This window comes from Sphaerodactylus townsendi, linkage group LG15 (assembly GCF_021028975.2).
Source record: "Sphaerodactylus townsendi isolate TG3544 linkage group LG15, MPM_Stown_v2.3, whole genome shotgun sequence".
Taxonomy (NCBI): domain Eukaryota; kingdom Metazoa; phylum Chordata; class Lepidosauria; order Squamata; family Sphaerodactylidae; genus Sphaerodactylus; species Sphaerodactylus townsendi.
Window position 1 is genome coordinate 23580553 of NC_059439.1, and position 288358 is coordinate 23868910.

At 41.7% G+C, this 288358-nt stretch overlaps 20 protein-coding genes and 8 pseudogenes across 22 annotated transcripts in view; 13 read left to right on the forward strand and 15 right to left on the reverse strand.

Moving 5' to 3' along the window:
• The first annotated feature begins 3831 nt into the window (after nucleotides 1-3831).
• Nucleotides 3832-12549, forward strand: LOC125444750 (olfactory receptor 10A4-like). Of its 3 annotated transcripts, none has more exons than XM_048517392.1 (2): nucleotides 3832-3841; nucleotides 11615-12549. In XM_048517392.1, exons 1-2 carry the CDS (start codon nucleotides 3832-3834, stop codon nucleotides 12547-12549), a joined length of 945 nt encoding a protein of 314 aa, XP_048373349.1. The 3 variants fall into 3 exon arrangements, with proteins under 3 accessions (XP_048373349.1, XP_048373350.1, XP_048373348.1); XM_048517393.1 differs by lacking the exon at nucleotides 3832-3841 and adding an exon at nucleotides 8633-8642; XM_048517391.1 differs by lacking the exon at nucleotides 3832-3841 and having other exon boundaries at nucleotides 11590-12549.
• Nucleotides 12550-18313: 5764 nt separating this feature from the next.
• Nucleotides 18314-19303, reverse strand: LOC125444198 (olfactory receptor 6M1-like). Its single transcript, XM_048516637.1, has one exon. It carries the CDS (start codon nucleotides 19301-19303, stop codon nucleotides 18314-18316), a length of 990 nt encoding a protein of 329 aa, XP_048372594.1.
• A 5467-nt stretch (nucleotides 19304-24770) lies between these two features.
• On the forward strand, nucleotides 24771-25729 carry LOC125444749 (olfactory receptor 10A4-like). Its single transcript, XM_048517389.1, is given in 2 exon segments — nucleotides 24771-24858; nucleotides 24861-25729. Coding segments are annotated over 2 exon segments (957 nt in total).
• Nucleotides 25730-28718: 2989 nt separating this feature from the next.
• On the reverse strand, nucleotides 28719-29359 carry LOC125444199 (annotated as a pseudogene).
• Nucleotides 29360-29521: 162 nt separating this feature from the next.
• Nucleotides 29522-41925, reverse strand: LOC125444200 (annotated as a pseudogene).
• A 2179-nt stretch (nucleotides 41926-44104) lies between these two features.
• Nucleotides 44105-48334, reverse strand: LOC125444201 (vomeronasal type-2 receptor 26-like). The gene is made up of 3 exons (XM_048516638.1): nucleotides 48254-48334; nucleotides 46055-46184; nucleotides 44105-45006 (listed from the first exon to the last, which is right to left on the reverse strand). The coding sequence occupies exons 1-3, from the start codon at nucleotides 48332-48334 to the stop codon at nucleotides 44105-44107; spliced, it is 1113 nt and encodes a 370-aa protein (XP_048372595.1).
• Nucleotides 48335-69288: 20954 nt separating this feature from the next.
• Nucleotides 69289-78670, reverse strand: LOC125444202 (annotated as a pseudogene).
• An 8548-nt stretch (nucleotides 78671-87218) lies between these two features.
• LOC125444203 (olfactory receptor 10C1-like) lies at nucleotides 87219-88151 on the forward strand. Its single transcript, XM_048516640.1, has one exon. It carries the CDS (start codon nucleotides 87219-87221, stop codon nucleotides 88149-88151), a length of 933 nt encoding a protein of 310 aa, XP_048372597.1.
• Nucleotides 88152-91315: 3164 nt separating this feature from the next.
• LOC125444204 (olfactory receptor 10A3-like) lies at nucleotides 91316-92248 on the reverse strand. Its single transcript, XM_048516641.1, has one exon. It carries the CDS (start codon nucleotides 92246-92248, stop codon nucleotides 91316-91318), a length of 933 nt encoding a protein of 310 aa, XP_048372598.1.
• A 7031-nt stretch (nucleotides 92249-99279) lies between these two features.
• Nucleotides 99280-101944, reverse strand: LOC125444205 (annotated as a pseudogene).
• Nucleotides 101945-113298: 11354 nt separating this feature from the next.
• On the reverse strand, nucleotides 113299-114237 carry LOC125444206 (olfactory receptor 10C1-like). The gene has a single exon (XM_048516642.1). It carries the CDS (start codon nucleotides 114235-114237, stop codon nucleotides 113299-113301), a length of 939 nt encoding a protein of 312 aa, XP_048372599.1.
• A 7429-nt stretch (nucleotides 114238-121666) lies between these two features.
• On the reverse strand, nucleotides 121667-122697 carry LOC125444859 (olfactory receptor 10C1-like). Its single transcript, XM_048517587.1, has one exon. It carries the CDS (start codon nucleotides 122695-122697, stop codon nucleotides 121759-121761), a length of 939 nt encoding a protein of 312 aa, XP_048373544.1. The 3' UTR covers nucleotides 121667-121758.
• A 9994-nt stretch (nucleotides 122698-132691) lies between these two features.
• Nucleotides 132692-133631, reverse strand: LOC125444207 (annotated as a pseudogene).
• Nucleotides 133632-135810: 2179 nt separating this feature from the next.
• Nucleotides 135811-146119, forward strand: LOC125444208 (annotated as a pseudogene).
• A 2550-nt stretch (nucleotides 146120-148669) lies between these two features.
• On the forward strand, nucleotides 148670-149644 carry LOC125444783 (olfactory receptor 10A7-like). Its single transcript, XM_048517444.1, has one exon. It carries the CDS (start codon nucleotides 148691-148693, stop codon nucleotides 149642-149644), a length of 954 nt encoding a protein of 317 aa, XP_048373401.1. The 5' UTR covers nucleotides 148670-148690.
• Nucleotides 149645-153505: 3861 nt separating this feature from the next.
• On the forward strand, nucleotides 153506-154477 carry LOC125444747 (olfactory receptor 10AG1-like; the record flags this gene model as incomplete). The annotated part of the gene is made up of 1 exon (XM_048517387.1): nucleotides 153506-154477. A coding segment is annotated over one exon (972 nt), but the record flags the coding sequence as incomplete, so codon positions are not given.
• Nucleotides 154478-159220: 4743 nt separating this feature from the next.
• Nucleotides 159221-160190, forward strand: LOC125444209 (olfactory receptor 10A7-like). Its single transcript, XM_048516643.1, is given in 2 exon segments — nucleotides 159221-160149; nucleotides 160151-160190. Coding segments are annotated over 2 exon segments (969 nt in total).
• A 6384-nt stretch (nucleotides 160191-166574) lies between these two features.
• Nucleotides 166575-167600, forward strand: LOC125444210 (olfactory receptor 10AG1-like). Its single transcript, XM_048516645.1, has one exon. The coding sequence runs from the start codon at nucleotides 166575-166577 to the stop codon at nucleotides 167598-167600; it is 1026 nt and encodes a 341-aa protein (XP_048372602.1).
• Nucleotides 167601-169996: 2396 nt separating this feature from the next.
• On the forward strand, nucleotides 169997-174098 carry LOC125444211 (olfactory receptor 10A2-like). Its single transcript, XM_048516646.1, has 3 exons — nucleotides 169997-170098; nucleotides 172332-173238; nucleotides 174045-174098. The coding sequence occupies exons 2-3, from the start codon at nucleotides 172333-172335 to the stop codon at nucleotides 174096-174098; spliced, it is 960 nt and encodes a 319-aa protein (XP_048372603.1). The 5' UTR covers nucleotides 169997-170098; nucleotide 172332.
• Nucleotides 174099-179265: 5167 nt separating this feature from the next.
• On the forward strand, nucleotides 179266-180707 carry LOC125444212 (annotated as a pseudogene).
• Nucleotides 180708-192786: 12079 nt separating this feature from the next.
• Nucleotides 192787-195529, forward strand: LOC125445284 (olfactory receptor 10A7-like). Its single transcript, XM_048518279.1, has 2 exons — nucleotides 192787-192806; nucleotides 194575-195529. The coding sequence occupies exon 2, from the start codon at nucleotides 194576-194578 to the stop codon at nucleotides 195527-195529; it is 954 nt and encodes a 317-aa protein (XP_048374236.1). The 5' UTR covers nucleotides 192787-192806; nucleotide 194575.
• Nucleotides 195530-205955: 10426 nt separating this feature from the next.
• LOC125444213 lies at nucleotides 205956-208150 on the forward strand (annotated as a pseudogene).
• A 3109-nt stretch (nucleotides 208151-211259) lies between these two features.
• LOC125444999 (olfactory receptor 10A7-like) lies at nucleotides 211260-213671 on the reverse strand. Its single transcript, XM_048517810.1, has 2 exons — nucleotides 212850-213671; nucleotides 211260-211265 (listed from the first exon to the last, which is right to left on the reverse strand). The coding sequence occupies exons 1-2, from the start codon at nucleotides 213669-213671 to the stop codon at nucleotides 211260-211262; spliced, it is 828 nt and encodes a 275-aa protein (XP_048373767.1).
• Nucleotides 213672-220483: 6812 nt separating this feature from the next.
• On the reverse strand, nucleotides 220484-221404 carry LOC125444990 (olfactory receptor 10A7-like). Its single transcript, XM_048517801.1, has one exon. The coding sequence runs from the start codon at nucleotides 221402-221404 to the stop codon at nucleotides 220484-220486; it is 921 nt and encodes a 306-aa protein (XP_048373758.1).
• Nucleotides 221405-233211: 11807 nt separating this feature from the next.
• LOC125444214 (olfactory receptor 10A4-like) lies at nucleotides 233212-234230 on the reverse strand. Its single transcript, XM_048516647.1, has one exon. The coding sequence runs from the start codon at nucleotides 234145-234147 to the stop codon at nucleotides 233212-233214; it is 936 nt and encodes a 311-aa protein (XP_048372604.1). The 5' UTR covers nucleotides 234148-234230.
• Nucleotides 234231-237040: 2810 nt separating this feature from the next.
• On the reverse strand, nucleotides 237041-238018 carry LOC125444215 (olfactory receptor 10A7-like). The gene has a single exon (XM_048516648.1). The coding sequence runs from the start codon at nucleotides 237914-237916 to the stop codon at nucleotides 237041-237043; it is 876 nt and encodes a 291-aa protein (XP_048372605.1). The 5' UTR covers nucleotides 237917-238018.
• A 4894-nt stretch (nucleotides 238019-242912) lies between these two features.
• On the reverse strand, nucleotides 242913-243842 carry LOC125444216 (olfactory receptor 10A2-like). Its single transcript, XM_048516649.1, has one exon. It carries the CDS (start codon nucleotides 243762-243764, stop codon nucleotides 242913-242915), a length of 852 nt encoding a protein of 283 aa, XP_048372606.1. The 5' UTR covers nucleotides 243765-243842.
• A 2771-nt stretch (nucleotides 243843-246613) lies between these two features.
• The window catches only part of LOC125444217 (semaphorin-6A-like), a 98398-nt gene continuing 56653 nt past the window's right edge, over nucleotides 246614-288358 (forward strand). The window contains exons 1-8 of the mRNA XM_048516651.1: nucleotides 246614-246732; nucleotides 255266-255326; nucleotides 256894-256995; nucleotides 257123-257213; nucleotides 257934-258053; nucleotides 259195-259283; nucleotides 261107-261321; nucleotides 262462-262593. Coding sequence (XP_048372608.1) covers nucleotides 246614-246732; nucleotides 255266-255326; nucleotides 256894-256995; nucleotides 257123-257213; nucleotides 257934-258053; nucleotides 259195-259283; nucleotides 261107-261321; nucleotides 262462-262593 — 929 coding nt within the window. The remainder of the gene's footprint in view (nucleotides 246733-255265; nucleotides 255327-256893; nucleotides 256996-257122; nucleotides 257214-257933; nucleotides 258054-259194; nucleotides 259284-261106; nucleotides 261322-262461; nucleotides 262594-288358) is intronic.

A 288358-nucleotide genomic window follows, 5' to 3' on the forward strand; every position in this document is an offset into this window, starting at 1 on the left:
TCATGGGCGGATTCCGCATGGGCCAAAAACAGTGGCGTGAAAACAGTGTGAAAACAGTGTAAACCCTTTTACACCGTTATAAACCATTTTATACCGGTTTCACACCAGTTTCACACTGCTGTTTTTGGCCTGTGCGGAATCTGCCATGGTGTTTTCTGAGCAGACATAAGGGTTGTTCTCTAACTTGGGAAATTCCTGGAATTTGGAAGCAGTGCCTTAGAAGAGCAGAGTTTGGGGAGAGAACTCAATAGGAATGTGATGCTGTACAGTTCATTCTCCAAAGCTACCATTTCCTCCAGGGCTACATTCAAATCCAATAGCACATTACAAGTATAAGTTTGTGAGAGTCAAACTTTCCTTCGCCAGACAGAAGTAGGAATGAAGACCCCTGAGCCCTTATTTCCCAGTCAGAAGGGTGTTGCAAAGAAGGGATCCAGGATGAAAAAGTAGAATGCAAAATCTACTCAGAGAGCAGGGGAGAAATGTTTATGGGTAGAAAATTTGCATCTTTAGTGAGATAAGAATGGTATTTCCCTGTTCAGACTGGGGAGGAGGGGGTAGAGGTTCATTGTTTGAATTTGTGAATTAACTCAAGTTCCGCAAACTCATGTTGTAAACTCCCCTTGAAGCCTCTCTATTTGAGGACTGTCATTCTCAGGTCCTGGAAGATTAAATGTCCTGCTACTGGTTCTCTAATGTCATATATGTCATCAAGTGTCAGCAATATCCTTTTGCTCTCTATTTTGGAAAAAATAACCAAGTCATTTTCTATGCAAAAGAATAATGGACATAACTCTGACACTAAAAATCACAACACTCAGAAACCATTCTTCAGATATATGAACTCTGCCCTCATTTTGTGGAAGGGAGCCATTGAGGGCAATAAATATTTGGATCAGCTAGATTAAAAGGATTGGGTTATTTTATGTACTTTTCCTGATTATTTAGTAACAATTATTAGAAAAAAGGTGAAAAGCGTTGATGTATGTGAGGGAAATTGCGGGCATAAGGGAATGAGGAAATTGAGAATCACCTGATGCAGATGCTACATCGTACTTGCTGTGGCAATGTCCACAAAGAGAAATTGCCCCTTGTGGAGGCAGCTTGAATATGTTTTATGGAAGGGGGTCTATTCACCTTTAAATAAATTCTAATGCAGACTTACTGTGTGGTAAGCTGAAATTATTGATATGTTAGAGCTCGTCATGTATCGCATCTTCTATAACACAGCGAAGAACACAGCCATACAGCCCGGAAACCACACAGCACCCCAGTGATTCCAGCTGTGAAAGCCTTCAACAATACATTGAAATTATTGAGTTGCCAGAAAAAACTGTTGGCCTGCATGAACAACTCCAAATGAGGTCTCCCATTCAAGGTCTCCCACACCTACCTTATCAATTTGGAAAGTGTTCATTCCAATGGTGATTACACAGTCTGTGTAAAACCAACTTCTTTCACTGTGATTGTTAGGAAAGTAATTTCCAAGCTTTTTAACAATGGCAAAAATAAAAACAATGAAATGCTACACAAGCATTGAACTGCTGTTTCATAGAGAAAAAAAATTTTTTTTCCCATCCATCTGAAGTCCTGGGTTTGTCTGGATGGTGGCTTGGCTGCTATATTCAGTAGGAACTAAGTAAAATTCAGAGTGCGAGATCATCCTCTCACTTTCTAATTTTCTAATTAGAACTTTGTCTATGGTGTTTTAAAGAACAGAGTTTCATTGCATGAATCCCAAGTGGCTGGTGTATCATAAGGGAATATCTTCATTTCTTAGTAGAGCAAACAGGTCTGAAAGTTGCCCAGTTTCTACATCTACATTATCTCTTTCTTTTATCCATAATGACAATAGAGTTCAAACTAAAAAGCACCCAAGACCTCAGTCTTGATAAACCTAAACAGGGGGATAGTGCGCAGGAAGCTGAAAGGGAAAATCAAGAGAGTCAAAAATGTCCAAGATGCTTGGAGGTTATTTAAAAACACAGTCTTAAAAGCTCAACTGGAATGTGTTCCACAGGTTAGGAAAGGCAGCGCCCAGTCCAAAAGAAAGCCACCATGGTTAACAAGGGACGTTGAGGAAATTATTAGGGAAAAAAAGATGTCTTTTAGAAAATGGAAGTCCAACTTAACTGATAAAGAATACCAGAGAGAACACAAATGGTGGCAAAAGAGAAGCAAGTTAGCTGTAAGGGAGGCAAAAGGATTATGAGGAATGGCTATTGTGAACATCAAACCAGCAACAACAGTTCTTCGGCACATCAAAAGCAGAAGCCACAAGGGAAGCGTAGTCTGCTAGATGATTAAAAGGAACAGCAGGTGTTAAAAGATGACAGGGAGATTGCAGAAAGTCGAAATGAATTTTGCATTCATCCCAAGAGGAGGAGGAAAAATTCTGCACCTGGAAACTTTCAAGCTTTAGAGGCTTAACTATGAACTAACAAAGATAGTAGATAAGCGAAGAAGTCTGCAGCCATTGATAACCAAATGCTACAACCTCTTGCCCAGATTGTCTACCCAAGAGTTCTTAAAGAGCTCCAAGCATGAAATTGCTGATGTTCACCTAATATGCAACTTATCCTGAAATCAGGTTCATCCGAAGACTGGAAGATGGCCACTGTCACACCAATCTTAAGAAAGGATCTAGGGGGACCTGAAATTATGGCAGGCCAGTCAGTTTGACATCTGTTCCTGTAACTAGTGAGAATCTGGTCATTAAAGATAAATGAGAAAACATGTACAAAAGCAAACCCGCTGAAAGAGTCGTACATGGCTTTTGCAGAGGCAACCGTCTTACAACTTACTATATTCTTGAGGATGTAAATAGTATGTGGATAAGTGGGGAACCAGTGGATTGTCTACTTGATCAAAAGGCTTTTGACAAAGTTCCTCAATAGAGACTATTGAGAACCTAGCAATGAAGGAATAAGAGGAAGTCCCCCAGGATTAAAACTGGTTGAGAAACAGGTGCCAAAGAGTGGTAAATGGAAATTCTCCGCCAATGAGAGATGTGAGTGAAGTCCCCATGATCCGTGATAGACCAGTGTTTTAACCTATTCGTTACAATGACTCAAGTAGGGTGGGTAGCGTGGTGGCTAAGCTTGCAGATGCATACCAATTATGGGTGGTGAGGAACCACAAGGATTACAAGAGCTCCGGCGACCTTTGATAAATTAGGTGAGGCTAAGAATGGCAATGCAGTTCAATGTAGCAAAATGCAAAGTGATGCACATATTAGCAAAAATCCAAACCACATAAGACGCTTACAGGTCAGTGCTATCAGTCACAGGTCAGAAAGGATTTAAGTGTCTAGTTGATAGTTCCATGGAATGTCAACTCACGTATGCAGCCAGAAAAGGCAAACCTCATGCCAGATAATCAGGAAAGAATTGATAATAAACTGCAAAGATTGTCATGTCTTTATATAAAGCCGGTGTGACCAGCCACTTGTATACCAGGTTCAGTTCTGGTCACCACATCTCAAAGGATATTTGGAAGAGACAGAAAGCGCGAGAAGGCGCAACGATGATTGAGGACTGACAATCTTCCTTATGAGGAAAGGCTGCAGCGCTTGGGGACTCTTTTTTTTTAGTTTGGAGAGGAGACGCCTGAGTGGGGATTATGATTGAAGTTCATAAAATTGCGCATGAAATTGACAGAGAAGCTTCTTCGTACCAGAACCAGGGCATTCAATAAAAAAAAATGCTGGGGAAGAATTAGGCCAATAAAGGAAACACTTCTTCACGAACGCGGTGATTGGTGTTTGAATATGCTGCCACAGGAGGTGCAGATGCCACCAACCTGGATAGCTTTAAAAGGGCTGACAGATTTATGAGGAGAAGTCAATTATGGCTACCAATCTTGATCCTCTTGATCTGAGATTTGCAACGTTCCTTAACAGTCCAGGTGTTCGTGAGCACGAGAAGGCCATTATTATCCCACATGTGAATCTCAAAGGCACCCAGGCCACCAAGCAGAGAGCTGGACTAGATGGACTCTGGTCTGATCCAGCTGGCTTGTTCTTATGTTCTTATGTTCTTAGGTCTGGGTATGGTGAACAACCTGCACCAACCTATGTTACTAGTGGTGGAAAGGTCCCAACTAGCCCTGTTGCCCCCACCATCAGTGTCAAGGGTCTGCCACAACAAACAGCAGCTTTGGGAGGTGCCCCAGCATGTGGATGATGGACAGCTTGGTTTTTATTCCTCCATTTGTTTGAAGGTTGTGTTGGTTGTCCCCCTTCCTTCTGTCTTCCACCTTGCCACCTTGTCATGCATTGACAGGAGGTGAAGATGATAAGCAGAGGCTTCCTTCCTGCCTGTCCTTGCCATCTTGCCTCAGCGTGACGGGCAAGGGGAATGGGCAGTGGCTTTTACTGCACATTGGTGTGCGGGAGGGTACAATGAGTGGTCTTTTTCCCTCAATGCAGGGGGAGGCAGCAAAGTCTTTCAGCTAGCTCTGCAAGTACCTGGAATGATGACCTCTAGGATATGCTGTTTATATTGCCTAAAATTCAAATAGAATAAAATGCATAGACAAATAAAGGGACATGCAGGGATCTGGGGGTCTCCTATCACTGGCCTTTTATTTTTGCCTTATTTTATTTACAAGATTGATAAGAACATAAGAACATAAGAACAAGCCAGCTGGATCAGACCAGAGTCCATCTAGTCCAGCTCTCTGCTACTCGCAGTGGCCCACCAGGTGCCTTTGGGAGCTCACATGCAGGATGGGAAAGCAATGGCCTTCTGCAGCTGTTGCTTCCAATCACCTGGTCTGTTAAGGCATTTGCAATCTCAGATCAAGGAGGATCAAGATTGGGAGCCATAGATCGACTTCTCCTCCATAAATCTGTCCAAGCCCCTTTTAAAGCTATCCAGGTTAGTGGCCATCATCACCTCCTGTGGCAGCATATTCCAAACACCAATCTCACGTTGCGTGATATCCTGCCTTTCAATCTGATGAGGTCCACAAAAGCAACAAGCAGTTAAAACAAAGCATTGTGAAAACACCTCCTAAAAACAAAGTATTTATAAAAACAAGTACATCACAGCTGCTTATTTAATGCATACCTCTGTTTCTCCCAAAGAATATGGACAATCCTTAAAAAAAAAAAAAAATAAGACATTGCAGGTTTTGCAGAAGGGAAGTGCAAAATATAAGGCATCACCCGAAAGTAAGACATAGCAAAGTTTTTGTTTGGAAGCATGCCCGATGAACAGAACACAGACAAATAAGACATACCCTGAAAATAAAACAGCACATCTTTGGGAGCAAAAATTAATATAAGACACTGTCTTATATTCGGGGAAACATGGTATTTCTCACAGTGTTATAAAGTATGTCCTTTTACAGATTCCTGGAATCACTGAAAAATAATACAGAGACTGATCCACCAACACTCCATTATTACAGAAAATCAAGGAATATAGAGCAATCAGCAATTCATAATTATCATCAAGAATAAATGCTTTACACCTGATCCTGATTGCCAATAAAGGTTTCACAAAAACCTTCTGGAAGTGTTCCAAAGAACTGGAAAAGTTCTGTGAGTGGGTGAGGGTGTGGGTGTGTGCACGCACACACAGCATCATAGATAAGGCAGACAAAAGGGTCTCCCACAATCTCAATCCATGAAATATATCGCTCTCCCGTCACAAAGGTAAAAACCAACATTTTGAATTCAACCCAAAACTTATTTTGGACCCAGAGCTAGTTATCCTGCAAACACCAAGAGGTTGTTATCCTTATCTTACACAAATGTTACCCCCAGACGGAATCCCAACATCTACAGCTTGAAGGAAGTGACAGGAAGTGAGCTGTTATTCCTTTGAAAAGTGATGGCTGGCAAAGCAACCCTGTAGGGCATAGGTGTCAGTCTTAGAGTCCTTCAGGATAAAGAGTGGATCACAGTTCCTTCATCTCCCGCCAGCATCAGGCGCAGGATGATGGGAACTACAATCCATAACATTCGAGGTCATGAAGTTTGAGCACCTGTGCTGTAGGATTTCTAAGTGGAAACAGGTGTCTCACAGATACAAGATCTCCCATGGCTCAAGAACCTACAAGGGGCTGTTATTACTTCCTATGCATTTCTATATGATGATTGTAAAATATGATTCTGATTATCAGAGTTAGATGGAGAGAATGACTCTGGGAAAGGATCCTATCCCCAGTCCACTGTGGCCCTGCATCCCCATATGAGGGTGGGGGGTGCCTGCCTAACCAGCCCACAGGAGAAGATGCCTGACCATAGCAGCTGGGAGAGGCAGAAAGTATTATTCCTCACAGCAGCAAGGTGAGGCTGGGTGTAGAGGCCCTTTACCATCCCTCACTGTGGGATGCCTGGGACTGGTGATCCCTATCTGCAGCTAAGCCAGTTGAATCCGGTGACTAGAGGGATGGTCCTAGAGGGGAGTGGTCCTGGGGACCAGGTTGTGCTAATGTATGTCGACAGCCCACCAAACTATCAGGACTCTTCCTGGTGGCCTTAATGGCCCTTCTATTCCTGCTGATTATGGTGGTGATTTCTATCATGACATGCAGAGGTGGGATCCAGCAGGTTCTTACAGGTTCCCGAGAGTAGGTTACTAATTATTTGTGTGTGCCGAGAGGGGGTTACTAATTGGTGATTTTGCCACGTGATTTTTGCCTTAGTTACACCCCTCCTCTCAGCAGTAGTGCGCAGAACTTGAAGCAGTCTAGCAGGAGGTGCACCGGTGTGCGTGGCAGCCTGCGCCTGCGTGCATTCGTTTCCTGTCCAAGGACCGGTGCAGTGGCTGCATCCTTGCCACAGCCCCGCCCAGGAATGCCACGCCCCTGGAATGCCTGGCCACACCCCCATCATGCCCCACCCAGCCCCATTGGCGCAACGCCACAGTTTGAATCCCACCACCATGGGAACCTGTTACTAAAATTTTTGGATCCCACCACAGATGACATGGACATGCAGTGCCTCCTGAAAATGTCTAGAAAGTGTCCACCTCACTTCCTCATTCCATCAAAAGAAGACACTATCGCATAGGCATTATCTTGAACCAATGTAAGCAAGACAAGAAGAAGAGTTACTTTAACTTTTCCTAACTGTACTTTTCTTAACTGTAAGGTGTCTCAAAGCAGCTTACAGTCACCTCCACTTCCTTTTCCTACAACAGATACCTTGGGAGGTGGGGGAGGCTGAGATCATTCGGAGAGAACTGACACCAGCCCAAGGTCACCCAAAAGGCTTCATGCAGGATTGGAAAAAAAAAACTTGGTTCACCATCACTTAGTCCATCACCCATCTGGAGGAGTGGGCATCAAACCTGGTTCTTCAGATTAGAGTCCGCCATTCTTAACCACTGCTCAGTTTCAACAACTGACTACCAAACAGAGAGAAATGTTGTATATAATCACTTCGAGTGAAATAGCAGCCATCGAGTCACCGGTGGCAGCCATTGCGGCAGAGGTGAGCAGCACAAGGCAAAAGGGATGGGGCAGCCAGCTTTGAGGGTGCAGTTGCAGGGAGCTGCAACGATTGGCCCGAGCTGCAAAGGCGGGAACAGCAGAGCACCACGCCCCGAGCCTCGGCATTCTTGGCTAGCCAAGGCTCAAGAGCGACGTGACCCACCCACCCTCCCAAGTTACAATTGTTAATGGTTGACATGTTGCAAATGATTTTATTGTTATACTTGCACTTTTGTCGCAGCCCGGCGGGTTGGCAATGGAATCGCAACATCTGTGAGGAGAAGCCGAGCCGGGTGGCCGGTCTTCTCCATGGTTGGTGCCCTTAAGGAAAAGCCTGGGGGTGGGGCAGGCCGGTAAGCAAGCTGGTAGGCTTAGCTGGTGCCCGCCACCCCAGCAGGAAGGGTTGACACCAAGGGTATCCAGCTGCACGGTGGCTCCCTGCATTCCTGCCAACGCCCCGAATAGGGATTACCGTGGACCAGCATGGACTTGGCATACAGCAACGGTATTGGACCTGCTGATGTTGCGATCCATTTGTCTCCCAGCTTCTTGATGTTATGTTATTAATTAATAAATTGGGCTGTGGTCCAATCTATTTCCAAGCCCTTGTTGTGTTTTATTTGCCGGGGAAGGGTCTACACCATCTGCACGCAATAAGTGGCAAATTACTCTGACATTAGACAAATAGAAGCTATATAGGATTCTTTATTTTACTCTTTTTTGGTAAGGCTCAAGGCAGGCCACATTTTTTAAAGATGTAACGATAATACTATAAGGCATGACATACCAGTGCATTAAGGTACAGCCCTATTTCTTTCATAGAAGCTATAGCCTTAACAATTAGGTTTTATTACATGATAGAGAATCATCAATCTTGTTTCATGGATGAGGCACCAAAACAGGAGAAATAGCCACATTGTTTCAATGTCCTAGAGCAAGGAGCAAGCCCAAGCAAGCCTGCTCAGAAGTAAGTCCCATGTTGGTCAATGGGGCATTCTCTGGGGGAAGTGTTTTTAGTTTTACACTGAATCTTGGAATGTGCTTGCAATTATTGATCCTGTTCTTTCTGGAAGATAAATAAGGGCTTAATTAGCTAATTCACAATTATCATTAATGCCTCTCCCGAGATGATGACTGTTGAGTGAGGACAATCAAATCCCAAAAGTGTCTAAAGGTAAATCACATAATGAAACTGAGTAACCAGTGTAAAGTCTTTCCCAGTCACAGGAGTTCTTTGGTGTGTTCAGAGGTAGGTGAATCATGATATCATCTTTCTTTATCATTTAACACTGAGAATGAAGAAGAAGAGTTTGCCCCCCCCCTTCTTTCCTGTAAGAGACTCAAAGGGTCTTACAAACTCCTTTCCTTTCCTCTCCCCACTGCAGACACCTTGTGAGGTCGGTGAGGTTGAGACTAGCCCCAGGTCACCCAGCAGGAATGTAGGAGTGGGAAAACAAATCCGGTTCACTAGATAAGACTTGCCACTCATGTGGAGGTAGGAATCAATCCCGGTTCTCCAGATTAATCCACCACTCAAAACCACAAGATCACACTGGGGAGGAAAGAATGGGTGATACTACCTCAGTTGACAGAGGAAGTCTTACTTGTTTAATAAACAAGCAAATGCTCCCCTTAATGCTTCACATAGGCCCCTTCTGCACACGCAAAATAATGCATTTTCAAACCACTTTCACAACTGTTTGCAAGTGGATTTTGCCATTCCGCACAGCTTCAAAGAGCACTGAAAGCAGTTTGAAAGTGCATTATTCTGCATGTGCGGAATGAGCCATAGTAAATAAGGACCATACTGAGCCAGGTGGGTTAATAATAATGTGCTAGTTCTTTAAAAAGTGCTTGCCAGGATTACTGCTTATCTGCAATCTGAACGAACACAGCCTGGTATACTTGCTTTGACATTCTAATGCATTTTGATTTATGTGTCACTTTTGAAACAGAGAAAAGCCACAGGACTGTGGAAGTGCTAGCAAAGGGAGTCTGGGAAAGGTGTTAGCAACAGACACATATTGCCAAAAAAGATAATGATGAATGTCTATTGTGAAATGAATAAGGAAAATTTAGAAGTGGAGCATTTCTATTACATGAATCCTTTATTGGTTCACATTGAATGTACCCATCTAAGATGTAACAAGGTCTGAAGAAGGCGAGGTTGAGGAGGGACATGATTGATCTCTTTAAGTATTTGAAATGGTATCATTTAGAGAAGGGCAAAGAGCTTTTCAGAGAGCCAGCCTGGTGTAATGGTTGAGCGGTTGACTTAGATCTGGAAAACCCAGGTTCCAATCCCCACTCTGCCATGGAAACTTTCAGAGTGACCAGGACCAGTCACACATGTTCAGCCTCAACCCTGGCCAGTATTTGGATGGGAGACCTGCAAGGAATACCAGGATCATGGTGTCAAGGCAGGCAATAGCAAATCTCCTCCAAATGTCTCTTGCCTTGAAAACGCTACAGGGTCACCATAGATCAGTGAGGTCATCATCTGGATTAATATAACATCCATTCAGAAACACCACAAAGGGATTGAATCTCACCAGTTTTTCAGCAGTTATTCTTGGGACAGGATGGCAAAAAAGGGGGGAGCTATTCCTGTTGGCAGCAGAGAGTAGGACTTGCAATACTGACTTTCAGTTTCAGAGTTTTCAAACAAGAATAGTTTAGCAGTGGCATCAGCTGCCTAGGGAGGTATTGAGCTCCCCCTCATTGGTAATCTTCAAGCTTTGACTAGACAAACACTTCTCAGAGATGATTTAGGCTGATCATGCGTTGAGCAGGAGAGTTGGATTAGATGTCTGTATGGACCCTTCCAGCTCTGTGATTCTATGGACTGTCCTTCAGCAACTACAAAAAAGGTAATACACAAAGCCTTTCAGTTCTCAGCAATGGATTGTCCTTCGGTAACTGCAAAAAAGGTAATACTGTATATACTCATGTATAAGTCGAATTTTTCAGCACATTTTTAATGCTGAAAAAGCTCCCCTCGACTTATATGCTGGTCATTAAATTTTTTGTGTTTTTTTACTTTGCCAGCCAGCAGGGGGCGCAGTTTTAATGCTAGCGTCACCAAAATTTCAGGGTACCCTCAGAAGACACTCCTGAGGGTACCAGCCAAGTTTGGTAAAGTTTGGTTCAGGGGGCCCAAAGTTATGGACCCCCAAAGGAGGTGCCCCCATTCCCCATTGTTTTCAATGGGAGATATTAGTAGATGAGGCTACCCTTTTGAGGGTCCATAACTTTGGATCCAAAGTTATTGATCCCCAAAAGGGTGCCCCATCCCCCATTGTTTACAATGGAAGCTAATAGTAGATTTTCCATTTCTGATAATATCCCTCTTAAAATCTAAGTTAGGTTACATTTGGACATACAGATGATGATGAGGAATCCAGTTTTGAAGGATTTTAACTCCTGTGTTTTAGCTTGGTTGCTGATTGAACTAAGGTTTTTGTACTTTTAAAGTTACTGTTGAGACTATATTGTTCTTGTTGACCCTCTTTTCCATTTACAGAGCCAGTTTACTGTTTTTCTTTGAAATAAATATTCAAAAACATTTAACCTACTGATGCCTCAATTGATGTAATTGTATTGGTATCTATTTTTATTTTTGAAATTTACCAGCAGCTGCTGTATTTCCCACCCTCGACTTATACGCGAGTCAATAAGTTTTCCCAGTTTTTTGTGGTAAAATTAAGTGCCTCGACTTATATGCGGGTCGACTTATACACGAGTATATACGGTACCTTTCACTTAGGTTCTTAGCAAGGGAGTGAACAGATCTCTATCACATCCCTCTTTCATTTCAATTTTGTTTGTGTCAAGTATGGGTGCAAGGAATCGCTGTCCCATTCTGGTGAAGAAGGATAAAAGTAATGAGAAAAAGATAAAACTAAAATATTGGTTGATGAAGGGAAAGACAGGCAATAAAAATAACTTTTTAAGACAAATAACTCAAAATTCATGTTTAAATGCTTTCCATCTATCCACATTGTGCACACCTGCAATTATTCTTGGATGGCTACTATAACATGCGTTAGCAGAAATATGGCAGGTGAGTAGATAAAAAAAAAGGTAGAGGCTTGTTACTACACCTCCAGAAACAATAAACCATTTATCTCTCCTCCAGACACTATGAAACACACAGAAGACACTGAAGAAAATCAGACCAGCATCACAGAATTCATTCTTGTTGGGTTTGCCAACCATCCTGAACTTCAGGCCCCCCTTTTCATCATCTTCCTTCTAGTGTACACAATAACTCTGACTGGAAATGTCCTCATCATTCTCATCACAACAATGGACTCTGCCCTTCAGAGTCCCATGTACTTCTTCCTCCGGAACTTGTCCTCCTTGGAAATCTGCTTCAATTTGGTCATTGTCCCAAAGATGCTGGTGAACTTTTTGGTGGAGAATAAATCCATCTCCTATGCTGGTTGTGCTACACAAATGTATTTCTTCTTCTTCTTTGGTGCTGCAGAGTGCTGCCTTCTTGCTGCGATGGCGTATGACCGATACGTTGCCATCTGCAACCCGTTACGCTATCCTGATATCATGAACAGAAGGGCGTGCTTCCAATTGGCCAGTGCTTCCTGGTTCTCAGGCTTCCCTGTGTCTACTGTCCAGACCACATGGATATTCAGCTTGCCGTTTTGTGGACCTAACATAGTCAACCACTTCTTCTGTGACAGTCCTCCAGTACTGGAACTGGCCTGCGCTGATACCCACATGTTTGAACTGGAAGCTCTGACAGCCACCGTACTCTTCATCATGTTTCCTTTCCTCTTGATTCTTCTCACGTACGTTCGCATCATCACTACCATCCTGAGAATGCCTTCAGCGGAAGGCAGACACAAAGCCTTTTCAACCTGTTCATCTCACCTTGTTGTGGTTACTCTGTTTTATGGCACAGCCACCTCAACCTACTTCAGACCAAAATCTAGCTATGCTCCAGACACAAAGAAGATCCTCTCTCTCTCCTACACTGTCATCACTCCCATGTTAAATCCCATCATCTACAGCTTGAGAAACAAGGAAGTAAAAGGTGCATTGAAGAGAACACTGGGCAGGATAATGTTTGTGCACCAAAAATAATTTTGTTTTGCGGTAGTGCCAACTGCATAATCCTGTTTCCCACTTTGTTTCCAGTGTAGTTTGCAGAGGTAGCAGAGGTAGTTTGCCATTGTCTTTCTCTACAGAGGAAGCCAGTGTAGTTTGCAGAGAAGCAGAGGTAGTTTGCCATTGTCTATCTCTACAGAGGAAGCCATTGACCCTGCTTAGCTTCTGAGGAGATCAGGCTAAATCATGCCACCTTTCCTCCTACTCTTCCATGGTTCATTTTTAAAGTATTGTGTTATTGACACAATATGGTGGTCTTTGCAGTGCATTTCATTTTTTAAAATGTGTCATTTTACTCTACCATTTTCAAATGTTGATGATAAAAGAAATTCTGATAGCGGTGGATAAAATCCACATATAAACTTGCTCGTTACTGTAGAAATTATTTCCCACCCCTACATTCTACCCTTTAAAAGCAGTGGCTTAAAATGTTGGCAACTCTAAAGCTGAGTGTCATATTCAAAATGTTGGCTTGTTTTCAAAGTGATCACTTTGAAGTAACAACTAGCTTGTCCATGTTTAATGTACCTCTAAAATTACAAAGAAAATAAATGTACCATTAATTGCCGAATCACTATCTAAGACAAACTCCCCCTATATACTGTTTGCGTCTACCAAACAAATTAGGAAGGAAAATGTGATGAGTTATGAAATGGTCTTTATATCTACAATTAGCTGCATTTATTGTCCCAACAATCTCTAACACAGATGGAAATGTAGCAGATGGTAACCATTCAAATGAACTGATTATAAATATCAGCACAAATCAAGACAAACATATAGCTTTAAAATAAAACAAATTTCTTCAGATTCATTAGTATTGAAGACACAATGTTAGGACAAAAAGCCTGAGCACATATTTCACAATGGTGATCGTTTCAAAGGATCTTTACAAGTGAGTTAGCTTCTGTCTTACTCAGTCTTCTATAACTTCTATAACAGTTAAACCATTTCTATCATTCAAGTGAATATGGGCGTCTGGGGACGGCAAACCGCCGCCCCTAGGCCGCCATTTCAGATAGGGCTTGAGCTGCTTCTGCGAAGCTGCGCCAGCTTCTCGCATGTCTCAGCCTGTGCCGAGCTTCCGGGCGCTTGAAATGTCCAGTTTTCTGAACGCTAGCCCAGTTCCGCCGCCGCAGGTGAATGGCAGCTGGCCTTCCCGGCGCTTTCCCCACTCTCTCTTCACTTTCACTCACCTGTCGCTCTCCTCGGCCCCTCCGGGCGACGCCACCTGGGCTCCGGGACACGCTCTACTCTGGGTGACATTACGGAAGCAGGCGCGCAGGGCAGGGGAGGCGTGTCCCCAGGCCCCGGCGATGCGCAGGAGGGCCGGAGAGCAGGTGAGTCGACCGGGCAACGGTGCCAGTGGCGTAACTAGGCAAACTGGAGCCCTGGGCAAAACCTGAGTTTGATGCCCCCCGGCGTGTGCCCAATGCAACGTGCGTCCCCCCTTGTAGCTATGCTCAGTGGCGTATCTAGGCAAACTGGAGTTTGGCACCACCTATGGGCAGCCACCCTCCCCCACTGTGACCAAGCAATGATTTTTTACACCAGGTTGTTTCAAAGTCACCATCACATTAAAGAACATGCCCCAACTCACAAATCTGAACACAGCAATAAGCCATGCCACACAGCAGAAATAAATTTTTGAAAACATTTTCAAAATGCTGTCAAAATGTTTTATTACTGCTATGAAAACATTTTATGGTGTTGTATCCAGTCCCCCCGACTGAGGGAAACAGCATCACTTTCATTGTTTCAAAGGAGAATCTGGGCACCCTAGTTTAAACAAGTGATGCTGGAATTCACCCCCAAACAGCATCATTTTCAATGGTGTTTAAACTAGGGAGCCCAGATTCTCCTTTTAAATCCACCTTAAAGGGAGAATCTGGGGTTCTCAGTTTAAACAACATTGAAAGTGATGCTATTTTGGGGTTGATTTTCCCCCACCCTGAAACAGCATCACTTTCAATGTTTAAACTGGGGTCCTCAGATTCTCCCTTTAAATCCATGTCAAAGGCGGTGGGATTTTAAAGGAAAATCTGGGGAAATTTGGGAAGTGCCTGCTGTTAGGGGTGCAATTGTTAAGCTAGCAGCACCAAACTTTCAGGGTATATTTAGGAGACTCTCCTAATGATACCACCTTTGGTGAAGTTTGCTTGAGCTATAGTCCAAAGTTATGGACCCTCAAAGGTGTAGCCCCATCTTCTGTTAGCTCCCATTGGAAACAATGATGATGGGGCACCCCCTTTGGGGAGTCCATAGCTTTGGGACCCCCTGGACAAAACTTCACAAAACCTGGTAAAGAAGTCAGAGACTCTCCTGATGTGATACCTCCCACCGTGTTTGGCAGAAATTTGGTTCAGGGGGTCCAAAGTTATCGGAACCCTCAAAGGTGTAGCCTTATCTCCTATTAGCTCCCATTGGAAACAATGGGGGATGGGGCACCCTCTTTGGGAGTCCATAACTTTGGACTCCCAGAACCAAACCTCACCAAACCTGGGTGATAGCATCAGGAGAGTCTCTCAAAACATTCCTGAAATTGTGGTGCTGCTAGCCTATAAACTGCGCCCTCTGCAGGCCAAAGAAAAACACTGAAAATACAAAAAATCCCACAAACGAACCTGCAGTTTTTGCGCCCCCCACAGGGCTGCGCCCAGGGCAACTGCCCACTTTGCCCTATGGGAGGAACGCCTCTGGACGGCGCCCAGCAGCTTGTCTTCCTGGAATGCCAGGGACCGGCCCATGCGGACGGGTCCCAGCATCAAGTTGGGTCAAGGCGTCAGAAATGCTTCACTCCAAGCCTTCTTCTGCCTCCTCGGGTATGGAAAAGGGCCTTAGTTAGCGTCTGTCTTACTCAGTCTTCTATAACTTCATCTGTAATCTATTTTTTAAAAATTTTTATTGATATTTTGGATTGTTACAGATTTATATTATACATCTTTATATTTCATCCTCCATATCCTTTTCCCCCCTTTTCCCCCTCCCCCTTCTTCTTTTCTTCTTTAAATGTGCAGCAGCAGGTCCATTCTTTCTAATCTTCTTTTCCAGTTTTCTTCTGTGATTCCAATTTCATTTAACCAGTCTTTGAATTCAGTCCAGATCCACTTCATATCTTTTCGTTTTTCTTGCCATATTTGGTTTCTTGACATTGTGTCAAAAATTTCCAATTGTATTTGTTCCCATATATATTCCAACCATTTCTGTATTGTCCAGATTATTTTGTCCTTCCACCCTAATACTATTACTGCATGGGCCGCTCTAATCATAAGTTTAAAAAGCATTCTCTTTCTTTGTTCTATTATTGTATAATCCAGTATGCCTATAAATAATAGATCTATATGTATCTTTATTTTTACATTCACATATTTTTCCATATCCTTTGTAACATTTTTCCACAGGTGTTTTACCTCTGGACAACCTGTAATCTATTGAGCTAAGAGTCAGGCAGTGATACAATGGTAGGCTTAATACAATGCTGCTTTCAATGATTGCCTCAAAGTTACATCACCCTTGCCATTCCTGCAGAACTGCCCACCTTCAGGTAAAGTTTGGAGATTTCCTAGAAGTACAATTAATCTCCAGATGATTGAGATCAGTTCTCCTAGAAACAATGGCTGCTGGAGTAGGGTTGGGTAAACTCCATGGAATTACACCCTGCTGATGTCCCTGTCTTCCCTAAACCCCATCATCTCCAGTTTCTAACTCCAAATCTCCAGAAATTTCTAATTTGGAATTGGCAATCTTACTTGGTATTCATAACTGAGCTTGTCATCCATATTTTAACACAATTTTATTTTCTTTTTTTTTAATATAGGGAAGCCTTGCCATAATGACTTGGCTGCCAAGTAACTCCTGAATATCTTATATGAGATAGAAAGATTACAGAAGATTCTGAGGCATTTGTTGTGGTCACCTGCGAGCTACTGTGAGCTTATCATAAGAACATAAGAACAAGCCTGCTGGATCAGACCACAGTCCATCTAGTCCAGCACTCTGCTACTCGCAGTGGCCCACCAGATGCCTTTGGGAGCTCGCATGCAGGTTGTGAAAGCAATGGCCTTCTGCTGCTGCTGCTGCTCCTGAGCACCTGGTCTGCTAAGGCACTTGCAGTCTCAGATCAAGGAGGATCAAGATTGGTAGCCATAGATCGACTTCTCCTCCATAAATCTGTCCAAGCCCTTTTTAAAGCTATCCAGATTAGTGGCCATCACCACCTCCTGTGGCAGCATATTCCAAACACCAATCACACGATGCATGAAAAATGTTTCCTTTAATTAGTCTGAATTCCCCCCCCCCCCCCAGCATTTTCAATGAATGCCCCCTGGTTCTAGTATTGTGAGAAAGAGTGAAAAATTTCTCTCTGTCAACATTTTCTACCCCACACATAATTTTATAGACTTCAATCAAATCTCCCCTCAGACGTCTCCTCTCCAAACTAAAGAGCCCCAAACACTGCAGCCTCTCCTCATAAGGAAGGTGCTCCAATCCCTCAATCATCCTCATTGCCCTTCTCTGCACTTTTTCTATCTCTTTGATATCCTTTTTGAGATGTGGTGACCAGAACTGAACACAGTACTCCAAGTGTGGTTGCACCACTGCTTTATATAAGGGCATGACAATCTTTGCAGTTTTATTATCAACTCCTTTCCTAATTATCCCCAGCATAGAGTTTGTCTTTTTCCCATGGAACTATCAACTAAGATGCCCGAATCCCTTTCCTGGTCTGTGACTGATAGCACTGACCCCTGTAGCGTGTATGTGAAGTTTGGATTTTTTGCCCCTTTGTGCATCACTTTACATTTTACTACATTGAACTGTATTTGCCATTTCTTAGCCCACTTGCATAATTTATCAAGATCCACTTGGAGCTCTTCACAATCCTTTGTGGTTCTCACCACCCTAAATAATTTAGTATCATCTGCAAACTTGGCCACCACATTACCCACCCCTACTTCCAGGAAATTTATGAATAGGTTAAAGAGCACTGGCCCCAAAACGGATCCTTGGGGAACACCACTCCCTACATTTCTCCATTGTGAGAACTTCCCATTTACACCCACCCTTTGCTTCCTGTTCCTCAACCAGTTTTTAATGCATAGGTGGACTTCCCCTCTTATTCCTTCACTGCTGAGTTTTCTCAATAGTCTTTGGTGAGAAACTTTGTCAAAAGACTTTTGGAAATCCAAGTAGACAATGTCCACTGGTTCCCCCTTATCCACATGCCAGTTTACACCCTTTCTTTTACCATTTTTTATCTTTTTTTCTTTTACCATCAAATGACAGCTGACATGGTTGCCCCATAAGGCTTCCAATGCAAGTGATGTTTAGAGGTGGTTTGCCATTGCCTTCCTCTACACAATGACCCTTGACTTCCTTGGTGGTCTCTCATTCAAGTTATATCCGGAACCTGTTTAACTTCCAACATCTGACAAGATAAGCCATGTCAGGGCAGACCTTATAATTATGCTTCAGGTGCTTCAGGTGCTAAGCTTGTTTGGCAGCATCATTCTTTAAGTCAGAGTAACTTCCTTTAGCCTCTAACATTGAAACAACTCTTCCATTGGAAGATGGGTCTATAAGGTGGGGCAAGACTCCTTGGTTGAAGGAAGCTATCAGACCTATCATATATTACTGTTCTTCTCATTGACAAATCTGATTCCATTCTGGAGGGATACTTAGATTACCAAGAACACTGACTGAAATGATACATATATAGCAAGTCTGAGACTACATGTTATTACAGATATAGGTCCTTGGACGTCTCAAGTTTTTTTCTAATAACATTCATTTTCAGAATTATTTTTTTCAAGGCTGTTTTCATATCCTGGTTCCTTAAACTGTAGATCATCGGGTTGAGCATTGGTGTGACAATGCTGTACACCACAGCTATGATTTTGTTCATGTTAAAGGAAGAACGGGTGGTGGGGCTGACATACATGAAAATCACAGTCCCGTAGTACAAAGAGACAACTGTCAGATGAGAGGCGCAGGTTGAGAAAGCTTTGTGACGTCCATGCGAGGATGGTATTTTCAGAATGGTTATACTGATGTAGATGTAGGAGACCACAGTGGACAGGAATGTGCTCAGAATCACCATAGCTGAAAGCAGGAATACAATCTTCTGGGTAAGAGATGTGTCTATGCAAGCCAGGCGTAATAGAGGGGGAAGGTCGCAGAAGAAATGGTTTATGACATTGGGTCCACAGAAGGGTAAGTTAATCACCACAATAGCAGCTACTAAAGGGGACAAGCAGCCCCCTGCCCAACAGCCCATCACAAGAAGCACACACACTCTTTTACTCATGATGGTAGAATATCTCAGAGGGTAACATATGGCAACATATCGATCATAAGCCATAACTGCAAGCAGGAAGCATTCAGATGACCCGAGGAAGAAAAAGCAATAGGATTGCAACAAGCACCCAGCAAAGCTAATGGCATGCCTGTTTGTTAACAAGATGGACAACAGTTTGGGAACAGTGGAAGATACGTAGCCTATATCCATCAGTGATAGGTTCCCTAAAAAGAAGTACATGGGAGTTTGAAGGTGGCTGTCAGTCTTAACTGTGATGACTATGGTGATGTTGCCGAGCACTGTAAGAAGGTACATAATCAGAAAGAGAAAAAAGAGAGAGATTTCGATTTTCCTAGTATTTGGGAAGCCCAGAATGAAAAACGTTGTCACTGCCGTATAGTTCTGATGTTCTTTAAGCCACTTTTCCAGCATCTATAAGAGGTGAGAAAAAGTATGTTAGTACCTTTTGGGGGGGAGGGGGCAGGAAATAAATCCATGAAAATGCAATTAAATGAGCACATTTTTCACTTCTCCTATTAAAGAACAAATTTCACATATTTAGCTAGGGGTAAACCCAGAAATATGGATTCAGGTATTACCATGTTTTTAGTAGGGAATATTCTACTGGTAAAAGGCTTTTGTCATGTAAGGAAAGGCACTTTCCTCCAAGGGAGGGACTCTAACCAATGTCCCTGTCTTAGGGGTCGGAAGCAAAAAGTGGAATATAAATCCAAAAAGGTGGAATATAAATCCAAACTTTTCTTCTTCTAGATACCTATCACATATGGCTTTTGTGAAGACAGGTCCTATAATCCCCAGCATATATTTTTATGTGACCAAAGAGAACGTCCTCCTTAATTCTTGACAAATGGGAAAAAAACTTCAATAATTAATGTTATCTTTTGGTATTAAACAGGCTCCCAGTGAGATAAGTGAAAAGGCTTTCTCAAGAGATAAATGTCCCTTCCTCCAGAGGTGGAATTCAAATAATTTAACAACTGGTTGTTTACAAGCACCATTTTAACAACCGGTTCTGCCGAAGTGGTGCGAACCTGCTGAATCCCACCACTGCCTTCCTCCTTCGAACTCTGTGGAAGACGGTGATAAGATCAGTTCCAATAATATTAGGCCTAAACTAAATGCTACATTTTTGTTAAGTTTGGCTGCAGTTCTCCAGACTTTACCTTTTTTTCTTACGTCACTTTAGAGCTGCACAGAGAGTATGCAAGCTACTTCTGGCTGTGATTGTTTTGGTTTAAAAAATGCCTTTCATCCCCTCATGGTAGAGTTCCAAGCCAGACTGAGCTTCTGTGAACTTTACAAATGCATTTCTCTATAACTGAAGCATGACTGCAGGGAAAGTGTGTCCAGTCCAGGGAACACCGTACAAACTTGCCAAAAAATAAAACCTGCAGTTTAGTCCTTTGCAAAATTTCTCTTGGTGAAGATTCCCATGATCTGAGGATCCCTGCTTTGATAATAAAATTCACCGTGTGCAAAATACTAAGAAAAACTTGGAAGTTCCTCCTTTATTACAAACGTGCCAAAAAATAAAACCTGCAGTTTAGTCCTTTGCAAAATTTCTCTTGGTGAAGATTCCCATGATCTGAGGATCCCTGCTTTGATAATAAAATTCACCTTGTGCAAAATACTAAGAAAAACTTGGAAGTTCCTCCTCTATTAAATTATTTCCAAATGAAGGCAGGAATAAGACTTTTGATAAGACCCATGCCATTTTTAAAGGAAGATTCCTGTATCTAAATATGCAACTTGATTTTCCACTTCCCCCCCCACACTAATTTTGAGATAGTGTCTACCAAAATAAGCAGGACTTTTGTGATGTCCCTGACCCACCATTCTTAAATTTGAGAACTATTGCTATACATATATAGCTATCATACTAAGGATTAAGGGGAAGGTACACCCACAATAATAAGAGAAAATTTGTACCCACCAGGCTGAAGACAAAAAAATCACAAGGTATTTTATAACATCATAGCAATGTTGAAGAATTATTTCAAAACAATTTTGTACAATACAGGTACATAGGAACACAGTAAATATTTTTTTTCTTTTTTAACACAATAACAGCAACAGCTAGCCAGAATCTAGATAATTACTGGCCTTGTAAAACCTTCAAGGCTGTTCTGTAAAACAAAATAAAAAAACATGTTACACAAAACATTTTAGTGTTAAAAAAGGAAATATATTTACTGTGCTCCTATGTACCTGTATTATACAAAATTGTTTTGAAATAATTCTTCAACATCGCTATGATGTTATAAAATACCTTGTGATTTTTTAGTCTTCGGCCTGGTGGGTACAAATTTTCTCTTATAATTATACGTATATAGCTAGACATATAAAGTTTTATGTCATGTACCACATGGCATACCTGAATAATCCCATGCTACCAAGACAAGATAGGTCCACATAGATGCTGGATTTAGCAAGGAGGGCAATCAGGGTTTATGAACGGGATGGGGTGGAGAACCCTACAATAATCCAAGTTACTAACAGAGTGAATCCCAACCAGCTTTTCTGCTAGTGAAAAAGAGAATGCGACTGCCATTTGAACATCTGAAAAGGACATGACATGGATCCTGGGACCTACATTATACAAAGCCATGTGTGATGGGAGCTGTAATGGAGAAGCTATATAGGCAATATAGATCCAAACATTGGCTGGATCTTATTGAGTATGGTTAAGATTGACTTACATGTGTTAAAGAAAAAAGGGTCTATGACAGCAAAAAAGACTATGGCTTATTCACGACACAGTAAAATGGAATAGGCTTACCTTATGGGCTGAAAACAAAAAAGGCACTTGAAAAGTATCTGATTTTATTTTATTTTCCTTTGTATATGTTGTAAAACCAGAAGTTAAAATAATAAGGGTTAAAATAATTTTTCTTTGTAAAAATAAAAAGTTATACACAAGGACAGGGTTTTTTAAATCTTTGTTTGGTTTCACGCCCTTACATTTCCCCAAGAAAGTAAGCAATGGCTCCAATGCCATTTGAAAGCTCTGAGACTACACTCCGTCTCTTGGGGTTTGATGGAATTAGCTTCAAGCGGGTGTACATATTGAAATGGAAAAAAGTTGATGAAAATAATCCCAGAGTAGAATGTACTGCTAAGGGCTGGCACTAGGGTGTGATGAAGTTGAATATTTGCCAGGGCTTACACAGCACGCAGGAGATTATTATTTCATTATTGATTAGATTTCTATTAGATAAAAAAAAATCTCATTTGACAATTCTGGTTTCTTTCAGCTAAGGGGGTGTTTTATCTCTTCAGAAATGCCAGGGGCTGGACACAACAATTTCCATGGGGATATCACAGTGGCTAATAGAATAAACCATGGCTCATTCCGAACATGCAGAATAATGCACTTTCAAACTGCTTTCAGTGCGCTTTGAAGCTGTGCGGAATGGCAAAATCCACTTGCAAACAGTTGTGAAAGTGGTTTGAAAATGCATTATTTTGCGTGCGGAAGGGGTTCATGATCCATTGAGGTTGTAAGTTCAGATGTCATCCACAAGTACACTAAGCACTCTGAGGAAAGTCATTCCTTTTCAGCCTTGGTTCTTCACTGCCAATAGGGCAAAAATCATTCAGACAGATAATGAATATGATAACTCAAGTATGTCAGAGGAAAGGCTTGTGTTACCATCAGCCCTTTTGGATGGGAAGTACAAAAATGTGGAACGTTCTAAAAGAGTTTGTTCTTGTGATTTGGTTACTGCTGAAACACTTGACCGTTCTAATCGTGTTTTTTTTCCTCACTTGTATTTTTTCTTTATTATGCACATCTGTTTTGTAATTTTTTTTTTGCTTTTGTATGCCAATAAAGGACGTTGTTGTTGTTGTTGTTGTTGTTGTAACTCAAGTATGTGGAATAATTCAAACATTTGAAGTATGATGCCCCGTAGCAGAGAGAGAATGTAAAACTTTGCTCACAACCTGAGTTTAATCCTGATGGAAACTGGGTTCAGATAGCTGACTCAAGATTGACTCAAAGCTCCATCCAAAGGGGGAGATCAAATCTGCCCGTGGGAGTGGAACGTGGCTACACTAGTGGATTTTCCCTCCCAAGGTCACTTAACCTAGCAGAGGGATGATTTTTCCAGTGTGCAGCCACCACAACCCTCCCTGCAGTGGCGTAGGAGGTTAAGAGCTCATGTATCTGATCTGGAGGAACCGGGTTTGATTCCCAGCTCTGCCACCTGAGCTGTGGAGGCTTATCTGGGGAATTCAGATTAGCCTGTACACTCCCACACACGCCAGCTGGGTGACCTTGGGCTCATCATAGTTCTTCAGAGCTCTCTCAGCCCCACCTACCTCACAGGGTGCGAGATTTACAGCAGCATTCCTCGATGCACACAATTCCAGACTCATACCCCATCCTTCCTTTCCCCTTCCTCCACCCGTCCCTACACAGCCCCAAATACATCAACACGAAGCCACGGAGTTCAGCATCGCCACAGCTCTAGAGTAGAAGCTGTCTCTCAGCCTCTTTGTCCTAGTTTTTATAGACCTGTATCGTCTGCCAGGTGGTAACAGTTCAAAAAGAGAGTGTGCTGGATGAGACGGATCTCTCAGAATATTTTGGGCTTTCTTTAGGCTTACAGGGGTTCTGCTTCATCTGCTTCAAATGTTTCTTGCCTTGAAAACACTACAGGGTCACCATAAATCAGTGAGGTCATCATTTGGATTAATATAACATACATTTAGAAACAACACATTCTCAGTCTCGACCCTGGCAAGTATTTGGATGGGAAACCTCCAAGGAATACCAGGATCATGATGTTAAGGCGGGCAATAGCAAATCTCCTTCAAATGTCTCTTGCCTTGAAAACAGTACAGGGTCAACATAAATCATTTGGATTAATATAACACACATTTAGAAACAACACAAAGGGATTGAATCTCAGCAGTTTTTCTGCAGTTATTCTTCAGTGACTGGATGGCAAAAAGGGGGGAGCTATTCCTCTTGGCAGCAATGAATAGGGCTTGCAATACTCTCAGGCTCATTCCGCAGATGCAGAATAATGCCCTTTCAAACTGCTTTCAGTGTTCTTTGAAGCTGTGCGGAATAGCAAGATCCACTTGCAAACAGTTGTGAAAGTGGTTTCAAAACGCATTATTTTGCGTGTGCGGAAGGGGCCTCAGTTACAGGCAAAAAAGGTACTGGCTGGATATTAGGAAAAAATCCAGCAGCTAGAGTAGTTCAGCAGTGGAATCAGCTGCCTAGGGTGGTATTTAGCTCCTGCTCATTGGCAGCCTTCGAGCAGCGGCTGGACAAAACACTTCTCAGAGATGCTTTAGGCTTCTCAGAGTTGCCCTAGAATGGTCTCTCTGGACCTTTCCAGCTCTGTGATTCTATGAACTGTCCTGCTGTAACTACAGAAAAGGAAATACTTTTCACTCAGGTTCTCAGCAATGGATTGTCCTTCAGCAAAAAAAAGGTAATACCTTTCGTATAGGTTCTTAGCAAGGGAGTGAGCAGATCTCTATCACATCCCTCTTTTATTTCAATTTTGTTTGTGTCAAGTATGAGTGCAAGGAATTGCTGACCCAATCTGGTGAAGAAGGATAAAAGTAATGAGAAAAAGATAAAACTAAAATACTGAAGGGACGGGCAAGCAATAAAAATAACTCTTTATCATTGAAGGCTGAGGTCTCGAAATTCATGTTTAAATACTTTTCATCCCTCCACATTGTCCATATCTGCAATTATTCTTGGTTGGCTACTACAATATGTGTTAGCAGAAATATGGCAGGTGAATAGAAAAAAAAGGTAGCAGAAATATGGCAGGTGAATAGATAAAGAAAGGTAGAGGCCTGTTACTATACCTTCAGAAACAATAAACCATTTATCTCTCCTCCAGACACTATGAGACACATAGAACACACTGAAGAAAATCAGACCAGCATCACAGAATTCATTCTTCTTGGGTTTTCCAACCATCCTGAACTTCAGACCCCCTTTTCATCATCTTTCTTCTCATATACACAATAACTCTGACTGGAAACGTCCTCATCATTCTCATAACAACAATGGACTCTGCCCTTCAGAGCCCCATGTACTTCTTCCTCCGGAACTTGTCCTCCTTGGAAATCTGCTTCAATTTGGTCATTGTCCCAAAGATGCTGGTGAACTTGTTGGCGGAGAATAAATCCATCTCCTATGCTGGTTGTGCTACACAAATGTATTTCTTCTTCTTCTTTGGTGCTGCAGAGTGCTGCCTCCTTGCTGCAATGGCATATGACCGATACGTTGCCATCTGCAACCCGTTACGCTATCCTGATATCATGAACAAAAGGACATGCTTCCAATTGGCCAGTGCTTCCTGGTTCTCGGGCTTCCCTGTGTCTATTGTCCAGACCACATGGATATTCAGCTTGCCATTTTGTGGACCTAACATAGTCAACCACTTCTTCTGTGACAGTCCTCCAGTACTGGAACTGGCCTGCGCTGATACCCACATGTTTGAACTGGAAGCTCTGACAGCCACCGTACTCTTCATCATGTTTCCTTTCCTCTTGATTCTTCTCACTTACGTTCGCATCATCACGACCATCCTGAGAATGCCTTCAGCAGAGGGCAGACACAAAGCCTTTTCAACCTGTTCATCTCACCTTGTCGTGGTTACTCTGTTTTATGGCACAGCCACCTCAACCTACTTCAGACCAAAATCTAGCTATGCTCCAGACACAAAGAAGATCCTCTCTCTCTCCTACACTGTCATCACTCCCATGTTAAATCCCATCATCTACAGCTTGAGAAACAAGGAAGTAAAAGGTGCGTTGAAGAGAACATTGGGCAGGAGAATGTTTGTGCACCAAAAATAATTTTGTTTTGCGGTAGTGCCGATTTCATAGCTGTTTTCCACTTTGTGTCCAGTGTTAAGTTAATAGGAGCTAGAAACTTAAACTCTTCAAATAAAAAAAGTGAAAGTGATGGACAGTCACTGAATGCTGCACTCCCATATTAACTATTAGAAGTGTGGTTGCTTGCTCTATTCAGCAATCTTGCTTGTCTCACAATTATTAACAATACATTTCTTCCTAGAGGGCCCCAGGATCCAACACAACCTTGAGATTCCAATCTGGATCCAAGGATGTAGGTAAGGGGAGTGGGTTCCTGGGTTTAACATCCCCATTACATATCTGAAGCCCCGCCCCTTGTTTGTGGGTGGTTCTTTTTTGGTATTTTTAGTGTTTTTTTAATTTTTGGTCTGAAGGGGGTGCTGGTTTTAGGCTACCAGCACCAAAATTTCAGGAATTGTTGGGAGACTCTCCTGATTATATCACCCAGGCTTGGGGAGGTTTGGTTCAGGGGGTCCAAAATTATGGATTCCCAAAAGGGGTGCACCATCTCCCATTGTTTCCAATGGGAGCTAATAAGAGATGGGGCTACATTTTGGAGGGTCCATAACTTTGGACCCCCTGAACCAAACTTCACCAAACCTGGGTGGTATCATCAGAAGATTCTCTTAAAGATACTCTGAAAGTTTGGTGCTGCTAGCTTAACAATTGGTCCCCTGACAGCAGGCACCCCCAAATTTCCCCAGATTCTCCTGTTAAATCCACCCCCTTCGGCATGGATTTAAAGAAAGAATCTGAGGTCCCCAGTTTAAATATTGAAAGTGATGCTGTGTCAGGGTGGGGGATAATCCACCCCAAAGCAGCATCACTTTAACAACAACAAAATCCTCAGAGGTTGCTCTGGGAGGCAAGCAAGAGCATGTGCAAGAGCTTATGACCCACAGAGCCACACCAGCCTAAAGTTGTAGGCTGGCACAGCTGGGGGAAGTCTAGGGGCGTTTCTGGGGGTGAAGCCAACTTTAGTCAGCATTCACTGTGTATTGGGGCCAGGAATACTCCTGGCACAGTCCTTGGATCGACAGCATCTGAAAGGGTGGCATACGTCTATTTAGCCCTATGGAGGGCTTTCAGATGGTCAGGGATTTTCTGGAGCAGAAAGGGTGCAGAAATTGGAAGTAACCATCTTCAAATGTAAATAAAATAAAATAAAAATCTGAATGACAAAATGAGACTAACAGCTAAGTAGCACAAACACGGAAATATTTACAATTATGCCCCCTCCCATTCAAAGAATGAATAGATTCAGCATGATAGTTCAGTGGTAGACTGCATACTTCAAATGTTGAAAGTGTGGTACTTCCAGTTGGAAGGATCTCGGTTAGCTTGGCTGAGTTGCTCCCAGTCAAAGCACCCTAAATGAATCACAGGTCATATTCAACATAAGGCAGCTTCATACTTCTATTATTCAATATCCAATTCTATGATTGCCTATGAAAGAATCCCATTAGTGCTGACCCCACAACAATCCCTTTGGAATACCAGTCAGCTCCCACACAGTTGCAAGGTCTTGGTTCCAGTTTTATGTAACATCCCATGTCAAATCATTTGGGTTCACAACAGCTTGTGATGTGCAGAGGTTTCATCTGGTGAATAACCACAGGACACGTCTTAGAATTAAAATGGGCCGCAGCCCTTTTATTGAGGCAGAAGCTGGGCAAGCAATAGGAGCATATCCAAGCAGCTGGTCAGCACCCCTGGCTGTCCCTGGCACCAACCCCAATCCATATTGGGGGTGACAGAGAAGGTATTGGGCCACCTGGGCGCCCGCCTGTTGTAGCCCCCTTCCTGCTGGGGTGTCAGGCTCGATTGCAGAGGCCTCCACAGCATGCGCCATGAGCCCGCCCCACCCCAAGCCTCTTATGGAGGCTACCAACCGCAGGGAGGTCTGACGCGCAATCTAGGCCTCCCCATAAGGTTGCGCTCCTCTGCCCAAACCGCCAAGGCTGTGATGAAGTGAGCAGCAAAAAGCCCTGCCCAAATAGGGAGGGAGGGTGGGTCAGTTTGCGAAGAAGGTTGGAGCAGCCACATGCTGCCTAATATATAGGGAGCGTGCTCCACCCCTTGAGCTTCTGCGTAACACGTTATCAGGCTGGGAGTGGCTCAGCTGCTCAGCCAGCCCAAGGCACGCATGCTCACTGCTGCGGAGCTCACCATGTGCCCTGCTCCCTGTCGCAATTGTGGCCTAGTTGATTCTAGTGCTGTTATTTCTTCAAAAGTATGATCATGCACACACAAATACAGATGCATATTTGATATTGTTGAAAGGATTATGGCGGGAGGGAGACTGTATTGAAAAATGTCAAACATAATAGTGTCAATGACAGAGCATTCGTCTTTGAGAATTCCTTGGAAATGTGCCCCTCAGTTCGCTAACGTAGCAATGAAAGGTGCATGAAGTTGTAAGGATAAAATTAAACTGTACATTTTTGAAATATAAAGTGTTGTCAGGAATGGGGAATCAACATTCTGTAGTACTGCTAATAAATGGCTAAGAGATGGACTGAAATATACATATGTTTATTGATACTTTGACTGCACTTTCACACGGTTTTCTTCTGAGTAGCTCATATTAGCTTCAAGAGAATTTCACACTGGCACTGTGTAAAGACAGGTTGGAAAAAAGTGTCTCATGTTCCTCAAGACCATTCCTTAAGCAATGGTTATCTGACTTTTTTTTTAATCATTAGGGAACTCACAATGAAAAACTAAACAGAAAAAAATCAGCTTCAGGATTTACCATGATAAAAACTAATTTACAAACATTTCAGTTGTGTTTAATGAGATAGACTTCACAGAGGCTCCTTCTGCACACGCAAAATAACGCATTTTCAAACCACTTTCACAACTGTTTGCAAGTGGATTTTGCTCTTCCGCACAGTAAAATCCAGCTGCAAAGTGCATTGAAAGTGGATTGAAAGTGCATTATTCTGCATGTGCAGAATGAGCCAGAGATTTATTCTTTTGAAGATATCAACTTTAAAACTGTTTTCTTGAGAGCGCCCTTTACATCTTTGTTCCTCAGACTGTAGATAACAAGGTTTAGTATTTCAGTCATAATGGAATAGAAAAGAAAAAGCAGTTTGTCCACATGTGGAGAGTAAGTTGATTTGGGGCGTATGTAAATGAATATGGCTGTGCCATAGAATAATGAGACCACAATGAGATGTGAGGAGCTGGTGGAGAAAGCATTCTGTCAGCTTTTGGCTTTTTCATCCTTAAGACGGTTGCAATGATACGGAAATAGGACAATAGCATCAGCATGAAGATGATGAAGACTACAAAGGCAGCTGCCACAATGATTTGGATCTCATTCCAGTAAGTGTCCTCACACAACAGCTTTAACAGAGGCAGGATTTCACAAAATAAATGGTTGATGACATTGGAATTACAGAAACGAAGGATGAAGTCGAAGGTAGTATGGCCCACAGCCACCAGGCATCCGCAGACCCAAGAGAGGGCAGCAAGCTGAATGCATACCTCCTTTCTCATGATGACCAGGTAATGGAGTGGATTGCAAATGGCAACATAGCGATAGTGAGCCATAAAGGCTAGGAGACAGCACTTAGTAACACCAGAGCAGTGGTAGAAATGCATTTGAGTAGCACAGGCTTGCAAGGAGATAGTTTTATCCAGAGCAAGGGTGTTATCAAGCAGCTTTGGGATAGTGACAGAAATATAGCAGATCTCCAAGAAAGATAAGTTTCCGAAGAAGAGTAAAAAGTGAGTATCCTCACATAATATTGCCACCAAGTTATTCTATGTTATATTTTTTTTCCTAAAGAACTGGTCTCTGGTGTTTATGTCTGGCCTGAGCAAAATGATATACATTTTAGGGGCAAATATGCAACCCAACAATCCAGCACTGGATGCCAAGATAGAAAAGATCTCAACAGCCACCATGTATTTCCCTTTGGTGCTCAGGTAGGTTGGAACAAAGGAGATCCAGACACTGCAGAACACCAACATGCTGAAGGTGATGAACTTGGCTTCATTGAAAGTATCTGGCAGCTTCCTGGCCAGGAAGGCAACCAAGAAGCTGACGCTGGCCTGAAAGCCCATGTAACCCAAGCCCATGTAAAACATGGTGACTGAGCCTTCATTGCACTCCACTATGATTTGTCCAGATTGGGAGAACTTGTCAAGGTCTGGGAATGGTGGAGAAGTACTGAGCCAGATCGTGCAGATGCCAACTTGAATAAGAGAGCAAACCAGGATGATGTAATTGGCCAGCCTTTTCCCCAGCCATACATACTCTCTTTGTTGTGGTTTCCTGGACTTCAGGGCTGATGAATGCCAGAACCACGGTGATGGTTTTGGCCAAGACACAAGACATTACAAAAGAAAATGCATTGCCAAAAGCCGCCTGTTGAAGAAGGCAGGTCACCTTGTTGGGTTGTCCCATGAACAAAAAAATGCAAAGGAAGCAAAGCAAGATGGAAATCAGGAGGAGGTGGGTAAGATCCCGGTTGTTGGCTCTGACAATGGGTGTGTTTTTATATTTGACAAAGGTTCCAAAGACAACAAGGGTGAGCAGAGAAAAAGAGAGAGAAGCAGAAGCCAAACTGATTCCTAATGGCTCATTATAGGCAAGAAAAGTCTTAACTTTAGGGATGCATCCATTTTGGTTCTCATTTGGATGCTCATCATCTGGGCACAGGATACATTGAAATGCATCTGAAAAGAAATAGAATGGCAGATATAGGACACAGTGTGTAACAGACTTCCTTCTGTGATACACCTCTGAAGATGCCAGCCACAGATGCAGGTGAAACGTTTGGAACAAGATCCACCAGACCATAGCCACACAGCCCAGAACACCCACCAGAACCAGCTGGTTCATGAGATCAGAGTCCTCCACTCATGTGGAGGAGTGGGGAATCAAACCCAGTTCTCCAGATTAGAGTCCACTTTCGAAACACTTTTCTAGGCTGCACATAAATTCTGCATTGTATTTTTATTTAGTTTATTTAGCTTCCATACAATATCAGCATCTGTTTCTGTTTTTCTAGTTCAATATATCGTGTTGCTAACATTGTTTGTGTTTCATTAGATAAGGTGCTGTATTTGTTGAATTTCTTGTCACAGATGGGGGTTTCTGGACAGATGGACAACACAAACTTTTAGTATTATAAACATGAAACTTTTGGGTAGTTGGAAGCCACGTACCTGTCTGATTTGAAATTGTCCCTTCTGGGCACTGAGAACAATCATAGCAGCAAGATGAACTTTCTTCCCTGAGAACTTTTCTGCTATATCCAGGGTGGCATCTCTCAGTGCACAGGGAATGAGGCAAGGTCTATCCATAATGAAAATAAATCTGGTTTAATTTAAGGTAATGACTAGGACATTTTTGTACCTTCTTGGATATTCATCTCAATGTGGTAAGAGGATTTGAATATTTCAGTGAAGCTGGCTCAGGCCCTTTCCGCACGGGCGGTTTATGGCGCCCTGGGGACGGCAAAAATGCCGTCCCCAGGGAGCCATTCACACAGGGGTCATAGCTGCTGCGCAGCCGCGCCGCCCTCGCGCCGCCTGACCGGCTGGAAGCCGGCATTTCCCAACCTCGCTTGGCAAGAGAGGTTGTTGGGAAACGTCGGCTTGGAGCTGCTGCCATGCAAATGCCAGCGGCTTCCAGGCGCCTTCCCTCCCCCCCCCGACCGGGCGACTCACCTGTCCTGCAGCCCTCCAGCGCGTCGCCGAGGCCTGGGGACATGCCCCCTTTGCCCTGCGACCTTGGAGCGGTCGCGCAGGGCAGGGGGCATGTCCCCTGGCCTCGGCGATGTGCTGGAGGGCCGCAGGACAGGTGAGTCACTCTGACAACGGCGCAACTCTGCACCGTCGTCCCTGCCGTTTCTGGGACCGTCCATGCGAATGGTCCCAGAGGGGTCGGGTCGGTGTGGATTGCGCCGACCCGACCCCTTCCGCCTCCGTGTGGAAACGGCCTCAGAGAAGAGAGTTTTTAAGGCAATAGACAAACAGAGATGATTCACCGTTACCTGCCTCAGGATAATAACCCTGGAATCCTGTAGTAGTCTCCAATCCAAGTCCTAGCCATGGCTAACCTTGTTTGCTTTTTAAATCCAAATAAAAAATACTGACAAAGTACACACTACTGACAGAGGGGGGTTTTTTGCCATCAAGTGGTGACATTAGTGGGATATATGGTGACCTTTTATAGTTTTCAAGGCAGGAGATGTTCAGAGGTGGCTTGCCATTGCCTGCCTCCAAGTCATAATTCTTGTATTCCTTGATTGTATGCCATCCAGATTCTAGCCACGGTCAACCCTGCTTACCTTCTGATATCTGACAAGGGCTAACCTGAGCTTTCCAGGTCAAAGGTAGGACATTTTAATGGTCAATAATTTAGAAAGTTGCCATCAGTCAGAAGCAATGTAACAGCATATAACACACACACACATAATGCATTGATTGAACTATTGGTATAGAATAGAATAGAATAGAATAGAATAGAATAGAATAGAATAGAATAGAATAGAATAGAATAGAATTTATTATTACAGCCTTTCGGCCAGTCATTAAAACCAGAATTGGCATATGTAAGGATACATAATATTCCAGTTGTACAGCGATCCAAGGTGTGAGATCAATACATTAAATACCATTAACTTAAGCCATTATTGCAAGTTTCATCATACAATCTTAAGCCATTATTGCAAGTTTCATCATACAATCCGGTTCTCTACCTTAATAATAATCTTCGCTTATCGTATGCCAGCGTACAAAATTTGGCCACCTTCTGTGATTTAGAGGGAACGCAGTCTTCTAAGAAAATTCTTACAAAATTAGAATCTGAGTTGGCTATAAATGGGTGTACATGGAGAATTTTCAATGGTTGAATTAAAAGCAGCAGTGGCGTAGGAGGTTAAGAGCTCATGTATCTAATCTGGAGGAACCGGGTTTGATTCCCAGCTCTGCCGCCTGAGCCGTGGAGGCTTATCTGGGGAATTCAGATTAGCCTGTGCACTCCCACACACGCCAGCTGGGTGACCTTGGGCTAGTCACAGCTTCTCAGAGCTCTCTCAGCCCCACCTACTTCACAGGGTGTTTGTTGTGAGGGGGGAAGGGCAAGGAGATTGTAAACCCCTTTGAGTCTCCTGCAGGAGAGAAAGGGGGATATAAATCCAAACTCTTCTTCTCTTTTTCTTCCCTTTCGCTATTATGAAGCTCACAGTGCAATAGAATTTGTGATACTGAGTCCACTTCCCCTGAGTCACACACACGTGTTCTTCTGTGCCAAGGAATTTTTTGAAATTCTCCCATCAGATTAACTGATGTCAAGGTATCGAAGCGAGCTCTTGACAAGGCCCATCGGCTTCTTGCCAATGTTATATTAGATAGCTAGGAAGAAGCTAAAATAGGAAGAAGCTAAGAAAAACCCATGATTTTAATGGTTTATATGTCACAGGTAGTCAAGGGAAATTTGTTTGCATCTCAATATCACTGAGCCAATAATAGACCATGGCCATTGCTCAGTTATCTAATTCCAAAAGTTGCATTGGATCCATACCACACTGATTGAGTTTTAATATGATTTTTTCTAGCCATCCAGGGTGGGGTGTCACCCTAACTATTGGTATACATTTTGCATTGTGGTGAGGAACAGAGAAGTGTGGGCTGTGTTTCATGGGTCTCAGCTGAATGTTGTCAGAGAAAAAAACTCAGTGTTTAACAGCACTATCTGACACAAGAAGTAGTTTACTTTTGTGTTTATTTTGCAGCTTAGTAGTGTTAGATCTCCTTGGTCCTAATAACTTCCAATGGGAACTGGTTCCCAAGAGAAACAATGAAATCATCTGAAGATAGTGCTCTGTGCAAGGTCTGTGTCACTATTAACCCATTGGGTGATTTCACATTGCAACATTTATTAGGCAGACTTTGATTACGGGGTGGTTTGCAATTGCATCATGTATCTAATCTGGAGGAACCGGGTCATCTATGTTTTACTCCCAGAAATCTGGGTACTCAGTTCACTGACCTTGGAAGGCTGAGTCAACCTTGAGCTGAGTACCTGAAACCACTTTCTATGTGAATCAAACACAGTTCATGAGAAGAGCTTCGACTGCAGTAATGAAGGTTATCATACTGTGCCATGGGGATCTTATCTTTAATAATAATACTACTAATAACTGTAATAGTAACAACGATGAAGATAATGGTGATGGTTACACTAATGGCAATGAACATTATAATAATAACGGTTGGGGGGAAAAGAACAGTAAATACGAAGATGCTAAAATGTAGGGGGCTCACCTGGTTAAATCTTTTAGGCCATATGATAGCATCACTTTTGATGGTAAATCTTTGGTCAGATGAGGCCCAGCGATTCACCATTCCAACTCTTACAGGGATAAAGGACTTATTGGGGAAATGGACCCAGTTTACGATGTCATATCCAATTGGCCATTCCTGTTGTTCATTGAAATATACTTCCTCCCCAATACTGTTGTTGAAACACAGTTTTTGCAAAAATGGATGGAGCTAAATGGGAAAGCAAAACTTCAGAAGCTACAAAACAGGTCAAAGAGTTGCAATCAGGTAAGGATTGTCATGCAACAGCACATATTCAATTCCAATTCCAAAGCCTTTATTGACATTATAAGTTACAGAATTAGTAAAAAGGGGCATTTATCTACTAACTGAGACATTAAAGCATTAAAATACATTAAAATACAACGTTGAACATTCACAACATTCACGCACTCATAAAATAATTTAGCCGTTACTACTATGTAGGCAATGATTGCGCCTGACCAAATAGTTCCTCAAAAAACTTGCAACATTCTCACATACGAGATCACAGGAACCGCTGAGTAGAAAATTCATAACAGATGGTAGCCTGACATCGTTTGAGCTCTCTATCAATGGACAGATGTACATAGAGAGTAACGACTCGTATATTGGACATTCCAATAGTACATGTTGAACAGTCTCAGCAACGGCCATATTACATTGACATAACCTGTTCTCATATGGAGTGTTATTATACCTGCCAAGAGTCATAGCGTTAGGCAGACAGCACATATTTAAATGATTTAAAGTATGATCACAAAAATTCATTGGGTCAAATCCAAAGGTGGGTGCAATCCAAAGGTGGGTGGTCGAAGCTGCATTGGGAGTAGCAGAAGGGTTGTGCTGGTGCCTATGCCACCAGGAAACTGGCACAGATACTGACACTAAAAGACTTAGGTGGGCAGCTGCCCATTCAAGTACCTAAATCTGTTCACTGGCCTTTTCAGTTGCTGACCATGAGCACATATGCCCATGCTGACATTTGGGGGCTGTTCCCAGGGACAGAGCTGACTCTAGTTACCTCCCAACATTTTGGCTTGGGAATGGCTTCCTTCAGCTGCTCAAACTTACACTAACAAAAAAGGCAGTGTAGGTAATTTCGACTATGGGTTCTCCCAAGGAGAAAAATGTTTCTCCTTCTCTTCTGTTCCCTACTGCAACAAATTAGCAGTCATGCTGAAGAATGGAGCCCTACAAATCCAGTGTCACCCCTCAAGATAGAATCATGAATGCCAGAGAATTCCAAGAGCTTGAAATAATCTGACTCTTGTATTGATTTATAACAAGGGTGAGCCAGCATGGTGTAGTTGATACTGTGCCCACTCTGCCATGGAAGCATCCTTCATGAACTTCATTTTCCTGTTTTGACTAAATGCTCTTTGTCATGGAAGATGCTATTGCTACAGTAAAGGGAAGTCACATATGACTATGAAAAGCATCTTTGCCTTTGATCTCCTGGAGGGAGGACAGGAAACTATGCAGAGGTGCCAGGATGAAACTTCAAAGGCCTAAATTACCTCGTGACCTGAACAGAGTTTTCCTGAGAAGGGGAAAACAAAGGTTTTTGGAATTTCATCTTGAGACGTGGTCAGAGAAGCATCTCTGGGCCATGGGTTCTCGGAATGGGGACAAAGAACCAAAAGAAATGTAACCAGTTGAGCAACTTTTTTTGTTTTGAACTTTTACAATAAATCCTTGAACGATCAGCTGGTCTGGAGTCATTAGGAGGGAAAAAAACCCAAGACCGAGGTGAGATAAGAGTGGCTCTCCCAAGCTTAATCTCAACCTCAGTCGTCATATGTGACTTCCCTTTGCATGCAGATGGTGAGACCCTTCTCCGGCAAATGAAGACACTACAACGACAGGCTTGGAAAAATGGATTGGGCCGCAGCCCAATTTATTAATGTATATGCATATATATATAACATCTATTTACAGAGAAGCTAGGGTAGCAAACAGGTCGCAACATTAGGCGATCCCAATCTCCATTGGGGCCACCAGCGGGAAGGGGAGCCCCAGAGGTAACCCTCCGGCTTCGACCCTTCCTGCTCCTGCTGAGGAGGCGGGCACCGGCTAAGCCCACAGGCCGCCTACCGACCCACCATCCTCCCCAAGCTTGCTGGGGTATCGGGCACCGGCTAAGCCTACCGGCTGCCTACCGGCCCACCCTGCCCCACTCCCTGGGGTGTCGGGCAATGGCCAAGCCTAATGGCCTGCCAACTGGCCCGCCACACACCCCGGCCCTTCCACAGGGCACAAGCATGGGAGAACCTGCCGGATGGCTCATTTTCTCCCCAGATGTTGCGACTCCCATTGCCAACCCGCAGGGCTGTGACAATTGTGAACTAAGCAACAACCCCTTAAATTCTAGGGAGGGGGGGTGTGCCACGCCTTTCCAAGTCTCGCCGCCAAGAAGGACGAGCTCTGGGTGTGGTGCCCCTTTTATACTCAGGCTCCTCCCGCCTTTACTGGCTCGAAGCCAATCATTGCACCCTCCTACAGCATGCCGTCCGGCCATGCTTTGCAAACTACTTTGCCTCCTTGGCTCACCCCAGCCGCAATGGCTGCCCCCGTTGATCCGGTTGCTGCTATTTACTTTAGTGATAGCATCTTCCATGACACTCTTCTTGACATATTTAGTACTGCATAAACAGAGGAAATATTTTATTTTCTGAAAAGCCACAATGATCTACACAAATCAACATAAAAAAATGCTAGGAGGAATGATTAAAGGCAATAGTGTGGGAGTACCAAAGAAAGAAAGAGATACCAAAGATTCAGTACATTTTTAATGTTTCTTTACAGTACTGTGATTTGTCTCACTGGCACATTGATGAGAAGGAAAAGTCAAACATTAAAAGTCAAATATTACCTCCCATAGTTGATTTCTGGGATGGTCCATCACAGGGTTTTTGCTCATCGTTTGGTGTCTGAATGTGTAAGAAGCATTTAAAGCATGTGCAAAGGCATAGACTGCATTGTAGATGCTGTAGCTCTGACCAGACATCTGCATTTCAAACTGATCCCCTCCAAGACTCTCCAGCTTTTCCTCTCCTGTGCATTTCCATAAATTTGAGCTTCTACAAAAAAATACAATATCCCAGAACTGTCGCATTAAAAAAGTTGGGTGTTGGTAAAGCTTAAACCCCTGGAGGAAGCTCTGAAATCCTGGTACATCATTTCTGTGGTCTGCCATAGACAAGGAGCCATGGAAAAACTGGGCATTCCAGTCTGTCCGAACAATCTTTGAAGACAAGTCCCACTGGGCTGTTGTGATCCAAATCTTCCTCTGCATATATTGCTTACCAATTTCTTCATTTGTATTTATGAGTATTTGTAAACTATGCATGGAGTAAGTGTCTCCAAATGCAATAATCACATTGGCTTCTGTGTTATGTAATGTCCTTAAAATATTTCCCTTAACAAATATGTCATATTTATTATTGAAATCATCATGCAAGGGTATTGGGGCCTTCTCTGTGAAGGCAACACAGATTCCACGCCTACTGAGCGAGAGGGTCACAGTTTGAGCAAACAGTTCTCCATTGTCATTGTCAGCAACAACGAGGCCAATCCATGTCCATTTGAAATATTCTATCAATTCCACTATTCCTTCTAACTGAGCAGCTTCGTTTGGAACCATTTGGTAAAAAAAGGGGAACTGAATTTTATTACTCAGTGATGGGTGAGCATAAGACAGCTGTAGAAAAATAACAGATATTTTCTTAAAACCTGACAATTGTCTCCCTGAAATTATGCCTATTGAAAGTAACCCTCCAGTTCCCCGACTTCACACATGCTAAAAACATGCAGGATCTTCAGACAAGGCATTTTGGAAGCATTAATGAAAAACAAATTACAGTGAACTCCTAACATCAGAATGACTTTAGTGGTGGGGATGTTTTTGCTAATAATATTACCACTGTTCCTGCTACTATTAGTGGTACAGTCCTACTACTACTAGTACTGCAGAATGACAGTAACATAATTACTGCTGCTGATGTTAGAACTACTACGGGAACACTGTGGCTAAACCTGCGTAATCTTTATAACAGAAAAGCAGCATTCACTGTGAGTTTCACGCAGCTATGGAACTCTGACTGAGGCTCATTCCGCACATGCAGAATAATGCACTTTCAAACTGCTTTCAGTGCTCTTTGAAGCTGTGCAGAATGGCAAAATCCACTTGCAAACAGTTGTGAAAGTGGTTTGAAAATGCATTATTTTGCGTGTGCGGAAGGGGCCTGAGATAATCTTGAATGAACCTTGATTGAATGCTCCCATCTCCTGTTTTCTCCATGGAGTTCTGCATTTTCTACCCTCAAATGTTTTATTTCCAGCCTCCAAATGTTTTAAATGAATCCCCTTTTCAAATGATCCTTGGGGCTGAAACATTTTGAAAATGTCTTCAGGTTGCTGTGCTATCTCCTTAAAATGTTTTCCGAGCCACTCTGCAATCCCCAGACCTCCATCTCAGTGCCATTTTCTGTGCTCAGTCTCTGTTCCCCCTCTCCTATTCTTGGAGCCTTTCTGCTGTTTGATTGCTATTGGGGGATGCTATTCTTTGAAGGATTCAGCACAGAAGGCACGCAGAATTACAGCACGAAGGTGTGAGGCATAGAAGGCAGAAATCGACAATGTACTAAAAAAGGGGGCAAAAATTAAAAAATGCTGGCCAGTATTTGTTTCAAAGCTGTGAATGCAGACATAAATCATGTATAGAGGGACTGGCCACCCTTAAGTTCTGGGTTCGCCTGTGCTTTAATTCGGACACTGGTAGCCTTATCAATCATATCCTCCCCAGCTCCATGGATCTAAGTGGTGGCGGGCAGTTGAAATTAAAATACTTTCCCTGGGATTCTCCTGGGAGTCTTTGCAAATGCTACCTCCTTCCGAACTCTTTTTTCAACTAAAAAGGCGACTCCTTGACCAGGAGCTACAAGTTCTACAAGACCAAGTGCGAAGTAACTGTTCCCCCTTCTTTTTCAACATCAAATTCAAAACCAATCTGATGGCAAACTATCTGAGTATACTCCAAGAGCCCAAGCTTAGATGGATATACACAAGGGCTCGTTGTAATTCCTTCCCTTGTTCTGTACTCCAAGGGAGGTTTCTTAAAATTGACTCGCAAGAGCGGAAATGCCCCCACTGTACTATAGTGGTGCAATCCATGGAACATATAATGCTTAACTGCCCCAAATATGAAGAAGCTAGGACCAGGCTTTTGACTCTTCTTCCTGCTAAGTTTAAGGAATACTCTGTTGCTGGGAAGGTTGCATTCCTACTAAACAACTCTTCTTCTGTGATTTTAAATTCTGTAGCTAGGTTCCTTTTAGGAACTTTGGAATAATACCTGTGGTGGTTTTATGTATGGAACTTCTTTCTGGATAATGCTGGTTGTTATATTGGTTTTATGCCTAATAAAGGTTTTGTGTATGTATGTATAGAGGGACTGAAAACATGCTTTTAGAGTTTTCTGTGGAAAGAGCCATGGATAAACCTTGAAATAGCAGTGCAACAGTCATCAATATTTTCAAAGGCTTTCCTGGCCAGAATCACTTTCATGGCCGGAATCACTGTGTGATTTCCGGGCTGTGTGGCCATATTCTAATGGCAGTTTTTCCTGACATTTCGCCTGCACCTGTGGCTGGCATCTTCTGAGGATCCCCAGTCATCAATATTATTCCAATAATATAGATTGGAAAATATAATTGCACAGCTCTGGTGACCATTCATAGCTACATTCGAACATCTTAAGCTCTGTTACTGCAGTACCTGCACCATTGTGTGCAGCTTTTACTTCACCATTCACCACTAGGTTAGTTTCCTTACATATCTAAGACGTGAGAATTCATCAACTACATCACTGTTAGAATGGAATAACATGACAAAATGTAGACTTAGGTAGGCTGTTTGGGCTCAAGTATGATGGATCAGGAATGAACTGTCATTTTGTGTTGGGACACTGTACACTGTACATCCCTACCTGAGGGATCTTGTAGAGGTCAAAGATGGTAGCCATCTGGATGGACGCTTCAGAGCTAAGTCCTCCAACAACTGCTGACATCTCATATTGCTTTGCACAGTTGAAATTAGGGATGTTTTCTTTCGGTGAAGACAGCAAGGATAGCGCGATATCATACTCTGATCTTCCTCGTAAGAGGCTGTCATAGAGGCGGAAGCCCAGTGTGACATTGGGTAAGAGATCTGGATCCTTGTTGATTTCATCAACCGTAAAAATGAAGGTGAGGACATGCTGATAATTCTTCCTCACAAACCTAAAATGGAAGTAAAGAATTCATTCTTTGTACTGGCAGCCTTCTCCCTTCCCTATTTCCAAAATGCCGAATAGTAAAAGAAAAACTATTAAAGATCAAACACAAAGAGTCAATTAAATAACCTGATGATAGGACTGGATTCATCCAGCTTTTCTGTTGATAAGGAAGAAATGAAAGATCCCCTTTGACCACCCCAAAAGGCTATATTGAGAATCCTGTGACTTGCTATGGACAAAAATAGTTTGGAACACAGTTAAAAGGAAGGGGGACAAGATCGAATTAAATAAAACTAGCATGATCCAACCCAATATTCTAAACATGAATCAAGTTGTACATTTTGTGGGTGGTGAAGCCGTCGATCCTTTTGCATTGTGCAGAACAGTCCCCACTTCCTCTGTTCCACATATGCGGTTGTTTGAGCTTTGACTGTAGTGGGGAACGTTCAGATTGGAGTTAATAATGTCAACACGTAAACTGAGATATTTATGCTATGGCTAAAAAAATTAAAATTTGGATGCCTGTACTTTATTCAAGTTGCATACACATTTACTGCCGTGTGTGTGTGTGTGTGTGTGTGTGTGTGTGTGTGTGTGTGTGTGTGTGTGTGTGTGTGTGTGTGTGTGTGTGTGTGTAAACTCTTGGGCAAAGACTTGAACATATTATCTGGTCAGACAGCGATATGCAGAGATAAAACTGCACTTTGCCTTAAGGAATTGACTGTTGTGGAAAAAGGTTGGACTACAGTTAATGTTAGCACGTACGCTAAGATATCCATGCCGTGGCAAAGATCCTTAAGATCTGGATGCCTGTAGTTTATTTAAGCTGCATACTCACATATACACATATCTATTGAAATTCTGGGGCAAAGACTTGAACTTCTCTTCTGGACTGACAGCCATACGCAGAGATGAAATCGCACCAATAACATGATTTCCTGGCTTTAAATAATCAACTTTATATCGGTGAGCGGTTGCCCTACTAATTCCCTTCAAATTCTTGCTGACAGCTTGAGGCAGAAACAGGAGAAAGAGCAGCAGCAGCAGCATCTGTGGTCAATGAAATCTATTTTCTCATTGGAAATCTTTGTTCATGGCCAACAATTGTGATTTCTTACAATGTTTAACACGTTCTGCTGCAAAGAGCCATGGAGAGTTGCACATTGCGCTCCCAGTCTTCGATTTTAACTTCTCTCGATATCTGACTCAGCACAGGTTTCAGCATTTATAAGAGACTTCACAGTTTATCAGTGAGATTTTGTTGAGTTCTGCAAATGGCTTGTTTGGTGATTCTGAAAGTTCCTTTTGAAAATCCCCCGGGCTTGTCCCTGTAGAAGACTCAATGATATCCTTGTTCGATAATAACAGGGGAGATAATCACCACCCCCTAGCTTTGCTTTCTTTTGACTTTCTCTGCTTTAACACTTGATGTGTAAAGTTCTTTATACTCTTTGGTAGGTAAACAGGCATGCTATGAGTGACATTTTACGATATACAAAAGTGGAAATTACCTTTACCATATACATAAATGGAAGTTACCTTCCTCTTTTTCTTCGACTCCCACAGTCAGGCTCATTCCGCATGGGCCAAAAACAGTGGTGTGAAAACGGTGTGAAAATGGTATAAACCCTTTTATCCTGTTTTAAACCCATTTACACCATTTTCACAGCGGCCCTTTCCCCACTTACCGTTTGCTGCGCGCTACTGTCCCCAAATAGTGCATGGTCCAACGGTGCTCCCCACCAGTCCGGGCGGCAACAACGCAGCTGCCCCGACTCTGCGCTCTCACATCCCCTCAGTGCGCGTCATTTCTGATGCTGAAGAAACAGCACCTCCTGACTGCCCTGCGCAGAGTGCAGAGGAACATGACCCCATGGCGGAAATTGCTCACGCTGGGAGTAGCGCGCCACAAACCGTAAGTGGGGAAAGGCCCACTGTTTTCACACCACTGTTTTTGGCCCATGCAGAATGAGCCTCAGTGTTTTATTAGGTTAGGTCATTTCAAGGCAACATGAAATACATGGACCAATAAGGGAAGTCATGGCCTTCAGTTTGCAAGATTGGAGTAAAACACTTACTGATAAGAGATTTGGTGGTGAACCTTCTAGTTTTAGAGGCAGTAGCATTTCTCACTTGTACAGGGCAGATGCAGGCATCATGTGGCAAGTGAATCAGTTTTTCACCCTTTTCCAGTGAGTTCAAAAAATAGAGTGAAGAAATCTTTCTGAAATAATATCAAAGTGTGTGTGCTAGGAGAGTCAGTTTCTACTATTTGGAAAAATACTTCCTCTTCCAATTCAGGTATGACTTGAGGCCACTTCCCCCCTTATTTCTCCTTGAATCTACATTGAACATCCCTTGGTAGTTACGCATCGTAGGCATCAGAAACAAGTTAACAGTAATCTTACTCATGATCCTTTCTGGGTAGTAAAAGAAAATTCTTCTGCTTTTTTTAATGAGCAAAAATATGATGACATCTCATATATTATCCACTATGTTACAATATTATTTGTTTTCAGAATGGAAACCTACTGACAAATATCCCCCCTTTTTGGAAACCATAATTTCAGTATCCACAGTAATTATTTTACCATTGTTCTGTTAATTTTTCTTACAGCACCCTCCAAAGCCTTGGGGGGGCAGGATGCAGCACCATGGCCACTCCATCTCGTTGCCTCCAAGAGGGCTTTTCAACAGCACAGAGCACAGCATAGGAAGCTCAGCACAGGGAGGCAAAGAACAAAACAAACTTCCTTATTTCCAGAAAGTCTCCACTGAATCCCATGGACTTTACGTATGCATGGTTAATTTACATGATGTAGAAATCAAACCAAAGCTGACTTATGGCAATCATGTAGGGTTCTGAAGGCAAGCGGCATGCACAGGTGGTTGCCAATGGCTACCTCCATGTGGACTGAGATAGTCTTGAGGGAACTGTGACTGGCCCAAGTTTACTCATCAGGCTTCATCTGGAGGAGTGGTGAATTGTACATGGTTCTGCAGATTAGAGTCCACTATTCTTAACCGGTACACCATGTTTCTTCCCCTTCTTGATCCATTGGTCCATGTGTTATGCATTAATTATCTTACTGATTCTAATAATTAATTCCTTTGAGCTAAGACCAAGAACTACATCACCCAGCACTTCATTGCCAGCTGTGCTTATAAAGTGAAGGGATGTTTGTGTGTGGAAATAACATGACCAAATCATGTTGTTCTCTTATACGCTGGCCCAGGTACTGAATTCCCATTTTTGAACTGTTAGATTTTCTTAAAGAAGAGAAATGGATACCTATACTCTGAAGAATGCCATAAAGCATGTTTAACATCTACAGGACTTGGGTGCTGAATTTGGAACATACACAAATTCAGACTCATATTTGATATTGTTGAAAGGGTTATGGTGGGAGGGAGATCGTATTGGAAAATTTCAAACATATTAGTTTAAATGAGAGAGGTTTTGTCTTTGAGAATTCCTTGGAAATGTGCCCCTCAGTTTGCTAACTAATTGAGATGTTACCAGACATTCACCACAGTGCCAAGATCTTTTGGTTTTATCCAGAAAGGCTACAGCTACGACATGATGATGTATCTTATTCGACATACAGTGTACTCAGATATATACATTGCCTGCCATGGAAATGGTAGAGCTGTGCAAACATGGGATATCATAACTGGAATTTGTTATGCTGCGTTTTTAATTCACAATGTGACATGGGTATCCTCACAGAATGTTGCCACCGAGGTATTCTATGTTACTTTTTTCTTTTAAATAACTGGTCTCTGGTGTTTATGTCTGGCTTGAGCAAAATAATATACATTTTGGGGGCAAATATGCAACCCAACAACCCAGAACTGGAAGCCAAGATAGAAAAGATCTCAACAGCCACCATGTATTTCCCTTTGGTGCTCAGGTAGGTTGGAACAAAGGAGATCCAGACACTGCAGAACACCAACATGCTGAAGGTGATGAACTTGGCTTCATTGAAAGTATCTGGCAGCTTCCTGGACAGGAAGGCCACCAAGAAGCTGACGCTGGCCTGAAAGCCCATGTAACCCAAGACAATGTAAAACATGCTGACTGAGCCTTCATTGCACTCCACTATGATTTGTCCAGATTGCGAAAACTTGTCAAGGTCTGGGAATGGTGGAGAAGTACTGAGCCAGATCGTGCAGATGCCAACTTGAATAAGAGAGCAAACCAGGATAATGTAATTGGCCAGCCTTTTCCCCAACCATTTCCTTGCTGTGTTTCCTGGGCTGGTGGCCATGAATGCCAGCACCACGGTGATGGTTTTGGCCAAGACACAAGACATTACAAAAGAAAAAGCATTCCCAAAAGCCGCTTGTTGAAGAAGGCAGGACACCTTGTTGGGTTTTCCCATGAACAAAAAAATGCAAAGAAAGCAAAGCAAGATGGAAATTAGGAGGAGGTAGGTAAGATCCCGGTTGTTGGCTCTGACAATGGGTGTGTTTTCATATTTCACAAAGGTTCCAAATACAACGATGGTGAAAAAGGAAAAGGAGATAGAAGAAGCAGCCAAACTGATTCCTAATGGCTCATTGTAGGCAAGAAAGGTTATAACTTTAGAGATGCATCCATTTTGGTTCTCATTTGGATGCTCATCATCTGGGCACAGGAAACACTCATATGCATCTGAAAAGAAAACAACCAACAACAACAACAACAACTTTTATTTGGCATTTAAAAAGAAAAAGAATGGCAGCAATATATCAGCTTAAAGAAAGCAGGTAAATCCTGCCAGCAGTACATCCTTGATAGATATTCTGTGTTTGCTGCCAAACTGGGACTGGAAAAGAGAATGGTTGTGAGAAAAAATGACTGGCTATGAGGGGCTTTATAACCACATCCTGAGCAGATTGACTACCTGAGAGCACGAATAGACATGATGAAGATGATGCTTCTCTGTCCGTCTACAAAACTCAAATGTCAAGTCTGTTCAATTTGCCTAATAAACCTAAGTAGAAAGAGGGCCCTTAAACAGCAGTTGTGTTTCTTTATTCTGAAAAAGCTACCTTACTTTTCCAGTATTTTAAAGGAACAAAAAGAAGACAACACTGGATTCATACTCAGCCATTCTGTCCCGTAAGGAGTCTCAAAGCAGCTTACGACCTCTTTCACTTTGGCTCATTCCGCACACGCAGAATAATGCACTTTCAAGCTGCTTTCAGGGCTCTTTGAAGCTGTGCGGAATGGCAAAAACAGTTGTGAAAGCAGCTTGAAAGTGCATTATTTTGCGTGTGCGGAATGAGCCTATCTCTCTCGACAACAAACACCTTAGGTGAGGCTGAGAGAGTTTGAAGAGAACCGTGACTAGTCCAAGGTCACCAAGAAGGCTTCATGTCGAGAAACCAACCTGGTTCCTCAGATTAGAGTCCACCACTCATATGGAGGAGTGGAAAAGCAAACCTTGTTCTCCAAATTTGAGTCCACTTTAAAGATACGTTTCTAGACTGCCCATAAAATCTGAACTGTATTATTATTTAGTTTATTTGACTTACAGCCAATATCATCTTCTATTTCTCTTTTTCAAGTTAAATATATCATGTTGCCCACATTCTTTGTGTTTGATTAGATAAGCTGCTATATTTGTTGAATTTCTTGTCACTGATTGGGGTTTCTGGACAACACAAACTTATACTATTATAAACATGAAACTATTGGGTAGTTGGAAACCACATACCTGTCTGGTTTGAAATTGTCCCTTCTGGGCACTGAGAACAATCATAGCAGCAAGAAGAATTTTCTCCCCTGAGAACTTTTCTGCTGTATCCAGGGTGGCATCTCTCAGTGCATAGGGAATGAGGCAAGGTCTAATCATAATGCAAAGAAATATTGTTTCATTTAAGGTAATGACTAGGATAGGGAGGAGGACTCTTATAATTAGATAAGCTATAGACTACATCATTCCGCCAGCCACAATGGGCCAATTGGCCATGCTGGCAGGGGCTGATGGGAATTGTAGTCCATAACATCTGGAGTGCCAAAGGTTCGCCACCATGGGACTAGGATATTCTTGTATCTTCTTGAATAATCATCTCAGTGTGTTGAGGGAATTTGAATATTTCAGTGAAGCTGAAAGAACAGGGTTTTTTTTAGGAAATAGACAAACAGAGGTGATTCACTGTTACCTGCCTCTGGCAGGTATCCCCGGATTTCTGCCATGGTCTCCTGTCCAAGTCCTAGCCATGATCAACAATGTTTGCCTTAGAAGCCCAGATGGGGGGAAAAAACCTAGTAAACACCATCCACACTACTGATATGGCTTTTTTGCCATCAAGTCACAACTGACATATGGTGGCATAGTTGGGTTTTAAAGGCAGGAGATGCTCAGAGGTGACTTGCCATTGCCTGCCTCCAAGTCGTGACCCTTTTATTCCTTCATTGTATGTCGTTCAAATTCTAGCTACAGCCAACCCTGCTTAGCTTCTAATATCTGATGAGATTGGGCCAACCTGAGCATTCCAGGTCAAAGGTAGGACATTTTTATGGTCATTAATTTAGAAAGTTGTTGTAAGTCAGAAGCAACGTAACAGCACATAATACACAAACACAATACAGTGATCAGACCAGAGTCCATCTAGTCCAGCACTCTGCTACTCACAGTGACCCACAAGGTGCCTTTGGGAGCTCACATGCAGGATGTGAAAGCAATGGCCTTCTGCTGTTGTTGCTGTTGCTGCTCCTCAGCACCTGGTCTGCTAAGGCATTTGCAATCTGAGATCAAGGAGGATCAAGATTGGTAGCCATAAATCAACTTCTCCTCCATAAATCTGTCCAAACCCTTTTTAAAGTTATCCAGGTTAGTGGCCTGGTATACATTCTGCATTGTGGTGAGGAAAAGAGAAGTGTGGGCTGTACTTCATGGGTCTTAGCTGCATATTGTCAGAGAATAAACTCATTGCACAACAGCACAATCTGACACAAGAAGTAGTTTGCTTTTGTGTTTATTTTGCAGTTTAGTAGAGCTGGATCTCCTCGGCCCTAATAGCTTTCAATGGGCACCAGTTGCCAAGAGAAATAATGAAACTAACTTTAATAGGTAATGGTGAAAATAGTCCTCTGTGCAAGGTCTTTGCTTTAGTCCTAGCAATCCAGGTACTCGGTTCACTGACCTTGGAAGGTTCAGTCAACTTGAGCTGGCTATCTTAAACCCATTTCTATCTGGATCAAATACAGATCATGAGCAGAGCTTCGACTGCACTACTGCAGCTTACCATTCTGTGCCATGAGGCTCTTTTTAAATAACAACATCATCAACAATAACAATAACAACAACAACAACAACAACAACAACAACAACTGTATTGATAATAATGATGAAGATGATGGTGATGGAGACACTAAAGGCAATGAAAATAATAATAATGGTTGGGGGGGAAAGAACAGTAAATACAAAGATGCTAAAATGCAGGGGGCTCACCTGGTTAAATCTTTTAGGCCACATGATAGCATCACTCTTGATGGTAAATCTTTGGTCAGATGAAGTCCAGGGATTCACTGTTCCAACTCTTAAAGGGATGAAGGACTTATTGGGGAAATTGACCCAGTTTACGATGTCATATCCAATCGGCCATTCCTGTTGTTCATTGAAATATACCTCCTCCCCCCCAACACTGTTGTTGAAAAACGCAGTTTTTGCAAAAAAATGGATGGAGCCAAATGGGAAAGCAAACTTCAGAAAACTACATGAACAGGTCAAAAGAGTTGCAAACATGCAACGTAATCTGTCAAAGCGCAGTAGGACAAATCTGAAAGATTTTAATTTAAACTATGATCACAAAAATTCAAAAATTGAAACTGCATTCGAAGTAGCAGAAGGGCTATGCTGGTGCCTGTGCCACCAGCAAACTGGCACAGACACTGACAGTAATGGACTTACATGGGCAGCTGCCCATTGCTTTGCCCAAATCTGTGAACGGGCCTTTGCAGGGGCCACCACCACAAATACCCATGCCGGCATGGAGGGGGCTTTTTAGGGGCATTCCCAGGGACAGGGCTAACTTTAGTTAGCTCCCAAAGCTCTAAATCTGGAACGGGCTCTTTTTCAGCAGCAGCTCAGGACTCTTATGTTAACAAGCAATGCGCAGTGTGGGCAATGTTCCACTATGGGCTCCTGTGGAGAAAGGAGTTTCTCTTTCTCCTTTATTGCCCACAGTTATGTACTGCAACAATAGTAGTTATGCTGAAGTACGGAGTCCTATGAACCCAGTGTCATTCAAGAAGAAGAGGAGGAGGAGGAGGAGGAGGATTTTGGATTTATACCTAGCCTTTCTCTCCTGTAAGGAAACTCAAGGTAGCTTACAAGCTTCTTTCTCTTCCTCTCCCCACAACAGACACCTTGTGAGTTAGGTAGGGCTGAGAGAGTCCAGAGAGAACTGTGACTAACCCAATGTCACCCAGCAGGCAAGTAGGGAGTGCGTGAAACACACATCTACACCACCAGTTAAGCCCCTTTGCCACCTGGGTGGAAGACAGGGAATCAGACCCAGCGCCCTCCAGGAAATGCCGCTTTCTGCACGGGCCATATAATGGCCACGGCCTGGGGCTGTAAAACGCCACTTCAGGCCTGCTGTTTTCAGATATAGATGCCGCTGCTGCAACGCTAGCAGCGCTTTGCGACCTGAATGCGCTTTCCTCTCCTATGGGCTGCCTCAGGTCGCTCTCAAACAACAACCCCTTTAAAGCACAGTTGTTAGAGGGATGCCCTGGGCGGCGCTGGTGCCAACCAAGGCCAGCAGGGAAGATCGTTGTTCTCTTCCATATCGGTGAAATTCTCCGTTGCGCCGCTTCTGGCGTGCTAAGAGTTCCCACACTGGTCCCCCCCTCTACCTCCAGGGGTCGGAGGGCAAAGGCATGGCTGCGCACGCCCGCAGGGCTTAATTTCCAGCAGGACACGTAAGTGGGAGGGAGGAGGGGAACAGCGGCTGCTCCTCGCGGCGGGAGCCGCCGCCTGCCTTCTGCCGGACTTCGCCTGCTCGGTGACGCCTTCCGCGGCGAAGAGCTCGGTACTTCCCCACGCCGGCTAAACTCCTCACGGGCGCATGCACCGTGGGAGGCCATGCAGAAACGGCCTAGGTTAAAATTAATCTGCTCTTAACCACAACACAATGCTGAATGCCACAGAATTCCAAGAGCTTGAAATACTCTGACTCTTGTATTGATTTATCAGCAAGAGTGAGCCTGCATCATATAGTGCAACACTAGGATCTGTGCGACATTCTTTTGCATTCCCACCTTCCATGGAAGCCATCTCTTTCATGAAGTTTGTTTTCCCATTTTAACCAAATGCCTTTCTCCTCAATGTATTTAGTACTGCATAAATAGAGCACATATTTTATTTTCTGGAAACGCCACAATGAAATACAAAAAAAAACCTAGGGGAAATGATTAAAGGTAAATAGTGTAAAAGTAACAGAGAGAGAGAAAGAGATACAAAGATTCAGTCTTACTTTAAATTTTATTTTCAGTAATTGTGATCTTGTCCCCATTGGCAATAATTGTTGGTAGAAGGAAAAGTCAAACATTAAAAGTCAAACATTACCTCCCCATAGTTGCTTTCTCTTATGGTCCAGAATAGGGTTTTTCCCTCATCACTTGGTGTCTGGAATGTGTAAGAAGTGCATTTAAAGCATGTGCAAAGGCATAGACTGGGCATTGTAGATGTTGTAGCTCTGACCAGACATGTGCATTTCAAACACATCCTCCAAGATTCTCTTAGCTTTTCCTCTCTCCTGTGCATTTCCTTGATCTTCCACAGAAAAAATACAGTATGGCCAGGAACTGTCGAATTAAAAAAAAGATAAGTGTTGGTAAAGCTTAAACCCCCTGGAGGAAGGCTCTGAAATCCTGGTACATCATTTCTGTGGTCTGGGCTATAGACAAGGTGTCGTGGAAGAACCTATGATCTCCAGTCTCCTAACAATCCTTGAAGATAAGTCCCACTGGGCTGTTGCATCCAAATCTTCCGCTGCAATTGTTGCTTTGTAATTTGTTCAGATGTGTTAATAAGTATTTGTAAACCATGCATGGAGTAAGTGTCTCCATATGCAATACACCACATTATTGTTGTGGTGCAATATTGTCCCTAAAAATATTTCCCCTGGAACAAATATTTCGGCTTTATGTTCGCCATTAAAGGAACCATGTATGGTACTCCGACCTTCTCTGTGAAGGCAATACAGATTCCGCTGGGCCATTGAGCTTAGAGGGCTCACAGTTTGAGCAAACAGTTCTCCATTGTCATTGTCAGCAAACAAATCTAGGCCAATCCATGTCCATTTGAAATATCCTATCAGTTCCACTATTCCTTCAAACTGAGCAGCTTTATTTGGAACCATTTGGTAAAAAAAAGGAACTGAATTTTATTACTCAGTGAGGGGTGAGCATAAGGGATGCTGTAGAAAAAATAACAGGCATTTTATTACACAACCTGACAATTTGTCTCCCCTAAAATTATGCCCATTGAAAATAACCCTCCAGTTCCCCTGCTGATCTCAGACACATGCTGAAAAAAATGCAGTATCTTCAGACTTGGCATCTCTGGAAACATTAATGATTTTTTTTTTTACAAATGAACTGCTAAATATCAGAATGAGATTTTTAATGATGGGGATGACGGTTGATACTCTTACTACTGTTCCTGCATACTTCACTGCATTCACTAGTTCCTATGAGGTAACAGTAAAATAATTACTGTTGATGCTGTTACAAGCAACCACTACAGGAACAGCCTGTTACTAAACCTGAAAATCTTTATTGTACAGAAAAAAAAGTAGCATTCACCTCAAGCTCATGCTTATGGTATGGAACTCCTGGTTTGCTTTGAGATTATCCCTAAGGGACCACTTTGGAATGCGTTCTATTTTCTTGTTTCCTCCCATGGTGTTTCACCTCAAATGTTTTATTTCCAGCCCTCGACATGTTTTAAATATGTCCCTTTTAAAATAATCCCTGAGGCTGAAACATTTTAAAAATATCCTCTGTAGTTGCTAAAAGTGCTATTTCTCAGAAAAGTGTTTCTCCTGCCACTTCTGCAACTCCAAGAGACTTCCAACTCAGTGCCATTTCTTTCTGTGCTCTCTGTTCCCCGGCTCCTGTTTTGAGACTTTCTGTTGCTTGCTTGCTATTGGGGGGTGCTATTCGTTGGATGGAGTCATCAGAGAAGGCAATAGAGAATCAGTGCACAAAAGCTGCGAATCATAGAAGGGAGGAATCAGACGAATCAAAAAGTTCCAAAAATTACAAAATGGCGGTCAGTATTTGTTTTTATAAGGGTGAGTACAGACATAAACTGGATGGTATAGGAAGATTGAATTAAAACATGTTGTTGGGGTTTCTCTGGAAAGGGCCAGGGATAAACTTTTGTAATAATAGTGTAACGGTCTACCAATACATTATTCCAATAATATAGGTTGGAAAGGTTATGACGGGCACAGTAGTGGTGGCCATTCATAGCTACATTCAAACAGCATAAGGTCTGTTACTGCAGTTTCTGCACCATCATGTGGAGCCTTTATTTCAACTATTAAAACAACAGGATGTTTAAGGAAATACTAGCAAAGTTAAGCAAGGGCATTGGTTTGAACCAACTCCCTCCCAGTATAGGTAAAATTTCAAGAGAGTTATGGTGTTGATGCATCTGTTTTCTTGTACCTGCATGCCACTCTCTATGGAAGCCTGCAAATGATATCCAAAGACCAGTTCAAATGGACAGATGAGAAAGTGGGTGTCTACTGAGTATACCAAGTTTTATATTAAAGGGAGGTAAAAAAGTAATGACCTTGAGGGAAAACCCGATATAAGAAAAAAGATAGACTCCAAAACAAGAGAATCCAGAAGAACCTAGGAATGCTGTGGAAATGTATTGCAATCCACCAACCCAATTTCCATATACCCAAAGCCATTTTGAACTCAAGTGTTGCAGATCAGCGGTCTTCAGCTTTGTTAATTTGTAAAAGATGTTTCTAATTTCTTTTCCTTGCAATAACAATTGTGAACCGTCGGGCAACTATCCTTTTTTTCTATCATCAACTGGTCTTTTTTGCAGATCTGGGTTATCAGTCCCGTTATTCCATGGAATTGTCCTGTAATTTCTATTCCACTGAGCAAAAGTTTGCCATTCTCCTGCCCAAAGTTGGATAAATGCTTAAGATGTGAGAATTTGGAAATCTCTGTTGGCATGGGATAACATGACAAAATGTAGACTTTAATGAGGGCTATTTGGGCTCGGGCATGACGACCAGGAAATGAATTGTCATTTTGTGTTGGGATATTGTACAGGCTACATTCCTACCTGAGGGATCTTGTAGAGGCCAAAGATGAAGCCATCTGGATGGAAGCTTCAGGACCTAAGTCCCTCCAACAACTGTTGATTATCCCAAAATGGCTGCTTTATGAAAGTTGAAATTAGGGACATTTACTTTGGTGGAGGGACAGCAAGGATAGAGGATATCATACTCTGATCTTCTCCCTCGTAAGAGGCTGGGTCATAGAGGCGAAGCCCAGTGTGACACAATTGAGGTAACCTGATCCTTGTTGATTTCATCAACCGTAGAAAAAATGAAGGTGAAGACATGCTGGATAATTCTTCCCTCACAAACCTAAAATGGAAGTAAAGCATTTCATTCATCTCTTTGTATTGACAGCCTTTTCCAATGCCCCATCCCTCATTTCCAAAACACTGAATTAGGTAAAAGAAAACTATGCTAAAGAACAAACACAAGAGTCAATTAGATAACCTGATGATAAACCAGGACTCATTCAGCTTTTCTGTTGATAAAAAAAGAAATGAAGGATCCCCCTTTGGACTCTTGCACATACAACAGCCAAAAGCTAAATTGGAGAATCCTGTGACCCGCAATAATACAATAATAATTTGGAAGAGAGGCTGCAGTTGGTGATTGAATTAAATAAAACTAGTAATGATCCAAACCCACATTCTAAACATGAGTCAAGTTGCAAATTGTGTGGGTGGTGGAGTTTACCAATCATTTCTTCCAGTATAATAACAGTCTCCAATTCTCCATACCCCATATGGTATTGTTTGAAATTGTGGCAAAGCCTCAGACTAGAGTTAATAATGTCAAAGCACGTGACATTAATCTGAGATATTCATGTTAATGTGGCTAAGAAATTTAAAATCTGATGCCTGTACATCATTCAAGCTGCATATACATTTACTGGCATATGTGTTGTGTGTGTGTCTGTGTATCTCTGTGTGTGGGTATATAAACACTGAGGCCACGATGTGAACATATCTCTTGTCAGACAACAGCAGTACACAGAGATTTAAAATCCCCGTCTTTAAGCATGCACTTTGTTCCTTAAGGATTTGATGCTTTGGGAAAAAGGTTGGACTACAGTTAATGCTAGCACGTACACTAAGATATTCATGCTGTGGCAAAGATCCTTCAGATCTGGATGTCTGTAGTTTATTTTAAGTACTCAATGTACTGGTATATATATATATCTATCGAAAACTCTGGGCAAAGACTTGAACTTCTCTTCAGGACTGACAGCCATACGAGAGATGAAATTGCACCAATAACATGATCTCCTGGCTTGAAATAATCATCTTTATATCGGTGGAGTGGTTGCCCTACAAAGTCCCTTCAGATCCTTGCTGACAGCTTGAGGCAGCAGGAACACAGAATAAAGAGCAGCAACAGTACCATCTCTCGGGTCAATGAATCTATTTTATCATCGGAAATCTTTGTTCATGCTCAACAATTGTGATCACTCACAAATATATAACACTCTATTTCAAAAAAAAGCCATGGGAGAGCGTAACGCTCCATCTCCAGTCTCTGATTTTAACATCTTTCCATGTCTGACTCCAACACAGGTTTCACTCATTTATAAGAGACTCTACAGTTTATCAGTGAGATTTTGTTGAGTTCTGCAAATGGCTTTGTTTGGTGATCTCTGAAAGTTCTTTTGGAAAATCCCTCACCGGCTGGTCCATGTAGAAGACTCCAATGATAACCTTGTTCGACAATAACAGGGAGACAATCACCACCCCCCTAGTTTTTGCTTTCTTTTTTGACTTTCTCTGCTTTAACAGCAGGATAACACTCCTAATACATGTACAAAGTCTCTTTATACTCTATGGTAGGTTCACAGGTATATTATGAGTGACATTTTTTACAATATACATGAAAGGGAAACTTCGTGTTTTGTTTCTACTCCCACAGTCAGTCTTTTATAAAGTTAGGTCATGTCATGGAAACATGAGATACAATGGATCAATAGGGGAACCTATGGCACTTCTAGTTGAGGGAGATCCAGTTTAAACTCTCTGCCATGCAAGCTTGTTGGGTGACCTGGGCATTAGTTACAGTCTTAATCAGGGTTGGTTGTGAAATTCCAGGAGGTTTTGGGGCACATTATATAGACATCATTTCCCTCTGGAGATAATGGTGGCATGCTTTGGAAAGTGGGAATCTTTGACGTTATAGGTCACTCTTTTCCCCAAACCTCACCATCTCTGGCCTCTACCCCTAAACTCTAGGAAATGGCAAACTCCAATGGAATGAAGACAGAAAGAAAAGGGGGTCTATGGGGGGCTTTCAGGAAAAGAAAGAAAAAAAATAATGGGTAAGATAGAAATGACATGCCACATGCAAGTCTCTGTAGGTTCCCCATTTATACCAAGCATAACTCTCCAGATGCTCTAATGACAGCCCTACATACAGTAGTGCACTGCAGCAAACTAAATCTAAATGTTATTAGGCATTCACCACAGTGGTTTGATCTTTGTTTTATCTAAGAAAGGCTGCAGCTATGACATGATGATATATCTTATTCAACGTACAGTGTACTCAGATATATACACTGGCTGCCATGGAAATGGTAGAGCTGTGCAAATATGGGATATCATAACTGGATTTTTTCTACACCTTAATTCACAGTGTAAGAAATGGTATCCCCGACATGAATATTGCCACCAAGTTATTCTATAAGTTATCTTTTTTTCTAAAGAACTGGTCTCTGGTGTTTATGTCTGGTCTGAGCAAAATGATATACATTTTAGGGAAAATATGCAACCCAACAATCCAGCACTGGAAGCCAAGATAGAAAAGATCTCCACAGCCACCATGTATTTCCCCTTTATGCCTGTGGTAGGTTGGAACAAAGTTGAGATCCAGAGACACTGCAGAACACCAACATGCTGAAGGTGAGCGAACTTTGGCTTCATTGAAAGTATCTGGCAATTTCCACAGGCCAAGGATCCACCAAGAAGCTGATGCTGGCCTGAAAGCCCATGTAACCCAAGACAATGTAAAACATGCTGACTGAGCCTTCATTGCACTCCACTATGATTTGTCCAGATTGGGAGAACTTGTCAAGGTCTGGGAATGGTGGAGAAGTACTGAGCCAGATCGTGCAGATGCCAACTTGAATAAGAGAACAAACCAGGATAATGTAATTGGTGAGCCTTTTCCCCAGCCATTTCCTTGCTGTGTTTCCTGGGCTTGTGGCCATGAATGCCAGCACCACGGTGATGGTTTTGGCCAAGACACAAGACATTACAAAAGAAAATGCATTGCCAAAAGCCACCTGTTGAAGAAGGCAGGTCACCTTGTTGGGTTGTCCCATGAACAAAAAAATGCAAAAGAAAAGCAAAGCAAGATGGAAATTAGGAGGAGGTGGGTAAGATCTCTCGTTGTTGGTTATTCTTGACAATGGGTGTGTTTCTCATATTTCACAAAGGTTCCAAATACAACGATGGTGAAAAGGGAAAAGGAGAGAGAAGAAGCAGCCAAACTGATTCCTAATGGTATTCATTGTAGGCAAGAAAAGTTATAACTTTAGGGATGCATGTATTTTGGTTCTCATTTGGATGCTCATCGTCTGGACACAGAAAACACTGGTTTGCATCTGAAAAGAAAAAAAGAATGGCAGATATATCAGCTTACAAAACAGACAAATCCTGCCAACTGTACATCTTTGATAGGTAATCTGTGTTTGCTGCCAAACTGGGACTGGAGAAAGTGGTGGTTGTGAGAAAAAATGACTGGCTATGAGGGCTTCATAACCACATACTGAGCAGATTGACTACCTGAGAGCACGAATAGACATGATGAAGATGATGCTTCTCTGTCCATCTAAAAAATTCATATGTCAAGGCTGTTCAATTTGCTTTATGATCCTTTGCAGAATGACAGCCTTTCAACATCAGTTTCTTTATTCAGAAATATCTACCCTATCAGATCCTCTGAAGATGCCAGCCACAGATGCAGGCGAAACGTCAGGAGAGAATGCTGCAAGAACACGGCCATACAGCCTGGAAACCATACAGCACCCCAATATCTACCCTACTTTTCATCCAGTATTTTAAAGAAACAACAACCAGAAGAAGAAGACTATGAATTTATACCCAGTCTTTCTGTCCTGTAAGGAGTCTCAAAGCAGCACATTGTCAGGTAGGTGAGGCTAAGAGAGTTCGAAGACAACTGTGACTAGTCCAAGGTCACCCAGAAGGCTTCATGTGCAGAAACAAACCTGGTTCCTCAGATGACAGTCCCCCAGTCATGTGGAGGAGTGAGGAGCCAAACCTAGTTCTCCAGATTCGAGTCCACTTTAAAGATACTTTTCTAGACTGCCCATAAAATCTGTATTATTATTTAGTTTATTTAACTTACAGCCAATATCATCTTCTATTTCTGTTTTTCAAGTTTAATATATCATGTTGCCTACATTGTGTTTCATTAGATAAGCTGCTGTATTTGATGGATTTCTTGTCACTGATTGGGGTTTTTGAATAGATGGACAACACAAACCTATACTATTATACTGGGTAGTTGGAACCCACATACCTGTCTGGTTTGAAATTGTCCTTTCTGGGCACTGAGAACAATCATAGCAGCAAGATGAATTTTCTCCCCTGAGAACTTTTCTGCTGGATCCAGGGTGGCATCTCTCAGTGCACAGGGAAAGAGGCAAGGTCTAATCATAATGCAAAGAAATATGGTTTCATTTAAGGTAATGGCTAGGATATTCTTGAACCTTCTTGAATACTCATCTCAATGTGATGAAGGGATTTGAATATTTCAGTGAAGCTGAAATAACACAGTTTTTTTAGGCAATAGACAAACAGAGGTGATCTACCAAGTTACCTGCCTTGGAATGTTAGCTCCCCGATTTCTGCAAGTGGTCTCCCAACCCAAGTCCCAGCCCTGGCTTTCACCTTGTTGGGTCTTTGAAGCCTGTGGTAAAGAAAAAAAGGCTAGTAAGCACCATCTACAATACTGATACTGCTTTTTTGCCATCAAGTCACAAGTGACATGTGGTGACATTGTTGGGTTTTCAAGGCAGGAGATGTTCAGAGGTGGATTGCCATTGCCTGCCTCCAAGTCATGACCCTTGTATTCCTTGATTGTATGCCATTCAAATTCTAGCTACGGCCAACCCTGCTTAGCTTCTGATATGTGATGAGATTGGGCCAACCTGAGCATTCCATGCCAAGGGTGGGACATTTTAATGGTCATTAATTTAGAAAGTTGTTGTAAGTTAGAAGCAATGTAACAGCAAATAATACACACACACAATGCATTGATCGAATAATTGTTATACATTCTGCATTGAGAAATGGAGAAGTGTGGGTGTGTTTCATGGGTGTTAGCTGCATGTTATCAGAGAATAAGCTCAGTGTTTAACAGCACAATCTGACACAAGAAGCAGTTTGCTTTTGTGTTTATTTTGCAGTTTAGTACTTCTGGATCTCCTCGACCCTAATAACTTCCAATGGGCACCAGTTCCCAAGAGAAAAAATGAAACCATCTTTAATAGGTAAGGATGAAGATAGTCCTCTGTGCAAGGTCTGAGTCACTATTGATCACATTGCAACATTTATTAAGCAGACTTTGATTATGGCTTGGTTTGCCGTTGCCTTCCCCAGTCATCTTCGCTTTACTCCCAGAAATCTGAGTACTCAGTTCCCTGTCCTTGGAACTAGGGTTGGAGATTCGGCCAGTCCAAATCCGAATTTTTACCGAATCTGCACTGATTCGGACAGATCTTCGGACGAGGAGGGGCCGACCATTGAACTGTCTGAATCCTAACAGATCCGAATCCATGGAATTCGGATCACCAGCCTAATTGTTTTTTTTTTTTATTTTGGGGTTTTTCATGATAAGCCTGGTTCGCAGGGGGCGCATTTCTAAACATATCAGCACCAAACTTTCAGGGTATCATCAGGAGACTGTCCTTATGATACCTCCAAGTTTCTGGTGGAGCTTGTTTAGTTAAAGGACTTCGCAAGGTGTCCCTATCTCCATTCTTTTCCGCAATGGGAACCAAGGAGATGAGGGCTACCCTTTGAGGGTCCATAACTTTGGCCCCTGAACCAAACTGCACCAAACTTGAGGCTATCATCAGGACAGTCTCCGATGATACACTGAAATATTGGTACCGATACATCTTTGGCCAAATGCACCCCCCCGTAGAAAATTCCGGTAAATTTCAGACAAGATTCTTTGTTCTGTAGTGACTTAGTTAGATTAGAGTTGTCAATAGGGAATTTTCTGATAGAGGGCTGTGGAGCGCACATTTTCATGTGAAATTCATTGCAGTATCTCAGAGAGTCTCTGGATGACACCATCCAGGTTTGGGGAACTTTACTCAGGGCAGGGAGATGGACCCCACCTTTTGGGTCCCATAGAATTAAAACCCCCCCTGGAAGCAAAATTCCCCAAACCTGGATGGTGTCATCTAGAAACTCTCCTGAAGATACCCTGAAAGTTTCGCACGATAATTTTCAGAAATGTGCACCTCACAGCCCTCTACCAAAAAAATTCCCCCCCATTGACAGCAACAGCTAAGTCACTGCAGAACAGAATCTTGGGCAAATTTCTGGGGTGGCTGCAGGGGACGCATTTTGAGATGCATCGGCACCAAATTACTGTGGGTATCATCAGGTGACTGTCCTGATGTTGTTCACTGTTTGGTGCAGTTTGATTCAGGTATGGACTCAAAAGGTGCAACTATCCCCATTGTTTCCAGTGGTAGCTGATAGGGATGGGGGCTACACCTTTGAGAGTCCATAACTTCAATTCTGAACCAAACTGCACCACTTTGGGGTATCATCAGACAGCCCCCTGATGATACCCCCTGAAAGTTTGCGTCACTAGCTTTAAAAAATGCTGGTTTATGCGTTTCACCGGGCCACTCACTCCAGCAGGCTTCATGTGCAGGGAGCGAAACATGAAAACCGGAATGTTTAAAGTTATGGCAATTCAATTTCAGATATCATTTGACTGTCCTGATGACACTCTATGTGGCAGCTTGTCTGTGGGGCAAAGTTATGGACCCTCAAAGGGGCTCTCTATCCCCATTGTTTCCCACTGAGAGCTAAGGATGGTGGGTTACCATTTTGAGGGTCCATAACTTTGGCCCCTAAACCAAACTGCAACTAAAGCTTGGGGGGTGTCATCAGGACAGTCTCCTGATGATACCCTGATATTTTGGTGCTGATATGTCTAAAACTGCGTTCCTCAGAGGCACCCCTTAAAATTTGCCTTAAGATTCTTTTCGTAGTGACTTCTGCATTGCTGTCAATGGAACTTCTTTGAGGGTTGTGGGTGCACATTTATCAAGGTTCAGTCAGATAATAAATTAGTATCTTCAGGGAGAGTTTTGATGATTAATTATCCAGGTTTGAGGAACTTTGCTTATGGGGACAGTGGGAGATGGACCCTACCCATAACAGTGAACCCTTTGAAGCAACGTTCACCAAACCTGGATGGTGTCATGAAGAGACTCTCCTGAAGACACCCTGAAAGTTTTGTGGTTTACTCATGAGAAATGTGCAATCACTGGCCTCCTCCCACAGAATTTCCCATTGCTGCAATGGAGCCAGCCAGCCAATTAAGCAGAGCACAGAATCTGGGAAATTGTTTGCGATTTCATGAGGGTGCAGTTTTAGAGTTACTGTCACTAGAATTTCAGGGTATTTATACAAGTACTGCCCTTTATGATACCTTCCCTAAGTTTAGGAGCTTGTTCAGGGTTCCAAAGTTAAGGGACTCCTTCGCAGCCCCATTTCTGTTAGCTTCCTATTGGAAACAATGGGGCATGGGCACTCCCTTTGAGGGTCAACTTTGCCTCTGAATCAAATTGCACCAACTTTGGGAGAACGTCCCACCAACCCATCCCGGTACAAAACGTAAAAAACACCAAAAAATTCAAAAAAAATATGCACCTGATCTGAATTTTTCGGATTCAATTTTCAGCATATCCGACCGGCTATGATTCGGATTCGGGCATACAAATCATTTTATGCCCCAAAATACCCAAATCCGAATTTTACCGATTTTTTTTAGTATTGACCAACCCTACTTGGAACATTGAGTCAGCCTTGAGCTCACTACCTGAAACCAATTTTTATCTTGATGAAACACAGGTCATGAGCACCGAGCAGAGCTTCGACTGCAGTACTGCAGCTTACCATTCCATGCCATGGGATTCCTCTCTTTAATAATAATAATGACCAAAATAGTAACAGTGATGAAGGTAATGGTGATGATGATGGTGACGCTAATGGCAATGAGGATTATAATAATAATGGTTGAGGGAAAAGAAAAGTAAGTCCAAAGATGCTAAAATGCAGGGGGCTCACCTGGTTAAATCTTTTAGGCCATATGATAGCATCACTCTCAATGGTAAATCTTTGGTTAGATGAAGTCCTGGGATTCACCGTTCCAACTCTTACAGGGATGAAGGACTTATTGGGGAAATTGACCCAGTTTACGATGTCATATCCAATCGGCCATTCCTGTTGTTCGTTGAAATATACTTCCTCCCCAACACTGTTGTTGAAACACAGTTTTTGCAAAAATGGATGGAGCTAAATGGGAAGGCAAAACTTCAGAAGCTACAAAACAGGTCAAAGAGTTGCAAGCATGTAAGGATTGTCATGCAGCAGAACATATTTAAAAGATTTAATTTAAACTATGATCACAAAAATTTCAAACTTACTTTGTGATCCAAATGCAAGTGGTTGAAACTGCACTGGAATTAGCTGATGGGCTGTGTCATCAGCAAACTGGCACAGACGCTGACACTAAGGGACTTAGGCCCATTCTGCACACGCAAAATAATGCATTTTCAAACCACTTTCACAACTGTTTGCAAGTGGATTTTGCCATTCCGCACAGCTTCAAAGAGCATTGAAAACAGTTTGAAAGTGCATTATTCTGCATGTGCGGAATGAGCCTTAGGTTGTCAGCTGCCCATTGCAGTACCCAAATCTGTGAACTGGCATTTGCAGTGGCCACCACCACAAATGTCCATGCCAGCATGGAGGGAGGGCTTTCTAGGGGTGTTCCCAGGGACAGAACGGACTTTAGTTCGCTTCCAAAGTTTTGGCCCAAGAATGGCTTCCTTTAGCGGTTAAGATGTATGCTAACAAAAAAGGTGGTGTAGGCAGCTTTCCACTATGGGCTCTCCAGGGGAGAAAGAAGTTTCTCCTTCTCCAATGTTGCCCACAGTTACACACTGCAACAACAATAGTAGTTATGCTGAAGTATGGAGTCCTATGAATCCAGTGTCTTTTCAGAAGAAGAGGACAAGGAGGAGGAGGAAGGAGGAGAATGAGTTCAGATTTATACCTGGTCTTTCTCTCCTGCAAGGATACTCAAGGTAGCTTACAAGCTCCTTTCTCTTTCTCTCCCCATAACAGACACCTTGTGAGGTAGCTGAGAGAATTCTGAAGAATTGTGACTAGTCCAAGGTCACCCAGCATCCACCTGCTCTTAACCACTCCACGTTGCTGGATGCTACAACATTCCAAGAGCTTGAAATACTCTGACTCTTGTATTGATTTATTAGCAAAGGTTAGCCAGCATCATATAGTGGATGCTGTGCCAAACTACGATCCGTGAGACCCTCTTTTGCATTCCCACTCTGCCATGTATGCATTCTTCATGAACTTCATTTTCCAATTTTGACTAAATGCTCTTCTGAACATATTTAGTACTACATAAATGGAACACACATTTTATTTTCTGAAACGCCACAATGAAATACAAAACCGAAACTTAACAAATACTTGGAGAAATGATTAGGCAATATATAACTGAGTATAACTGTATAACAGAGTGTGTATAACTGTGAGAGGGTGCATAACTGAGAGAGAAAGAGATACCAAAGATTCAGTACATTTTTTATTTTTGTTCACAGTACTGTGATCTGTCTCACCAGCACATTGCTGAGAAGGAAAAGTCGGACATTAAAAGTCAAACATTACCTCCCAGGGCTGCTTTGTGTGATGGTCCAAAATTGTTTTTTTCCTCATCCTTTTGTATCTGAATGTGTAAGAAGCATTTAAAGCATGTGCAAAGGCATAGACTGCATTGTAGATGCTGTAGCTCTGACCAGACATGTGCATTTCAAACACATCCCCTCCAAGACTCTCCAGCTTTTCCTCTCCTGTGCATTTCCTTGATCTTCCACAGGAAAATACAGTATCCCAGAACTGTCGCATTAAAAATGTCGGGTGTTGGTAAAGCTTAAACCCCTGGAGGAAGCTCTGAAATCCTGGTACATCATTTCTGTGGTCTGCTATAGACAAGGTTCCATGGAAAAACCTGGCATTCCAGTCTGTCTGAACAATCCTTGAAGATAAGTCCCACTGGGCTGTTGTGATCCAAACCTTCCTCTGCAAATATCGCTTTGTTATTACTTCATCTGTGTATACAAGTATTTGTAAACTATGCATAGAGTAAGTATCTCCATATGCCACAATCACATTGGCTTTTGTAGCATACAATGTCCCTAAAATATTTCCGATAACAGATATGCCATTTTGATTGTAGGAATCATGCAAGGGTACTGGGGCCTTCTCTGTGAAAGCAACACAGATTCCACACCTACTAAATGAGAGGGCAATAGTTTGTGCAAACCGTTCTCCGTTGTCATTGTCTGAAACAACGAGGCCAATCCATGTCCATTTGAAATATCCTATCAATTCCACTATTCCTTCTAACTGAGCAGCTTCGTTTGGAACCATTTGGTAAAAAAAGGGGAACTGAATTTTATTACTCAGGCCGTTTCCCTCAATACGTGGGCAAAGATATGGCAGTCGTGGAACGCTTGGTAAAAGAACCGTCCAGAGCGAAGAGCGCTCGCACGCTAAGAAGCGAAGCGGAGTCGCTGCAGTCAGCGCCCGTCAGCGGAAGCAGCTAAACCCGGTAGCGAAGGCATGCATTATTCCAGAAAGCGGCTTTAAACCACTCTTTTTTTCCCCATGTGGCTGTCGACGCCTTTCGTCTGCGTTAACAGCCGCCGCAGACTGTCGTCAAAAAAAATGGCGTCCCGGGCCTGCGAAGGCCATGAAGTGCGCGGCAGGCTAGCGTCGCGTAGACGCCCGCTTCCGCGAATGCTTTCCGTGCGTATAACCGCTCACATTTCAGTGCGAGAACTCGCGTGGCGCCGCAGTAGCTACCGCCCGTCTAATGAGCAGCTTTTTTGGGATGCGTCGCAATTACCTCTGCGGCGTCATCGCCATGTCGTCGCTACTGGCCGCGTCACGGAAGCGGCCTTAAAGTGTGAGGGGTGAGCATAAGGGAGCTGTAGAAAAACAACAGATATTTTCTTACAACCTAACAATTGTCTTCCTAAAATTCTGCCCATTGAAAATAAGTCGCCAGTTTCGTCAAAAACATGCAGTACCTTCCGTCAGAGCATTCTGGAGGCATTAATGAAAAACAAATTACTGTGAACTGTTAACATCAGAATTATTTTAGTGGTGGGGATGATTTGCTAATACTATTATGACTGTACTAGTACTATTACTCTTAGTACTACTAATACTATTACTCTTAAGAATCACAGTAAAGTAATTACTGCTGCTGATGTTAAAACTATTACAGAACACTGTTGTGAATCCTGCGTAATCTTTATAACAGAAAAGAAGCATTCTGTGATTTTTACGCATCTACAGAACTCTACAGAGGAAGAAAGGAACTAGAGGGAAACCCAATATAAGGCTCATTCCGCACATGCAGAATAATGCACTTTCAAACTGCTTTCAGTGCTCTTTGAAGCTGTGTGGAATAGCAAAATCTACTTGCAAACAGTTGTGAAAGTGGTTTGAAAATGCATTATTTTGCGTGTGCGGAAGGAGCTTAAGAAAAGATAGACTCCTAACACGAGAATCCAGCAGGAATGCTGTGGAAATATTTAGCAAACCACCAACTCCACTTCATAAAGCTGTAGATCTTTTGAACTCAAGTGTTGCACTTCAGTGGCCTTTAGCTATGTAAATTTGTAAAGGATGTGTTTCACCTTTCTTTGTACTAATAATGTCAACTGTCCAACAATGTCCCCCCACCTATAAACTGGTTATTTTTGCAGACTGGGACATCAGCCCCAAAGGCCAAACTTCAAGGTCCAAGGCATTCCTATTATTATCCTGATTCATGAATTATCCTTCTTGTCCACTGAGAAAAAACTTGAAGCCATTCTCCAGCCTAAAGTTGGATAATGCTAAGATGTGAGAATTAATCTACTACATCACTGTTAGCATGGAATAAAATGACAAAATGTAGATTTACGTAACTATTTGGGCTCAAGTATTAAGGATAAGCAATCAACTGTGATTTTGTGTTGGGACATTGTACACTGTACCTCCTTACCTGAGGAATCTTGTAGAGGTCAAAGATGGTAGCCATCTGGATGGAAGCTTCAGAGCTAAGTCCTCCAACAACTGCTGACATCTTGTATTGCTTTGCACAATTGAAATTAGGAACATTTACTTTTGGTGAGGACAGCAAGGACAGAGTGATATCATAATCTGATCTTCCTGGTAAGAGGCTATCATAGAGGCGGAAGCCCAGTGTGACATTGGGTAAGAGATCTGGATCCTTGTTGATTTCATCAACAGTAAAAATGAAGGTGAGGGCATGCTGATAATTCTTCCTCACAAGCCTAAAGTGGAAGTAAAGATTTCATTCATCTCTTTGTACTGATAGACTTTTTCAACATGCTATCTCTATTTCCAAAATGCTGAATTAGTAAAAGAAAAACGATTAAAGATCAAATACTTGGGCTGATTCCGCATGGGCCAAAAACATTGGTGTGAAAATGGTGTGAAAACAGTGTAAACCCTTTTACGCCGTTTTAAACCATTTTACACCATTTTCACACTGTTTTCACACCACTGTTTTTGGCCCATGCAGAATCAGCCTGAGAGTCAATTAAGTAACCTAATGATAGGACTGGATTCATCCAGCTGTTATGTTGATATAGAAGAAATGAAGGATCCGCTTTGACCACCCCAAAAGGCTATACTGAGAATCCTGTGACCTGCACATACGACAATAATTTGCAACAAAGGCTGCAGGTAAGAGGAAATTGGATAAGACTGAATTAAACAAAACTAGCATGATCCAACCCAATATTCTAAACATGAGTCAAGTTGTAAATTGTGCGGGTGGTGAAGCCGTTGATCTTTTTGCAGTGGGCACAACAGTCTCCACTTCCTCCATACCCCATATGGGATTGATTGAACTTTTACTGTTGTGGGTAAAGCTCAGATGAGTTAATAATGTCAGCACATACACTGAGATATTCATGCTATAGATAAGAAACCTAAAATCTGGATGCATGTACTTTATTCAAGCTGCATACACGTTTACTGGCATGTGTGTGCGTTTGTGTGTTTATAAACTCAGAGGCAAAGACTTGAACTTGTCTTCTTGTCAGACAGAAATATGCAGAGATGAAACTACACTTTCCCTAAGGATTTGACTGTTGTGGGACAAGGTTGAACTACAGTTAATGTTAACATTTACATTGAGAAATTCATGCTGTAGCAAAGATCCTTAAGATCTGGATGCCTGTAGTTATTTAAGCTGCATACTCACGTACTGGTATATATATTTATTGAAACTCTGGGGCAAAGACTTGAACTTCTCTTGTGGACTGATAGTCATGCGCAGAGATGAAATGGCACCAATAACATGATCTCCTGGCTTTAAATAATCATCTTTGTATCGGTGAGCGGTTGCCCTACAAAGTCCTTTCAAATTCTTGCTGACAGCTTGAGGCAGAAACAGGAGAAAGAGCAGCAGCAGCAGCAGCATCTTGGGTCAGTGAAATCTATTTTCTCATTGGAAATCTTTGTTCATGGCCAACAACTGTGATCACTCACAATATGTAATACGTCCTGTTGCAAAAAGCCATGGGGAGTTGCACATTTCACTCCCAGCGTTCAATTTTAGCTTCTCTTGATATCTGACTCAGCACAGGTTTCAGCATTTATAAGAGGCTTCACAGTTTATCAGTGAGATTTTGTTGAGTTCTGCAAATGGCTTGTTTGGCAATTCTGAAAGTTCCTATTGAAAATCCCCCGGGCTTGTCCCTGTAGAAGACTCAATGATATCCTTGTTCGATAATAACAGGGGAGATAATCACCACCCCCTAGCTTTGCTTTCTTTTGACTTTCTCTGCTTTAACACTTGATGTGTAAAGTTCCTTATACTCTTTGGTAGGTAAAAAAGACATGCTATGAGTGACATTTTACAATACACAAAAATAGAAACTAAGGCCCCTTCTGCACACGCAAAATAATGTGTTTTCAAACCACTTTTACAACTGTTTGCAAGTGGATTTTGCTATTCCGCACAGCTTCAAAGAGCACTGAAAGAAGTTTGAAAGTGCATTATTCTGCATGTGCGGAATGAGCCTAACTCTTTTTTTTTCTACTCTCATAGTCAGTGTTTTATTAGATTAGGTCATTTCAAGGCAACATGAAATACCTTGACCAATAGAGGAAGACATGGCCTTCAGTTTTCAAGACTGGATCGAGGCACTTACTGAGAGGAGATTTGGTGGTGAACCTTCTAGTTTTAGAGGCAATAGCATTACTCACTTGTGCAGGGCAGATGCAGGCATCACTGATATGTGAATCAGTTTTTCACCCTTTTCCAGTGAGGTCAAAGAATAGTGTGAGGAAATCTCTCTGAAATAATATCAAAGCGTGTGTGCTGTGAGTGCCAGTTTGTACTATTTGAAAAATACTTCCCGTTCCAAAGCAGTTAGTAATATCCAGGTATGACTTGATGCCACTTTCCCCCTTATTTCTCCTTGCATCTATATTGGACATCTCTTGGCAGTTATGCATCGTAGGCATGAGAAAGAAGTTAACAGTAACCTTACCCATTCCCTTTTTGGGTAGTAAAACAAAATTCTTCTGCCCTTTTTAATGAGCAAAAAGCTCATTATATCTCATATATTATCCAAAATGCAATAATATTATTTGTTCTCAGAAGGGGAACCTACTGACAAACCCTTGGAAACCATAATTTCAATATCCACAGTAATTACCATTATTCTGTTAACATTTGCATTTCATGTATTCCTTTTTTAGTCTAAGGTCGTAACAACCTTTGCCCACTCTACTGTTATCACTACTTATCAACTTGGTTTCAAATTGCCCCTTCTGAATATGGAAAACAGTCATAGAAAAAACATTGGCCCCTTCCGCACACACAAAATAATGCGTTTTCAAACCACTGTCGCAACTGCTTGCAAGTAGATTTTGCCATTCCACACAGCTTCAAAGAGCACTGAAAGCAGTTTGAAAGTGCATTATTCTGCATGTGCGGAATGAGCCATTGTTTTCCTTCATAGATTTTCCTGTTGGATCCAGGTTGGCATCTCCCAGTGCACCTGAAATGGGGCAATGGCTAGCCATGAATTCAATGAAATGCAGTTTAATTTTACTTTCAGCCCCTCCAGAGCCCTCGGTGGCAAGATGCAGCACTGTGGCCACTCAACCTCACTACCTGCAAGAGGGCTTTTCAGCACACAGGGAGGCAAAGAAGAAAACAAACCTGCCTGCTTCCAGAAAGCCCCCATTGGGCTCCATGGACTTCATCTACACCTGGTTAATCTACATGATGTAGAAATCAAACCAAAGCTGATTTATGGCAATCACGTGAGGTTCTGAAGGCAAGCGACATTCAAAGGTGGTTGCCAATGCCTACTTCCATGTGGACTGAGAAAGTCTTGAGGGAACTGTGACTGGCCCAAGTTTACTCATCAGGTTTCATCTGGAGGAGTGGTGAATTGAACATGGTTCCGCATGGTCCACTGCTCTTAACCAGTACACCATGTTTGCTCCCATTCTTGATCCATTGGTCCATGTGTTATGCATTAATTATCTTATTAATTCTAATTCCTTTGAGCTAAGGCCAAGAATGACATCACCCAGCATTTCATTGCCAGCTGTGCTTATAAAGTCAGGGATGTCTGTGTGGAAATAGCATGATTAAATCATGTCGCTCTCTTGTATGCTGGCTGTGGAACTGAATTCCTATTTTTGGACTATTAGAATTTCTTTAAGAAGAGAAATTAATACTTAAACGCTGAAGAATGTCATCAAAAGTGTATAATGTCTGTACGTCTTGGGTGCTGAATTTGGAACATACAGAAGGGAGATCATATCAGAAAATTCAAACATGTTAGTTTCAATGAAAGAGCTTTCGCCTTTGAGAATTCCATGGAAATGTGCCCCGCAGTTTGCAAAGATAATACTGAAAGGTGCATTAGATTGTATGGATAGAAATGAGATGCCACATGCAAGTCCCTGCAGGTTCCCAATTTATACCAAGCATAACTTCCAGATGCTCTAATGATAGCCCTACATACAGTGCTCTGCAGTAAACTAATCTAAATGTTACAAGGCATTCACCACAGTGGCATGACCTTTGAGTTTTATCCAGAAAGGCTCTTGCTATGACATGATGATATATCTTATTCAGTATACAGTGTACTCAGATATATACATTGGCTTCCATAGAAATGGTAGAGTAGGCAAATATGGGATATCATAACTGGAATTTTTTTCACCCATTAATTCACAGTAAGAAATGGTATCCTCACAGAATATTGCCACGGAGTTATTCTATGTTATCTTTTTTTCTTAAAGAACTGGTCTCTGGTGTTTATGTCTGGCCTGAGCAAAATGATATACATTTTAGGGGCAAATATGCAACCCAACAATCCAGCACTGGAAGCCAAGATAGAAAAGATCTCAACAGCCACCATGTATTTCCCTTTGGTGCTCAGGTAGGTTGGAACAAAGGAGATCCAGACACTGCAGAACACCAACATGCTGAAGGTGATGAACTTGGCTTCATTGAAAGTATCTGGCAGCTTCCTGGCCAGGAAGGCCACCAAGAAGCTGACGCTGGCCTGAAAGCCCATGTAACCCAAGACAATGTAAAACATGGTGACTGAGCCTTCATTGCACTCCACTATGATTTGTCCAGATTGCGAGAACTTGTCAAGGTCTGGGAATGGTGGAGAAGTACTGAGCCAGATCGTGCAGATGCCAACTTGAATAAGAGAGCAAACCAGGATAATGTAATTGGCCAGCCTTTTCCCCAGCCATTTCCTTGCTGTGTTTCCTGGGCTTGTGGCCATGAATGCCAGAACCACGGTGATGGTTTTGGCCAAGACACAAGACATTACAAAAGAAAATGCACTACCAAAAGCCGCCTGTTGAAGAAGGCAGGTCACCTTGTTGGGTTGTCCCATGAACAAAAAAATGCAAAGCAAGCAAAGCAAGATGGAAATCAGGAGGAGGTAGGTAAGATCCCGGTTGTTGGCTCTGACAATGGGTGTGTTTTCATATTTCACAAAGGTTCCAAATACAACAATGGTGAGTAGGGTAAAGGAGAGAGAAGCAGAAGCCAAACTGATTCCTAATGGCTCATTGTAGGCAAGAAAAGTTTTAACTTTAGGGATGCATCCATTTTGGTTCTCATTTGGATGCTCATCGTCTGGACACAGGAAACACTGATATGCATCTGAAAAGAAAAAGAATGGGAGATCCATCAGCTTAAAAAGCAGGTAAATCCTGCCAGCAGTACATCCTTGACAGATATTCTGTGTTTGCTGTGAAACTGAGACTGGAAAAGAAAGTGCTTGTGAGAAAAAATAACTGACTATGATGGGCTTCATAACCACATACTGACCAGATTTACTGCCTGAAGTCTAGGCTGGAAAAATGGCCACATATCTATTGCATATCACTTATCCTAGGCAATGTTGGGTCCTTACCGAGCCAGATTCACTGTCTACTGTCCAGCCCTGGCATAAGGCTGTTATAGGAATGCTCCCTTGTCGGACAGAGTATGCCCACATTGTCCTGCTCATATTGAAACGCTGGAACATATCCTGTTCCATTGACCAAAATATGAGTCGCTTAGGGAAGCCCTTCTGCCACAGTAAATACATAACTGCTCCCCTAAAGCTGATATTGTTAAATTACTTAACAGCAATAATCTTTGGATGTTAGGGATTGCAGCCCAATATCTGCTGCAGGCTCTGCTTGTAAGGGAAATCTAAGCTGTTCTGTCATAATTATCATTTTATGATTTTGTTTTGATATTTATGCCCAATAAAGGTCTGTTGTTGTTGTTGTTGTTGTTGTTGTTGTTGTTACTACCTGAGAGCACGAATAGACATGATGAAGATGATGCTTCTCTGTCCATCTACAAAATTCAAATGTCAAGTCTGTTCAATTTGCCTAATGAACCTAAGTAGAAAGAGGGCCCTTAAACAACAGTTGAGTTTCTTTATTCTGAAAAAGCTACCTTACTTTTCCAGTATTTTAAAGGAACAAAAAGAAGACAACATTGGATTCATACTCAGCCTGTCTGTCCTGTAAGGAGTCTCAAAGCAGCTTACAAGCTTCACAACAGACCCCTTGTGAGGTAGATGAGGCTGAGAGAGCTTGAAGAGAACTGTGACTAGTCCAAAGTCACCCAGAAGGCTTCATGTTGGGAAACAAGCCTGGTTTGTCAGTTTAGAGTCCACCACTCATGTGGAAGAGTGGGGAATCAAACCCAGTTCTCCAGATTAGAGTCCACTTTTAACATATTTTTCTAGGCTGCACATAAAATCTGCATTGTATTATTTCGTTTATTTAACTTACTGCCAATACCTGCTTCTTTTTTCTGTTTTTCTAGTTCAATATGTCATGTGGCTAATATTGTTGGTGTTTCACTAGATAAGGTGCTGTATTTTTTGGATTTCTTGACACAAATGGGGGTTTCTGGACAACAAACTCTATGCAACAAACTCTATGCTGGGGATAATTAGGAAAGGAGTTGATAATAAAATTGCAAGGATTGTCATGCCCTTATATAAAGCCGTGGTGCGACCGCACTTGGAGTACTGTGTTCAGTTCTGGTCACCACATCTCAAAAAGGATATCGAAGAGATAGAAAAAGTGCAGAGAAGGGCAACAAGGATGATTGAAGGATTGGAGCACCTTCCTTATGAGGAGAGGCTGCAGCGTTTGGGACTCTTTAATTTGGAGAGGAGACGTCTGAGGGGGGATATGATTGAAGTCTATAAAATTATGCATGGGGTAGAAAATGTTGACAGAGAGACATTTTTCTCTCTTTCTCACAATACTAGAACCAGGGGGTATTCATTGAAAATGCTGGGGGAAGAATTAGGACTAATAAAAGGAAACACTTCTTCACGCAACATGTGATTGGTGTTTGGAATATGCTGCCACAGGAGGTGGTGATGGCCACTAACCTGGATGGCTTTAAAAAGGGCTTGGAAAGGCCACTAAGCAGCAGCAGCAGAAGGCCATTGCTTTCACCTCCTGCATGTGAGCTCCCAAAGGCACCTGGTGGGCCACTGGCTTTAAAAAGGGCTTGGATAGATTTACAAAGGCAATCACGTAAGGTTACAAAGGCAATCACGTAAGGATGAGAAGTCAATCTATGGCTACCAACCTTGATCCTCCTTGATGTGAGATTGCAAATGCCTTAGCAGACCAGGTGCTCAGGAGCAGCAGCAGCAGCAGAAGGCCATTGCTTTCACCTCCTGCATGTGAGCTCCCAAAGGCACCTGGTGGGCCACTGCGAGTAGCAGAATGCTGGACTAGATGGACTCTGGTCTGATCCAGCAGGCTAGTTCTTATGTTCTTATGTTCTTAACACAAACATTTAGTATTATAAACATGAAACTATTAGGTAGTTGGAAGCCACACACCTGTCTGGTTTGAAATTGTCCCTTCTGGGCACTGAGAACAATCATAGCAGCAAGATGAATTTTCTTCCCTGAGAACTTTTCTGCTGTATCCAGGGCAGCATCTCTCAGTGCACAAGGAAAGAGGCAAAGTCTAATCATAATGCAAAGAAATATGGTTTCATTTAAAGTAATGAATAGGATATTCTTATACCCTCTTAAATACTCATCTCAATGTGGTGAGGGGATTTGAATATTTCAATGAAGCAGAGAGAAGAGGGTTTTTAAGGCAATAGATAAACCGAGGTGATTCACTGTTACCTGCCTCTGGATAGTAACCCTGGATTTCTGTAGTGGTCTCCCATCCAAGTCCAACCCATGTCCAACCCTGTTTGCCTTGGAAGCTCAGATGAAAAAAGGCTAGTAATGGCCATCCATACTACTGATAGGGCTTTTTTCGACATCAAGTCAAAGCTGACATATGGTGACATTGTAGGGTTTTTAAGGCAGGAGATGTTCAGAGGTGGCTTGCCATTACCTGCCTCCAAGTCATGACCCTTGTTGCCCTTGATTGGATCCCATCGAAATTTTAGTCAGGGTCACCCCTGCTTAGCTTCTGATGTCTGACAAGATTGGGCTAACCTGAGCTTTCTAGGTCAAAAGTAGGACATTTTAATGGTCATTAGTTTAGAAAGTTGCCATAATTCAGAAGTAATTTAGCAGCACATAATACACACACATACACAATGCATTGATCGAATAATTGGTATACATTCTGTATTATGATGAGAAATGGAGAAGTGTGGGTGTGTTTCATGGGTGTTAGCTGCATGTTATCAGAGAATAAGATCAGTGTATAACAGCACAATCTGACACAAGAAGTAGTTTGCTTTTGTGTTTATTATGCAGTTTAGTACTGCTGGATCTCCTTGACCCTAATACCTTCCAATGGGCCCCAGTTCCCAAGAGAAATACTGAAGCCATCTTTAATAGGTAAGGATGAAGATAGTCCTCTGTGCAAGGTCTGAGTCACTATTGACCCATGGGGTGATGTCACATTGCAACATATATTAAGCAGACTTTGATTATAGGGTGGTTTGCCATTGCCTTCCCCAGTCATCTTTGTTTTACTCCCAGCAATCCGGGTACTCAGTTCACTGACCTTGGAAGGCTGAGTCAACCTTGAGCTGAGTACCTGAATCCACTTTCCATGTGGATCAAACACAGGTCATGAGCAGAGCTTCAACTGCAGTACTGCAGCTTACCATCCTGTGCCATGGGTCTCTTATCTTTAAATAATAATAATAACTGTAATAGTAATGATGATGATGATGATGATGATGATGATGATGATGATGATGATGATGATGATGATGATGATGATGATGATGATGATGATGATGATGGAAGCACTAATTGCAATGAGAATAATAATAATTATTATTATTATGGGGAGGGGGAACAGTAAGTCCAAAGATGCTAAAATACAGGGGGCTCACCTGGTTAAATCTTTTAGGCCATATGATAGCATCACTCTTGATGGTAAATCTTTGGTCAGATGAAGTCCTGGGATTCACCATTCCAACTCTTACAGGGATGAAGGACTTATTGGGGAAATTAACCCAGTTTACGATGTCATATCCAATTGGCCATTCCTGTTGTTCATTGAAATATACCTCCTCCCCAACACTGTTGTTGAAACACAGTTTTTGCAAAAATGGATGGAGCTAAATGGGAAGGCAAAACTTCAGAAGCTACAAAACAGGTCAAAGAGTTGCAAGCATGTAAGGATTGTCATGCAACAGCACATATTTAAAAGATTGAATTGGAAGTATAATCACAAAAATTCATTAGGTCAAATTTACTGTGCGATCCAAAGAGGGGTGGCAGAAACTTCATTGGAAGTAGCAGAAGAGTTGTGCTGATGCCTGTGCCACCAGCAGACTGGCACAGATGCTGGCACTAAGCCCTAAGTGCTAAGTGCTGGGACATCTGCCCATTGCAGTACCCGAATCTGTGAACTGACTTTTGCGGTGGCCACCACAACAAATGCCCATGCCGCCATGGAGGGGGGCTTTCTGAGGGCATAGCTTGGGACAGAGATTACTTCAATTAGCTCCCAAAATTTTGGCCTGGGAATGGCTTCCTTCAGCAGCTCAGACTTACATAAACAAAAAAGGTGGTGTAGGTAATTTCCCACTATGGGGTCTTCCTGGGAGAAAAGTTGCTTATTGCAACAATAATAGTAGTTATGGTGAAGTATGGAGTCCTATGAACCCAGTGTCATTCCAGAAGAAGAAGAAGAAGAAGAAGAAGAAGAAGAAGAAGAAGAAGAAGAAGAAGAAGAAGAAGAAGAAGAAGAAGAAGAAGAAGAAGAAGAAGAAGAAGAAGAAGAAGAAGAAGAAGAAGAAGAAGAAGAAGAAGACGACGACGACGACGACGACGACGACGACGACAAGGAGTTTGGATTTATACCCCACCTTTCTCTCCTGTAAGGAAACTCAAGGTGGCTTACAAGCTCCTTTCCCTTCCTCTCCCCATAACAGACACCTTGTGAGGTAGGTGGGGCTGAAAGAGTTATGAAGAACTGTACCTACCCCAATGGCACCCAGCAGTCATGTAGGAGTGCATCTGGTTCACCAGGTAAGCCTCTGCCACTCAGGTGGAAGAGTGGGGAATCAAACCAGATTCTCCCAATTAAAATCCACATGCTTTTAACCACTACAGTACACCATGCTGGATGACACAGAATTCCAAGAGCTTGAAATACACTGACTCTTGTATTGATAGATTAGCAAGGCTGAGCGAGCATGGTGTACTGGATACTGTGCCAAGCTAGTATTTGTGAGACCCACTTTTGAATTCCCATGCTGCCATAAAAGCATCCTTCATGAACTTCATTTCCGACTTTGACTAAATGCTCATCTCAACATATTTTGTACTACATATTTTATTTTTCTGAAAACCCACAGTGATTTACAAAAACGAACATTAAAAAATACTAGGGGAAATGATTAAAGGCAATAGTGTGTGCATAACTGAGAGAGAAAAGAGATACCAAAGATTCAGTACATTTTTTATTTTTGTTTACACTGCTGTGATCTGTCTCATTGGCCCATTAATGAGAAGGAAAAAAACATTAGAAGTCAAACATTACCTCCCAGAGCTGCTTTGAGTGATGGTCCAAAATTGGGTTTTTCCTCATCATTTGGTGTCTGAATGTGTAAGAAGCATTTAAAGCATGTGCAAAGGCATAGACTGCATTGTAGATGCTGTAGCTCTGACCAGACATGTGCATTTCAAATTCATCCCCTTGAAGACTCTCCAGCTTTTCCTCTCCTGTGCATTTCCTTGATCTTCCACAGGGAAATACAGTATCCCAGAACTGTTGTATTAAAAAGGTTGGGTGTTGGTAAAACTTAAACCCCTGGAGGAAGCTCTGAAATCCTGGTACATCATTTCTGTGGTCTGCTATAGACAAGGAGCCATGGAAGAACCTGGCATTCCAGTCTGTTCGAACAATCCTTGAAGATAAGTCCCACTGGGCTGTCGTGATCCAAACCTTCCTCTGCATATGTCGCCTTGTTATATCTTCATATGTGTTCACAAGTATTTGTAAACTATGCATGGAGTAAGTGTCTCCATATGCAATAATCACATTGGCTTTTGTAGCATACAATGTCCCTAAAATATTTCCCATAACACGTATGTTGAGTCCATCTGCATTATTGGAATCATGCAAGAGTTTTGGGGCCTTCTCTGTGAAGGCAACACAGATTCCCGGCCTACTGAGTGAGAGGGCAATAGTTTGAGCAAACAGTTCTCCGTTGTCATTGTCTGAAACAACGAGGCCAATCCATGTCCATTTGAAATATCCTATCAATTCCACTATTCCTTCTAACTGAGCAGCTTCGTTTGGAACCATTTGGTAAAAAAAGGGGAACTGAATTTTATTACTCAGTGAGGGGTGAGCATAAGGGAGCTGTAGAAAAATAAGAGATATTTTTTTACCACCTGACAATGGTCTCCCTAAAATTATGCCTTCTGAAAATAAGTCTCCAATTCTCTGACTTCACACATGTCAAAAACATGCAGTATCTTTAGGCAGGGCACTCTGGAAGCATTAATGAAAAAAAAATTACTAAGAACTCCTAACATCAGAATGGTTTTAATGTATTGTTGAAGGCTTTCATGGCTGGAATCACTGGGGTGCTATGTGGTTTCTGGGCTGTATGGCCATGTTCTAGCAGCATTCTCTCTGACGTTTCACGTGCATCTGTGGCTGGCATCCTAAAATTCAGAGGATCTTCCGAAAATTCCTAAAATTCCTGAATTCCTAAAATTCCTAAAATTCCTGAATTCCTAAAATTCAGAGGATCTTCAGATCCTCTGAAGATGCCAGCCACAGATGCGGACGAAACGTCAGGAGAGAATGCTGCTAGAACACGGCCATACAGCCCGGGAACCACACAGCACCCCAGAATGATTTGCTAATACTATTACCACTGTTCCTGCTACTACTGGTACTACTACTCTTAAGAGTGACCGTAAAATAATCACTGCTGCTTATGTTAGAACTACTACAGGAACACTGTTGCTAAACAGAAAAGTAGCATTCACTGGGAGGGGACTGGCTACGGAACTCTGAGATTATCAAGGGACCTTGATTGGAATGCTCCCATTTTCTGTGTTCTCCATGGAGTCCAGCCTTGTTTTACCCTCCAATGTTTTATTTCCAGCTTTAAATTTTTTCAAATGAATCCCCTTTTAAAATGATCCTTGAGGCTGAAACGTTTTGAAAATGATTTCAGTTGAAGTAATAGTTTTTTAAAATGTTTTCCAAGCCACTATGCGAACTCCAGACTTCCACTTCAATGCCATTTTCTGAGCTCTGTCTCTGTTCCCCTGCTCCTTTTTTGTAGCCTTTCTGCTGTTTGCTTGCTATTTTGGGGGGTGGGGGCACTACTTTTTGATGGACTCAGCACAGAAAGTGAAGAGAATCACAGCACGAAGCAGTGAAGCATAGTAGGCAGGAATCAACAACGTACTCAAAAGGGACAAAAATTACAAAATACCGGCCAGTGTTTGTTTCAAGGAGATGAGTGCAGACATAAATCATGATGAAGGGGGATTGAAAACATTCTTTTAGGGTTTTCTGTGGAAAGGGCCATGAATTAACTTTGTAATAACAGTGCAACGGTCAATATTATTCCACTAATATAGGTTGGAAAGTTTGACTGCACAGTAGTTGTGACCAGTCATAACAACATTCAAAGATTTTAAGGTCTGTTACTGCAGTTACTGCCCCATTGTATGGAGTCTTTACCACACAATTAAACAACAGATATGAAAGGAAACCACTGGCAGTTAACCAAGACATCAGCCCCAAAGGCCAGAATTCAAGATCGGAGGCATTCCTATTATTATCCCAACCCAAAAGTTATCCTATTTGTCCACTGAGCAATGTTTGAAGCCATTCTCCAGCCTTAAGTTGGATAATGCTAAGATGTGTGAATTCATCTACTACTTCACTGTTGGCATGGAATAACATGACAAAATGTAGACTTACATAGGCTATTTGGGCTCAAGTATGATGGATCAAGAATCAAAGGTCATTTTGTGTTGGGTCATTGTACACTGTACATCCCTACCTGAGGGATCTTGTAGAGGTCAAAGATGGTAGCCATCTGGATGGAAGCTTCAGAGCTAAGTCCTCCAACAACTGATGACATCTTGTATTGCTTTGCACAATTGAAGTTAGGGACATTTACTTTTGGTGAGGACAGCAAGGACAGAGTGATATCATAATCTGATCTTCCTGGTAAGAGGCTGTCATAGAGGCGGAAGCCCAGTGTGACGTTGGGTAAGAGATCTGGATCCTTGTTGATTTCATCAACAGTAAAAATGAAGGTGAAGACATGCTGATAATTCTTCCTCACAAACCTAAAATGGAAGTAAAGAATTCATTTGTCATTTTGAATTGGCAGACTTTTTCAATCTCCCTTCCCTATTTCCAAAACTCTGAATTAGTAAAAGAAACATTATTGAAGATCATCCAGTTTTTCTGTTGATAAAGAAGAAACGAAAGACCCCATTTGACCACCCCAAAAGGCTGTACTGAGACTCCTGTGATCTGCACTGACAAAAAATAAATTGGAACATGGAACAAGATTAATTAAATAAAACTATCAGGATCCAACCTAATTTTCTAAACATGAGTCAAGCTGTACATTGTGCAGGTTGTGAACCAATTGATTCTTTTGCAGTGGGAACAGTCTCCAATTCCTCCATACCCCATATGGGGTTGTTTGAACTTTGATTGTTGTGGACAAAGCTCAGACTAGAGCTAATACTGTCAGCATGTACACTGAGATATTCATGCTATCGCTAAGAAACTTAAAATCTGGACCCATGTACTTTATTCAAGCTGCATACACATTTATTGGCATGTGTGTGCGTTTGTGTGTGTATAAACTCTGAGGCAAAGAATTGAACGTATCTTTTTGTCAGACAGTAATATTCAGAGATGAAACTGCACTTTCCCTGAGGATTTGACTGTTGTGGGAAAAGGTTGGACTACAGTTAATGCTAGCACGTACACTAAGATATTCATGCTGTGGCAAAGATCCTTCAGATCTGGATGTCTGTAGTTTATTTCAGCTGCGTACTCACGTACTGGTTTATATATTTATTGAAACTCTGGGGCAAAGACTTGAACTCCTCTTGTGGACTGACAGCCATGCGCAGAGAGGAAATGGCACCAATAACATGATTTCCTGGCTTTAAATAATCATCTTTATATCGGTGAGTGGTTGCCCTACAAAGTCCCTTCAAACTCTTGCTGACGGCTTGAGGGAGAAACAGAAGAAAAAGCAGCAGCAGCAGCATCTTAGCCCCACAGGCACCTTCCTGGAGGGCAAGGGGAGGTGTCTGTTTTGCACAGACTGCTCACTTGAAGCCAGAGGCACTGACAACAGAAACAAAATTACAAACCAACCCCTGTGATGCTTGAGGAAAGGGACTGGCTTTCCCCTTCCAGTGTTAATCTCAAGCAACAAAGACTACTGGGGAAGTTCTCCTAACAGGAAGCTTCCCGTTATTTATATGTTAATATGTTTGTAAACTTGTGTACAGTTTTTTTGTTAGCAGTTCTCTTATATAGGACTCATTTACTGTAATGTTCAGGTGAGAACACATTGTTGGTCAAAATAACTGTCCTGTAGCGAAAGCTTTTTCTCTCTCCTTGGCTGGGAGAAGGCCAGGGAGCTAGCTCAGACATCAGCAGTTAATCTGAACAACTCTGCATGGAAGCTGTTTTGAAGTAAAGGGTCAGTAAAATCTATTTTCTCGTTGGGAATCTCTGTTCATGCCCCACAATTGTGATCACTCAATCACTCACAATATGTAACATGTCCTGTTGCAAAAAGCCTTGGAGAGTTGCACATGCCTCTCCCAGTCATCGATGTGAAGACAACTGACTCAGCACAGGTTTCGGCATTTATAAGACCCTTCACAGTTTATCAGTCAGGTTTTGTGGAGCTCTGCAAATGGCTTGTTTGGTGATCCTGAAAATTCCTTCTGAAAACCCCCAGGGCTTGTCCATGCAGAAGACTCAATGATAACCTAGTTCGATAATAACAGGGGAGATCATCACCACCACCCCCCCCCCAAGCTTTGCTTTCTTTTGACTTTCTCTGCTTTAACACTTGATGGGAACAAAATTTCTTTATACTCTTTGGTAGGTAAACGGACATGCTCTGAGTGACATTTTACAAGACACAAAAATGGAAACGACCTCTTTTTTTCCCTACTCCCACAGTCAGCGTTTTGTTAGATTAGGTCATGTCAAGGCAACATGAAATACCTTGACCAATAGAAGAAGCCGTGACTTTCAGTTTTCAAGACTGGAGCAAGGTACTTACTGATAGGAGATTTGGTAGTGAACCTTCTAGTTTTAGAGGCAATAGCATTGCTCACTTGTGCAGGGCAAATGCAGGCATCACTGACATGTGAATCAGTTTTTCACATTTTTTCAGGGAGCTCAAAGAATAGTGTGAGAAAATCTTTCTGAAATAATATCAAAGCAGTACAGTAAACCTTGATTAGGCATAAAAATATCAAAGCATATGTGCTGGGAGAGCCAGTTTCTACTATTTGAAAAATGGTTCCTGTTCCAATCCAGGTATGACTTGATGCCACTCCCCCCCTTATTTCTCCTTGCATCTGCATTGAGTGGAGGTGGACACCTCTTGGTAGTTATGCATCCTAGGCATCAGAAACAAGTTAACAGGCCCAGCTTCTCTGCCTTAATCCTGGTCAGGTTCTCTAAGGCCCTTTCCGCACGGGCCAGCAGGGCACCCCTGCACCAGCAGGAATTCTGCCGGTGGAGGGGTGGGGGCTGCTGTTTCAAGCGACAGGAGCCGCAAGTGAAGCGGCTCCCCCCTCAGTGCGCCTCTCAAGGCGCTGAGAGGCGGCTCCGCATGGAGCCTCCTCTTCCCCATCCCTCTCCCACTCACCTCGTCGCCTCGTCGCTCTACTGGACTGCTGAGACCCACCCATGCTGCCCTCCGACCTCCAGGGGTCGGAGGACAGTGAGGGAGGGTCTCAGCAGTCCAGTAGAGCAACGAGGCAACGAGGTGAGTGGGAGTGGGACGAGGAAAACATCGCATTCCCAGCGGTGCCGTTCGCACCGCGCCGCGGGGAATGCACTGTTGTTCCAGGAGGGAGGTTTTTGGAGGCGGCCTGATGCCACCCTGGGGGATGGGGAGCCAGGTTGGCGCTGCTGCGTTTTGGCAGTGCCGCCTGTGCGAATGGCTCCCTGGGGACGGCGTTTTTGTCGTCCCCAGGGCGCCGATTATGGCCCTTGCGGAAGGGGCCTGACTTTTCTACCAATGCAAAAATGAATATATATATTTTGCTCAACAATCCTGAAGCTGAAAAAACTGAAACTGTAGCCAAATTTCTACTGCGGGTTTTAGATTAGATTCCCTTCATTTCTGTTCACATTACTCACACTGTTCTATACTGGATCTACCCCTATACTTTGTCCCTTTGTTGAATATGCCTAACAAAGGTCACTAAATTCTAAATTCTAAACTTTCCCCCTTATTTCTCCTTGTTTCTACATTGAGTGAAGATGGAGGATGGTGGAGATCTCTTGGTAGTTATGCAGCATAGGCATCAGAAACAAGTTAACAGCAACCTTACCCATGATCCATTTTTTGGGTAGTAAAAGAAAATTCTTCTGCCCTTTTTAACAACCATAAAAGCTGATTCGATCTCATATATTATCCACTATGCAATAATATTATTTGTTCTCAAAATGGAAACCTACTGATGAATATTCCCCCCTTTAGAAACGATAATTTCAATATCCACAGTAATAATTTTACCATTGTTTTGTTAACATTTGCATTTCATGTATTCTTTTTTCACGTATTCCTTTTCTAGGCAAAGGTCATAACACCCTTTGACCATTTGCAATAAACTCTACTTTTACCCCTAATTATCAATTTGGTTTGAAATTGCCCCTTCTGGATATGGAAAACCATCATAGAAGCAACATAGTGTTCCTTCCAAGACTTTCCTGTTGGATCCAGGTTGGCATCTCAGTGCACATGAAATGAGGCAATGTCTAGCCATGAGTACAATGGAATGCAGTTTAATTTTATTTACAGCCCTCTCTAGTGCCCTCGGTAGCAAGATACAGCATTGTGGCCACTCCACCCAGCTGCCTCCATGAGGTCTTTTCAGCAGCACAGAGAGGCAGAGAACAAAACAAACCTCCCTGCTGCCAGAAAGCCCCCACTGGGCTCAATGGACTTAATCTACACCTTGTTAATCTACATGATATGGGTTTGAAGATGAAAAAGCATTACCTACAAACCATCTTCAAACCCACCAGGAAAATACATCGATGCTACGCTCAGCAAAGGACAAGAGAGACCCCCCTCACTTCTGCAAGAGTATATTACATACCCTGCAGCTGTGGAAAGGTCTACATAGGAACCACAAAACGCAGCATTCAGACCCCTATTAAGGAACACGAAAGACACTGTCGGCTTCACCATCCTGAAAAATCTGCAGTTGCAGAACATGTGTTAAACAAAACTGGACATAACATTTTATTTGAGAACACTGAAATTCTGAACAATTCAGAAGCTTACTATGTCAGACTGCACAGGGAGGCCATTGAAATTCACAAACAAGAAGACAACTTAAATAAGAAAGAAGAGACCTTAAAATTAGCAACGTGTGGCTCCTAGTACTTAAAAAATGGACTGATAACCCCACCCGCAATACAATGCACTCCACCACACCTTTGCATAGCAATTTCCACCCAAACACTTAATGATTGGTTCCCCACATGGACCATATACCACACTAAATTTTCCCTTCTCATTTAGACACAGTGGCCCTTTCCACACTGCGGAAAGGGCGCCCCTGCACCGGCAGGAATTCTGCTGGTGAAGTGGTGGGGGCCGTTCACACGGGAGGGTGCGAGTGGCCCCCGCAGAGGCTGGCACAGGAGAGGTGGCTCTGCATGGAGCTGCCTCTTCCCTGTCCCCCCCCCACTCACCTCGTCGCCTTCGTCGCCCTGCTGGACTCCTAAGACCCGCACACGCTGCCCTCCGACCTCCAGGGGTTGGAGGACAGCGAGGGAGGGTCTCAGCAGTCCAGTAGAGCGACGAAGGCAATGAGGTGAGTGGAAGAGGGACAGGGAAAACAGCATGTTCCCGGCGGTGCCGTTCGCATCACGCTGGCGGGAACGCGCTGTTTTCCAAAAAACCCCCTCCAGAAGGGAGGTTTTTGGAGGTGGCCTAATGCCACCCTAGGGGTGGTGGAGGGGAGCCAGGTTGGCACTGCTGCATTTTAGCAGCACTGCCTGTGCGAACCGCTCCCTGGGGACGTGGCCCGTGCGGAAAGGGCCAGTGTGAAACAGACTTTTCTCTGTGATACACCTCTGAATATGCCAGCCACAGATGCAGGTGAAACGTTAGGGACAAGATCCACCAGACCACGGCCACAAAGCCCAGAAAACCCACCAGAACCATCTTGGTTTTTTTTGTTTTGCTATAGATTGTAAAGTTCAAATGCCAGTGTTTGATGTCATGATAAATACAGTATTTTTTATGTTCACATGTGTGGAATGTTTGTATAGCCATAGCTACCACTTCCCTTTTGGAATCTTTACACTTCAATTGTGAAGGTTGTCTCATAACAAAGGTGAAGTCCCCTGAGGTGCTAAAGATGGGCGGTTTCAGCTCTGCTGACAAATCTAGGCAATAAAAGACAGAGACAATGTCTCTAAATCCTTCTCTTCCCACTGACATGAACACTCACGCAGTTGAATTCCTGGGTGTACTAGCCTTCTAAAATGTCAAAGCTATGTAGTGTTTTTCTCTGTAAATAATTTACTACAAGTTTTATGAGTACAAAGTGAATATTTTAAAAGACATTCCATTTAAAACTTTGGCTCTGGGGCTCTATTTGCAAAAAAAAGAGCATCACTTTAATTAAAAATATCTGTCCAGTATATTTTTTTCATGGAAATTTCCTATTTCAGTCATATGAGTGTAGTACTGTTGCCATAGGTTTTTGCTTTCCTCAAATGATAGAAGAATTCACAGCAAAGGTAAACATTTCTGAATCACTGTCTAAGTAATTTGCATACTTAATTTGAAGTGTTTGAACTGCATTTGCCTTCATTACATTCTAAAATACAATGTGTGATGTTGTTATGGGGAGTGAATTTTTGTTCTCCAAAATTATCTTGTTTTGGATACAGCCATTGATTTCCTTATTCTCTCTTCTTCTCAAAAGAATAATTTCTCTTTCATTTCTCCTTGATTTCTCTTCTCAGTTTTCTGTTACATCTTCATTCACTTTATCATTACTTCAGCCTTATAGGGCATTTTTGTGGTTGTTCTTATATACTTCAGGGTGCTCTGGCAGGAGGTTAGGAGGAAATTAACTGCCTCTGAGCATGTGCTGAATGAAATTCTGAAATCTTATAGAACCTCCCTTCTCTCTTCATCTTTTGGTCAAAATGAAATTGTTACGAAACTGATTTCAGATTTCAGTTTCCTTAGAAGAAAAGAAATGGATTGTTGAATCTCTGGGATAATCTGGATAAAGGGGAATTAAAATAATCCCTCTCTCAGACACTAATATTTGGGAATATTCATGCTTGACCATAACTATGACTTAGAATTTACAGTTTTCTAACCGGGATTGGATTCAACTAGCTTGTCTGATGGTGACACAAAGATGATGAATATCCCCTTGAAAAGCCTATGTTATGGATCATGAGACCTGCCTAGACAAAAGTCAAGACAGTTGGGGGATTCATTAAGTAGGGGAAGTGGGTGAGTTTGAGTGAAAAAAATGAACAAACCCATTATTTCAGAGGAATGAGCTGGCAGAAATGTAGAGCATGGTTTTTACATTTGGTACATATTTGGTTGGACCATATTGGCTTTCTTGCTTGATGTTGCTCAGTTCTCCACCTCACTACAGTCCTCATCCCGTGTGCTTTTTGTCTCTATAACTTGCACAATTCCTTCATAACTTTTACAGTAGTCAAAAAAGGCCTCTCCTCCATTGGTCACTCATGGAAGAACTGGTAGTATCCAATCTATTGAGAAGTTATTTGTTTGTGAAAAGAATCAGCAAAGGTCTGTGGAGCTGTCCGCAAGATTTAGGTGCTGAACTGAAGCAGGGTTTTTTCCTCTGAGCTTTCCCACCTGCGTGTTTTCTCCACTTGTTGCCCTTTCTTGTTTTCTGCCTTGTTTCTCCATGTTTTCTCAATCTGTTTCAAAGGTGGTTTGAAAAAGTACAGCGAAATTATAAGAAAAAACATTCAAAACTATCTGGGTGGAGGTTGTCATGAGGAGGAAAAAGGGATGAGATGGGGTGCATAAATTTGCTGGATACAACTCAGTCAGTGTAGTTCTTAATAATTACTGATATGATTATTTTCTTTTGGTGGAATGGAGCAAGGTCTTTGATCACTGTCCCTCAATTTTTCTCTCTATTGATACTTCAGTTTCAGCTTTTGTCCATATAGGTCCCATGAGTCACAACAGCATTTTCTGAATGGACACAGGATACTGTTTTTGCCCTTTTATCTGCAGAAAAGTTGTTTAGATCCTGCCTAGTATGATAAATGTTGCAAGAAACACATGGTAAAGCCTAAAAGCTAGCTCTAGACTAGTGGTGTCTGGTCAGCCAATGGTGGAAAGTGCCATCAAGTTACAGACAACTTATCACTACCCCCATAGGTTTTTAAATGCAAGAGAAATTCAGAGGTGGTTTAATAAATTAATAACCAGGGCTAACTCTGCTTAGCTTTTGATATCTGACATCACAGCTTGTTAACCTTTAGTGTTTTTCCATCACCACCCCCTGAAAGTTAAAAGCACATCTTTAAAATCCATGAACCTAAAGAATGGATGGCATTTGTTTTGGCAAAATCTACCATATCTAGATATCCATCTTTTGTGCTGATCATAAAGAGAATAGAGGTCCCCTTCAAAAAGGCTTTGATGAAAATCATGGGACCTAAATAGACAAACACCATTTAAGATGGGAACCGTATTAAGAAGAAAAGTGGGGCAAGATTTTGTGGATAAAGCAATCTGAATACAACCCTTTGGTTGCAGATTATTTTTTTTTCAAATGAAAGAGGAGGAGGAGCTGGCTTTTATACCCCTACTTTTCTTTACCATTTAGGAGTCTCAAAGTGGCTTACAATGAACTTTCCTTTCCTTCCCACAACAGACACCTTGTGAAGTGGGGGGAGGGCTGAGAGAGTTCAAAGAGAACTGTGACTAGTCCAAAGTCACTGCAAAAAGAATATCTCTGTCTGACTCAGCCCGTTTCCACACGAATGCGGAAGCGGCCGGGTCGGCGTACTTGACACCGACCCGACGACGCTAGGACCATCTGCACGGACGATCCTAGAAAGAGCCGGGCAGTCGGCGCCACAGAGCGCCAGCGCCCGGCTGACCCGGCATGATAAATCTGCCTCCGGCGCAAGGTCAGCCGAGGTTTTCTTCGGGATTCACGCTTCTGGTTCCCTGGCGCGACCTGCCTCCAGCGGGCGCGAGGGCAGGGCGTAGTGTCAGGCCCTCGGCGACGCGTGCCGGAGGCCCAGGGACAAGCGGGTGGCGCGGGGCGCAGGGAGTGTGGGGAGGTATCTCAAAGCCACCGCCGCTCACTCGGGCAGCGTTTGAGGCCGGCGCTTCCCCAACAAGAGGCACTTCCGAAAGCACTCTGGGGAAACGCGGGCTTCACGGCTATGCTAGCGATCGGCGTGAGGGCTTAGAGCTGTTACCATGCAGCTGCTGCCTTCTCAGTAATGGCTGCCTGGGAGACAGCGCTTGCCGGCCTCTAGGTCCGCCATTAAATGCCCGTGTGGAAACGGCCTCAGACAGAGATTTTTTTGCAGTTTCCATACTGTTTCTGGCTCATCTTGTATACTAGTCCAAGGTCACCCGGCAGGTTTCATGTGGAGAAGTGGGGAAACAAAGCTGGTTCACCAGATTAGAGTCCATTGCTCAAGTGGAGGATCAGGAAATCAAACCCAGTTCTCCAGATTAGAGTCCACTGCTCTTCATCCAGCACAAGGTATCTTCCACCAGTGAACAAGCCTTAGCTCCATCCCATGACTTTTTTCATCCTAATGTTAGATAGCTTTCATAAATGATAGCCTCTGTTACTGATTATGGGTGTCAAAAAATCAATCAAACTATGGACAGTTGACTTGATAAATGACTACATGTATGCTGAAATATTAACCGTTTCTCTTTTGATTTCCTAGGAGGGATTGGTGAAACTAGGCCATGGAAAATGAAACATCTGTGACTGAATTCATTGTATTGGGGTTTTTAATACTCCCAGAGTTGAAGCTTTTACTCTTTGTGGTATTTTCTTGCCTGTACCTCCTTACTGTACTTGGCAACATCATCATTATTGTAATCATTACCACTGATGGTGCTTTAAAGATTCCCATGTATTTCTTCTTAAGGAACTTGTCTTTCTTAGAATTATGTTTCACTTCAGTCACAATACCCAACATGTTGGTGAATCTGTGCTTGGAAGAAACCAAAATCTCTTTTGTTGGGTGTGCGACACAGCTCTATTTCTTTTTGCTGCTTGGTGTCTCAGAGTGCCTTCTTCTCACTGTCATGTCATATGATCGCTATGTGGCCATCTGCATCCCACTAAGATACGCAATCATCATGAACAAGAGGATTTGCCTCCAGTTCTCCGCTGCCTGTTGGTGTGTTGGCTTCTTGGTGGCAGCAGGACACACAACTGTTATCTTCTCTCTCCCCTTTTGTGGACCCAACACCATTAACCATTTCTTCTGTGATATTCAGCCTTTACTTATGCTTGTTTGTGGGGACACTTTTTGGAATGAAGTCCAAGTCATTGCAGTTGCTGGTGTGGTGCTGATGCTGCCCTTCATTCTTGTTCTTGTGTCGTACATTCATATCATCACTACCATTCTGAAGATGAGCTCAGCCAAAAGCAGGAGCAAGGCTTTCTCCACATGTTCATCTCACCTCACTGTAGTATCAATGTACTATGGCACAGCTGTCTTTATGTACACACGGCCCAAGTCCAGTTACTCTTTGGATAAAGACAAGTGGTTCACTCTATTCTACTGTGTTCTTACACCACTACTGAACCCTATCATATATAGTCTGAGGAACAAAGAGGTGAAGGGAGCGTTATGGAAATTGGGTAACAAAATATTTTGGAAGGGATAAAAGATAAAAAACCCTGCATTTCAAAGATGTGTGAGTGGTGAAATATGCTCAGGCAATCCTCCATGAGCTCATGTTTTCCAATTCATATTGAACATTGGAGATGTGTGTGAAAAACAAATGATCTCACAAACTTATGCTTGTTATTCAATGAAAATATATAGAAAAAACAGCACATAAAGAGCTCTTATACACTGGGGAAAATGAATATTTCCCTTTGTCAATGATGTGATTTAATTCTCAATTAACAGATTTTTAAAATTAGAATTTATAAATATTATGACACAAAACCTAACAGTTCCAGACGCTCAGGAAAAAAACCCCGCAACTTAGAAAGAAAGAAATATTACCTTTGATTGAGGCCCAAGCATATTCACCATTGTGATCAGATGGTGTTGTTCCATTTAAAATCATTAAATCTAATTTATGACAGAAGGTAACCAAACAATGACACTGGCCATTCCATACAACTTAATGTGTGTATGCAGATAAGTTCAGTACTTGTGAACTCTTTGGCCGTTTCCGCACGGAGGCGGAAGCGGCTAGGCCGACGACGCTGGGACCATCCGCATGGACGGTCCTGAAAAGAGCCGGGACGCCGGCACCACGGAACGCTGGCGCCCGGCCAACCCGGCGTATAGTCTTTTTGCCTTTCAGCACGCCGCCGAGGCCTGGGGACACGCCCCCGGCCCTGCGCGCCTGCTCCAGTGGCGCAGGGCAGGGGGCGTGTCCCCAGGCCTCGGCGACGCGCCGGAGGCCCAGGGACAAGGTAAGTGCCAGGAGGGAGTGGGGGGGGAGGCGTCTTGAAGCCGCTGCCGTTCGCTCGGCAGTGGCTTCAAGGCGGCGTTTCCCCAACAAGTACGTTTCTAAGCGCACTGGGGAAACGCCGGCTTCGCGGCGCGAGGGCGGCGCAAGGGCGGCGCAGTTGCGATGCAGCTGCGCCCCCTGTGCGAATGGTGGCCTGGGGACCGTGTTTTTGCCATCCCCATGCCACCATATTCCACCCGTGGGGAAAAAGCCTTTCTTTTTTTGTAATGTTGATAAATTTATACATAAAAAGAATTCCTTAATTTTATGCAAAATCTTTATGTATTCTTTTTGGTTTCCAAAATTTAGGCAAACTGACCTTGTGGCAATTATAACATAGTGGGAAAATGTTTTAAATGTCTTTGGGACAGAAAATATATAGTTCAATCGAAAGAGTCCAGGAGAGCTGAGAGCATCATAATCACTACTAGATTTTAATGTATCAATTATCATTTGAATTATGTTATATATTGGTTTCCTTTGTATTGTTTGTTCGGTTCAATTGTACATCACCCAGAGACCTCTGGGGGTAGGCGATATACTAAATTTAATAAATTATTATTATTATTATCACATTATAATTATCACTATTTTCCAAAATTTTCTAGCTGTAACATTAGATGTGGAGAAATCTTCCCAAGGTGCATCATAGAATCAAAAATGATTGTTAGTAACTTTATAGTTTTTAGCAATTCTAGTTGGTGAGAGTTACCACTGATACAATATTTTTATTACATTTTCTCTCAAATCTAAGGTGATAGAAAAATTGAATCCTGTAGTGAATGAAAATTTCCGTACGTTAGTATCCAGTAAGAACATAAGAACATAAGAACAAGCCAGCTGGATCAGACCAAAGTCCATCTAGTCCAGCTCTCTGCTACTCGCAGTGGCCCACCAGGTGCCTTTGGGAGCTCACATGTAGGATGTGAACGCAATGGCCTTCTGCGGCTGTTGCTCCCGATCACCTGGTCTGTTAAGGCATTTGCAATCTCAGATCAAAGAGGATCAAGATTGGTAGCCATAATTCGACTTCTCCTCCATAAATCTGTATCCCCTGTGCTGAGAAATGGTGCTGGATTTGGTGCCCCTGTCACCCCCCAACGTAGTGGGGGTGAGCCAGGGGTGTGGCCAAGGGAAGAGCCAACATTGGCTCCTTCGTGGTCATTCAGTGTGTTGTGCCAGCAGTCAGGAATACAGAATATGCAATCCTTTTGAGTGGCATAATTCTTTTAAAAACCAATTGGGCCTTCATGGTGGTGGGAAGGCTTTCATCCTTGCAAAGCCTCCACACACTGCCAGGAAGCCCCTTTGGGAGTGATGGAATGGCATGGGGTGGCACAGTTGCCTGAAGTCTTGGATGGGGCTGCCAGTGCTACCTAGGGTTACTAAGCCTGGCAACCAATGAGAGGCTGAGGGATAGGCACATGGGGGGTAGCCATTAATGATGATATCGATGTCGGCTACATAAAAACTCAGAAGTGTCATCATACTTCTCTAGGAATCAATGGAAGCTCAATGCTAAAACCATAGAGAAGACTGATATTGGTCTCTTCAAGAAAACTTGGATGTGACATCACACTGTAATTGAGAACCATTAAAAATCTTTCTCCCACTTATTCTGAAGAGCTAGTGGACAAGGCCTACTGGGGTCAGGAAATCTCCCTCTCCTAGCAGGCATGTGACTACAGACCAGAACATATAATAAATCATTTTTTTAAAAAAAAGACAAAACTCCATAAAAATGTAAGATAGATTTACTATAACTTCTCATGTTACCCTTGCATGCAAAAAAGACACAAAAATAAATTCTACAAGTACTGAAATGTAATCTTTCACAAGTCCACATCTCTAAGCATCCAATGTGAACCCTGGGAAAATATACAAAATACATCAAGCTATTTTTTTTTAATATTGAGAAATCTACTGTCTAATAAACTTCACGATGATAAGACTGCTTCACGCTGTTTATCAGTATTAAGGAAAACTAGACATTAGATGTCACATTGCTGAGCAATGGTTGCATATTTCCAGAAGAGGTTACAGGGCCATGAAGTTCAGTAAGCTGTTTACAAAACTGGCAAGTTAAACGTTTCTATATCCAAATCACAAAAGCAAAACAGAAGAAAAAATTAAAATATAGAGAGTTCCACCCTGTTGTGAAAGAGTGTAGGATTTGAATTTATAACTTTTAAACAAAAACTGCACAATATTATTTATTAGTTCTCCCAGCAGTACTCCGTGGAATTGGAAACTCATGATTTAATTTGTTGAAACCTGAACATACCAAAATATCCACAAACTATTTTAGGACTTCCCTCTTTGTGTGATGACAACTCAGTCATCCTAGTTGCTTTTTCTCTTCAATGGGAAATACATTTCTTCCAGAGTTTACACAGGGCTCCTTTGAGCTCCTTGTTTCTGAGACTGTAAATAATAGGGTTCAGCAACGGAGTCACGATAGCATAGAACAGAGACAACAATTTGTCAATCGAGGGCACGTAGCTTGATTTTGGCCTCAGATACATGAAGCCTGCTGTGCCATAGAAAAGGGTCACTACCAAGAGGTGTGAGGAACAAGTGGAGAAAGCTTTCTGTCTGTTGTGTGATAATGGCATCTTGACAATGGTGATGAGGATGCAACTGTACGAGAGGATGATCATCCAGAACGGCATCATAACTGCCAGTACAGCCACAGCAATAACCTGAATCTCATACAGAAAGGTATTTCCACAGGCCAATTCAAAGAGTGGTTGAATCTCACAAAAGAAGTGGTTTATGGCAATCCCACAAAACGGCAAGTTGAACATCAAAGTAGTATGTCCTAGTGCTACGGCACTCCCACAGAACCATGACATAATCACCAACTTTAGACAAAATTTCTTGTTCATGATGATGTGGTAAGTCAAAGGTCTACATATTGCCACATACCTGTCAAAAGACATTGATGCCAAGAGAAAGCACTCGGACACCCCAAAAAATAGGAAGAAGAACAGCTGTGCAGCACATCCCATAAATGAAATGGTGGTTGGCTTCACCAGCAAGTTCTCAAGCATCTTTGGCGTAGTGACTGAGGTATAACAAATCTCCAAGCAAGACAAATGTACCAGAAAGAAATACATAGGGGTATGAAGACTCTTGTTGGCATTAATAATTGCAACAATGAGGCCATTGGACAAAAGAATGACAATATAGACCAAAAACAGAATTGTAAAAAGTAGTGGATGGAGTCTTGGAACACTGGAAAAACCTAGGAGAATGAAGCTAAACACATCAGTTTTATTCTCAACAACCATTTACCATTTTAGAGAGGTTTCCTTCTTCCCTCTCTAAAGAAGTGTAATTGTGTAACAGTTATCTCTTTGGTGACATTTATCTTGCTTTATTGCACAGTCTGAAAAGGAAAAAGATTGTATTATATACTGATGACAATAATTTATATAATTTATATAATAATTTATATATTATAATTTATATACTTATATACTGATGACAAAGAGGTTTACATAATTCTCTTCCGATCCAGCAGAGAGTCAGCATTGTGTAGTGGTTCAGAGCAGGTGGATTCTAATCTGGATTTGATTCCCTACTCCTCCACTTGAGTGGCAGAGGCTTATCTGGTGAACCAGATGTGTTTCCGCACTCCTAAGTTCCTGCTGGGTGGCCTTAGGCTAGTCACAGTTCTCCAGAACTCTCTCAGCCCCACCTACCTTACAAGTTGTCTGCTGCGGGGAGAGGAAGGGAAAGGAGGTCACCTCGACTCTCCTTACAGAACAGAAAGGTGGGATATAAATCCTCCTCCTCCTCTTTGTTCTTGTTCTTCTTGTTCTCCTCCTATTTCCTCCTCAGAGTCCTCACATTCCCTGTGAGATAGGTTATGTTGAGAGTGACTGACCAAAGGTCCCACAACAAACGTCTAAGACTCAATTGGGGTTTTGAAGATGGGTGTCCCAGATATTAGCCCAGTACACTCAACCACTGTACCTCACTTGTTCTTTAGATACCCACTTCAAGTATCAAAAACTAATGTTCCCTAAAAAGCATTAAGGCTCCCCCCTATTTTTTTTTTAGTGAGATTTTCCTTTCTTTTATTTACTGTGAAATTCTTGATCTATAAATGTGTGTCTTCATCCCAAAAACCATCTTTAGTGAAATGAGATGAAAATATTGCAAACAATTATGAAAGTGGATTGAATGTGCATTATTCTGCCCATGCAGAAGGGACCTGGAATACTTGCAGAGAGTCACTTTTAAGTGTTCTCCTGTGTACAACAGTGTGCTATGCCTGCGTACAAATACGACACGCATATACAACAAAATATACATGTTTGAGAAATATAGATAAATGAGAAGATGGTACCATACCAAAATATTTCGATATATTAAAGCAGCAAGAACAGAATTCCAGAATCTTGCATCTTGAATATATTCAAACTGAAAAGATTGTGCCTATCCCTCAACATTTTTGTGATCTGAAGCCATGCTAAAGAGGAGTATTTAACACTTCTTTGTTTCCTTGGACACACAGTTCCTTGTAATTATCAAATTTTAAAAAAAATCTTACATTTTTTTCTGCCGCCTACTTTAACTCTGGGGACAATGCTATGCAAACACCTCAATGGATTTAACTTTCCTCTGCCTCTTTGAGGAATTGTCACCAGGGTCTGCTATCATTAGATCATCATCAAGGAGTTGTGTCAAAGGCCTTGGTTAAAATTCGCAGTTCCAGTTTTGGTGGAGTGAGATTAGAAGTGAATGCCTTGGAACTGAATGTCTGGTGAAGCTCTGAGCCCACCCAATACTGTGTTGGACACCTGGAGTGACTCTGGACCCAGTGGCAGTGGATGCTTCAAGCAGCTCCAGACTCAACCACCATGGTGGCAGGTGCTGAGAGAGGCTGTGGGTTAGCCTGCTGAGGTGGCAGATTTCAGATAGGTGATAAGGGCCTGGATCTGAAATGCAAGGAAGGAAAGATGGGATCCCCACTGCCAGTACTGTAGGCCTCTCACTTGACAATACAGTGGAACCTCGGTTTTCATTGCCTTCAGTTTTCATCGGTTTCGGTTTTCAATGATTTTTTCAGTGAAAAATTTGTCTCTGTTTTCATTGATTTGCCTCGGTTTTCATCGATTTGCAGTAAGGTGCAGGGGCTTGTGGAGAAAAATCACCCGGACAAAGCTGTCACAGGCCGTGTCTGCAACTTGTTTAATGACAATGTCTTGCCCCATTTCAGACAAATCTTATTAAAGAGGCATCAGAAACAGGCCTCTTGGGACAGCTTTCTGGTGCGACATTGGTCCACTGGCTCTGAAGCTGGTCCTAATGTTATTGTTTGTTCCTGTTTTCATCATTAAACACTATGTTTATTCACCAAAAATATGTTTTTGGTATGTTTTTTGGAGTGCCTAGAATGGATTAATTGGATTTACATTGATTCCTATGGAAAAGTTTGCCTCGGTTTTCGTCGGTTTCAGTTTTCATCGATTCTTTTCGGACGGATTACCAATGAAAACCGAGGTTCCACTGTATATCTAATTTTCAACATGGTCAGATCTGCAGATACTTGAATCCAGAGGCTGGATTACTGACCAAATAGATTGTTCTACAGACTGATGGCTTGATAGCCTATCTTTAAGTCCCTTTGTGCAAAGTGGGAATAAAAACTCAAACCTTAGTAGGAAAAAATATAGGAGGTTTATTTTCTGTACAGAAAAACAATTCGAGGCACAGAACTCCTGCTCTAAAGGCATGCTTCCCACATTAAAAGAAAGTTCAGGCACTTGTAGGAAATATGACATCATAATGACATAGTAATGTTTCTACATAACTGCAAACTGTTAATTAAAATCAACATGGCCAATGAACACAAAATAAACATACATGTAAACTGACGACCGTTAGTCAATGTGAAATAACTGCTTGGGAGCTGATATCCTGCTATTGCACAAAGCAGGATGCTATTGCTATTTCACAAAGCACAAGCTATTTCTCAAAGCACAAAGACCAGAGGCAGGATGGAGAACCTTGAATATAATAATAATAGGCAAGGCCAATGCATGCTCAGTGTTTCAGACTGACTTGTCTCTGGGTAGGAGATAAGGAGCTATGAACATTGCTCCCAGGGCACTCTGTACTCAGGAAAAGTTTCACTAAACATGTTTGCTTCAGCCAAAATGTCTAGAATGCAAAGGGTCACCAAGCACAAGTCCGACTTAGTGAAATTTAAATAATTAAATTAAATAGTTTATTTGTTGCTTATGTCAATCAAGCCTAATTTGATTTTCTCCATCAACCCCCTCAAAAGGCCCCAGGTTTGCAGAAAAATCTGAACTCTTTAAAATCATTGGAGATTAAAAATCTCCCACATACTTGAAACAACACTTGTACCTTTAAGAAACGTATGCTTTCTGTAATAATTTCTAAGCAACTGCAACATTATTGCCATGCTTCAAGCCTAGGTTTCTATCAGAAAAAGGCAGGGAAGGGAGCAGGAACCTTTCCAGGGCTGATTTGGCATTTAAGGGAGGATTTAGAATAACAAGTCCCAGCAATAATCACCAGGTGATTTACCTGACTAGCATGATTCACCCAGACCTGGATAGCTGCTAATTCTGAACAGCAGCCACCCCACAAAGGCCAATGTGATATGATAATCACAGTTGCAAAGTAAGATCTGGGAGATGTAGGTTCAAATTACACTGCCCTGGAAGGCTGCTGGGTGACACTGGGCAAGTCAGATAGTCTCACAGTCTAACTTAGGCTCATTCCGCACACGCAAAATAATGCACTTTCAAGCTGCTTTCACAACTGTTTTTGCCATTCCGCACAGCTTCAAAGAGCCCTGAAAGCAGCTTGAAAGTGCATTATTCTGCGTGTGCGGAATGAGCCTTACATAGTTGGTGTGAGGATAAAATGGAGGAGGGGAGAATGATGTAAGCTGCCTCCCACAAGTCCTTACTGGTATCCTACTTTATTTCCTAATGGGTTGATGCAGCCAGAGATTTCACTCCATCTCAACTAAGGGGTATTTACTACACTTCCATTTCATATAGTTTTTGTTAATACAGGAATTATGTTCCTCAGGGTTCAACCTTTGGGTTTTCAAAGGTAATCTACATGGTGGTTGGATCCAATCTAGTGTCAGCTTTCCTCCCTAGTTATATTTATTTGTTTGCTTATTATAACATTTATTAGCTACCTTTGTTCCTCTTTTACTCTTTTAAAAGACGAATTTCTCTTTGGATTTTCTTTGAAGAGAAATCAATGTCCCCTTTTTAACGTTCAGTCCTTGCAGTTGTTTTATGGTATATGTATCCTAGCAGGACGATAAGAGGGTCTGAGAAGCATTGCCTGCCTCTGAGCACCTAGGCAGATTCCGCATGGGTCAAAAAAAGCAGTGTGAAAATGGTGTGAAAATGGTGCAAAAGGGTTTAAAACAGTATAAAAGGATTCATACTGTTTTCACACCATTTTCACACTGCTGTTTTTCGCCCATGCGGAATCAGCCCTAGATTCAGATATATTTTGCAGAACCTCCCTTCCAGTCCCTCCTCTCTGCACATTTCTCTTTGATCAAGAGTGAAATTGATTTGAAGTGATATTTTTGAAAAAAAGAGAGTAAAATGCATGGATTGCTGGATTTCAGGAAGGTATTAAGAGAAGAATTTATCTTAAAAAATATTGCATCAAACACAACACCCCTCTGTAGTTTTGCTATTGTGCATACATTTCCCTTTGACCTTCCTGACGTACATAAATCCATCAATTAAAACTTTTATCGGAAATACAGGAGTATCTGTAGTGGATTTGTAACATTTTTGCCCATCAGATTGCATTACAAGATAGGAAAAATACATTTGCTATGCTCAGATAATAGGTTGTCAATTTCTTTAAGTGCATTCCTATGAAAATTTTCCTTGGAGTAAACTAACGGGATACAATGGGGCTTCCCTCAGAGTAGACCTGCTTAGGATCTGCTGTGATCCCTGAAGGCTTTAGTTCAAGGTTTTACAGGAAGCGTTCCAATTAAAACCGCATGAGTTGCTGAGAGAATTTGTCTTCCATTTGATTATTACCAGGTTGTCCAGAATCAGAAAAGAGCCCCACCTTGCCATTAAAAAAGGAAAATGCATTGCTGGAAAATATTCTTCTGAATATTGCTAATTGGCAGTCACTGACTCATTCACAACTGTGTCAAGCAGGTGATTTTAATAGGTCTCTCAGGGTTTTATTTTAAAATGCTTTTGCCAAGGGCTTAAGCTGAACCTCAGCTCATTGCTCAGGGGCTTGTTAAAAGTGTATCAGTTCCTTGAAATTTACATGTCAGGATTTAGCCCATTGCATGAGGTATCTGGAGACATACTAGACCCTGATATCTTTCTCAGAGGCATTTATGCTAAGCTAACAAAAGTTATAACATTAAATGAAATCTTGTGGGATTCCTAGTGTGTGTGTCAGCTCTCAGAGCCATATCCTTATTGGTGTAAACTAGCACTTTTCTGTTAATTTCTATACAGCTAACTATGCTTGCTGAAGACAGGCGAAGTTCTAACACTCAAAGTGCTTCTTTGAACAAAGGCAGACTGCCAACATGCTGATATCTTGAATTCCTGTCTTGTTATTTATGCCTACATTTTATTTCAGACAATTTTTTTTGTCAGTTTTGGACAAATAATTACAGCTGAACTTTATTTCTGGTTGTGGAATCCATGCCATTGCAAATATCCAGGGACAAACAGTTACAGTATGCACAATAAAAATAGATTAACTTCCAGACTGGCTCTGATAAGTTTAACTCAATATCAGTCTTGCTGTCATTTTGCACGGCACACAGAGTTGGCAGCTAGCCAGGAGAAAATGCTCTGTCAAATGAGACACAGCCGTGCATGGGCTTTTAAGGCAAGAGAAGTCCAAAAGTAGTTTACCATTGTCTGACTCTTTAGCAATCCCATCCTTTCTAGGTGGTCTCCCATCCAAGTATTAACCAGGGCATATCCTACTTACCTTTCAAGATCTGACAAGATCAGGCTAGCCTGGGCTATCCAGGCCAGGGCACATATGTCATAGCACCCAAAGGCCCCTTCCGCACATGCAAAATAATGCACTTTCAATCCACTTTCAATGCACTTTGCAGCTGGATTTTGCTGTTACGAGTAGCAAAACCCACTTTTAAACAATTGTGAAAGTGGATTGAAAGTGGATTATTCTGCATGTGCGGAAGGGGCCAAAGGGGCCCTCTCTACACTTATGACCCAATGTGCAAATGATGGCTTGCCAAATGCCACCTACTGGTTATTCTCCTCTAAAGATAGCTTGCCTGAAATCAAACAGAGCCAATGCTTTCTCCTAGGCAGCACCCACTTAGTAGAATGAGGTCCCTGAAAGGAGATAAAACTGATCCATTGGGTTTGTCAGGGCTTTTAAGTGACTAAAAGTTGCAGTTTATTTGGGGGTTTATTTTGTTGCTTTTGAGTTATGATGTTTTAGTTACAATTTATAAGCTGCCTTGAATCATCAAGAAAAATGGAAAATAAATGTTTAAATCAACCAATTAATTTATCTATGTGGACAGTGGGAAAGAACCACAGTAACGAGAACTGGGAGAATGTGAGCGAACAAAAATCTGCCTGAATCCAACCCAAAATATTATCAGATAAACAGAGAATCAGTATCTAATAATTCCAAGAAGACTTTTCTAGGTATAAATCCCATTTATGAGGAGGATTTTGCATATATCTACTTAGGACTGCTCCCTAATAGTTGCAGTTTTGTTATGTTTCAGTTTTGTTTTGTTTTTAAAGATAGAACTAGATGGAACCAAGTGAGTTTCAAGGAGAATGGAGAATCTTGGAACTATGATAGAATTTGAAACGGATAGATGCCTACATTAATGAAACATTTTTCTCATAGTAAAATGAAACAAGCTGGTGGTATCTTAGGGAAAATGAGCTGAATATTTCAAAGTTTTTTTAATTATTTTTGTTAACAAATGCAAGACATACGTCATACAAGAACAATAGGTAAAGTTAACTGCCTGCTGCCCTGCTGGACTCCTAACAGTCAAGACTTTCTATGTGACATGGAGGGCAAGGGCTGTCCAGCTGCAACTGAAGAACCCCAGCAAAGGACTTTCAAGGCAAGTCAGAAGCAGAACTGGTTTGAGAGATTCAACAGATACATGACTGATAGGAACATTGCGTGCAGATGATGTAGACCCTTCCCCGGCAAATAAACACAACAAGGACTTGGAAATAGATTGGGCCGCAGCCCAATTTATTAATTAACAAACATAACACTCAAGAAGCTGGGAGACCAATGGATTGCAACATCAGCTGGTCAGCACCATTGCTGACCCGACCATGCTGTCCCCAATCCCTATTGGGGCATTGGCAGGAAGCAGGGAGCCACCTGGGCGGATACCCTTGGTGTCAACCCTTCCTGCTGGGGTGCGGGCACCAGTTAAGCCTACCGGCTTGCTTACTGGCCCGCCTGACCCCCAGGCCCTTCCTTAAGGGCACCAACCATGGAGAAGACCGGCCACCTTGCTCGGCTTCTCCCCACAGATGTTCCGATTCCGTTGCCAACCCGCCGAGCTGCGACAAAATTACACGTATAACAATAAAACCATTTACAACATGTCAACCATTAACAATTGTAACAAGGGAGGGTGGATGGGTCACGTCACTCTTGAGCCTCAGCTAGCCAAGAAGGCCGAGGCTCGGGGCATGGCGCTTATAAGCGCTCTGCTGTTCCCGCCTTTGCAGCTCGGGCCAATCATTGCAGTTCCCTGCAACTGCGCCCTCAGAGCTGGCTGCCCCATTCCTTTTGCCTCGTGCTGCTCACCTCTGCTGCAATGGCTGCCACCGGTGATTCAATGGCTGCTATTTGTCTAAAAATCCAAATGTTTGATGCATACTTTCTTCTAGCCAGACTACAGTACAGGAAACAGCCAGAATGGGTGGGAATGGTCGAGGTGGAAAAAACTCCAAAGCAATACAGTACACCATGATAAGGCATGCCATAGGCCAGTGGTGGCGAACCTTTGGTACTCCAGATGTTATGGACTACAATTCCCATCAGCCCCTGCCGGCACTGCCAATTGGCCATACTGGAAGGGGCTGATGGGAATTGTAGTCCATAACATCTGGAGTGCCAAAGGTTTGCCACCACGGCCATAGGCTGTTATTCAAAACACAAATAAGGCTATTTGAGAACACAAAAAAGACCTGTTGGGGAGGAACTCTGCACAGCTTTTTCCCCCAAGACATTCTCAGGACAACTTATTTCAGCCCAAGCACTTTTATTCTGAAGATGCTAGAAGACTAGACCACACACACACACACACACACGACCCTACTTTAGGATTCTGGGAATGGAAAGGAAAGGACACAATTCATTTCATACTGTTTTTATTTTTCAAGCAAAAACTTCAGTTGTCTGTAGAACAGGGGTTAAAACACTTGACATTTGGGAGGAAGGATCCCTTACAGGGAGGGCAGTTGTTTTATTTGCCTTTCCTTTAATTTTCATGAATGGTAGGCATTTTTATCCTGGATAGTTCCTTTCGTAACCCCTCCCCTTTTTTAAACATGCAAAATCATCACAATTGGAAATATTAAAAGACAAACTATATAATTCTCTTAAGATTAAAAACAAAGATCAAAAGCCTGGGAATTAAAGTTACAGAGATCCTTTCCCATTAATCAAGTATTTTTCTGATGGGTACACAAGTGAGGGTATTTTCAGTGGCAGTTTCACAATTGTGAAACAATCTTCCCAGAAATCTGTGCTTTCAATCTTTGAAAAGCTGATGCCAGTTTTATTCAGGAAGGCAAACTTTCACCCAATCAGTTGTAAATTGTGATATTTTATGCTTGCTCGGCTAAATGTGTTACCGACTGCCCAAACAAGAGGCAGATATCATGGCATCCCACAGGAGAACAGGACTTGTTCCTGTGCAGCGGGCCTACCCGAAACAACTGAACACGTGCTCCTTCATTGCAAAGATTTGGCAGTCTATCGGTTGCTTTTTCTCGAGGCCATCTTGAAGAAATTTTCAGTGAGATCAGACAAGGAAATAGTTTCACACCTGCTTAGTGACCATCATCCCCACACTACTGAATCAGTTGCCAGGTTTTTAACAAAGGCACTTGGATCAAGAGTGAAACCTTTGTGTAAATTTTAGTCAATTGGTTTTAACATAATCTGTATTTTACCACTCTTTATATGCCATTAAAGGTTTTGTATTTGTATTTGTTGATTTCAATTCAGAGCCTTCTATGGGTTTCATGTATGTTTATGTTCAGCATTCGATTTACAATGTAAAATTGTTCCATATGGTGGAAAGGTGGAGCATAAGAGCATCAGATAATGTTGGCCCTCCTTGTATTAACTTTTTGTCGTAAGAAAGATTTGAGTACCCAGTTTCCACATTGCTCCTTTTACCTCTTTGTTCCTGAGACTATATATTATGGGGTTTAAAATAGGTGTGATGATGGAATAGAACAGAGACAACCACTTGTCAGTGTCCGAAGAGTAACTGGACTTAGGCCGGGAGTACATGAAGAGGGCTGGGCCATAAAATAGGGTTACAACCATGAGGTGAGAGGAACAAGTGGAGAAAGTCTTGTGCCTGCTCTTGGCTGATCTCATTTTTAAGATAGCAGTGATGATATGGAGGTAAGACACCAGGATAAGAATGAAAGGAAGCATGAGCCCCAAAACAGCTGCCCCAATGACTTGGACTTCATTCCAGTAGGTGTTTCCACAAACAAGCACCATCAATGGCTGAATCTCACAGAAGAAATGGTTAATGATGTTGGGCCCACAAAAAGGGAGGTTAAAAATGAAGGTGGTGTGTCCTGCTGCCATAGCAGGGGATCCAGTAAGCCAAGATGCCAGGAGACAGCTGGAGACAAGTTCTCTTGTCCATGATGACCATGTAATCGCATGAGTGGGATGCAGATGGCCGCACGTGAACGGTCGTGTGACATAAACACAAAGGTTAAAATAACACTCTGTGTAACTCCAAATAGTAAGAAGAAATAGAGGCTGCGTGTGGCACACCCAACAAAAGAGATTTTGCCTTCTGCCAAGCCGAGGAGGTTTTGCAAGCATGTTAGGTGTATGGTGACTGAGATGAAACATAATTCCAAGAAAGACAAAGTTCCTCCTTAGGAAAAAAATACATGGGGAGTCTGTAGGGTGCTATCCAAACTGATACGTGGACAACAAATGGGAGTAGGATGTTACCAACTATTGTGGAATAAGTGAGAGGCATAAAACACCACAAAACGAGTAAAAAACTTCATTTCCGGAGTTTTGAGAAACCCAGTATAATGAATTCAGTCACACAGGTTTCATTTCCCATGGCTTATCCTTTATCCTATTTTTCCTGAAATTTATCTATTATGATATAGTAAAATATGATGGCTAGAACACTAAACACACTATATATACTTATTGCCAGATACCAATGTGGAACATTTACATCCAGATGTGGGTTTTATTCCTACCCATGGTTGAAGATGCTCATCATGCCCTTTTATTTTCACAGCAATCCTTGTGAGCCAGGATGTTCTGAGAGTGTCACTTGCCTCAGATCACTGAAGGAATCATCATTTTGCTGTTCCCGATTATCACAAGAATTTGCTTGATGTCAAAATCACAGTGGATCTGAACATTCATTCCATGATGAAACACCTGAAGAATTTCAAGGAAAACTATAACAGCTGATTTTTCTAGTACAAGGTATAGACATGCATGTTCCACACAGTTTTTGATTTCGTCTTAATAGATGCAAAGTGAAACTTGAGACTTACTTTTGCAAACTGATAATTTTGGCCATGATTTATAGATATTTACCTTACTATGAAACATGCATAAACCCAGCCGTAACATTGTGATGTAAAGTGACACCCGCATGTAGCTGCAATGAAAATGCTAGGTGATCAGTAGATATTCCAAAGGACAGCTATTTTGTGTTCCAAATTCAGCACCCAAGACCTTCAGACATAATACATCATTTATGGAATTCTTCAGAATGTTAATGTAGGTATCAATTCCTCTTCTTAAAGAAAATATAACAGTCCAAAATTGGGAATGCAGTACCAGGGCCAGCATATAAGAGAACAACATGATTTGGTCATGCTTTTCCCACAAAGACAACCCTTGACTTTATAAGCACAGCTGGCAATGAAATGCTGGGTGATGTAATTCTTGGCCTTAGTTCAAAGGAATTATTGGTTAGAATTAATGAGGTAGTTAATGCATAACGCATGGCCTAATGGGACTAGTATGAGAACCAACATGGTGTACTGGTTAAGAGCAGTGGACTCTAATATGTAGAACCAGGTTCAATTTCCTACTGAGCCAGTCACAGTTCCCTCAAGACTAAAAAAGGAATCCATCAAATGAAAATGTTAACAGTACAATGGTAACAATAATTGCTGTGGATTTTGAAGGGGGGATATTTGTTAGTAAGTTTCCCTTCTGAGAACAAGTAATATTACTGAATAGTGGATAATATATGAGATCTAATCAGCTTTTTGCTTATTAAAAAGAGCAGAAGAATTTTTCTTTTACTGCCCCAAAAGGATCATGGGTAAGATTACTCTCCGTGGCTTTTTGCAACAGGATGTGTTATATATTGTGAGTGCTGGGTGTGAACAAAGATTTCCAATGAGAAAATAGATTTCATTAAAGGAAACTTGAAGAGTTTCTTTCTTCTCCCCTCCTAACTAAACCCAGGCAAGACTTAATAGCAACAACATCACCAACCCAATTTTTAGAACAGTATGAGGCACTCTTGGAAACCATTACAGATGAAGTTGCAAGTTACTCAAGTCCCAATGAACCTCCTACTGACAAATTTCTGAACAAGGAGTTCAATAAGGAATGTAAAATGGTGAAAAATCAGATCAGAAAAATCTACAATACCTTTAAAAGCAGCAAAGCAGCAATCTTACATTGAGAATATTTTTCTCTCAGGTCCCGGCTAATGCAACTACTTGTGAAAACAAACTAAAGATCATCGAATCCCTATGGAACGCTCTAATACAAGCTTCAAGGAGTAACAACACAAGAGTGTTTTGGTCATTAGTTGCTGGAGCCATGCGCACGTCAACCTTTTTAATGTCTAATATCAACCCCCAGAACTGGTTTACATATTTTCAAAGTGTATTTAAAGGAGACAATGAACCGGTCTTGCAGAACGACCTGACACCTCCTCCAGTCCAGGTGGCTCCTTCCCTGGCCCCAGCATGATCTCAGTCCCTCAGAAATCAGACTATTAATTGCTCAATTGAAACTGTATAAATCACCTGGCCCGGATCTAATGCCCCCAGATTTTTATAAAGCATTTCCAGACTGGTGGGCCCCCCTTCTGGCCGCTCTGTTTACTTTGGTTGACAGGTCAGGTACTATCCCGGGGTCTTGGTTAAATGCAATAATAACACCAATATTCAAAAAGGGTGACCATATGTCACCAGCTAATTACAGACCCATCAGCCTTTTATCTGTCTCTGGTAAACTTTATGCCAAACATCTGTTAAATAGGCTATGTACCTGGATCAATGATGGAAAAATTCTTTACCCCAAGCAAATAGGATTTAAAAAAGGTTGCTCTACATGATCATTGTCTGATCCTCAACCTCCTGCTATTAGAATACAAAACAAGGGGGCGATCTAAGATCTTTGCTGCCTTTCTGGACCTGAAAAGTGCCTTTGATTCAGTTGTAAGAGACTTGCTGTGGCTTAAGTTAACAGAGATGGGGATCGACGTTAGATTATTACTACTTATTAAATCTCTCTATTCAAACACAACCTGCCAGATAAAATGTACAAACTCTGGAGACCTAACTCCTAAGATTCCCGTCGTGACAGGTGTTAAGCAAGGCATGTGTATTGGCCCCAGTCTTGTTTTAACTTTATTCATTAATGATTTGGTACAAGTGTTTGTCAGATGTTAATGCACACAGCCCAGTTCTTTCAAACAAACCCATACCACTCCTACTTTATGCTGATGACGTGATACTGATCTCTAGATCTCAAGTGGGCCTTAAAAGGCTCCTTAGAAAAACTATGGAGTACTGTACATCTAACTTCCTGTCCTTAAACCCAGAAAAATCAAAAATTGTCATCTTTTCTAATGTATTTAAGCCTTCTAGATGGCTTATTAATGGGGTTAAGGTTGAACACTCCAAGTCCTTTAAATATCTAGGCCTAACCTTCCATCATAAAGCCACATGGGCCAGAGATATTGCTGTAAAAGGAAGTTATCACACTGCATCAGCAGTGGTAAAGTTTTTTCACACCAGGGGAAGGGGATATGTCCCAGCAGCTCTAAAGGTTTTCAACTCCAAGGTAGTTCAGCAACTTCTCTATGGAGTTCCCTTATGGATAACTCCATGGAACAAGTCCGTTGAAAGAATACAATCTGGTGTCCTCTATAAAATACTCGGATTACCACACTCTGTACCATATGCTGTACTATGCTTAGAAACTGGTCAAAACCTACTTGAAACAAGAGCATGGCTGAATACATTCAAGTATTGGATCAAATTATGTTTTAACTCTGATGTGCGCAGTTTAATATACACCTATTTGCCTCCGAATTGTATCAACTTCTCAAATCAAAAATTTACTCAATAGGTTTATTGCTTGAAGATCTCTGTATGCTGACACCCAGAGAGATTTTCCGAACCTTAAAAAGTAGACTTCTAGAACAGGAATATCATATCTTGTTGGGGCAAGCAAATAAATCATGCTCACCCCTCTCTGTCGGAATAATACCGGAACAGGGGCACATAGCCAAATATCTTGAATTATTAACTGAACCCCAAAAGAGATGGATTATCACAAGGGCCAGATCCAATACCTTCCCATCGGCCATTACAAAGGGTCGTTACTTATTCATCCCTCTCCAGGATCGGGTTTGTCCACACTGTAAAAATCAAGTAGAGACTCTTGCTCACATTATTCTTGACTGTCCGAGATATGTGGGAATTAGGAATTTCTCTCCCAGGCTGGCCCTAGACAAATCTGAAAGTGACTCTGACTGTTCTGTTGTGGAGCTTCTGTTAAACAACACAAATATTTAAATCCACCAATTAATTTAAAAAAACTCCTTATTTATCTTTATGGACAGTGGGAAAGAACCACAGTAACAAGAACTGGGAGAAAGTGAGCCAAACAAATATCTGGCTGAATCCAACCCAAAATATTATCAGATAAACAGAGAATCAGTATCTAATAATTCCAGGAAGACTTTCCTAGGTATAAATCCCATTTAATAGATATGAGAAGGATTGTGCATATATCTGCTTAGGACTGCTCCCCGATAGTTGCATTATATAGCAGTTTTGTTATGTTTCAATTTAAAAAAAAGACAGAACTAGATGGAACCAGGTGAGTTTCAAGGAGGATGGAGTGTTACTATCTTGGAACTATGATGGAATTCGAAATGGAGGCTCCTTCCGCACACGCAAAATAATGCATTTTCAAACCACTTTCACAACTGTTTGCTAGTGGATTTTGCTATTCCGCACAGCTTTAAAGAGCACTGAAAGCAGTTTGAAAGTGCATTATTCTGCATGTGCGGAATGAGCCGGATAGATGTATACATTACTGAAACACTTTTCTCATAGTAAAATGAAGCAAGCTGAGGTTATCTTAGGCTCATTCCGCACATGCAGAATAATGCCCTTTCAAACTGTTTTCAGTGCTCTTTGAAGCTGTGCGGAATTGCAAAATCCACTTGCAAACAGTTGTGAAAGTGATTTGAAAACGCATTATTTTGCGTGTGCGGAAGGGGCCTTAGAAAAAATGAGCAGGATATTTCAAAGTGAAATGCAACTGTTTTTTATTATTTTTGTTAACAAATGCAAGACATATGTCATGTAAGAACAATAGCACAGCACAGCGAAACCTTTATTAGGCATAAGTTAAAATCTCTACAATCAATAATTCTGTACATAAGTACAAAATAGTCTAATATCCAGGTAGTAATAAAATACTATATATACAAAACATCGAATATATGACATATTGCTTAACGTCAGACAGTTAAAATCCATTTACATTAGGGAACGGCTCACGTTTGTCATTTTATTAAATCACATGTAAGCCCGTGTATTTGTAACTTATGCGACTACCTAAGCTCAGGTTTTTGGTAACATTTGTTGTTTATTACTTCTGCTAAGAAAGTTGCAACCTTCAGAGTTATTTCAGGGGACCAATCATTTAGTAAATAAGGTACTATGTATGTTGCAGGTAGGGTTGGTAAATGGGGAAAAAATTCGGCCCCAGTTCGGATTTGGGCCCAATTCGGATGTATGGGGTCAGATGCCCCCATATCCAAGCCTGCCAGGCTCGGATACACCCGAATTTCCAAGATTCTCGGATGCTTTTTTATTTTTTTGCTGTTTTTCCCCATTTTGGCCTGCAGGGGGAGCATTGTTAAAGATATCGGCATGAAAATTTCAGGGAATTCATCTTCCCGAGGTACTGAAATTCTGATCATGCTAAGTTTGGTGCAGTTTGGTTCAGGGGGGCCTATGTTATGGACCCTCAAAGATAGCCCAAATCACCCATTGTTTCCAATGGGAGCCAATGGAATATAGGGGCTATATTTGAGATCCCATAACTATGGCCCCCCATGAACCAAACTGGCAACACCAAACTTCAAGTGCTATAATCAGAACAGGCTAATGTCTGAAGATAGCCTTGAAACTCTCCGAGCAGCAGCTATACCTTTAAAAATGCGTCCCCTACAGGCACCCCAGGATTTTTGCACAAGATTCTGTGGTTTGCATTGAATTTTTTCAATTGCTTTCAATGGAGGAATTCCTGGGGTGCCTGCGGGGGCGCATTTTTAAAGGTAAGTGGGGTATCTTTTTTACTGGGGATTGGTTGGGAAACTGGGTGGCAAGGGTGGCATGGGTGGGTGGGTGCTTACACTTGTGTGTGTGTGTGTGTGTGTGTGTGTGTGTGTGTGTGTGCGTGCGTGCGCGGGTCAGGGCTTAGAAGTGGGGGCAACTTTTGGGATGGGAAGGGGGTGCTAAGCTTGGCTGGGGGGGCTTGGACTTGTGTCACCCTCCCTCTGTGCCAAGCAGTTGCCACCACCTGCAGCTTCCAAGCCCTGATCTACACACACAGAGAAGTTGTGTGTGCGTGAGGATCCAGGGACTTGGGAAGCCGCATGAGGCTAATTTCTTTGGGAAAAGGGGTGTGTCGCGTCTGGATTGGGGCTTGGAGGGGTGACTTTGGGAAAGGGGGGTGTCAAGAGGGTCCAGGAAGGGTAGATGGTTGCTTGGACTTGAGTCCAAGCATCCATCTACCCTCCCTGGCCACGCTCCAGCTCCCAAGCCCCGGACTTGATCCATCTACTCTCCCTGGCCACGCTCCAGCTCCCAAGCCCCGGTCTGCACGCACACAGGAGTTGTGTGTGCGTGCAGATTGGGGCTCAGAGGGCGACTTTGGGAAAGGGGGTGTCAAGCGGGGCCAGGAAGGGTAGATGGTTGCTTGGACTTGAGTCCAAGCATCCATCTATCCTCCCTGGCCAGCTTGACTCCCCTCCAGCTCCCAAGCCCCCGCCTCGCACTTGGACAGGGCGGATTGGGGGGGCTCCGGAGGGGCGACTTTGGGGAAAGGGGGGGTGTCCAAAGCAGGGCCAGGAAGGGTAGATGGTTTGCCCGGTCTCCGGTTCAAGCATCCATCTATCCCCCCCTGGCCAGCTTGACACCCTCCAGCTCCCAAGCCCCAGTCTGCACGCTATCACAGGAGTTGTGTGTCGCGTGAGGATTAAAGGGGTCAGTTCAAGAGAGGAGCTTGACTTACTTTGGGAAAGGGGGGGTGTCAAGCAGGGCCAGGAAGGGTAGATGGTTGCTTGGACTTGAGTCCAAGCATCCATCTATCCTCCCTGGCCAGCTTGACACCCCCCCCAGCTCCCAAGCCCCAGTCTGCACGGCGGTGTGTGCTTCCTGCAGCTGCCTGCCTCTTTAAAGTTTTCCCCCCCGGCTGGCTCGGAAGGGAAGTCCACCTTCGTCTGGAGAGAAGGGGGTGCTGTCTTCGATTGGAGAATATGTTTTAGAGGGGCGAGCTTGACGGACTCTTGGCTGTCTAAATCTCTCCGAACTAGCGGATCTCGGCCGAACTTGCAGTTCGGCCGATCCGATCCGCCATCTCTAGTTGCAGGTAGGCTAGGTTTTGTTTTAAGAAGCGGAGTAATATAAATACTTCGTAGGGATGAATAGGACTGACAGTTTGAGGGAAGCAGCTAATACTCTCCTGCTATTAAAAGAACTTTTACTACAACATTTCTGTGTGGTAATAAAACATTTATTAACAACATTGGTTCAAGGTAAACCGAAGCATAAGGTGCAGCATGGGGGTCTGATCTTGTGGTATATGTACTGGGCAGCCAATAGTGCTGTCCCCCAGACACCTAAATTTTTCTCAGCACGCCTGCCGATGAAAAATTATAATGCACACTGGAGCAGCTGTGAGATTCCAGATGGGCGGTCGCCACTTCCTGAAGACTCTTTGCTGCCAGGGGCGCAAGCCATCTACGCCCACGTCTGGCCAGGTGACCCCTTGGCTTGCTCCACCCCTTGGCTTGCTCCACCCCAAACCTCATGAGGAGGTTCCACCACAGCAGGTCTTTTGCCCGCTGCCCCCCCAGCTAAAGATCAGTCCCCCATGCGCAAACCTCCGGATAACAACAATAAAGCGCATGCATTAACACAGAACAAAACAGGGAGAGGTGGGTGGGAAACGCGCCTGCTCCAACAAATGAGGAGGTGGGGAGGCCAAGCTCAGGCCTAAATAGGCCGCCTGGCCCCACCTCCCAAGCTAAAGCCTCGCGAGCCCAGAAGAGCTTGCAAGGCAGGGGGAGGGGAGAAGGAAGCCATGGAGGCTGTCCCTTCCCCATCAGCAATGGCAGCCGCGGTAAGTCATGGCTGTTCCCTGACAGTTTAGAAGAATATGCTGGATTGAATCCACTTCATTTAATGGCATGGACACCTTCTCTCTGAGGTTGGTATGCCTTGATATCGTCCTTCCATCACTTTAGAGGGGCAGGAGTTAAGCCTAGCCAGCATAAATGCTCTGCGTTGAGATGGGTTATCAAGACTGAAAAGATATTGAGCCATCTTGCCACGAAAAAAGGTTAATTGTAACGATTCAGGCGAGCAGACGGCTGGTTGTGAGGGTTGAAGCTTTTGCTGTTCCACATCAAAGATTCTTTGTCTAAGGAGCCTAACAATGTACTCATCATTTAAGGATTCAAAGAATTCCAATGAGAAGCCTAAGGTTTTATTTTAATTTCTAGGGCTGATTCTGCATGGGCCAAAAATAGCAGTATGAAAACGGTGTGAAAACAGTATAAACCCTTTTACACCATTTTCAACCCTTTTACACCATTTTCACACAGTTTTCACACTGTTGTTTTTGGTCCACGCGGAATCAGCCTAGGTTGGTTAGCCAGGTTGTACTCAGTGGGTCAGACTTAAAGTGAGATAGGAGCGAACTTTCTTTTGCCTTAAAGAATATTTTCAGCCAGAATCTTTAAAAAGTAATCCACGCTTTTGTTTCCACACAATGTAGACCCAGTTCCACACATATTACTGAGTTTGGGATGCATTTTGGAACTCCCAGAAGTTAACTTCCTGCTGGACTCTAACCATCAAGACTTCGTTGAAAGTTTTCAATGCCAAATGTGGAACCAAGCTCCTTTATGGAGCACCTATCTGGATTGAAGCGGCAAACAAAATCTTAAATAGATCTCAATCCCGCTTTTTTTATAAAATCATGGGACTACCCAACTGTGCTCCATACGCAGCCCTATGCTTAGAACTTGGGCAAATATCCCATGTCACAATGGCTTGGCTGAGGACCATCAAATATTGGCTGCACATCCATTTTTCACAAGATCATTCTAGCTTAATCCACTCGATGCTCTCCGACTCGGTAGTTCCCAGATGGACGACGTTGGTGGAAGAAAGTAAAATTAGCTCTATCTGGCCTCCCCACTAGAGTCACTTTACTCTCTTCAACTTCTACCGGAGGCCTATAATTGCCTGGAAAATCAGGCTGCTGGAACATGAGAGTACTGCAACATGATAGCTGAAGCGAGGAAAACATGCTCTCCTCTAAATTTGCTTATCCCTTTTGAACAAGGACATACAGCCAACTACCTTTTCTGGCTTACCAATCCAAGGCACAGAAGAGCAATATCCTTGGCCCGTTTCAATTTAATGCCCTCTATGCTCCTTAAAGGCAGATACCAACGCATAGATAAACAAAAGAGGCTATGTCCATAGAGACACTGGAGCACACTCTGTTTCATTGTGCAAGATTTGCCAAGATCAGAATGACCCAGCCCATCATTGCTTCACTTTTATACAATCATTTAACTGATGCTCTTAGGATTCCGTTAATCTTAGATAATCTTGATCCTTATTTCTGTGAAAGCGTAGCAAAATATCTTTTAAAGATTATTATAGACGCATAACGCTTAGATGGATACTTCAAGCACTAGATTGCTATCATCATAACAACAACAATGCTGCTTACATTAACTATTTGCTATTGGCACACAGTGCCTACCTCTGCCAGCAACCTTTGGGTTCACGGTCCACGGCTCACCCAAAGTCAAATGTGGGTGATTCATTGAGGGATGTCGTAGTTTTGTTAGTGATTGCTAGATGGAGTGAGTGACAACTGAAGGCTGTGGCAACCTATGGGAGCCAAATCAATTGTTTGCCCATTTCCTCGCCCCCTATCCCTTGCTCTGTGTTAGGGTTAGGTGCCACTCTAACAAACTCTGTGTTTTATAGTGGAGTGTTGACACTGTATGCTGTTGTGATGCCTGGGCTCTGTTGGTGGGTTTTTAGTCAGGTCTGTGGAGAGGTGTATAGGAACGGCACTTTTGATGAGTCCATTTAGACTAAACTATTGATGAGACTCTGAATGGTTGCTGTAACTATCTGTCTTTTATGGACAATTGTTTTATTGTCTTATTGTATTTATTGTTTTATTGTATTTATTGTATTTTGGAATGCCAATAAAGGCTATCATCACATCACATCAATGCTTGTATAAACATTAAACTAATTTTAACCATCAAGACTTTCTATGTGAAATGGATGGCAAGGGCTGTCCAGCTGCAACTGTCTTATGGCAACCCCAGGAAAGGACTTTCAAGGCAAGTCAGAAGCAGAACTGGTTTGAGAGATTCAACAGATACATGACTGAGAGGAACATTGTCTAACACTCCAAATGTTGGATGCATACTTTCTTCTAGCCAGACTACAGTTCAGGAAACAGCTAGAATGGGTGGGAATGGTTGAGGGGAAAACAACTCCAAAGCAAGAAAGAACATCAAGATAAGGCATGCCACGGTCTGTTTTGCACAGCACAAATAAGGCATCCTGAGAGCACAAAAAAAGGCCTGTTGGGGAGGCACTCTGCACAGCCTTTCCCCCCAAGACATTCTCAGGACACCTTATTTCAGCCCAAGCAGTCTTATTCTGAAGATGCTGGAAGTCTGGACTACACACACATGCGCGGCAAATAGGCCCTACATTAGAATTCTGGGAAACGAAAGGAAAAGACACAATTTATTTCATACTGTGTTGATTTTTCAAGCAAGAACTGAGAACAGGGGTTGAAACACTTCAGATTTGGGAGGAAGGATCCCTTCCAGGGAGGGCAGCTGTTTTATTTGCCTTTCCTTTAACTTTCATGAATGGTAGGCATGTTTACCCTGAATATTTCCTTTTGTAACCCCTCCCCTTTTTAAAATTTCAAAATCATCCCCATTGGGAATATTAAAGGAAAACTATATAATTCTCTTGAGATTAAAAACAAAGATCAAAAGCCTGGGAATTAAAATCACAGAGGTCCTTTCTGATGGGTACACAAGTGAGGGTATTTGCAGTGGCAGCTTCACGATTGTGGAACAATCTCGCCAGAAATGTGTGCTTTCAATCTTTGGAAGGCTGATGCCAGTTTTATTCAGGAAGGCATATTTTTCACCCAATCTGTTGTAAATTGTGATTTCAATTCAGGGCCTTCTATGGGTTTTATGTATGGCCCCTTCTGCACGCACAAAACAATGCATTTTCAAACCACTTTCACAACTGTTTGCAAGTGGATTTTGCCATTCCGCACAGTTTCAAAGAGCACTGAAAGCAGTTTGAAAGTGCATTATTCTGCATGTGCAGAATAAGCCTATGTTTATGTTCAGCATTCTATTTACATTGTAAAATAGTTCCATATGGTGGAAAGGTGGAGCATAAGAGCATCATATAATGTTGGCCCTCCTTGTAATATTTGATCAAAGCTATTAACCTTTTGTCGTAAGAAAGATTTTAGTACCCAGTTTCCACATTGCTGCTTTTACCTCTTTGTTCCTGAGACTATATATTATGGGGTTTAAAATAGGTGTGATGATGGAATAGAACAGAGACAACCACTTGTCAGTGTCTGAAGAGTAACTGGACTTAGGCTGGGAATACAAGAAGAGAGCTGGGCCATAAAATAGGGTTACGACCATGAGGTGAGAGGAACAAGTGGAGAAGGTCTTGTGCCTGCTCTTGGCTGATCTCATTTTTAAGATAGCAGTGATGATATGGAGGTAAGACACCAGGATAAGAACGAAAGGAAGCATGAGCCCCACAACAGATGCCCCAATGACTTGGACTTCATTCCAGTAGGTGTTTCCACAAACAAGCACCATCAATGGCTGAATCTCACAGAAGAAATGGTTAATGACGTTGGGCCCACAAAAAGGGAGGTTAAAAATGAAGGTGGTGTGTCCTGCTGCCACCAGGAATCCAGTAAGCCAAGATGCCAGAGATAGCTGGAGACAGGTTCTCTTGTCCATGATGACCATGTATCGCAGTGGGATGCAGATGGCCACATAGCGGTCATATGACATAACACAAAGGAAACAACACTCTGTAGCTCCAAATAGTAAGAAGAAATAGAGCTGTGTGGCACACCCAACAAAAGAGATTTTGCCTTCTGCCAAGCGGAGGTTTGCAAGCATGTTGGGTATGGTGACTGAGATGAAACATAATTCCAAGAAAGACAAGTTCCTTAGGAAAAAATACATGGGAGTCTGTAGGGTACTATCCAAACTGATAGTGAGAACAATGAGGATGTTACCAACTATTGTGAATAAGTACAGGCATAAAAACACCACAAACAGTGAAAACTTCATTTCCGGGAGTTTTGAGAAACCCAGTATAATGAATTCAGTCACGCAGGTTTCATTTCCCATGGCTTATCCTTTATCCTATTTTTCCTGACATTTATCTATTGTGATATAGTAAAATATGATGGATAGAACACTAAACACACTAGGGGCTTTCCGCACTTACTGAGTTGTACTGGTTTCTACTTAGGTTCAACTCAGTGTATCCGCACGGCAACCGAGCTCAACGTTGTTTTGTCTCAGTTCCCCCCCCCCCTCGGAACTGCGACATCCCTGTCGCAGTTATGAACGGCACCTTTCTACTGGAACAAGGTTGATACCGCTTCGAAGCTTTGAAGTGCAGATGCATTGAAACGACACCTCATCCGTTCAACCAATCAGGAGCCGCTTTTGTGGCATATGCAAAACGGGAGAGTCATGGCGGGCATGTAAATGTAAACTGTAAACTGTAAAAAAAAAGAACGTTCTCATTTCCCGTGGTAACACAAGCTCCAATCATGATCAAGGAGCGAAACAGGCACCAAGATGATCCCGCCCACTTAGCTCGGTTCCAGGGGGCCAAGTAAGTTGCTGTGCGGACAGCCTGGAATCGCCCCCCACTGAAGGGAACCAAGTCGACCTTAGCTCCCTTCTGTAGTGCGGAAAGCCCCTCTATATACTTACTGTCAGATACCAGTGGGGAACATTTACATCCAGATGTGGGTTTTAATCCTACCCATGGTTGAACATGCTCATCATGCCCTTTTATTTCCACAGCAATCCTTGAGAGCCAAGTGTCACTTGCCTCAGATGACTGAAGGGATCATCCTTTGCTGCCCCAGATTATCCCAAGAATTTGCTTGATGTCAAAATCACAGTGGATTTAAGCATTCATTCCATGATGAAACACATGAAGAATTGCAAGGAAAACTGTAACAGCTGATTTTTCTAGTACAGGGTGTACACATGCATGTTCCACACAGTTTTCGATTTCGTCTTACTAGATGCAAAGTGAAACTTGAGACTTACTTCTGCAATGAAATATTTTAGATGTTTTGATAGAAGTCAACTGAGTTTGTGTAGGATTACATCAATCCCTCTAGCACTGCACATCTTCTAAAACAACATGTCCTGATGCCATGTCATGAATGTAAACGACAGTATTCCAACAGCAAAGGTGCTAGAAAGAAAATCCGATCCATTTTAGTCAATGAGACAAGTTTCACACATTCCTGGAAAAGAGAAAAAAAATAACCTCTAAAGCTAGTGACAGAGTTTCATTTTGGTGCATGGAGATTTCCTTCTGTACAAGGTTCCTTTGGATACAGTCCAAGATCAGGTCTCAGAAACATGCTGACTAAGTGTGGTGAATACTGTTCAAATAACAGGTTGGTCATTAACCCAATTAAGTCTAAAATTGTGTTTTTTTCCCAATGTTTTTAGTTCTTCAAGATGGTCTATCCAAGGTGCTGACATCGAGCAAGTTAAATTCTTCAAATATCTTGGGATAATATTCCATCATAAGTCAACCTGGACTAGACACAGAGATAACACCCTTAAAGCCTGCAAAAATTTATCCGCTGCAGTACTGAAATTCTTTAATATCAATCGTGGTAGATTCATACCAGCAGCGTTGAAGGTGTTTAACGCTAAGGTGGCCCAGCACCTTTTGTATGGTATCCCCATCTGGATCCAAGCATGGCACCAGAAATTGGAACACATTCAATCCAATTTCCTATATAAGATCTTTGGCACCCTGCATTGTGTCCCCTATGGTGCTCTTTGTTTGGACTCAGGGCAACATTTATTAGAAACAAGGGCATGGGTTGTAACTTTTAAGTTTTGGCTGCGTCTTTGTTTCTGCACTGACCCTAACAGTTTGTCCCAGTTAGAAATGAGAGAGCTTCAGCTTTCGAAATGGTGGCTACATATGGTGGCACCATTTCGAAATGGTGGCTACACAGCCCCCAGGGGATAGGGCGGTTTATAAATCGAAACAATAAATAAAAATAAATAAATAAAAATATTGAAAAAAAGATCTTTTCCTTGGACTTCTCTTGGGAGGCCCTACAAATGCTCACCACTCCGGAGATTTACCATCACTAAAAGTCTAGATTATTTGATCAAGAATATCAATTTCTCCTGAGCAAAGCGCAAAGCTCTTGCTCTCCAATATTCTTTGGGATTATCCCTCAGAAATCTAGCCCTGCTATATACCTGGAACATCTTGTTAATGACAATTACAGATGGGTCATGACTAGAGCAAGGTGTAACTCTTTTCCGTCAGTACATCTTCAAGGTCGCTTCTCTAATATCCCACAAAATGAGCGTTGCTAAGCGTCGATCTCTACATCCTGATACAACTGATTCACTTACTCATATTCTGCTTCACTGTTCAAAATACAACAACATCAGAACTGATTTGAGAACTGTATTACCAACAGGATTTATGCTCCTTTCTGATAAGAAAAAGATGGCTAAGCTTCTAAATAACTCTAATGCTGAAATCTCTGAAGCGGTTGCTACATTTTTACTCTGTGTACTGCAAGTTGTGCAATAATGATCTTTTTATTGTATTTGGAATTCATGACACACATCGGTTTTATGCCTAATAAAGGTTTTGGATTTGGATTTGGATATGGTCCAGAGATTCTAGGCCATTGGCTGAACCATATTATGCAGTTCAAAACCCTTCCAATTACAATGGCTTCAACAGAATTAGAATGGAGTAACTGTTGCTCAAATGCCACTGTTAGTATCACATCTAGGGAAATAAACTGTGAACTGTATTGCCACAATTAAAATCTTCCTATGACTCTTTCAGTATTATGCAGAATGGATTTCCTTAGTAGCTTTCAAAGATGTGTTCTCAGTACACACAAATATCTGGTCATCAGATGCTGGCAGATACCATTAAATTCCTGGAAATTGGTACTGATTTTTTCTCCCTTTGTTGCTCACTTGTAATATTTCAGGTCCATGGATGCTGCCTACGATATCATCGGATGTCTCCTTAATTCAGACTGCTCTTCAGTCTAGTATCAACTTTATACTCCTTGCCCAGCAAGGGAATTGGCTGATTAGCAAGCAGAAACACAAAGGCCCCTTCCGCATATGTAGAATAATGCACTTTCAGTCCACTTTCAATGCACTTTGCAGCTGATTTTTACTGTGCGGAATAGCAAAATCTACTTGACAACAATTTTGAACGTGGATTGAAAGTGTGTTATTCTGCATGTGCAGAAGAGGCCATCGTTTTAATTTTAAGAACACTGGGAAAGAAAATCCTGTCTGATTACAGAGACACTTAACCACAAATGAAGCACGCTGACAATATTGGCCATGATTTATAGATATTTACCTTACTATGAAACATGCATAAACCCACCTCTAACATGGTGATGTGAAGTGACACCTGCATGTAGCTGCAATGAAAATGCTAGGTGATCAGTATTTTATGTTCCAAATTCAGCACCCAAGACCTTCAGACATAATACATCATTTATAGAATTCTTCAGAATGTTAATGTAGGTATCAATTCCTCTTCTTAAAGACAATATAACAGTCCAAAATTGGGAATGCAGTGCCAGGGCCAGCATATAAGAGAACAACATGATTTGGTCATACTTTTCTCACCAAGACAACCCTTGACTTTATCAGCACAGCTGGCAATGAAATGCTGGGTGATGTAATTCTTGGCCTTAGTTCAAAGGAATTAATGGTTAGAATTAATGAGGTAGTTAATGCATAACGCATGGCCCAGTGGGACAAGTATGAGAACCAACATGGTGTACTGGTTAAGAGCAGCGGACTCTAATCTGTAGAACCAGGTTCAATTTCCTACTGACCAGTCACAGTTCCCTCAAGACTAAAAAAGGAATCCATAAAATGCAAATGTTAACAGAACAATAGTAACAATAATTGCTGTGGATATTGAAGGGGGGATATTTGTTAGTAGGTTTATTATTTTTTATTTATTTATTGGGTTTATAGACTGCCCTCCCCCGGAGGGCTCAGGGCGGTGAACAGAATACAAATAGAGCACAATTTCAGAATAAAACCAAAGTGTCAATTTATGCAGGCTCTAATATTTTAAAAATAAACCCTACCCCATTAAAATGCAGCAGTAAATTAATATTAATATTAAATTTAGCATTAGCACAAGAATGGCACCTGCTATCAATTACCTCTAACCCCAAAAGGGGGGGAGCGGCAGGATCCACTTGATGTTATAAGAGCAAAAAAGTGCAAGAAAAGTGCAAGAAAAGGGGGGGGCTATCAACGGCTAGTCTTCCCGAAGGCCTGGCGGAACAGCTCGGTCTTGCAGGCCCTGCGGAACTCAGTAAGATCCCACAGGGCCCGGACAGCTGGTGAAAGAGCGTTCCACCAGGCCGGGACCAGAGCTGTAAAGGCTCTGGCCTGGGTGGAGGCCAGCCGTATCATTGAGGGGCCAGGGATCCCCAGTAGGTTGGCCTCTGCCGAGTGCAGAGACCGATTCGGGACATTATGGGGTTTCCCTTCTGAGACCAAATAATATTATGGAATAGTGGATAATATATGAGATCTAATCAGCTTTTTGCTTGTTAAAAAGGGCAAAATAATTTTCTTTTACTGCCCCAAAAGGATCATGGGTAAGGTTACTGTTAACTTGTTTCTGATGCCTATGGTGCATAACTCCATCCAACTCTAGGCTTTTCCAACAGAGGTTAAGGCTTGTTCCCTATATGACCATGCAAAAGACTTCTAAACCCAGAGATTTCACAAAGTCTGTGCATAGCCAAGACAAAGGAATGATGTTTTGACACTCCTGCTTGAGATGAGACTAGAGCTTTGCTCATCAGTCAACTAATGGGTGGAAACTTTCTTCACCTATCCTTCTCCACTGTTCTTTGGATATCATTTCAAGGCTTCAAGCAGCATGCAGGTACAATAAAACAGATTGGCAAGCAGCATAATACTGAGGTGCTGGGTGGTTTCTGGGCTGTATGGCTGTGTCCTAGTGGCTAGCTGCCAGAACATGGCCATACAGCCCGGAAACCACACAGCACCCCAGTGATTCCGGCCGTGAAAACCTTACTTCTGTGCGGAATAGCAAAATCTACTTTTAAACAATTGTGAAAGTGGATTGGAATTGGATTATTCTGCATGTGTGGAAGGGGCCAAAGATCTAAAGCATCCTCTCTACTCTTATGACCCAATGTACAAATGATGGCTTGCCAAATGCCACCTACTGGTTATTGTCCTCTAAAGATAGCTTGCCTGAAATCAAACAGAGCCAATGCCTTCTCCTAGGCAGCGTCCACTTAGTAGGATGAGGTCCCTGAATAGGTAAAAGGAGATACAACAGATCCATTTGGTTTGTCAGGACTTTTCATTGACTAAAAGTTGCAGTTTATTTGGGGGTTTATTTTGTTGCTTTTGAGTTATGATGTTTCAATTACAATTTATAAGCTGCCTTGAACCATCAAGAAAAATGGAAAATAAATATTTAAATCCACCAATTAATTTTTAAACACTCCTTATTTATCTTTGTGGACAGTGGGAAAGAACCACAGTAACGAGAACTGGGAGAAAGCGAGTCAAAAAAATATCTGGCTGGATCCAACCCAAAATATTATCAGATAAACAGAGAATCAGTATCTAATAATTCCAGGAAGATTTTCCTAGGTATAAATCCCATTTAATAGATATGAGGAGAATTTGGCATATATCTGCTTAGGACTGCTCCCCGATAGTTGCGTTATATAGCAGTTTTGTTATGTTTCAGTTTTTAAAAAAAGACAGAACTAGATGGAACCAGGTGAGTTTCAAGGAGAATGGAGCGTTACTATCTTGGAGCTATGATGGAATTCGAAATGGATAGATGTCTACATTAATGAAACCCTTTTCTCATAGTAAAATGAAACAAGCTGATGGTATCTTAGAAAAAATGAGCGGGATATTTCAAAGTGAAATGTAACTGTTTTTTATTATTTTTGTTAACAAATACAAGACATACGTCATGCAAGAACAATAGGGAAATTTAACTGCCCGCTGGACTCTAACTGTCAAGACTTTCTATGTGAAATGGAGGGCAAGGGCTGTCCAGCTGCAACTGTCTTATGGCAACCCCAGCAAAGGCAAGTCAGAAGCAGAACTGGTCTGAGAGATTCAACAGATACATGACTGATAGGAACATTGCGTGCAGATGGTGTAGACCCTTCCCCGGCAAATAAACACAACAAGGACTTGGGAATAGATTGCTTACTGGCCCACCGCACCCCCAGGCCCTTCCTTAAGGGCACCAACCATGGAGAAGTCCGGCCGCCCGGCTCGGCTTCTCCCCACAGATGTTGCGATTCCGTTGCCAACCCGCTGGGCTGCGACAAAAGTACAAGTAGAACAATAAAACCATTTACAACATGTCAACCATTAACAATTGTGACTAGGGAGGGTGGGTGGGTCATGTCGCTCTTGAGCCTCGGCTAGCAAAGAAGGCCGAGGCTCGGGGCATGGCGCTTATAAGTGCTCTGTTCTTCTCGCCTTTGCAGCTCGGGCCAATCGTTGCAGCTCCCTGCAACTGCGCCCTCAGAGCTGGCTGCCCCATCCCTTTTGCCTCGTGCTGCTCACCTCTGCCTCAATGGCTGCCACCGGTGACTCGATGGCTGCTATTTGTCTAAAACTCCAAATGTTGGATGCATACTTTCTTCTAGCCAGACTACAGTTCAGGAAACAGCTAGAATGGGTGGGAATGGTTGAGGGGAAAACAACTCCAAAGCAATAAAGAACATCAAGATAAGGCATGCCACGGTCAGTTTTGCACAGCACAAATAAGGCATCCTGAGAGCACGAAAAAAAGCCTGTTGGGGAGGCACTCTGCACAGCCTTTTCCCCCAAGACATTCTCAGGACCTTATTTCAGCCCAAGCACTCTTATTCTGAAGATGCTGGAAGACTAGATCACACACACACACACACACACGACCCTACCTTAGGATTCTGGGAAAGGAAAGGAAAGGACACAATTCATTTCATACTGTTTTAATTTTTCAAGCAAAAACTTCAGTTGTCTGTAGAACAGGGGTTAAAACACTTGAGATGTGGGAGGAAGGATCCCTAACAGGGAGGGCAGTTGTTTTATTTGCCTTTCCTTTAATTTTCATGTATGGTAGGCATTTTCATCCTGGATATTTCCTTTCGTGACCCCTCCCCTTTTTTAAATATGCAAAATCATCACAATTGGAAATATTAAAAGACAAACTATATAATTCTCTTAGGATTAAAAACAAAGATCAAAAGCCTGGGAATTAAAGTTACAGAGATCCTTTCCCATTAATCAAGTTTTTTTCTTTCTGATGGGTACACAAGTGAGGGTATTTTCAGTGGCAGCTTCACAATTGTGAAACAATCTCCCCAGAAATGTTTGCTTTCAATCTTTGGAAGGCTGATGCCAGTTTTATTCAGGAAGGCATATTTTTCACCCAATCAGATGTAAATTGTGATTTCAATTCAGCACCTTCTATGGGTTTTATGTATGTTTATGTTCAGCATTCGATTCACATTGTAAAATAGTTCCATATGGTGGAAAAGTGGAGCATAAGAGCATCAGATAATGTTGGCCCTCCTTGTATTAACTTTTTGTCGTAAGAAAGATTTTAGTACCCAGTTTCCACATTGCTCCTTTTACCTCTTTGTTCCTGAGACTATATATTATGGGGTTTAAAACAGGTGTGATGATGCAATAGGACAGAGACAACCACTTGTCAGTGTCCAAAGAGTAACTGGACTTAGGCCGGGAATACATGAAGAGGGCTGGGCCATAAAGTAGGGTTACGACCATGAGGTGAGAGGAACAAGTGGAGAAGGTCTTGTGCCTGCTCTTGGCTGATTTCATTTTTAAGATAGCAGTGATGATATGGAGGTAAGACACCAGGATGAGAATGAAAGGAAGCATGAGCCCCAAAACAGCTACGCCAATGACTTGGACTTCATTCCAGTAGGTGTTTCCACAAACAAGCACCATCAGTGGCTGAATCTCACAGAAGAAATGGTTAATGATGTTGGGCCCACAAAAAGGGAGGTTAAAAATGAAGGTGGTGTGTCCTGCTGCCACCAGGAATCCAGTAAGCCAAGATGCCAGACACAGCAGGAGACAGGTTCTCTTGTCCATGATGACCATGTATCGCAGTGGGATGCAGATGGCCACGTAGCGGTCGTATGACATAACACAAAGGAAATAACACTCTGTAGCTCCAAATAGTAAGAAGAAATAGAGCTGTGTGGCACACCCAACAAAAGAGATTTTGCCTTCTGCCAAGCGGAGGTTTGCAAGCATGTTGGGTATGGTGACTGAGATGAAACATAATTCCAAGAAAGACAAGTTCCTTAGGAAAAAATACATGGGAGTCTGTAGGGTGCTATCCAAACTGATCGTGACAACAATGAGGATGTTACCAACTATTGTGAATAAGTACAGGCATAAAAACAACACAAACAGTAAAAACTTCATTTCCGGGAGTTTTGAGAAACCCAGTATAATGAATTCAGTCACACAGGTTTCATTTCCCATGGCTTATCCTTTATCCTATTTTTCCTGAAATTTATCTATTATGATATAGTAAAATATGATGGCTAGAACACTAAACACACTATATATACTTATTGTCAGATACCAATGTGGAACATTTAAATCCAGATGTGGGTTTTATTCCTACCCATGGTTGAAGATGCTCATCATGCTTTTTTATTTTCACAGCAATCCTTGTGAGCCAGGATGTTCTGAGAATGTCACTTGCCTCAGATCACTGAAGGGATCATCCTTTGCTGTCCCCGATAATCACAAGAATTTGCTTGATGTCAAAATCACAGTGGATTTGAACATTCATTCCATGATGAAACACCTGAAGAATTTCAAGGAAAACTGTTAACAGCTGATTCTTCTAGTACAGGGTGTACACATGCATGTTCCACACAGTTTTCGATTTCGTCTTACTAGATGCACACTTGAGACTTACTTCTGCAATGAAATATTTGAGACATTTTGAGGGAAGTCAACAATTGATTGCATCAATCCCTCTAGGACTACACATCTTCTAAAACACCACATCCTGATGCCAGGTCATAAACGTAAACGACAGTGTTCCAACAGCAAAGGTGCTAGAAAGAAAATCCGATCCATTTTTGTCAATGATACAAGTTTCACACATTCCTGGAAAAGAGAACAAATAACCTCTAAAGCTAGTGATAGAGTTTCATTTTGGTGCATGGAGATTTCGTTCTGTACAAGGTTCCTTAGGATACAGTCCAGAGATTCTAGGCCATTGGCTGAGGAATATTATGCAGTTCAAAACCCTACCAATTACAGTGGCTTCAACAGAATCAGAATGGAGTAACTGTTGTTCAAATGCCACTGTTAGTATCACATCTAGGGAAATAAACTGTGAACCGTATTACCACACTTAAAATCTTATGACTGTTTCAGTATCATGCAGAATGGATTTCCTTAGTACATACATAAAACCTTTATTAGGCATAAACCCAATATAACAACCAGCATTATCCAGAGAAATGTTCCATACATAAAACCATCACAGGTATTATTCCAAAGTTCCTACAAGGAACCTAGCTACAGAATTTAAAATCACAGAAGAAAAGTTGTTTAGTAGGAATGCAACCTTCCCAGCAACAGAGTATTCCTTAAACTTAGCAGGAAGAAAAGTCAAAAGCCTAGTCCTAGCTTCTTTGTATCGGATTTCCTTAGTAACTTTCAAAAATGTGTTCTTAGTACAAACAAATATCTGGCCATCAGATGCTGGCAGATACCATTAAATTCCTGGAAATTGGTACTGGATTTTTTTCTCTTTGTTGCTCACTTGTAATATTTCAGGTCCATGGATGCTGCCTACGATATCATTGGATGTCTCCTTAATTCAGCCTGCTCTTCAGTCTAGTATCAACTTCACACTCCTTACCCAATGAGGGAATTGGCTGATTAGCAAGCAGAAACACAATGACCCCTTCCGCATATGTAGAATAATGCACTTTCAGTGCACTTTCAATGCTCTTTGCAGCTGATTTTTACTGTGCGGAATAGCAAAATCCACTTGATAACAATTTTGAACATGGATTGAAAGTGTGTTATTCTGCATGTGCAGAAGAGGCCATCGTTTTAATTTTAAGAACACTGGGAAAGAAAATCCTGTCTGATTACAGAGACATTTAACCACAAATGAAGCAAACTGACAATATTGGCCATGATTTATAGATATTTACCTTACTATGAAACATGCATAAACCCAGCCGTAACATTGTGATGTGAAGTGACAGTTGCATGTAGCTGCAATGAAAATGCTATGTGATCAGTAGATATTCCAAAGGACAGCTGTTTTATGTTCCAAATTCGGCACCTAAAACCTTCAGACATAATACATCATTTATGGAATTCTTCAGAATGTTAATGTACGTATCAATTCCTCTACTTAAAGAAAATCTAACAGTCCAAAAATGGGAATGCAGCACCAGGGCCAGCATATAAGAGAACAACATGATTTGGTCATGCTTTTCCCACAAAGACAATCCTTGACTTTATAAGCACAGCTGGCAATGAAATGCTGGGTGATGTAATTCTGGGCCTTAGCTCAAAAAAATTAATGGTTAGAATTAATGAGGTAGTTAATACATAACGCATGGCCCAATGGGACAAGTATGAGAACCAACATGGTGTACTGGTTAAGAGCAGCGGACTCTAATCTGTAGAAGCAGGTTCAATTTCCTACTGACCATTCACAGTTCCCTCAAGACTAAAAAAGGAATCCATAACATGCAAATGTTAATGGTTGCTGTGGATATTGCTGTGGATATTGAAGGGGGATATTTGTTAGTAGGTTTCCCTTCTGAGAATAAATAATATTATTGAATACTGGATAATATATGAGATCTAATCAGCTTTTTGCTTGTTAAAAAGGACAAAATAATTTTCTTTTACTGCTCCAAAAGGATCATAGGTAAGGTTACTGTTAACTTGTTTCTGATGCCTATGGTGCATAACTCCATCCAACTCTAGGCTTTTCCAAAAGAGGTTATGGCTTGTTCCCTATATGACCATGCAAAAAGACTTCTAAACCCAGAGATTTCACAAAGTCTGTGCATAGCCAATACAAAGGAATGATGTTTTGACACTCCTGCCTGAGATGAGACTAGAGCTTTGCTCATCAGTCGGCTAATGGGTGGACACTTTCTTCATCTATCCTTCTCAACTGCTCTTTGGATATCATTTCCAGGCTTCAAGCAGCATGCAGGTACAATAAAACAGATTGGCAAGCAACATAATACTTGGGTGCTGTGTGGTTTCTGGGCTGTATGGCTGTGTACTAGTGGCTAGCTGCCAGAACATGGCCATACAGCCCGGAAACCACACAGCACCCCAGTGATTCCGGCCGTGAAAGCCTTACTTCTGTGCGGAATAGCAAAATCCACTTTTAAACAATTGTGAAAGTGGATTGAATGTGGATTATTCTGCATGTGCGGAAGGGGCCAAAGATCTCAAGCACCCTCTCCACTCTTATGACCCAATGTGCAAATGATGGCTTGCCAAATGCCACCTACTGGTTATTCTCCTCTAAAGATAGCTTGCCTGAAATCAAACAGAACCAATGCGTCCACTTAGTAGAATGAGGTCCCTGAATAGGTGAAAGGAGATACAACAGATCCATTTGGTTTGTCAGGACTTTTCATTGATTAAAAGTTGCAGTTTATTTGGGGGTTTATTTTGTTGCTTTTGAGTTATGATGTTTCAATTACAATTTATAAGCTGCCTTGAACCATCAAGAAAAATGGAAAATAAATATTTAAATCGGCCAATTAATTTTTTAAAACTCCTTATTTATCTCTGTGGACAGTGGGAAAGAACCACAGTAACGAGAACTGGGAGAAAGCAAGTCAAAAAAATATCTGGCTGGATCCAACCCAAAATATTATCAGATAAACAGAGAATCAGTATCTAATAATTCCAAAAAGACTTTCCTAGGTATAAATCCCAATTAATAGGTATGAGGAGGATTGTGCATATATCTGCTTAGGACTGCTCCCCGATAGTTGCATTATATAGCAGTTTTGTTATGTTTCAATTAAAAAAAAGACAGAACTAGATGGAACCAGGTAAGTTTCAAGGACGATCAAGTGTTACTAGCTTGGAGCTATGATGGAATTCGAAATGGATAGATGTCTACATTAATTAAACATTTTTCTCATAGCAAAATGAAACAAGCTGATGGTATCTTAGAAAAATGAGCGGGATATTTCAAAGTGAAATGTAACTGTTTATTATTATTTTTGTTAACAAATGCAATACATATGTCATGCAGGAACGATAGGGAAAGTTAACTGCCCACTGGACTCTAACTGTCAAGACTTTCTATTTGAAATGAATGGCAAGGGCTGTCCAGCTGCAATTGTCTTAGGGCAACCCCAGCAAAGGACTTTCAAGGCAAGGCAGAAGCAGAACTGGTTTGAGAGATTCAACAGATACATGACTGAGAGGAACATTGCGTGCAGATGGTGTAGACCCTTCCCCGGCAAATAAACACAATAAGGACTTGGAAATAGATTGGGCCGCAGCCCAATTTATTAATTAACAAACATAACACTTAAGAAGCTGGGAGACCAATGGATTGCAACATCAGCTGGTCAGCACTGTTGGTGACCCGACCATGCTGTCCCCAATCCCTATTGGGGCATTGGCAGGAAGCAGGGAGCCACCGGGTTGGATACCCTTGGTGTCAACCCTTCCTGCTGGGGTGGCGGGCACCAACTAAGCCTACCGGCTTGCTTACCAGCCTGTCCCACCCCCAGGCCCTTCCTTAAGGGCACCAACCATGGAGAAGACCGGCCGCCTGGCTCAGCTTCTCCCCACAGATGTTGCGATTCCGTTGCCAACCCGCCGGGCTGCGACAAAAGTACGTGGGATATTTCAATGTGAAATGTAACTGTTTATTATTATTTTTGTTAACAAATGCAAGACATATATCATGCAAGAACAATAGGGAAAGTTAACTGCCTGCTAGACTCTAACCGTCAAGACTTTCTATGTGAAATGGATGGCAAGGGCTGTCCAGCTTCAACTGAAGAACCCCAGCAAAGGACTTTCAAGGCAAGTCAGAAGCAGAACTGGTTTGATAGATTCAACAGATACATGACTGATAGGAACATTGCGTGCAGATGGTGTAGACCCTTCCCCGCAAATAAACACAATAAGGACTTGGAAATAGATTGGGAGAGCTGGGACACTGGGCTCTCTGAAGCCGTCGACGGTATCGCTCCAAAGCGTCCTCTCCGTACCCGCATCAACCCGGCTCCTTGGTACCCCGAGGAGCTGAGGAAGATGAAAAGGGAACTGAGACGGCTTGAGCGAGGGTGGCGGCGGGTACTTGACGAGGGATCAAGACACTCATATCGATCGTTTATGAAGTCCTATGAGAGTGCTGTGAAGGAGACAAAGCAGGCATATTTTGCTTCCGCTATTGAATCTGCTAGTTCGCGCCCAGCACAATTGTTTCGTGTAATTCGGACGTTGATCGCACCTCTTCGAGTAGGTCCAAAAGAGACTGATTTGGCATTAGGGCTGTGAGGCTTTTGCTAACTACTTCACAATAACAAAGTCCTGACCCTCCGCCAATCCTCCCTGCCACTATTGATAACGGTATGTGAACTAGAGGCCCCCGTGGGCCATCTTTGGAAGTCCCTTTCTTGGACCACTTCCAGCTTACTTGACCCAACGAATAAGTTGACAGGGATCCCTGGATGCTGTAACGATCTACCACTTGTCCTTTGACCCGTGCTCCCTTCCTGGTTAGTGTAAGCCGGCAGGGAGTAGCTTCGAAGCGACCTGTTGGATATAGTCAACTGCTCCCCTTTGAGCAAGGAGTTTTCCCAATTGGTCGGCTTAAAGAGGCAGTGGTCCGCTCCGGCTTCCTAAAAGACGCGGCAGCATCTTAGATCCTGGAGATCCGGCCAATTACCACCAGTTTCCAATCTACCATTCTTGGGCAAGGTAATTGAGCTTGGAGCAGTGGCGGCTCAGCTCCAGCGATTCCTGAATGACACAAAACATACTGGATCCCTTCCAGTCTGAAGCTTCCACGCTGGTCATGGGACCGAGGAGCGGTGCTGTGGTCACTGTTGTGGATGACCTCCGGACTACACTTGGACAGGGCGGTTCAAGCGCTGTTGGTGTTGTTAGATCTCACCGCAGCATTCGATATGGTAGACCACGACCTTTTGGTCCACCCGCTTACCGCTGGTATCGGGGTTCGAGATTCAGCTCTTAAATTGGCTGGATCTACGTTCCTCTGAGATCAGGGGACAGCAAGTGGCATCGAGTGAGATCTCCAAGCCGTCGCTTCCCCCATTATGTGTGGGGTACGCGCAAGGAGCCGCATACTCTCCCCGATGCTTTTTAATATCTACATACCCCCCCCCTGGCGCAGTCCTAGTTCAGAGTTTTGGGTCATGCGGTGTCATCAATGCAGCTGGATGACACCCAGCTCTTTGTTCACAATGGAGGGGGCAACCCGACCTCGGCCCCTGATGCTCTCCAGCATTGTCTCTTGATGCTGTGGCTGGTTGGTTGAGTGCAAGTTGGCTGGAAGTTGAATCCCCACTAAGACGGAGGTCCTGTGGCTGGAGCCGGGGGGAGTGTCTGAGTGGTCTTTGGCCTGCCTACCCTTCTTGGCGCAGACGTTAAAATTAACTTTGTTCACCAAAGCAGCCTCTGGGTGACTCTGGATACATCTCTATCATTGGTGGTACAGGTCACCCAGACAAGTCTGAGGTAGCTTTTTTACCATCTGTGGCAGGCCACGGCAACTGGCTCCCGATATCTCTCCCGTTCTGATCCTGGCCACTGTGATCCACATTGCCACGGTCAACCTCTAGATTAGACTACTGCAACTCGCTCTACGCGGGCTTACCTTTGGCCATGATCCGGAAACTGAAACTTCGTACAGAATGCGGCAGCCAGACTCCTTTCCGGAGCAACAGCAAGGGACTGGATTACCTCTGGTCCCTATACCACCAACTGCGCACTGGCTGCCGATTGAGTACCGGGTCATGTTTAAAGTTTTGGTTTTGACCTTTAAAGCCATTCGCGGCCTTGGCCCTGCATATCTAAGGGACCGTCTCTCCCTATATCGCCCTTCTAGGCCCCTCCGTTCATCGGAGGCGGACCTACTGGTGATCCCTGGCCCCAAGGCGATCTGGCTGGCCTCTACAAGGGCCAGGGCTTTTACGGCTCTGGCCCCTACCTGGTGGAACAGGCTCTGTGGTGAGATCAGGGCCCTGCGGGATTTACAAAGTTTCTGCAGGGCCTGTAAAACGGACCTGTTCCGCCAGGCGTTTGGCCAGCCAGGATGATATCAACTGCAATAAAAAGCAAACATCTGGCATCCCGTGGGTTCATAAAAGGGGGAATAGAATAGCTGAAGCCATCTTTAGTCTAATGTTTTATGTATTTTTAATTAACTTATATATATGATGTTTTAAATTTTTATTTTGTTGGAAACCACCCTGAGCCTTCGAGGAGGGCGGTGTACAAATACAATAAATAAAATAAATAAAATAAATTTATTAATTAACAAACACAACACTCAAGAAGCTGGGAGACCAATGGATTGCAACATCAGCTGGTCAGCACCATTGCTGACCCGACCATGCTGTCCCCAATCCCTATTGGGGCATTGGCGGGAAGCAGGGAGCCACCGGGGTGGATACCCTTGGTGTCAACGCTTCCTGCTGGGGTTGGGGGGCACCAGCTAAGCCTACCAGCTTGCTTACCAGCCTGCCCCACCCCCAGGCCCTTCCTTAAGGGCACCAACCATGGAGAAAACCGGCCGCCTGGCTCGGCTTCTCCCCACAGATGTTGCGATTCCGTTGCCAACCCGCCAGGCTGCGACAAAAGTACAAGTATAACAATACAACCATTTTACAACATGTCAACAATTAACAATTGTAACAAGGGAGGGTGGGTGGGTCACGTCACTCTTGAGCCTCGGCTAGCCAAGAAGGCCGAGGCTCGGGGCGTGGTGCTTATAAGCGCTCTGCTGTTCCCGCCTTTGCAGCTCGGGCCAATCATTGCAGCTCCCTGCAACTGCGCCCTCAGAGCTGGCTACCCCATCCCTTTTTCCTCGTGCTACTCACCTCTGCCGCAATGGCTGCCACCAGTGACTCGATGGCTGCTACTTGTCTAAAACTCCAAATGTTTGATGCATACTTTCTTCTAGCCAGACTACAGTTCAGGAAACAGGTAGAAAAGGTGGGAATGGTTGCGGGGGAAACAACTCCAAAGCAATAAAGAACATCAAGATAAGGCATGCCATTGTCTGTTTTGCACAGCACAAATAAGGCATCCTGAGAGCACAAAAAAAGGCCTGTTGGGGAGGCACTCTGCACAGCCTTTTCCCCCCAAGACATTCTCAGGACACCTTATTTCAGCCCAAGCAGTCAACAACACAAGCCTTTATTGGCATATAAAACAGGACAAAAATTTTTTTAAACAAAACAAGGTTAAGAAATGCAGTTAAAATTATTAATTTCCAGTATAAAATTTGCAACAGTTTCACAAAAGAGCACATCAGAGCTGTTCAGGAGATTGGGTATCTTATAACACTCATGCCACTGAGAACATTGCAATAAAATTGAATTCATGTATTTCATGCATATCTTGTTATATTTAGGGCATAGAAACAAAGAATGGTCAAGTGTTTCAACCGTAGTCATATCACATGAACAAACTCTTTTAGAACATTCCATATTCTTAAATCTTCCCTCCAGCAGAGCTGATGGCAGCACATTACATCTTGCAGTAGATAAGGCTCTCCTCTGGGTGGGATTAATCAGCAGACGAAGATATGCTGCCATAATTCCACTCTCGCATGGGATTAATAATGTAGTCGGAGAACAGGTTGTCTTGGCAGTAAGAGTCAAATTATGAAAATCAAGATCCAAGAGCCTATTCTTAACTAGTCTGAAGGCTTCCACCTTTGTGAACATAAGGAATGATTCCAAGGGGAAACCAATAGCTTCAACCTTTCTAAAGATCAAAGTATACCATTCTAAAATAAAGTGATCTGATAACAGAGAGGGAATATAGCTATTGGATCCCACTAGAAAATGTATGTGCAGCCAATATTTTATGGCCCTTATCCATGCCAAGGTTTCTAGAGTTGTTTGGCCCATCTCAATGCACAACGCAGCATAAGGCACACATCTAGGGAGCCCCATTAGTTTCCGAAGGAATTCGGAATGTAATAAATTAAATGATTTATTTATTGCCGAAATCCAAATGGGGGAACCGTACAGTAGCAAGGAGCCAATCCTAGCCTCAAAAACCTTCAAAGCCGCAGGAATGTATTGATTGCCTTTACTGTAAAAAAAAGTGATATATTGCTGTCATGTTGGTATGTGCCAAGGTAGTTACTGCTAGTTGCTGTGAGGACCATGACAAATTATATCTATAGTAAATGCCAAGGTATCGGAAATATTTGACCTGCTCAATTTTGTGGCCCTTAATTCGCCAGGACGTGGGCTTCCAACTCTTAGCAAAAATGAGAACTTTAGTTTTAGCATAGTTAATTTCCAGTCTGTTCTCTTCGCAATAATTAGAAAAACTGTACATTAGGCGTTTAAGGCCAATTCTGGACAAGGACAATAACACTGCATCGTCTGCATACAACAGTAAAGGAAGGTGGGTAAGATGTAATTTAGGACTATACCCATTCACAGACACCAAAGCATGAGGTAAATCATTGAGGAATAAATTGAATAAAGTAGGAGCCAGTGTGCAATCTTGTTTAACCTGGCCCAAGCAGTCTTATTCTGAAGATGCTAGAAGACTGGACCACACACACATGGATGGCAAATAGACCCTACCTTAGGATTCTGGGAAACAAAAGGAAAAGACACCATTCATTTCATACTGTGTTGATTTTTCAAGCAAGAACTGAGAACAGGGGTTAAAACACTTCAGATTTGGGAGGGAGGATCCCTTACAGGGAGGGCAGTTGTTTTATTTGCCTTTCCTTTAATTTACATGAATAGTAGGCATTTTTACCCTGAATATTTCCTTTCGTAACCCCTCCCTTTTTTAAAATTTCAAAATCATCCCCATTGGAAATATTAAAGGAAAACTATATAATTCTCTTAAGATTAAAAACAAAGATCAAAAGCCTGGGAATTAAAATCACAGAGATCCTTTCCCATTAATCAAGCTTTTTTTCTGATGGGTACACAAGTGAGGGTATTTTCAGTGGCAGCTTCATGATTGTGGAACAATCTCCCCAGAAATGTGTGCTTTCAATCTTTGGAAGGCTGATGCCAGCTTTATTCAGGAAGGCATATTTTTCACCCAATCAGTTGTAAATTGTGATTTCAATTCAGCGCCTTCTATGGGTTTTATGTATGTTTATGTTCAGCATTCGATTTACATTGTAAAATAGTTCCGTATGGTGGAAAAGTGGAGCATAAGAGCAACAGATAATGTTGGCCCTCCTTGTAACATTTGATCAAAGTTATTAACCTTTTGTCGTAAGAAAGATTTTAGTACCCAGTTTCCACATTGCTCCTTTTACCTCTTTGTTCCTGAGACTATATATTATGGGGTTTAAAATAGGTGTGATGATGGAATAGGACAGAGACAACCACTTGTCAGTGTCCGAAGAGTAACTGGACTTAGGCTGGGAATACAAGAAGAGAGCTGGGCCATAAAATAGGGTTACAACCATGAGGTGAGAGGAACAAGTGGAGAAGGTCTTGTACCTGCTCTTGGCTGATCTCATTTTTAAGATAGCAGTGATGATATGGAGGTAAGACACCAGGATAAGAACGAAAGGAAGCATGAGCACCAAAACAGCTACCCCAATGACTTGGACTTCATTCCAGTAGGTGTTTCCACAAACAAGCACCATCAGTGGCTGAATCTCACAGAAGAAATGGTTAATGATGTTGGGCCCACAAAAAGGGAGGTTAAAAATGAAGGTGGTGTGTCCTGCTGCCACCAGGAATCCAGTAAGCCAAGATGCCAGAGACAGCTGGAGACAAGTTCTCTTGTCCATGATAACCATGTATCGCAGTGGGATGCAGATGGCCACGTAGCGGTCGTATGACATAACACAAAGGATACAACACTCTGTAGCTCCAAATAGTAAGAAGAAATAGAGCTGTGTGGCACACCCAACAAAAGAGATTTTGCCTTCTGCCAAGCGGAGGTTTGCAAGCATGTTGGGTATGGTGACTGAGATGAAACATAATTCCAAGAAAGACAAGTTCCTTAGGAAAAAATACATGGGAGTCTGTAGGGTGCTATCCAAACTGATCGTGACAACAAATGAGGATGTTACCAACTATTGTGAATAAGTACAGGCATAAAAACAACACAAACAGTAAAAACTTCATTTCCGGGAGTTTTGAGAAACCCAGTATAATGAATTCAGTCACACAGGTTTCATTTCCCATGGCTTATCCTTTATCCTATTTTTCCTGAAATTTATCTATTATGATATAGTAAAATATGATGGATAGAACACTAAACACACTATATATACTTATTGTCAGATACCAATGAGGAACATTTACATCCAGATGTGGCGTTTAATCCTACCCATGGTTGGAGATGCTCATCATGCCCTTTTATTTTCACAGCAATCCTTGTGAGCTGAGTGTTACTTGCCACAGATCACTGAAGGGATCATCCTTTGCAGTCCCAGATTATCACAAGAATTTGCTTGATGTCAAAATCACAGTGGATTTGAACATTCATTCCATGAATTTCAAGGAAAACTGTAATAGCTGATTTTTCTAGAACAGGATGTACACATGCATGTTCCACACAGTTTTCGATTTCGTCTTACTAGATGCAAAGTGAAACTTGAGACTTACTTCTGCAATGAAATATTTGAGATGTTTTGAGAGAAGTCAAGTGAGTTTGTGTCGGATTACATCAATCCTTCTAGGACTGCACATCTTCTAAAACACCACATCCTGATGCCATGTCATAAATGTAAACGACAGTGTTCCAACAGCAAAGGTGCTGGAAAGAAAATCCGATCCATTTTAGTCAATGATACAAGTTTCACACATTCCAGGAAAAGAGAAAAAAATAACCTCTAAAGCTAGTGACAGAGTTTCATTTTGATGCACGGAGATTTCCTTCTGTACAAGGTTCCTTTGGATACAGTCCAGAGATTATAGGCAATTGGCAGAGCCATATTATGCCGTTCAAGACCCTTCCAATTACAGTGGCTTCAACAAAATTAGAATGGAGTAACTGTTGTTCAAATGCCACTGTTAGTATCACATCTAGGGAAATAAACTGTGAACTGTATTACCACAATTAAAATCTTCCTATGACTCTTTCAGTATTATGCAGAATGGATTTCCTTAGTAGCTTTCAAAGATGTGTTCTCAGTACACACAAATATTTGGCCATAAGATGCTGGCAGATACCATTAAATTCCTGGAAATTGGTACTGGATTTTTTTTCTCTTTGCTGCTCACTAGCAAGCCTTGTAATGTTTCAGGTCCATGGATGCTGCCTACCATATCATCGGATGTCTCCTTAATTCAGCCTGCTCAACATCTAGTATCAACTTTGCACTCCTTGCCCAGCGAGGGAATTTGCTGATTAGCAAGCAGAAACACAATGACCCCTTCCGCACATGTAGAATAATGCACTTTCATTCCATTTTCAATGCACTTTGCAGCTGATTTTTACTGTGTGGAATAGCAAAATCCACTTGACAACAATTTTGAAAGTGGATTGAAAGTGTGTTATTCTGCTTGTGCAGAAGAGGCCATGGTTTTAATTTTAAGAACACTGGGAAAGAAAACCTTGTCAGATTACAGAGACACTTAACCACAAATGAAGCAAACTGACAATATTGGCCATGATTTATAGATATTTACCTTACTGTGAAACATGCATAAACCCAGCTATAACATTGTGATGTGAAGTGACACCTGCATGTAGCTGCAATGAAAATGCTAGGTGATCAGTATTTTATGTTCCAAATTCAGCACCCAAGACCTTCAGACATTATATATCATTTATGGAATTCTTCAGAATGTTAATGTAGGTATCAATTCCTCTTCCTAAAAAAAATATTTCAGTCCAAAAATGGGAATGCAGTACCAGGGCCAGCATATAAGAGAACAACATGATTTGGTCATGCTTTTCCCACAAAGACAACCCTTGACTTTATCAGCACAGCTGGCAATGAAATGCTGGGTGATGTAATTCTTGGCCTTAGCTCAGAGGAATTAATGATTAGAATTAATGAGGTAGTGAATGTATAATTCATGGCCCATGGGACAAGTATGAGAACCAACATGGTGTACTGGTTAAGAGCACAGGACTCTAATCTGTAGAACCAGGTTTAATTTCCTACTGAGCCAGTCAAAGTTCCCTCAAGACTAAAAAAGGAATCCATAACATGCAAATGTTAACAGAACAATGGTAACAATAATTACTGTGGATATTGAAATTACGGTTTTCAAAAAAAGGGGGAGATATTTGTTAGTAGGTTTCCTTCTGAGAACAAATAATATTATTGAATAGTGGGTAATATATGAGATCTAATCAGCTTTGCTTGTTAGAAAGAGCAGAAGAATTTTCTTTTACTGCCCCAAAAGGATCATGGGTAAGATTGCTGTTAACTTGTTTCTGATGCCTATGGTGCATAACTCCCAAGAGATGTCCAATGTAGATGAAAGGAGAAATATGAGGGAAAGTGGCATCAAGTCATATCTGGATATTACTGACCGCTTTGGAATAGGAAGTATTTTTCAAATAGTAGAAACTTGCTCTTCCACCACACATGCTCTGACATTATTTCAGAAAGATTTTCTCACCCTGTTCTTTGACCTCACTGGAAAAATGTGAAAGACTGATTCGCATGCTGCTAGATGCCTGCATCTGCCTTGTACAAAAGAGAAATTCGTGGTGCGTGGTGCGACCGCACTGGAGTCCTGTGTTCAGTTCTGGTCGCCACATATCAAAAAGGATATTGAAGAGATAGAAAAAGTGCAGAGAGGGGCAACGAGGATGATTGAGGAACTGGAGCACCTTCCTTATGAGGAGAGGCTGCAGCGTTTGGGGCTCTTTAGTTTGGAGAGGAGACGTCTGAGGGGGGATATGATTGAAGTCTATAAAATTATGCCTGGGGTAGAAAATGTTGACAGAGAAATTTTTCTCTCTTTCTCACAATACTAGAACCAGGGGGCATTCATTGAAAATGCTGGGGGGAAGAATTAGGACTAATAAAAGGAAACATTTCTTCACGCAATGTGTGATTGGTGTTTGGAATATGCTGCCACGGGCGGTGGTGATAGCCACTAACCGGGATAGCTTTAAAAAGGGCTTGGACAGATTTATGGAGGAGAAGTCGATCTATGGCTACCAATCTTGATCCTCCTTGATCTCAGATTGCAAATGCCTTAGCAGACCAGGTGCTCAGGAGCAGCAGCAGCACAAGGCCATTGTTTTTACATCCTGCATGGGAGCTCCCAAAGGCACCTAGTGGGCCCCTGCGAGTAGCAGAGTGCTGGACTAGATGGACTAGATGGACTCAGCAGGCTTGTTCTTAAGTTCTTATGTTCTTATTGCCTCTAAAACAAGAAGGTTCGCTACCAAATCTCCTATCGGCAAGTGCCTTGCTCCAGTCTTGCAAACTGAAGGCCATGGCGTCCTTTATTGGTCCATGCATCTCATGTTGGCTTGAAATGACCGAACCTAAAAGAAAAAAAGAAGTAGTTTCCATTTTTGTGTATTGTAAAATGTCATAGCATGCTTGTTTACCTACCAAAGAGTATAAAGAGTATAAAGAACTGTTTACCTACCAAAGAGTATAAAGAACACAACAAGTGTTATGCTGCTATTAAAGCAGAGAAAGTAAAAAAGAAAAGCAAAGCTAGAGGGGAGTGATTATCTCCCCTGTTATTATCGAACAAGGTAATCATTGAGTCTTCTACATGGACAAGCCCTGGGGATTTTCAAAAGGAACTTTCAGAATCACCAAACAAGCCATTTGCAGAACTCAACAAAATCTCATTGATAAACTTTGAAGTCTCTTATAAATGCTGAAACCTGTGCTGAGTCAGATATCGAGAGAAGTTAGAATTGAAGACTGGGAGTGGAATGTGCAACTCTCGATGGCTTTTTACAACAGGATGTGTTACATATTGTGAATGCTGGGTGTGAACAAAGATTTCCAATGTGAAAATAGATTTCATTGACCAAAGATGCTGCTGCTGCTCTTTCTTCTGTTTCTGCCTCAAGCTGTCAGCAAGAATTTGAAGGAACTTTGTAGGGCAACCACTCATCGATATAAAGATGATTATTTAAAGTCAGGAAATCATGTTATTGGTGCAATTTCATCTCTGCGTGTGGCGGTTGGTCCAGAAGAGAAGTTTAAGTCTTTGCCCCAGAGTTTCAATAAATATATATACCAGTACGTGAGTATGCAGTTTAAATAAACTACAGGCAGTCAGATCTTAAGGATCTTTGCCACAGCATGAGTATCTCAGTGTACATGCTAATATTAAGAGTAGTCCAACCTTATCCCACAATGGTCAAACCCTCAAGGCAAAGTGCAGTTTCATCTCAGCATATCATTGTCTGATCAGAAGATATGTTCACATCTTTGCCCCCGAGTTTATATACACACATCATGTTATTTAGTTGTTTCTTGTGTTTGATCTTTTCTTCTGCTAATTTGGAGTTCTGGAAATAGAGATGGGAGATTGGAAAAGGCTGTCAATACAAAGAGATGAATGAAACCTTTACTTCCATTTTAGGTTTGTGAGGAAGAATTATCAGCATGTCCTCACCTTCATTTTTACTGTTGATGAAATCAACAAGGATCCAGATCTCTTACCCAATGTCACACTGGGCTTCCGCCTCTATGACAGCCTCTTACGAGGAAGATCAGATTATGACATCACTCTGTCCTTGCTGTCCTCACCAAAAGTAAACATCCCTAATTTCAACTGTGCAAAGCAATACAATATGTCAGCAGTTGTTGGAGGACTTAGCTCTGAAGCTTCCATCCAGATGGCTACCATCTTTGACCTCTACAAGATCCCTCAGGTATGGATGTACAGTGTACAAAGTCCTAACACAAAATAACAGTCGACATTTTTTCATGTTATTCCATGCTAACAGTGATGTAGTAAATAAATTCTGACAACTTAGCACCGTCCAGGCTTTTCCAAAAGAGGCTATGGCTTGTTCCCTATATGACCATGCAAACAGACTACTAAGCCCAGAGATTTCTCAAAGTCTGTGCATAGCCATGACAAAGGTGTGATGTTTTGACACTCCTGCCTGAGATGAGACTAGGGCTTTGCTCATCAGTCAGCTAATAGGTGGAGAATTTCTTCATCTGTCCTTTTCAACTGCTCTTTGGATATCATTTGCAGGCTTCAAGCAGCATGCAGGTACAAGAAAACAGATTGGCAAGCAACGTAACACTCTTGGTACCCATACTGGGAAGGAGTTGGTCTAAGCAATGCCTTGCTTAACTTCTAATCTAGTGGTTTCCTTACATATCTGTTGTTTAATGGTGAAATAAAGGCTCCACATGATGGTGCAGGAATGGCAGTAACAGAGCTTATAATGTTTGAATGTAGATATGAACGTTCACCACTAGTAGCAAAATTTCTTTTACAAGTGACAGAACTTTCTAAGTAACGTCCAGTGCTAGATATAATCCTGTCTGTGTTTTGAATGTATTCTTGATTTGTACTTCACAAATGTCTGGCAATGCTCTGGAGCCTATTTTATATACCTAATAAAGGTTGTTGTTAATATTTCCAACCTATATTATTGGAAAAATATTTTTGACCGTTGCACTATTATTACAAGAATTATCCATGGCCCTGTCCACAGAAAATCCAAAAAAAAAAATATTTTCAATCCCTCATATCATGATTAATGTCTGCACTCACCCTCTCAAAACAAATACTGAACACATTTTAAAAACCTTTCAGCCTCAAGGATTATTTGAAAAGGGGATTCATTTAAAACATGTTGAGGCTGGAAATAAAACATTTGAGGGTAAAAACAATGCCGAAGTCCATGAAGGAAACAGAAGATGGGAGCATTCTAATCAAGGACCCTTGAGGATAATCTCAGCAAAACAGAGTTCCACAGCTGCGTGAAACTCACAGTAAATACTGGTTGTGGTTGGTTTTCCAGGCTGTGTGGCTGTGATCTGATGGATCTTGTCCCTAACATTTCACTGGCATCTGTGGCTAACATCTTCAGAGGTGTATCACAGAGGGAAGTCTGTTACACACTGTGTCCAGTGAGAAGGAAATGTTTAGTGGGGTATATATTGTCCATGTTCCAGGGTGGGGAACCAATCAGTAAGTATTTGGGTGGAACTTGCTATGCACAGATGTGGTTGATGGTACTGTACTGCAGGTGGGGTTTTTCAGTCCAGGGAGTGATTTACATTTGCAGGCTTTCGACAATACATTGCAGTAAATACTACTTTTCTGACATAAAGATTGCACAGGTTTAGCAACAATGTTCCTGTAGTTCTTCTAATAATAGCAGCAGTAATTATTTTACTATCACTCTTAAGAGTGGTAGTACCAGTAGTAGCAGGAACAGTGGTAAAGTGGTAATAGTATTAGCAAATCATTCCTACCACTCAAAACATTCTGGCCCCTTCCGCACACGCAAAATAATGAGTTTTCAAACCACTTTCACAACTGTTTGCAAGTGGATTTTGCTATTCCGCACAGCTTTAAAGAGCACGGAAAGCAGTTTGAAAGTGCATTATTCTGCATGTGCGGAATGAGCCTCTGTAATTTGTTTTTCATTAATGCTTCCAGGATGCCCTGTCTGAAGATCCTGCATGTTTTCAGCATGTCTGAAGTCAGGAAACTGGAGAGCTATTCTCAATATGCATAATTTCAGGGAGACAATTGTCAGGTTGTAATAAAATGCCTGTTGTTTTTCTACAGCTCCCTTATGCTCACCCCTCACTGAGTAATAAAATTCAGTTCCCCTTTTTTTACCAAATGGTTCCAAAGGAAGCTGCTCAGTTAGAAGGAATAGTGGAATTGATCGGATATTTCAAATGGACGTGGATTGGCCTCGTCGTTTCTGACAATGACAATGGAGAACTGTTTGCTCAAACTATTACCCTCTCACTCAGTAGACGGGGAATATGTATTGCCTTCACAGAAAAGGTCCCAGTACCCTTGCATGATTCCTATACTGAATATGGTCAAAAAATATTTTTTATGGGAAATATTTTAAGGACATTGTTTGCCACAAAAGCCAATGTGATTATTGCATATGGAGACACTTACTCCATGCATAGTTTACAAATACTTGTATACACCAATGAAGAAATAACAAAGCGACAGATGCAGAGGAGGATTTGGATCACAACAGCCCAGTGGGACTTATCTTCAAGGATTGTTCGAACAGACTGGAATACCAGGTTCTTCCACGGCACCTTGTCTATAGCAGACCACAGAAATGATGTACCAGGATTTCAGAGCTTCCTCCGGGGGTTTAAGCTTTACCAACACCCAACCTCTTTAATGCGACAGTTCTGGGATTTTGTATTTTCCTGTAGAAGCTCAAAACCTGAAAGCTCTGTACAAAATGTAAGGAAATGCACAGGAGAGGAAAAGCTGGAGAGTCTTGGAGGGGATGTGTTTGAAATGCACATGTCTGGTCAGAGCTACAGCATCTACAATGCAGTCTATGCCTTTGCACATGCTTTAAATGCTTCTTCCACATTCAGATACCAAACGATGAGCAAAAACCCAATTCTGGACCATCGCACAAAGCAGCCCTGGGAGGTAATGTTTGACTTTTAATGTCTGACTTTTCCTTCTCAGCAATGTGCCAGTGAGAAAGATCACAGTGCTGTGAACAAAAATCAAAAATGTACTGAATCTTTGGTATCTCTTTCTCTCTCTGTTATGCATATGTAACCTCAGCTTGTGGGTTCTGTGGGCAGTACTTGGAAGGAGTTGCAAAGAACCAAATTTAAACAAAACAGTTTACTTTTCTTTACAAATAACATTAAACATCAACATTTAACATTACAATTCAAGGTCCTGTTCAGGTTGCATTTCAAGTCCTTCTAGTTACAGTCTACTGATACTGCCAAGTCCAATTCTTCTTTGCAAGTGGGTTGGCTCCTGAAGACTCCAAGGGCTTGATGAACAGGATGCAACATGAATGAAGGTTTCCAGGAGAACTCTCACCCATTACAACCACAAAAAGAAACCCTTAACAAGGTGTTAAGGGCTTATAGAAATCAAGGTCCAAGTCTGGTAGCCTTGTCTTCTCCAAAGAGCTCTGCAGCCTTTCTGCTGCTCTGAGTCTCCACCCCCTTACTGGTTCAACCCATTCTGGGCATGGGGGTTACACATACGCTATTGCCTTTAATAATTCCCCCTAGTGTTTTTAATTTTCATTTTTGTAGATCGTTGCGGCTTTTCAGAAAATAATATATGAGCTCCATTTATGTAGTTGAGAAGAGCATTTAGTCAAAATAGCAAAATGAAGTTCATGAAGGATGCTCCACGGCAGAGTGGGAATTCAAAAGTGGGTCTCACAGATTCTAGTTTGGCACAGTATTCACCAGAAAATGCTGGTTCACACTTTCTAATAAACCAATTCAAGAGTCAGAATATTTCAAGCTCTTGGAATTCTGTGGCATCCAGCGTGGTTTAGTATTTAAGAGCTGATGGCTACTAATCTGGAGAACCAGGTTTTATTCTCCACTACTCCACTTGAGTGGCTGAGACTTATCTGGTGAACCAGATGCATATCACACTCCTACATACCTGCTGGGTGATACTGGACTAGTCACAATTCTTCGGAACTCTCTCAGCTTCACCTACCTCACAAGGTGTCTGCTGCGGGGAGAGGAAGTGAAAGGAGCTTGTAAGTCATCTTGACTCTCCTAACAGGAGAGAAAGGTGGGGTATAAATCCAAACTCCTCCTCCTCTGCTCTTGCTCCTCCTCCTTCTCTTCCTCTTCTTCTTCTTGAGGAACGATGCTGGATTCATACTTGAGGAATGATACTGGATTCATACTCAGATTCACAGTACATGAATGCACTGGATACTGCATTCATGTTTGTAGCTTCTGAAGTTTTGCCTTCCCATTTAGCTTCATCCATGTCTGCAAAAACTGCATTTCAACAACAGTGTTGGGGAGGAGGTATATTTCAATGAACAACAGGAATGGCCAATTGGATATGACATCGTAAACTGGGTCAATTTCCCCAATAAGTCCTTCATCCCTGTAAGAGTTGGAATGGTGAATCCCTGGACTTCAACTAAACAAAGATTTACCATCAAGAGTGATGCTATCATATGGCCTAAAAGATTTAACCAGGTGAGCTCCCTATATTTTAACATCTTTGGACTTACTGTTCTTTTTTCACCAACCATTATTATTATAATTCTCATTGCCATTAGTGTCATCATCAACAATTTCTTCATCATTGTTACTATTATAGTTGTTGTTGTTGTTGTTGTTAAGGATAAGAGCCCCATGGCATGGAATGGTAAGCTGCAGTACTGCAGTCAAAGCTCTGTTCATGACCTCTGTTTGATACTGATGGGAATTGGTTTCAGGTAGCCAGCTCAAGGTTGACTCAGCCTTCCAAGTTCAGTGAACTGAGTACCCAGATTGCTGGGAGTAAAGCAAAGATGACTGGGCAAACCACCCCATAATCAAAGTCTGCCTAATAAATATTGCAATGGGACATTACCCCATGGGTCAATAGTGGTATTCCACAAAATGAGCGTCGCTGTCGTTTTTGTCCTGATACAACTGATACACTTTCTCATATGCTGCTTCATTGTTCAAAGTACAACAACATCAGAACCGATTTGAGAACTGTGTTACCAACAGGATTTATGCTCCTTTCTGATAAAATAAAAATGGCTAAGCTTCTAAATAGCTCTAGTGTTGAAAACTCTGAAGCTGTTGCTAGGTTTTTGCTCTGTGTACTGCAAGTTGAGCAATAATGATCTTTTTATTGTATTTGAAATTATTGGCACTGGTTTTATGCCTAATAAAGGTTTTGGATTTGGATTTGGGTCAATAGTGACTCAGACCTTGCACAGAGGACAATCTTCAGATGGTTTCATTATTTCTCTTGGGAACTGGTTTCCATTTTGAAGCTATTAGGGCCAAGGAGATCCAGCACTACTAAACTGCAAAATAAACCCAAAAGCAAACCACTTCTTGCGTCAGATTGTGCTGTTATACACTGAGCTTATTATCTGGCAACACGCAGCTAAGACTCATGAAACTCAGCCCTTGCTTCTCCATTCCTCTACACCAGTGGTGGCGAACCTTTGGCACTCCAGATGTTATGGACTACAATTCCCATCAGCCCCTGCCAGCATTGGCAATTGGCCATACTGGCAGGGACTGATGGGAATTGTAGTCCATAACATCTGGAGTGCCAAAGGTTTGCCACCACGGCTCTACACAATGTAGAATGTATACCAATGATTCAATTAATGTACATTGTATGTTTTTGTATTATGTGCTGTTACGTTGCTTCTGACTTATGGCAACTTTCTAAACTAATGACCATTAAAATGTCCTACCTTTGCCTGGAAATCTCAGGTTAGTCCAATCTCATCAGATAGCAGAATCTAAAAAGACTTGGCCCTCGCTACAATTTGGATGGTATACAATTAAGGAATATAAGGGTCATGCCTTGGAGGCTTGGAATGGCAAGCCACCTCTGAACATCTCCTGCCTTTAAAACCCTACGATGACAGTATATCTGAGCTGTGACATGATGGTCAAAAAAGCCCTATCCGTAGTATGGATGGCCATTACTAGCTTTTTTTCATCTGAGCTTCCAGGGCAAACAGGTTTGGCCATGGCTAGGACTTGGATGGGAGACCACTACAGAAATCCAGGGTTGCTATCCAGAGGCAGGTAACAGTGAACCACCTGTTTGTATTGTCTTAAAAACCCTCAGCTTCATTGAAATACTCAAATCCCCTCACCACATTGAGATGAGTATCCAGGAAGGCACAAGAATATCCTAGTCATTACCTTAAATGAAACCATATTTCTTTGCATTATGATTAGACCTTGCCTCATTCCCTGTGTACTGAGAGATGCCATCCTGGATACAGCAGAAAAGTTCTCAGGGGAAAAAATTCATCTTGCTGCTATGATTGTTCTCAGTGCCCAGAAGGGACAATTTCAAACCAGACAGGTATGTGGTTTCCATGTTTATAATAATAAAAATTTTTGTTGTCCATCTGTCCAAAAAACCCCATCTGTGACAAGAAATCCAACAAATACAGCACCTTATACAACAAAACACAAACAATGTTAGCAACATCATATATTGAACTAGAAAAACAGAAATAGAAGCTGATATTGGCTGTAAGTTAAATAAACTCAACAGGAATACAATGCAGATTTTATGTGCAGCCTATAAAATCTTTTAAAAATGGACTCCAATCTGGAGAACTAGTTTTGATTCCCAACTCTTCCCCATGAATGGTGGACTCTAATCTGATGAACCAGGTATGTTTCCCAACATGAAGCCTTCTGGGTTACTCTGGACTAGTCACAGTTGTCTTTGATCATTCTCATCCTCACCTACTTCATAAGATGTCTGTTGAGGAGACAGAAAGGGAAGGAGGTTGTAATCTGCTTTGAGACTCCTTACAGGACAGAAAAACTGGATATAAATCCAAAGTAGTCTTCTTATTGTTCCTTTAAAATACTGGTGGAAAGGTAGGGCAGCTATTTCAGAGTAAAGAAACCAAACTGATGTTGAAGGGTCCTCTTTCTACAGAGGATCATAAGGCAAATTGAACAGACTTGACATTTGAATTTTTTGGATGGACAGAGAAGCATTGTCTTCATCACATCTATATCTTCTCTCAGGCAGTAAATCTGCTCTCTTTTCCAGTACCACTTTGCCAGCAAACACAGAGTATATATCAGGGATGTACTGTTGGCAGGATTTACCTGCTTTTTAAGCTGATCTCCCATTCCTTTTCTGTTCAGATGCATATCAATGTATCCTGTGCCCAGATGATGAGCATCCAAATGAGAACCAAAATGGATGCATCCCTAAAGTTATAACTCATCTTGCCTACAGTGAGCCATTGGGAATCAGTTTGGCTTTTGCTTCTCTCTCCTTTTCTCTACTCGCCATTGTTGTCCTTGGAACCTTTGTGAAATATAAAAACACACCCATTGTCAGAGCCAACAACCGGGATCTTACCTACCTCCTCCTGATTTCCATCTTGCTTTGCTTGCTTTGCATTTTTTTGTTCATGGGACAACCCAACCAGGTGACCTGCCTTCTTCAACAGGCGGCTTTTGGTAGTGCATTTTCTTTTGTAATGTCTTGTGTCTTGGCCAAAACCATCACCGTGGTTCTGGCATTCATGGCCACAAGCCCAGGAAACACAGCAAGGAAATGGCTGGGGAAATACACAATTACATTATCCTGGTTTGCTCTCTTGATTCAAGTTGGCATCTGGTACTCGATCTGGCTCAGTACTTCTCCAAGCACCATTCCCAGACCTTGACAAGTTCTCGCAATCTGGACAAATCATAGTGGAGTGCAATGAAGGCTCAGTCACCATGTTTTACATTGTCTTGGGTTACATGGGCTTTCAGGCCAGCGTCAGCTTCTTGGTGGCCTTCCTGGCCAGGAAGCTGCCAGATACTTTCAATGAAGCCAAGTTCATCACCTTCAGCATGTTGGTGTTCTGCAGTGTCTGGATCTCCTTTGTTCCAACCTACCTGAGCACCAAAGGGAAATACATGGTGGCTGTGGAGATCTTTTCTATCTTGGCTTCCAGTGCTGGATTGTTGGGTTGCATATTTGCCCCTAAAATGTATATCATTTTGCTCAGGCCAGACATAAACACAAGAGACCAGTTCTTTAGGAAAAAAAGATAACATAGAATAACTCAATGGCAATGTTCTGTGAGAATACCCATTGTTTACTATGAAAAGTAGGCTGCATAACCAATTCCAGTTATGATATCCCATATTTGCACAGCTCTATAATTTTCATGGCATCCAATGTGTATATCTGAGTACACTGTATGACAGATAAGACAAATCATCATGGCATAGCAGCTTGTAGATGGTTTTCTGAATCTTTCTTATTCAAACCAAGAGAAATTTGGTACAACTGGCCAGAAGTCTGAAATGTTATGTTGAACTCTCTTCTGGTACATGGACTCTTTTCTGGCACATGAGGATGTTTACATCTACCTTGAAGCAATACACTAATATTAAATGTGGGACCTAGCACTTCTTAATATGTTATTAAGTTTCAGTGAATCCTAGGGTAGATATTCGGACTGCTTAAAACTCTTAAACTGAATCTGATGCAACTTTCAAATGTGAGAGAACTACTGACAACTTGACAGGGGTCTTGGCCATGTCTGTCATCAGCAACACAGAGCATATTCTACTTGGATGAGGAGGCTGGGTACCAGGGCTGCCCAATCCACCCATAATCCTTTGGCCTGTGCTACAGGTAGAGCATGAGCTGAGAAAGGGCTGTTGGCCACCACTCCCCTTGCTGCATTGTGACCTGGGGTGAGGGCTAAAACAAACTTTGCAAAGATTGTCAAACCTGTAATTGGGTTGCCGACACAGAATCTAGAGGGTTAATCCATCAATTAAGCAATGGAATCACCAGAAGAAACAATACTTCCTGTGTATAAGAATAAGCAATGGTTCTCATATGATGCCCTTTGCCACCTATGGTTTTTATCATATCCAAAAGGGTGTTTTTGGAAATGTGTTGGATCCAAAGTACCCTCCCTCCCTTCCTCTGTAGGCCACAGTATCCCCCTCCAACACTTTGTGGAAAATGATGGTAAAGTATCTGTTCACTCAGCCAGTTCAACTTTGTGATAAGCTTACAGCAGAAGTTCCCAGAGGAGATTGCCCAGGAGCATAAACCATGTCAATTGTGCCCGGTGAACAGACAGGACTCAGAACCAAGATCACTCCTTTCTACATGAAGGTGACGAAGAAACCATTAGCACTGCTGATGAACCAGTACGAAAGAGGCTGTGTAAACATTAGAAATTCCAGTGAGTACAAATCTATTTTATTTGAAACCTTTGTTAGCATTCTGAAGGCGCTTGTGTGTGTAAAGTGCTTTGAAGTTGAAGATTCATCCTTGAAGGTTGTCCTTCCAAGTAACAACCTTGCTTAGCTTCCAAGATCTGAGAGGACTGGACTGAACCATCAGATTTTAAACAGTCTTAATACCTTGAAGGTTGCACTTCCAAGTAACAACTTTGCTTAGCTTTCAAGATCTGAGAGGACTGGACTGAACCATGCTCCCTTCTGAAAAAGTAGACAAGGTGAATTTTCAGAAATTATTACTAACAATAACAAATAGTACATTTTATAAGGAGCATTATTTCAGTCTAAGCTCATTCATTTCAATGGGCATAGAGCAACTCTGCATAGGATTGCCCTGTAAGACATTTTTAGAGCACGTTTATTTGGCAAGGATGTTGTCTTTTAAGGACAATACTTAAATACTAAAGTCCCACATTTGAAAGGTGAATCAGATTCAGTTTAGGAGTTTTAAGCAGTCTCAATACCTTGAAGGTTGCACTTCCAAGTAACAACTTTGCTTAGATTTGAAAAGATTGGGCTGAACCATGCTCCCTTCCCTCTTTCTGAAAAAATAGACAAAGTAAATTTTCAGAAATTATTACTATTCAGAAATTATTACTAACAATAACAAACAGTACAGCTCAAAGGAGCGTTACTTCAGTCCAAGCTCATTCATTTCAGTTGGGATAGAGTGGAGCAACTCTGCATAGGATTGCCCTGTAAGCCATTTTTAGAGCAGGTTTAGAGTTGTTGTCTTTTAAGACAATACTTGAATACCAAAGTCCCACATTTGAAAGTTGCATCAGATTCAGTTTAGGAGTTTTAAGCAGTCTCAATATCTACCCTAGGATTCACTAGAACTTATTTACATATTAAGAAGTGATAGATCCTACATTTAAATATTTTCATTTAAACTCCTTACGAGATCCCCAATATATCATTGCTGCTTGAGTGAAGCAGCTGATGACCTTCCCGGACCTTATAATTAAGCTAAACAAAATACAATGGAGTGATTTTATTGGTGGTAAAAGTTGGCCGTAGCTATTTATTAATAATTATTGATTCAAGGTAAAAGAAACATAGGGTGCAGCATGGGGGTCCGATCTGCGTGCTGGGCAGCCCATGGGCTGTCTCCCAGTCACTTAAATTATCCTCCAGCCCATCTGCTGAGGAAAATTAACACAAGTTGGAGCAGCTTTTGAGATTCCCAGCCCTGCCATGAGGCTGTCCCTTCCTCTTTGATAAATGGTGGCCGTGGTAAGTCACGGCTGCTCCTTTCTTTTTACTCTAACCCTCAGTCTTACATGTGAAAGGGTCCCTTCCACATACTAGTTGTCTTTTCAACTCTTTGCTTTATATGTATTTCTTTTATTTTCCAGGATGTTGACTAAGAAAGAAAATATTCCACAGAATAGCACAGCACCAATTGAATTCATCCTCCTGGGTCTTTCTGATGAGCCCAACTTGCAAAGTATATTGTTTTCTATCTTTCTAATGATCTATATCATCATTCTGGCAGGAAATCTTCTCATCATTCTCCTCACATTGCTGGATCCTGCCCTTCACACACCCATGTATTTCTTCCTAAGAAACCTGTCCTTCTTGGAGATCTGTTATTCATCAGTCAATATACCCAAGATGCTCGAGGATCTTCTGTTTGGAAATAAATCCATCTCTTTCCTAGGATGTGCTGTACAGACCTATTTTACATTCCTCCTTGGTGGCTCCGAGTGTTTCCTTTTGGCCTCAATGGCCTATGATCGCTATGTCGCCATTTGTAAGCCTCTTCACTACCATGTGCTCATGAACAGGAAGGTATGCTTGGGTCTAGCAGTGGGACCTTGGTTAAGTGGCCTATTAATGGCCTTTGGTCACACCAGTATGGTTTTTACCATGTCCTTTTGTGGCTCCCATGAAATCAACCATTTCTTTTGTGACATCCCCCCATTAATAAAATTGGCTTGTGGGGACACTTCCAGGATCAAAATCGCTGTATTAGTGATGACTACGATTTTTGGGATTCTTCCTTTTCTCCTGATCTTAATGTCTTATACTGGTATCATAATCACTATTCTAGGGATTTCTTCTGCTGAGGGCCGGAAAAAGACTTTCTCCACCTGCTCTTCGCACCTCATTGTGGTGACTTTGTTCTATGGTTCAGCTTGTATTACCTACTTGAAGCCCAGTTCCACTTACTCACCCAATACTGACAAATATCTGTCTCTCCTCTACACAGTTGTTGGTCCTGTACTGAATCCTATCATATACAGCTTTCGGAATAAAGATTTTAAAAATGCCCTCAAGAAAATCTGGGAGAGAAAAGCTTTTGGATGAGAAAACAGCATGGTAATATGGTGTAATATCCAGAATGAGTAAGGCAACATTTGTTCCTGCTTATCACTAATTAATAGACAAATCTATTTCACCAAAGTGGGTGGATGAAATATCTTTTTCTAGCCAGCCTAATTTATATTCTTTATCACTCTGAAACATAAAGAATGTCTAAAAAAGAACAAACCGATTTGCAGGAATATGCCAGGTCAGGTTTTGTGCGTTAGAATTTGCATCCTGGCTTGTGTTTCCCAGACAACTTTCTTTGCTTTATGCCTAATAAAGGTTTTATGTATGTATGTATGTAACTTTCTTTGCAGCACTTTTTGATAATACTATGGCAATGTACATACTCTAGCACACTCTTATCTGGGCTTTATTCCTGATCTAAACAAGAGTTTAATGTACACAAGCATTTGTTGAATTAAAGCAAGATCTAAGCAGCTTTTTGCAGGGGGAAAAAGGAGGAGTCGTCTTCCTTAACCACTCACAAAGGCTATGGTGGGGCTCATGTGTTCTGTATTGAAAAAATTTCATGTGTGATGGGGAAACACTGGATGAGATTAAGTGGGAAAATGATCAAATGATGCAGCAGGTTTCCAGATTTTGCTCTCAAGTCTGCAAGTATAGAAAACCTGTACAAATTAACAAAGATTGGATTCAGAAATTTTTGAATTTTGGTTTTTCTGGTTGTAATTTTAAAATTCTTTTAACTAAATTATGTAGATTCATGTTGAGTAAGCAAAGCCAAGCAAAGACAAGCCTTTATTGGCATAAATAGAACAACAGCAACAAAATGCAGCAAACATAAAATTTTTAAAGGCAAAAAGGATAACCTCAGATAAATACATATTGTTTCTGGCTCTGAATTATTTCAATAACAAAGCTTGCAACCTCTTCACAAAAAAAAAAAACAGAATCAGAGTTATTCAACAAGAGAAATAATCTAATCAAATCTGTTAACTCAGATTGGAAGAGAGGGTGTAGATTGACATATTTAGATCTAATTTTAGCAAATTTAATGCAATGTAATAGCTGGTGAGCCAATGTTTCAACTACATTAGAATTACAGCTACATAACCTTTTAGATTTTTCCAGGTTATTAAACCTGCCATGTAGTAAAGCAGATGGCATGACATTGAATCTAGCAATTGTGAAGGCTCTCCTTGAGCAGGGGTTAGTTAGAAAATGTAAGTAGTGGGCCATGTGACCCTGCTTAAATGGGATTAAAAATTGTGAAGGAGAGCAAGTTCTTTTAGCTGCTAGATATAGTTCTGCAAATTCCCAACTGGTCTTTGAGTAGTTGGTGCGCTTCTGAGCAGGAAAGAGAGTAGAGTGATTTGAGAGACAATCCAATAGATACAATTTTATTTTCGATCAGAGAAAACCAGGGGTTAGCCTGTGTGTCTGGGAGTATTAGGGAAACAAGGGAATGTTCAGATGGAAGATAATGAAGACACAGCCAAAATCTAAAGGCTCTAAGCCAGGCTTTAAGTTCCAAGGAATTTTGCCCAAGTTCCAAACATAGGGCTGCATAGGGGACACAGTTAGGTAATCCCATAATTTTATGGAAAATATGGATTGGAGAGAATTGAGTGAATGGTTGACAGCCTGCATCCAGATTGGAGCCCATAAAGTAATTGGGATTCAATCTTGGCATTATTTATGTTGAGTAGCTGATCTGTTTGAACATGTATTCTTATGCATGTAACTACTGTTCAAACACTGAAATAAAGCATATTTGTACAGGGGTCCTGTTTTGTATTCAGAATCCTTTTGAGCAATGAGCATCCAGATAACTGATCAAATCATGCTTCACATTTCTATATCAGCATATGCCAAATGAAACACTTGCACGACTTTCAGATGGGGCGCTTACTTACATACATACATTTGTGCTAACAACCCCATTTTTAACTAATATTTTCGACAACCCAAAGAACAATTGCCAAAGCTTGAAAACCATCACATTTTCATGGAATTGAATCAAGGACTACATTTCACACTAATAAAAACCATAGCTAATGTCTTTTCCAGCTTCCTCAACTTTTTGTTCAGCTCAGAGGAAGGGAGTTATAAAATCTAGGAAGTAGTTTGTCGTTGCCTGCCTCTGCATGTTCTGAGAGTTCTGAGACAACTGTGGTTGGCCCAAAAACAACCATCAGGCTTCAGGTGGAGGAGGAGGAGTTTGGATTTATATCCCCCTTTCTCTCCTGTAGGAGTCTCAAAGGAGCTTACAATCTCCTTGCCCTTCCCCCCTCACAACAAACACCCTGTGAGGTAGGTGGGGCTGAGAGAGCTCCGAGAAGCTGTGACTAGCCCAAGGTAACCCAGCTGGCGTGTGTGGGAATGTTCAGGCTAATCTGAATTCCCCAGACAAGCCTCCACAGCTCAGGCGGCAGAGGAGAGAATCAAACCCGGTTCCTCCAGATTAGATACACAAGCTCTTAACCTCCTACGCCACTGCTGGGGAATAGAGCCTCATTCTCCACATAAGATTCCACCACTCGTAATTACTACACCCCACTGGCCCTTGATGAAAGTTATATTTAATGTATTCCCATTTGTGTTTATGCTTGCACTCCTGGCTAGGAAACCCTAATCTAATTGGTACTTGTTTGTTTGTTTTCTTGCCCATCCTCCAAGGAGGTCAAAATGATAGCAACCTTGACAGATCACAGAAATACGGGATGATAAAACATCAGGATGTTTTAAGAAATGATATTGTGATAACTTGTATATTTCTTAATAATCAGAGATGACCCCAAAGGTTAAATTTCTTGGCTTAGGCTCCAGCCCTTTTGAAGAAAAATTCAAAGGTTGGTTCTTAAAAGTCATTTGTACCGCTGTGAACTATTGTTGTATATTATTATTCTACTAAGGAGAAGAGCATCTCTTAAAGTCACAGAAGCCTTATTTGAAGAAGCTGTCAGTTATCCAAATAAGGCATTTCACAACATGAGCATCAAAAATATCCAAAGATTAAATATGTACAACTTGAAGCACAAGAGGAAATATGATTCCCCTTAGCCTCCCTAATTGATCCTGATCCATGCGGCCCGGTTTTTTTCCCTGGTTAGGTTTACCATTATGTAGGTACTTCTCCAATGATTAATGGTATTGATAGAGGAATTAACAGTTTAGTCACATTGATTTGAGATTGTTTATCAATCAACTAAGCAATGAAATCACCAGAAGAGATAATGCTTTCTGTGTATAAGAAGAAGGAATGCTTTTCTTATGATGGCCCTTGCTAACTGCCGTTTTCATAATTACCAGAAATTTAAAAGATGGGTTGGATCCAAAGCAACACAAGAGGACCTCCCTCCCTTCCTTTGTAGACAACAGGTCCGCCCCCTGGTGTCCCCCCCCCAAATGATGGTAATGTATCTGTGGTATGCTCACTTCAGAAGTTCCCAGAGGTGATCACCCAGGAGCATAAACCATGTTAATTGCATTTGGTGAACAGACAGGACTCAGAATCGAGATCACTCCTTCCTGCATGAATGTGACTCCGAAACCATTAGTGCTGCGGATGAATCAGTAACAGAAGGGGCTGACTATGTAAACATTAGAGATGCCAGTAAGTTCAGATTTATTTTACTTGAAAACTTCTGTTGGTATTCTGAAAGAGAAAACTAAGAGAATTTCTAGAAGTTCTTACTAATGCTGAGCCATTTTAGAATTGGATTATTTGGCAAGATTGTTGCATTTTAACAACAATTCTTGAATGCCATAGTTCCAAGTATGCAAACTGCATTAGATTCAGTTTGAGAGTTTTAACTAACTAGCAAGAAAGATGGTTGGACACAGCCCTATGTTTAACTATACAATTATTGTCTCTTTAATTCTTAATTTTGTGTGTATTTGCTATTATTTTCCAGGATGTTGACTAAGAAAGAACATATTCCACAGAATAGCACAGTACTGTTTGAATTCATCCTTCTGGGTCTTTCTGATGAGCCCAACATACAAAGCATATTATTTTCCATTTTTCTAGTGATCTATATCATCATTCTGGCAGGAAATCTCCTCATCATTCTCCTCACATTGCTGGATCCAGCCCTTCACACACCCATGTATTTCTTCCTAAGAAACCTGTCCTTCTTGGAGATCTGTTACACATCAGTCAATGTCCCAAAGATGCTTGAGAATCTTATGTCTGGGAACAAGTCCATCTCTTTTCTAGGATGTGCTGCACAGACTTATTTTACATTTTTTCTTGGTGGTTCAGAATCTTTCCTCTTGGCTACAATGGCCTACGATCGCTATGTTGCCATATGTAAGCCCCTTCACTACCATGACCTCATGAACGACAAAGTGTGCACGGGTCTAGTTATGGCATCTTGGTTCAGTGGCTTTTTGTCCTTTGGTCTCACCAGTATGGTGTTTACCTTGTCCTTTTGTGGGTCCAATGAGATTAACCACTTCATTTGTGACATCCCCCCCTTACTGAAGTTGGCTTGTGGGGACACTTCCTGGACTGAAACAGCTGTGTTTGTATTAGCGATTATATTTGTAACTTTTCCATTTGTCTTGATCTTAATGTCTTATGCTGGTATCATTGCCACCATTCTGGGAATTTCTTCCTCTGAGGGCCGAAAAAAGACTTTCTCCACCTGCTCATCACACCTCATTGTGGTTACTTTGTTCTATGGGTCAGCTTGTATTACCTACTTGAAGCCCAGTTCCACTTATTCACCTAATACTGACAAATATCTCTCTCTCCTCTACACAGTTGTTGTTCCTGTACTGAATCCTATCATATACAGCTTTCGGAATAAAGATTTTAAAAGTGCCCTTAAGAAAATTTGGGGGAGAAAAGCTTTTGGATGACCAAAGAGCACAGCATTGTTAATGGATATATGGTGTAATATCCAGAATGCGTAGGGCAACATTTGTGCCTGCTTATCACAAATTTATTTCACCAAAGGAGCTGGAACAATTATTTTTCTTCCAGCCAGCCTAATTTATATTCTTTATCACTCTGAAAATCACGAATATCTAGAAGAGAGCAATCCAAGTATGCGAATCTTACTCCTTTACATTTACCCCATCTCCCCGATTTAATGAGATTACACTACTTGTTGGACAATCCTGATCCTTCTCTCTGTATGATAGTGGCAGACTTTCTCCTGGAAATTACTAAACACCAGTAGATTTCCTGCGACCTAACATTTATTTCCTGTATTGTATATGCTTTTTAATCCGTTTTTATTATTGTTGTACTGTTGTCTATGCCAATAAAGGCTTGCTTGCTGCGAAGAGAGCAATGTGATTTGCAGAAATATGCTAGGTCAGGTTTTCAGTGTTCAGAATTTGTGTCCTGGGCTGTATTCCCAGTCAACTTTCTTTGCAGCACTTTTTGATAATATTATGGCAATGTACATACTCTAGCACACTGTTACCTGGGTTTTTATTGCTAATCTAATCAAGAGATTAATTACACATGCATTTGTTGAATTTAGGTACACAAGCATTTCCTGATTTAAAGTGACACCCAAGCGGTGTTTTGCAGGAGAAAAGGGGAGGAGTCATCCCGCTTCACCACTCACAAAGTATATGGTGGGGAGCAGAAGTGGCATAGTGGGTAAGACCAGGTGCACTCTAATCTGGTGAACCGGGTTTGATTTCCCACTCTGCCGCTTGAGCTGTGGAGGCTTATCGGGGAACTATATTAAACTGTGCACTCCAAAACACTCTAGCTGGGTGATGTTGGGCTAGTGACAGCTCTTCGGAGCTCTGTCAGCCCCATCTACTTCACAGGGTGGGGGAGGAAAGGGAAAGGAGATTGTAAGCCCTTTGAGTCTTCTTACAGGAGAGATAGGGTGGGTGTATAAATCAAAACTCTTGTTCTTCTTATGTATTCTGTAAACACAAATGTCATATGTGATGGGGAACACTGGATGAGATATCGTGGGAAAACCATCAAATGATGCAACAGGTTTCCAGATTTTGCTCTCACGTCTGCAAGTATCGAAAACCCGTATGAAGTAACAACGATTGGATTCAGATATTTTTGAATTTTGGTTTTTATGGCTGGAATGTTTAAATTCTTTTAGCTAAAGTGTGTAGATTTATGTCGAGTAGCTGATCTGTATGAACATATATTCCTATGCACGTAACTACTGCTCAAACACTGTTATGAAACATATTTGGATTTGGAAAGGGGTCCTGTTTTGTATTCAGAATCTTTTTGAGCAGTGAGCATCCAAATAACTGATCCAATCATGATTCATATGTCTATATCAGCATACACCAAATGAAACATTTGCACCAGTTGCAGAGGGAGCACCTACCGACATACATACATTTGTGCTAACAGCCTCATTTTCAACCAATATGTTCCCCAGTCCTAAGAACAAGTGCCAAAACTTGAGAACCATCACATTTGCATGAGATTGAACAGAGGACTTCATTCCACCCAGATAAAAGCCCCAGTTAATGTCTTTCCCAACTTCTCCAATGTTTTATTTAACTCGAAGGAAGGGAGTTATAGAATCTAGGAAGTAGTTTGTTATTGCCTGTCTCTACATGGTCTGAGAGTTCTGAGAAAACTGTGACTGGCCCAAGGCCACCCAGCAGGCTTCAGGTGCAGTTATGAGTTTTAAAAAATGTGTTCATCACTAGAAGTGATGTCAGTTTTTAACAGAGTTTGTGGCCTAATACCATCCGCAGTGACAAGAAGGTGTCACTTCTAATGTGTGTGGCTTTGCTGTGAGCCTCGGCCTTCCCTTGCTGCCAATAAGTCCCCCCCACCAACCTGCTGAGCAATAGTGGGGGGTAAGGTCTGGTAGGGGGGATTTCCAAGCCCAGTGGACACTTGGCAGTTCCAGGCAGTAGGCCTGTGCATACCTGAGATAACACCCATGCATACAAATTAAGAACTGTTCCTTCTACCAAAGGTGGTAGAAACCCATTAAAATCTACCAAAAAAGCTAGGCAAATGCAAGTCATTCTACTTGATTATCTATTAATATGCAGGATGCTTTGCTACAGCCTAACAACTGAAGGAGAATGGTGGAAAGTGTGAAAATAAAATTACATAAAGGAGAACAATCTGAATGTGGACCAGGGCACATGATTTCACAAGCCTAATGGTGTGGTCAAGCAAAATATAGAGCATTAACCATATGCCTGATTCAGTGGCATCAATGATGGAAGAACTTTTAGAAAACGAGAGGCAGTTAATAAGCCTGAATTCACCTGGTGCCTTGTTGGAGACCTCTCCAAGGGGAGAGACCATCAAGTTAAACAGTGGAGGAGTATCAAATAGGAGAGTGATCCTCCCCTCAAAGAATTCCTTTAAATTTTTGACATTACTGTCTGAGGGGGGTCTCTGGCTGACCAAAGGTTTTTGCAGTCACTGGAGACCCTCTAGGAACCCCCCTCTCCTGGGTCAGACAGAATGTGGCCTGCCTCTTTCAAGAAAGACCCCAATAGTGGGAGCAATGCTGAAAACTTGACAGGGGTCTTGGCCAGGTCTGTCATCAGCAGGATGGAGCAGAGGTTACTTGGATGAGGAGGCTGAGTACCAGGACTGCCCAACCCACCTGCAATCCTTTGGCCTGCACTGGAAGTGAGGCATGGGCTGAAAAAGAGCTGCTGCCCACCACTCCCTTTGCTGCATTCTGACCTGGGGTGAGGGCCAAAGCAAATTTTGCAAAGATGGCCAAATCTGTATTTGAGGTGCCGACACAGAATCTAGAGGGATAATCCACCAATTAAGCAATGGAATCACCAGAAGAAACAATACTTCCTGTGTATAAGAATAAGCAATGGTACTCATATGGTGCCAATTGCCACCTACGGTTTTTATCATATTCAAAAGGGTGTTTTTGGAAATGTGTTGGATCCAAAGTACCCTCCCTCCCTTCCTCTGTAGGCCACAGTATCTCCCCCCCCCCCACCCCCAATAACACTTTGTGGAAAATGATGGTAAAGTATCTGTTCACTCAGCCAGTTCAACTTTGTGATAAGCTTACTGCAGAAGTTCCCAGAGGAGATTGCCCAGGAGCATAAACCATGTCAATTGTGCCCGGTGAACAGACAGGACTCAGAACCAAGATCACTCCATACTACATGAAGGTGACTAAGAAACCATCAGTGCTGCTTATGAACCAGTTACAAAGGGGGCTGAGTAAATATTAGAAACTCCAGTAAGTACAAATTTATTTTATTTGAAACCTCCGTTAGCATTCTGAAGGAGCTTCTGTGTGTAGTAAAGTGCTATCAAGTTGAAGCCGACTTATGGCAACTCCAGCAAAGGACTTTCAAGGCAAGTGGTTTGCCATTGCCTTCCTCTGCAGACTCATCCTTGAAAGTTGCACTTTCAAGTAACAATCTTGCTTAGCTTGCAAGGTCTGACAGGACTGGGCTGAACCATGCTCCCTTCCCTCCTTCGAAAAAAATAGACAAAGGTCCCTTCCGCACATGCAGAATAATGCACTTTCAATCCACTTTCAATGCACTTTGCAGCTGGATTTTACTGTGCGGAATAGCCAAATCCACTTGCAAACAACTGTGGAAGTGGATTGAAAGTGCATTATTCTGCATGTGCGGAAGGGGCCCTAGTGAATTTTCAGAAATTATTACTAACAGTAACAAACAGTACGGTTCTAAGGAGCGTTACTTCAGTCCAAGCTCATTCATTTCAATGGGGATAGAGTGGAGCAACTCGGCATAGGATTGCCCTGTAAGCCATTTTTAGAGCAGGTTTAGAGTTGTTGTCTTTTAAGGACCATACTTGAATACCAAAGTCCCACATTTGAAAGTTGCATCAGATTCAGTTTAGGAGTTTTAAGCAGTCTCAATATCTACCCTAGGATTCACTAGAACTTATTAACATACTGATCCAACATTTAGCATTTGTGTATTGCTTCAGGGTAGATGTAAAAATTCTCATGTACCAGAAAAGAGTCCATGTATCGGAAGAGAGTTCAACATAAAATTTCAGACCTCAGGTCAGTTGTACCAAATTTCTATTGGTTTGAACAAGAAAGATTCAGAAAACTATCTACAAAGCAGATGTAAGCACTAGAGTCTAGTCCAGTAGGTATGTGTGCACATACGGACAGACAGGTACCCCCATCCATCTCAATAGAGGCTATAGGTCTGCATATATTTGCCCATTCACCACTTTTGCATTTAGGCATAGTTCTCCTATGTTTCTCATCCAGAATTCCTGAAGTGCAAAACTTGCTTAGCTTCCAAAGTAGAACTGCATCTTAGCCCTCCAGAACATGGTTTGTGCCTGGAATCTAAACAGCGTAAATTGATTAGGGTGTTGTGGGTTTTCTGGGTTATATGGCCGTGTTCCAGAGGCCTTATCTCCTGTCATTTCATGTGCATCTGTGGCTGGCATCTTAAGAATCTATTGATTGTCTTGAAAATTTGGAGCCATCTAACATTTTCACTTGAACTCCTTAGTAGATCCCCAATAGAGCGTTCTCTCTACCAAATCCCCCAATCTTACATGTGAAAGGGTTCCTTCCGCATACTAGTTGTATTTTCAACACTTTGATTTATATGTATTTTTTTCCAGGATTATTTCCATATATTTTTATTTTATTTTCCAGGATGTCGACTAAGAAAGAAAATATTCCACAGAATAGTACAGCACCAATTGAATTCATCCTCCTGGGTCTTTCTGATGAGCCCAACTTGCAAAGTATATTGTTTTCTATTTTTCTAATGATCTATATCATCATTCTGGCAGGAAATCTTCTCATCATTCTCCTCACATTGCTGGATCCTGCCCTACACACACCCATGTATTTCTTCCTAAGAAACCTGTCCTTCTTGGAGATCTGTTATGCATCAGTCAATATACCCAAGATGCTTGAGGATCTTCTGTTTGGAAATAAGTCCATCTCTTTCCTAGGATGTGCTATACAGACCTATTTTACATTCCTTCTTGGCGGCTCAGAGTGTTTCCTTTTGGCCTCAATGGCCTACGATCGCTATGTCGCCATTTGTAAGCCTCTTCATTACCATGTGCTCATGAACAGGAAGGTATGCTTGGGTCTAGCAGTGGGTCCTTGGTTAAGTGGCCTTTTAACGGCATTTGGTCATACTAGTAATGTGTTTACCATGTCCTTTTGTGGCTCCCATGAAATCAACCATTTCTTTTGTGACATCCCCCCATTAATAAAATTGGCATGTGGGGACACATCCAGGGTCAAAATCGCTGTATTAGTGATGGCTACGATTTTTGGGATTCTTCCTTTTCTCCTGATCTTAATGTCTTATACTGGTATCATAATCACTATTCTAGGGATTTCTTCTGCTGAGGGCCGGAAAAAGACTTTCTCCACCTGCTCGTCGCACCTCACTGTGGTGACTTTATTCTATAGTTCAGCTTGTATTACTTACTTGAAGCCCAATTCCACTTACTCACCCCAAACTGACAAATATCTGTCTCTCCTCTACACAGTTGTTGGTCCTGTACTGAATCCTATTATATACAGCTTTCGGAATAAAGATTTTAAAAATGCCCTTAAGAAAATCTGGGAGAGAAAAGCTTTTGGATGAGAAAACAGCATGGTAATATGGTGTAATATCCAGAATGAGTAGGGCAACATTTGTTCCTGCTTATCACTAATGGACAAATCTATTTCACCAAAGGGGCTCGATGAAATGTCTTTTTCTAGCCAGCCTAATTTATATTCTTTATCACTCTGAAACATAAAGAATGTCTTAAAAAGAACAAACTGGTTTGCAGGAATATGCCAGGTCAGGTTTTGTGCGTTAGAATTTGCATTCTGGGTTGTGTTTCCTAGACAACTTTCTTTGTTGCACTTTTTGATAATACTATGGCAATGTACATGCTGTAGCATACTGTTATCTGGGTTTTATTCCTGGTCTGAACAAGTGTTTAATGTACGTAAGCATTTGCTGTTGGTCCTGCTTTCGGAATAAAGATTTTAAAAATGCCCTCAAGGAAATCTGGAACAGAAAAGCTTTTGGATGAGAAAACAGCATGGTAATATGGTGTAATATCCAGAATGAGCAAGGCAACGTTTGTTCCTGCTTGTCACTAATAGACAAATCTATTTCACCAAAGGAGCTGGAGCTATTAACTTTTTTTCTAGACAGCCTAATTTATATCTTTTATTACTCTGAAACATAAATAACGTCTAGAACATTACAAACTGATTAACAGGAATGTGCTAGGTCAGGTTTTGTGTGTACAGAATTTGTGTACTGGGCTGTATTTCCCAGGCAACTTTCTGTGCAGAACTTTTGATAATGCCATGGCAATGTACAGGCTGTAGCACACTGTTATCTGGGTTTTATTCCTGGTCTAAACAAGAGTTTAATGTACCCAAGCATTTGCTGAATTAAAGTGAGATCCAAGCACCTTTTTGCAGGGGAAAAAGGAAGGAGTCGTCCCCCTTAACCACTCACACAGGATATGGTGGGGCTTATGTATTCTGTATAGACAAATGTCATATGTGATGGGGAACACTGGATGAGATTAAGTTGTAAAACCATCAAATGATGCAACAGGTTTCCAGATTTTGCTCTCGGGTCTGCAAGTTTGATACGAAGTAACAAATGTTGGATTCAGAAATTTTTGAATTTTACTTTTTATGGTTAGAATTTTTAAATTCTTTTAGCTAGATTGTGTAGATTTATGTTTGAGTAGCTGATCTGAACGGACATGCATTTCAACACACGAAACTACTGGTCAAACACTATAATAAAACCTATTTGGATTTGAACAGGTGTCCTGTTTTTATTCAGAATCCTTTTGAGCTATGAGCATCCAGATAACTCATTATTCATATTTCTATATCAGCACTTCTTGCAGAGGGGGCACTTATACATACATACATTTGTGCTAACTACCCCCATTTTCCACCAGCATTTTCGCCAACCCTAAGATCAAGTGCCAAAGCTTGAAAATCATCACAGTTGCATGAGATTGAGCAGAGGACTTCATTCCACTCAGATAAAAGCCCCAGTTAATGTCTTCTCCAACTTGCCCCTTTTGTTTCACTTGGAAGAAGGGAGTTATAGAATCTAGGAAGTAGTTTGTAATTGTCTGGCCGCTGCATGGTCTGAGAGTTCCGAAACAATGGTGACTGACCCAAAACCACCCAATAGGCTTCAGGTGGAGAAGTGGGGAATCAAACTTGGTTCTCCAGATAAGGTACTACCACTCATAACCACTACACCCCACGAGCCCTTGTAGTAAATTATATTCATTGTATCCTCATTTATGTCTCTGCTCACACAAGATTTTGTGAAACCAGTTTCATGGCATTATAGCGTAAAGAGAGGAAATGGTTGATTATTGCAAGATCTTGTCCAAGTGCAATTGAACTAATGCTGTTTATGTTTTCTCTTGGAAATCACTGGAGCCAACCTCCTGTGATATCTTGGCTTTGCAAACAAGTTTGTTAGATCTAACAAAGTCATATTGGAAGCCCTTTCCTGCAGACCAGAGGTGTACCTAGGCAAACTGGAGCCCTGGGCAAAACCTGAGTTTGATACCCCCCCCCCCCCCGCCATGGGTGACCACCCTTCCCCACCATGACCAAACAATGATTTTTTTCCACCAGGTTGTTTCAAAGTCACCATACATTATAGAACATCCCCCAACTCACAAATCTGAACACAGCAATGAGCCATGCCAAACAGCAGAAATAATTTTTGGAAAATATTTTCAAAATGTTTTATTACTGCTATGAAAACATGTTATGGTGTTGTATCCAGTCCCCCCAATTGGGGGACAGCATCACTTTCAATGTTATTTAAACTGGGAACCCCAGATTCTCCTTTTAAAAGGAGAATCTGGGCTCCCTAGTTTAAACAAGTGATGCTGGAATCCACCCCCAAACAGCATTATTTTCAATGATGTTTAAACGAGGGAGCCCAGATTCTCCTTTTAAATCCACCTTAAAGGGAGAATCTGGGGTCCCCAGTTTAAACAACATTGAACGTGATGCTATTTTGGGGTGGATTCTCCCCCACCCTGAAACAGCATCCCTTTCAATGTGAAAACTGGGGACCTCAGATTCTCTCTTTAAATCCATGCCAAAGGGGGTGGATTTAATAACAACAACAACAACAACCTTTATTAGTAATTGAGAGTATAAAAGAAAGAATGAAAACAAGCATTGGCAAGAAGGGAGTGGATTTAAAAAGAGAATCTGGGGAAATTTAGGGGTGCCTGTTGTCAGGGGTGCAATTATTAAGATATCAGCACCAAAAATTTCAGAGTGTCTTCCTGAAACCCTACTGATGAAACCACACAGGTTTGGTGAAGTTTGGCTCAGGGGGTCAAAAGTTATGGACCCTCAAATGTGTACCCCCCATCTCCTATTAGCTCCCATTGGAAACAATGGGGGATGGGGGCACTCCCTTTGGGAGTCCATAACTTTGGACTCCCTAAACTAAACCTCACCAAACCCAGGTCATATCATCAGGAGAATCTCCCAAAAAATCCCAGAATTTTTGGTGCTGCTAGCCTAAAAATTGTGCCCCCTGCAGGCCAAAAACAGAAAAAACACTGAAAATACAAAATCCCCCACAAACGAACCTGCATTTTTGTCGCCCACCAGAAGGTGGCGCCCTGGGCAGCTGCCCACTTTGCCCAATGGGAAGAACGCCTCTGCTGCAGACCCTCCTTGTCCCCACTTCACCCAAGGTAAGTTATGTTGATAAAAGGAGGTAAATGGCATCAAGGATTTGTTGCAGCATGGTGAGGTTGGTTTGACTTGGCCTGGAGGAAGCTCGAAGAAAGGTGAGACATCTGAACTGGATATATTCAATGTCAACCCTTTTTCCTCACTTGCAGTCTTCACCACCATCACTAAATAGGTATATGTAAGCCCAGATGGTCATGGCTTCTTAAGGACCTTAGCGTGCATTACATTATTGAGATCTTCCTCTGAAATGGTTTCTTGGTACTAGTATTGAGAATTTTGCCCTGATTGTGGAGGTTAATTTTAGTCACCATGCTCATAATCTCCGAATGATTTATCCTCAATAACTTAGTTTGACATTTCATAATATAAGCAGGGGGAAATTCAAAGGTTGGTTTTTAAAGTCATTCGTACCTCTATAAACTACTGCTGGGCCTGATGATTCTACAAAGGAGAAGAGCATCTCTTAAAGACACAGAAGCCTTATTCGGAGAAGCGGTCAGTCATCCAAATAAGGCATTTCATGGCATCAGTATCAAAAACATTCAAAGTTTAAAAAAAATATACAACTTGAAGCACAAGAGGAAATTCGATTGTCTCCCTAAGGCCCCTTCCACACATGCAGAATAATGCACTTTCAATACACTTTCAATGCCCTTTGAAGCTTTGGGTCATTCCGCACATGCAGAATAATGCACTTTCAAACTGCTTTCAGTGCTCTTTGAAGCTGTGCGGAATGGCAAAATCCACTTGCAAACAGTTGTGAAAGTGGTTTGAAAACGCATTATTTTGTGTGTGCGGAAGGGGCCAGTTTTACTGTGCAGAATAGCAAAATCCACTTTCAAACAATAGTGAAAGTGGGTTGAATGTGCATTATTCTGCAGGTGTGGAAGGGACCTAAGTGATCCTGACCCAAGTGCCCTGTTTTTTTTCCATATCTACCATTATGTACATACTTCTCCAATGATGAATGGTATTGCCAGAGGAATTAACAGTTTAATCACATGTATTTGATATGGTTTATCCATCAGTTAAGCAATGAAATTGCCAGGATGTGCTCCTTCCTTCCATCAACATGCCATGAGGTGGGATATTCACACCTAATCAGGGAGGGAGATGCATTCTTCCCCTCTGCTACGTGAATGGACTTCCTTTCTCTCCCTTTGATGCTGGCCACTTAGATAAGTAGAAACGGCTCTGGTGCCAGCTCTGAAGGATTATCAGGGGGCTAGATTATCATTTCTCTGGCCTTGGGAAACTCGCCTCCCCAAAGGCTCTTTCTTTCAGCTGTGTCTTTCTCACATTCCATGGGGGATGGGAAGAGGGAGATAGAGGCATGACAAGGGGATAAAATCAAGTACTATTGTAAGCAAGATCAGAACTGTCTTTTGCAAAGCCAGGTGCGTGCTGCTGTTATCCATAAACGCTTCTGATCCTGAATCCAGAGTCTCACATGGACTTCAGTCATAGAACCTGATAGAAATCACCAGATGAGACAATGCTTTCTGTGTATAAGAGGAAGAAATGCTTCTCTTAGGATGGCCCTTGGAAACTGCAGTTTCGAAAATTATCGGTATTTGAAAAGATAGGTTGGATCCAAAGCACCACAGGAGGACCTCTCTCCCTTCCATTGTAGATCACAGCTCCCTCCGCCCCCCAAAAAACCTTATGGAAAATGATGGTAATATATCTGTTCACTCAGCCAGATCAACTTTGCAGTATTCTCACACCAGAAGTTCCCAGAAGAGATCACCCAGCAGCATAAACCACGTCAACTGTGTTTGGTGAACAGACAGGACTCAGAAGCAAGATCACTCCTTCCTATATGAATGTGACTAAGAAACCATTTGTACTGCTGATGAACGAGTAACAGAAGGGGCTGACTATGTAAACGTTAGAGATGCCAGTAAGTTCAGATTTATTTTATTTGAAAACTTCTGTTGGTATTCTGAAGGAGAGGGTAAGAGAATGTCTAGAAGTTCTTACTAATGCTAAGCCATTTTTAGAGCTGGATTATTCGTCAAGATTGTTGAATTTTAACAACACAACTTGAATTCATGCATCTTGCATTGGATTCAGTTTGACAGTTTTAAGAAGGAGCTAAGATCTGCCTTAGGAATCAATGGGACATGAAAAAGTGGTAGATCCTGTAGTTAGCTTCACATAGTACTTTACAGTACATCTGGACATTTTCTCATACCAGAAAAGAACCTTGATCTCTAAGCAAATATTTCAGGCCTTTGATCACTTGGTTCATTTGTACAGAAGTTTGTTTGTTGTTGGGTATTTTGTTTTGTTTTTGCACCACTTTTCATTGAGACAGAAGTAAGCACCATAGTCCAGTCCTAACTATATGTATGTACATCTGCATAAGTGGATGGATGTCCCCATTGATATCAGAAAAGATTGTTGATGTCCGTGTGCTATGTTTCTTGTGTTTAATGTTGGGTTTAGGTATTGTTACTCAAAATGGTGAGAATTTGTCCTTTTAGAGTTGGGGAATTAGCGAGAGCAGGTTCTTGGCAGGGGTTGGGCAAAAGTGGAATTTTTGTTGCCTGTATTGACTATAGGAAGGGTTGCTTTGACAAAGAATCCACAGGCAAGCAAAGTAAGTTTAACTTTTTTTTAAAAAAAGAAACAATAATAAACATACAAGCACACAATAATCAATGCAGCAGAACATACACAGCCCTAGAATAAAAACAGTTTAAATGGGATAAGTTGGGAATAGCGGAGGCATTGGAGGATATATGTAATAGTCACCGGATCTTGGAGCAGAATGGTCCAATGAGCAGATCTGAGAAATCTGCGCTAACTTTGGTAGAGGCAAGGACAATACGTTGGGGACAATATCAGCAGATAGAGAGGTGTCCAGAGATATTGAACACTGGGTGGTGGGACAGGGAGCATCTTATAGGGAAAGAGGACCTTCCAGCTTTCTTCAAAGTGACCCTTAAGCTCCCAACACAAAAGGGAAGTTCAACTTTTCAGGGAAAGAAAAGAGTGAAGTGATCCACTGGAGTGGACAATACTCAAGTTGATGAGTGAAGTACTTAAAATAATATTTGGCAGTTAGCATTGATGGGCTAGGCAAGGGAGTGACTCAATCATGGCTGCAAAACAATGAGAATGTAAATAAGGTGGTCCTTTGGAGAGAAAGTAGAAATTAGAAAAGAGGACGTTTAAGGTTAGTGCAGTGCTGGCAGGTACATTTGGGGCAATTACATTTGCAAGTCTTTCTTTGAGTGAAGAGGATAGACAAGGGCTGAAGATGGGAAATGAGGCTCCAAGGCAGAGGTATTGCTTTTGGGTATAATTCTTCATTTTATGTGTATTTTCTTTTATTTTCCAGGATGTCAACTGAGAAAGAAAATATTCTACAGAATAGCACAGCACAGTTTGAATTCATCCTTCTGGGTCTTTCTGATAAGCCCAACGTGCAAAGCATATTATTTGCCATTTTTCTAGTGACCTATATCATCATTCTGGCAGGAAATCTCCTCATCATTCTCCTCACGTTGCTGGATCCAGCCCTTCACACACCCATGTATTTCTTCTTGAGAAACCTGTCCTTCTTAGAGATCTGTTACACATCAGCCAATATCCCAAAAATGCTTCGGAATCTTATGTCTGGGAACAAGTCCATCTCTTTCCTCGGATGTGCTGCACAGAATTATTTTACACTCTTTCTTGGTGGTTCAGAATGTTTCCTCTTGGCTTCAATGGCCTACGATCGCTATGTTGCTATATGTAAGCCCCTTCACTACCATGACTTCATGAACAGCAAAGTGTGCATGGGGCTAGCTGTGGCATCTTGGTTAAGTGGCTTTATGTCCTTTGGTCTCACCAGTATGGTGTTTACCTTGTCCTTTTGTGGGTCCAATGAGATTAACCACTTCATTTGTGACATCCCCCCATTACTGAAATTGGCTTGTGGGGACACTTCCAGGACAGAAATAGCTGTGTTTGTATTAGCAATTATATTTATAACTTTTCCATTTGTCTTGATCTTCATGTCTTATGCTGGAATCATTGCTGCCATTCTGGGAATTTCTTCTGCGGAGGGCCGAAAAAAGGCTTTCTCCACCTGCTCATCACACCTCACTGTGGTGATCTTATTCTATGGTTCAGCTTGTATTACTTACTTGAATCCCAATTCCACTTACTCATTCAATAATGGTAAATATCTGTCTCTCTTCTACATAGTTGTTGGCCCTGTATTAAATCCTATCATATACACCTTTCGGAATAAAGATTTTAAAAGTGCCCTTAAGAAAATCTGGGGGAGAAAAGCTTCTGGATGACCAAAGAGCATGGTAATATGGTGCAAGATCCAGAATTTATAAGGCAACATTTATGCCTGCTTTTCACTAATACACAAATTATTTTCACCGAAGGTGCTGGCTCGAGTATCTTTTTCTAGTCATCCTAGTTTATATTCTTTATTACCCTGAAACATAAACAATGTCTAGAAAAGAGCAATCTGATTAAAAAAGAATGAGCTTGATCAGGTTTTGTGTGTTAGAACTTGAGTCCTGGGCTGTGTTCCCCAGACAACTTTCTTTGCAGCATTTTGCTGTCTGAGGGAAGTAGCTAAGAACCCTCCTAAATTTACAGTAAATTGAGTGCAACATGTTTTCTTGTGTGGTAAAAAGTTGGCCATAGCCATTTTATTTAACAAAATTGGATCAAGGCAAACAAAGCATATGGCGCAGCATGGGGGTCTGATCTGTGTGCTGGGCAGCCCGAATGCTGTCCCCCCAGACACCTAAATTTTTCTACAGCACGCCTGCTGATGAAAAATTAACGCGATGCGCTAGGAGCAGCTGTGAGAAGGATTCCAGGATGGTAGCTGCTGCCACTTCCTGAAGACTCCACTCCTGCCAGGGGCGCAAGCCATAGAAGCCCACGTCTGGGCAGGTTACCCTTTGGCTTGCTCCACCCCAAACCTCATAAGGAGGTTCCAATAAAGCGGGTATTTCACCCGCTGACCCTAAACTAAAAGATCAGTCCCCCCATGCGCAATCCGCCAACCCTTAACAAAACAAACATGCATTAACAAATAACAAATACAAGGAGGGAAGGGTGGGAGACTCGCGTGCTACAGCAAATGGGGGGAGGCAAAGCCAGTGCCCTACAGCTTCTTAAGTAGGCTGCCCGGCCCTCCCCCAGATGACGTCAGGGCGCCCAGCGTCACTGCCAGGAACCCTAGAAGACCCAAAGCCTCGCGAGCAGAGGGAACTCGCGAGGCAGCCGGGAAGGGGGCCGCCCATGGGAGGCTGTCCCTTCCCCAGCAGCAATGGTGACCGCGATAAGTCATGGACGCTTTTTTCTGATAATACTATGCCAATGTATATATTATAGCGCACTGTTATCTGGGTTTTATTCCTGGTCTAAACAAGAGTTTAATGTACAGAAGCATTTGCAGAATTTATGTACACAAGCATTTGCTGAGTTAAAGTGAGATCTAAGCACCTTTTTACAGGTGAAAAAGGGAGGAGTCGTCCCCCTTAATCACTCACAAAGGCTATGGTGGGGCTTATGATATTCTGTATATGTCATTTGTGATAGGGAACACTTGATGAGATTAAGTGGGAAAACCATCAAATGATGCAACAGGTTTCCAGATTTTGCTCTTAGGTCTACAAGTATAGAAAATCCAGGTCTACAAGTATAGAAAAAAGATACAAGTATAGAAAACCCATACAAAGTAACAAATACTGGATTCAGAAATTTGTGAATTTCGGTTTTTATGGTTGGAATTTTAAAATTATTTTGGCTAAATGTTGATTTATGTTTGAGTAGCTGATTGTATGAGCATGTATTTTTATGCATGTAACAACTGGTCAATATATGTCTGGATTTGAACAGGGGTCCTGTTTTTTTATTTAGAATCCTTTTGAGCAGTGAGTATCCAGATAACTGACCTAATCATGATTCATATTTCCTTAACCTTGTTCTGTTTTAAAATTTTGTCCTGTTTTATATGCCAATAAAGGCTTGTGTGTGATTCATATTTCTCTATCAGCATATACCAAATGGAAGATTGGCACCACTTGGAGAGGGGGCACTTACCTACATACACCCATTTGTGCTAACTACACCCATTTTCAGCCAGTAGTTTTGCCAACCCTAAGAACAAGTGCCAAAGCTTGAAAATCATCACAGTTGCATGAGATCGAGCAGAGGACTTCATTCCACCCTGATAAAAGCACTATGGCTTAAGTGATCCTGGCCCATAGTGTCCTGTTTTGTTCTTGGTCAGATCTACCATTATGTAGATACTTCTCCAATGAATAATGGTATCGCTAGAGGAATTGACAGTTTAATCACATGTATTGGAGATGGTTTATCAATCAGTAAAGCAATTAAATCACCAGAAGAGAAAATTCTTTCTGTGAATAAGAAGAAGAAATGCTTCTCTTATGATGGTCCTTGCCAACTGCAGTTGTGAAAATTATCAATATTTTAAAAGATGGGTTGGATCTGAAGCATCACAAGAGGGCATCCCTCCCTTCCTTTGTAGAGCACAGTGCCTCCCCCCCCCTCCAAAAAAAAACCTGTGTGGAAAATTACGGTAATGTATCTGTTCACTCAGCCAGTTGAACTTTGCAGTATGCTCACTTCAGAAGTTCCCAGAGGAGATCACCCAGGAGCATAAACCATGTCAAATGTGTTTGGTGAATAGACAGGAGTCAGAATCAAGAGCACTCCTTCCTGTATGAATGTGACTAAGAAACCATTAGTGCTGCTGATGAATCAGTAACAGAGGGGGCTGACTGTGCAAACAGTGGAAACTTTAGTAAGTTGAAGTTTATTTTATTTGAAAACGTCTGTTGGTATTCTGAAGGGGCAGACGAAGAGCATTTCTGAAGGTTCGTGCCACTGCTAAACCATTTTTAGAGCTCGATCATTTGGCAAGATTGTTCCATTTTGATGACAAAACTTGACTGCCATAGTTCCAAATAGTCAAGCTGCATTGGATTCAGTTTGAGAGTTTTAAGAAGGTGCTTATATTTGCCTTAGGAATCAATGGGACTTTACAGCACATGAAAAAAAAACCTAGATCCTATAGTTAGCGTCATATAATAATTTACATTACATATGGAAATTTTTCTCATACCAGAAAGTAATCTTGAGCTCTAACCAAATATTGCAGGCCTTATGTCACACGATTCACTTGTAGAGAAAGTTGTATGTCATTGAGGTTTTTTGTTTTCCTTTTGCATCACTTTCCATTGAGACAGAAGTTACTACCATAGTCCAGTCCATTCCACTCCTGAATGCATGGATGTACATCTGCATAAATGGATGGATGTCCCCATTGATATCAGCAAAGGTTGTTGAAGTTTGTGTGCCATGGATTCTTGTTTTTGATGTTGGGCTTAGGTGTTGTTACTCATTTCATTTCATTATACCTTTATTGGCATATTAAAGGATTATGACAAGAGTATAAACATGTGAAAGTCATTTTTAAAAAAGATACTTTCACTCATAATGATGGGAATCTGTCCTTTTAAAGTTGGGGGAATTAGCGGGAACTGACTCTTGGCTTAACAAGGGTTGGGCACGAGTGGAATCTTTGTTGCCTATGTATATGGAAGGTTGCTTTGACAAGAAATCCACAGGCAAACAAAGTAAGTTTAACTTTTTTATTAAAGGAAAAATAAAGAACGTACAAGCACATAATAATAAAAGCAGCAGAATGTAAACACAGTCTTAGAATATAAACAGTTTTGAGGGGATGAATTGGAAACGGCAGAGGAATTGGGGGATATGGGTTATGTCACCAGATGTTGGAGCAGACTGGTCTAGAGAACAGAGCTGTGCAATCTGTGCCAGTTTTGGTAGAAGAAGGAACCATACTTTTGTGACAATGCCAGCAGACAGAGAGGTGTCCAGAGGCATTGGACACTGGATGTTGGGAGAGGGGGCTTCTTATATGGAAAAATAAACTTTGAGGGTTCTGTAGTGACCCTTAATCTCCCAAGACAAAGTTGAAGTTCAGTTTTCCAGGGAAAGACAAGAGCGAAGTGATCAACTTGAACGGGCGATATTCAAGTTGGTGAGTGAAGTTATTAAAATTAATTTCTGGAGCTTAGCATTGGTGGGTTAGGCCAGGGAGTGACTCAATCATGGCTCTAAAACAATGAGAATGTAAATAAGGTGGTCTTTTGGAGAGAACATAGTCAGAAAAATAAGTTTAAGATTAGTGCAGCACTGGCAAAAACATTTAGAACAATTACATTAGCAAGTCTTTATCTTTGTGAGGTAGATAGTCAAGGGCTGGAGATGGGATGCGAGGCTCCATGGAAGAGGTATTCCTTTTGCTATAATCCCTGCAGTAAGGGAGTGGCAGTCTATTTACAAGGCAGATATAGGCAAGGGCAAGACCAGATGAGATTTACTGTCTGTGTGGATATCCTAGCCAATGCAGAGAATGGGCTGTTCATTTTGACAAGGTACTGTTTGGCAGCCCAAGTGTTAGTAGGAGGGGTAGATCTGAAAAACAGGGCTCCCCCAACCCACCATGGTTCAGTCTGGTAACAGTATACTTCTCAGCTGGCTTCTTATCCAGAATCCACATAGCTATCCACTCATTTAGCTTCAAAGGTAGAATTCATACCATTATGTGGTTCATGCACTGGAACAGTCCAAATTAGTCTGAATATCAATATTACAGTTCAGATCCAGCCACCATTTTTACTCACAGTCATTTGGTTCCCTTATTGTACAGGACTTTTGTCCATACATCTTCTATGATATCCACTGCAGCTTTTTTTGGGGGGGGGAGGGGGCGGGTTAAAGAGTTTCTTTCTTTCTAACTGGCAAGAAATATTTTTGCATACAGCCCTATATATAACCATATAATTAGTCAAAAGAGGACGTTTAAGATTAGTGCAGTACTGGCAGGTACATTTGGGGCAATTACACTTGCAAGTCTTTCTTTGAGTGAAGAGAAATGAGGCTCCAAGGCAGAGGTATTGTTTTCGCTATAATTCTTCATTTTATGTGTATTTCCTTTTATTTTCCAGGATGTTGACTGAGAAAGAAAATATTCCACAGAACAGCACAGTACTGTTTAAATTCATCCTTCTGGGTCTTTCTGATGAGCCCAGCATGCAAAGTATATTATTTTCCATTTTTCTCGTGATCTATATCATCATTCTGGCAGGAAATCTCCTCATCATTCTCCTCACATTGCTGGATCCGGCCCTTCACACACCCATGTATTTCTTCTTGAGAAACCTGTCCTTTTTAGAGATCTGTTACACATCAGTCAATGTCCCAAAGATGCTTTGGAATCTTCTGTCTGGGAACAAGTCCATCTCTTTCCTAGGATGTGCTGTACAGACTTATTTTGCATTTTTTCTTGGTGGTTCAGAATGTTTCCTCTTGGCTACAATGGCCTACGATCGCTATGTTGCCATTTGTAAACCTCTTCACTACCATGTCTTCATGAACAGCAAAGTCTGCATGGGTTTAGCTGTGGCCTCTTGGTTCAGTGGCTTTTTTATGTCCTTTGGTCACACCAGTATGGTGTTCACCTTGTCCTTTTGTGGGTCCAATGAGATTAACCACTTCTTTTGTGACATCCCCCCATTACTGAAATTGGCTTGTGGGGACACTTCGAGGATTGAAATAGCTGTGTTTGTAGTAGCGATGATATTTGTAACTTTTCCATTTGTCTTGATCTTAATGTCTTATGCTGGTATCATTGCCACCATTCTGGGAATTTCTTCTGCTGAGGGTCGAAAAAAGACTTTCTCCACCTGCTCATCACACCTCATTGTTGTGGTCTTATTCTTTGGTTCTGCATCCATAATGTACTTGAAACCCAATTCAACTTATTCACCTAACACTGATAAATATCTGTCTCTTTTCTATACAGTGTTTAGCCCAATATTGAATCCTATCATATACAGCTTGCGGAATAAAGAAGTGAAAAGCGCCTTTAAAAAAATTTGGGAGGGAAATTTTTTGGCTGATCTAAGAACATGAGTCTATAGTGTGAGAATGAAAACAGGCAAGGAGACATTTGTGCCAACCTATTCCTCATGGTTACATGCAGTTGTCTCACAGAAGGATACATATCTCATTATTTCCAGCCTAATTAATCTGTGTGTTTTTTTTCTGAAATATAGTGTCTAAAATTAGTGGGATCACACTGAATTACAAACAACATTAATAGAAGATTTCTTCTGAATTATGAATACTTTGGCCACATGTTGTGTGTTGATGAATGGAGATCAGGATTTGGATTGGAAACAACCAGATATTACTCTTGTGAATCGGGCATGACCACCAACAAAGGTTACGCCAGAGATTACTTGACTTGCATGAAGAAAATCCATGTTGGACTGGGGATGATGAAGAGAGGGGTATTACGTGAGAATGAGTGAAAATGCTGAAGGATCCAACCCTGTACCATACAGAGGCCTTTCCACGCTGCTGGGTTCTTGTTGTTGTTTTGGTAGCAATAGACCAGTAGCCTGCCTGTGATATATAGTTAACTGGGTTCAATTTTTTGTTATAATTAGCATGGTTCAACCACACATAATCATATGATGAATCATTGCTTTCACCTCCTGCATGTGAGCTCCCAAAGGCACCCGGTGGGCCACTGCGAGTAGCAGAGTGCTGGACTAGATGGACTCTGGTCTGATCCAGCAGGCTTGTTCTTATGTTCTTATGTTCATTGTTATACGGTGATAGGTGAACACATTTCGTGTTGTTAAAAAAGACAGGAAGAAAATGCTATGCTCAGGATTATAGGACAAACATGGGCAAATGTGGAATGAAATGTGGGCATTATAGAAGAATAATTGAGTGAGTCTGAGCCCAAAATCTGCCTGGATGCACACGTACACTTTTTAAAAATAAAATTATTATGTTAAAACTTGCTGACTTTTTATCACAACTTGTAAACTGAGAATTTTGCTGCCCTGATTGTGGAGGTTAATTTTAGTCACCGTGGCTATAACCTCCGATAGGTTTGTCCTCCATAACTCTAGCTAATTTCAGTTTAAGGCCAGGAATTTTTATGACTATCACTACATCCTCTGGTGGCAAAATACTCATCTTAATTACTTGCTGAATCTTGAAGTATTTGCTATTGTCTATCCTGAGCTAATTCCCATCAGCTTGGGGTAAGGGGAAAAATAGTAGAATTCAAAGAACCCAGTGAATTTGATCCCAGTGGTCAGAGTTGTGGCATGCTCTCTAGGTTTCATGCATAGAACTGAAGTCCAAGGAGTCACAGAGAGGTCTGAGGGAACCATTGTGATACAGTGGTTAAGAGGGGCAGACTCTGATGTGGAAAACTGGGTTTAATTCCCTGCTTTTTCACATGAACAGTAAACTCTAATCTGGTAAACCAGATTTTTTAATTGATTCATTGAATTTAAATGCCCCCCTTCCTCTTACCAAGGGCTGCTCCTATCGGATGATTATATGATAAAACCACAAACTTAAAGAGCAAATAAAACAGTTAACATGAAGACACTATGATGTTTATCGTTTGTTTCTTTTCTCCTCCCCACGCAGCCTTCTGGTTGACCTTGGGCTAGTTACAGTTGTCTCGGAACTGTCTCAGCCCCACTAACCTTACAAGGTGTTTGTTCGGAGGAGGGGAAGAGAAGCTGATTGTAAGCAGGTCTGTAACTCCTTAAAGAAAGAGAAAAGTGGATATACAAGCCAACTCCTCTTCCTTTTCCTCAACAGCAGTCAATTTTTCTCTTTGTTACCAATCTCCTTTAAGAGATTATCTCAAGAAGGGAGGGGTCTCTCATGCCTCTGAATTAGATCTAGTGGTTCCCAAAGCAATAACAGTGAAAATATGTATGCCAATATAACATTATTGATTGTTGTTTTAATGGAATTTTATTGTAACTATTGTTTTATTGTGTTGTTCACCGCCCAGAGCCCTTCGGGGGAGGGGCGGTATATAAAACCAATTATAAATAAATAAATAAATAAATAAATAAATAAATAAATAAATAATATTTACAATTCACTTTTAGGTCAGACCCTAGGCTAGGAAGCACTGATCTAACTTTCTAACTATTACTTCAATTACGTGACTCTCTAGGAATCCCCCAAATCTGCATGGTGATGTGTAGATTTCAAGAGAGTTGCTGAGGCGATTCTGAATACCTTACCCAGTTGAAACCCTTAGCCAGTTGGAACCATGTAACTTAATTGACCTGGACCTTCAGGAGATTCAATGCAAGACGCAAAGTTGTAAATGGTCCCTGGCAAAAACATGCATCAATAATTATACAGCTTCCAATTCTAATGCGTCAAATGCAACCATTCAAATAGAAGATTATGAGATTGACAGATATTCCACAAGGGTAGTGGGCCAAGCAATGGTTAAATCTTTGGAAGGCATATCTTGGGCACAAGAACTTATGGAGTATGCAGCATTGGAAGACTGTTTATTAGAACCAGATCTTGATCTGGTTCCCAATTATTCGCCCCCTCAGACAGTAGCAACGACGAACCCTATTGAGGGGATGGATTCTCTCAATGGGTGTGTATTTCATGATAGCAATGGGATGTTGGACCAACTAAATGAGGCGGATTGACTGATATTGAAAACATCTGACCCCAATACATCTCTCAGCCTCCTATCTTGGAATAACTATTACTTCAACAACACAACACAACACAAGCTATTACTTGTTTTTCTTGCCTGTTCTCCAAGGAGGTCAAAATGTTAACAACTTTGACAGATCACAGAACTATGGGATGATAAAACATCAGGATGCTTTAAGAATTGATATTGTGATTACTTTGTACATTTCATAATAGTCAGAGATGATCCCAAAGATTAAATTCCTTGACTAAGGTTCCAGCCCTTTTGAGGAAAAATTCAAAGGTTGTTTTTTAAAAGTCCTCTGTACCCCTGTAAACTGCTGCTCTTCCTGATTATTCTACAAAGGAGAAGATCTCCTAACGACACAGAAGCTGTATTTGGAGAAGCTGTCAGTCATCCAGATATGACATTTCAAGGCATCACGATCAAAAATATTCAAAGATTTAAAAACATACAACTCGAAGCACAGGAGGAAATATGACGGCCCCTTAGTCTCCCTTAGGCCCCTTCTGCACAAACAGAATAATGCCCTTTCAATCCACTTCAATGCGCTTAGAAGCTGCATTTTACTGTGTGGAACAGCAAGAGTCACTTTCAAATAATAGTGAAAGCAGATTGAATGTGCATTATTCTGCATATGCAGACAGGGCCTAAGTGATCCTGGCCCATAGTGTCCTGTTTTGTTCCTGGTCCGGTCTACTGTTACGTAGGTACTTCTCCAATGATTAATGAGATTGCTAGAGGAATTGACAGTTTAATCACATGTATTGGAAATGGTTTATCAATCAGTTAAGCAATGAAATCACCAGAAGAGACAATGCTTTCTGTGTATAAGAAATGCTTCTCTTATGATGGACCTTGCCAACTGCAGTTGTGATAATTATCAATATTTTAAAAGATGGATTGGATCCAAAGCATTACAGGAGGACAGCCCTCCCTTCCTTTGTAGACCACAGTGCCCCGCCCTATAAAAATGTTGTGGAAAATGATGGTAATGTATCTGTTAACTCAGCCAGTTCAACTTTGCAGTATGCTCACTTCGGAAGTTCCCAGAGGAGATCACCCAGGAGCATAAACCATGTCAATTGTGTTTGGTGAACAAACTGGACTCAGAATCAAGATCACTTCTTCCTATATGAATGTGATTAAGAAACCATTAGTTCTGCTGATGAATCAGTAACAGAGGGGGCTGACTGTGTAAACAGTAAAGACTTTAGTAAGTTCAAATTTATTTTATTTGAAAACTTTTGCTGTTATTCTGAAGGAGCAGCCAAAGAGAATTTCTAGAAGATCTAACTAATGCGAAGCCATTTTAGAGCTGGATTATTTGGCAAGGTTGTTAAATTTTAACGACAATACTTGAATGTCATAGTTCCAAGTATGCAAGCTGCATTGGATTCAATTTGAGAGTTTTAAAAAGGTGCTAATATCTGCCTTAGGAATCAATGGGATGTTACAGCACATGAAAAAGTACTGGATCCCATAGTGAGCTTCATATAGTACTTTACAGTCCATATGGGCATTTTCTCACACCAGAAAAGAATCTTGAGCTCTAACCAAATGTTGCAGACCTTATATCACTTGGTTCCCTTGTAAAGAAGTTTGTCGCTGGGGTTTTTGTTGTTGTCATTTTGGACCACTTTCCAATCCATTCCAGTCCTGTGTATATGTATATTCATCTGCATAAGTGGATGGATGTCTCCATTGATATCAGCAAAGATTGTTGATGTTTGTGTGTCATGTATTCTTGTTTTAAATGTTGGGTATAAGTACTCAAAATGGTGGGAATCTGCCCTTTTATAGTTGGGGGAATTAGCGAGAACAGGCTCTTGGCTTAACAAGGGTTGGGCAGGAGTGGAATCTTTGTTGTCTATGCATATGGAAGATTGCTTTCACAAGAAATCCACAGGCAAGCAAAGTAAGTTTAACTTTTTTATTAAAGGCAAATTAATAAATGCACAAGCACCCAATAATTAAAACAAAAGAATGTACACACAGTCTTAGAATATAAACAGTGTTGAGGGGACAAATTTGGAATAGCAGAGGAATTGGGGGTATGAGTTATAGTCACCAGATGCTGGAGCAGAATTGTTCAGTGAACAGAGCTGAGCAATTCGCTCTGGCTTTGGTAGAAGAAGGAACCATACTTCAGGGATAATATCAACAGACAGAGAGGTGTCCAGATATATGGAACACTGGGTGTTGGGAGAGGGAGCTTCTTATAGGGAAAAAGAAACTCTGAGGGTTCTGTAGAGACCCTTAATCTCCCAACACAGAGTTCAGTTTTTCAAGGACAGGCAAGAATAAAGTGATCAACTTGAATGGGTGATAGTCAAGTTGATAGGTGAAGTAATTAAAATTAATGTTTGATGCCTAGCATTGATGGGCTAGGCCAGGGAGTGACTCATCACAGCTGCAAAAACATGAGAATGTAAATAAGGTGGTATTTTGGAGAGAAATTAGTCAGAAAATGAAGTTTAAGATTAGTGCAGTACTGGCAGGAACACTTGGGGCAATTGCATTCGCAAGTCCTTCTCTTAGTGAAGGAGATAATCAAGGGCAGGAGATGGGAACCATGGCTTCATGGCAGAGATAATCCCTGCAGTAAGGGAGTGGCAGTCTATTTTCAAGGGAGATACAGGCAAGGGCAAGACCACCATGGTTCAGTCTGGTAATAGCATCGTTCACAGATGGCTTCTTATCCAGAATCCATACAGGTATACACCCATTCAGCTTCAGCGGTAGAATTCATACCATTATGTGGTTCTTGCACTGGAACAGTACAAAATTGTCCAAATATTTATTTATTTATTTATTTTATTATTTCGGTTTCTATACCGCCCCATCCCCGAAGGGCTCTGGGCGGTGTACAGCAGACCAGTATATATAGAGTAAAACAACTAAAACCATTAAAAGCAGCGATACAAATAAAGCTGAACGGTGCCCCCCCACTGCTCTGTGCCTGGGACAGTTACATCAGTTACATCAGGGTCCCCTCATATTGAGGGGCCCCACCGCCCCCCCCCCTCATGGGGGAAGGTTTTAAATTGGGGTTGGACGCCTCTTGTTGTTATTATGTATTATGGTTATTCGCTGTTTTAATGAGTTTTAAGCTATTTTATGGGATGGAGCTTATGTATTTATATTTGTATGACTGCTCCTGTTGATGTTCAAATAATGTTGTTCACCGCCCGGAGCCCTTCGGGAATCGGGTGGTATATAAATTTAAGAAATAAATAAAAATAAATAAATAAATAAATAAATAAATAAATAAAGCTAAACATAATAACAAGTTACCATAAGCAAGTGGCATCCTGAAGCTCCATTTTTAGATCCTCTTTCAGGAGGGAGGAACGATAAACCCCGAGATGGCAGAGGCCCAGATGTAAAGGCCGGGGGGGGCAGGCCGGGCCAGGGGGGCACCATCAATGGCTGGTTCCTCCAAAGGCCCGGCGGAAATTCAGAAAGATCCCGCAGGGCCCGGACAGCTGGTGGAAGGGTGTTCCACCAGGCTGGGGCCAGGGCCGTGAAGGTCCTGGCCCGTGTGGAGGCCAGCCGTATCATCGATGGGCCAGGGACCACCAGTAAATTGGCTTCAATATTACAGTTTAGATCCAGTCATTATTTTTACTCACAGCCACTTGGTTCCCTCATTGTACATGCCTTTTGTCCATGCAGCTTCCATGATGTCCAGTGCAGCTTTTTTGCAGGTAGGGTGGGTGGGTGAAAAGAGTTTCTTCCTTTCTAACTAGCAAGAAAGATTTTTCAGATACAGCCCTATGTATAACCATATAACTGTTGTCTCTTTAATTTTTCATTTTATGTGTATTTCCTTTTATTTTCCAGGATGTTGACTGAGAAAGAATATATTCTACAGAATAGCACAGCACAGTTTGAATTCATCCTTCTGGGTCTTTCTGATGAACCCAACGTGCAAAGCATATTATTTGCCATTTTTCTCGTGATCTATATCATCATTCTGGCAGGGAATCTTCTCATCATTCTTCTCACGTTGCTGGATCCAGCCCTTCACACACCCATGTATTTCTTCTTGAGAAACCTGTCCTTCTTAGAGATCTGTTACACATCAGTCAATGTCCCAAAGATGCTTCGCAATCTTATGTCTGGGAACAAGTCCGTCTCTTTCCTAGGATGTGCTGCACAGACTTATTTTACATTCTTTCTTGGTGGTTCAGAATGTTTCCTCTTTAGCTACTATTTCTACGATAAGCTATGTTGCCATTTGTAAATCTCTTCACTACCCTGTCCTCATATGAACAACAAAGGGTGTGTACCTGGGTCTAGCTGGCTGGCCTCTTGGATTAGTAAACTTTTATGTCCAACTGGTCACACCAGTATGGTGTTTACCTTGTCCTTTTGTGGGTCCAATGAGATTAACCACTTCTTTTGTGACATCCCCCCATTACTGAAATTGGCTTGTGGGGACACTTCCAGGACAGAAATAGCTGTGTTTGCTGTAGCGATGATATTTATAACTTTTCCGTTTGTCTTGATCTTAATGTCTTATGCTGGTATCATTACCACCATTCTGGGGATTTCTTCTGCTGAGGGCCGAAAAAAGGCTTTCTCCACCTGCTCATCACACCTCATTGTGGTGATCTTATTCTTTGGTTCTGGATGCATTATATACTTGAAACCCAATTCAACTTATTCACCTAACATTGATAAATATCTGTCTCTTTTCTACACAGTTTTTAGCCCAATATTGAATCCTATCATATACAGCTTGCGGAATAAGGAAGTTAAATGTGCCCTTAAGAAAATCTGGGAGAGAAAACTTTTTCGATGATCAAAGAACCTGGTAATATAGTGTAATATCCCAAATACAGAAGGCACAATTTGTGCCTGGTTATCACTAATGGAAAAATTTATTTCACCAAAGGAGCTGGATCAAATATCTTTTGCAGGAAGAAATGTAGCCAGCCTAATTTATATTCGTTATCCCTCTGAAACATAAAGACTGACTAGAAAAGAGCAAACTGGTTAACAGGAATGTGCTAGGTCAGGTTTTTTGTTAGAATTTTTGTCCTGGACAGTGTTCCCAGAACAACTTCCTTTGCAGCACTTTTTGATAATACGATGCCAATGTACATTCTATAGCACACTGTTATTTGGCTTTTATACCTAGTCTAAACAAGAGGTTAGTGTACTTAAGCATTTGATGAATTAATGTGAGATCCAAGCAGCTTTTTACAGGTGAAAAAAGAAGTTTTCCCCCTTAACCAAGTGTAGAGGCTATGGTCCAGCTCATGTGTTGTAGTAGTAGTAGTAGTAGTAGTAGTAGTAGTAGTAGTAGTAGTAGTAGTAGTAGTAGTAGTAGTAGTAGTAGTAGTAGTAGTAGTAGTAGTAGTAGTAGTAGTAGTAAGTTTATTGCCTTGGCCATTGGCCTTCACGGTCTCCTCATACACAACATAATAAAATTAAAACATACACGAAAACATCCCATATCCCAACAAAGAAAAAATAAACTTAATTAATCCTAATACAAATATCCCTGTCAAATGATTAAAACACATCGTCAGTACATCATAAGTAGCCTGATTCTTCTTGCGGCATGAGCAAAAAGTGCTACTCAATTGGAAATGCATGGATTGCCATCAGATAGTAGCCAAATTAGTTTCTCAGTGTTGTCAGTATCCCCCACGATTGGGAGAAGTTCTTTAATATATTTAGTCCTGATGTCATCATAAAGAGGACACTCCAAAACATAATGCTGAATTTCCTCATCTGCTTCACTGCCACAAGTGCATCTATAGTTAGGTACTGGCACATTACTACATTGAGCATTGTACACTGCCATTGGTATAGCCTGGAATCTCAGGTTAGTAAATGCCATTCTGAGAATATAAGTTGACAAATTCTCTAAATATGGCAACCTGATATGGTCCTTCTTAAAAAGTTTTAAAAGGGGGGCAACTTTGGACTGATTAATTCAATCTCTGTTTATTAATGCATCCATGTGAATGGTCCAGTCCCTCGAATCCATTCCGTGGCTACCACTATTGAAAACATCATCAGGTATGGGATATTGTGTTAGAATTAAAGTAAGATATTATGAATGAGATTTATCTTGGACCATTTTCTTGGACCATTCTTGGACCCTCCAACTTATCTACTACATCATTAATATACAAGTTGAACAAGAGAGAGGTCAACATGCACACCTGCTTTACCCCTTTATCTACTGGTATTGCGCTGGTCAATGAATCAGAACATCCTACCTTAATTCTAATAGAAGTATCCTAATGAAGTTGCTGCATTAAGTAGACCAAGCGAGGATCAGCCGTAAGATTTAGAAGGTTGGTGAGGCTGGTTTGACTGGGCCTGAACTCTGGAGGAAGCTCTAAGGAAGGTGAGGCATCTGAACTGGGTATATTCAATGTCAACCCTTCTCCTCACTTGCAACCTTCACCACTGTCACTAAATAGGTATATGTTAGCCCAGATGGTCATGGCTTCTTAAGGGCCTTTGTGTACATTACATTATTCTCACCTGCACTCCAAATCTGCCCCAGGTGCACATATGCATAAGAAGAGCCCTGCTGGAGCATACCAGTTGTCCATCTAGTCAGCATCCTTTCTCACACAGTGGCCAGTCAGTTACTGAGGACCAGTTCATGGACATAGTGGCTGAGCCCTTCCTCTGAACTTGTTTCTTGATACTAGTATTGAGAATTTTGCTGTGCTGATTGTGAAGGTTAATTTCAGTCACCATGTCTATAACCTCTGATAGATCAATCCTCCATGTCTGTAGCTAATTTCATTTTAAGGTCATGTATTTTTTATTACTTTCACCATGTCTATAACCTCTGATAGATTAATCCTCCATGTCTGTAGCTAATTTCATTTTAAGGTCATGTATTTTTTTATGTCTTTCACTCAGGCTGACCAGACGTCCCGCTTTTGGTGGGACAGTCCCGCCTTCAAACAATTTGTCCATCATCCCGCGGGTTATTTTAATTGTCCCAATTTTTGGGACAATTATGGGGCGCAAGGCAGTGCGGCAGCCTCCCAAAAAACAGGACAATTGAAATAACCCGCGGGATGCAGAACAAATTGTCTGCGGGGGGAGCGGCCCGGGATCTGAAGGCGTTTCTGTCCATGGGGGGGCTTTGCCATTCACGCATGCGCACACAGCTGCAGGAGCAAGGCCTTCTGGGGCTTGCCGTTTCCTGCCTCCTGCGGCTGCACACACATGCACGCACGCGCATGTGCGGCCACTTACTTCCCCCGTCCCGGTTCACAAAGGTGATCATCTGGTCACCTTACTTTCACTACATCCTGTGTTGGCAAATGCCTCATCTTAATTACTGGTTGAATCTAAAAGTACTTGCTATTGTCCATTCTGAACTAATTCCCATCCGCTGCATTCTAGTATTTTGGGGAAAGGGAATTCAGAGAACCCAGTGAATTTGATCCCAGTGGTCTGACGTGTGACGTGTTCTCTGGGTTTCAGGCACAGAACTGAAGTCCAAGGAGCTTGATTTGTATTGAGACTGTTGGGCAGGGATAGGGGACTATGGCTCTGCCACTGTTTTCCTGACTTGAAATAACTGGAGGAGCTGCTATTTGTACAGCTGACAAAACATATATGTAACCATCAGGACATGGATAATAAGACCCTGAGTATTCCTGGATGTATAAATGATTTTAAAAGGATGATTCCGCTAAAAAGAAATGTATATTTGAGAAGAGACCATCTACCTCCTGGTAGAAGATGAAATGGTGCTGGTTGTTATTAAGATGACTGCTGGAGATCTTACAGTTAAACCATGATGGTCCAATTTGTGTTTATGTACATAAAATTTCTATAATTACTTAAGAAAAGGCTGGGATGAGTTCTCTGTGTTATCTTAAGGATGTTGCTCCCATGATAATACATGAAAAGTTGGCCCAAGAACTCTAATTCATATTGACCAGAATCATGTAGATGCCAAAAGCAGCGCAAGGGAATCAGACGACAGTTTCCAGCCTCCGGCACGAGTGGTAGATTCTCTGCTCCCAATCTTTCCCACCACTGTTTCAATCCATAACAGGAAGAAATAAGTGGCTGTCAGACTGGTGATCTGCCATCAGTTCTGGAGAAAAACTAGAAGTGATTTCAGTTTTTAACACAATTCTGGGCCAAATAGCATCCCCAATGACATGAAGATGTCACTTATAGTGTGTGTGGCTTTGCTGTGATGGCAGCCTCGACCTCCCCTTGCTGCCAATAAGTGCCACTAAAGCCTGTTGAGGAATTGGGGGGGGGTACAGCCTGGGAGGGGGGATTTCTAAGCCCAATGGAAGCTTGGCAGTTCCAGGAAGTACGGGTCTGCATACTTGATGGAACACCCGTGCATGCAAAATAAGAACTGTTCTCTTAAAGAAACAGAAGCTTTATTTGGGGAAGCTGTCAGTCACCCAAATTAGGCATTTCATATCATCAGTATCAAAAATATCAAAGATGAAAAGTAACAAACATATTTAAAAAATATTCAAAGATTAAAAAATATACAACTTGAGGCACAGGAGGAAATATGATTGCCCAATTAGCCTTCCTAAGGCCCCTTCTGCACATACAGAATAATGAACTTTCAATGCACTTTCAATGCACTTTAAAGCATGATTTTACTGTACTGAATAGCAAAATCCACTTTCAAACAACTCTGAAAGTAGATTGAATGTGCATTATTCTGCATGTGCAGAAGGGGCCTACGTGATCCTGAACCTTAGGTTTTTTTTTCCTAGTCAGGTCTACCCTTATATAGGTACATCTCCCATAACTAATGGAATTCCTAGAAAAAGGTTAATAACATGCATTTGAGATGATCAATCAGTTAAGCAATGAAATCACCAGAAGAGTCAATGCTTCCTGTGTATAAGAAGCAATACTTCTATAATGAAGGCCCTTGCCAACTGCAGTTTTGATAATTATCCATATTTTAAAAGATGGGTTGGATTCAAAGCATTACAGGAGGGCTACCTCCCTACTTCTGTAGACCACAGTTCTCTCCCCCCCCCAAAAAAAAAATAAGTAAAAAACCTTTGTGGAAAATGATGTTAATGTATCTGTTCGCTCAGCCAGTTCAACTTTGCTGTATGCTCACATCAGAAGTTCCCAAAGGAGATCACCTAGGTGCATAAACCATGTCAATTATGTTTGGTGAACAGACAGAAACCAGAATCAAGATCACTCCTTCCTATGTGAATATAACTAAGAAACCATTAGTGTTGCTGATGAATCAGTAACGGAGAGGGATGACTGTGTAAACATTAGAGACTCCAGTAAGTTCAGATTATATTATTTGAAAACTTCTGTTGGGATTGTGAAGGAGCAGACTAAGTGGATTTCTTAAAGTTCTTACTAATGCTTAGCCATTTTTAGAGCTGGATTATTTGGCAAGATTGTTGCATTTTAATGACAATACCTGAATGCCATAGTTCCAAGGATGCAAGCTGCATTGGATTCAGTTTGAGTGTGTTAAGAAGGTGCTAATATCTGCTGTAGGAATCAGTGGGGCTTATCAGCACATGAAAAAGTGCTACATTCTACAGTTAGCTTCATATAGTACTTTAGAGTACATGTGGTACTCTCATACACCAGAAAAAAGAATCTTGCGACCTAACCAAATATTATTGGCTGACCTTAAGGTCACTTGGTTCCCTTGTACAAAAGTTTGTTCCTGAGTTTTTTTGTTTTGCTTTTGTACCACTTTAAATTGAGACAGAATTAAGCACCATAGTCCAGCCCATTCCAGTTCTGAATGCATGTCTGCACATCTGTATAAGTGGATGGATATCCCCATTGATATCATCAGAGGTTGTTGATAGGTTCTGATGTGTTTTCCAGGCTGTTGATGTTTCTGTGTCATGTATTCTTGTTTTTAATGTTGGGTTTAGGTATTGTTACTCATTTCATTTCATTATACCTTTACTGGCATATTAAAGGATTTATCACTGAATTGTGAAATGTATGACAATCATTTTTTTTTTAAAGATATTGTTACTCAAAATGGGGTGGGAATCTGTCCTATTAGATTTGGGAGAATTAGTGAGAACAGACTCTTGGCTAAAGAATGGTTGGGCACGAGTGGAATCTTTGTTGGATATGTATATAGATGGCTGCTTTGGTAAGAAATCCACAGATGAGCAAAGTAAGTTTAACTTTTTTTATTAAAGGAGAAAATAAAAACAAGCACACAATAATAAAAACAACAGAACATATACATAGGTCAAGAAAATAAACAGTTTTCAGGAGAAAATTTTTGGAATAGCAGAGGAATTGAGGGATATATGCAGAGGTGGGATCCAACCAGTTCTCACCACTTCTCTAGAAGTGGTTACTAATTTTTTCTGAGTGCCGAGAAGGGGTTACTAAAACGTACCTCCCTGCCCAATAGGGACTGGAGGTGCGTGTGTGCGGCAGCACCACTGTTTGAGTCCCACCACCATCGGAACCTGTTATTAAAATTTTTGGATCCCCCCACTGGATATATGTTATTGTCACCGGATCCTGGAGCAGAATGGTCCAATGAAGAGAGAATGAAGTAAACTTTGAGGGTTTTGTAGTGACCCTTAATCTCCCAAGTCAAAGTTGAAGTTCAGTTTTCCAGGGAAAGACAAGAGTGAAGTGATCAACTTGAATGGGTGATATTCAAGTTGATGAGTGAAATAATTAAAATTAATGTTTGGTGCTTAGCATTGATGGGCTTGGCCAGGGACTGACTCAATCACGGCTGCAAAACAATTAGAATATAAATAAGATGGTTCTTTGGTGAGAAATTAGTGAAAAAAGGAAGTTGAAGATTAGTACAGTACTGGCATGAACACATGTGGCAATGACCTTAGCAAGTCTTTGTCTTAGTGAGGTGGATTGTCAAGGTCTGGAGATGGAAAGCTAGGTTAAATGGCAGAGGTATTCCTTTTGCTATAATCCTTGCAGTAAGGGAGTGGTAATCTATGGCCTAGGAGCAGTATATAGGCAAGGGGGGCAAGAGAGACCAGAGGAGATTGCATGTGGTCTTTCACAGTATCCTAGCCAATGCAGACGTGGGCCAGTCTTTCATTTTTGACAAGGTTCTGCTAGGAGCCCCATGTGTTGGCAGGAGGGGCAGAACTGGAAAACAGGGCTCCCCCACCCCACCATGGTTCAGTCTGGTAACAGTATGGTTCTCAGCAGGCTTATTATCCAGAATCCATATAGCTATACACCCCCTTAGCTTCAGTGTGGTAGAATTCATACCATTATGTGGTTCTTGCACTGGAACGGTCCAAAATAGTCTGAATATTACAGTTTAGATCCAGCCACTATTTTTACTCACAGTCAGTTGGTTCCCTTATTGTACATGGCTTTTGTCCATACAGCTTCCATGACATTCAATAAAGCCTTTTTTGGGAAGGGTGGGGGGTTAAAGAGTTTCTTCATTTCTAACTAGCAAGAACGATAGTTGGATACAACCCTATGTATAACCATACAACGGTTTTCTCTTCAATTCTTAATTTGATTTGTATTTCCTTTTATTTTCCAGGATGTTGACTAAGAAAGAAAATATTCCACAGAATAGCACAGCACTGTTCAAATTCATCCTTCTGGGGTCTTTCTTGATGTGAGCCCAACATTTTAAAGAGCATATTATTTACCATTTTTCTTGTTATCTATATCATCATTGTGGCAGGAAATCTCCTCATCATTCTCCTCACATTGCTGGATCCGGCCCTTCACACACCCATGTATTTCTTCTTGAGAAACCTGTCCTTCTTAGAGATTCATGTGCCACACATCAGTCCAATGTCCCAAAGATGCTTGAGAATCTTATGTCTGGGAACAAGTCCCATCTCTTTCCCTCGGATGTGCTGCACAGACGTTATTTTCCCATTCTTTCTTTGGTGGTTCAGAATGTTTCCTCTTAGCTTCAATGGCCTATGATAAGCTTACATTACCATTTGTAAACCTCCTTCACTACCATGCCCTCATGAACAGCAAAGTGTGCCTGGGTCTAGCTTTGGCATCTTGGTTAAGTGGCTTTCTTATGTCCTTTGGTCTCACCAGTATGGTGTTTACCAATATCTTTTGGCTAGGTCCAAATGAGATTTTCAATGCATTTCATTTTGTAGACATTCCCAAGTGGTAGAAATTGGCTTGTGGGGACACCTCTAGGATTGAAACAACTATGTTTGCATTAACGATTATATTTGTAACTTTTCCATTTGTCTTGCTCTTAATATCTTATGCTGGAATCATTGCCACCATTCTAGGAATTTCTTCTGCTGAGGGCCGAAAAAAGGCTTTCTCCACCTGCTCATCACACCTCATTGTAGTTGTCTTATTCTATGGGTCTGCAGGCATTATGTGCCGAAACCCAATTCCAACTTATTTACCTAACACTGATAAATTTCTGTCTCTTTTGTACACGGTATTTGGCTCCAATATTTAAGATCCTATCATATACAGCTTGCTTTGGAATATAAAGAGTTAAAAGTGCCCTTAAGAAAAACTGGGAGAGAAAGGTTTTTGGATGATCAAAGAACCTGGTAATATGGTGTAATATCCCAAATACGGAAGGCATATTTATGCCTGGTTATCACTAATGGATAAATTTATTTCACCAAAGCCGCTGGATCTAATATATTTTTCTAGGCAGCCTAATTTATATTCTTTATCACTCTGAAACATAAAGAATGTCTAGTAAAGAGCAAACTGATTAACAAGACTATACTAGGTCAGGGTTTTTTTAGGTTTTTTGTGTTGGAATTTGTGTCCTGGCTGTATTTCCTGAACAATTTTCTTTGCAGCACTTTTCAATAATACTATGCCAATGTACATACTATAGCACACTGTTATTTGGCTTTTATACCTAGTCTAAACAAGAGGTTAGTGTACATAAGCATTTGCTGAATTAAAGTGCGATCCAAGCAGCTATTTACGGGTGAAAAAGGGAGTCATACTCCTTAACCACTTATAGAGGATAAAGTGGGGCTCATGTGTTCTGTATAGACAAATGTCCTGTGTGATTGGGAACACTTGATGAGATGAAGTCATTAGTCATATGGTTATGCATGCCGCCGCCGGCGTCATCATAGTAGTAGCAGTAGTAACAGTAACAGTAACTTTGTTGTCTTGGTCATTGACCTTCACAGTCTCTTCATACTCAACCTAATATAATTAAAACATACACAAAAACACCCCATATCCCGACAAAGAAAAAAATAAACTTAATTAATCCTAATACAAATATCCCTGTCAAATGATTAAAACACATTGCCATTACACCCTATGTACCCTGATTCTTCTTGTGGCATGAGCAAAAAGTGCTACTCAATTGGAAATGTTTGGGTCACCATCGGATAGTAGCAAATCAGTTTCTCAGTGTTGTCAGTATCCCCCCCAATTGGGAGAAGTTCTTTAATATATTTAGTCCTGATGTCATCATAAAGAGGACACTCAAAACATAATCTTCAAGATTTCCTCATCTGCTTCACTGCCACAAGTGCATCTATAGTTAGGTACTGGCACATTACTACATTGAGCATTGTACACTGCCATTGGTATAGCCTGGAATCTCAGGTTAGTAAATGCCATTCTAAAAATAGAAGTCTACACATTCTCTAAATATGGCAACCTGATATGGTCCTTCTTAAAAAGTTTTAAAAGGGGCAACTTTAGGACCAATTAATTCAATCTCTGTTTATTAAATGCATCCATGTAAATGGTCAAGTCCTGATCCATTCATTGTACCACTGTAGAAAGCTTATCATCAGGTATGGGATATTGTGTTAGAATTAAAGTAAGATATTATGGAATGAGATTGGCCGAAAAAAGGCTTTCTCCACCTGCTCATCACACCTCATTGTAGTTGTCTTATTCTATGGGTCTGCAGGCATTATGTACTTGAAACCCAATTCAACTTATTCACCTAACACTGATAAATTTCTGTCTCTTTTCTACACGGTGTTTAGCCCAATATTGAATCCTATCATATACAGCTTGCGGAATAAGGAAGTTAAAAGTGCCCTTAAGAAAAACTGGGAAAGAAAAGTTTTTGGATGATCAAAGAACCTGGTAATATGGTGTTTGTGCAACACTCACACTGGAACACACAGCAGGAACTGAGACGCACACAGCTATATCAGCTTCCCAGAAGCGGTCCTTCTTTATTAAGTTCACAGCAATGTTGCTCTCTCTGACAAAGTGCTTCGCCAGACAACCAGAAGACAAGAGTCTCACAATACATAGCACACTGCTGCATTATATGCATTTCATCCACCAATCAGAAAACCTTTCCAATTAGCTCCAGAAAGAGGCTGTCATACAGAGGTGGTCATATGACACCTGTCATTTAGATTGTGTAGATCAGACATATGCTCTGACAACTTTTTGATAATACTATGCCAATGTACATACTATAGCACACTGTTATTTGGCTTTTATACCTAGTCTAAACAAGAGGTTAGTGTACATAAGTATTTGCTGAATTAAAGTGCTATTCCAGCAGCTATTTACAGGTAAAAAAGGAGGAGGAGTCCCCCTTAACCACTTATAGAGGATAAAGTGGAGCTCATGTGTTCTGTATAGACAAATGTCATGTGTGATTGGGAACACTTGATGAGATGAAGTCGTAGTCATAGTCGTCGCCACCGTCGCCATCATCATAGTAGTAGTAGTAGTAACAGTAACAGTAACTTTGTATTGTCGAAGGCTTTCACGGCCGGAATCACTTGGGTGCTGTGTGGTTTCCGGGCTGTATGGCCGTGTTCTAGCAGCATTCTCTCCTGACGTTTCGCCTGCATCTGTGGCTGGCAGTTGTCCCCTTTTAAAAGATCCTCTGAAGATGCCAGCCACAGATGCAGGCGAAACGTCAGGAGAGAATGCTGCTAGAACACGGCCATACAGCCCGGAAACCACACAGCACCCAAACAGTAACTTTGTTGTCTTGGTCATTGACCTTCACAGTCTCCTCATACTCAACATAATATAATTAAAACATACACAAAAACACCCAATAAAGAAAAAAATTAAGTTAATCCTAATACAAATATCCCTGTCAGATGATAAAAACACATTGTCATTGCACCATATGTAGCCTAATTCTTCTTGTGGCATGAGCAAAAAGTGCTACTCAGTTGGAAATGTATGGATCACCATTGGATAGTAGCCAAATCAGTTTCTCAGTGTTGTCAGTATCCCCCACAATTGGGAGAAGTTATTTAATATATTTAGTCCTTCTGTCATCATAAAGAGGACACTCCAAAACATAATGTTGAATTTCCTCATCTGCCTCACTGCCACAAGTGCATCTGTAGTTAGATACTGGCATATTACTACATTGTATGCTGTACACTGCTGTTGGTAGCCTGGAATTTCAGGTTAGGAAATGCCATTCTGAAAATATAAGTTGGCAAATTCTCTAAATAATGTCCTTCTTAAAAAGTTTTTAAAAGGGGACAACTTTGCTAGCCTGGGTCAATACCCTAGAAATTCAGTAAAATTCAGATTCGGATTTATTCGAGCATAAAATTATCTGTATGCCCAAACAAGACAAATAACGTATTCAGATATACCAAAATATTTGGGTAAACCCGAAAGATTCGGGTCAGTCTGATTTTTTTTTGTATTTTTGGTGGTTTTTTGCTTTTTGTCATGGAGGGAAAGCATTTTTAAAACTAGCAGCACGAAAATTTCTGGGTATTGTCTGGAGACTGTTCTGGTGATACCACCCAAGATTGGTGAAGTTTGGCTCAGGGGGACCAAAGTTCTGGATCCTCAAAGATGGTGTCCCCATCCCCCATTGTTTCCAATAGGAGCTAACAGGAGATTATAAATGGTGACTAAAACATTTTATCCTAAGACATAATGTTTATTGTTTGTTTCTTTTCTCCACCATATGCAGCCTTCTGGTTGTCCTTGGGCTAGTTTCAGTTGTCTAAGAACTCTCTCAGCCACACCTACCTTACAGGGGGTTTGCTAGGGGGAGGGGAAGATTATTGTAAACTGCTTTCAGATTCCTTAAAGAAAGAGAAAAGTAAATATAAAAGCTACCTCTCTTTTTTCCCCTCAACAGCAGTAAATTGTTTCTCTTTGTTCCCAATGTCCTTCAATGAATTGTGTCAAGGAAGGAGGGGGGACTCCCCTGCCTCTGAATTAGATGTCTAGCAGTTCCCAAATCAAAAACAGTGAAAATACCTATGACCCACTTGCATAGTATTTGCAACTCAGTTTTAGGTCAGACCCCACGCTAGGAAACACTGATCTAACTTTCTAACTCTTACTTATTTTTCTGGCCCATTCTCCAAGGAGGTCAAAATTATAGCAACCTTGACAGATCACAGAAATATGGGATGATAAAACATCAGGATGTTTTAAGAATTGATGTTATGATTACTTTTATATCTCATAATAATCAGAGATGATTCTAAAGTTTAAATTGCTTGACTAAGTTTCCAGCCCTTTTGACAGTAATATAAGTGATATTATATAAGTGATATTATATATATACAGTAATATAAGTGATATTATATATATTATATAGAAGCTTCTATAACGATGGCCCTTGCCAAATGCAGTTTTGATAATTATCCATATTTTAAAAGATGGGTTGCTTCCAAAGCATTACAGGAGGACATCCCTCCTTTCCTTTGTAGACCACACTGCCCCCCCCCAAAAAAAAACTTTGTGGAAAATGGTGGTAACCTTTCTGTTAACTCAGCCAGTTCAACTTTGCAGTATTCTCACATCAGAAGTTCCCAGAGGAGGTCACTTAGGAGCATAAACCATGTCAGTTGTGTTTGGTGAACAGACAGGACTCGGAATCAAGATCACTCCTTCCTATATGAATATAACTAAGAAACCACTAGTGCTGCTGATGAATCAGTAACGGAGGGGGATGACTGTGTAAACATTAGAGACTCCAGTAAGTTCAGAATATTTTATTCAAAAACTTCTGTTGGGATTGTGAAGGAGGAGACTAAGTGAATTTCTAGAAGTTCTTACTAATGCTAAGCCATTTTTAGAGCTCGATCATTTGGTAAGATTGTTGCATTTTAATGACATTGCTTGAATGCCATAGTTCCAAGTATGCAACCTGTATTGGATTCAGCTTGAGAGTTTTAAAAAGGTGCTACTGCCAATATCTGCCTTAGGAATCAATGGGACGTAAAAGCGCATTAAAAATTGCTACATTCCATAGCTAGCTTCATATAGAATCCCGAGCTCTAACCAAATATTGCAGGCTTTAGATCACTTGGTTCACTTGTACAAAAGGTCGTTTGTTGTTGGATTTTTTGTTTGGTTTTTTTGCACCACTTTTCATTGAGACAGAAGTAAACACCATAGTCCAGTCCGGTCTAGTCCTGAATGCATGTATGCACATCTTCATAAGTGGATGGATGCCCACACGGAAATCAGCAAAGGTTGTTGATGTATGTGTGCCATGTATTCTTGTTTTTATGATAAGTTTAGTTATTGTTGCCCAAAATTGTAGGAATCTGTCCCCTTTAGAGTTGGGGAAATTAGGAAGAGCAGACTCTTGGCTTAACAAGGGTTGGGCAAGTTTGGAATCTTTGTTGCCTGTGTATACGGAATGTTGCTTTCACAAGAGATCTTCAGGTGAGCAAAGTGAGTTTACATTTCTTATTAAAGGAAAAATAATAAACGTACAAGCACACAATAATCAAAGCAACAGAACATACACATTGTCCTAGAATATAAACCGTGCTGAAGGGATAAGTTGGGAATAGCAGAAGAATAGTGGGATATGGGTTATAGTCACCAGATCTTGGAGCACAAATGTCCAATGAAGAGAGCTGACCAATCTGCACTAGCTTTGGTAGAAGAAGGGACAATACGTTCGTGACAATATCAGCAGAGAGATGTCCAGATATTTGGAACACTGGGTGTTGGGAGAGGGGGTTCCCTATAGTGAAAAAAAGGAACTCTCAAGATTCTGCAAAGCAACCCTTCATCTCCCAAGGCAATGGAGAAGTTCAATTTTTGAGGGAAAGACAAGAGTGAAGTGATCAACTTGAGTGGGCAGTTGATCAGTGAAGTACTTGAAATTAACATTTAACATTTAGCATCAATGGGCTAGGCCAAGGAATGACTCAATATCGGCTGCAAAACAATTAGAATGTAAATATGGTTGTCCTGTGGAGATAAATTAGTCAAAGGAGGCCGTTTTTAGATTATTGCATTACTGGCAGGAACATTTGGGGCAATTACCTTAGCAACTTTTTGTCTTAGTGAGGTTGATAGTCAAGGGCTGGAGATGGGAAGCAAGGCTCCATGGCAGAGATATTGTTTTTGCAATAATCCCTGCAGTAAGGGAGTGGCAGTCTATTTACAAGGCAGATATAGGCAAGGGCAAAACCAGACGAGATTTACTGTCTTTGTGGTTGCCCTAGTCAATGCAGAGAATGGGCTCTTCATTTTGACAAGGCACTGCTAGACATTCCAAGTGTTGGCAGGAGGGGTAGAACTGGAAAACCGGGCTCCCCCAGCCCACCATAGTTCAGTCTGGTAACAGTATAGTTCTCAGAAGGCTTCTTTTCCAGAATCCATATAGCTATGGACCCATTTATCTTCAGTGGTAGAATTCATACCATTATGTGGTTCTTGCTCTGGAACTGTACAAAGTAGTCTTCAATTCTTCTTTTTATGTGTATTTCCTTTTTATTTTACAGGATGTTGACTAAGAAAGAAAATATTCCACAGAATAGCACAGCACTATTTGAATTCATCCTTCTGGGTCTTTCTGATGAGCCCAACGTGCAAAGCATATTATTTTCCATTTTTCTCGTTATCTATATCATCATTCTGGCAGGAAATCTCCTCATCATTCTCCTCACATTGCTGGATCCGGCCCTTCACACACCCATGTATTTCTTCTTGAGAAACCTATCCTTTTTAGAGATCTGTTACACATCAGTCAATGTCCCAAAGATGCTTGAGAATCTTATGTCTGGGAACAAGTCCATCTCTTTCCTCGGATGTGCTGTACAGACTTATTTTACATTCTTTCTTGGTGGTTCAGAATGTTTCCTCTTGGCTACAATGGCTTATGATCGCTATGTTGCTATTTGTAAACCTCTTCACTACCATGTCCTCATGAACAGCAAAGTATGCCTGGGTCTAGCTGTGGCATCTTGGTTAAGTGGCTTTTTTATGTCCTTTGGTCACACCAGTATGGTGTTTACCTTGTCGTTTTGTGGGTCCAATGAGATTAACCACTTCTTTTGTGACATTCCCCCATTACTGAAATTGGCTTGTGGGGACACTTCCGGGACAGAAATAGCTGTGTTTGCTGTAGCGATGATATTTGTAACTTTTCCTTTTGTCTTAATCTTGATGTCTTATGCTGGTATCATTGCCACCATTTTGGGAATTTCTTCTGCTGAGGGCCGAAGAAAGGCCTTCTCTACCTGCTCATCACATCTCATTGTGGTGATCTTATTCTTTGGCTCTGCATCCATTATATACTTGAAACCCAATTCAACTTATTCACCTAACACTGATAAATATCTGTCTCTTTTCTACACGGTGTTTAGCCCAATATTGAATCCTATCATATACAGCTTGCGGAATAAAGAAGTGAAAAGTGCCTTTAAAAGAATTTGGGAGGGAAAAGCTTTTGGCTGATCAAAGAGCATGAGTCTGTAGTGTGGGAGTGAAGATAGATAAGGTGACATTTGTCGCAGCCTATCGCTAAGGGATACATGCAGCTGTTTGACAAAAGGAAATAGATCTTATCCTTTCCAGCCTAATTAATTTAGATTCTCCATTTTTCTGAAATATAGTGTCTCAAATTAGTAGGATTAACTGAATTACAAACAAAATTGAAAGAGGAGGAGGCGTAGGAGGCTTGGCGTAGGAGGTTAAGAGCTCGTGTATCTAATCTGGAGGAACCGGGTTTGATTCCCAGCTCTGCCACCTGAGCTGTGGAGGCTTATCTGGGGAATTCAGACTAGCCTGTGCACTCCCACTCACGCCAGCTGGGTGACCTTGGGCTAGTCACAGCTTCTCGGAGCTCTCTCAGCTCCACCTACCTCACAGGGTGTTTGTTGTGAGGGGGGAAGGGCAAGGAGATTGTAAGCCCCTTTGAGTCTTCTCCAGGAGAGAAAGGGGCATATAAATCCAAACTCCTTCTCCTCCTCCTCCTCCTCCTCCTCCTCCTCCTCCTCCTCCTCTTCTTCTTCTTCTTCTTCTTCTTCTTCTTCTTCTTCTTCTTCTTCTAAATTATTAAATGTGAAGGCCACCTTTTGTGCGTTTATGACCGGTGACCTGAGTTTGGGGTGGACCGAACCATATATTACATGGTGAATGTGGCATGACCACCATCAAAGGTTATGCCACAGATTACTGGATTTGCTTGAAGAAAATCCATGTAGGATAGGGGATAAAGAAAAGAGGGATATGAGGTGAGAATGAATGAAAACACTGACTGGATCCAACACTATACCATACAGAGGCCTCCCCCTGCTGCTATTTTTTTGTAGCTATCGACCAGCTGTAGTCTATCCTTTGATATATAGTTAACTGGGTTTAATTCCAGTTATAATTAGCATGATACAACCACACATAATCATACAATGAATCATTGTTATAGGGTGAAAGCTGAACACATTTTGTGTTGATAAAAAAGACAGGAGGAAAATGCTATGCTCGGGATTATAGGACAAACATGGGCAAATGCAGTATGAAATGTGGGCATTAGGAAGGAGAACAATTGAGCAAACAATTTGGCTACAGTTTTGTTAAATAAAAATATTACGTTAAAACTTGCTCAGTTTTTATCACAACTTGGAAAAGGGTTTTTTACATTATGGAAAGGAACGAAATAGATTAGCACACTACCATTGCTTTGAACTACTCCCGAAAGTGCACATTCCAAATAAAGTTAAATGTTTAAATTATGGAACACCCATTTTGTGATTGCCATCCTCAAAAGGATCCTCTACCTGGGAATGTAACTTTTCAAATGCTTTTTAAATGTTCCTTGTTAACATTTTCGTTCTAACAATTTTATTGCTAGATTTCCCTTTACAGTCATTTATTTTACCATATTTTACACAAACAAATGTATGAATTCATGATAGCCTTTATTGGCATTCCAAAATACAATAAATACAATAAAACAATAAAACAATTGTCCATAAAAGACAGATAGTTACGGCAGCCATTCAGAGTCTCATTAATAGTTTAGTCCAAATGGACTCATCAAAAGTGCCATTCCTATACACCTCTCCACAGACCTGACTGAAAACCCACCAACAGAGCCCAGGCATCACAACAGCATACAGTATCAACACTCCACTATAAAACACAGAGTTTGTTAGAGTGGCACAGAACAAGGGATAGGGGGCGAGGAAATGGGCAAACAATTGATTTGACTCCCATAGGTTGCCACAGCCTTCAGTTGTCACTCACTCTGTCTAGCAACCAATAACAAAACTACGACATCCCTCAATGAATCACCCACATTTGACTTTGGGTGACCGTGACCATGAACCCAAAGGTTGCTGGCAGAGGTAGGCACTGTGTGCCAGTAGCAAATAGTTAATGTAAGCAGCATTGTTGTTGTTATGATGATAGCAATCTAATGCTTAGTATCCATCCAGCGTTGAGTCTATAATCTTTAAAAGATATTTTGCTATGCTTTCGCAGAAGTAAGGATCAAGATTATCTAAGATTAAAGGAATCCTAAGAGCATCAGTTAAATGATTGTATAGAAGTGAAGCAATGATGGGTTGGGTCATTCTGATCTTGGCAAATCTTGCACAATGAAACAGAGTGCGTATGAATTGTAACTTTAACTATTCCATTTTTTTTTAAAAAAAAGATTAAAAATGACAAAACAACGCATTTTAAGTACCAAACATGGAGAACTTCTCAAAGTAACTACCAGAAGGGGTGGGAGGTGGGGAATCATACAATGTCATCCTGAGCACCAAGGAATTGTTAGAGAAATACAGCTATCAAATCCAAATTGGCTAACATTCCTATCTTTGATTGCTGACACGATGATTTCATTGGGAAATGATGTCACAGTATAGACATTCTTCCCAGCTATTCAGGAAGCAGCCTGCAACTAAGAAGGGAGCAGGTACATAGCAATAAAAATTAATAGTAATAATAAATGTGTGGGGGAAACTCTTATAAACACAATTAATTCCTGTTCTCTGTGAGATGCTTCCTGGAGATCAGTTCAGTACTGAGAATCAGAATGTGGCATTTGGGGAGAAAGATGCAAGTCAGTATGTCTGTGTGGCTAAAATGGCAAATGCTACCATAGCCACTGTGTTTTTTTCCCCTTGGTGCTCAGGTAAGCAGGAATAAAAGAGATCCAAACACAGCAAAACACCACCATGTTGAAGGTATTAAACTTAGCTTCATTGAAAGTGTCAGGAAGTTTTCTCATGGGAAAGCTGTGACAAACTAACAATAGCTAGAAAGCCAATTTAGACCAGAGTACAGTAGAATAGAGAGATGAACCCTTCATGGCATCCTATTATTATTTTATTTATTTTATTTATTTATTCAATTTGGTAAACCGCCCTACCCCCAAAGGGCTCAGGGCGGTGCACAACAAACAACAATACAATAAAACAAATCGAATAACCCCAGTTAAAATACAAAGCCTTAAAACTATAAAACTACGGCAGCAGTAGTAGCCTTCAATAAATAATTTGATTAATAATAGACTATTATGATTTGCCTACCCTATGAATGGATGTCAACATCTCGGAAAGGAGGGGATGTCAAGAGCCGTTCAATACAAATCCCCATTTGAATAAGGGAACAGGAGAGAACAAAGGATTTGGTGTAACGACCCAAAGGACCCCCAAAATATTATTTATATATATTTCTGCTTTAAAATCATATTGGCAAAAGTCAGTTGCCAAAAGCACTCCTATGGGTGTAGGTAGCAGCATGTCCAAAGGTCACAGGTCTGCTTTACAAAATCTAATCAAGAGGATGAGTCACCCCAGCATAACCTGGAGGTCTCATTTTGTTTGTGGCCAGAAGCTTGATTACCTCACCTTGCAAAGATACTGTTAAAGACAAAGAATATGGAAAGCCACCTCAGTATCAGATTCTGCATTTCCCTATCTCTTCTGGAAACCAAGTCATCAACAGATGGTTGCTTCTCTGCATCTCCTCTTCCCATTGTTATGAATTTTCCTAAAGCACCCACCTTTCCCCGGTCTAATGTCTCAGCCCAAAATCAGAGTTACTTTGCATAAAGCCATTCTGTGCTTCCTGACTTAATCTAGGACCAATTGACTCCCATTGTCCCAAGGTGCAGAACAATAGAAGAGCTGATTAATGACCTCAGCACCACCCAAGCCCAGCATGGGAAATTCCAGAGAATTTAGAAAAAAAAGGAAAACTCACTAGCTCCCGCCTCTTCCTGGGCAAAAGGGTATAAAAGATCAGTTCACCCCAACACATGTGCTCTTTGCCACATGTGCTCTTGCTGTGGTGTTGAGACATGGATTCGTCCTTCATTGGGTTCCTGTGCTGGCATGGAATCCCTGCCTTCTACTTCTACCCTCCTAAGAATCGTTAGGTAAAGTATTTCCCTGAAAACCCCCCTCCATTTCTATCATCCAATCTATCTTTTAAAACCTTTTTTATATCTCAGGAACTTGAATGTATGTGCCCTTGTGTCTTGCTGTGTGTGTGTATTTTTAAACAAATTTATATAAACATTTAAACTCAATTTGGACTCTTGCTTCTCTGTGGAATATCCATTGCTAGAATTCCTTCCCCGTAGATACAGTCTAAAAGATCTCCTCTCGGCCCCTCTCGCTGCCAACGTGAGTGTTCATTCCCCATTGATCTACTTTTAAAAACTATATGTGTGCTGTTACACTTTTTAGCAGCTGGTGGAGAATCCCTTTAATAAAATCCTTACCCCTGTTAAGGCCGTAACATTGGGTATTTTCATCCCCAACCATTTCCTCATCCTGTTGCCTGGTTTTGTAGCCATGAAGGCCAAGACCACTATGATAGTTTTTTTGCCAGCATACAAGACAACGAAACACTGAAAATGATGCCAAAAGACATTTGACAAAGAAGGCAAGTCATTTTCCCAGGCTTCCCAATGAATAACAGGGATGAAAAGTAGCAAAGCAAGACAGGGCTGAGAAGAACACAGATGAGGTTCCACTTGTTGGCTTTGACAATAGGAATATTCTAGTTCCTGAGAAAGGTATCTATAACCAGCCCTGTGATCACAACAAACAAATTGCAAGAGGGACCAGAATGAGCCCTGTAGATTCTTCATAGGTTAGGAAGGCTTGTATACATAGAATACATAAACAAAAGATATTTAAAACAATAGAATCTCAAATGTTTAATGAGGTAGGCTGGTGAACTCTCATAGCATGCAGCAGGAACTTTGTAATCAATTCTATTATTGATGAGCTCTACATTGCCAAAGAAATGATGTTCTAGTTTTGTGAGATTTCCTCTTCCTTTTGGAAAGAAAGGGTTCAAAAAATTAGCCCAGATACTAACATAAAAAATTATCCTTCAGCTTCCAGAGAACAATGTCTCTGTCAGACATAGTCGATTTTTCTATAGATAAGAGTCATATGAATTGCAGTATTTGTAGGTGGTTCAGTTTGTTTGCTACAACTGAGAAAGACCTATAATTTGTGATGTCAGAACTGTCTTTATGACATTAATCCAAAGCAGGTCCATGTTTTGCTGAGCAACTTCATTGACCATCTCATCCCACCCATGGATATAATAATTTATCTAATTGCTATGTTAACACATAACCCAGTCTACCAGAGAAACACTAATAGCATTGATTACCAACTGGTGATATGGGAAGAAGTTGTCTCGTACATGTGTTGATCCCGTGCTAGATAGGGTTGTATGGCTCAAAGCCAGCAGGTGTAGCAGTTTCAAATAACACTGGTGCCCTGAATCTCACAATAGTGGCATCTATCAGCATACCAGAGATGACATGTGTGTATGCAACACTCCACTGACTATGGTCGGCTCCATAGTTGTATCAAAACCCAATGAATTAGAATACCATTGGCCCCACATGGTTCTAAATATCAGCTTTCTAGAATAGGAATCCATAGGGTCAGCTTTTACATATATATATATATATATATATATTTAATAATTTGGCCTTTAGTAGAAACATACTATGTAGAAGTAAGCAGTTAACTTGCTAACAAGGAAGGGATCAGCTCTTAAGCATACAGAAATGCGGTAGTATAGTACAAACAGCAAGGTCACCATTAGTGATCATAAAGTGTATTTATTTCCTCATTTTTGTTTAACAAAGTGTCAATTGTATGGTGTAAGCTAAGCAGTTATACTCTTTTAATTAAAACCATGTGCAATGTGTACCCTCTTCACTTCTATAATAATTCTTCAGGCAGGGAAACCACTCACTAACCAAGGCCTGTCAGATTTTCCTATCTTTTTTCCTTCGGGGACTGAGTTGCCTTCAGAAATGGTAGCATTTGGTGAGAAGAAACACTTTACTCAGCCCTGTTATGCTTCCCAGAAGGTGAGGAAACCTGTTGACCTTTTAATCCTTTCCACGCCTCCACTCACTAGACATATTAAAATAAATATACTGAAGGAGAAGTAAGCTAAGAACAGTAACTCAGATTAATTTAACAGACAGAGAAGATGGTAAAGGAAAAATATTAACTTGGAGTTGGATAGAGGCAAGAGAAATGAATGAAGGCAAGTGGAATGTATATACATTAATGACACAAGGAAAGCTTGACACAGAGGTTTCAAGTTTTTTTTATTTTTCAGCACAGCATTTAAGATTACTCAGTTATGGATTCAGTTTAGATGTTGGTTTCATAGATGTTACTCAGGCCCTTCCACGCATGTACAAAATAATGCGTTTCAAACCACTTTCCTGACGCTGTTTGCAAGTGGCTTTTGCCATTCATACAGATTCAAAGAGCACTGAAAGCAGTTTGAAAGTGCATTATTCTACATGTCTTGAGAATCAAACCTCAGTTTCTACAGTTCCTTTATCTTAGATGGTACTTGCTTATGGGTGTCATGGCCTGGCTGCTGGTGAAGCCCAGGAAGCAAGCTGAGGTTAGCAACAGATCATGGTCTACAACGTAGTCTACAACTAAGCCACAGTTCATGCCCCACCATATTTATTTAATTATTTATTTAGTAAATTTATATACACCACCCTCCCCGAAGGAAGTGTCTTAAAATGTAAAACACTGCAGAATCAACTCTTTGTCCTTTTTAGTTTACTTCCATCTTAGTACACACCAGTTTTACTTTCACTTGCCATCTTAACTGCAAAAAGTGGAAACATACACAATAACTGCTGTTGCCAAATCACAAAAAAAGCCATATATATTGAAGGATCAGAAAAGTAACGGGAGTACATGAGCTTCTGTGAAACACAGTTAGAAGTGAACGTGATTTACAAAGAAGCTCATACCCTACCAGAAATTTATTAGTCTTTCAGGCGGTGGGCGGGCTACAAGGAAGGGGGCTGCACATTGCCAGGTATGTACCTGGGGCGCGAAATCACCCCTGCTCCAGCCTGCTCCCCACCCACCCCACCTTGCCAGGCCTGGCCTGCCTGTGGGCCCATTTTCAACCAGCAGAAGGTGTTTTCTGCGTCTGGAAAAGATGAGGGAGTGGGGGGTGAGGCAGGGCTGCAAGGAGCAGAAAACACCAGAGATAAGCCCTGGGCATACTCCTGCCCAGCTAATGGCTTCTGCTTTCCAGGTGCTACTAGACTTTTGCTCTTTTCCATTGCCACAGAACTAACATGGCCACCCATCATGTTTATCTATATTGATGGAGTTAAACATTAAACATTGTAGATGGCTGCGGGGCTTGGAAAGGAATTAGATTTTCAGAGGGGGAGCGAGGCAATAGCTAGGATTGGTAAACATCTGACTGCTATGAAAGATGTGACAGAGAATATTGGGATTGCAGGACCAGAATATAAACTAAAAAGCTAAGTCATCCAATCCAGTCCTCCCTTCTCAAATTATCTGAAGTCATATTCATTTAGTTCAGTGTATCCTTCAGTACAATAGTCCAGGTCAGCTGCTGAGAAAATAAAGAAACAAAAAGTCCTTGGTCTAAGGGCAAAAAGAGCACTTCCCTACCAAGTACACCAGTTCCTCCCTTCCCAAATCTGTTCAAGGCAGACTTCCATTTTATATGATGAGATCTTTTAGAACAGGAAAAATTATGGCAAAAGCAATATCGAGTACTGACTGACTAGTGTTCCAGCAAAAGTAGCAATTCTTCAGACTTGCCTAGTCTGATCTTCCCCGATTCCGCATGGCCAACTCACATGGTTCAGGGTGAATTTTTTTAAAGATCATGGGTTTTTTGTTTTTTTAAATCCAACATTCTACTATATGTTTTCTCTCAAACACGGTGGTAAGATCTGTGAAAGACCTTTTATTAGAACCAACCAAATTGTTATCAATAAACTGTTCTGGTTTATTCATCTAGGACCACAAAATCTGGCTAGCACTAACAATCCTGAATCTTTATTTAATGTTACAATGCAGCAAATTCAGAACGATATACTGCATAGATGTTCTGTCCTTGAAAATCTGTAGGTTATGCAGTCATTCAAGTTCATCGGACCAGCGCTGTCAAGACCCACTTCAGTTAAGTCAGAAGAAATCTGCAGTTTCACCCTTAAAGAAATCCACAAGACTGGTCTATGTTGTGTCTATGCTTTGGAAACAAAGGGTCAGGATGTTTTAGGAGTCGTGCTAAAAGAAATATTATTTCAGATTTTATTTGTATCCAGCTGATAGTGGGAGGAGGAACACAGATTAATTTCTGAACCTATATACTGTACTGATTTCTCTGGAACTTTCACAATCACATAAGTGTGCTTAGTTTTGCAACAACAAAAGTGAGGGGGGGGGCTGCACAAGGCAAAAGATAGAAAGCAAGAGAAACAAATGAACAGCAGATGAAAATGAATTCTGTAATAATTTTCAATAGCCCTATGTATTTCATGTACCGGATTTTGTCAGGGAGAACTCTTTCAGATTTTTTTTTTTGTGTCGGTCTGGACAGCATCCCCTAGACTTCCCTCTCCCCAAACCCCACTTTCTCCTGGCCAGCCCGACTCACTTTTACCATTAGGCAAGGCACAGGCAGATAATGGCAGATTGTCCCAGGTGGTTTGGGGGGGAGTGGGAGCTGCTCATACTGCGGGAATTGCTGCTGCTGGAAGGTTTTAGTCCACCCGAGGGATGGATGCCTGGATCTTGAAGAAGCCTCACTGGCCTCAGGCAGGCAGGAAATCTTTAAACCCACTGATGAGAGGGCTCCACCTTGCCTGAGAGGTGAAGCATAAGGAAAGACCCAGATGCTGAGGAGGAGGTGGCACCCATGCAGGGCCTGGGAGGGGCAACACTACCTGGGATCGGGGGCAGGGAGAGCACAGCAAGAATGAGCAGGTAGGGAAAGAGGTGGAAGGTATATTTCCCAGCCGAGAGGAATGCAGAATTGGGGATTTTTTTGATGGGACAGGAATACAAGAGGCTGAGGTGCCCAGATAGCCAGGAAGGAAGTTGGATGGCTGTCTCTAAGACAAGAGACAGCCAGGGAGGCAGGTCACTGCCAGCAGCTGGTCTGGCTCCATTCTGAGGCCAGAGGAGGAAGGCCAGCCCGACACCACGAGTAGAGATAAGGGGCACAGGAAGCAAAATGTGCAAAGAGTTCTATGTAATAAATGATAATAATAATAAGCCTTTATTGGCCAAAAATTTAACAATATTACAGTACAATGATAGCATAAACAATATGAACAGATGAATAAAGAAATTAAAAAAAAAACAGAAGCTTTTGTAATTTCAAACAGGAAATTTGCAACTGTCTCACAAAATGTCAAATCAGTACTATTCAACAAGTAAGGTATCTTGCTTGTAATAGTCTGGCAACTGAAAACAATTTGCTAAAACTTAGTCCTTATCAAAGAATTGAGTCCTGATTCTTTCATGCTGGGCATTTCAAATAAAAGAGTACTCAGCATTTCCACACTACCATTATTATTACAAAGGGCAAAATCTTGGTTCTATCAATGTTCCTGTATCTTCAATCAGAAGAGCCAAAAGAGTAATACATTAAACTAGGTGCCAGGGCTCTTCTTGTTTAGAAGGATCTGACAAAGAGCCGAAGATTATACATACTTCCTTGTACTGGACCAGGATCAACATGCAAATCAAAGAATATTTTCTTTTTAGCCACTAGCATTTGGAACTGTAAGTCCAACATTTTTTGTTCAACCATTTAAAAGGCTTAAGTAGAGAATAAAGCAGATTAATTCATCAACTGGAGTCAATGTTTTCCTGTTTCTTCTCCGTAAGGAGATACAATTTAGAGATGAAGCTATCGCTAGCATCAGTTGAGAGTTCCAGCATTGCAGTATACCATAACCAATATGGTAGATAGTATTGGTCAGCTCCTAAAACAAATATATCCCTGAGTATTATATTTTCATTTTTTATCAGTTTTACAGAATGTCTTATCCTTGTATATGTAAAGTGCAGAAGCTTAAGCCCGAAGTCCAGTGATTGACTGGAGACTACCAAGAAAGATTTTGCAGTGATCACTGTAAAACCACTTGCCTTGAGAAACCCTGTAAAATTAGCTGCAACTGGATGGCATTTCACATGCACGTATCCCTGGCATAATGAAACAGGAAGTTAATGATGCGAATCTGAAGAATTCCTCCAAGAAATTAAAATGAACAAGCAAAATATGCTTTGTCAATGCAAGTTGCTATCAAAATTCAGAAGAAAATGTTTAGGAGAAACTTTTTTTGATTTCTTTGTAGAAGGTATCAGCTGAGCTTTTATTATCGAAGGAGGAATATAAAGCTAATTTCTGTGGTCGCAGTGTAACTGTTACTGGTTGTTCTGAAAAGGTTTGAGAATAAATTAAGTGTTGGCTCCATCCTCAAAACATGTATTATGGTTTTAAATGGGTGGTGGTGGTGGTGGGGTTACATAAATTGTAAACAATTAATTCATTTGACTGCCTTGTGGAACGTGTGACCCTTCAGGACAGAGAGGTACTGTTACTTACATCTTATACCCCCCTGGTTGCCTTTAGATTCACTTTCTTCAAGTACTATTTTTGGGATGATAATTGTAAGCATGAATCTAATTCATAATGAATGCGGTTTTTTACCAATGTAAAGCATGAATGAAGGGTAATCTATAAGAGAGGAGGCTTGAGGCAAGTGAAATCTAGTACTGGAGAGGAAGAACCACTGGAAGAGACTGGAAGGGAGTCTGATGAAGACATGGAGGTGTGATGAGACAGATTCTGAGAAACGGTGGTCTAGACGAAGATGTATTTATGAAAGACGCACGGAAGCAGAAGCAAAAAATAATTCTAGTTCAATTTATCTAAAACGAAGTCAATGGCAACAACTACAACAATGGTCCAAATATATTGTCGAAGGCTTTCACGGCTGGAATCACTGGGGTGCTGTGTGGTTTCCGGGCTGAATGGCCGTGTTCTAGCAGCATTCTCTCCTGACGTTTCACCTGTATCTGTGGCTGGCATCTTCAGAGGATCTGATGGAGATCCCATCAGATCCTCTGATCCCATCAGATCCCACCAGATCCTCTAAAGATGCCAGCCACAGATGCAGGCGAAACGTCAGGAGAGAATGCTGCCAGAACCCTGCCATACAGCCCGGAAACCACACAGCACCCCAATGGTCAAAATGTATGCTGACCTGAAAAGGTTCATACAAAACAGAGAAGACTGGAGAGTTCTCAAGCAGTAAATGGAAACATGAAAGGTAGAGACAGCAACCAGGGTGCTTGTTTAATTAAGGATGCCGTTTATAATGCTCTTGCTTGTCGCTGCATTACATTGAATGTCTTTTCAATATGTGAAGAAGCCTCGGCTCCACAGTACCTGTTTTGCAAGCAAAAGGTTCTAGATCCATTCTCTAATGTCCAGCTAAATGCCCAGCTAAAATGATCAGGCAGGAGATAATGTGAACTATTTCTAACTGGCACCCCGGGCTGCCACTACCAGCTATTGGCAATGCAGACCTCAGTGGACGAAGGGTCTGATTTGGTAAGGCAGCGTCACATATTAATGTGTTCAGTATACTCTGCATGCTATATTTGCAAGACTTGGGGGAACTCAAAACGGCTGAACAGACCTACAGTAAACTGCCGAACATGTCATTGATCCCTGAATCTGGTTACTATAAGCAATGGCACAATATCTGCTTCACAAACTCTCTGTGAAGTCAGCATGTCTGCTTTTGTTTTGTTTGTTCTCCTCAGATGAGATGCTCTGACGGCATGAAGTATGAATGAGACTTCTATCACCTATTTCACTCTCCTTGGATTTCCCAACTGTTTGGAGGTGCAGATTTTCATGTTTGTTCTACTTTCTGTAGTCTACGCGGTCACTGTAACTGGTAATTGTCTCATTGTCATTATTACTTGGGCAGACGTGACCCTGCATACTCCCATGTACTTTTTTCTGAGAATCTTGTCATTTCTGGAGATCTGCTACATCTCTGTCACTCTCCCAAAGATGCTACAGATCTTGCTCTCCAAGGACAAGTCCATCTCGTTCAATGGGTGTGCTGCCCAAATGTATTTCCTCTTGTTTCTGGGGACAGTTGAGTGTTTTCTTTTCTTTTGGCCTCCATGTCTTATGACCGCTATGTTGCAATATATAGTGCTGGTGTCCAAACGTGTTTGTGTCTGTTTGGCTTTGGCTTCATGGACGGCGGGTATTCTGATTCCACTGGTGAACACGTCCTGGGCATTTAGTTTGTCCTATTGTGGCTCTAACAAGATCAACCATTTCTTCTGTGACTTCCCACCAGTTCTGAAGTTAGCCTGTGCAGACACATCCTTGAATGAGATGGTGATGCTAGTGAGCAGTTTAGTCATCACTCTGATACCTTTCATGATTATACTGGCATCCTATACCTGCATCTTGGGCACCATATTAAGGATGCCTTCAGCTAAAAATCGGCATAAGGTGTTCTCCACATGTTCTGCACATCTCTTTATGGTGACCCTTTTCTATGGCTCGGCCAGTTTTATGTACTTACATCCCAAATCCAGTTTCTCTTCGGAACGAGACAAATTCCTCTCTCTTTCTTACACAGTGATAACACCAATGCTAAACCCTATCGTCTATAGCCTGAGGAACTCTGAAGTGAAAAAGGCCCTGACAAGATTGTTTAAAAGGAAGACAATGTTCTAGATTGTTGTTTTAATACAGGGATCAAATGTGCGTGACACCAGAATACTGGTAAGACTATTATATGTAATGAAAATATGCTGCTTCCTGTAAAATCAGCTAAATGTACCTTCCTAAGTATAAGACTTCAGGTACTAGGTAGGTACTAGGTAGAATTAATAATAATTTATTAGAAATATTCCTTGAGTACCATTCTTCATTTATGAAGTGCTCCAAGTGTGGATATGTGTAAGACTGTGCTATGCAATAATATTTTGAGCATATATAAGTCAAGTCAAGTGTCTATTGTTTGAGCCATTGGCAATAACAATACAGAGATACATGCAGTTAAAACATTTAAGTTAAAACAATAACTTAGTTTTACATTAAAATATAAATTATTTGTATTCGCGATCAGATCCAAGTATGTGAATCTCACTCCTTTACATTTACCCGATCTCCCCGATTTATTTCGATTACACTACTTGTTGGACAACCCTGATCCTTCTCTCTGTATGATAGTGGCAGACCTTCTCCTGGAAATTACTAAATGCCAGTAGATTTCCTTCGTCCTAACATGTATATCCTGTATTGTATATGCTTTTTAATCTGTTTTTATTATTGTTGTACTGCTGTCTATGCCAATAAAGGCTTGCTAAGTACTTTGCTCGTAATTTCCTAGCCGCCAAGGCAAAGAGAGCCAACTTGTAAGAAACATAGGAATCAATATCAGATAGTAAGAAAATCAGTTTCTCATCATCGGACAAAAAAGCTGTCCTAGGTAGTATCGGCTCCAAAAACCTTTTCCTTATTTCTGAATATAAAGGACAGGAGAGTATATAATGAAAGAGATCCTTAGGCTCTTGTTTTCCACAGATACAAAAGCGCTGAGAAAATGGTATTCGTGTGTCTCTAAGCACTGCTAAAGGCATTGATTGAAATCTAATAGAAGTATAAGCTATTCTTAGGTTTCTTGTTAGTGTAGTGGTCAGATATGTAGCTCTAATATGATCTCGTTTAAATAGTTTATACCATGGAGCAGTTTTTGTCTGGACTACTAATTGTCTGTTTATTCTGGCATCTTCTCTGTACACCCAGTCTCGGAGTTCAGCATTGGATGTTAAAATTCCTATATTCACCAGGTATGCTCAAAAGGACATCTACAATTAAATTATTAGAAATCACTCCCATGGCTTTAGTGGCTTATTCTGTGATTACAAAAAAATCACAGATTAGGTAAATGTGTTTGTGCAAAATAATATCAAGTCATAGCTGACTTATGGCAACCCTGTAGGGTTTTCAAGGCAAGCTACAAACAGAGGTGGTTTGCTATTGCCTTCCTCTGCCTCTGGACTTTCCTGCCTGGTCCCCCACTCAAGAGCTAAGGAGGGCTGACTGTGCTCAGCTTCCAAGGTCTGATTGGATCAGGCCAGCCTGGTCCATTCACATCATGGTGACTGGATAAATGCAAGTTCTAAACTCACTTGAATTTACATTAAATTCCAATGTTAATTTATTTTGATTTCCAGCTTTGAACTTTTTTTTACAAAAATAATTCCTTAGAAAGTATAGGGAATGACCTTGAGAATGAAAGAAAATCTTACATTCATTCTTAGCAAATTAACTTGCAATTCAGTTGAATAATATGGGCATTTCAAGCGTTTGGGAGAAGAGATCAAATTATATAGGGTACAAGATCTGGCCCAGGTCTTCTTGTCTGTTTTGACATGTTATCATATCTACTGAATCCAGGGGTGTAACCAAAATGGGGGGCGCCCGGGGACATAGGGTACCCCCTGTCCCTAGGCAGGAACGCCACTGACCGAATGGGCTGGTGAGGTTCAGGGGCTGGGCCACAAGGCTTTCATTAAAGGACTCCTATCATTCTCAGTCCCTTCATGTGTATTCTGTCTTCTCTATTCATTGTTTTACAGCCCTGAAATGTTAAGAATGTTCACTGTTACTAAATATAAAGAGTGCTTTGTGATACTGAAACACAGTCTTGACAGTTGTGCAGTCTGGTTTGTAGCTAGTTGTAATAAGCATTCCTTCATATGGTGTATTATCATATGGACAGGCTAGATCAGAGTCACTGGAAAAGACAATAAGACTAGGAAAAGTTGAAGGCAGCAGTAAGAAAAGAGGAAGACCCAACTTGAGGTGGATCGAAGAAGGGAAGCTACAACCCTCAGTTTGCAAGACCTGAGCAAGGCTGTTAATGAGAAGACATTTTGGAAAGCATTAATCCATAGGATCATCATAAGTTGGAAGAGACCTGAGTTATTTTTATTTGCGACATTTGTAAATGATGCACAATAATAAAGTATTTCAAAGCATTCTCATCGTTTTTTAAATGTATTCTATAGTGTGCCCATTTGTCAGTGTCCAAAATATGATGTGAAACATGCACCTTTTCTATGTTGTGAACTCCTGACAGTCCAGTGCAGCACCCAATCTTTTTCTGCTGTGTACCATTGGAATCAGCGATAGAGAAAGAAATGCCAGTTGTTTCTACCTTTCTAAAACTTCCATGATAAGAAAATATGACAATATTACTTCCCTCCTCAATCAAGTCCTTTTAAAGTCAAAATACTTGAAACTTAAACAGTTGGGCAGCCCCATCCAAAGCCTGCAGCTGCCCCGCCCATAATCTCCAGAGGATTTTTAGATGTCATGGGGAGCCAAAGAAAAGGAAAAATTTCCCAACCACATGAAAACCCTCCATTGCCTTAAACAGAGTTATACCACCCTGGTGTAACTTTGAGGTCTCGGGCACTAAATTCTCAGCAGCAAAGCATGGTGGGAAGCCAACTAACATTGGCTCCATCCCCGAGAATGCCCCTGGAACATCCTGAGTCACACTGATATCTCCTGGATGCCAATGGAGCTCTGAAGGCCAGACTTCCTTCCAGTTTGCCCACCTTGCTGGTGCATATGTCAAATATGCCGGCGGGGTGAGGAAACATGCAAGCAAAAGTTCCCACCAGCTCCATGAACCCATTTGTTATCCTCCCCCTTTGGATTGTGCTGTAAGTACACAAATGCCAGGATCTAGTGGTGATGTCCCACCTGAAGTCTTCAGTCCAGTGTTTCAAAACCTTTTCTGGGATGTTGCTAAAATCGTTTTCTTTAGCTATTTCTATGACTATGTCACACATGTCTAGAATGTTTACACTGGCTTCGTATTAAGTTCAACACCATCACTACCACCCCCTTTTGGCCAGAACTGTTTCTCCTCCCTCATTGTTCCTTACATCACAGTGATCAAGGTGGAAGACCAGTGCAGATATGGAGGTCCTTCACTTCCTGAGTGAAAGAGGAAGCTGCCGTTTTCTTTGCTTTCCACTTGACAGCAGTTAAAATACACACACACACACACACACACACACACACACACACACACACACACAGATCTTAAAATAGAGCCACATTCTTATTCTTATGCTGTTGGTTTACAAGGGATGGATGTTTCTTGGTATCTGGTACCATTATATCCTGTAACATTGCATGGCCCCAGAAATCCAAATAAAACCATTTTAAGAAATACAGATTTTATGTAATAAACATTTTAAGTAATAAATATTTTTCAATAATCAACAAAGTCCAATCCAGTTCTCAGGAGCAGGGACCCCGCCATGTTATCCTCAGAAGGCTTCCAAGTAGAACAGAGAGGCAGCTAGAAGACCAAAAAAGCCCTGCCACTCTCCATAGGGCTGGATGGAGCTACACCTTCCATTTGGATGCCACACCTCTGAACCCTGAGCTGTGGTATTCATGACCCTAATGCCTTGGCCTGCCCACCCCCCACTGTGCTAGCATCCAATCAGACTCCTGGGTTGCTCTTACACATCCCAACTTCTGAGTTTTGCCACCATGGAGCTGGGGGTGGCCAGATACCACTGTGGTTGAGCCTTATGCCAGCAGGGGTGCTGCTTATGCCGGTGAAGGGGGAAAATGTGTCAATATGGCCATCTGCCACTCCCTAAGGACATTCCCCTTGCATCTGTATTGGGCTCTAACACTACTATCCTTAACAGAGTTATACTATTTAGGGCCCATCATATTAAATCAATTTGGAAGGGTACAATTCTGCTTAGGGTTGCATTGTATTGTGTATCAAAAAGTATGTTCGTGTTAATCTTGGACTGCATGACAACACTACTGGGGTATTTTGGACAGTATTGCTATTTCATTATCTGATAATACTTCTGTTACTTGTCAGAAGTGTCATTTCTCTTGGTTTTTAAATTGTTATTGTTGCCCTTCAATCCCACTATTCACCCCTTGGTTTATGCGGATCAATGCAGAGTTGTTTTGTATGAGCAGAATGAGAAGAAAGTGTGGCTCCAACATAATAAATAATGAGGGGGGGGACTCAAAAAGGACATGCCCCTTTACTGATAAATCTGCAAAGTCATGCTGTTGGGAAGAAATACAATACCATCTCCACACAGTTTTTTTTAAAAATCCAACATGGTGGTGCAGAAAGAAGTCCAGTATATCCATAGTTACAAAATTACTTCCTACTAACCTCATGGCTGGAATCTAGATATTATCCAGCTTCCATTTGGAATTCCAACAACATTTTCTCTACTGCTTTTCCCATCCCGTTCTGAATACAAAGACACATTGAGTCTCATGGGCCCCTCCCTGCTTTTTTTCTCTTAACAATCCTCTGAGATATGGCGAGGTGACTATTTCTAAACAATTTTCTCAAGGAAACCTTCACTTCTCTATTTCTAAGGCTATATATGATAGGATTAAACATAGGAATCAAAATGGTGTAGAACAAGGAAATCAACTTGCTCATAATCAATGTCTCTTTTGACCTGGGACTGACATAGACAATAGTTGCTGAACCATAGAAGAGGGATACCACAATAAGGTGCGAAGAGCAGGTAGCAAATGCTTTCTTCCGACCTTCAACTGAAGGCATCTTTAAAATTGCAGAGATTATTTTTACATAAGAAGCTAAGATAAGGAAAAAGGGAAGGATTAGGATAAGTGCAGAGGCCGCAACCATGTAAACTTCGCTAATAAAGGTATCTGCACAGGCCAGCTCCAGAATGGGTGGGATATCACAGAAGAAGTTGTCAATTTCACGAGAACCACAAAATGGCAAAGTAAAAAGGAGGTATATCTGTCCTGTATGGACAGGCATGTTGACAGTCATTGACCCTGTAACAAGTCCTAAACAGAGTTCCTTGCGCATAATGAGTTTATAATGCAAGGGGTTGCATATGGCCACGTATCGGTCATAAGCCATGGCAGCCAGAAGAAAACACTCCGTGCCTCCAAGGAAAAGTATGAAGTAGATCTGGGCAGCACAGCCAACAAATGAGATGCTCTTGTTTTGTGCCACAAAATTGACCAGTATTTTTGGAAGGGTGACTGAGGTGTAGAAGATCTCCAGAAAGGCCAGGCTCTTCAAAAAGAAATACATTGGGGTATCAAGAGTAAGATCAGTTGTTATAATGTAAATGATAAGTCCATTTCCTATTATGATGCTCACATAGATCAATAGGAACACCAAAAACAGCAACATCTTCAAAACTGGGAGTTCAGAATACCCAACAAAAGTGAAGTCAGACAATGCAGTGTCATTCTCTCTTGTCATTTTTGGTTGCATCTGTTGTAAAATAACAATAGGAGACAGACATTGGTAATAGATATTTAATTTCCACTATCTTGGTTTAGCAAAGCATTTATCAAGATAGTCCAAAGGTGAGCTATGCCCCTCTAAGCTCTTTGATTTCAAGGGGCATAAAAGGGTATAATTCTGTTTAGAATTGTATTGTTGGGGTTAGATCCAGTCAACATGTTTGCTCAATCTCACCCAACCTTTTTCTTTACTACAGCCTCCATCATAGATGGCTTTTGTCCATCAATGTCTCTTGGTCCCCAGCATAGATTTCTTGTAGTCCATACTTCCATTTTCACCTGCAAAAATGTTGTTTGGATAAAAAACCCTGGGTTTCTAGGCTCACTTTCAGTGTCCACGAATTCCCACATTCCCCCTTATCAAACTACTTGGGCTAACACTTATTGTATTTATTTATTTACAAAGTGTATATCCTGCCTTTCTGTCCTTACAAGGGCTGCCAAGGCAGTTAACTTTTGATAAGATACTTGATAAAATTACAATTATGATACATCATACAATAATTGTGTGATACATCATACAATAATGATACATCATTAAAACAACTCTGATATCTGTAATTATGTTACTACAACACTGTCTTTCAACATTTAAGGAAATACATGGAGATGTTTATGGAGCATGTAAAATGAGACTTGGGAAACCCTCATGTACCTCTATGGACGACAGGAATACAATCTGAACAACCTCCACCTTTCTATGGCTCATTCCGCACACGCAAAATAATGCACTTTCAAGCTGCTTTCAGGGCTCTTTGAAGCTGTGCGGAATGGCAAAAACAGTTGTGAAAGCAGCTTGAAAGTGCATTATTTTGCATGTGCGGAATGAGCCTTTGACTAAAAGGCCATATAAAAACACTAGAATTTAGCAAAAACCAGTATAGGGGTTTTTTTTGGGGGGGGGGGTCAGATTGTTTTTGCATACCAACAGGGACTGTAAGCATTTTGCCTTTAAACTATTGTACAATGAAATATTTAGTACATTATCTGAGACATGAGCAGATTTCATGAATAGTATGGAATAGCAGGAAAGGAAGAAGCTTGACTACTCCCAAGCAGGGAAAATCAAACAGGATGACTACTTATGAGAAAGAAAAGGGAATTAGAAAGCAGCTGTGGCTTGGACCATTTGATAAAAGGAAGAGGTCAGAAGAGAACCTGTGCTGGATGGCCCACACTAGCTTGATTTTATCAAATACTAAAAGCTAAGAACTACTAGAAATATTAGAAGTAGCCCTGATTCGTACTTAGGTTGGAGACTGCCAAGAAGTTCAGGGTTGCTACACAGAAACAGGAAATGACAAACCACCTCTGTTTGCAATTACCTTGAAGATTCTCCGAGGTCTCCATAAGTTGGTTGTAACTTGATAGTCCTGACCATTGAGAAGAGGTTGAGAAAGTGTCCACTTGCAGATGTTGCTTGAACTGAAATGGGCTTTAGGGATGAGACTAGGGGTGATCAACTCTGATTCATTGATCCAAGCACTTTTATTATGAGGTCAAGAGAGTGAGTTAATAGGAATCAATAACCCAGCAACTTTAGTTCCTTTACACTCATTTTTATATACGCCACTATGATTTGTACCAGTCAATAAAGACTAAGGAGGAAGGTTTATAATATGAAAGTTCTAAAAAATCAACAGCAATTCTGAAAACTTGTGAAAAAAATTTTTCAGAAAGTTCCCCTCATGCTGAATGAAGGTCAAGTTAATCTCATTTGCCTAGTAGTCAGGGGATTAGCCAAAGGAACTGAATGGAGGCAACAGGAGGGAACAGTGCCATGGTCCTAGTGGTCCTGCTTGTGGTCCTTCTTGGAGCATTTGATTGGCCACAAAAATGCTAACCTGGACAAGCCACTGATCTGGTCCAACAAAGCTATTAATGAGTAATAAGAACATAAGAACAAGCCAGCTGGATCAGACCAGAGTCCATCTAGTCCAGTTCTCTGCTACTCGCAGTGGCCCACCAGGTACCATTGGGAGCTCACATGCAGGATGTGAAAGCAATGGTCTTCTGCGGCTGTTGCTCCCGAGCACCTGGACTGTTAAGGCATTTGCAATCTCAGATCAAAGAGGATCAAGATTGGTAGCCATAAATCGACTTCTCCTCCATAAATCTGCCCAAGCCCCTTTTAAAGCTATCCAGGTTAGTGGCTATCACCACCTCCTGTGGCAGCATATTCCAAACACCAATCACACGTTGCGTGAAGAAGTGTTTTCTTTTATTAGTCCTAATTCTTCCCCCCAGCATTTTCAATGTATGCCCCCTGGTTCAAGTATTGTGAGAAAGAGAGAAAAATTTCTCTCTGTCAACATTTTCTACCCCATGCATAATTTTATAGACTTCAATCATATCCCCCCTCAGACGTCTCCTCTCCAAACTAAAGAGTCCCAAACGCTTCAGCCTCTCCTCATAAGGAAGGTACTTTAGTCCCTCAATCATCCTCGTTGCCACAACTGGGCTACTTACTATATAGTCAGTGGAAGTAAAGAAAATGTGTGTAAATGGAAAGAAAAAAACTGCAGTCCACAAGTACATAAGAAGATCCCTGTTGGATCAGATCAGTGGGAAAAAAAGTTCTTTCTATCTACTCTTTTGGACCCTGTGCTGAGATACTAATAAACAGTCAAGCAGAACAAAAACTGTATTGCTTTACCTGTGTCGGGAGTAAATGCGTGTGCAGAAAGTACGGTCAAGTCACAGCAAACTTATGTCAACCCCAGCAAGGGACTTACAGAGGTGGTCTATCACTGTCTTCCTCTGCAGAATCTTCCTTGACTGTCTCCCATCTAAGTATCAGCCCCTCTTAACTTTAAAGATCTGATGAGATCAGGCGCTATACCATGCCATCTTTCTTCTCTTGGGAGTAAACAGAAGTGGAAATTTCAACCTCTTAGTTTCCAAGCTCCTTGTTGTTTGTTCCAAACTCCTAGTTGTTCCAAGCTCCTTTGTTGTTGTTTTGCTCCAAATGAAAGGATGAAAACTTTTTTGCCCAATGACTTATTCTAATTCATTTACATATCTCCACAAGTTAAAGAGAACTGGCAAATTCTTCACTTCCAGTATAGTTCTTTTTTTTAAAAAAATGAATCCACTTATACTGGCACAAGAATATAGAAATACCCCTGGGCTGTATGTTCCTTGGGAAAATGCTGTCAAATGTAATGGTAATTCATTATAACATTTTCTGTAATGAAAAGCTAGTAATAGGACATTGTCACTTAAAAAAAACTTGTTCTGAAATGTCCTGTGTTTAATGGTCAGATCTGGATAGTGTGGAATGGGTAACTCAGAAGGAGAAGGCAATGCCATATTAATGGCATGTTACTAATGAGAAAGTGTGGTTTAGTGTTTGCCAGCTTAGCTCCTTCCTCTCTAAAGCTTCTATTTTCTGTGCCACCTTCATACATTTATTTGTTTAGTTCATTTTTTTAAGTGTAGATGACTGAGGACAATGGCAAATTAATCATTGAAATAGTCTACCTAGTAAATGACATCACCCCACAGGTTGGTGGGAGTTAATAGCAGTAGAAGTAGTGGTAGTAGTAGTTTGGATTTATACTCCGCCTTTCTCTCCTGTAAGGAGATTCAAGGTGGCTTACAAATTCCTTTTCCCTTCCTCTTCTCACAACAGATACCTTCTGAGGTAGGTGGTGGTGGGGCTAAGAGAGTATCAAAGTACAATGACTAGGCCAAGGTCACCCAGCAGGAATGTAGAAGTGGGGAAACAAATCTTGTTCACCAGATAAGAGTTCACTGCTCATGTGGAGGAGTGGGGAATCAAACCCAGCTCTCCGGATTAGAGTCCGTCTGTTCTTAACCACTACACCACATTGACTGTACTTTTACCTTTTACTCAATGCAACAACCTTTATTAGGCATATAAAAATAGGATCCAGAGCACTACAGACATTTCTGAAGTACAAATCAAAAGTACGTTCAAAACACAGACAGATAAACTGTATTGGACATTACTTAGAAAATTCTGTCACTTGTAAAAGAAATATTCTCTGGTTTCTCTTCAGATCGTATAAATCTTTCGCCTTTTACCTTTTACTCCATGGTGTTCAGGACATTGTAAATTCTAAGTCAAACATTTTGGTTTAAATAAATCCGCAAAAGATGATGTGAGAATCATCGCTGGCTTGAGCATCATAATGACAGTGGTGGTCAGTGTCAGACTAGATAAATGAATCAGTGTACATTTCGTTCAGCTGACGTAGGTTACGGACATCAGTTTGACAACTTTTCACTTGGTTGTGTTTTATTATGTTATTGATTTTTATAAAGACACCGTTAGTCACTTTTTAACTGTCAGGCCACATTCCAAACAGGATATATTAAATCATAGCAACTTCAAATGCATAAAAAAACTGAACACCATAATAAGCCCATGATGAAATATCACAGTTTGCTAAAGGAAATCAACTTTATTTAAAAGCCTGTCCCATACCCAGGTCTCAAGAAACAGAAACAAAAACAAAAAAACCAGATATATTTTCATCTGATGGCACAATGCCATAAGCTCCAGGGAAAGTATTCACTGACCAGGCCTCTTAAGGAGAAGACATTCTGACCATTGAAGAGGATTGAGGCAGAAATGGGATGATGAGGTGTTAGCATGTCCTTTCTGCTTCAAATTGCAAATGGGATTCATTTTTTTTTTAAAAAAAAAGTTCTCTTGCACGAAAACAATGGTCTACATGTAGAAAAAATGGCACAAAATAGAAAAGACTGGACTGTGGAATCTGTCTCTATTTTTTCAAAGGAGACAGAACTGGAAAATGGCGTCCTTCACTTGCAGCTGTAGGTGATTTTTATTACCTCACATATCTTCTGCCTCCTTCTGCAGCATGTGCAGATGAGGCCTAAATACTGATCCATCTAGAAGCTGTTCCTTTATCAAGGCACAATGTTAAATAATGCACAAAATAATGGTTTTGACAAAGGCAGCGTGTAAAAATGATCATTCTCATATTCGTTCAGGTCTATATTCTAATGTGGAAGTATACAATTTTCTCAGCCATTGTACCGCAGCTGACAAAACTAACATCTTTATGTGGAACATAGCAGGAACTTGTTCATTTTTTCCCATTTATTTGTTTGTCTTTGATTTCATTTTAATCATTTTAGTGTCTATTTATTAATCACACATGAAATGCAGATCATCCCTGCAATATGGCAGTGTCACTAGATTCTTATATGCCTCGGAGCTGGTTCACACATGCATGTTCACCATTTATTGACAGGAACTTTAGATAATAACTTGTCATTACAAAGCAAGTGGTCCATCATTGCTATAACCCCACAGAGAGAATGCTCCACTTGCCATATGTCACATCATATGCAGTGTTTTTTTAACTTCAATTTACTGCTAATCACCAAGAGATATACATTCAATTGCATATCAACCCCTTACCATTTTATGTACACAGCTAGACTGAGGCCGTTTCCCCACTTTGGTCGTTTCCCCTTTGCTGCACGCTACTTTCAGCGCACATCATTTCTGGCGTGTGCCCGGGCTTCCCCACGGCGCCGTTTTGAAGAGCGCCAGGAATGACGCATGCGGAGGGGGCACAAGAGCGGCAGCTTCGGGGTGGCTGCGTTGTTGCCGCCCCTGTAGTGGGGAGTGCCACGGGACCCCACGCTACTTGAGGAGAGTAGCGCGCAGCATAAGGTGAGTGGGGAAAGGCCCTGAGTTATCTCTTTACCCAGGCCGTTTCTGCACGGCCACCTCGCGCCCCCACGCCGGCGAGAGTTTCGCCGGCGAGTGGAGCCTGCTCGCGACGTGCCGCGATATGCGAGCAGGCAACAGGGAGGCCGGCAGAAGGCAGGCGGCTCCGCACGGAGCCGCCTCTGCACCCTCCCCCGCCCCACTTACCATGTCTCGCTCGTCGCCAGCGGGGCGTAGCAGTCTTCGCCCACGCTGCCCTCGGACCCCTGGAGGTCGGAGGCCATGCAAGTGGGGCTGCGATGCCCTGCCAGGCTAATGCAGGGAAGACACAGTAAGTGGGGCGGGGGATGGAGTGCCACTTTTCTCGGCGCTGTTCGCACCAAGGCTTCATTGGTAGGAAGACGCATTCTCCCCAACAACAACCTTCTTTAAAGCGTTGCTGTTTAGGGCGGCCGACGCCGCTCTGGGGGGGAGGGGAAGTGATTCTCAGGTCGCCGCTGCCGCGCTGCAGCAGCGGCGCTTCGTGCTTAACGCAGGCCTGGGGGCGCCTTTTTTGGCGCCCCCAGGCCGTCGTAAAAAGGCCGTGCAGATACGGCCCCAGTGTCTTTTACATATTCTCACTGCTACTGTGATTCTGTTCTGAAATTTTCACATAACACTACTAACATTAGCTTGGATCCAAAATTACACTTTCAGAGGCCGAAGAAAGTAATTTTTACTGATTCCACATTTCTGTTGAAAACGTCCACTTATTCCCCACACTGTTCTTGAGAATTCTACCAGAAGAACATTTCAGGAAGCTGCACTCCAAAAGTTGAAATCTCCAAAAATCACATGCATTTCCTTTTCTGCTAGCCAAACATCTTTATTTGGTTGGAAACTAAATTTTGGGTCTAACCCACTGATCTCATGCTTTTTCCATATTCTCCTTCCCTGCCCTCATGGGGTTCAGGCACAATTACGTTACAGCAGAAATATCCCTGCACATACTTCATTTCATTGTCTTAGGTCTTGAAAAGAAGTCATTTTGAAAACACTCTTCTCTTCAATGCCCCATTGATCTCCTTACTTCTCAAACTGTAGATGATAGGATTAAGGGCCGGGGTGATAATGGAGTAGAGCAGTGCAATAAATTTGTCATTTTCAAGAACATAGCTGGACCTGGGTCTCAAGTACATAGTACTGGCAGATCCGTAGAACAGAATTATGACAATGAGGTGTGAGGAGCAGGTGGAAAAGGCCTTCTGCCTACCCTTTGCCGTTGCAATTTTCAGGATGGTGGCACTTATATGGATATAGGATCCTAGTATTAACAAAGCGGGTATCAAAGTAATTAGCAGTCCAGCCAAGAAGACAGTGATTTCATTAATAGATGTATCTCCACATGCCAGACTCAAGAGTGGAGGGATATCACAAAAGAAATAGTTGATCTGGTTGTCCTCACAAAAAGGAAGGGCAAATATCAGGCTGGTTTGTCCCAGTGAAAGTACCATCCCGCTAGTCCATGACCCTGCCACCAGCCAGGCACACAGGTCCTTCCTCATGATGGATGCATAATGCAGTGGGTTGCAGATGGCCATGAAACGGTCATATGCCATGGCGGCAAGGAGGAAGCACTCTGTGGTTCCCAGAGAGAGAAGAAAATACAGTTGGGCAGCACAGCGCGAGAAGGAGATGGCTTTGTCTTTTGAGAAGATGTTCACTAGCATCTGAGGGGCTGTGACGGAGGTGTAGCAGAGGTCCACCAGTGATAAGTTAGCAATGAACCAGCACATAGGGGTATGAAGGGCAGGTTCCAGCCAGACGATTGTACTGATTAAAGCATTCCCCAGCAGTGACATAGCATACAATGTCAAGAACAACACAAAAAACACACCTTGTATCTCCGGGCTGCCAGAATATCCCAGAATGATAAACCCATTACTTTTGTTTTGGCTTTCCATGGGCCTGAGGCTGGTCACCTGAATAGATTAAAATATTGATGAATGTCATATAAACAATGGGTTGCTATAGCCCAGAATCATCAACACAATTTAACTTAACATAAAACATTTCTGGCCACTGAGTCCGCCCTTCTTTGTTGCTCCTTACAGCTTTGTCATCTGCTGATTGAATATCGGCCTGTCCCCTCCCAGGAGGTTAATGCCGGACAACATCTATTTATTTTAATTGTGGAAGATCACTGCTGCTAGTGTTTTAATGTTTAATTTATTTATTGGTTTAATTGAAACTATTTGCTCTATTCAAATGTTGATTGTTTTGTAAACCGCCCTGAGCCCTTCGGGCTCAGTAATGGGTTTAATAATAATAATAATAATAATAATAATAATAATAATAATAATAATAATAATAATAATAATAATAATAATAATAATAATAATAATAATGACCATCAATCGAGCACTGCATCCAAGAAGTGATGTAGACAGACTCTACCTAGCAAGGTCAGAAGGAGGAAGAGGACTGCTCCAGGTCAAGCAATCAGTAGAGGAAGAGAAAAGAGGCCTGAAAGAATACATCCAAGAAAGTCAAGAGCCAGCATTGAAAGAAGTCCACAAGGCTGAGATGCTGAAAGCCAAAGAATCAAAAGAAGAGTATAGAGTCCAACAGTTTAAAACACGAAAGGAGCAGTGGCTAAACAAGCCACTCCATGGGCAGTACTTTAAGAACATTGAAGGGAAGGTTGACAGCAAGAAAACATGGGAATTTGGCTCAGAAGGGGAACTCTTACAAAGAAGGAAACTGAGAGGCCTGATTTTTGCTGCCACCTAGGAGCAAGCTGATTACAGGACAAAATCTGCAATAAAGACACAATGGTAATCCAAAAAAGTCCTACAATGACCCAAAGTGCCAGTCTCTGCAAAGAGTGTGATGAAACCGCGGAGCACATCATCTGCTGCTGTAAGAAAATAGCCCAACCTGACTATCTCGAACGTCACACTGTAATAGGGCTAGCAGCAATGGTGCACTGGAACCTTTGCAAAAAATGTAATGGCCTGCCCTGTAGCAAGACCTGGTATTAGGCTGAAGCCAGAGAAGTCTACACTAGAAAATGAAAGAAGCAAAAAATACTCTGGGACTTTAGGAATGCACAGACAGACACCTGGCACACAACACCCCAGACTATAACAGTGATAGAGAGAAGAAACATGTTTGGATCATCTGATGTTACTGCATGCCAGTTGACAGCAGGGTAGAAGGACAAAAGAGCTGGAAAAGATCACAAAATACAAGGACCACCACAGGAGGAGGAGGAGTGAAGTTGAACGATTGTGGCAAGTAAAAGAACAACAGTAATCCCACTAGTAGTCGTTGATTGCTCTAGGAGGAGGAATCCCAAGAAATCTTGAAAAACTTATCTGGAAAGCCTAAACTTTGGATACAGAACATCAGTCCACATGCTGCAGAAAGCAGCACTTCTAGGAACTGCACATATTCTACGCAAATACCTCTAATATCCTAGGTCCTTGGGAAGGACTCGATATTCAGAGATGAATTCCAGACACTTGTGCTGTGTTGTTATGTGAATAATAATAATAATAATAATAATAATAATAATAATAATAATAATAATAATAATAATAATAATAATAATAATAATAATAATAATAATAATATGGTTCTAGAAATTCTTTATACAATGACCATCATATGGGAGATTGGGGGTGGAAAGTCCTGTCGAGTTAGGGCTGACTTATGGTGACCCTGCAGGGTTTTCAAGACAAGAGACAGAGGAATTTGCCATTGTCTGCCTTTGTGGAGCGACCCTGGACTTTCTTAGTGGTCTTCCTTCCAAGTACTTACCAGAACCTGCCTTCCTTAGCTTCTGAGATCTGACAAGATTGGGCTAGCTTGGGTCTTCCTGGTCAGGACGTACAGAGTGTTATGACTTTAAAACGATTTTACTCATTTTATTTTAAAAGTCTGCCGTGTTTTTAGTTCTGCTTGGCCCAGACAATCTTTTGTTTCTTCCACGTCGTATAATTGATTCGTAATTTTTGAACAACCATAAAGAAAGCAATTATAATAACAATAGAAGTCATGCTAGAGTTATGTCGGGAAAGGATAGGTGAGATGGGAGGGAAGACCTAGGGAAGAGAGTGGGAATTAGGAGTGGAGAAAGGGCAAAGTAGTCTGTTATGTGGAAAGGTAAACAAAAGGAAGGGGGGAGAAAAGGGGAGACAGACAGCAAAGCAGTAAAGGAAAGACATGTTTTGTGTTAAGTTAAATTGTGTCGATGATTCTGGGCTGTAGCAGTCCACTGTTTATTTACAATAAGAGGAGAATACAGAAAACAGAAATGAGATATGACAATTGCTTGAAACAAGTCAAAGCATCAGTTTCAACCCTTCCATACACCATAATCTGATTCGGTGCTGAACCTCCATGTATACGATTAGTGTCTTATCTGCATATGTGTTGTGTGGGTTCAAAATCCTGTCAAGTTGCATCTGAATTATGGCAATGCCAGAAAGTGGCTTTCAAGGCAAGTGAAAAGCAGAGATGGTTTGCCAGTACCTTCCTCTCCAGCCTCCTTTGGTAGTCTCCCTTACAAATATCAACACTGCTTAGCTTCCAAGTTTTGATGAGCTCAGGCTGCACCCTGCTACATTTCCTTCTAACAGACTCCAGAAGAAGAGGAAGAGCTAGAGGAAGAGTTTGGATTTATACCCCACCTTTCTCTCCTGTAAGGAGACTCAAGGTGACTTACAAGCTCCTTTCCCGTCCTCTCCCCATAACAGACACTTTGTGAGGTAGGTGGGGTTGAGAGAGTTCCGAACAACTGTGACTAGCCCAGGGTCACCCTACAGGAATGTAGGAGTGCAGAAACACATCTTACCAGATAAGCCTGTGCCACTCAGGTGGAAGAGTAGGGAGCCAAATCCGGTTCTCCAGATGATAACACACCTGCTCTTAACCACTACACCATGCTGGCTAGATGGCATTAAAGCAATGTCCATCAGGTAGTGAAAAATGAGGCAATTGCCTTTGACCACAGCAATATTTGATCAGCTGTACCACTTACCAGTTGGTTTGTAGCTCCAATTCAAGATGCTGATTTGAATTTTAGAGTCCAGTACCTGTATAATTGAAGGGCTATTTCTTCATATTTGGATCCAATCTCTTCCTCATAGTACCACACTCACGTACCTTTTGTACATGCAGGTCCAAAGATCCTCAGCATAGCCTTTTGGGTGATCCAAGAGTACAAGGTCATTGTCTCCTAGACTATACCCAGGCTGTGATTGTCCTGGGGTCTTGGGTAAATGCAATAATAACACCAATATTCAAAAAGGGTGACCATATGTCACCAGCTAATTACAGACCCATCAGCCTTTTATCTGTCTCAGGTAAACTTTATGCCAAACATTTGTTAAATAGGCTATGTACCTGGATCAATGATGGAAAAATTCTTTACCCCGAGCAAATAGGATTTTAAAAAGGTTGCTCTACACTTGATCATTGTCTGATCCTTAACCTCCTGTTATTAAAATACAAAACAAGGGGGCAATATAAGATCTTTGCTGCCTTTCTGGACCTGAAAAGTGCCTTTGATTCAGTTGTAAGAGACTTGCTGTGGCTTAAGTTAACAGAGATGGGGATCGACGTTAGATTATTACTACTTATTCAATCTCTCTATTCAAACACAACCTGCCAGATAAAATGTACAAACTCTGGAGACCTAACTCTTAAGATTCTCGTCGTGACAGGTGTTAAGCAAGGCTGTGTATTGGCCCCAGTCTTGTTTAACTTATTCAATAATGATTTGGTACAAGTGTTGTCAGGCGTTAATGCACACAGCCCAGTTCTTTCAAACAAGCCCGTATTACTCCTACTTTATGCTGATGACATGATACTGATCTCTAGATCTCAAGTGGGCCTTAAAAGGCTCCTTAGAAAAAAAAGACTATACCCAGGCTGTGATTGTCTCTTGTAATTTACATAAATCACCACATTCAGTCTTTCCACCCCTCATTGTATCACCAGTGTCATTTCCCCTTTTTACGCTACTTATGTGAAAGAGGAAAAAAATGGATGGAAGTCAAATGATCATTAAAAGTAAATATGCCATCCAAAGCCTTCCTTGGGTATATTCAACTGAATTCAAGAGTGATTCGATTCAGAACTTCTACTATGGAGACAGACCTGAATTTTATCTCTTCCAATGGTAGCAGAGTGTCATGGTATTATACTTACAAATCATGGGGCCGATTGCGCAATGAGACAGTGAACGTTCTCAGTTCAAGCTATGCAGAAAGGCAAGATTTCAATGTTATCGTTTTGTCTTGGCCTTAACAACTCACACTTGTATTCAAGCCTCCAAGAGAACTTGATAGAATAAGCTGCATTTTTAATGCCTGTTCAGATTCTTGTCCCTGGTGCATTTCAAGATCTGCCGCTGGAGGATTATTTATTTATTCCTCAACATAATTTGATGTTTAAGCACTTAATGATACATGGGGGTTGGATGACAACACACACAAATCTAAAGCAACAAACACACACACATACACACACACACACACACATGATTCTATCACTGGGAATTCCTAACTATGGATAGTTGAAAGGCGTATATGCACTATTTGTCAGATTAAGAAAAATGAAATTGCTAATAAATGACATTGGTGTGAATCCAGCAGTGTGTACATAGAAATGTAACTAGATTGAGGACCAGTTCTGCTTGTATAGGTGCTTGTATGGCCTCATAGAGCTTTCCTTCCTATATTTGATGTTGGACAGGAATTGAATGGATAATGTCCCATGCAAGTGAGACAATGGTTTGTGATATACCATGAATGCTCATACCAGGTATTCTTCATTCCTCTGCTTGTGCAAAGACCCTAGCATATGTAGAAAGTTTCTGGAAAATTTGGACTGTGTTTTCCATAACTGTTTTGTGGACCGTGTTTTCCATAACAAGCCCCATCAATATACAGTTGGAACCTCCGGATTAGACAATCACTTTGCTCCTTATTGCACTGCAAACCAGCAGATTTATATCTTTTAAGATTTGAGACGCTTCCCAAAATGGGTTACTACAGAAGACTTGCCCTTACTTTCACGCAAACTATGACTCCTAACAGACTTTTTAAAATTAAGGACTATCTGCAAGAAAAATATGATATACATGTGGTGAGAATGTTTAAAAATACAACTGTCAACAATCTTATTGGAACTGGAGCCCAGAATGGCTGTGAAATGGAATTATTTCCAACCCAAGATTTATTTAGTGATTGGAGACAAGTGGTAGCACAATTGTATCTGAATTCTCAGTTCCTCACCTCTAAAAAGAAACAGAAGAACATATGTAGCGCAATGATCTACCCACTAATACAGGAGAAAAGCAAACACCCAACATAAAGAAGAAAATCCAAGCAAGACTCCTCGAATTATGGGAGCTGCGACTTTGGACCAAAGTGCATAGAGGCCCACTGCTGCTTCAACTTCCAATATACCTTACGAATGGGCTGATCGATCCGAAACTAGGTTGAAAGCCTACATCCACAAGTGGTCAGAAAGCAAAACCAGAGGCAGTATTAGTGGGCACAAGAACTAGTAGAAATCAATGGGCCAAATCCATCACAATCCAAGCAGAATTGGCAAATATCAACTCCTGGCTTTAAAACAAGGACTTACAGGATTTTTTTGGTTCTTTAACTGAATTAGCTAATGGGCAAGAAGCACCTGAGGCAGTTGTAGAATTACCTCAGGTAGGAGATGTAGCAATAACACCATGCCCTAATAAAATAAGTCATTTATTACAACCTTCTTTGACCAATATGGATGAGGATTTGGTGTACACCAACAAGAAGATTCTAGTAATATGTATTAGCCAACGTTACGCATCTATCTGCCAAACAGAGTGCTCTTGCTGCTAAGAGCCGACTCTACTGACTCCTAGACTGCTAGTTCCCACAATACTATCATTGCTACATTGACTGAAATGGATAGCTGCTGACACAAAGCTGAAACAGTAGGAACAGAGCCTGTGAATGTAGGAGGCCAAGAGGAACTCCCTGAGGCAACCAAGCGGCTGGAAGTCCTCACCTTGACAGTGTCCAGAATACTTGAGGTCCCTCCTCCAAGAGTCCTGCTGGTGGCATTCCTCCAGCTGTGCATGCAGCCTCTCATAAGAGAACACATCCTTCAATGGCTGCATACAGCATTCTCTACCACCAACGAATTTCATCCCTGGATTCCCCTATTTCCACCTGACGCCATGTAAAAACAATTTTGATCTTTTGGTTCTGTCTTGGAATATCTCGGGGTGGGAGGAATAAATGCGGGAACCCAAACTTTCTCAAATATCTGAGAAAAACAGATCTAATTCTCTTACAGGGAAACTTGGCTATATCATCCCATAGATTTTGAGGGCTACAGGGCCTTCTGCTCCCTAGCAATTAAATGCAATGGGCCCGACCCGTCCTTCTGAGTGAGGTCCTCTGCATTTTAATTTCTGTCTCTCTGCCAGCAAAAATTCTATCAACCCCCTCCCACTTAATTCAAGCATTGCTGATTAATTGGGGCAAATCATCACTGATATTCATTAATCATTATATATCCATACAAGTGCGAATAATAACGTTAAGTGATGACCACGTGGCAAGAATTATCCTCGTTTGTTGAGAATCTAGAACTAAAATATCCTTCAACTGAAATTACTATGTTAGGATTTCAATCCTGCGAGAGTGGGTAATAATCTAACCTCATATTTGGGCATTAGAAGGTTATGATGATAGCGATTATGTCTATTCACTCTTACTTCCATCAGAGCATCATTCTGAGGATACCCAGACCAATTACACTGCTAGGAGTCTGATCAGATTCACTATCAAACATAACATGTTATGGCTCAAATGGTCACAAATGCTATATGACTGTTCTAATAATTTCACATTTGTTGAATGCAGCTGGGGAACAGTGTTATAGATTATTGTTTTATGTCACCAAACTTAAGAACTTCAGTCCAGTCTTTTAAGATAGGGAGACCTTCTACTAGGAGATCTGCCTCTCTCTTAACCTTGTTCTCCATCAGGAAGAGGGGATTTACGTTCCTATGGATACATCTAAAGAGTATTTACCTAAACTTTTCTGGACATCCCATTTGGCCCATACCGCCAATGAGCTAATTAATTCTCTCAGCATCTAGGTAATCTCTTAAGTGCTTTTTTTATAAGGCAGGTTAGCCTTGTGTGGCAATTGGCAATTTTGAAGCATTCATCAGAGTATATCACAGACTGTATCTTGTAAAGTCCGTTAAGCAGAAACCTCCATATATACAGCACTAGAGTTGCCCCCTGGTTTGACAAAGAGTGCCATGAATTAAACGACTAATTCGTGCATTACTCTTACCAGCAATTCAAGAGATTTAGAAATTTTAATATTAAACGTCTAGTTCAATATAAAACTACTCTTCATTCTTTACTGAAAGTGAAACAGGTTCAGTATGCGCTTAGAATCAGTGGGATAAACTATATCAAAACACCATCTCCAATAGAGCTCAAGACGGATTTTTTTACTTGGGCCTTGACAAACAGACTTGACTCCAATAAAATGAGGGCGTTTTCTTCCCACATTCTCCCTGAGGTTTGGATAGATCATTTTGCTTGGCTGTTCCAAAAGGAAGAGACCAGTAGCATTTATGTCCATCACCATCATTAGATGATTCCAAATGGCCTCCTGTTTACAGCTCAGGAAATCATGGATCTAATAACTGGTGAAACCCCGTAAAGCCTCTGGCCCAGACATAATTTCCCCAGACAGACTGAAGTCGCATATGAAGTGGTGGGCACCTTTTTTGGCCCAATCTATTCACTTAAATCAATGACTCAGGCCTCCTTCCTAAATATGGCTATCTGCAGTCATTATTGCCTATTTATATATAAGGTGACCCGCCGGATCCTGCCAACTTCCGCCCAATGACGAACGACATCAGTCATTACAGGGAAAATATATGCTAAGACACTTCTACCCAAACTACAGGCCCACCAGATGATTCATCAGAACATCATTGGCCCAGAGCAAATAGGCTTCACGAGGGGGAAATCCACGTTAGACCATGCTATGCTTCTTACGCATTTGGTTAATAAATACTCCACAAGTCCAAGAAGCAAAATTTATGCTGCCTTCATTGATTTGAAAGCAGCTTTTGACACAGTCTCTAGAAAACGTCTTTGGAATAAATTGGCTATACAAAGGAATAGACAATAAACTTCTTTTTCTAGTCAGGCAACTTTATACCAACACAAACTGCAGAGTTAAGTGCTCACGTGAAGGTCTCATGACTGGATTCTAACCACCTTTAAAAGGTGTGAGAGACGAGCTGTGTATTCGCGCCAACCCTTTTCAATTTATTTTTTAGGTGACCTTCCATTAGCCTTATTGGAAATTAATAGCCATGCCCCTAAATTGGGCTCCAGGAATATTCCAATACTTCTATATGCTGATTATAACATGCTTCTATCTAGCTCAAAAGTTGGACTTAGTCGACTGCTGAATAGATGTGGGCAGTACTGCACCAGATCGCGGACTAGTCATCAATTATCAAAAGGCTTAAAGATTTTGATCTTTGCGTAATGCAAAAAACATAACTGGGCGATTAATGAAGTGCCAGTGGGTAGCAGGTTAACTAATGCACAAATATCTTGGGTACGACTTTCTTATAACCTCTCCTGGATTTACCCCACAAAAAAGCTGCTATTACGCCGGTGCTGCCATCAGTTGATGCCATTGCTGGCTTCTGCTATGGAAAGGGCCACTCCCTTGTCCCAGCAGCACTAAAAATCTTTAACTCTAAGATAGAAGCGCAGGTGCTTTATGGAGTACCTATCACAAAACCCAGCAGTTGGCGACTCCTTGAATACTGTCCAATCCAAATTTTCCATTAAAATTATGGGCCTGCCAAATTATTGTACCATTATGCGTCCCTCTGTTTAAGAACTGGGCCAAAATTCATTAGTTTATAGGGCTTGGTTGAGAGCTTTTAAATTTGAAAGTAGCCTGCATTTCTCGCATGATGAAGGAGCTTTTCGCTGGATTCACCTACTTTTGTCTGATACTCAGGCTAATCCATGGTTCTCTCTGATCGAAAGAAAGATTGAATCACTTGGTATATCTCATTTCGCTTTTCCAGCTATCTAGTTCAGAATCCTACAACTTGTTAAAACAAAAATTGTTGGAAAGCGGTGGATTAGTATTTCAGGGCTGCTATGAAAACTTGTTCCACCTTACACCTTTCAATGCACCTATATCAAAACAGGATGGCTCCCTATTTGTATTTTTTGACTAATCCGAAGTACCGGAAGAGCCCTCACACTTGCAAAACTTCAATGTTTTCCCCTCCGCTTTATTGCGTGGTAAGATTTTAACAACTTGGAAATGAAAGCGAAGAAGGGTATGCTCTTACATTGGTGAGCAACAAAGTGCGAGCATTGGCACATCGGCTTTGCTTTGCTGCTGTCCTGCTTTAATATCAGATCAAAATATTCCAACATTCTTTCCAGGAGATACCTAAAGGTAAGGAAATGGAAGAATCAAGTAGACTTCCTTTTCTTCTGGACAATTCTGACAATGAAACTTGTGAATTGGTTGCACAATTTTTACTGGAGGTGATGCACAATCAATAATTTATATTTTATCTTAAACCTTTGTATTTGTATACCTTTTATCTTAAACCTTTGTATTTGTATACCTTTTATATAAGGTTTATTGTTGATATTATTCTTCTTTGGCCTGCAATGAAAGGCTGTGTATTAGCCATTATTATAGTTGGAACCATAGTGTTGAAATTGCCCAGATTCTGTCCAGTGAAAGAACTTCAGTTACTTTTCAACAAATGGAATTTGACTTCATTTGGGAAATGAGGGGCCCACAAGGACTTATGGGGGACACCTCATTCCTCACTATTATTTTTTTCCTTTCCCTACTTTGAAAGTCCCAATAGCCTTTCACCTTTTCCCACTGATTTTCCCTTCCCACACAACAGCCAATCTACCATTGTCTGCCCTCTCCAATCTTCTTCACTTCTCATGGTACCCTCTGTCCAAGAAAACTGTGACCCAACTGTACAGCTCCAGCCTCTGAGCATACCTGCAAGGACTAGCACAAAACACCTCATTTCCCATGTATTACACTCCCCACACTATTTCTTATTTCTCTTTTCCTAGCAGCCCCCATATCTTCACCTTTCCCTTCTTTCTTCTCTTCTTCCCACCTACCACCTGTTCTCTTCAGCCATATTTATTATTTGCTTCAATTATAGCCCACCTTTCTCCACAATAGGGATGCAAAATAGCTTACATCATTCTGTTCTCCACTGTATCCCAATAAGAACTCTCTGGCCCCTTCCGCACACGCAAAATAATGCATTTTCAAATCACTTTCACAACTGTTTGCAAGTGGATTTTGCCACTCCGCACAGCTTCAAAGAGCACTGAAAGCAGTTTGAAAGTGCATTATTCTGCATATGCGGAATGAGCCTATGAGACAGAGTAGTTTGACAATGTATGACCCAGTCAAATGTTATGGTAAAGTAGGGAATTGAATAGAATAAAAGATATAATAGTGTATCCAGATCCTAGTCTGATACTCTAAACACTGCACCACACTGCCTCATAATCACTCTTAAAGAAGAGGAAGATTAGTTGGTTTTTATACCCCGCTTTTCTCTACCTTTAAGGAGTCTCAAAGCAGTTTAAAATACCCTTCCCTTTCCCTTCCCATAATGGACACCTTGTGAAGGAGGCAAGGCTGAAAAAATTCTGAGAGAACTGTGTTTGGTCCAATGTCAGGCTTCTTGTAGAGGAGCAGGAAATCAAATGCAGTGAAGGAATGTGTGAAAGAAAGGGAAATCAAACCCAGTTCTCCACACAAGAGTACACCACTCATGTGGAGGAGTGGGAAATCAAATCTAGTTCTCTACATGAGAGTCCATTGCTCTTAATCACTATACCATGCTGGCAAAAAAAAAGTTGAAGAAAGAAATCAGTGCCTCATGCAATAGTCAGGAGATAAATATAGAGATACCCCTTCAAGTGTATAGGTGCTGGACTATAAAGGGTTTTAAGGGTCAAATCAGCACCTTGAATTGAAGCCAGAAACTAATTAGCAGTTGTCTTTCTACATTTATTTGTAGTATAGACTCACAAAAGGAGAAAGATCTTTGCCACAATGTATCCCAAAGATCCATGTAAAATTTTTGGATTGAATATATTACACAGACAACAGACTTTCAAAACCTGAAGATCGCTTAAAGATTAATTGTCACTTATTAAATTTAAGAATTTGATGACTTTAAGTTATTAAACTGCAAATTGGGTGCTCTTTGGCTTGGCAGATATATAAATTAGGGCAACAAGGCTTGTGTATGATTATACACAGGGCAGTATCTATCTAATTAACCAATCACTTTTGTTAAATTCTCCAACAAAATACAAAAATCGCAGAGTAAAATATTTAGTAAAAATTATAAAATATAATATAAAATATTTAACAATTAGTAAAAATGTAATATCTGGCAAAAGTATGACACAGTCAAGCATGTATTCATTATATTTGAATCCTGTTTATTCAGAATATACTTATCATGTAAATTCATTGAATGTAACAGTGATTTACAGGACCATCCTAAGTAGAACTACATTTTTCAATGTCTATTGACTTTGATGGAATTAGAACAGCATAACTCAGTTGAGGACTGTGCCAACACTGTGGTTGGATGGATCGGCAAAGCAGATATTTCTACTTTCTAAAAAATATCTCTTCCAGACATCAGTTTCTTCAGGGAATCCTTCATTTCTCTGTTTCTGAGGCTGTAGATTAAGGGATTCAACACAGGGCACACGACAGTGTAAAAAAACGAGAGCACTTTTTCAGTGTCCCTAGAATTTGCTGATGTGGGTCTGAGATAGGTGAGAACAGCGGAACCGTAAAAAAGAGTCACCACTGTGATGTGGGAAGAGCAAGTGGAGAACGACTTGCTTCTGCGTTTAGTCAATGACATCGTCAGGATAGCATGGAGGATGCGGATGTAGGAGAGCAAGATCAGCAGGAAGGGAAGCATGATGAAGATCACGGTCACCGTGTAAATGATGACTTCGCTTCTGTAAGTGTCTGCACAGGCCAACCTGAGCAGTGGAGGGAGATCGCAGAAGAAATGCTTGATCTTGTTGGGTCCACAGAAGGGGAGAGTGAATATTAATGTTGCTGGCACTACAACCACCAAGGCTCCACTAAGCCAGCAGGCTGCAGAGATCTGAAGGCAAACTGTCCGGTTCATAATGACAGAATAATGCAAAGGGCAGCATATTGCGACATAGCGATCATACGCCATCGCAGCCAGCAGACAACACTCTGCAATTCCAAGAGAGCCAAAGAAATACATCTGTATGGCACAGCCAATGAATGATATGCTGGTGTCCTCTGACAGAAAGTTGGACAGCATTTTGGGGATTATAGTGGAGGTGTAACCAATCTCTAGGAATGATAAATTTCGAAGGAAGAAATACATGGGAGATTGAAGAACAGGGTTTGTCAAACTAGCAAGGATGATGAAGACATTTCCTATGAGGGTCAAAAGGTACAATGACAGCACCAGCGAAAAGAGGAGTATCTGGATAGTGTGTATATCAGATAACGGCTCAAAAATGAATTGAGACACAGGTGAATGGTTCCCAACATCCATAGTACACCATTATATTTTCTGTAGTGATAACAAAGATTCATTAATAGGTTACATTTATTAGATCAAAACATTAATTGTAAACATTTGGTTGCATTCACTGAACTTTCTTTAAAGAAGGACAGTTTTCTGTATCAACAGAACCCTTTCTCTTCTAAAGAAAGAGCTAGTGGAAGATAGAAATCAGATGCAATTTGGGGGAAGCTAATAATCAGATCCAACTCAATATCTCTCTTCTCTGCCACCAGAGCCTTCCTCCTATCTATGGTTTGCCATATTCTTTAAGTACCAAAATCTTTCCAACTCGCAAATATGAAGTCTCTTCTTCTGTGTCTTATGGATACCTAATAGGAAGAAGAGGTGAACTGTCTTGTTCAGGGATAATTGATCATGCTGATTCCTACAATGTTTTACCACAGCTGTTTTATCTCAAAAACTGTTTTCTCCCATCCCAAGTCTCTTCATTATGCACCAGTTCTCTCGGCAGCCAGGAATTCTCTCTTTCTCTTTCTCCCTCTCCCTGTTTGGCCCTAAAGAAACACACTTGGATGATCAAGAAAGACTGGATCAGTTTCATTTCACATTCCTAGATTTCGCGGGACACTTTTCCCAATGAATATATTGGGTGATCCCCTAGTGGATGGAGACTGAAATTGGCCAAGACTTTCAGGGGCTAAGAAAGCCTTAGGGTTTGGAATTACAAATAGTGGGGGCTTTTCTGGTGCATGGAGACGTTCTCTTTAACACATCTATTCCACCAGAGACTAGAGGAATAGAGAAAGACTCCGCTGGCTCCAACTATTCACCAGTTGCAAGACATTGTGCACTGCATTCATTTGGGTGGTCAGAGATGAACACCAGGAAACTGAAATGAAATTGCCCATGGTTTCCTTAGTCAGGGATGTATGCCTATCTATTTAGACAATGTTTGTGCTGCCCCTCCAGAGACCTGAACAATGAGGCACACAAGGTAAAAATAATACAATTGTAAACCCGCACAGAAAAGAAGAATTAAAACTGGCCAGGCAAGAAGATAAGAGGGGAGAATTTTGCCAACTGCACAGATGCAAAGGCAGAATATTCAAAAATATGCTTTTATAAAGGATATCCCATGATGCCCTAGGGCATGAAACTCAAGCACAGATTAGAAGCACTTATGTACCTGCCATGGTAAAGGCTGCCACGACATAGAGAGCTACTCACGATGCAATTTGCAAGCATGTTTGAGGTCATCAAATAGGCATAGAAGTAATCATAAGAAGGTCTACGTGGAGCTAAGTGCCATGTTACTCAGTGGTGCTTACTCCCAGGAAAGTGTTCTTAGGATAGCAGCCACGATACAGGAATTTGAAATTCGAATGTCGATCACATTGTTGCCAAGGTCTCGGCACCATAATTTAAATAACAATATTCACCTTTTGTTCTTCCAATTAAAGACATTTGAGACATAAGACCCATGACAGATTTGACCGATAAAATATAACAGTGTGGACAAAAAAGTTTGACAGTCCTAAAATAAGGCTTTCTCATTTACCTGCATCAGGAAGAGCATCTTTCTTACCATCCATTGTCTTGACAATATTAAACCTTTCCCATGTCTCTTGAGGGTGTCCCTTTGGAGAACTGAGTTGTTACTAATCATCCAATTAGATTTTTCAACACACAATTACAAAAGGAGCATATCCAGAGATTTATTATTGCCAAAATAAAAGGCAACCATTATTTGGAAAATGTATACATTACCATACCAGTGTGTGTACCTGTACATGCATTACAAATACCTTAGTACCAAAGCTAGCAATAGTAAATAGCATAGTGGGAGGAGGTGAGGGAGGCAACACCATGCCCCCTTCCTCTTAGCATCCTACAGGGTCTGCTCATGGAAACAGCACATGACCACATCAGCAGATTTGCCCCCCTTGGGGCTCTTGTCATGGGGAGAGGCAAAAACACCAATGTGTAGCCACCATGACCCTCCCTGGTCTAGGATGTGGCACCAGTTGCAGCTCTAACGTCCCTGCACCTCTGCCACCACCAGCATAGCAGGCACAAAATGTGGGCATGGCCGGGGGGGGGGGAGCCTACATTAGTTGGCTCCATCCTTATTATGTTACACGATCCATTAGTCGGCTCCATCCTCACCATGTTATGCTGTCAGCTGGAAATTCAGACTTATGAAAACCTTTTGTGTCGTGTAAGTCTATTGAGTCTCAGGAGCTTGGGCGCCCCTGCACCGGCAGGAATCCTGCCAGTGGAGGGGTGGGGGCCGTTCGCACGGGAGCATGCGAGAAGCCCCCGCAGAGGCTGGCGCGGGAGAGGCGGCTCCACATGGAGCCGCCTCTTCCCCATCCCCCCTCACCTCGGCGTCCTGCGTCGCCCTGCTGGACTACTAAGACCCACCCATGCTGCCCTCCAACTTCCAGGGGTCGGAGGACAGCGAGGGAGGGCCTCAGCAGTCCGGTAGAGTGACACAGGATGATGAGGTGAGGGGGGGACGGGGAAAACAGCGTGTTCCCTGCGGTGCCGTTCGCACAGCGCTGGAGGGAACACGCTGTTTTTCAAAAATGAGAACACACTGTTTTTCAAAAACGGGAACACGCACTGGCGGGAACACGCTGTTTTTTGGGGCAGCCTGACGCCGCTCTGGGGGACGTGGAGGGAAGCCAGGTTTGCGCTGCTGCATTTCAGCAGCGCCGCCTGTGCGAATGGCACCTTAGGGATGGCATTTTTGCCGTTCCTAAGGCGTCGTATTTAGGCCGTGCAGAAACGGCCTCAAAGAGGCTTTTCAGTAGCAGGGAGGCTTCCTGGTCTCTTGGATGGGGCTGCCCCCCACGTAGCCTCTCTTAACCACTATACCACAAAACAAATAAGTTGGGCTAGAGTAGACTCTAATTCTCTAAAGCACAATTGATTCTGTTTTAATGTTGAAAAAAGATTTCTGTAATGTCACGTGAAGAGTGAACTTTCTGAAACACTTCTTCATAGCTTTCTTCACTTCCTTGTTTCTTAGACTATATATGAGGGGATTAACCATAGGAGTCAAGACTGTGTAGAACAGGGAGAAGACTTTCTTCACATATCTCAGCTTCCTTGAATGGGGAAGCATGTAGACAAGCATTAGAGTGCCATAAAAAAGGGCAACCACTGTGAGGTGAGATGAGCAGGTGGAGAAGGCTTTTTGCCTCCCAGTGGTGGATGGGATTCTGAGAATTGTCACAATGATCAATGCATACGACATCAATGTGAGTAAGAAAGGAGGCAGGGTGAATGCACAGGCAAATATGAATGCAGTCATTTCTACAATGTAGGTGTCACTGCAGGAGATTTCCTTTATGACTGGAGATAAATCACAGAGGTAATGATCAATTTCACGGGGCCCACAGAAAGATAATGACGTCACCGAAAGGGTTGTGCTTGTGCTAACCAAAATCCCACTGATCCAAGAAACAGTGGCTAAACGAAGGCACAACTGGCCATTCATGAGGGCAGCATAGTGCAATGGCTTGCAGACAGCTAAGTACCTGTCATAAGACATCACAGACAGGAGGCAGCATTCAGCTCCTCCCAAGCAAGCAAACAGATAAAACTGGATGAAACAGGCTTTGACGGATATACCCCTTTCCCCAGTCAGAAGACTCGCCAGCATTCTGGGCAAGATAGTTGAGCTGTAGCAGGATTCCAAGAAGGACAAGTTTCCCAAGAAGAAATACATGGGAGTTCGAAGGTGTTGATCAGCCAGAACTAGCAAAATAATGAGGAGGTTCCCAGCCATGGTCACCAAGTAGATCACAAAGAAGAGCAGGAAAAGAAACAGCTCCAATTTCGGAAGGTCCCCAAATCCCAAGAGGAGGAATTCAGAAACAGTTGTTTGGTTTTGCCATTCGTCATTTGTCATGGCTGCATCAAAAAAAAGATAAAGTATTTGGACATATGTTTTGCCAATCTCAAATTTACCCCTTTGAATTCCTGAGCCATCCTGCAGAAAATGCACCTCTTGGATGGCTCAGAACCATAACTTTGTCTTTACGGGATTGGTTCCAATAATTCCTTTCTATTACAATATATCCCTTCCAGAATGAGGGGGTACATTGTTGAGATTGTTGAATAAAGGACAACATTTCACATTGCTGGTGATAGATCCAACAGTTCTTCACTTGTGTAAAAAAATACCTAGCACAGCTGAAAGACAATAGGAGAACATAAAAACATAAGAACATAAGAACTAGCCTGCTGGATCAGACCAGAGTCCACCTAGTCCAGCACTCTGCTACTCGCAGTGGCCCACCAGGTGCCTTTGGGAGCTCACATGCAGGAGATGAAAGCAATGGCCTTCTGCTGCTGCTGCTCCTGAGCACCTGGTCTGCTAAGGCATTTGCAATCTGAGATCAAGGAGGATCAAGATTGGTAGCCATAGATAGACTTCTCCTCCATAAATCTGTCCAAGCCCCTTTTAAAGCTATCCAGGTTAGTGGCCATCACCACCTCCTGTGGCAGCATATTCCAAACACCAATCACACGTTGTGTGAAAAAGTGTTTCCTTTTATTAGTCCTAATTCTTCCCCCCAGCATTTTCAATGAATGCCCCCTGGTTCTAGTATTGTGAGAAAGAAAGAAAAATTTCTCTCTGTCAACATTTTCTACCCCATGCATAATTGTATAGACTTCAATCATATCCCCCCTCAGACGTCTCCTCTCCAAACTAAAGAGTCCCAATATGCCAAATAGAGAATATGCAATTCTACCTAGAAATTGCTTTCCTTATGTTGCTTTTTAACTCAATGTATTACTAATGAATCTTGGGCACATGTTCAATAAAAATATCAACAAAGGTCCTGTATCTCAATGTCTGTCTATTATTCTGTAGAGCCACATCTGGAAAATTATATTTAGCTGTGGTCACCCAATATCAAAAAGGATAGCTGGACTAGTGCAGAAAAATACAACCAATTCAACCAATGGGTTGGAGCACTTCTGAAGAAGCATCAGTTTTTATACTCTGCTTTTCTCAAACTTTAAGGTGTCTTAAAGTGGCTTACAATCACTTCCTTCCTCTCCTCACAACAGACACCTAGGCTGATTCTGCATGGGCCAAAAACAGTGGTGTGAAAACGGTGTGAAACCAGTATAAACCCTTTTGCACCGTTTTAAACCCTTTTACACCATTTTCACACCGTTTTCACACCGCTGTTTTTGGCTCATGCGGAATGAGCCCTTGTGAGGTAGTTGGGTCTGAGAAAGTTCTGTGACTAGCCCAACGTCACCCAGCAGCTTTTGTGAGCAGGAGTGGGGAAACAGACCTGGTTCACTGGATTACAGTCCATCAAAAGTGTGGAGGAGGGGGGAATAAAACCCAGTTTTCCAGATTGGAGTCCACCATTCTTAACCACTTCACTACACTGGCTCAAAGGCTAAAGCATTTGTGGCTTTAAAAAAAATAGAAAAAAAGAGGGCTATGATAGGAACTAATGGCAATCCCCGCAAGTGGCTTTCAAGGCAAATTAGAAGCAAAGGTGAATTACCACTGCCCTTCTCTGCAGAGTCTTCCTTGATGGTCTCCCTTCCAAGTACCCCTCCTGCTTGACTTCCAAGATCTGATTTAGCTGTGTAATGCCACTTCCCTCCATAAGAAAACAATCATCCCTCCATGTGGGATTATTAGCAGGCAAAGAAGTTGTGAAACTATGGTTTACCTTATGGCTCAAGCAGATTCCTGAATTTCTGGTAGGACCTTTTGCATAGCCGAAATTCACTTCTTGTTCTTCTCTGAAGACACATATGCTGCACAGCCCTGCTGAAAAGTCTGTATTTCTTGTTGTTTCTGCTCCCGCATACATATTCATTGTTTTTTTTTCAAATGGTGTTTGCTAGATATCGCACACCTCTCTCTCTCTCTCTCTTCTTTTTCTAGGCATGTTTCCCTTTAATAGACTCAAACCTATTTTACTTTCACAAAAAGTTAATTATTTTTTGTGCTTGGTAGGAAAGAAGACCATTTCCCTTGATGTTTTCAGTAATTGAACTTGCAGTCTACTGGGAAGGCCAAACAGGGAGGGTCCTTGGCTCAGTGGCAGTATACACATTTTCCACAGAGAAGATCCCATTTTCAGTCTCTAATATTTCAAGTTAAAGCTATTGGGCATTTATTTACTATAAACCTTGGAGGAGGGGCCGGAGAAAGGGGGAACTGCACCCAGGGCACGTGTTCATCCTGCTCCCCTGCCCCTGTCCTGCCCCTGCCCCTGCCCCTACCCACCCCTACCCCACACCAGAATGCCCCAACCATGCCCCCTACATGCCCTGGCCATGCCCTGCCCCTGCCCCTACCCACCCCTATCCCTCACCAGAATGCCCCAACCATGCCCCCTCCATGCCCTGGCCATGCCCCTACCCACCCCTACCCCACACCAGAATGCCCCAACCATGTCCCCCCATGCCCTGGCCATGTCCTGCCCCTGCCCTTGCCCCTACCCACCCCTATCCCTCACCAGAATGCCCCAACCATGCCCCCTCCATGCCCTGGCCATGCCCCATCCCTGCCCCTACCCACCCCTAGCCAATACCAGAATGCCCCAACCATGCCCCCTCCATGCCCTGGCCATGCCCCTACCCACCCCTACCCCACACCAGAATGCCCCAACCATGCCCCCTCCATGCCCTGGCCATGCCCCTACCCCGGCATGCACCCGGTGCATCGTATATCCCCCCTGCCCCCTTGGCGCTGCGCCACTGCCCTGGAGAGCTGATGCCAAACAGAAGAGACAACATACTACATAGATCAAGACTCAGGCTTGATATATGGCGATGTCATATGTTCCAAGATTATGAGAGATGAATTAAAAGTTTAACCAATCATCACACATAATCTTGTTTAATAAGAAAACATGATTCTTTATCTGTTGCCAACCAGGCAGCTCTGATTATTTCAGACCACTGGACATGCTGAACAGTGACGTTGATGGATTCTGAAACCATCAGACAACTCCTACACTAATGAAATGCATTAACACTGAACTTCACCAGTATGATGGAGGACATGTGAATTGATAGACAGATTGGCATATCTCATTACCAAAAACATCTTGTATGAACTTTTCATGTATGGGAATTGCCCTCAGGTCTATAGCATTTTCCCATTGTGAATAATCTCTTTTCTAAAGGAGCAGAATGTAGATAATGATAATTTATAGAATTCTATGTTCCTTTAAAAGACGACAGAGATGATAGCTCCTTGGAGACAGTATACTTGTTAAACACTTTGGCTCATTCTGCACATGCAGAAAAATGCACTTTCAAACTGCTTTCAGTGCTCTTTGAAGCTGTGCGGAATAGCAAAATGCACTTGCAAACAGTTGTGAAAGTGGTTTGAAAACGCATTATTTTGCGTGTGTGGAAGGGGCCTTGGTATTGTACAGGAAAAGAAGGCTGGGGACATCTTTGTGTCAGTTAAATAGGATCTGGACTGAGCTTTTGATTCTACTCTGTTGCAAGTATTTTGCCTGAGTGTACCTGGAATAATGAGCTTTCGGCATGGGGTGAAGAGCAAGAACCAACAGGCTCTTGGTCCTTGGATCTTAGCAAGAGGCTTGCAACCTTGATACTGGATCAGTCCAAGTATTGGAACTGTGTAGTATATTTTTTTTTCTTGTGTGATTCCCCCCTCCTCTGGAGGAGACTTTGGCTCATTCCGCACACGCAGAATAATGCACTTTCAAACTGCTTTCAGTGCTCTTTGAAGCTGTGCGGAATAGCAAAATCCACTGGCAAACAGTTGTGAAAGTGGTTTGAAAACGCATTATTTTGCTTGTGCGGAAGGGGCCTTTGAATCCCCAAAGGGGAGAAATTGTCAGGACTGTGAATGTGCGTGAACTGTCCTTGGTTATTCCTGCCAGCCTGCCTTGGCAGACTGCCTAGCTTGGGAGGCTCCGGCGTTGCTGATATGCAAGATAGAAATATCTAAATAAAATCAGTGTAAAGCTGTGGTATAAAGTTATGAGAATGGCTGTTTGTGGCACACCCTGACCTGGATAGTTCAGGCTAGTGCCATATTTTCAAACCTTGGATGCTAACCAGAATTGACCCCGGTTAGCCCTTGGATGGGAGACCACAAAGGAAGTCAAGGTCACTACTCAGAGGCAGATAATGGCAACCATTTGTTTATCACCTTGAAAACCCTCTAGGAGTGCCATTAGTTGACTGTAACTTGATGGCACCTTACACACATGCATCTGTGCCACAATTCATTGTGGTTGAATTAACTTGTGGGTATAGGAGCATCTACAAATAAGAACAACTGAAAGACTAAAGCTATAGGGCTGGTCAGAATAGTGCCTCCAAATATAATTTGAAAATTGATATGTGTAAGTACATTGTTGGAAATAAAGTCATCCTTGAGATTTTTTAAAAAGTAATAAACCATTACATAACAGGGGGGAATGATTTATTTATTTTTATTTATTTATTATTGCATTTATAAACCGCCCCATCCCCTAAGGGCTCTGGGCGGTGAACAACAGGTATTATAAACAATGTGGCAATAACAATAACATTTAAAATCATTATCATCATTAAATATATAAAATTACATTAAATTACAGCGTTCCGTGTGAACCATATGGCATCCAGCGTTAAAACTATCAACAAAAAAACCCCTCCCGGAGAGGGGGGGGCAGTATAGATGTTACAAACTCCCAGAGTAATAAAGGGAACAGACAATTCAGTACATTCCACAGATTCCAGTGTCTCTATAACTGCAGGGGATGAACCAAACATTACAGTGTCATATATGTGATAAACCTCTTGCAACCCCTTCTTATGGCTTCCTTCACTTCCATATTTCTTAGGCTGTATATTAGGGGATTGGCCAGAGGAGTCAACACTGTGTAAAAAAGAGAGAACATTTTCTTCACATCTCTTAGGTTCTTGGATCTGGGTACCATATAGACAAGCATCAATGTTCCATAATACAAGGCAACCACAGTGAGATGAGAGGAACAAGTGGAGAAGGCTTTTCTTCTCCCAGTCTTGGATGGGATTCTGAGAACAGAAACAATGATGAAAATATAAGATGACAAGGTGAGAAGAAAGGGAGGAAGAGTGAAGGCGCAGGTAAATATGAGACCTGATAGTTCAAATATGTGAGTGTCACTGCAGGAAACATACCTAATGTCAGAACTAATATCACAAAAATAGTGATCGATTTCATTCGGACCACAGAAGGATAACCAGGATATTTTCAAAGTCAAGGTTGTGCTGACCAAAACTCCACTCACCCAGGACACAGCTGCTAACTGGAAACTCAATCTGCCACTCATAAGGATCGCATAATGGAGAGGCTTGCATATTGCTAAGTATCTGTCATAAGACATCATGGCGAGAAGGTAGCATTCAGCACCTCCTAAGCAAGAAAACATGAAAAACTGTAGAAAACAGGCTGCAACTGATATGCTTCCATCCCCAGTCAGAAGTCCACCCAACGCCTTCGGCAGGATGGTGGAGCTATAGCAGGACTCCAGGAAAGACAGGTTTCCGAGGAAGAAGTACATGGGGGTGTGAAGCGACTGATCAAATATAACTAGTAGAACAATGAGGAGGTTCCCCGCCATAGTTGCCAAGTATATCATTAGGAACAGTAAGAAGAGGAGATTTTGAAGTCTAGGAAGGTCTCCAAATCCTAGAAGTACAAATTCAGCAACAGTTGTTTGATTGTTCCAGTCTCTGTTTCCCATTGGTTGCATCTTGAGGGGAGAAAAAGACTTAATATTGCATCATGTATGGAGCAGTACGTCATTTGACTGCATTTTGAACTAAGAAGACACTCTCAAAACCTGCAAAACTGACACAAAACACACACTGCACACATATATGTCTGGATAACACTCTTGCATAAATGATAACCAGACTATTCAATTATCAGTCTATACACCATAATCTTCTTGCCACAATGTTATTCAAGTAAAAAAAAATACATTGGTGTATTTCTTTCCTAACACCCTTAGTTAACATTAGTGGTGCAATCAGGATGGCACTTCGGCAGGTAGAATCTCAAGCACTGGCGTAATGCCCATTGGGAAAGGCGGGCAGCTGCCCAGGGCATCACCTTGTGGGGGGCATCAAAATGCTGGGCTCGTTTTTGGTATTTTTAGTGGTTTTCCATTTTTTGCCTGCAGGGGGCGCAGTTTTTAGGCTAGCAACACCAACATTTCAGCGTATCATCAGAAGACTGTCCTTATGCTACCCCCCAAGTTTGGTGAGGTTTGGTTCAGGGAGTCCGAAGTTATGGACTCCCAAATGGGGTGCCCCTATCCCTCATTGTTTCCAATGGGAGCTAATAGAAGATGGGGGCTACAGTTTTGAGGGTCCATAACTTTTCTCCCCCTGAACCAAACTGCACCAAACCTGGGGGGTATCATCAGGGCAGTCTCCTGATGAAATCCTGAAAGTTTTGAGACTGTGCCTTCAGAAATGTGTCCCCCCAGTCTGCAACCCCCATTGACATCAATGCAGAAAACTCAATGCAGAACAAATATTCTTGGGCAAATTTCGGGATGTTCTTGCAGGGAGGGCATTCTTGGACGTATCAGCACCAAAATTTCAGGGTATGATCTGGAGACTGTCATGATGGCACCTCCAAGGTTTGGTGCAGTTTGGTTCAGGGGGTCCAAAGTTATGGACCCTCAAAAGGGTAGCCCCCATCTCCTTTGCAAAGAACGGGGGATGAGACACCCCCTTTGAGGGTCCATAACTTTGGACCCCCTAAACCAAACTGCACCAAACTTGGAGGGGTCCCATCAGGACAGTTTCCAGATGATACCCTGACATTATTTTCCTCCTTATAACAGTTTTGGTTCTGTTGACCTCTGAAAAGAATGATTACACACAAAGTCCAAATCTTTTGAATAACTATCAGTTGAACTCACTTGGTTTTGTTCCTTTCCTCATAGCTTCATCATTTCCATGGCAGAGGTTTCCTTTCTTTGTTTTTCCTGCGGACCTCTATTTCTTCAGTGCTGGATATAAATTTGCTATTTATATTCTACACTCTAATGTACAAAATTGTCCCTTGACATTTCTGATAATGAATGCCACAATCTCTGGAGAAAGGAAAGAAACTTTAGGAAATAAAATGTTCAGAAAGGAGTGAGACCATGTTTCCTTAACGCTAGTAACCTCTGCCATTTCCAACAATCAGGGAGGTTCCAAAGAATTCCAAATCCAGATTTGCTCTGTTCACGTCTGCCATTTTATTCAGCCCATTTAGGATTACCACCATTATTTCTTTGTCATACATTCAATTTCCAAAGCTAAACACTATGTAATAGATACTAGAGGTGTACAATCCAAAAGTATTTGGAATTGATAATTCCAAGGGAGGTTCTCTGCAGAAGAAACCAATAGCAAACCTGCTCTGCTCTCATTTTCCTTGGAAGGCCCTTGCTGGAGTTGGCAATAACTTAGCTGAAACTTGACATACTTCACATGCACACATCAGAAACTTCTAATTCATTACCTAGTTCTGAACCACTGGTTGGCTTCCCTGTGGCTTTGGCCCATTGATCAACACTGTACAGTCCTTTATTCCTTGGAGTAGCTGAGCTTTCAGAAATTCTTATTTTGAGACTGTGCTAAAGTACCACTTCTTCCTGTGAAGTGATTTTCTAAGCACGCTTTGTGATAATTATAGGCCGTTTCTGCACGGGCATTAAATGGCGGCCTGGAGATGGCAAAAACGCTGTCTCCAGGCTGCCATTCGCACAGAGGGCGCAGCTGCATCGCAGCCGCGCCACCCTCGCGCCGCCCGCCCAGCCCGAAGCCGGCGTTTTCCCAGAGCGCTGGGAAGCGCTCTTTTTGGGGAAACGCCACCGTGAAGCCACTGCCGAGCGAACGGCAGCAGCTTCACGACTCCTCCCCCACCCGGGACTTACCTTGTCCCTGGGCCTCCGGCGCGTCGCCGAGGCCTGGGGACACGCCCCCCTGCCCTGCGCCGCTGGAGCAGGCGCGCAGGGCCAGGGGGGTGTGTCCCCAGGCCTCGGCGACGCGCTGGAGGCCCGGGGACATGCCAGGTTGGCCGGGCGTCGTCGTTCCGCGGTGCTGGTTGCCCGGCTGTTTCCAGGACTGTCCATGCGGATGGTCCCAGCGTCGTGGGGTCGGCGTTGGAAACGCCGACCCGGCCGCTTCCGCCTTCGTGCAGAAACGGCCATAGTTAGTGTATGGTATGAACACATGCAAAATTACTATAATCATAGTTATTTTATCAATTAATCATTGTATCATTTCTTAGAATGATAAGTGTGGCATTCCAAGATGCATCTATGTATCTGGCACTGAGGAAACATCCATCAAAAAGGTTTCCTGCTGTACTCTGCTTATGAGCTGAGTCCTATGCATACTTCAGAAACAGAGTGCAATTTTCACCACCTTATGCAACAACTTGGTGGTAACACAAGAAGGTGAAACTATTACAGATCCGTATATGAAGTTCCTACTAAAATCCATATCACCCCACAAGTATCTCGAGAGACAAACAACGTGGGTACTTCTCTTCCCTCCAACAGACAGGTTATTGAGGATTATTGATAGTGATGTGACAACGTATGTCCCAAACTCCAATGCTTACTCAATGCTGGACAATGCTTTTCCTCAGCACCATTTTTAGTAGATCTGCCCCTGATGTGGGGTCCAAGATCCTAGGAATCATCTTGCTTAATGTCTTCAATACAAAAAAAATTGAGAAAAATTATAACTTCTGAAAACACAGTACTGCCCCAAAAGATGCAATGTTTATTTTCTTGGAGCTAGATACACAAGGGTCTTTTATCACGGAGGTTTTACTTCATCCCATGCTCAGTCTTTCAAATTCAAATGCTAATAAAACTGGGCAAGGAATGCTTCCAACATGTTTATAGCGCAACACAAATATGATGCTTCACCAGGGCCTATCCATGACATTTTGTTGTCCCAAACAAGGTCATCCGCTGCCTCCTAAAGAGTGGGAAGGGCAGAAACAAAGGATGAAGGTACCTTAACCCAGTTATAGTAAGGAGCAAAAGGACATACATAGAGAAAGGTGGGAGACTTGAGTAAGATCTGGAAAAATGAGGGCCTAATAATTTATACCAAACTATGTATGTGTGCCCAGAAATACTAATTCACTTCAGTGAAGCTACTCTGAATTAGATGGTGGTTGTAAGTGTGAAGTCCTAGAACAGTTTAACATGATATTGAGGGCTGGAGAACGGAAAGAGAGAATTCCTACTATCTATGCCTTTAGTCCAGGGTAAGGTTTTCCCTGAATTACATTCCACTTGAATTAGCATTTCACAAGAAGAATTTGTAAAATTAATTCCAGAAATTGAGTCAACACAATTTCCAATTCTTTACTTTTTGCTTCTGTATAATGCACACTTTTTCATGAATTAAAAAAAAGTTCAAAAATCATAAATGGAGACAAAGATGAAGTATATGGTTTTAAATTCTTAATCAAAGCCTGATGTCAATTTTAAAAATGTGGGCAAAATCCCTGAATTTATACAAGGCTGTTGGCTGGAAATAAAATTGATCTGTGTTTGATTTACCACCTATATAGAACACCCAGACTGTTCAATAATGAGGCTTTGTATGCAAATGATTTCTTTATTATGAAACAAGATCAGGAAAAAGCATGTAGACTTATATTGCCAAAACTAACAGTTTACACACCACAGCACCCTTCATTTTACCCCTTGTCATCCCCCTCTCCATCATACAGCGCCACCCCTGAACCCCAGTTCCCAGGGGAGTTTGGCATCCCTCCAGCCCCACAGTCCAGAGCCAGTGTAGCCTTCACTTAGATCAAAACCACCCACATTCCCCAGTGCTAAACAAAACAACAGCTATCTGGTCTAACAAGCTGACAAAGAATGAAACAAAACTACTATAACAATAATTAGATAAAGGGCGGGGGGAAGGATCCCACATCCTGGCCGAGAGACCTGGCAGGACTAAGCCAGAACTGGGCAGGTCATTACACTTCCTCTCCTTTTGAAGGAAAAGGTACACTGTCTGACAGTACATCTAGACCCAGAAGTGTTTCTTGACCAGAAGCAAGCATTCCACATTATTCTTCAGAATGGTTTAGAGTGTTTGGTAATGTTCAGAGTGATTGGTAATGTAATGTAACATAACATAGTAACATAACATAATTAATTACATTGCAATATATCTGACGTATGGCTGTATGAACATCTAGAAACCTAGATTGTCTGGAGTCAGTCTACATGGAGCTCACCATGAAAAGCATGTGCTAAGATAATTAATGTGACATGGTAATTACCATATGAAAATACAACAGCAAAGGTCCAAGTTCCAATTCATACTTAGCTAATGAAACTCATTGGATTACCTTGGCCACCCCTCTGTCTATTTCAGAGTAGCCTTATTCCTAGGATAAATAAAAGAACAAAATGGAGAATGGGAGAACCGTACATGTTATCCTCAGCAGTTTGGTAAAAGGTTGGGATGATAAAAAAGAAGAACTAGTTATTATATTTTGATTTTTTTAATTAATCACTAGGAATCAGGTAACTAATTCCCTAATTCTAGAATATCAACCAAAAAAACCAACAACCCTGGATCATTTGCATCTTATTTATAAATCTTTTGGCCTGAAGTATGAGCAAAAGGTGTTCAGAATGTTCACCTTCACATAATTTTCATTCCAGAATAATATGTGCTATCGCATTAGGTAACCCTGACATGTACTAATTTGACTCTTTGAATGCTCATGAAAGACAGAGAGTTCCTGAAAACTTTCCTCATGGCTATCTTTACATCCTTGTTTCTCAGGCTGTATATATATAGGGTTAAGCATTGGGAAATGTGAACAGTGTAGGAAAGAGAAAATATTTTCTTGATATGTCTTAGGTTCTTCGATGTTGGTAGCAGATAGACAAGCATCAAAAGTTCCATAGCACAAAAGCAACGTAATAAGATGGGAGGAATAAGTGGAGAAGGCCTTTGCCTCTCCAGTGGTGGGATGGGTACCTGAGGATAGCAAACGACAATGGCCCGTGAAGATGATATGGTGAAAAGAAGGGAGGCAGAGTGAAAACACAAGCAGCTACCAAGGATGTGAGTCAAACTTAAGTATATGTGTCACTGCAAGAGAGATATATGCATGTCAGGAATAACATCAGCGAAAATAGTGATCAATTCCCCATTTGGACCAATAAAAAAGTGATAACCTTGATATATTCACAGATGAGCTTGTGCTGACCAATATTCCACTGACCCAAGACACAACTGCTAGCTGAAGCTCTCAACCTCCCATTCCATAAGAGTAGTATAATGGGAGTGGTTTATATATGGCTAACATATCTGCCGCGACATCATGGAGAGAAGATAGCATTCAGTACCTCCAAGGCAAGGCGATGGAAACGGTGATGAGACAGGCTTTGACAGGTATCCTTTTATCCCTTAAATAAGAGGTTTTATCACCTAGGGTAGGGGATGGCATAGCTGCAGCAGATTGCCAGGAAGGAGAGATTCTATGAAAGTAATACATGGGGTGCTGGCGTTTATCAGCCACCACTTCAGTAATAATGATGAGGAGGTTTGAGCCATAAAGCTACTAAATAGATCACAAAGAACAGCAGGAAGAGAGAATCATCTGCAAATTCCGGAGTAGTCTCCAAGTCCCAGAAGTAAGGAATTCAGAAATAGTTGTTTTGATTCTGCCACATTTGTTTCCCATAGGCGTTAAATTCATAGAAAGTCAAAGCAATAAACAAATTAATTCATAATTCATGGGCCAGGACTTTGAAATAAAGCACAAAAAATCCCATGTGAATGGATTTATTTTTTAAAAATTCATGCACACTGAGCCACTGTTATAAAATGACACATGACAAATGCCAGCAATGTAACAGTGCATAGAGCAAACTTAAAGCCACGAAGACAGCAAAATGGAGACAGTCCAACAAATTGAGGCTTGGTGTGTGAAACCAAGCCTGGATTAGAGCCTGGGATTTATTAGTTTTGAGATTTGCTAATCACATTTTGTACCCAATCACAAACAGATGGAAGTGAGACCTTAAAGAAAGTTCTGGCGGTAGATGTAGCCAATAGCAAGCCACCACTGCTCTCACTTTGCCTTTGGAATTAGTCCCCTGCTGGAGCTTGTCAATAAATCAGCTGTAACTCGGGACATAGTTCTACATATAATTACATACGAAATCTTGATCACACTAACTAGTACCGTAGCACTGGTTGGCTTCCCATGTAGACTCTTCTTACCTTGGTCCAATGATTCACGCTGTGAAGTCCTTCATCTCTTCGGAATAACGGAGCTCGCTTTATTCTGAGCATGCTTTGCCATACTTATAGTTAGTGTATGGTATGAACACATGCAAAATTACTATAGTAAGAGATGTTTCATCAATTAATCATTGTATCATTTCTTAGAATGATAAGTGTGGCATTCCAGGATGCATCTATGTATCTGGAACTGAGGAAAAATTAATGGAAAAGGCTTTCTACTGTACTCTGCTTTTGAGTTGAGTCCCATGCATACTTCAGAAACAAAGTGCAATAGTCACCACCTTATGCAACAGCTTGGTGGTAACACAAGAAGATGAAACTATCAGAGATCAGTATATGAAGTTCCTACTAAAATCCATATCATCCCATGAGTATCTTGAGAGACAAAGTGGGTACTTCCCTTCCCTCCAACGGATAGGATACTGTGGATTATTGATGCTGATGCAGCAATGTATGTTGACCATCCCTGGAAGCAAAGTTAAGGCATAATGCAATTAATTAGGAGGATGTATGGTATAGTCTGCTCTTGTTAGATCTTGGAAGAGTCAATACGTAGAAGGGAGACCACCAAGGAAGGCTCTGCAGAAGAAGGCAGTGACAAACTATTTCTTCTTCCCACTTGCCGTGAAAACCCCTTGCTGGGATCATCACAAGTCAGCTGTGATTTGAAAGTACTTTTGGCTACATATTAGTGTCATCAATCACTTCTCTTCCTTTGTCTGTTTTCATTTCTTTCTTCTGTACCATTTGGTTCTACTCTAAGGAGAACTTCCTTACCATTCTCTGCTTCTTCTGAGAAGTTCTATTTTCTAAGGCTTATGTCAGTCCATAATAACATGCCTGTCTCTGTAGGTTTCCACCCTTATGAAGTAGAAAATGTCCCCTGGGATTCCTGGTAATGGATGTTCTAACTGGTAAACAAAGAAGAAGCATTTCAGGAATTTAACTTTTCATAAGGGAGTGAGGCCTTAGTCCCTCAACAAATATCTCAATGCTCAGCCATCAAGGAAATCATGAACAGATATGTGAAAATCTGTTCTTGTTCTTTATCTGGTTTCTATATCTTCACTTGTTTTATCAATCCATATTAATGCAATTCTTTATCTCTTTTTTTATTCATATCACCTATATATATAGATGACATATGCCTGGCAATCTTGAGAGAGAGAGAGAAAGAAATTGAAACCTATACTTTGTGATTCCATGCTAGTTTAAATTTCAGAACATAGAGCAAACCATTTTCAGTAATTGTTCTTGGAAATGTGGAATGCAAGGAAAAAAAAAACCCAATTTTAATAGCATTTCTCTGAGGCTCCATTCCCAGCACACGCAAAATAATGCACTTTCGTTGCTTTCACAACTGTTTTTGCCATTCCACAGCTCAAGAGCCCTGAAAAGCAGCTTCTGAAAGGGCTATTTCATGTAAAAGGAATGAGCCTGAAATATTTTGCATAAAAATAAAATGCATTTCTGTTTATCTGGTTATAGGTGCTTGATGCTAGTCACCATTTCTATTTGTTTCTTTGTAATATAAAAAACTCAGGCTCATTCCACATGCAGAATAATGCACTTTCAAACTGCTTTCAGTGCTCTTTTGAAGTTGTAAAGGAATAGCAAAATCCACTTGCAAACAGCCGAATTAAGATAAGAAGAGGTCAGCATGCACAATGTGCTATCCCACCTAAAGCATTCCAGTAACTCGGTGAAACTTCTATTTTGGGTTACATTTGATTAGCCATGGGGCATTTATTGTTCTGGAAAACGTAGTATAAATATTAGAAAATTCACATTGGGTTTTTCTAGTCATCCAAAGAAGAACATTCAACATATAACTACATGAGTCAACAATAGTAATCAAGAGAGATTTTCTCCTGGCCAGGGTGGTTCAGCTTCCGAAAGGTTTGACCAACTGTAATTGTTATTGTATTTTAACAATTCTTTGCAAGTGCATTCTGAAACTGAGCTTCAATCATCCAAAAGTGTGTATGTGGTCTATGGTGCTCCATACTCCTTTGTGAGTCCAAAATTTAAAGAATTTTTGGGGTTCCCCATTGCGTCCCTTATGTAGTTTTATGTTTAGAATCTGGTCTGCATTGTCTTGAAACTAGAGCATAGTTAGTCACCTTTTAAATTTTGGATAAGACTCTGGCCCCTTCCGCACACGCAAAATAATGCATTTTCAAACCACTTTCACAACTGTTTGCAAGTGGATTTTGCTATTCCACACAGCTTCAAAGAGCACTGAAAGCAGATTGAAAGTGCATTATTCTGCATGTGCGGAATGAGCCTCTGTTTCAATTCTGTGCCTAATATTTTAGCCAATATCATGTTATCTGAACTCCCAGCAACTGAGTGTGGGGATTGATAATTATAAAGTTAGCTCAGCTTGGTCTCTCTTCGGAGGCTCTTTTGATGTTTACCCTCAAAGAGAGTATGAGGGAAATTAAAATGCGCCTTCTTGACCAGGAACAACAACATCTTCAAAACTGTGCTATGACATCATGTTCCCCACTTTGCTTTAACATTACCCCTAAACTGAGGCAATGCCAAACTGCTAAAATATTTGTATCATCTAACTGATCCCAGACAAAAGTGGGTCATTATGAAGGCCACATATAATGCTGTAATATATCCTCCCAAGATATAGTCTGTACAAACTGCCTGTCCTCTGTTGAAACCCTTGAGCATATTCTGTTTACTTGTCCAAAATATTTTCTGCTTAGAGGTGGCTGCTCTCTCTTATCCAAGATGAACTGCCCTTTATGCCGAACTATTGTGTGATTCTTGAATAGTTATGATCCTCTAACTCTGGAGAAGATTGCCCAGTTTCTTTTACAGGTTCTGGATCTATGAGTTATATTTTTATGTATGATCAATTTATGTCTAATAAAGGTTTTGTTTGTTTGACTCTTTGCAAGTGGATTCTGAAACTGAGCTTCAATCATCCCAAAGTGTGCGTGTGGTCTAAGGGTGCTTCATACTCCTTTGTGAGTCCTAAATTTTAGTTATGTCATTTTATGTGCTGTTATTGGAACAGCTGTATTGTGAGCTGCCTTGAGCCCTTCGGGGGTGAGGCGGCCTATAAATCTAATAAATAACAACAACAACAACAACAATAACAATAAAACAATAAAAACAATAATAACAATAATAACAACAACAACAATAACAACAGTAACAACAGTAACAACAGTAACAACAGTAACAACAACAACAACAACAACAACAACAACAACAACAACAACAACAAATTCCAGATGATAGAAAAAACTGAAGCCTAGGGTTACTAAAGCTTTTCTATTGAATGAGATGGATATCGTTTCATGGAGGGAAATATCATGTTAGCTTTGGGGGAAAAAAAATCAGTACAGAATCTATGAGCTGGATCCAGCCACTCCCTTTGAATAGATTTCCCCCCCGGTCCAGAAGACAGGAATTGTTCAGGTCAGATCCTGAGCAGTAAGTGTCTACCATTCTTTCCTATTCACTGGTAGCTTGTGACCTCTTGAAATCTCTTCAGAACCAAGTTATTGGTGGGCCACCACAAGGTAGCTCTCAAGCCTCTCATCATCACAGGCTGTTGGGATGGTTTTCTGCTTGTAAGTTAATATATTTCTGGGTGGCTGAAGGGTTGTTCCATGTTGGTTATTCAAGCCTTCTTTTGTCTGCAGTGGCTAAATATCAGTTGACACAATGCTTCTGTTTATCGTTTGCAGGGTTAAGTGAAGATATTGAGTCCCCCAGCTGAATCATGAGGTCAGAAATTTTATTGTTCTGTTTTACACTGTGGAATTTTGCTAAGGCTTCTTTCCCAGAAGACTTGGTTCCACTCAGAATTAATGTATGTGAGTATTATTGACAGGCAGGGAAATTGCCTCATGATTCATCCCCTCTCGCGCATGCATGTGTGGACACGCGCAAGCACACCGACAAATGGTTGCCATGAGTTCATGGCATGCCGAAACAAATAGTTGGAATGTTTTCATGCCATTTATTTAATTTATTTTCATTGAACAAAATGAATACTCTGCCTTTTGTTTTAGTCAATTATTAAGAAACACTTTTAATTCAGAGCTGAGGAGAACAGAAACTATTTGTACACATCTATTCATACAAGTACTACGCTAATTTTCTACACACCCCGGAACTATTTCAGTAGTGTAAACCATCTGGTTTTCATATCTGAGATTCTTCACTCTTTTTTTCTGTATATAAGGTGTATTTTTGCTATCTCTAGAACAGAACATTACATCTAAGTGTTTAAGGAAGGGGTCTGCAACCTTTGACTGTAGAACCAACCGCGGGTCAATAAAGAACCAAAAATGTCACACCAAAAAAGGAAGTCAAATTTTCAATCAGGTTCATTCCACAATGAACGAACAAAAAAGATCATGAAGCTTGAACTGCCTCACAATCTGCTGTTTTCTTTCCATAGATAGAACACAACATCTAGTATTTTCAGGCCATAGGTCAGAAAAAGACCCAGAAAGGATTAAAATGGACATCCAGCGAATCTTGATTGTGGGAAGAACACTTTACGTTAAGACTGTGTCAGTCATTTTTCCTTAATCCCTTCCCCTTTGCTCCTCTTTCTTTCTTTCTTTCTTTCTTTCTTTCTTTCTTTCTTTCTTTCTTTCTTTCTTTCTTTCTTTCTTTCTTTCTTTCTTTCTTTCTTTCTTTCTTTCTTTCTTTCTTTCTTTCTTTCTTTCTTTCTTTCTTTCTTTCTCAAACAAAATTAATGACATATAAGAGGGACACTGCTCACTGCAGTTGTGTACTCTTTGCAAATTGAGTGGCTGGGTCATTAATTTCCCTCCTTTGTTTACAGGAACGCTGTATATGCCATCCATCTGGATACAGAACATAAAGGTGCAATCTACTACATCAACGTAAGTTTTGTTACATTATTCTCATGTCAGGGCACATTTTAATCTTGATCAAAAGATCTCTGTGATTACAAACAATGGCATATGTTTGCAGTGGGGAGTTTGAATGACATGTCATGCCTTCTTTTATGTAATTCACTATTCCAAGTGCTTCACATATAATAAGTAGAAAAGTTCATATGATCCAGTTGGAACAGAACTAATTGTGTGCTAGTCTATCTTGTTTTTGACTTCAAATTATTTAATATATTTGAATAGATAACCATAAAATTAAGTGAGCACTGTCAATCCACAGACTCTGCTAGCTGATTTAGACACAGCAAAATGTACGATAAGTTTGTCGCCAAGAGGACATGTCTTTAAAATCCAGTTAGATCCAGTCAGTCATTTCACTCGTTCTATTCCAGTTCTTGGTTTTTCTACAGGCCCTGCCCACATGACTTTTCTCTATGCATGTCTTGGGACAACCACCATAGCTTTCGGGGGGGGGGGGGGGGAAGGACCTCAGAAGAAAAGCTGGTTGGATCCAATGTAATAACTTCTTCATGGGTTTTTTTTCATTCTTGTAGAGACTGTTGTGGCCATCTAGTCTCGAACAAGAACAAAAATGCATGTTATTTGGAAAAACTAAGGTAATTATTTTTAATTTCTCTTGCAGCTGCTCATTAGTTTAGTTTCTTGACTGTTATTTAAGACATTTCTGAGGCCCTTTCCGCACGGGCCAAAAATGGTGGCCTGGGGACTGCAAAAACGCCGCCCCCAGGCTGCTGTTCGCACAGGTGGCACTGCTGAAATGCAGCAGCGCCGACCTGGCTCCCCTTCCCCTCCCTCAGGGCGGCATCAGGCCGTCCTCAAAAACACCCATTTAAAGGGTTGTTTTTGAGAAAACAGCGTGTTCCCTGCGGCGCGGTGCGAACGGCACCGCCGGGAACACGCTGTTTCCCCCGTCCCTCTCTTACTTACCTCGTCGCCGTCGTCGCCCTGCTGTCTTCCTAAGCCCCGCCCACGCTGTCCTCCGACCCCTGGAGGTCGGGCTGCAGCATGGGCAGGGCTTAGGAGGACAGCAGGGCGACGACAGCGAAGAGGTAAGTAAGAGAGGGATGGGGAAGAGGCGGCCCCTTCATCCGCCTAAAGAAGAACCATTGGACTGAATTCCATCAGTTTCTCTTATGGTGATGGAAAATGCTATCAAATGGCATCTGACCCTGTAAAATTTTCATTGCAAGAGAGAAACAGAGGTAGTTTGCCATTGCCTGCCTCTGTAAAGCAACCTTGTACTTCCTTGGTGGTCATCTGCACAAGCAGTGCTGCATTTTGACAAAAATAGGTACATAATTGCATCCGTGTGATGCTTTGGGATTCATCAGAAACTCTCCAGTTTTACTGACATTTTCCCAGTATCATCTCACCGACAGCCCTACATTGATCAGTTTTAAAGATAGAATTGCTGAGATAAGGACTAAAAGAATTGTACACTGCAAATTTTATCCTAAGGTTAGCAAAGAAATTCATTTTTATGTTAAACTTCAGTTCATTTGCGGAAACAATGTTTCTCTTTTTTTAAATCCAGGAAGAATGTCAAAACTATATCAAGATTCTCGTGAAAAAAAGTGACCGTGAATTATTAATTTGTGGGACACACGCCTTTGAGCCAAGGTGCGTGTATCAAGAGGTACGGATGTTGTGGAGATAACATATCCTGCTGGATCACACATTAACTGTGTTGAAGTGAACTAAAGCCATTGTAGGAGGGCCAGTCCTTTCTATTTATTTCTATATTCCATTGTCGTTGCTGTTAGGTGGACACTCTTGCATCCATAGGAAAGGAATTCAGCGGAAAGGGCTTATTGCCTTTTGATGGAAAGCAGACCAATATTGCCTTGTTTGCAGGTAATGAAGGAGAGAAACATGAACACTTTAATTTTTAAATTTTTTAAATCCCATCTTTCTTTCTAAAAGAAGTATCTAGCAACATATTAAGAACACATTTTATTAAAAGTCCGTCAGTACTGAAAAAGCCTGTGGTTGGCTTAGACAACTTTCTTGCACCATCTGTTCCCATTCTATTCCTTAGTATAATCCCACCCCTGAATGGCTTTTGTCCATGAAAATTGCAGGGTGGACTCTGCAAAGTGAATGTAGAACTCAACAATGTTGAAAGTGAGCCTTAAACTGCGTTGAAGGGACTGTAGAGGTTTCCTTGGTGCTTGAAGTCAAATTTAAAGTTCCAGACCTCACTGTAATTGTGCACGGGCCACATTGTCTAGTGTGCCTGAACAGCAATGCATCCATAGCTCAAAATGGAGCACTGCAAAACATTTCAGTCCTGATATATGTATTCAACTGAAATGCAGGCCATGCTTTTAAGTGTTTCAGCACTCTACAGCATTTGAAAGGGAGCAATTGATTCAGCTAAATGTTCTTAAGATTGCAGGAGGAAAGGAAGTGATGGGATACCAACCAACCTTATTACATGATCCCTGTGTCATTTTCAAGCTGAGAATCACTAGGTGTTATTTTTAATGGCCTGCTCCATTGGTCAATGTAGAAGTGTGATGGTACTCTTTTTCTCTGTCTTTGTCTCCTTCATTTTCAACTCCAACTCCAAAGATGGAAGTTTGTATACTGGCACTATGACTGACTTCCGATCAACGAGGCCTGTCTTTCAGCGGAGCTTTGGAAAGCTTCCAACTTTGAAAACAGTTGATCAAGATTTCCGCTGGCTTTACGGTGAATAAATTAGTAGAGGAAAAAGTAGAGGAAAGTAGAGGGAAAAGACAGTAGTTATGATTTGAATCTGTAAGTGTGTGATGTTAAGTCATAGCTGATTTATGGTGACCCATAGGGTTTTCAAGGTAAGAGACATGGTGGTTTGCTGTTGCTTGCCTGTATGCAGGCTGAGAGACTTGATCTCTGTTAACCACTAGATCATGCTTGCTCTAGACCAGTGGTGGCGAAACTATGGCACTCCAGATGTTCATGGACTACAACTCCCATCAGTCCCAATTGGCCACGCTGGCAGGGGCTGATGGGCATTGTAGTCCATGAACATCTGGAGTGCCATAGGTTCGCCACCACTGCTCTAGACATTCATAAACCTCAAGAGCTACCAGAGTAAGATACGGTATACCCTTTTCAAAAATCTGCATATTTCATTACACTATGGAAAAGATTTCTTTATTTAAATATAATTATTTTTGCTACTTTTTCACTAGAGTAGGATCTCCAAAGGCAGAAAATGTCAAGGCATTAAAACATTTAAAACCGCATTTTAAAAATGTATATGTCCAATATTGAGCAAAACAATAAAAAACACATTGGAATGTAAACACAACACGAGCTGGGAGGAGAACCAATACGTTTACTGGGGTTATGCCAAACAAAACAAAAAGCTGTTCACCTGCTGTTAGTTGACAAGGACAGAAGCAGACAGATGAATCTTCCTGGGAAGGGATGCCTAAAGTTTCAATGCCATGACCAAGAAAACATTTTCCCCTTCAGGTTGTCATCCATCTAGGTTGAGAGCCCTTACAGCTGAGAAAAGCAGGGTATAAATCCAAGCTCTTTTCCCCCCTTTATTGGCTGTGTTTATTGGCATGATTTTTAAAACATTTACTGGGATGGTTTTATTGCTGCCTCATGATGTGAATATTGTACATCAACATTTCATTTATTTTTAATATTTTATACAAACTTGGTTTTTACTGTTTTCCAACTTTTTTAAAACTGGTTTTTACTGTTGGTTTTTACTGTTTTCTTCTTGTTGTTTTTATTTTTGTGAGCCACCTTGAGCAGATCTAAATAGATTTTGGAAATAAATATATGAATAAACATTCACACGCATGATCACAACCTTTTGTCTCATTCACAGATCCTCAGTTCATTCATGTAGTGGAGTACGGTGACTACATCTACCTCTTCTTTCATGAACTGTCGCTGGAATACAAGAATGTTGCTAAGGTAAGGGGTAAAATGTCACAGGTTAATGCAAGTTAGGGATGCTGTTGAAGTGACAATGGAAAGCTTATTTGGAATGGGGGCTTTTCCATATGGCTTTTCTTTGGTGGGCTCTGGCCCCATACTGCTTTGGTTTATCCTCTAATTTCCACACACATTTTTGTGCTTTTAGTGTTAACATCAAGTTTTGTCTCCCCTTCCCACTTTTGCCCCAACCTTTTTCTGGCAGACAATTGTGAATTGCCTTTTTCGTTGTGCCTAATGTTTTTGCCAGTTCTTTTTATCCTACCTGACCCCATTCACCTTCAGCTCACTTTTTGATGATTGGACTATCATCGCCATCGTTCTCCCTCCTCCCACTTTTCATTTTCATTTTTTTATGAACAATCCCTAAAATACCAACATGTTGATATATTGTAATGATAGATTAACCAGGTTCTCTGAATTCTCAGCTTTCATTTGTAAAGTAAATCTTTAGTCCCTTCCTTTGTCGAGATGAATAAAGTTTGTTTTGCCTACCGATCCTGCACAAATGTTGTTTTTCCTTTTTTGGTTTTCAGAAGTATGTCTACCAAGCTATGACACAAATATGCACATATTGCAACTTCTGTAACTGTGATGTTGAAGATTTGCAGACATCTCCCTGATAACACATGAGAAAAGGAAAAACAACACATTTGCAGGTTCACTAAGAAAAACCAACTTTATTCATCTACTTTTTATACAGAAATTGCATGGAGATGAGCTGCAAGCAGAGGAAACCTCCATGGGGAACCTTCAGAGAATCTCTGCTGCAGCACACAAAATGGCAGGTGTGAACAGTGAAAATGAAAGTAAAATGTTTGGGTGTGAGGAATAAAGTGTTTCCTGCCTGCTTTTGTTTATTCAGAAGGCTGCAAAGGTCCAACTCAAGGGCCCTTTCCACACGGGCATTTTATGGCACCCTGGGGATGGCAAAAACGCCGTCCCCAGGGAGCCATTTGCACAGGGCTCGACCGGCGCGAAGCCGGCATTTCCCAACCTTGCTTGGCAAGCGAGGTTGTTTGGAAATGCCGGCTCGGAGCCGCTGCCATGCAAACGGCGGTGTCTCCAAGGTACCCTCCCCCCCACTCCCACCCTTCACTTACCTTGTCTCTGGCCCTCCGGCGCGTCGCCGAGGCCTGGGGACATGCCCCCCTGCCCTGCGACACTGAAGCAGGCACGCAGGGCCGGGGGGCGTGTCTCCAGGCCTCGGCGACGTGCCAGAGGGCCAGGGACACGCCGGGTCGGCCGGGCGACGGCGCTCCGCGGCACCGTCTGCCCGGCTGTTTCTGGGACCATTTGTGCAAACGGTCCCAGGGGGGGTTGGGTCGGTGTGGAATGTGCCTACCCAACCCCCATCGACGCCGTGCAGAAATGGCCAAGGTTAGGGGGAAAGATTGCTAGTTTAGCGAGTTTTGAAAAACCCAGGTTTAGAAAATAAAATGTTTTGAAGATATTTGGAGATGAGAGCTGTGTGAACTTCTTCTCCAAAATGGTTTTGAAAATGTTTTATTTCTGTTGTGAGTAAATCACCATTGAAATCACCATATGATCTCCAACATAGATGTTTTGGGTGGCCAAAGAGGAGCTCGCTTTTTCTTTTCCTCAGCTAAGAAAAGCTGATCCCACTCATCATTTGTTTTGCCCATTAAAATATTTTTTGTATGTATCAAATATTATATACCCTGTGATTTCTATCTCTGTATTGACAGCAAAAAAGTAAAGAAACCTCTGAGAATCTTTTTACAAACTCCAGATGTTTCCATGTTCCCATTCTCCTATTCTCCCTTCCTTTGTTTATTAAGGTAATTTTACCGAGAGTAGCTCGGGTCTGCAAGAATGACATGGGTGGAAAACGAATTCTTCAAAAACAGTGGACTTCCTTCCTGAAGGCACGAATGATCTGTTCAGTCCAAGGCGATATGCCTTTTTATTTTAATGTACTGAGATCTGTTACAGATATAGTCAAAATCAATGGTCGAGATATTGTTGTGGCAGTCTTCACCACCCCTAGAAACAGGTAACTTCTGCAAGAACTTTTCTTCAACATAGTCAAACAAGCTCTTTAGGAGAACAAGCTGGTGAAAAAAAATAAAAATAAATGATTTTTATCAGCTCTTTCCTTCATAAAATGAGACTCCCTTCTAAAAATGGATATCCTTTTTTTTGTCTAACCAGAATTTGAATATAACCAATTTGTTTGCTAGAGTTCTCCTCAACACCATGAGCATCTGAGCCCATGAATCAGAAATTTCTCACTCATTGTCACTCATTGTCACTCATATTGCTGTGTCTCTTAACTCTTATACTTGATTTATGCCAACAAAGATTGACTGACTGACTGATGCCCATTCCCCATAGACCTGTATAAATGAGTGTAGGATGGTAAAACCCCCATTTTGGGGGGGAACTTCTCACAGACCCTGCCCTTAAAACGAGTCTGCCCCACGTTATTTCCCCAGTAAGGGTCTTAAAAAATCCCAGGTTTCAGCAGGTCACAAGCAAATGGTTGGGCAGAAGGCGCTTTATTCGCCTCCATATTCCTTTAAAAAAATTCATGGCTCACATCTGCATAGATACGCAGGTGCAGATGGTGATGTATAGTGAGGCATCAGGAGGACTGTAGGGGTTCATGATGCATGCCTGCATAGCTACGCATCAGTGGGAAGTAAATTTTTAAAAAAGGGATGTGTCTCCATGCGAAGGCACGACAGCAACCTGGATTGTTTCTGTGGGCTCCAATCACTGTCTGCACAAATGCATATGAATGTGAAAAAAAGAAAACCGGTCACTTCATCCCGACCGCAACCCATTATACATTTGCTGTACGGAAGGGGCCTCACAGAATCAAGTGGAATGTGGCCAGAAGTCTTCTACTTAACTATTGTGTTTGTGACTTTATATATAGTTATAGCTGAAGCTACAGATGTGTGTATATATATCTCTATATACCTTCTCATGACTGCCAAAGAAATATACCGGCTTATAAAGCAAAGACTCCTTGAACAGGAATCTCAACCATTGATGACACAGGCAAATAAAGTTTGTTCTCCCATCCATCTGAACATTTTGCCTCTTTTCTCCATTCCAGCTAACTGTTTACATCTCCGACGCGATCCCAACCTCACTTGTAACTATTTCTGGGAATTTCACATTGCAGCATCCCTGGCTCAGCTGTATGCGCTTTTGATATGCAGGATGTTGAGGCGGTGTTTGCTGGGAATTTCAAAACACAGAGGGACTATGACACAATATGGACACCGCTTCATGAAGAGAGAGTCCCCAAACCCAGGTATTATCTGTGTAATAATGACCGTAGTTTTCCCAGAAATGGAAATTTGGTATGCAATGCAAATACTGGAAAGTTATCTTTGGCAACCCTTTGAAGAGTAACATTGCTCTAAGTCAGGGGTCCCCAAACTTTTTAAACAGGGGGCCAGTTCACTGTCCCTCATACTGTTGGAGGGTCGGACTAAAAAAAACTATGAACAAATTCCTATGCACAAATGATTGTAAAATGTTTGATTTCACCTTTCAGCCTTTCTGTCATGGTCTATTTTTAGAACAGTGACCAAAGTATGTCAAGTACAGGGTGGGCTCCAAATATTGTTGGGGAGGCTGTGGAATACCTTCCCCTGTAAAAAAAAAAAGCAGAACTTTCCCAATGAAACATTCCATCTAACCCAGGATCAGGTATCTTCCTGGGTTCTTTCCTCCATAGCAGCCAGCGATCGATTCGCCAGCCTGGCTGATGCCAATGGGAGTGAGGCGGAACAGAAAGCCTGAGAGCAACACATGGAGTAGCTGAGAGGGAAGGGTGGAGCAGGCATTGCCACATGTAAGGTTTCCAACTCTGGGTCAGAAAATTCATGGAGATTTGGGGGTGCCATCATGTAACTGCAATCAACAGCCATTGGGGCTGGTTCCTCCTCTCCCTCGAGCCCCCACTGCACATGAATGGAGCCATAGCCACCATGCCTGGCGGGCCAGATAAATGCCTTCAGGGGGCCACATTTGGCCCCCAGGCCATAGTTTGGGGACCCCTGCTCTAAGTCCATTAGATATAATGATATAAAAAGCTTCTAATTCCAGAAATGGGAGTCTTGCTTTGGATCTGAACTGTGCTTAATGAATAGAATCTCAACACACTACACGCTTTGGGGTGGATCAACGAGACTTGCTGCTGGGGAAAAAATGATGGGGTGATCCCTTTCAGCCGCTGAAACAAGACAATCTTGGATTTACTGGATGCATGGACAGAATCCATGTGGGAGAGGGAATATAATAAGGAAGCAAATTAGGCAAGAATGAGTGAAAAATCTTTCTATATATCTGTTTATTGCGTTCATACAAGGAATGGCAAATCTGCATTTCCTAAGACTCAAAAATCTGTGTGGGGTATTTATGTAAATTAATGGTCATCCATTAAGCATTCCTATAATAAACAGAACCAAATATTATTATTATTATTATTATTATTATTATTATTATTATTATTATTATTATTATTATTATTATTGATACAAAACAGTTATACACAGCAAACAAGATCAATATGCTGGATTTTGTATTACATCACACTTCGGACACTTCCCAAGCATCTAGGACTGTGTGATGTATCGACGAATAATGCGTGCAGAGCCGAGTAGGGTGGCCTTTTGCAGCTGACATGTGGTGATTTTGTCAGCGCCAATTGTTTTTAAGTGCCGTTCAAGATCTTTAGGCACTGCACCCAGTGTGCCGATCACCACTGGGACCACCTTTACTGGTTTGTGCCAGAGTCTTTGTAGTTCAATCCTTAAATCCTCGTATCGTGTAAGTTTTTCCAGTTGCTTCTCATCAATCCTGCTGTCACCAGGAATTGCAACATCAACTATCCACACTTTCTTTTTTTTCCACAATCGTGAGGTCAGGAGTATTGTGTTCCAAAACTTTGTCAGTCTGAATTCGGAAGTCCCAGAGTAGTTTTACGTGTTCATTTTCAGTGACCTTTTCAGGTTTGTGATTCCACCAGTTCTTTGTCACAGGCAGATGGTAGTTGTGGCACAAGTTCCAGTGAATCATCTGAGCAACAGTATTATGCCTCTGCTTGTATTATGCCTCTGCTTGCGCGATCTTCTTGCAGCAGCTAAGTATGTGATCTATTGTTTCGTCTGCTTCCTTGCAGAGTCTGCACTTGGGATCTGTAGTTGACTTTATTATTATTATTATTATTATTATTATTATTATTATTATTATTATTATTATTATTATTATTATTATTATTTAGATTTCATAGAATGCCCAATCCCCAAAAGGCTCTGAGTGGTATACAGAAAGCAATGAAACAACAATACAATATATAAACATGAACATTGAAATCCCTTAAGATCACAGTAGCAGCATTATCATAAAACCCACATTGATTGGATGATGGTGTCCGATTCAAAGGCTGGGAGGGGAACAGCAATGCAAAAATAGTGAAGATACAATACAAGGGCAATGCTGGAGATGGTATAGGAATATAATGCAGGGGCATCAAGAGCGGGCAGGCAATCCGCAGCTGGCATCCCCCAAAGCCCAGTGGAACAATTCATTTTTGCAGGCCCTGCGGAACTCCTGGAGGCCCTAACAGCAGGTGGAAGAGTGTTCCACCAGGCAGGGGCCAGGGCCGTAAAAGCCCTGGCCTGGGTAGAGGCCAGCCGCAACATTGATGTGGGTTCAAATACACTACTATGCCTTTATATAACTGTGACAACTAACTCATGTTGTAATCAGTCTCCTGTTCCACCTCCACTTACAGATAGCCACCAATTCTACACTGAACTATGCAGAAGCAGTAATTCACAATCAAGGCAACATTATGCAGGGTTACTCCAGATTAGGCTCACTGAAATCAAAGATCTTGGACTGAATCTTGGACAGCATAGAACTGTAACACTGTACCATTTTCATTTCAGAAACGGGAGCGGGGAATGCCAAGCAGTCAGATGGGTTGACAAGACTCGAAACCTCCTTCCCAAAGCCTCTTTCACTTCCACATTTCGTAGGCTGTATATGAGGGGATTGACCATCGGGGTCAACACCGTGTAGAAGAGAGAGAAGACTTTCTTTGCTTCCCTTAGATTGTTGGCTCTTGGAAGCAGGTAGACAAGCATCAGCGTTCCATAATACAAGCCAACCACTGTGAGGTGAGAGGAACAGGTGGAGAAAGCCTTTTGCCTTCCTGTGGTGGATGAAATTCTGAGGATAGAGACGATGATGGAAATGTAAGATGACAAAGTCAGGAGAAAGGGCGGCAGGGTGAATATACAAGTGAACAGAAATGCTGACAGTTCAAATGAAGCAGTGTCACTGCATGAGAGATACCGTATGTCAGGAATAACGTCGCAAAAATAGTGATCAATTTCATTTGGACCACAGAAGGATAACCTTGATATATTCAAAGATAAGCTTGTGCTGACCAAAATTCCACTGGCCCAAGACACAACTGCGAGCTGGAAGCTCAACCTCCCATTCATAAGAGTAGCATAATGGAGTGGTTTACATATGGCTAAATATCGATCATAAGCCATCATGGAGAGGAGGTAGCATTCAGTACCTCCCAGACAAGCAAAGATGAAAAACTGTACGAAGCAAGAGTTGAAAGAAATTGTTTTTTCACCAGTCAGTAGGTTGGATAACATCTTTGGCAGGACTGTGGAGCTACAGAAGGATTCTAGGAAGGACAGATTTCCCAGGAAAAAGTACATGGGAGTGTGAAGGTGTCTATCAGCCACAACTAACACAACAATGAGAAGATTTCCAGCCATGGTTGCCAAGTAGATAATTAAGAATAGCAGGAAGACAGGAATCCGTAGCTTTGGAAGATCTCCAAATCCCAGGAGGATGAACTCAGAAACAGTTGTCTGGTTTGGCCATAAATCCTCTGCCATGTGTCCATCTAGAAAAAGTAAAGTAGAGCTTGTAACCATTGGGGTAAAATGGAGGTGTGTAATGGGCAGCAATTTGAGATAAGTAATGTCTGGTGTTGTGAGAATGAAGAGAACATCCTGGCCCAAAGTGGATTTCTACCAGCAAAAAGTATTTCAAATTATTTTCAGTTGCAAAGAATCATGACGTCCAAGAGAATTCAGCAGTCCTGAATCTGTCATTGGATCTTTTACATAGCTTGCTTGCTGATCTCAGTGACTTCCCAGAGATACTGGGTGGAATCCTGTCAGGGGTCTTTTTCCCCCACTATCTTGCCCAATTTTCTTAATCACCACTGCCCTTAACCCAGGTGTGCGATCCAAAAATTTTAGTAACAGGTTCCCTCGCCAGCCCCACCTCAGCAAAGGGGGCAAGAGATGTATCCAGGCAAACCTGACCCCTGGGCAAAACCTGAGTTGGATGCCCCCCCATGGGCAGCCCCCCCACCATGACCCCCAATTTTTTTTGCAGCAGGTCATTTCTAAATCATCATCACATTATAGAAAATGCCCCAACTCACAAATCTGAACACAGCAATGGTGAAACACACAGGTTCTTTGATAAAGACTGGTGAGATAAAAGGTACGAAAGGCTGAGAATCAATGAATTGCAGTACCTGGAAGGGATTAGCCCAGTTCAGGGAGTTACATTATTAGTTGCAATTGCTATATGGAACCTTCACGTTCAAAGGCAGTACGCCTCTCGGGGAGGTGATGGCGAAAGCGGACCCAATTAGTAACCCCCTCTCGGCACACAGAAATAATTAGTAACCCACTCTCGGGAACTGGTGAGAACCTGCTGGATCCCACCTCTGCCTTAACCCACTTGGCCGATCCCAGAATCTTCAACGTAGGCTTTTGTGGTGATTTTTTTCTGCAATAGAAAAGCTGGCTGGATCTCCCTCCCCATCCCTGCAATTGCATGCCCACCCATCTCCCAACTTGATTTCTTTTTTACCTTTTTATGGATGGATGATTGAACAACAGATTCCTTTCCCAACTTCTGCTATTGTTTGATGGAAAATTCTTAAACTGACCCTATATTTTCCAAAGAGGTCTGGTGTGTGCACAGCAAAGTCTATTGTTGAATAATGTTTAGTTTTCCGCTGGATATTTATGTTTTGCACCAAGCAAGAAAATCTCCCTTGACATTTCTTGTAATTAATGTTGTAATATGTGAAGAAGAGAGAGTCACATAGCACGACTGTGCTTCTTGAAAGGGGATTTAAATCAACATCCACACAATTCCCATGGGCTAGCAGTGTTCATTTTTTGTAACAAAAAAATAAGCAGGAACCATGCCCTACTTTAAAGGCAATTTTTTTTAATTCTAGCCCAGGGGTTGGCAACATGTGGCTCTCCAGATGTTCATGGACTACAAATCCCATCAGCCCCTGCCAGCATGGCCAATTGGCTGACCCCTGGGCTGACCCCTGCTCTTGCCAAACCCTGGGAACTAAAACTCACTTCCTCAAAAGCTTACATTAGAATTAAAGTAAAGATAGTCCCCTGGATAAGCACCAGGTCATTACTGACCCATGGGATGACATCAGATCAGATATTTTATAAGGCAGACTTTTATAGAGTGGTTTGCCATTGCCTTCCCCAGTCATCTACTACACGTTACCTCCAACAAGTTGAGTACTCATTGCACTGACCCTGGAAGGATGGAAGACTGAGTTAACCTTGAGCCGGCTACCCAAAATCAACTTCCATTGGGATTGAACTCAGGTTGTGAGCAGAGCTTGGACTGCGAGTAGCAGAGAGCTGGACTAGATGGACTCTGGTCTGATCCAGCTGGCTTGTTCTTATGTTCTTATGACTACAGTACTGTAGGTGACCTCTATACCATGCAGCTCTTCAGATTAGAATAAAATTGTGTTATTCTTTAAGCTGTTACAAAACTATTTTAATTTAGGCCAAACTATGTATGTGTGCCCAGAAATATTAAATCACTTCAGTGAAGCTACTCTGTACTAGGCAGTGGTTGCAAGTGTGAAGTCCTGGAACAGTTTAATGTCATATTTAAGGCTGGAGAATGAAATGAGAGAATTCCTACAATCTATACCTTCAGTCCATGGTCAGGTTTTCCCTGAATTCCATTCTTCTTGAATTACCATTTCACAATAAGAATGTCTAAAATTAATTCCAGAAATGGAATCGACACAGTTTCCAGTTTTTTTTACTTTTTTGCTTCTGTGTAACGCACACTTCTTCATGAATAAAAAAGTCCAAAGATAATAAATGAAGATGAAAATTAAGAATATGGTGCAAATTCTTAATCAATGTCTGATGTCAATAAAAGATGTGGGCAAAAGCCCTGAATTCTTACAATTTCCAACTTTTGGTTGGAAAAACAACTGATCTGTGTTTAGATTTACCACCTGTGTGGTATATGGTTGCTATCATTCCCCCAGACTGTTCAATGATGAGACTTTGTATTCAGATGATTTCTTTATTATGAAACAACATCAGAAAAAAGCATTTAGATTTCTGTTGCCAGAAGTAAAGGTTAATACACCAACGCACCCTCCATTTTACGCTTCGTCATCCCCCTCCTTGTCACACAGCGCCCCACCCTGAAACCCAGTTCCCAGGGGAGATTGGCAGACCTCCAGTCCCACAGTCAAGAGCCAGGGTGGCCTTCACTTAAATCAAAACAACCCATGTTCCTCCAGTGCTAAACAATGCAACAGCTAGCCGGTGTCTTACGACCTGATAAAGAATGAAACAAAACTACAGCAACAACAATTTGATAAATAACGGCACTAGATTCAACTAGGCCATAATTGCGACAGGGGGCAGGGCACATGGTGAGCTGCGAAGCAGTGAGCATACATGCTCTGGGCCAGCTGGGTGGCTAAGCCACACCCAGCCTGATCACATTGACGCACGAGCACAATGAGTGTGGAGCACGCTCCCTATATATTAGGCAGCATGCAGTTGCTCCAGCCTTCTTCGACACCTGGAGCAAACTGATCCACCCACCCTCCCTGTTTTAAAAGGGTTAGGTTGGCTGCTTGACTTGTCGCAGCCCTGGCGGTTTGGGTAGAGGAGAGCATCCTTATGGGGAGGCCGAGTTTGCGTGCTGGACCTCCCTGCTGTTGGGGCCCTCCATAAGAGACTTGGGATGGGGCAGGTTCATGGTGCATGCTGTGGAGGCCTCTGCAATTGAGCCTGACACCCCAGAAGGAAGGGGGCCCCAGTGGGCGGGTGCCCAGGTGGCCCAGTACCTTCGCTGTCCTCCCCAATATGGATTGGGGTTGTGCCAGGGTTCAGCCATGGGTGCTGACCAGCTGCTTGGATGTGCTCCTCTTGCTTGCCCAGCTTATGCCTCAGGAAAAAGGGCTGCGGCCCATTTTAATTCCAATACATGTCCTGTGGTTATTCACCAGATGAAACCTCTGCACAACTGGGCGCAAAAAGGAGCAGAGAAAAGGATCCCACATCCTGGCTGAGAGACCTGGCAGGACCAAGCAAGAACTGGGCAGGACCAAGCAAGAACTGGGCAGGTTATTACACTTCCTCTTCTTTTGAAGTTACAGGTACATTGCCTGACAGTACACCTAGACCCAGAAGTGTTACTTGACCAGGAGCAAGTGTTCCACATTATTCTTGAGAATGGTTTAGAGTGTTTGGTAATGTTCAGAGTGATTGGTAATGTAATGTAACATAACATAGTAACATAACATAATTAATTACATTGCAATATATCTGACGTATGGCTGTATGAACATCTAGAAACCTAGATTGTCTGGAGTCAGTCTACATGGAGCTCACCATGAAAAGCATGTGCTAAGATAATTAATGTGACATGGTAATTACCATATGAAAATACAACAGCAAAGGTCCAAGTTCCAATTCATACTTTAGCTAATGGAAACTCCATTGGATTACCTTGGCCACCCCTCTTGTCTATTTCTAGGAGTAGCCTTTATTCCTAGGATAAATAAAAGAGACAAAAAAATGGAGAATGGGAGAACTGCATACATGTTATCCTCTCAGCAGTTTGGTAAAAGGTTGGGATGATAAAAAAAGAACTAGTTATTTAGTTATATTCTTTGATTTTTTTAATTAATCACTAGGAATCAATGTGCTTAATTCCCTAATTCTAGAATATCAACCAAAAAAACCAACAACCCTGGATCATTTGCATCTTATTTATAAATCTTTTGGCCTGAAGTATGAGCAAAAGGTGTTCAGAATGTTCACCTTCACATAATTTTCATTCCAGAATAATATGTGCTATCGCATTAGGTAACCCTGACATGTACTAATTTGACTCTTTGAATGCTCATGAAAGACAGAGAGTTCCTGAAAACTTTCCTCATGGCTATCTTTACATCCTTGTTTCTCAGGCTGTATATGAGAGGGTTAAGCATTGGAGTCAGAACAGTGTAGGAAAGAGAAAATATTTTCTTGATATGTCTTAGGTTCTTCGATGTTGGTAGCAGATAGACAAGCATCAAAGTTCCATAATACAAAGCAACGACAGAAAGATGGGAGGAACAAGTGGAGAAGGCCTTTTGCCTTCCAGTGGTGGATGAAATTCTGAGGATAGCAACGACAATGAGACCGTAAGATGATATGGTGAAAAGAAAGGGAGGCAGAGTGAAAACACAAGCAGCTACCAAGGATGTGAGTTCAACTATATATGTGTCACTGCAAGAGATATAGCGTATGTCAGGAATAACATCGCAAAAATAGTGATCAATTTCATTTGGACCACAAAAGGATAACCTTGATATATTCACAGATGAGCTTGTGCTGACCAATATTCCACTGACCCAAGACACAACTGCTAGCTGGAAGCTCAACCTCCCATTCATAAGAGTAGCATAATGGAGTGGTTTACATATGGCTAAATATCTGTCATAAGACATCATGGAGAGAAGATAGCATTCAGTACCTCCAAGGCAAGAATAGATGGAAAATTGCATGAGACAGGCTTTGACAGGTATCCTTTTATCCCCAGTCAAGAGGTTTGACATCACCTTAGGCAGGATGGCAGAGCTGCAGCAGATTTCCAGGAAGGAGAGATTTCCCAGGAAAAAGTACATGGGGGTGCGAAGGTGTTTATCAGCCACCACTAGCACAATGATGAGGAGGTTTCCAGCCATAGTTACCAAATAGATCACAAAGAACAGCAGGAAGAGAATCATCTGCAAATCTGGGAGGTCTCCAAGTCCCAGAAGTATGAATTCAGAAATAGTTGTTTGATTCTGCCACATTTTGTTTCCGATAGACAGCAACTATAGAAAGTCAAAGCACAACAACACCATAATTCATGGGGGTCAGACTTTGAAATAAAGCACAAAAATCCCATGTGAATGATTTATTTTTTTAAAAAAATTCATGCACACTGAGCCACTGTTATAAATGACATGATAAATGGGGCATGTAACAGTGGTTAGAGCAAATCCTAGTTACGAAAGACAGCAAAATGGAGACAGTCCAACAAATTGAGGCTTGGTGTGTGAAACCAAGCCTGGATTAGAGCCTGGGATTTATTAGTTTTGAGATTTGCTAATCACATTTTGTACCCAATCATGTCAGATGGAAGTGAGACCTCCAAAGAAAGTTCTCTGCAGATGAAGCCAATAGCAAGCCACCACTGCTCTCACTTGCCTTGGAAGGTCCTTGCTGGAGTTGTCAATAACTCAGCTGAAACTTGACATAATTTACATACACACGTCAGAAACTTTGAATTCATTAACTAGTTCTGAAGCACTGGTTGGCTTCCATGTGACTTTCTTACCTTGGTCCATTGATCAATGCTGTGAAGTCCTTCATTCCTTGGAATAACTGAGCTTTCAGAAATGCTTATTCTGAGCATGCTTTGCCATACTTATAGTTAGTGTATGGTATGAACACATGCAAAATTACTATAGTAAGAGATGTTTCATCAATTAATCATTGTATCATTTCTTAGAATGATAAGTGTGGCATTCCAGGATGCATCTATGTATCTGGAACTGAGGAAACATTAATGGAAAAGGCTTTCTACTGTACTCTGCTTTTGAGTTGAGTCCCATGCATACTTCAGAAACAAAGTGCAATAGTCACCACCTTATGCAACAGCTTGGTGGTAACACAAGAAGATGAAACTATCAGAGATCAGTATATGAAGTTCCTACTAAAATCCATATCATCCCATGAGTATCTTGAGAGACAAAGTGGGTACTTCCCTTCCCTCCGACGGATAGGATACTGTGGATTATTGATGCTGATGCAGCAATGTATGTTGACCATCCCTGGAAGCAAAGTTAAGGCATAATGCAATTAATTAGGAGGATGTATGGTATAGTCTGCTCTTGTTAGATCTTGGAAGAGTCAATACGTAGAAGGGAGACCACCAAGGAAGGCTCTGCAGAAGAAGGCAGTGACAAACTATTTCTTCTTCCCACTTGCCGTGAAAACCCCTTGCTGGGATCATCACAAGTCAGCTGTGATTTGAAAGTACTTTACACATAGTGTCATCAATCACTTCTCTTCCTTTGTCTGTTTTCATTTCTTTCTTCTGTACCATTTGGTTCTACTCTAAGGAGAACTTCCTTACCATTCTCTGCTTCTTCTGAGAAGTTCTATTTTCTAAGGCTTATGTCAGTCCATAATAACATGCCTGTCTCTGTAGGTTTCCACCCTTATGAAGTAGAAAATGTCCCTTGGGATTCCTGGTAATGGATGTTCTAACTGGTAAACAAAGAAGAAGCATTTCAGGAATTTAACTTTTCATAAGGGAGTGAGGCCTTAGTCCCTCAACAAATATCTCAATGCTCAGCCATCAAGGAAATCATGAACAGATATGTGAAAATCTGTTCTTGTTCTTTATCTGGTTTCTCTATATTTTTCACTTTGTTTTATCAACTTATTATTAATGCAATTCTTTATCTCTTTTTTTTTATTCATATCACCTATATATAGAAGACATATGCCTGGCAATCTTGAGAGAGAGAGAGAAAGAGATTGAAACCTATACTTTGTGATCATTCCATATGCTAGTTTAAATTTGTAATCATGGAGCAAACCATTTTCAGTAATTGTTCTGAAAATGTGGAATGCAAGGAAAAAAACCCACTTAATAGCATTTCTCTGAGGCTCATTCAGCACACGCAAAATAATGCACTTTCAAGCTGCTTTCACAACTGTTTTTGCCATTCCGCACAGCTTCGAAGAGCCCTGAAAGCAGCTTGAAAGTGCATTATTCTGCGTGTGCGGAATGAGCCTGAAATATTTAGAGCAAAATAAAAATGCATTTCTGTTTATCTGGTATAGGTGCTTGATGCTAGTCACCATTTCTTTCTATTTGCTTTTGTAATATAAAAACCTAGGCTCATTCCACACATGCAGAATAATGCACTTTCAAACTGCTTTCAGTGCTCTTTGAAGCTGTGCGGAATAGCAAAATCCACTTGCAAACAGTTGTGAAAGTTGTTTGAAAATGCATTATTTTGCGTGTGCGGAAGGGGCCTTGGAGACTAATAACTTTGTGGTTTCCTTGAAATTACTAGTCTTCACAAGATGTAAGATTTTTTAAAGACAGAATTTTTTTTCAGCTGATGGAAAGCATGGAGTGAGCAGTATCTTACTATCCATGTTCAAAAGGCACACGGAGTTTCTAGCATTTCTCACTGTTGTTGTTGATGTTGTTATTAAATTTTATTTAATATCACAGCTGTCAATTTTTCAGCTGGTTGTTTTTGCCCTTTCATTACAACTCGAGCCTCACCCAGAGGCCTAGAACATTGTAATGTATTGGGATAGCATTCATGCGGATCCCAGCAGGACTTCCTTCTGAATTAGACAAACGTTGAGTTTGTCCATTTGAAGATGTTTTAAGGAATGCTATGGCACTTAAAACATCATCAAATCAACAAAAACAACTTCTGTCAGATTCAGAAGGCAATGTCGCTGTACTTGTTTCCATCCCCTGGCTAACTTCTGGGGTCACAGCAAGTCAGCCATGAAGTTTGGTGGGATGGAATGAGGAGTGAGCAGGGATGGAAATTGTTCCCTCATCTAAGCAGAACTGCACTTGCAGAGGGTGAAAGAGGAGTTATGTCAACCCCCTTACCTTATTCACTCCAGTTCCCTTGACCCACAAGCAGAGGTGGGATCCAGCAGGTTCTCACAGGTTCCCGAGAGTAGGTTACTAATTATTTGTGTGTGCCGAGAGGGGGTTACTAATTGGTGATTTTGCCACGTGATTTTTGCCTCAGTTATGCCCCTCCTCTCAGCAGTAACACGCAGAACTTGAAGCAGTCTAGCAGGAGGTGCACCAGCGTGCGTGGCAGCCTACGCCTCTGTGCATTCGTTTCCCGCCCAAGGACCGGCGCAGCGGCTGCGTCCTTGCCACAGCCCCGCCCAGGAATGCCCCACCCCTGGAATGCCCGCCCCTGCCCCCGTCGTGCCCAATCCAGCCCCATCGGTGCTACGCCACAGTTTGAATCCCACCACCATGGGGACCTGTTACTAAGAATTTTGGATCCCACCACTGCCCACTATGCAGTTCCTACATGTGGGGCAAGAGTGTATCTAGGGTCTAGAGGGTGAATGCCCTGGTCACTCCATGAGGGGGACAACAGGAAGCCCAGGGCACCCTCTTCCCCAAGACAGATCCATCTGAGGAAATATGGCTTGCCTGCCTTACTTCTGCCTCCTCCATGCTTCTTTCCAACTCCATCAAACTGCACCACCATCTCCAAACTCCACGTGGAGTTCAGAGGCTGAGAGTGCCCTGGTTCAGTATTCAACTGAGTGCCAAACATATGGAGTTGAGTGGAAGAGTATGCAGTTAAAGCCTAGGTTTGGCTGGGGCAAGCTTTAAATTGCAGGGTTTGGAGGTAGAGCCTACAGTTTATTCACATCCTTAATTATTGTGTACATGAAGGATGAGGTACTGCTTATAGTCAGTCATAGTACTTACAGTCACCTTTATTGGCATAGTTATTACTTATATGTTTGTGCTTAAAATGGCTAAGAGGCATTATGATTCAAAGATCTCCTGCGTGGGTAATGTTTACAAATGGGAGCACAAAGAAAGACAGGCAATGTGGCCACTTGGAAATATGGAGTTGGATTCTAACTAAATTTCCCAGTAGTAGAATGGAAATTTTCTGCTCCCCCCCCCCACACACACACACTGACAGCAGCCCACTGACCTATATGAAATGCTGCTCTGGGGCATAAAAGACCCCGAGGAATGATTTGTGGAAGGAGGTCTCAGCAGGAAAGAGGGGATCATTGGAAAGTACAATTTAAAATAGATTTGACCCATAAGTTAAGACAGAGGCAAGCATGGGGGGCGGGGGTTTGACATGTCACATCTGCCTTGGTGCATCTCTTTGAACAAAGTGATACTTTGGTCATTCTCATCTCCATTTCCAAGGCAACAATACAAAGTTTAGGCAGCGATAAAAACAAACTCCCTACCTTTCCATTGACTGATGTGACATTTTTATTCTGAAAAAGGGCAGTGGTAAATATCACATCCTATAGTTCATAAAGGGAGGGAAGGCAGCAAGGTATAGCCCAGTCTCATTAGATTTTGGAAGCTAAGCAGTTTCAGTACTTGGAAGGGAGATCAGCAAAGGAGACTCTGAAGAGGAAGAGAGTGACAAACTACCTCAGCTTCTCATTTGCCTTGAAAGATTCTTGCTGGGGTTTGCCAAAACTCAGTAGCAATTTGACAGCTCTTTTCACACATACACGTAGTTCATAAATCTCTTCCAGCAGTTTCTCCTGGCCTCTTTCACTTCCTTATTTTTTAGGCTGTATATCAGCGGATTGACCAATGGAGTCAAGACTGTGTAAAAGAGAGAGAGGACTTTCTTCAAGTTTCTAAGATTCCTGAATCTGGGTACCATATAAACAAGCATCAGTGTTCCATAATACAAAGCAACCACTGTGAGGTGGGAGGAACAGGTGGAGAAAGCCTTTCTCCTCCCAGTGGTAGATGGGATTCTAAGGACAGACGTTAGGATAAAAATGTAAGATGACAAGATGAGGAGAAAGGGAGGCAAGGTGAATACACTGGCAGATATGAAGGATGAGAGTTCAAATAAATGGGTGTCACTGCATGAGACGTATCTAATGTCAGAACTGATATCACAAAAGTAATTGTCTATTTCATTAGGGCCACAGAAGGATAACTGGGAGATTTTCAAAGTTAGACTTGTGCTGATTAAAATCCCACTGACCCAAGACACCGCTGAGAGCAACACAGCCTTCCATTCATAAGAGTAGCATAATGGAGTGGTTTACATATTGCCAAATACCTGTCATAAGACATCATGGAGAGGAGGTAGCATTCAGTACCTCCCAGGCAAGTGAAAATGAAAAATTGTACAAAACAGCCTTTGAAAGATATGCTTCTTTCCCCCATCCAGAGGATGAGCAACAGTTTAGGCAGGATGGTAGTACTACTGCAGGTTTCCAAGAAGGACAGATTTCCCAAAAAGAAGTACATGGGGGTGTGAAGGTGTTGATCAGTCACAACTAGCACAACAATGAGGAAGTTCCCAGCCATGGTTGCCAAGTAGATCACTAAGAATAGCAGGAAGAGAAGAATCTGCAGGTTAGGGGGACCTCCAAATACCAACAGGATGAACTCTGACACTGTTTGGTTTTGCTGGGCTTTGCTTGCCATCATTTGCTCCTTGAAGAAACAAAGCATATCATGTAATGCTGGATAACGAAAAAGAATGATGTTATTTGACAGCATGTTGAAATCAGAGAAAACTCTCAATGATAAGAACATAAGAACTAGCCTGCTGGATCAGACCAGAGTCCATCTAGTCCAGCACTCTGCTACTCGCAGTGGCCCACCAGGTACCTTTGGGAGCTCACGTGCAGGATGTGAAAGCAATGGGCTGCTGCTGCTGCTGCTCCTGAGCACCTGGTCTGCTAAGGCATTTGCAATCTGAGATCAAGGAGGATCAAGATTGGTAGCCATAGATCGACTTCTCCTCCATAAATCTGTCCAAGCCCTTTTTAAAGCTATCCAGGTTAGTGGTCATCACCACCTCCTGTGGCAGCATATTCCAAACACCAATCACACGTTGCGTGAAGAAGTGTTTCCTTTTAATAGTCCTAACTCTTCCCCCCAGCATTTTCAATGAATGCCCATACACAATGAATGCCCATACACAATGATGGCATACACATAATCAATATGATTCTGTGATCCATGATTCTCAAACCATACTGAGGTCACTCACCATGTGAGTATGCTCCAGTAACATCAATGGCATTTACTCCCAGATCTATACTGTTTATAGGAATGCAGAGAAACTGAAATGTTAAGCCCCAAACATGTGACTTTCTGGTGGGAGCAATTGTTTTGTTTTGTTTTTGTTTTTTAATTTATCAAGGACACCTCAATGAGAAGATCAGTAATAACTAGCAAGTTCCACCAGAAGACAGATTGCTCGTGACTTCTTATTTATTCCTACAAGATAGTTATGGAAAAGGTTGGGAATATTCTACTCACAGTTTATATATGGTCCCAGTGTACACCAAAATGCCAATGGATTATGGCCCAGATGACTTGTGAGTTGTACATCTCCAACTATATTCCACAAAACTCTCCAATGCAGATACAACTCCTATCAGATGCTGGAGTTGAATTAGAAAAAACACCCTGTAGATAGAAGGGTTTTTTAAAAAAAGTCTGCCTTTTGTTATTAATCTTAAAGGCATTTTGATTTCAATTGCTGCTGGATTCTCAGGAACTACATGTGATGGTTAAACAGTAAAACTAGCAATGCAATCCTAAGAACACTTTTCTAAATGTAAGATTCATGCAGTATACATGAGAAGACTTCTTGGAACATCATAGGATAGCTCTCTGAGCTTCTCTGGATTGCATTCTAAAAAAACAGGCAAATGTATTAGAGAAGATTGCAATATTTTGGGCGTTTATCATATTTTAGGTGAAAGTTGTTAAAAACATTACACCATTTTTTCAATGTATAAATTGCTTCAAAGGTTTTTTCCATGATTTATATGGTCTGCATACTCCAAAACCCATTTTCCGCAGTGGAAAACCTTCCTAGGGCCCCTTCCGCACACGCAAAATAATGTGTTTTCAAACCACTTTCACAACTGTTTGCAAATGGATTTTGCTATTCCGCACAGCTTCAAAGATCACTGAAAGCAGTTTGAAAGTGCATTATTCTGCATGTGCAGAATGAGCCTAGGTCTGGAACCTGGCTCAGTATCCCTTCCCTCCTGTAGATAAACCTCCAGATCATAAATACTGGGAAAGAATTCGGCATAGTAGACCATCATCCCAGCAGATCTCAGAGGCTAAACTGAGCTGGTATTTGGTATTTGGAAGGGAGACTTCCAAAGGAGGTTTTCTGCAGTAGAAACCAATAGCAAACCTCCTCTGCTCTCATTTGCCTTGGAAGGCTCTTGCTGGAGTTGGCATAATTCAGCTAAAACTTGACATAATTCATATACACAAACCAGAAACTTTGGATTCATTACCTAGTTCTGAACCACTGGTTGGCTTCACTGTGGCTTTCTTACCTTGGCCCATTGATAAGTCCTTTGCAGTCCTTTATTCCTTGGAGCAACTGAGCTTTCAGAAATGCATTTTCTGAGACTGTGCTAAAGTACCACTTCTTCCTGTGAAGTGATTTTCTAAGCATGCGTTGCCGTAATCTTAGTTAGTGTATGGTATGAACACATGCAGAACTACTATAATCAGATACATTTCATTAATTGATCATTGTACAGTTCTTTAGAATGATAAGCATTCCAGGATCCATCTATCTATCTGGCACTGAGGAAACATCCACCAAAAAAAGGTTTTCCTACCACACTTTCCTTTTGAGCTTAGTCCTGTGCATACTTCAAAAACAAAATGCATTATTTGCATCACAACCTCATGCAAGAGATGGGTGGTAATACAAGAAGATGAAACTGTCACAAATCAGTACATTAAGCTCCATATCACACCACAAGTATCTTGAGAGACAGACAATTGTTGGAAGCAAAGCTAATGTGTAATGTAATGTATTAGGAGGGAAGGCAGCATGGTATAGTCTACTCTCTTTAGATCTTGGAAGGGAGACCAAGGAAGTCTCTGCAGAAGAAGGCAATGGCAAATGATTTCTGTATCTCGCTTGCCCTTTGCTGGGGTCACCACCAGCCAGCTGTGATTTGACAGTACTTTACACACTCAATGCCATTAATCTCTTTTTCTGTTTCCTTTTCCTTTGTCTCTACTATTTGGGGACACAAGTTTCCCTCACACCACCAAGATCTTGCTCTGAATGCAAGAACTTCTTCACCATTCTCTGCTTCTTTTAAGACATTTGTAATGCTAAGGCTTACATCAGTCCCTAAAAACATGTCTGTCTCTGCAGAATTATTTCTATATTGATGTCCCCTGAGATTTCTGGTAATGGATGTTCTAACTAGTAAACAAAAAAGATATTTAAGGAATTTAAGTTTTGATAAGGGAGTGAGGCCTTAATCCCTCAACAAATCCTTTAATTCTCAGCACTCCAGGAAATCACGGACAGACATTTGAAAATCTGTCTTTTGCTTGTTTTTTTTTAAATCTGGTTTTGCCATATTTTTCACTTTGTTCTATCAACTTATTATTAATGTAATTATTTATCTCTTCCCTACACACTTCACATAGATATAGATATATGCTTGGCAATCTTGAGATAAAGAGTGTTCCCTCAAGCCACAAGGCAGTCCCTACATGTGGGGCAGGGCCATATCTAGGGGATGGGGGGTGATGCCCCTGCCACTCCTTGAGGAGGGCACCAGGCAGCTCAGAACCTCCCCCGCCCCGACAGATCTATATGAGGAAACAAGGCTGGCCACCTTGCTTCTCCATCTCTCTCTCAAACTACAGCGCATGGCATTCAGGGGCAGAAAGATCAGTTCAAGGTTGGCCTTGGGTCCAGAATTCAACTGTTTACCTTGCTTCAGAACTCCATGTGGAGTTCAGGGGAAAGGCATGCAGTTCAAGGCTCCTGTAAACACTGCCCAATAAGATGCAATGTCCATTTCCTTGGAGCTAGATGCACAAACGTCTTTTATCAAGCAGGTTTTACTTCATCTCATGCTCAGTCTTTCAAATTCAAATGCTAATAAATCTGGGCAAGGAATTCTTCCAACATGGGTATAGCACCACATACATGTGATTCTTCACCAGAGCCTATCCATGACATTTTGCTGTCCCGAGCAAGGTCATCTGTTGCCTCCTGAAGAGTGAGAAGGGCAGAAGCAAAGGATGAAGGCACCTTAACCCAGTTATAGTCAAGAGCAAAAGGACACACATAGAGAAAGGCAATAGTCTTGAGTGAGATCTGGGAAAATGAAGGATCGGAAGTCTCCAAATTACATTTTCTTTATTTTAAAGAAACCATGGATAGACATGATAGAAACATCTTTACTTATTTTTATTATTATGGTAGATTTCACAGCTGCCAGATCTTTAACTGGTTGCTGGCCTTTTGTTACAATTCGAGCCTCGCCCAGAGGCCTAGGAAGTTGTAATGTATCGGTGTAGTATTCATGCAGATCTGAGCAGGGCTACCTTCTGAATAACAATAACAATAACAATAACAATAACAATAACAATAACAATAACAATAACAATAACAATAACAATAACAATAACGGCGATGACTATTATTATTATTATTATTATTATTATTATTATTATTATTATTATTATTATTATTATTATTATTATTATTATTATAAAACAGTTATACACAGCAAAAAAGATCAATATGCTGGATTTTGTATTACATCACACGTCGGACACTTCCCAAGCATCTAGGACTGTGTGATGTATCGACGAATAATGCGTGCAGAGCCGAGTAGGGTGAAGCCTTTTGCAGCTGACATATGAGTGATTTTGTCAGAAGCGCCAATTGTTTTCCTTAAGTGCCCGCTCAAGATCTTTAGAGCACTGCACCCAGTGTGCCGATCACCACTGGGATCTCACCTTTACTGGTTTTAGAAAGCCAGAGTCTTTGTAGTTCAATCAACTTAAATCCTCGGGGATCGCAGGTAAAAGTTTTTTCCCAGTTGCTTTCTCATCAATCCTGCTGTCACCAGGAATTGCAACATCAACTATTATCCACACTTTCTTTTTTTTTTTTCCACAATCGTGAGGTATCAGGAGTATTGGTGTTCCCAAAAAACTTTGTCAGTCTGAATTCGGAAGTCCCAGAGTAGTTTAATATCGTGTTCATTTTCAGTGACCTTTTTTCAGGTTTGTGATTCCACACCCAGTTCTTTTGTCACAGGCGAGATGGTAGTTGTGGCCACAAGTCTCCAGTGAATCATCTGAGCAACAGTATTATGCCTCTTCTGCTTGTATTATGCCTTCTGCTTGCGCCGATCTTCTTGCAGCAGCTAAGTATGTGATCTATTGTTCTCGCCTGCTTCCTTGCAGAGTCTGCACTTGGGAATTCTGTAGTTGACTTTATTATTATTATTATTATTATTATTATTATTATTATTATTATTATTATTATTATTATTATTATTATTATTTAGGATTTCATAGAATGCCCAAATCTCCAAAAGGCTCTGGAGTGGTATACAGAAAGCAATGAAACAACAATACAATATATAAACATGAACATTAAAATCCCTCTTTAAGATCACAGTAGCAGCATTATCATAAAAAAACCCACACATTGATTTGGATGATGGTGTCCGATTCAAAGGCTGGGAGGGGAACAGCAATGCAAAAATAGTGAAGATACAATACAAGGGCAATGCTGGAGATGGTATAGGAATATAATGCAGGAAGGCACTGGCAAGAGCTGTGGCAGGCAATCCCAAGCAGCTGGCATCCCCAAAGCCCAGTGGAACAATTCATTTTTTGCAGGCCACTCTGCAGGAACTCCTGGAGGCCCCTAACAGCAGGTGGAAAGAGTGTTCCCACCAGGCAGGGGGGCCAGAGGCTGTGAAAAGCCCTGGCCTGGAGCAGAGGCCAGGCCGCCCAACATTGGATGTGGGTTCAAATACACTACTATGCCTTTATATAACTGTGACGAACTAACTCATGTTGTAATCAGTCTCCTGTTCCACCTCCACTCTTACAGATAGGCCACCAATTCTACACTGAACTATGCAGAAGCAGTAATTCACAATCAAAGGCACAGCATTATGCAGGAGTTACTCCAGATTAGGCCTCACTGAAATCAAAGATCTTGGACTGAATCTTGGACAAAGCATAGAACTGTAACATCTGTACCATTTTCTATTTCAGAAACGTGGAGCCGGGAATGCCAAGCAGTCAGATGGGTTGACAAGACTCGAAACCTTCCTTTTTCCCAAAAGCCTCCTTTCACAAAGCAGCTGCTTACATCGAGAGGACACCTTGAGGGGTGCAAGGCAAACAAGAACTGCAAGACACATAGCTACCGCTCAGATCCGCTTATTTGCTAACCACTACCAAGCAGTGTTCACCAGACACAGTTGTTTCCAGGTTCTTCCACTGAGGGACTGTGTCTACTAATATACAAACCAGGTGCTAACCATGCCCATGCCATCAGTCTTTGCACACGCTATTTGGTTATGTGCACACTTCGCACTGATTTACACACGGCACTAGCAGGAGGGAGGGTCCAACTGGCAAATAGAACATGTCGCATCTGAGCACATGTTCCAACACCCCTTCCATGATCGGGTTTTGACAGGACATTGGCATATTTACACTTTATACATTGATACAGATAGTACATTCAGTTGCTCACATAAAGTACATACTTTTCTTTAGCAGTAGGCTTGGTTAAGGCGCCAGCTACATTTGACTTTTGAATCCACATACTGCAGCTTAATGAACTCCACATTGTGCTGCAGTTCTGCATCTGTTCATATTTCACGCCTATGTACTTCTGCTCCTAGCCTTTAGATTCTCTGTTCTGCTAGATGAATGGCTGCCCAGAATCCTCTAACACGGATTGGCTGTTGCACTGTTTCCCTAACTCTGACAACAACAAGCTTTCAACCAGACTGCCAGTTACGCTAGACAGCCCAGAGATGGCACAGAACTCAGCCTCGGCAGCTGAGAGACTAACTGAGGTCTGTCTGTGGACTGCCAGGATACTGGCACATTGGCATAAGTCACTACAAACCCTGTGCATGACTTTTTGGTTCTCTCACCACAAGCAAAAGAGCTATCTGTTGTTGCACAAAGCACGTTACTCTTGTTTCTCTGCTTGGACCAGTAATCCAAGTTCAGCGGCGCCATTCAGATATCAGCATCAGCACCGGTCAGACTCTATCCGGTGTCATGCCGCGCTAATATAAGCAGCATGTCGGCTGAAGTACGCTTTACGGCAAAGCCAGGTCTGGTCGCCCAGTTCGCGATATGAAGTAAGTTTCCTAATAGAGACCTGCTGTATAGTTCTGGATCACTACACAGTTCTTGCATCAGAGCCTTGCACAAAACTCTACAGTCATCGGGTGTCGCAGCAGTTCTCCTAAGCATCTAACTCAGCTTCTTCTTGACTATGGCTTCTATTTTCTTCTTCTGGCACATGAGTGAAGCCTTTGATTTGTTACTTGTTTAATGTCTATGCCTTAGGGTAGTGGGTTATTTCACTCCAGATCTTTCTACCACAAAAGGTGTCACTCGAGTTCTTTGTAGATGTTTTCTGCTCATGGCTGGGTCAGTCTTAAGTACATACACAAATGTCAACAACATACACTCAGTATGATTTCTTCTGTCTGATGCTTGACCTCTTACATACATACAGGCATCGGCAGAGGTAACTGATGAAACCTACACTCTTTCAGTTTTGCATCTAAGCAGCAGTAATACCAGTTCCTCTAGATTGAATCCTCAGGTCGTACAGGGAACGCCCTGCAGCTTATAAACCATGTTTGGGTCATCGCCTTCATATCCAGGCGCCATATAGACGCTTTTGCCTTTAGTGGAGCATTAAGGTAAGCATATTGAAAATCAAAATGTATGCGTATCCTCATGTCATACGGTTTGGTCGCTTAGGAGCAAGGACAGACCGGTGAAGATTCTGGTCTGGCTGTGGAGAATACCTTTTCCTCCTCCGGGTTTCCTGGCGACAGCCCCTCGAGCAAATGTAATTCTTGCCTTTATAAATCAGCCTATTATCGGGCAACAGTTTTCTTTAAATACCCACTTAGAACCGGCCATTACTTTCTGCTTCGTGCAGTTACACTTTACAAACACATTTTGCTTCTAATACAGAATACGTGTTCCATTTCCATAGCTTCCTCCCACTTCTTTCTTTCAGTGCGGGAAGCAGATAAAAATCTCTGCATAGGAGGACGGTTCAAAAACAGAAGTCTGACACACATAAGCATTCTTGACTGTGACCGCATTCGTCAGGTGGTACACCCTTGTTTATCCTTTTGATGTGCGCGGGGATAATCGCCTTAATCTCCTCCCCTTCTGACTCTTCACTAGAGGAGACAGTTTGTTTATTTCCTCGGACGCTTCACACTCTCTGAGTCAGCTTCGACCTTTGAACAGCAGCTGGCAAAAGCCTGCTGTCCATTAACTGTTTCAGGCTCAGTAAAATGGAAGTAACACCTCTGTGTTTGAGTGGATTTTCTTCCCAGTTCGCGATGCTTAACAAAATTAGCACTGGAGATGACAACCCTCATTCAAAATGATGAAAGAAACGAAACTCTTTCGCCAGTGGTTCAAAAGCCAACAAAGGTCAGAGTTTGCTGACTTGGGGTCACCTGTCTCTTGCTGTGGTGGCACTAACACAATGGTTCTTTACTGCCAAAAAAAATCCTCATGTTCGACATGTCACGATTTTTTCCCATACAGCAGGAAAAAAACGGGCTTCATTTCACCTGCTACAGAAGACCACATTCTGTTCAAAGCACATATGTATTGTATTTATTGCTTCTGCCCTGAAGTTATTCTGGCAAATTCAGCATCTAACAGCATGCTTCTTTCATATTTTGGGCACGGCTATTTTTCTTTTCTCCGATACGCCGCTTCATGAGCCCGGATAATGATTCGCTTTAAGGTGTTGATTCCCCCCCTTCTTTCCAGCCTACACTGAAATTGATTACCTGTCCATTCCTTCCCCTGTCCGGCCTGCAACGCAGTCACCTTATGACCTAGCTCGCTCTCTATCATTTCCACCCAGTTCTTGAACTTTGAAAATGCCTCAGCCTTCTCGACTTTTAGGAAAAAGGAGTAACGTACCTACTAAAATCGCTACACAGAACCATTATTAGGTACTTCTGCTTTTCCCTTTAGACTGAGTTGGAACGGTCCTGCAAGATCTATATGGACCAAGCGTTGGAGTGGATCGACAGACTCTCTGGTGCTTCTGGCAGTTGAAGGATACCGCCTTTCACTTTCGCTCTGGCCACACACAGAGCACTCCAAAACTTTTTGCAGGGTTTTACCTTCAGACCGCGACACCTTTACTTCAGGTTGGCTAGGTACTCTGAAGTTCATGTGTCCAAACACACGATGGTAATAATGAATGCATTGGTCATGAGGAGGAACATTAGACATTGACATTATCGGTACCTTTCTCAGATACATACAGATAGTACCATTATCACTGTGTTCTAAATAATACAAGTTTCATTTAATCAATTTCTCACAAGCACACACACAACATCATCATTTTTAGATATTGTACATATTTGATCAGCAAAAAAAGTAACAACATACCCATTCGTCGCCATTATTTTGCTTATCAGCTTTAAGCAAAACAGTAATCAAACAGGGCTTATAGAGGACGCTTTTAATGTGCGTCCATGCAAAGCAGGCACGCAAGCTGTTCCGTTTCTCCATACAGAGAGGTTGAGTCCTCACGGCTAAACACATCAGTGGTTTGATGTCTGGGGCAATTTGATCCTCTGTAAGCAAATGCTCACGGTTCACTACGCATAGAACAGGCAGAGCTCAATGAGCCAAGTTCCATCTCTGTCCTTGTTAGTGCATCGAACCAAAAGCAGATTTTAAGAAGAGGTGAGTCCCTCTCCCAGGACCCTTCTTCTGTCTCTGCCTTTGGGCTTCCACGGGTCCAGCACTTTCACGCATGCTCTGCCAAGTGGCCAGGAGGCCCACACCGGGTAGCAACGCCTGGTCGCGACAAAACAGCAGGCACGCATTTGATCTAACTCTCAGGAGTTGTTTCCTCTGAGGCTCGGCAACGCTTCTTTCTGAATTCCCTCTGTCGCCAGCAGTCCAGCAACTTCGAGGCATGACGAAGTCCAGAGTTAAGGCGCGCATCCGCGAATCGTTCTGAGGTTGCTGCAACTAACGCATTCTACACTAATCGCCCAGCGCATTTAAATCAGCAGGCGTAGGCTTTTATGTGAGTCCTCATAAAGCAGACCACGACAGCCAGCCCAGAAAATAACGCTCGCGATTTTTTCTAGGTGCTCAGGAGACGAGTCACCTTCCTCCGTGAGCCTGAGGTGATGCAACTGTTCTGTTAGGTAAGACTTTCACTCCAACAGACTCCACGCTTTCGGTAGATCACTTTCTGGAGTAAGTTCCAGCATTCCGAGGCAGAAGCTGCGCCTTTGATATAGAGCAGTTGGGGAGCTTTACCGCCAAGACGATGGATGCTCTTGCCCAGCCTCAGCTCTTATCTCCAACGCCGAGGGCTACAGCGCTGCAAGGGAGCTGACACAAAAGTCCACAAATCCTCACGCGAGAAGATAGGCTTTCATCTTCAAACACCAGGTCAGCTGCATATTCAGCTTTGTCAGCCGCTCGAAGGCAAACCGCAAAAGAAGCAGCCATGGTGCAGCCGGAACTGTTTCAGCATTACACAGCAACAAAACAGCTACTCTCGAAAGTATGGGCAGAATCTTCAGTCTATAACCTGTCGAAGAAAGCGGCTTACACGAGAGTAGGGGACACCTTTGAGGGGTGCAAGGCAAACAAGAACTGCAAGACACTACCAGTCACCGCTCAGGATCCGGCTTATTTGCTAATCACCACCAAAAAGGCTCACCAGACACAGCTGTTTCCAAGTTCCTTCCTTCCACTGAGTGGGAATTGTGTCTCCATTAATATATTAAACCAGGTGCCAATCCGATGCCCATGCCATATCAGTCTTTGCACACGCTATTTGGTTATGCACACTCGCACTGATTTACATGCAATGCACTAGGCAGGAGGGAGTGTCCAACTGTCAGTCAGATCATGTCCCATCTAAGCATATGTTCCAACATTCTACATACTCTCAGAGGGTTGTATATGAGGGATTTTCGACTCATCGGGTCAACACCGCAGAAGAGAGAGAAGACTTTCTTTGCTTCCCTTAGATTGTTGGTCTTCTTGGAAGCAGGTAGACAAGCATCAGCGTTCCATAATACAAGCCAACCACTGTGAGGTGAGGGAGGAACAGGTGGAGAAAGCCTTTTGTCCTCTCCTGTGGTGGGATGAAATTCTGAGGATAGAGACGATGATGGAAATGTAAGATGACAAAGTCAGGAGAAAGGGCGGCAGGGTGAATATACAAGTGAAACAGAAATGCTGACAGTTCAAATGAAGCAGTGTCACTGCATGAGAGATACCGGTGATGTCTGTGGAATAATCGTCAAGCGAAAAATAGTGATCAATTTCATTTTGGACCACACAGAAGGATAACCTTGATATATTCAAAGATAAGCTTGTGCTGACCAAAAAATTCCACTGGCCCAAGACACAACTGGGCGAGCTGGAAGCTCAACCTCCCATTCATATAAGAGTAGCATAATGGAGTGGTTTTACATATGGCTAAATATCGATCATAAGCCATCATGGAGAGGAGGTAGGCATTCAGTACCTCCCAGACAAGCAAAGATGAAAATTCTTTACTGGAAATGAAGCAAGAGTTGAAAGAAATTGTTTTTTTTCACCAGTCAGTAGGTTGATAACAACATCTTTGGCAGGACTGTGGAGCTACGCTGGTGAAGGATTCTAGGAAGGACAGATTTCTTAGAAAAAAGTACATGGGGAGTGTGAAGGTGTCTATCAGCCACAACTAACACAAACAATGAGAAGATTTCCAGCCATGGTTGCCAAGCAGATAATTAAGAATAAGCAGGGAAGACAGGAATCAGTAGCTTTGGAAGATCTCCAAAATCCCAGGAGGATGA

Excerpts from the sequence above, each read along its gene's own strand:
- LOC125444750 (XM_048517391.1), top strand. The coding sequence starts at position 11,590 with ATGAAACACACAGAAGACACTGAAGAAAATCAGACCAGCATCACAGAA.
- LOC125444198 (XM_048516637.1), bottom strand. The coding sequence starts at position 19,303 with ATGCTGGAAAAGTGGCTTAAAGAACATCAGAACTATACGGCAGTGACA.
- LOC125444201 (XM_048516638.1), bottom strand. The coding sequence starts at position 48,334 with ATGCCGGCATGGGTATTTGTGGTGGTGGCCCCTGCAAAGGCCCGTTCA. Across the intron at positions 46,185-48,253 it reads AGCAATGGGCAGCTGCCCAT|ACCTTGCCTCATTCCCTATG; the intron begins GTAAGTCCATTA and ends CATTATGATTAG. Across the intron at positions 45,007-46,054 it reads GACAATTTCAAACCAGACAG|ATGCATATGAGTGTTTCCTG; the intron begins GTATGTGGTTTC and ends TTTTCTTTTCAG.
- LOC125444203 (XM_048516640.1), top strand. The coding sequence starts at position 87,219 with ATGGAAAATGAAACATCTGTGACTGAATTCATTGTATTGGGGTTTTTA.
- LOC125444204 (XM_048516641.1), bottom strand. The coding sequence starts at position 92,248 with ATGGTTGTTGAGAATAAAACTGATGTGTTTAGCTTCATTCTCCTAGGT.
- LOC125444206 (XM_048516642.1), bottom strand. The coding sequence starts at position 114,237 with ATGGGAAATGAAACCTGCGTGACTGAATTCATTATACTGGGTTTCTCA.
- LOC125444859 (XM_048517587.1), bottom strand. The coding sequence starts at position 122,697 with ATGGGAAATGAAACCTGTGTGACTGAATTCATTATACTGGGTTTCTCA.
- LOC125444783 (XM_048517444.1), top strand. The coding sequence starts at position 148,691 with ATGTTGACTAAGAAAGAAAATATTCCACAGAATAGCACAGCACCAATT.
- LOC125444210 (XM_048516645.1), top strand. The coding sequence starts at position 166,575 with ATGAGGCTCCAAGGCAGAGGTATTGCTTTTGGGTATAATTCTTCATTT.
- LOC125444211 (XM_048516646.1), top strand. The coding sequence starts at position 172,333 with ATGTTGACTGAGAAAGAAAATATTCCACAGAACAGCACAGTACTGTTT. Across the intron at positions 173,239-174,044 it reads ACAGCTTGCGGAATAAAGAA|GAAGAAAATGCTATGCTCAG; the intron begins GTGAAAAGCGCC and ends TAAAAAAGACAG.
- LOC125445284 (XM_048518279.1), top strand. The coding sequence starts at position 194,576 with ATGTTGACTAAGAAAGAAAATATTCCACAGAATAGCACAGCACTATTT.
- LOC125444999 (XM_048517810.1), bottom strand. The coding sequence starts at position 213,671 with ATGTTGCTGTTTTTGGTGTTCCTATTGATCTATGTGAGCATCATAATA.
- LOC125444990 (XM_048517801.1), bottom strand. The coding sequence starts at position 221,404 with ATGGAAAGCCAAAACAAAAGTAATGGGTTTATCATTCTGGGATATTCT.
- LOC125444214 (XM_048516647.1), bottom strand. The coding sequence starts at position 234,147 with ATGGATGTTGGGAACCATTCACCTGTGTCTCAATTCATTTTTGAGCCG.
- LOC125444215 (XM_048516648.1), bottom strand. The coding sequence starts at position 237,916 with ATGGCTGGGAACCTCCTCATTATTTTGCTAGTTCTGGCTGATCAACAC.
- LOC125444216 (XM_048516649.1), bottom strand. The coding sequence starts at position 243,764 with ATGATATACTTGGCAACTATGGCGGGGAACCTCCTCATTGTTCTACTA.